At 46.0% G+C, this 288358-nt stretch overlaps 1 protein-coding gene across 1 annotated transcript; it reads left to right on the plus strand.

The window, feature by feature from the left end:
- Positions 1 to 5282: 5282 nt before the first annotated feature.
- On the plus strand, positions 5283 to 230972 carry LOC147706703 (solute carrier family 22 member 7-like). The gene is made up of 9 exons (XM_086925332.1): positions 5283 to 5768; positions 135069 to 135172; positions 164090 to 164244; positions 169670 to 169838; positions 169972 to 170095; positions 203042 to 203151; positions 203656 to 203870; positions 209965 to 210073; positions 230762 to 230972. Exons 1-9 carry the CDS (start codon positions 5295 to 5297, stop codon positions 230970 to 230972), a joined length of 1671 nt encoding a protein of 556 aa, XP_086781458.1. The 5' UTR covers positions 5283 to 5294.
- The last annotated feature ends 57386 nt before the right edge of the window (positions 230973 to 288358 follow it).

The following is a 288358-nucleotide window of genomic DNA, read 5'->3' on the forward strand; positions in this document are numbered from 1 at the left end:
AGGTACCGGGTTTTTATGGACCCGGTGGTGCCAGGGGAACACCCACAGACCTCTTGAGTTCTTCCTGTTTCGGACCACAGAAACACAGAGTCTTCTAGGTGATGTCAAGGATTGAGTTTATTGGCTGCAACCAGTAACAGGTGTCCTAGAAGTACAACAGCATGAAGCGCATGTAGGTTCTCAGGAGACTGCTCGTTTTTACAGAACCAGCCTTCTCTTTTTATACACAAATATAAGCTTCAGGCAAGAATTCTTTCTTTTACAGTCCGACCATACACATATTTTCACAACAAAGGAAAAAGCAGAGTCATGACTGCTAGCCCATATTTTAGTTTGTCCAGTTCGTGATAGATTACCCAGCAAGGCCCAGAACTTCCATCAGATATCGATGAACCCCCAATAAAATCGGGCACCTCCTCCTTGTAAAACTAGTCATAAAGAAGAAACAGGGACAGGTGTGTGTGAGATTAGCGTAGCTTGTATGCGATGAACGGTTTATGACATGTTGTGCCTTGATGCTAATCTCGCTCGGCCATTGGGATGAGAACTGCCCGAACAGGTTTGGCTTGAGGCAGTGGAGTCAGCTCGCCCAGGTCACAGAGGAGTCAGCAAAGGTGTACGTGTCCTTTCAGATCGGATTCGGCCTTGGTCATTTTGACTATGTAAGGGCAACCACAAGATGGATGCCGCTCACAAAATGGAACCCGAGGGTCCAAGACGAAAACTACGATTTAAGGGTGATTTCGTCACTCAATCATGACGCAAATGCACAAGTATAATGTCTCAATCATTACCGGTCTGCCGACACCAAATGCGTCATGGTACAATGATATTTTCTGACAACAGTGTAGAGCTTCGGTACCATACAACAGCAGGGTCCAGAATTTTCAGTACCACAAGCCAGGGGTGGCAAAAGATATGCTGCAGCCCCTGGTAGGCCTTGGATGCACCTATGCCCTGGGTACCTATAGTACATTGTACAGGGGCTGATAAGGTGACCCAATATCCAATTGGAAATGTACCTAGGGTACATGGAGTCCATTTTACAGAGAGAGCAGATAGCCTGGGACCCTGATTAGCAGGATCCCAGGCCAACTAAGTCAAAAACCAGCTAAACACTAGGCAAAAAATCTGGGGTAACCATAGTCAGGTATCCACCTTCCTACACACGGACACACTCAGATAGTTTGTGGAACTGGATACGGGCACATGCGCCCGGCACCTTTATTGCCGGGGTCACATTTACAGTGATGCCTGTGCTGGATGTGTGTGAAAGTAAGCCATCCCTCATGGAGTGGTTGATGCTGGCAACAACTTGAACAGTGATCATTATTAAAGCGGAAACAGAAAACACCAGCATAACAGAAACAACTGTGAAGCATCATGGTGGTAGACGGAGCAAGTACAGAGGTCACCCAATATGCAATCAGAAGTGTCCGTGAGTTGCAGTGCACTGAGGTTGGGGCACTAGAGCTGAGCACGCTCATGTGAATAAATTGTCTAGGATTGTGTCCCTTCGGGATATTCCTGCTGCAGCTGCAGTGGGTTGTGTTACACCTGCATCATCTTCCTCATCATCGTCCCAGAATTTCCACACTACCTGAGGTGACATTGCTGCTTGAGCTGTCCACAGCACAAAACTCAATCAGAAATGGTCCATGAGTTGTGGTGCACTGAGTTAGTGGCACCTGAAGAGCTGAGCAGGGTATCAAGCAGAGGATGGCATCCACAACAGGTGTGAGCAACACTGATAGTCTGGCAGTAAGACTCTTTTGATTCTTGTTGGTTGGCGGTGGTCCTGGCAGTGGTGGCGTTTGCAACCTGCGGTGATGCGACGTCCGGGCAGGTCAGGACTCGATTTGATGTCTGAGCTCTGGTAGACCGCAGTTGAGACTGGAGGCACATGGTGTTGTTGACCCCCAGGCCATCGACACAGAGGCCATCCAATATTCAATCAGACAGGGTGCCGGGACACTCGTATGAGTAGCCGCGCGCTATAGAAGAGTTGTATAACATAACATAACAGGGTCCATTACTTGAGCTGCACAGAGTTAGTGTCCCTGGATGCACTGTGGCCGACACAGGCCCACCGCCACGGGATGGTGACTTGCGGTGCACTGCGGTAGGGCTAAGTGAGCTGAGCGGGTCCTCGTTGATGTCAAAGGTGAATGTCTCGGAGTGTTTCGGGGGACAGTGGACGATGTCCTTCCAGGGCATGATGCAGAAGCAAGCCAAAACAGGCAAATGGAGGAGTAGAATGCTACAGACTCATTTTTACTACCAAGTCAATATCACCTAAGACAACCCCCAGGCCATAGACTCAGATGCCACCAAAGTTCAACCAGAGAGTGTCCATGAATTTCGGGGTGCAGTCAGTGGCAGTAGGGCTGAAAGGGGATGCAGTCTGCGATGAGGCCTGTACAATGATATAAACTGGGCCATAACTAAATCAAGACTCAGTTCCAAATGTGTGACCTACTTGGCCGCAGTGTAGGCCGGAGGCAGCGCTCAGCAGGGGCACGCAGCCATGTGTCATGGGTGAGAAACACAGAGTTAGTGGCACCAGAGCAGTAGTTGGTAGTGTTCGATCACCTCCATAATGATGATCCTTTCTCCCTCCGGACTGAACCGCGTCTTCCTCTTACTCCTCTCCTTGCGTACAATGAAATGTACTCTGCCATTGAGAAATCAAGACTCAGTTCCAAATGTGTGACCTACTAGACCGCAGTGTAGGCCGGAGGCAGTGGTTGAGTACATAAACGAGAAAGGAGTACTGCGGGCCTGTGTCACGGAGGCCGTGAGGGTCGTAGGAGGCTGCCAAGGTCGCGGGCCTCGGGCTTGTAGCTTGCACCAGCATGTGGTGGGCCCTCATTGACACACGCCAGTGTCTGCAGATGAGCAGTGAGGCATGGGTGCACAGGGGCGGCCAAGACGGGTATGGGGACCAGCGGCCCAGGGTGCAGCAGGCACACAGGAGTGCAGGCAACAATGCTCACGGTGTCGGGCTTGTGGCGGGGTGAGAGGCGCCGCCCTGGCAGACATGTTGGCCATTCCAGAAGAGAACCACGCCTGAGCTACGTGCTTTATATTCACACCCATACGCTTGCCTGGCATATGCCGGGGCTAGCCCACTCCGCTCACGCTTCCAGAGGGGACGTAACAATCTACTTTTCTGCGATCTTCCCCACTGGCTGAAGTAACATGGTTACACCAACTGTCCACTGCACTCCAAACACCAGCAGTATATGTCGACATGGACATGTCTGTGGTCTGCATACTGCAGTCTGTCCAGCACATCCACGCCACACTTGGCATTGTGTACATTCTCATTCATGGGTTACTAGCCTCCTTTGCACATGCCTGGTTCCCACCTCTCCCCACAATCTGGCTCTTGTACATGGCTAGCCCAGGCTCCCACAGTAAGTTTTACTGTTGTGTCTGGTGGGTGGGCATGTTGAATGTGAGTTTGTAACGTGTTCAAGAGTTGTGAGTTGCATGATTGTGGAGTTGGGGTGTGTGGTGTGTTCATTTGGTGCTTATCAACGAGCAGTGCATATCCTTAGGTGCCATCCTGGAAACTCTGGTTTATGATGGACTGTCGGAATATGTAGGAATCATGCACACTGCCTGGGTAGTTGGTGGCGACATTGGTGAAGAATCCCCGGTGGGCCACTATTGCCTGCATTGATGGAATGCGTGTACTCTCTGTTGCAGTAACTGTGAGCAGTGTCGGCACGGGGCACAAGTAGGACATGTGTGCTGTCAATTGCCTCTAACACGTGTGGGAAGCCTTGCTTGGTCTCCAGCTGTTCCTGCACAGTGTGGGGGAAGTGAAGGTGTTGTTCTACCAAGCTGATGATGGCATCCAGGACAGGTTTGTAGAACCTTGATAGGGCTGGCTGTGAGACTCCTCCGAGTCTGGCTGTTGTTAGTTGGAAGATACCAGAGGCCAACCGATGCAGCACAGCCAGCAGCTTTGTCTCCGGAGGGATGTTGGTTGTCCGCTGTGTTGGTACTGTCAGCCTGTAGGCTATGATGTTCAGAATGCGCAAGATGGTTGTCCTTTGAGCCTGTAGTGTGCAATGACATCCTCTGGTGTTAGGTCTGTGAGGCTGGTGCGTTTTTCGAAGGTCCGCTGTCTTTGTCTGTGCTGCCTCTGTGGTAATCCGGGGGAGGCAGAGGCGGTCTGGGGGTGGTGGACCTGGATGTGGTGGCGGTGAGTGTTGTGGCCCTCTTGGTGCTCCGAGCTGCATGATCATTAGCTCCATGGCATCTGTTGTTCTTCTGGTGGGGCTCTTGGCTGGGCTCTCTTTTCTGGTGCAGGTTGTCATCCGACTTTACACCAGGTCAGAGCACGTGTTAAATTCCGGCTGCTAACATGCCTTATCACCTGTTTTGGGATCTTATCGCAGATCTGGCTGGCCGTTGAGAATGTTGCGGAGTGGTGTTTTTACAGCTTTTTTGCCGGGGTCATCGGTGGCGATGTTTTTTGCAGCTGCTATCGCAAGGAAACTGATGATATCAGCTGTTAGCACCTGCTTGTGAATAGGGCGATGACTTTATCGCCACTTTGGCTGCGATAAAGTGCTGATAACTCAGTGATAAGTCCTTGAAAATATGCCCCTATCACTTTTAATAAATACCTTTTGATACCAGTGATATAATCAGGTGTACTAAACTGAAACGCTTCTGCATGTTAAAGAAATACACTTTTTTGAATTTTGAGGGTATGGTACTGCATTTTTGCAAGGTGTTGTATAATTACATGCTAAATAGATTGAGAGCTCGGCTCACGCAGAGGGTCGTAGAGCTTGAGAAGACCCTAGCATGGCTCTGTCGCGGCTCTCCCTATTAATCCGCTATCTCGCCCACCTCTAGGGCCTTTTTATCTTACATTGCTACGAGGAGGAACTGGACTAGAGTAGACAACATAGTCCAGGCTATCTCACTGAGGCCCTACGCTGGCTTGCCTTACTTTTTCAAATGCTGAAGACGTATACCACTAACTGTGTTTATTATCACCGCTATTGGCCCCAGCCCACCCCATTATTTTTAGTTGGGTACACTTTGTTGCTTGTTGGGAAATCTTGACACCACATCCTCCCACATTATTGATTGATCTACACCCAGGATCATCAACCTCTGTTCTCTGTCTGTGACCTTTCACCTTTTGCTCCCATAGACACATTTCTTCCTTCTACCTTCTTTTTAACAATGGAAGTGCTGTTTGGGATGACGTTCTCCCACTTTCACCTTTTCCCTTCCTCTTCCTTGCAGTGAATGCACTCCTTGGGATGAAGTTTGAAGACCTGCTCCTAGAAGCTGGGGGCTTTGGAAGGTTCCAGGTCCTCATTTTGCTCCTCATATCCATTCCCCGGATCACCCTCCCCCTACACTTCTTTCTGGACAACTTCCTTACTGCTGTTCCTCCTCACCGCTGTGCCCTCCAGGGACAGGATGGATTTGGGAACCTCACGGAGGAGGAGCTGCTCCTCATCAGCATCCCCAGGGGGCCTGATGGGACCCACAGCTCCTGCAAGATGTACAGAGAGCCCCAGTGGCACCTACTGGAGAACTCCACCTGGAGAAGACTCAAGGACTACACAGGGGGACCACCCAACACCTCGACATGGGGAACAGCCAACCACTCCACCTGGGGACCACCCAACAACTCCACATGGGGACCACCCAACTCCTCCTCCCTGCAGGGCTGCCAGCATGGTTGGACCTACGACCACTCCCAGTTCAAATCTACGATAGTCACCCAGGTAAGAGCTGACTGCATTCCAACTGTTGTGATATAACCAGGTTGGGAGGTGGGAACATAGTAAAAAAGCCACTGATTACAAACTGTGATCAATCAATTAATTGTAATATACAAATGAAAGTACAGCAACAACCTAAGGATGAATACAGAGGCACCAGGACCTCAGAGTGCAGAGAGATGATTGTGGGTTTCAGACCAGAAGCTGGTGCTTTAATAAACTAATAACAAATCCCAAGTGTGACAGGCATGATAGCCCGTCAAACGATGAATTCAGGCAAAGATTGAGACTGTGCCCCAAAGAGGTGTACTCATGCCCAAAGAGTGACACTGCCACAAGGAATGAAACTTACACCCAATGGGTGAGACTGTAAACCAAGGAGTATATCCCAAACCTGTGAGGAGTGATACTGAGTCCGAGCAGTGAAAGTCGTACTGGTTGAGGTGCAGGGAGTGAACAAACTCACACTTAAGAGTGAGACAGTGGTCCAATAGGTAAAATACACACCCAATGATTGAGACACACACAGACTGTACTTCATGGAGTAAAACGCACACCAATGGAATGCAAGTAGCACCAACACAGTAAGCAAGACTGTGTACCAAGGAGTTAGACTCACATTTTGTAAGCAAGACTATAATTCAAAGTACTCACACCTGTAGAGCTAGGCTGCTCCAAAGCGTGAGTAGCATGTCAAAGGAGTGAGGACTCACACCAAGGAGATAAATTCAATCCATTGAGTGTAGACCTTTACAAGGACGGCTCAGTGGACAAGATTGTGCTCTATGGAGTGAGAGTATGTACAGGGATTGAGAAACCACTATACTTGTGGTGACTGAGTCTGTGCTGCTCGCAGCTGTTGCTGCAGAGTGAGAAATGTGTGGTTTCTAATCAATGTGCTATTCACAAAGTTGAAAGAGAAGGATTATTGCAAGAAGTTATGTTGATCGGATATGAGTTTACCTTAAATAAATGAAAAGACAAAAGGCGTTTGGAAAACAGGAACAAGTTGGTTTAATCAAATGTTGAGGCCAGGAAAGCCTAGACAGAAAGCGTCTGCTCAGAGTCTCTTGTGTACAAAGTTTTGGCTGCTTTTATATACAGGTCATGAGGTACAAAAAAGCAATTTTCTACATTCCAAAAAAGCATCTCAGTCATAAATCAACAAATGCAGGTATCTGATAAGGACAAAAATGGCACTCGACCTCGGGAAGAGCTAGTGTCAACAATTGTGTATGTGTCTGGATGTCTGGAATGAAGAGTGTGTAATCGCTACATGTGATGCGCATCTGGTGTCTTGATTGGTTGAGTGTTTCTATCTACATGTGGTATCTAGCTTTGTGGTATTTTGGGGAACGCAAGCCCTTGGCCTAACGGGTTTTATTGGGGCCAATTTCCTCAGACCTATTTGTGGTGTAATTATCTATCTGTGGGATTGATTAGGGTTTCCCCAAGGGTGCCCATTTGTCTTTAGGTTGAGATTGAACCTACCTGTGTCCTGGCGTTCGATAGGCGTGGGTCGTAGACCTTGCCTAACCCATATCTCTTACTTGGGGTTGGTGGGGAGGTAACCTTTGGTGAATCCAACAGCGATGATGCAAGTTCATTAGAACTTTTAAAAATACTATTTCAGTCACTGTTACCATTTTAATCAACTTCCTTAACATTGTGCACGATGTTGTCATAGCGTACAATTCAATTGTTCTTACTGGTATTGACACAGTTGAGTTTGCTTAGGCCATAACGTACGCCAATATTGTTATTACTAGTAACAGTATCGTCATTTGAGCATGGATTATGACATACATTGATCTCGCCTGAGCTACTGTGTGGGTACAGGTACTGACATACATTAACATTGTATTGACGGGTACTGGCATAGTTGTTGGAAAGTGTGTGTATGTGTGTGTGATGTCTGTTACTTTTTCCTTAGCTATGTGCATACTACCTAATTTGAGGATGGCTTTTTTACAGCAGGAAACCCCTGCTTGTAGGAAACCACATTACAGAAGTACAGCAAGGGAGCTGGCATCAATGACATGAATAGTTTGGACACCCATAGGCGGATCCACAAAAAGATACTGTGCAACCAGTCCTGCTCCGGGGCACAACGCTCGTAATTCATGTCAGCTTGCAGACAGTGCAGTTCTTATAAAGCATGGGCTAATGTGCCATTGTCCAGGTCATTTCCAGAAATAAAAGTACAACAAGAAGCACCAACATTGGCACACACCCCACCCTCCATAGCCCTCATTAAGTCCAATAAGTACTGCTGTTGCATCACCGTGAGGCAATTGGCTCTCAATTTCTCCTTGTAAGAGTTTAGGCCAAGCTCAGTAATGTTGATCATCTTCTTTATCTCCCATATGGTTATTTGTAACCAATGAGGCGTTCCGTTTGGGTGCATGGTGTAAGAGGACATGGACCCTCTGGCGTGTACTTACGCCTCCGTTAGCAGTCTACATTCTTCTGGAATGTCTATGTGCTGAGCCCAGACAAAATACTCAGCAGTTCTTCTCCTTTGAGCCTGATGCAAATTTGTTTTTTTTCTTCTGAAACGGATGCTGAGACCACTCAGACAGATCTTCCACAGGGATAACAGGGGTGGGGGGAGTGTATAGTCACAAGGGGAAGAGGCCACGCCATCCGGGTACTAGGTGTGTGTAGGCAAGATCCCCACATTGCCAGTAGTAATCCATCAATGTGGAGGTGCCCCGTTGCAGGGCTAGTATGTGCATTAACATGCTGCAATTCTCTTTGCTGCCTAACGGTACGTTTCCTTTGCCTTTGAAACATAAAAAGTACAACATACGTTTCTGTAAGATTAGGAGTTGTCACTTCCCCGCCAACCATTTGTACCTATTGATCTCGCTATTCAAGATTTCCTGGCAAGGGGTGTCTATGCTGGCCTTAGACCCCCTCCCATGGGACTCTCCCCTCCTCTGCAAAATCATTGAATCTGCCTGCTTTAATGCAGCTGTTGTCGCAGCAATATTCTGAGGCAGTTCGGCAGGCCTCTTGCTACCGGATCCAATGTTGAGAAACAATAGGCACATGGTTTATTCTTCTCTCCTAGTTTTTGTGTTAGTACAGCTAAAGCACAGCCATCTTTTTCATGCAAAAATAAAGCAAAGCATTTAGTATAATCAGGGGTACCTAAAGCAGGTGCTTATACAAAGAGCTTCTTTCAGGGTGATAAAGCTATGTTGATGTTTAGCATTCCATGGAACTGGGTCAGATATGTCATTCTGTGTCAAAGACAGTAAAGGCTTCGCTATCAAGGAAACATTTTGTATCCATTGTCAACAGAATTAGACCATGGGTAAAAAGGCACAAATATTGTTTTTGTGTGGTTGTTGAGGTATGTTTTCAATGACCTTAATGCGATCCAGTGACAGTGTTCTCCCCCCTTTCGACAGGAGGTGACCTCCGGTTGACAATATAGCAATTTTGATAGAGAAACCTTATGTGTGTGTGAAGCCGAAAAAGACAGTACTTGCAATCCTCTTCACGATCCTAAGTAGGTGACCTCCAGTTGACAATATAGCAATTTTGATAGAGAAACCTTGTGTGTGTGTGAAGCCAAAAAAGACAGTACTAGCAATCCTCTTTACATTCCTCTGTTATTAATAGATTGTCTGCATGCTGTAATAATGTTGTTCCTGATGGCAGTATACAATTATCAAGCTGTTTCTTAGGGGCTTGGCTATAAAGTCTTTGGCTTTTTGTGTATACACTTGTGGTGCATGAAAAAAAACAAGATTTTTCTTGAAAACTGAATCCAAACAAATATTGGTTATCTTTCTGAATGGGATTGATGAAAATCGCGTTTTTGAGATCTATTATTGTAAACCATTTTGCATAAGCTGGGATAGAAGAAAACATTGCAGTATTATCTTGGACCACTGGATACTGAGGCTGAGCTATTTTGTTAATTGCCTGTAAATCAACTATGATACAATATTTTTTTTTCTGTACCATCATCTCGTTTCACCACAGGTAAAATAGGACTGTTACATACATTTCCAGATACACCTCATGTTGTTCCCTTACCCAATAATGCAGTATAACCTCTTTTAGTCCTTGCCCACCTATCTTTGATAACTTGTATTGAGGTATGCAAGGCATTACTGTTCACTGGTATATGGACTGGGTCTATTTGCATATAATCAGTGTAATTTGGTCACGAGCTTATAAAGGCCAACATAGTCATGCACTTCCCTCCCAGTTAACCAACCGTCTAGTGTTTTCACTGAGTAGTCTATGAAGTCAACCCACGACTATATTCCTCAGTGGTAAGTCCAAAGCCCTCAATCAGGATACCCTTCATGAGGTCTTAGGACTCAGCACATGCCCCAGTAAGGGTCAGGAGTCTGTCTCTGTAATTACCAGTGAACACTTCCCAAAGCAATGCTCCCCAGTGTGACTTCTTCCCTTTTCTCATTTCACAGGCCCTCTCAAAGGCTGTGAACCATTTGGTAATACCATCACCATCCTCATATTTGGGGACAATCTCATTGGGGATTTTAGGGTCATAATACTTCTCACTCTCCATAGGTATCAAATTGCCGCCACCATGGATAGATGCTAGACCCAATTCTGTTCTTTCTTTATCCAGAACCTGAAGTCTATCCTCCAAGGCTAGTCTATTAGTCCCTCGAATATGAATACATTTGTATACTATGATCATGCGTAGACTATGTTTTTTTTTGCGAACTTCCACAGCTAAAAACATAACGTAAGAAGGTTCTTTTCTTAATACGAGACAGTGACTATCCAAAACGAGGCATGTATAATGAATACTGACTATTTAACATCATGTAGTGGGCGCACTGAAACCGAACATGCATTCGACCTTGAACAGCCTATAACCCTGTTCTATTAATTTACCTACCCAATGTACATACCTCGTCGAATAGCCAACTCGACATCAACGGGCCTTTTAATACTCTTCCACTCTGCCATGAGAGTTTTTTACAGCTATACCCCAATACTCTCTCTTTCTCTCCACCCTTGCAGCATAATAGCATGTAAATATGCACCATGTTCGCAGAATGAACTATGTGATATTGAAGCCAGTACAAATGAAACTGCAACAGCCATACTGACATATGTTGATATTACTGCATGTTGACATTACTGTATATTTGTCTTGTCTTTTCCTTTTAGGTACAGATATAATTTATCTCCATAAAACCTATAAAAGTGGTGAGTAGCCCACTTTTACATGACTAGAAGCCACAATTGGCTCTTACAATATTGATCCTGACGAAAGCCTCTAGAGTTACCAGAAGGCTGAAACATGTTGATCATACTCACCAGTGCGTAAGGCTAGTAATTAGGCCTACAGCCACACGTCTCTGTTTTTAACTTTCTACACCTGTGATTCGTAGAATAAAATACAAGAGTCATGGTATAAGGAATTTTAATAATTTCTTTTTACCCACCCGAGCACAAACACACCCTCCTTTTAATCTTATTTCTGGCCACTACTGTTACACCAGTTGTTCTTCCTCCATGTGGAGGTCAGGATAACAAACTAAGGAAAAGACCCAATGATAATGCTGGTGCGACACTGAATGGCGGAGAACCAAGATATACCACCGGACGCCTGTTTTTCTCATATGAGGGTTTTTTACAAAGATGGCCTGTTCCACGTTATCATAGACCCTGGAAACACAGGACAAGTGGTTCATTCTCCCCATTGATTTTTAGTCTATTAGTCAACATTACAACAAGGATGACTTCCTCATTGAAGCTGTCCTCAATGTCCCTCCCTTCGAGTGCCTGTCCCGCCTCTGTAAGATTTAGGTACTTTAAAAACTACTTTTGGGAAGACGGGAACAGGGGCCACATCTTCTCTATGTAGGTGAGGTGGATTGGAATTGTCCTCCGCATCACTACTCTCTCCTTCTTCAGGGTGGTCATCCTCTTCAAAAGGGTGGTCCTTAGCATAAACTTTCAGGTGCTCCTGGAGCTTAACCTTAGTAGGATTGGAACCAGTTTCTATTGTTTTAAGTTTGGAAGGCGCTTAGGAACCTCTCCAAACACACATCTTGCACTTCTAAAGCAGATATTGATGAGAACACCCAACCCCTCTCCACACCCCTTGTTTCCAAAGCAGATATTGATGAGAACACCCAACCCGTCTCCGCACCCCTTGCACTTCCAAATCAAAGATTGATTAGAACACCTAACCCCTCTCCACACCCCTTGCACTTCCAAAGCCGAATTTGATGAGAACACCCCAACCCCTCTCCACACCTATTGCACTTCCAAAGCAGAAAATGATGAGAACACTTAAACCCTCTGCATACCCCTTGCACTTCAAAAGCAGATATTGATGTGAACACCCTACCCTTCTCCACACCCCTTGCTTCCAAAGCAGATATTATGCAAACACCAAACCCATCACCATACCCCTTGCACCCCCAAAGCCGATATTGATGAGAACACCAAACCCCTCTCCACACCCCTTGCACTTCCAAAGCCGAATTTGATGAGAACACCCAACCCCTCTCAACGTCCCTTGCATTTCCAAAGCAGATATTGATGAGAACACCCAACCGCTCTCCACACCTATTGAACTTCCAAATCAGATATTGATGAGAACACCCAACCCCTCTCCACACCCCTTGCAATTCCAAAGCAAGTATTGATGAGAACACACAACCCCTCTCCACACCCCTTGCTTCTAAAGCAGATACACTTCCAAAGAGTATATTGATGCGAACACCCAACCCCTCTAGACACCCCTTACACTTCTAAAGTAGATATTGATGTGAACACCCAACCCCTCTCCACACCCCTTGCTTCCGAAGCAGATATTGATGAGAACACCCAACCCCTCTTAATACTACTTGCACTTCCACAGCAGATATTGATGAGAACACCAACCACTCTCCACACCTCTTGCGCTTCCTAAGCAGATATTGATGAGAACACCCAACCCCTCTCCACACCTCTTGTACTTCCAAAACAGATTTTGATGTAAACACCCAACCATTCTCCACACCCCTTACACTTCCAAAGCAGATATTGATGCGAACACACAACTCCCTCTCTACACCCCTTGCTTCCAAAAGAGATATTGATGGGAACACCCAACTCCTCTCCACGCCCCTTGCATTTCCAAAGCAGATATTGACACGAACACCCAACCCCTCTCCACGCCCCTTGCACTTTCAAAGCAGATACTGATGATGACACCCAACCCCTCTCCACATCCCTTACACTTCCAAAGCAGATATTCATGCCAACACCCAGCCCCTCACCACACCTCTTGCACTTCCAAAGCAGATATTGATGAGAACATACAACCACTCTCCACACCCCTTTCTTCCAAAGTAGATATTGATGAGAACACCCAACCCCTCTCCACACCCCTTGCACTTCCGAAGCAGATATTGATGCGAACACCCAACCCCTCTCCACACACCTTGCACTTCCAAAGCAGATATTGATGACAACACCCATTTCCTCTCCACGCCCCTTGAACTTCCAAAGCAGATATTGATGCGAACATCCAACCCCTCTCCATACCCCTTGCTTCCAAAGCAGATATCGATGAGAACACCCAACCCTACTCCACACCCCTTATACTTCCAAAGCAGATATTGATGAGAACGCCCAACCCCTCTCCACACTCCTTGCACTTCCATAGCAGATATTGATGAGAACACCCAACCCTTCTTCATACCCCTTGCTTCCAAAGCAGATATTGATGTGACCCGCCAACCCCTCTGCTCACCCGTTAAACTTCAAAGCCGATATTGATGAGAACATCCAACCCTTCTACACACCCCTTACACTTCCAAAGCAGATACTGATCTGATGAGAACGCCCAAACCCTCTCCACACCCCATAGACTTTCAAAGCAGATATTGATGTGAACACTGAACCCCTCTCCCCACCTCTTGCACTTCCAAAGCAGATATTGATGAGAACTTCCAACCCCTCGCCACACCCCTCACACTTCCAAAAGCCGATATTGATGAGAACACCCAACCCTTCTCCACACCCCTTACACTTCCAAAGCAGATATTGATGAGAACACCCAACTCCTCTACACACCCTTTACACTTCCAAAGCGGATAGTGATGTGAAAACCACACCCCTCTCCACACCCCTTGCTTTCAAAGCAGATATTGATGGGAACACCAAACCCCTCTCCACACCCATTGCTTCCAAAGCAGATATTGATGAGAACACCCAACCCCTCTCCACACCCCTTACACTTCCAAAGCAAATATTCATGCCAGCACCAAACCCCTTGCCACAACCCTTGCACTTCGAAAGCAGATATTGATGAGAACACCCAACCCTTCTCCACACCTCTTGCATTTCCGAAGCAGTTATTGATGAGAACACCCAACCCCTCTCCACACCCCTAGCACTTCCAAAGCAGATACTGATGATAACACCAACCCCTCGCCACAACCCTTGCACTTCCAAAGCAGATATAATGAGAACATACAACCACTCTCCAAACCCCTACCTTCCAAAGCAGATATTGATGAGAACACCTAACCCCTCTAGACACGCCTTGCACTTCTAAAGCCGACATTGATGAGAACACCCAGCCCTTCTCCACACTTCTTGCACTTCCAAAGCAGATATTGATGAGAACACCCAACTCCTCTCCACACACCTTGCACTTCCAAAGCAGATATTGATGACAACACCCATCTCCTATCCACGCAACAAGCTCTACCAAAGCAGATATTGATGCGAACATCCAACACCTCCCCATACCCCTTGCTTCCAAAGTAGATATCGATGAGAACACCCAACACTTCTCCACACCCCTGACATTTTCAAAGCAGATATTGATGAGAACACCCATCCCCTCTCCACACCCCTTGCACTTTAAATGCAGATATTGATGAGAACACCCAAAAACTCTCCACGCCCCCTGCACTTTCAAAGCAGATATTGATGAAAACACCCAACCTCTCTCCACACCTCTTGCACTTCCAAAGCAGATATTGATGAGAACACCCAGTCACTTTCTACATCTCTAGTACTTCCAAAGCAGATATTGGTAAGAACACCCAACCCTTCTCCACACCTCTTGCACTTCCAATGCAGATATTGATGAGAACACCCAACCCTTCTTCACACCCCTTGGTCCAAAGCAGATATTGATGCGACCACCCAACCCCTCTGCTCACCCCTTACACTTTCAAAGCAGATACTGATGAGAACATACAAACCCTCTCCACACGCCTTACACTTCCAAAGCAGATATTGATGAGAACATCCAACCCCTTTCCACACTTCTTGCACTTCCAAAGCAGATATTGATGAGAACACCCAACACCTCTCCACACCCCTTGCTTCCAAAGCGGATATTGATGTAAACACCGACCCCTCTCCACACCCCTTACACTTCCAAAGCAGATATTGATGAGAACACCCAACTCCTCTACACACCCTTTACACTTCCAAGCAGATAGTGATGCGAACACCACACCCCTCTCCACACCCCTTGCTTCCAAAGCAGATATTGATGAGAACACCCAACCCCTCTCCACACCCGTTGCTTCCAAAGCAGGTATTGATGAGAACACGCAATCCCTCTCCACACCCCTTGCACTTCCAAAGCAGATACTGATGAGTATAACCAACACCTCTCCACACCCCTTTCTTCCAAAGCAGATATTGATGAGAACACCCAACCCCTCTCCACACCTCTTGCACTTCCAAAGCAGATATTGATGAGAACACCCAACCCTTCTCCACACCTCTTGCACTTGCAAAGCAGATATTGTTGAGAACAGCCAACCCCTCACAATACCCCTTGCTTCCAAAGCGGATATTGGTGCGAACACTCAACCCCTCTGCACAACCCTTGTACTTCTAAAGGAGATATTGATGAGAACACCCAACCCTTCTCCACACCCCTTGCACTTCCAAAGCAGAGATTGATGAGAACATCCAACCTCTCTCCACACCCCTTGCACTTCCAAAGCAGATATTGACGAGAACACCCAACCCCTCTGCATACCCCTTGCACTTCCAAAGCCTATATTGATGAGAACGCCCAACCCCTCTCCATACCCCTTGTTTCCAAAGCAGATATTTATGAGAACACCGAACCCCTCTCTCTTCCTCTTCCATTGAGAATATTGATGCGAACACCGCAACCCCTCTTCACACCTATTACACTTCCAAAGCAGATATTGATGAGAACACAGAACCCCTCTCCAAATCTCTTGCACTTCCAAAGCAGATATTGATGAGAACACCCAATACCTTTCCACACCCGTACACTTCCAAAGCAGATATTTACACAAACACCCAACCTCTCGCCACACCCCTTGAACTTCCAATGCAGATATTGATGAGAACACCCAACCCCTCTGCTCACCCCTTACACTTCAAAGCCGATATTGATGAGAACATCCAACCCTTCTACACACCCCTTACACTTCCAAAGCAGATATTGATGCGAACACCCAACCCCTCTCCATACCCCTTGCACTTATCAAAGCCGATATTGATGAGAACAACCAGCCCCTCTCCACACCTCTTGCACTTCCAAAGCAGATGTTGATGAGAACACCCAACCCTTCTCTACACCTCTTGCACTTGCAAAGCAGATATTGATGAGAACACCCAACCCCTCTCCACACCCCTTGCTTCCAAAGGGGATATTGGTGCGAACACCCAACCCCTCTGCACAACCCTTACACTTCCAAAGCAGATATTGATGAGAACACCCAATACCTCTGCACAACCGTACACTTCCAAAGCAGATATTTACACAAACACCCAGTCTCTCTCCACACCCCTTGCACTTCGTATGCAGATATTGATGAGAACACCCAACCCCTCTCCACACACCTTGCACTTCCAAAGAAGATATTGATGAGAACACCCAACCCCTCTCCACACACCTTGCACTTCCAAAGAAGATATTGATGAGAACACCCAATCCCTCTCCACACCCCATGTTTCCAAAGCAGATTTTGTTTCTTCTTTTTTTTCTTCTTTTTTATTGGCTTTTTAACATGTTACACACAATACTTGTCATTTAGGTTTCAAGTGTTGGATACATACAATTATTTCGTTGTGATATACAGTCTCTCAAATCACACATCAAGCAATGCTCGCCATATCTTTTGCAAATCAGGTTGTTTCCTTAGTAGTGAGCCGTGGGTGTTCATAAAGTTCTATCCCTCTGAGTATGTTTTCAGTATCTTACAGTTCAGTATTCGGTCCCCCCCATAGTCTTGATGTCAAGAGTAAGAAAGAATCTTCTTCCCCCCTCCAACCAACAAGTCATATAATCATAGTAGCAGCACTATTCCATGTTCCTCCCTTCATGGACTATTTTCAAGGTCAGATAGTTCTTGAGGAGGATCGCACAAGTGTCCTCGGTATTCGTTCCATGTCCCCCATATCCTGGTCCATTTTTTAGGGCAGCCCCTATGTACATACACCGCCTTTTCTGCCATCATAGCTGTGTCCATGTCTTTCCCCCATTGCGTGTATGAGGGCACCAGTCGGGAACCCCATTTCCTGGCAATGTTCCGTTTTGCAAGTGCCAGACCCAGCGTTGTCCATGTCTGCAGCCCTCGATTCATATCAGTAGGCAACCAAATATTTAACAAACAACATCTAGGTTCTCTTTGCAGTTCAACCCCACTTGCCTCTGAGATTTCGGACAGAACTTGGTCCCAGTATGATTGTATCCTGGGACATTCCCATATCGTGTGAAAGAATGAACCCGGGAATCCACACCCTCGCAGGCAGGTAGGCTCTGGGATGCCTCCCAGCCTGTTTAGGAGCGTGCGGGAATAGTATAATCTGTGCAATATTTTTAATTGTACTAGCTTAAGTCGTGATGGGTATACAGGTCTCTCTAGCCGATGCTAGTGCATATAACCAATCTTCATCCTCTATGTCTCCTAGCTCTACTTCCCACTTGCTTCGGAGAACTACCGCGGGGTCTGGAAGATTGTTGATAAGTTTACGGTATGTGAGTGAGATCGCTTTTTTATCTAGGCATTCAGTGAGGAGGCTATCCTCCAAGGGGGAGGATTCTGCTAACGCCGTACATGTTGGAATGGCCCCCTGCAAAGCATGTTTGATTTGCGCATAGCGATACTGCTCAGTGTCTGCCATACCGTATTTTTCTTGCAGGGCTGGGAATGTGATGACTTCACCCCTTATCCATAGGTCACCTATTTTGGAAATACCACTAAGGTCCCTTTGCCTGAAACCATTCGTATTCGCCAGGGTAGCCAGACGCCGTGTGTCCCAGAGTGGTGTGGCTAGTTTGAGCACTCCCTCCCATCCCAGGGCTCTCTGTGCCGCGTGCCAAATCTTAATCGTGTGGGCTGTTGGGCATGTGAAGGTGTGGCGTCGTTTGTTTGTGTATAGTGCCCTCATAAGCTGGTCTGGGGGTAGGACAGTCCTGTCAAGGCGGAAGGCTTGGTCTAGTTGTGGAGCGTGTAACCATTGATTGACTACCATTAGTTGTGCTGCCCAGTAATACAGTTTAACACTGGGAAGGGCGATTCCTCCATCATACCAGGAGCGGATTAATTTGGAGTGCGCTATGCGGGCCGGTTTTCCGTCCCATAAGAGTGCGGAGATTTCTGCGTCTATTGACTTAAAGTATGTGAGACGGACCGGAAAGGGTGTGTTTTGCAATGCATAGAGGAATCTTGAAAGTGACAGCATCTTAAATAGTGCGGCCCTTCCCAGCAGTGTAAGCGGTAGAGAGCGCCAATGTGTTACATCTGATTTTTGCCTCTGTAGAGGTTTCATCAAGTTTTCTTCCACAAATATCGATTCCTGTGGTGTGACGTATATTCCCAGGCATTTGAAACCCCTGGTGACCGTTTGTAGGGTGCAGTCCGGGGGTAGCGTGGGCGTTTGACCTCGCAGGATATAGAGAAGCGATTTAGTCCAGTTAATGGTATATCCCGACACCTCTCTGTAGGTCTTAAGCACGTCCATTAAAGCTGTCAGGGACGAGGTAGGGGACATTAGATAGACCAATACGTCATCTGCGTAGAGAGAGATGCGATCCTCCCATCCCATCCCCCACGTGATCCCCCGGATTATAGGGTCCACGCGTATTTGCACCGCTAGGGGTTCCAGTATGAGTGCAAACAGAAGCGGGTATAAGGGGCATCCCTGCCTCGTTCCGCGCCCCAGTGTGGATGTACGGGATGTATGGCCATTGGCAACCACTTGTGCCATTGGTGCAGTGTAGAGGAGCTTAATCCAACTACAAAATTTAGGGCCGAAACCATCTTTCTGAGTACTGAGAACAGGAATGATCACTCTACAAGGTCAAAGGCCATTGTTGCGTCAAGGGAAAGGATGGCTGCGTCTTCCTGTAGCATGGGAATGCGGTGTAGGACTCCATTAATGCGCCATGGGTTAAGTGATGTGTTTCTACCTGGCATAAAGCCCGATTGGTCCGGGTGTATTAAGGCTGTGAGGTGGGGCTGTAGTCCTAGTGCCAGGAGTTTCGCTAGGACTTTTGCATCTACGTTCATTAGGGAAATTGGCCTATATGAGGACGTTTGGTCAGGTGGTTTGCCAGGTTTGTGAACTGTGACAATGGTGGCTAGTCTTTGATCAGCCGTGAGCGCGCCTCTTGCCAAGCAGTCGTTATACATTGGAGGCATGTATGGGATGATCTGTCGCGCCATCGTTTTATAAAGTTCCACGGGCAGGCCATTTGGTCCCATTGCTTTTCCAGTATGTAATGCTGCTAGCGCCTTCCCCAATTCCTCTTCTGTTAAGTCGCCCTCAAGCGCCGGTGCGTCCTCTTGGAACAGTGTGGGCGGGGGTATGTCTTGAAGGAACTGCATGCTGTCGTCCTCCGTCATCCCCCCTGTGCGGTGTATACAGTTTCATAGTAGGTGGCCAATTCTTCTACTATCCGTGGGGGAGAAGTCGTGCGTATGCCATCGGGGAGCGCTAATGTGGCAATCCATCTATTTGCCCTGTCCTTCCGTTCAAGCCACGCAAGCATTCTCCCAGTCTTGTCACCCAATTCGTAGACCCTATGCAATGTGTCAGTCAGTCTTGTTTTGGTCATATCCTCTGCATATGCCCTGTATTCTTGTGATGCCATTGTTAGTGTGTGGGCCGTGTCCTCCATGTGGTCTGAGGCGTGGGCTGATTCCTCAGTCTGGACCGCTGTTTCTAGTGACTCAACAGTTGCCCTTTGCTCTTTTTTGTCTCTATTGATATTGGAGATAGCTTGTCCTCTAATCACTGCCTTGTATGCCTCCCATAGGACCGAGGGCGAATCTACAGAGTCTGGATTTTCGTCAAAGTAGTGTGTGGTGGACGCTGTCAATGCTTTCATAATCGCTCTATTTTTAAGATATCACAGGTAAATCGGAAATAGCCTTTGCCGTCTGGTGGGTTGAGCTGTGTAGGTGAGGTGGATTGGGGAATGATCTGATATCCCCCTTGGGAGGTGCTCCAGGACCGTGATCTTTTCCGGGGGGATCGCCAGTGTCAGCATGTAATCTATTCTGAAGAGGCTATTGTGAGCTCCCGAGTGAAATGTGTACTGGCGGTCATGGAGATGTTTAAGTCTCCAAATATCCACCAGTCCCAATGCTTCCAGGAAGTCTGTAAACATTCGGTTAGACCTGGCAGCCTCACGAGGAGGCTGCCGATCCACCGCTGAGTTCAGTACTGTGTTGAAGTCGCCTCCAATGATTAGTTCTCCCTCTGGGAGTTCAAGCAGCAGTTTACCAAGGTCCTGGAAAGCCCTTTGATGTAGCGCTGGGGGGATGTATATAGATAGTATATTGTATGGCCGGCCCTCCCATTGACAATGGACCTCAGCAAAGCGCCCTTGGTCATCACTCCAAGTGTGTTTGATCAGCAGTGGAGCGTTTTTTTTGGGCGAGGATCCCCACCCCACGGGAGCCAGCGGTGATCTCTGCATGCGTGATTATCTGCTCTGTACTCGAGTCCCCGGCTCCTGGCGCCAAAACAGGCCGCAGCTTTCAAAACGACGTAGCGTCTCCGGGGAACCTTGGACAGAGACGCGGGTGGAAGCAAAGTGCACCGGACAGTGAGAGGCTTCTGATCATGCAGTTTAGCAACTGCTAGAAGGGCGGAATAATGATCGGATTTTGAGAGGAGGGCTCGTCAGTCACAGAGCTCTCTCAGATTGCGTCCATCTTGGCTGTTGGCTAGCCATGCCACCCCAAAGCAGATATTGATGAGAAAACCGAGCCACTATCCACACCTCTTGCACTTCCAAAGCAGATATTGATGAGAACACCCAACCCCTCTTCACACCCTTGCTTCCAAAGCAGATATTGATGCGACCACCCAACCCCTCTGTACACCCCTTACACTTCCAAAGCCGATATTGTTGAGAACACTCAACCCTTCTCCACACCCCTTACACTTCCAAAGCAGATATTGATGAGAACACCCAACCCCTCTCCACGCCCCTTGCACTTCCAAAGCAGAAATTTATGCGAACACCCAACCACTCTCTACACCTCTTGCACTTCCAAAGCAGATATTGATGAGAACACCTAACCCCTCTCCACACCTCTTACACTTCCAAAACGGATAATGATGCAAACACCAAACCCCTCTCCGCACCCCTTGCACTTCCAAAGCATATATTGACACCAACACCCAACTCCTTTCGACGCCCCTTGCACTTCCAAAACAGATATTGATGCGAACACCCAACCCCTCTTCACACCCCTTGCACTTCCAATGCAGATATTGACCAGAACACCCAACCCCTCTCCACACCTATTGCACTTTCAAAGCAGATATTGATGCGAACACCCAACCCCTCTCCACACCGCTTGTTTCCAAAGCAGATATTGATGAGAACACCAAACCCCTCTCCACACCTCTTGCACTTCCAAAGCAGATATTGATGAGAACACCCAACCCTTCTCCACACCCTTTGCTTCCAAGGACGATATTCATGAGAACACCAAACCCCTCTCCACAGCCCTTACACTTCCAAAGCAGATATTGATACAAACACTCAACCCCTCTCCACACCCGTTGCACTTCCAAAGCCGATATTGATGAGAACACCCAGACCTTCTCCACACCTCTTGCTTCCAAAGCAGATATCATGCGAACACAAAACCCCTCTCAACACCCCTTGCTTCTATAGCAGATATTAATGAGAACACCCAACCCCTCGCCACACCTCTTGCACTTCTGATGCAAATATTGATGAGAACAGCCAACCACTCTCCACACCCCTTTCACTTTCAAAGGTTATATCGATAAGAACACCCAACGCATCTTCACACCCCTTGCCCTTCCAAAGTTGATATTGATGAGAACACCCAAGCCCTCTCCAAACATCTTGCGCTTCCAAAGCTGATATTTATGAGAACACACAACCCTTCTTCAAACCCCTTGCACTTCCAAAGCAGTTATTGATGAGAACAACCAACCCCTCTCCACACCTCTTGCACTTCCAAAGCAGACATTGTTGAGAACACCCAACCCCTCTGCACACCTCTTGTACTTCCAAAGCCGATATTAATGAGAACACCAGACCCCTCTCCACACCCCTTGCTTACAAAGCAGATATTTAGAAGAACACCCAACTCCTCTCAACACCTCTTGCACTTGCAAAGCAGATATTGATCAGAACACCCAACCCCTCTCCACACCTCTTGCACTTCTAAAGCTGATATTGATGCAAACACCCAACCCTTCTCAACACCCCTTACACTTTCAAAGCAGATATTGATGCAAACACCCAACTCCTCTCCACACACCTTGCACTCCCAAAGCAGATATTGATGACAACACCCAACCCCTCTCCATACCCCTTGCTTCCAAAGGAGATATTGATGAGAACACCCAACTCCTCTCCACGCCCCATGCACTTCCAAAGCAGATATTGATGGGAATAGCCAACTCCTCTCCACGCCCCTTGCACTTCCAAAGCAGATATTGACACGAACACCCAAACCCTCTCCATGCCCCTTGCACTTCCAAAGCAGATATTGATGAGAACACCCAGTCCCTTTCCACACGTCTAGTACTTCCGAAGCAGATATTGCTGATAACACCAACCCTTCTCCACACCTCTTGCACTTCCGAAGCAGATATTGATGAGAACACCCACCCCCTCTTTACAGCCCTTACATTTCAAAGACGATATTGAAGAGAACATCCAACCCTTCTCCACACCCCTTACACTTCCAAAGCCGATATGGATGAGAACACCCAACCCCTCTCCACACCCCTTTCTTCGAAAGCAGATATTGATGAGAACACCCAACCCCTCTCCACATCCCTTACACTTCCAAAGCGGATATTGATGCGAACACCCAATCCCTCTCCACACCTCTTTCACTTCCAAAGCAGATATTGATGAGAACACCCAACCCTTCTCCACACCACTTGCACTTCCATAGCGGATATTGATGAGAACACCCAATCCCTCTCCACATCCCTTACCCTTCCAAAGCAGATATTGATGTGAACACCAAACCCCTCTCCCCACCTCTTGCACTTCCAAAGCAGAAATTGATGAGAACACCCAACCCCTCTCCACACCCCTTACACTTCCAAAGCCGATATTGATGAGAACACCCAACCCTTCCCCACACCCCTTACACTTCCAAAGCAGATATTGATGAGAACACCCAACCCCTCTACACACCCCTTACACTTCCAAAGCGGATAGTGATGTGAACACCCAACCCCTCTCCACACCCCTTGCTTCCAAAGCAGATATTGACGAGAACACCCAACCCCTCTGCATACCTCTTGCACTTCCAAAGCCTATATTGATGAGAACGCCCAACCCCTCTCCACACCCCTTACTCTTCCATAGCGGATATTGATGCGAACACCCCAACCCCTCTCCACACCTATTGCACTTCCAAAGCAGATATTGATGAGAACACAAAACCCCTCTCCACATCTCTTGCACTTCCAAAGCAGATATTTACACAAACACCCAACCTCTCTCCACACCCCTTGCACTTCAGAAGCAGTTATTGACGAGAACACATTCCCCTCTCCACACCCCTTACAGTTCCAAAACAGGTGCTGATGAGAACACCCAAATCCTCTCCACACCCCTTACACTTCCAAAGCAGATATTGATGAGAACACCCAACCCCTCTCCACACTCCTTGCACTTCCAAAGCAGATACTGATGAGAACACCCAACCCCTCTCCACACCCCTTGCACTTCCAAAGCAGATATTGACGAGAACACCCAACCCCTCTGCATACCCCTTGCACTTCCAAAGCCTATATTGATGAGAACGCCCAACCCCTCTCCACACCCCTTGCACTTCCAAAGCTGATATTGATGAGAACACCCAGCCCCTCTCAACACACCTTGCACTTGCAAAGCAGATATTGATGACAACACCCATCTCCTTTCCTCGCCCCTTGCACTTCCAAAGCAGTTATTGATGAGAACACCCAACCTCTCTCCACACCTCTTGCACTTCCAAAGCACATATTGATGCGTACACCCAACCCCTCTCCAGACACCTTGCACATCCAAAGCAGATATTGATGACAACACCCATCTCCTTTCCACGCCCCATGCACTTCCAAAGCAGATATTGATGAGAACACCCAATCTCTCTCCATACCTCTTGCACTTCCAAAGCAGATATTGATGAGAACACCCAATCCCTATCCACACCCCATGCTTCCAAAGCAGATATTGATGAGAACACCCAGTCCCTTTCCACATCTCTAGTACTTCTAAAGCAGATATTGATGAGAACACCCAACCCTTCTCCACACCTGTTGCACTTCCAAAGCAGATATTGATGAGAACACCCAACCCCTCTTCACACCCCTTGCTTCCAAAGCAGATACTGATGTGAACACCACACCCCTCTCCACACCCCTTGCTTCCAAAGCAGATATTGATGAGAATACCCATCCCCTCTCCACACCCCTTGCACTTCCAAAGCCGATATTGATGAGAACACCCAGCCCCTCTCCACACACCTTGCACTTCCAAAGCAGATATTGATGACAACACCCATCTCCTTTCTACGCCCCTTGCACTACCAACGCGGATATTGATGAGAACACCCAACCCTTCTCCACACCCCTTATACTTCCAAAGCAGATATTGATGAGAACATCCCACTCCCCTACACACCCCTTACACTTCCAAAGCAGATAGTGATGTGAACACCACACCCCTCTCCACACCCGTTGCTTCCAAAGCAGATATTGATGAGAACACCCAACCCCTCTCCACACCCGTCACTTCCAAAGCAGATATTGATGAGAACAACCAATCCCTCTCCACACCCTTTGCACTTTCAAAGCAGATACTGATGAGAACACCCAACCCCTCTTCACACCCCTTACACTTCCAAAGCAGATATTCATGCCAACACCAAGCCCTTCGCCACAACCCTTTCACCTCCAAAGCAGATATTGATGAGAATATAAAAACCCTCTCCACACCCCTTTCTTCCAAAGCAGATATTGATGAGAAGACCCAACCCCTCTCCACACCCCTTGCACTTCCAAATCCGATATTGATGAGAACACCCAGCCCCTCTCCACATCTCTTGCACTTCCAAAGCAGATATTGATGAGAACACCCAACCCCTCTCCACACCTCTTGCACTTCCAAAGCAGATATTGATCGAACAGACAACCCTTCTCCACACCCCTTTACACTTCCAAAGCACATATTGATGAGAACACCCAGTCCCTTTCCACATCTCTAGTACTTCCAAAGCAGATATTGATGAGAACACCCAACCCTTCTCCACACCTCTTGCACTTCCAAAGCAGATATTGATGAGAACACCCAACCCCTCTTCGCACCCCTTGCTTACAAAGCAGATATTGATGTGAACACCACACCCCTCGCCACACCCCTTTCTTCCAAAGCAGATATTGATGAGAATGCCCAACCCCTCTTCACACCCCTTGCACTTCCTAAGCTGATATTCATGAGAACACCCAGCCCCTCTCCACACACCTTGCACTTCCAAAGCAGATATTGATGACAACACCCATCTCCTTTCTACTCCCCTTGCACTACCAAAGCGGATATTGATGAGAACACCCAACCCTTCACCACACCCCTTACACTTGCAAAGAAGATAGTGATGTGAACACCACACCCCTCTCCACACCCGTTGCTTCCAAAGCAGATATTGATGAGAACACCCAACCCCTCTCCACACCCGTCACTTCCAAAGCAGATATTGATGAGAACAACCAATCCCTCTCCACACCCTTTGCACTTTCAAAGCAGATACTGATGAGATCACCCAACCCCTCTTCACACCCCTTACACTTCCAAAGCAGATATTCATGCCAACACCAAGCCCTTCGCCACAACCCTTTCACCTCCAAAGCAGATATTGATGAGAACCCTCTCCACACCCCTTTCTTCCAAAGCAGATATTGATGAGAACACCCAACCCCTCTCCACACCCCTTGCACTTCCAAAGCCGATATTGATGAGAACACCCAGCCCCTCTCCACACCTCTTGCACTTCCAAAGCAGATATTGATGAGAACACCTAACCCCTCTCCACACCTTTTGCACTTCCAAAGCAGATATTGATCGAACAGCCAACCCTTCTCCACACACCTTGCACTTACAAAGCAGATATTGATGACAACACCCATCTCCTTTCCACGCCACTTGCACTTCCAAAGCAGATATTGATGAGAACACCCAATCTCTCTTCACACCTCTTGCACTTCCAAAACAGATGTTGATGAGAACACCCAATCCCTATCCACACCCCATGCTTCCAAAGCAGATATTGATGAGAACACCCAGTCCTTTTCCACATCTCTAGTACTTCTAAAGCAGATATTGATGAGAACACCCAACCCTTCTCCACACCTGTTGCACTTGCAAAGCAGATATTGATGAAAACACCCAACCCCTCTTCACACCCCTTGCTTCCAAAGCAGATACTGATGTGAACACCACACCCATTGCTACCAAAGCAGATATTGATGAGAACACCCAACCCCTCTCCACACCACTTGCACTTCCAAAGCTGATATTGATGAGAACACCCAGCCCCTCTCAACACACCTTGCACTTCATAAGCACATATTGATGCCAACACCCAACCCCTCTCCAGACACCTTGCACATCCAAAGCAGATATTGATGACAACACCCATCTCCTTTCCTCACCCCTTGCACTTCCAAAGCAGTTATTGATGAGAACACCCAACCTCTCTCCACACCTCTTGCACTTCCAAAGCACATATTGATGCGTACACCCAACCCCTCTCCAGACACCTTGCACATCCAAAGCAGATATTGATAACAACACCCATCTCCTTTCCACGCCCCTTGCACTTCCAAAGCAGATATTGATGAGAACACCCAATCTCTCTCCACACCTCTTGCACTTCCAAAGCAGATATTGATGAGAACACCCAATCCCTATCCACACCCCATGCTTCCAAAGCAGATATTTATGAGAACACCCAGTCCCTTTCCACATCTCTAGTACTTCTAAAGCAGATATTGATGAGAACACCCAACCCTTCTACACACCTGTTGCACTTCCAAAGCAGATATTGATGAGAACACCCAACCCCTCTTCACACCCCTTGCTTCCAAAGCAGATACTGATGTGAACACCACACCCCTGTCCACACCCCTTGCTTCCAAAGCAGATATTTATTGAGAATACCCAACCCCTCTCCACACCCCTTGCACTTCCAAAGCCGATATTGATGAGAACACCCAACCTCTCTCCACACACCTTGCACTTCCAAAGCAGCTATTGATGACAACACCCATCTCCTTTCTACGCCCCTTGCACTACCAACGCAGATATTGATGACAACACCCAACCCTTCTCCACACCCCTTACACTTCCAAAGCAGATATTGATGAGAACATCCAACTCCCCTACACACCCCTTACACTTCCAAAGCAGATAGTGATGTGAACACCACACCCCTCTCCACACCCGTTGCTTCCAAAGCAGATATTGGTGAGAACACCCAACCCCTCTTCACACCCCATGCTTCCAAAGCAGATACTGATGTGAACACCACACCCCTCTCCACACCCCTTGCTTCCAAAGCAGATATTGATGAGAATACCCAACCCCTCTCCACACCCCTTGCACTTCCAAAGCTGATATTGATGAGTACATCCTATGCCTCTCCACACACCTTGCACTTCCAAAGCAGATATTGATGAAAACACCCATCTCCTTTCCATGCCCCTTGCACTTCCAAAGCAGATATTGATGAGAACACCCAACCTCTCTCCACACCTCTTGCACTTCCAAAGCAGATATTGATGAGAACACCCATTCCCTATCCACACGCCATGCTTTCAAAGCAGATATTGATGAGAACACCCAGTCCCTTTCCACATATCTAGTACTTCCATAGCAGATATTTATGAGAACACCCAACCCTTCTCCACACCTCTTGCACTTCCAAAGCAGATATTGATGAAAACACCCAACCCCTCTTCACACCACTTGCTTTCAAAGCAGATATTGATGTGAACACCACACCCCTCTCCACACCCCTTGATTCCAAAGCAGATATTGATGGGAAAACTAAACACCTCTCCACACACGTTGCTTCCAAAACAGATATTGATGAGAACACCCAACACCTCTCCACACCCGTTGCTTCCAAAGCAGGTATTGATGAGAACACCAAACCCCTCTCCACACCCCTTGCACTTTCAAAGCCGGTATTGATGAGAACACCCAACCCCTCTCCATACCTTTTGCACTTCCAAACCAGATATTGATGAGAACACCCAACCCCTCTCCACACCCCTTGCTTCCAAAGCGGATATTGAGTCGAACAACTAACCCCTCTCCACACCCCTTGCACTTTCAAAGACGATATTGATGAGAACACCCAACCCCTATCTATACCTTTTGCACTTCCAAACCAGATATTGATGAGAACACCCAACCCTTCTCCACACCCCTTGCACTTTCAAAGCAGATATTGACTGGAACACCAATCCCGTCTCCACACCCCTTACACTTCCAAAACAAATATTGATGAGAACACCCAACTCCTCTCCACATCCCTTGCACTTCCAAAGCAGAGATTGATAAGAACACCCAACCCCTTTCCACACCCCTTGGACTTCCATAGCAGATATTGATGAGAACACCCAACCCCTCTGCATAACTCTTGCACTTCCAAAGCCAATATTGATGAGAACACCCAACCCCTCTCCACACCCCTTGCTTCCAAAGAAGAGATTGATGAGAACACCCAACCCTTCTCCACACCTCTTGCACTTCCAAAGCAGATATTGATGAAAACACCCAACCCCTCTTCACACCACTTGCTTTCAAAGCAGATATTGATGTGAACACCACACCCCTCTCCACACCTCTTGCTTCCAAAGCAGATATTGATGGGAAAACTCAACACCTCTCCACACCCGTTGCTTCCAAAACAGATATTGATGAGAACACCCAACACCTCTCCACACCCCTTGCACTTTCAAAGCCGGTATTGATGAGAACACCCAACCCCTCTCCATACCTTTTGCACTTCCAAACCAGATATTGATGAGAACACCCAACCCCTCTCCACACCCCTTGCTTCCAAAGCGGATATTGATTCGAACAACTAACCCCTCTCCACACCCCTTGCACTTTCAAAGACGATATTGATGAGAACACCCAACCCCTATCTATACCTTTTGCACTTCCAAACCACATATTGCCGAGAACACCCAACCCTTCTCCACACCCCTTGCACTTTCAAAGCAGATATTGACTGGAACACCAATCCCGTCTCCACACCCCTTACACTTCCAAAACAAATATTGATGAGAACACCCAACTCCTCTCCACATCCCTTGCACTTCCAAAGCAGAGATTGATAAGAACACCCAACCCCTCTCCACACCCCTTGGACTTCCATAGCAGATATTGATGAGAACACCCAACCCCTCTGCATAACTCTTGCACTTCTAAAGCCAATATTGATGAGAACACCCAACCCCTCTCCACACCCCTTGCTTCCAAAGAAGAGATTGATGAGAACACCCAACCCCTCTCCACACCCCTTGCACTTCCAAAGCAGATATTAATTAGAACAGCCAACCCCTCTGCATACCCCTTGCACTTCCAAAGCCGATATTGACGAAAACACCCAACCCCTCTCTACACCCCTTGCTTCCAAAGCAGATATTGATGAGAACACCCAACACCTCTCCACACCTCTTGCACTACCCAAGCAGATATTGATGAGATCACCCAATACCTCTCCACACCCCTTACACTTCCAAAGCAGAAATTGATGAGAACACGGAACCCCTCTCCCCACCTCTTGCAATTCCAAAGCAGATATTGATGAGAACATCCAACCCCTCTCCAAACCTCTTGCACTTCCAAAGCAGATATTGATGAGAACACCTAAAACCTCTCCACATCTCTTGCACTTCCAAAGCATAAATTGATGAGAACACCCAACCCCTCTCCACACCCCTTGCTTCCAAAGAGGATATTGATGCGAACACCCAACCCCTCTCCACACCCCTTGCTTCCAAAGCAGATATTGATGAGAACACCCAATCCCTCTCCACACCCGTTGCTTCAAAAGCAGATATTGATGAGAACACCCAACCCCTCACCACACCCCTTTCTTCCAAAGCAGATATTGATGAGAACACCTAACCCCTCTCCACACCCCTTTCACTTCCAAAGCCGATATTGATGAGAACACCCTGCTCCTCTCCAATCTCATGCACTTCCAAAGCAGATATTGATGAGAACACCCAACCCCTCTCCACACCTCTTGCACTTCCAAAGCAGATATTGATGAGAACACCCAACCCCTCTCCCCACCCCTTGCTTCCAAAGCAGATATTGATGCGAACACCCAACCCCTCTCCACCCCCCTTGCACTTCCAAAGCAGATATTGACAGGAACCCCAATCCATTCTCCACACCCCTTACACTTCCAAAACAGATATTGATGAGAACACCCAACTCCTCTCCACCCCCCTTGCACTTCCAAAGCAGATATTGACGAGTACACCAATCCACTCTCCACATCCCCTATACTTCCAAAACAGATACTGACGAGAACACCCAACTCCTCTCTGCACCCCTTACACTTCCAAAGCAGATATTGATGAGAACACATAACCCCTCTGCATACCCCTTGCACTTCCAAAGCCAATATTGATGAGAACAACCAATCCCTCTCCACACCCCTCACTCTTCCAAAGTAAATATTGATGAGAACACACAACCCCTCTCCCCACCTCTTGCAATTCCAAAGCAGATATTGACGAGAACATCCAACCCCTCTCCAAACCTCTTGCACTTCCAAAGCAGATATTGATGAGAACACCTAAAACCTCTCCACATCTCTTGCACTTCCAAAGCATAAATTGATGAGAACACCCAACCCCTCTCCACACCCCTTGCTTCCAAAGAGGATATTGATGCGAACACCCAACCCCTCTCCACACCCCTTGCTTCCAAAGCAGATATTGATGAGAACACCCAATCCCTCTCCACACCCGTTGCTTCAAAAGCAGATATTGATGAGAACACCCAACCCCTCACCACACCCCTTTCTTCTAAAGCAGATATTGATGAGAACACCTAACCCCTCTCCACACCCATTTCACTTCCAAAGCCGATATTGATGAGAACACCCAGCTCCTCTCCAATCTCATGCACTTCCAAAGCAGATATTGATGAGAACACCCAACCCCTCTCCACACCTCTTGCACTTCCAAAGCAGATATTGATGAGAACACCCAACCCCTCTCCCCACCCCTTGCTTCCAAAGCAGATATTGATGCAAACACCCAACCCCTCTCCACCCCCCTTGCACTTCCAAAGCAGATATTGACAGGAACCCCAATCCATTCTCCACACCCCTTGCACTCCCAAAGCAGATATTGACGAGTACACCAATCCACTCTCCACATCCCCTACACTTCCAAAACAGATACTGACGAGAACACCCAACTCCTCTCCGCACCCCTTGCACTTCCAAAGCAGATATTGATGAGAACACATAACCCCTCTGAATACCCCTTGCACTTCCAAAGCCAATATTGATGAGAACAACCAATCCCTCTCCACACCCCTCACTCTTCCAAAGCAAATATTGATGAGAACACACAACCCCTCTCCACACCTCTTGCACTTCCAAAGCAGATATTTATGAGAACACCCAACCCGTCTCCACACCTCTTGCACTTCCAAAGCAGATATTGACGAGAACACCGAATACCTCTCCACACCCCTTACACTTCCAAAGCAGATATTGATGTGAACACCAAACCCCTCTCCCCACCTCTTGCACTTCCAAAGCAGATATTGATGAGAACATCCAACCCCTCTCCACACCTCTTGAACTTCCAAAGCAGATATTGATGAGAACACCCAACCCCTCTACACACCCCTTTCACTTCCAAAGCCTATATTGATGAGAACACCCAGCTCCTCTCCAATCTCATGCACTTCCAAAGCAGATATTGATGAGAACACCCAACCCCTCTCCACACCTCTTGCACTTCCAAAGCAGATATTGATGAGAACACCCAACCCCTCTCCCCACCCCTTGCTTCCAAAGCAGATATTGATGCGAACACCCAACCCCTCTCCACAACCCTTACACTTCCAAAGCAGATATTGACGAGAACATCAATCCAGTCTCCACACCCCTTACACTTCCAAAACAGATATTGATGAGAACGCCCAACTCCTCTCCACCTCCCTTGCACTTAAAAGCAGATATTGATGAGAACACCCAATCCCTCTCCACACCCGTTGCTTCAAAAGCAGATATTGATGAGAACACCCAACCCCTCACCACACCCCTTTCTTCCAAAGCAGATATTGATGCGAACACCCAACCCCTCTCCACACGCCTTGCTTCCAAAGCAGATATTGATGAGAACACCAAACCCATCTCCACACCTCTTGCACTTTCAAAGCAGATATTGATGCGAACACCCAACCCCTCTCCACACACCTTACTTCCAAAGCAGATATTGATGAGAACACCAAACCCCTCTCCACACCCCTTACGCTTCCGAAGCAGATGTTGCTGTGAACACCCAACCCCTCTCCACACCCCTTGCAGTTCCAAAGCCGATATTGATCAGAACACTGAGACCTTCTCCACACCCCTTTCTTCCAGAGCAGATATTATGCGAACACCAAACCCCTCTCTACACCCCTTGCTTCCATAGCAGATATTAATCAGAACACCCAAAGCCTTTCCACACCTCTTGCACTTCCAATGCAAATATTGATGAGAACAGCCAACCCCTCTCAACACCCCTTGCACTTCCAAAGGTCATAGCGATGAGAACAACCAACCCATCTCCACACCACTTGCACTTCCAAAGCCGAAATTGATGAGTACACCCAACCCCTCTCCACACATCTTGCACTTCCAAAGCCGATATTAATGAGCACACCCAACCCCTCTCCACACCCCTTGCACTTCCAAAGCCGATATTGATGAGAAAAACAGACCCCTCTCCACACCCTTGCTTCCAAAGCAGATATTGATGAGAATACCCAACCCCTCCCCACACCTCTTCCACTTCCAAGGTATATATTGATGAGAACACCCAACCCCTCTCCACACCTCTTGCACTTCCAAAGAAGATATTGATGCGAACACCCAACCCTTCTCCACACCCCTTAAACTTCCAAAGCAGATATTGATGCGAACACCTAACCCCTCTCCACACCTCTTGCACTTCCAAAGCAGATATTGATGAGAACACCCATCTCCTCTCCACGCCCCTTGCACTTCCCAAGCAGATATCGATGCGTACACCCAACCCCTTTCCACACCCCTTGCTTCCAAAGCAGATATTGATGAGAACACCCAACTCCTCTCCACACCCCAGGCACTTTCAAAGCATGTATTGATGCGACCACCCAACCCCTCTCCACGCCCCTTGCACTTCCAAAGCAGATATTGATGAGAACATCCAACCCCTCTCCACACCCCTTACACTTCCAAAGCAGATATTGATAAGAACACCCAACCTCTCTCCACACCACTTGCACTTCCAAAGCAGATATTGATGAGAACACCCGATCCCTCTCCACCACCCATTCTTCCTAAGCAGATGTTGATGAGAACATCCAGCCCCTTTCCACACCTCTAGTATTTCCAAAGCAGATATTGATGAAAACACCCAACCCTTCTCCACACCCCTTGCACTTCTAAAGCAGATATTGACGCAAACACCCAACCTCTCTCCACTCCCTTTGCACTTCCAAAGCAGATATTCATACAAACACCCAACCCCTCTCCACACCTCTTGCCCTTCCAAAGCAGATATTGATGAAAACACCCAACCCCTCTCCACACCCATTGCACCTCAAAAGCAGATATTGATGTGAACACCTAACCCCTCTCCACACCCCTTGCTTCCAAATCAGATATTTATGAGAACACCAACCCCCTCCCCACACCTCTTGCCCTTCCAAATCAGATACTGATGAGAACACCCAACTCCTCTCCACACCTTATGCACTTCCAAAGCAGATATTGATGAGAACATACAATCCCTCTCCATACCCCTTTCTTCCAAAGCAGATATTGATGAGAACACCCAACCCCTCTCCACACCCCTTACACTTCCAAAGCCGATATTGACAAACAACACCCAGCCCCTCTCCACACCTCTTGCACTTCCAAAACAGATATTAATGAGAACACCCAACCCCTCTCCACACCTCTTGCACTTTCAAAGCAGATATTGATGCCAACACTCAACCCCCCGCCACAACCCTTGCACTTCCAAAGCAGATATTGATGAGAACATACAACCCCCCTCCACATCCTTTCTTCCAAAGCAGATATTGATGAGAACACCCAAACCCTCTCCTCGGTAAACAGACATAATATCGATTCCAAAATATCGATTGGACAAAATATCGAGTAAAAAATATAGACTGGACAAAATATAGACTAGACAAAATATAGACAACAAAAATATCGAGTAATATCGACTAGAATAGCCAAAATATCGAATCAAAAATATAGACTAGACTTAAGATAGACTAGATAAAATATAGACAACAAAAATATCAAAAATAAGGTAAGTTATTAATATTTAATAATATTTGTGTAATATAAATCTGTAGCGGGTTGTGGGTTTATAGGGGAATAGGGTGGGAAGTAATTTAATTATAAATAATTAATTATGTAAATTTAATCAAATTGTTAATCAAATAATAATTGGTAATTAAATGAAATATAATTGTTAGTTAATTAAAAATGAATAATTGATGAATAATTAATTTTTAGTAATTTATATTCTTTAGCGGGTTGTGTGTTTACAGGGGAATAGGGTGGGAAGTAATTTAAATATAATTAATTAATTATGTACATTTAATCTAATTGTTAATTAAATAATAATTGGTAATTAATTAAAATATAATTGGTAATTAATTAAAAATAAATAATTGATAAATAATTAATTTTTAGTAATTTATTTTCTGTAGCGGGTTGTGTGTTTATAGGGGAATAGGGTGGGAAGTAATTTATTTTTAATTAAATAATTATGTAAATTAATTATATTTTTAAATTAATTATTAATTGGTAAATAATTAAAATATAATTGGTAATTAATTTAAAATAATTAATTGGTAATAGTAATTTTCACCCCTACGCTATCCAACGCTTTCCCTACTGTTGCACCCACTGGAGTTGGAATAGTAATTTTTACCCCTACGCTATCCAACGCTTTCCCTACTGTTGCACCCACTGGAGTGGGAATAGTAATTTTTACCCCTACGCTATCCAACGCTTTCCCTACTGTAGCACCCACTGGAGTGGGAATAGTAATTTTTACCCCTACGCTATCCAACGCTTTCCCTACTGTAGCACCCACTGGGGTGGGAATAGTAATTTTTACCCCTACGCTATCCAACGCTTTCCCTACTGTTGCACCCACTGGAGTGGGAATAGTAATTTTTACCTCTATGCTATCCAACACTTTCCCTACTGTAGCACCCACTGGAGTAAGAATAGTAATTTTTACCCCTACGCTATCCAACGCTTTCCCTACTGTTGCACCCACTGGAGTGGGAATAGTAATTTTTACCCCTACGCTATCCAAAACTTTCCATACTGTAGCACCCACTGGAGTGGAAATAGTAATTTTTACCCCTACGCTATCCAACGCTTTCCCTACTGTAGCACCCACTGGAGTGGGAATAGTAATTTTTACCCCTACGCTCTCCAGCACTTTCCCTACTGTTGCACTCTTTGGAGTGGGAATAGTAATTTTTACCCCTACGCTATCCAACGCTTTCCCTACTGTTGCACCCACTGGAGTGGGAATAGTAAATTTTACCCCTACGCTATCCAACGCTTTCCCTACTCTTGTACCCACTGAAGTGGGAATAGTAATTTTTACCCCTACGCTATCCAACGATCTCTTTAATGTAGCACCCACTGAAGTGGTTACATTAAATTTAAACCTTTTGCTATGCTACAGTATATATATTCTATATGTTTTATTAATAACATGTATATATATATTTATATGTATTATTATTATAAATTTTTTAAGTTACATTAATTATGTAATAATGTTACATTTATTTAATAATTTTAACAATGTTTATATTAAATATATTTAATATTATAATAGTTTTAACTTATTTTAAAGACAAAAAAAAATGATATTTTGACAGTCTATATTTTAAACACTCGATATTTTAAACTCAATATTTTTGTACTTACCTTAGTGAAGATAGAAAGTCGATATTATGTCCCTCGATATTTTTTCATCGATGTTATGGGAACTCGATATTTTGGTAGTAGATTTTATTTCAGTGATCCCCTCTCCTCACCCCTTGCACTTCCAAAGCCGACATTGATGAGAACACCCAGTCCCTCTCCAAACCCCTTGCACTTCCAAAGCAGATATTGATGAGAACACCCAACAATTGATTGTTGTAGATGATTCTAGGACTCTAGTAAATATTCCCGATTTCATGCCCTTATGTGGTTATATCAAATCATATCCTTACATAGGCATAAGATTCATACCCATATTAAGACATAGCCAATGCCATCCAAACACGGCAAGGCTACTCCCATAGATTCCTAGAAAGCACAATGTGTTCTTAAACAAACCAAGCCTCCAGCAGCCCGGTAATTCCCCCTGCTTCTGTATTGATTTGTCCTAGAACTCCTGGAGTCCTGAAAGAACTGCGAGTTCTTAGGGAGGTCTTATGTCCAACCTTACGTCAAGCCCGGCACCTTCCAGGCCAAAATATACCAGCATCTGCCTTAAGCAACACACAGTGGTTTGGAGCAGATCGGCTATCTACTTGCCCGACGCCCTGCTGATGGGAGTGCCAAAGGAAGCCGACGCTCCCACTGACGCACTGGAAGAGACGCTGTCTTTTCTCCTGGCGAGAAATCCAGCTCCAGTGTTTCCCTGTCACTCTTGCGGGTTGCTTGGAGATCGAGTCCTGAGAAAGAGATACAAGACCTCCTTCATTCTATAAACAAGGTACGGAGCTGATTAGACCCTTAGAGAATTCTTGATTCAGATTCTTGGCAAAAACTACAACTCATCTACTCCTTCCCTGTACTAGGCTTAGGTTAGGTACACCGGGGTAGGCGTATCTTAGAAACACCAATTGAGTATGTTTAGTCATTATTTTATCATTGCATGTATACTATTTTATCCATTTTAAGTATCATATGGCTCAGTTCTGGTTAGCTCAAACAAATTACTCAAATAGAGGCAGTATTTCCTGATACTACCCCTCACGAAAAACACAGAATTCTGACAATCTGCCTACCAATGGGGATTGCACCACATGTGGAAGACTGTGACACTTGGGGAACAGTCTTTGCTTCAATATACACAAAAACACATGGTGTTCCGTCTATAGCGGTTATACCAGATGTACTAAAACAGATTCAAAATGAATACGGTCCAGAGCCTGCTTTAAATCTAGGTATGAAATTACTAAAATACTTTAAGCAAGTCTCTGCTATACTACTAGCGAACATAAAAGGAGAAGCAGCATCTGTGGCGATCCGCCAAAAATTAAAAGAAACAGATATAGCAGAACAACCTTTTGAATTTGCCAGAATAATTGAAAAATCCTATGAAGAATTAGGTAGAGACAGTTTGGGTGGGAAACCACTAAAACCACAACTAACTGAAAATCCTGAAAAAACATTTATTAAGAATGATCTCATTTCTCAAAAGAAGAAGTGGGAGGGTAATAAGCAAACCACTCCCAGAGAAAAACAGTTTCAGACCAGAGGAAGGTCTCCCCAACGGAGAGATAGATCTCCAGAACGGGGGGCAAGTCTCCAGAACGGGAGCCCTCTGAAAAAAGATATAACCTTAGAAATAGGGAAAATTTGAGAAAACCTGACAGATATCTAGATATTGATACATGGTCCTCTCAGTCTTTTCAGACTTCCTCACAGAAGTTGGAAAGAAGAGGACGGTCATAACATAAAGAAGAGCGTGTCAAGTACAAAGACGAAGAACCTGCTCATCAAAGTAAAAAATTACAGTTTCCCAAAAAAGAAGGTAGCCCGTATTAAAGTAAAACATGCAGAGGATTCTGAGGACACAACTAAAGAACGGAGAATGGGCCCAGACAATGCTAAACAGCGCAGCGGAAGTGACCATAGCTCGCAAGATCCTGATGAATCTTCTGGAGACAGTGGACACGAATGAATACATTCAAGTGGAAACTGCAGACACCAGAGTTAACGTGCCCCATAAATCATATGAAATAACATTACGTATAGAGGGGGACAAAACTAGGAAAATAGGAGGTCTCTTATGGGAGAACCTATCTAACGGTTATGATATCCTTCTAGCAGAAAAGGACTGGCCATCAGAGTTTGTCAGGGAGTGCCCACATGGCAAAGAAATGATTATGCCTGCCTTCTCAAATCACATTCCAATTCATAAACAATACACATATGCTAGAAAATGGGCAGTGGCCCAAGCCCCTGCATTATATCAAAATCATGTAGGATGGGATGAGGATTCTCCTCACCATAAAATCCAGATAAAAAATCAACCTACTGCACAGAGGCAGTATCCTGTTAAGCAAGAAGCTAAAAAAGAAAGTCAGGGAGATCTTAGATCAACTTGAGTACCAGGGGGTGATTGAAACATACACCTCACAAATGAATAATCCTTTGTTTCCTGTCTCCAAACCAGACAATTCATATCGTCTAGTATTGGACTACAGACACCTAAACTCTTGTTGCAAAACATTTGCAGTACAAAACTCACATAGTGCAGCACTAATGAATAATATCATGCGCAAAAAATATAAGATGACATTAGATATTTCAAATGGTTTCTTCTGTCAAAACATTGCACCAGAAAGCAGATATTTAACTGCTTTCTCCAGTATGGGGGCCCAAAAGCAATGTTGTCATCTCCCACAGGGATTCAAGAATAGCCCAGGATTATTTTCAGCCAGGGTAAAAGAATTACTACAAATGTATGATGATGAGGCATTATCCTATGTCGACGATATCTATCTAACAGACAATGACCTGGAGACACACTTGAAAAGAGTGAACACCATCAACTTGGATTCGCATCTGAAGGGTACAAATTTAACTTTAAAAAGTCACGAATTGCCCATCTCACTGTCCTATTTTTAGGATATGAGTTATCAAGTGAAGGCAAAATCCTAGCAGACAATTTCTTAGAGAAGTGTGCAGTACCCCAAGCTCCAAAAACGCTGAAAAACTTACAATCAATTCTAGGTTTCCTGAATTTTGGAAGAACTTACATTCTAAATTATGCAGAGAGGGTTAAAGCTCTCTACGAACTAATAAAACCTGATTTCAAATCAAATAATTGGACTTTGAAACACACAGAAATTCTGCGATCATTACAAACAGACATGTGTAGTAAGTTGGTCCAGGCAAGTAGGTATATTTTAAGATGTATTTATTAAGATGTTAAGTTAGTCAAGATATAGTCAAAGTCTAGCCCCACCAGGAGCAGCCAGCAGGTAGCTCAGCCCCATCTTAACTGTCAAAAGTCCCCCAGCATCACTCAACATTCTGTGTTACATCACAGCACTGAACATTCTACTGGGTGTTATTAAAATGGTAGAAACATACATTAGGAGACACTACTTACAGATTATAACATATCTCCTTTCCTTTGAAGGCAAACAGAAAATTTCAGAACTAAGAGACTAGAAGAGAAAAGTATACATACCCATCAATACCCATTGACACATCTACTGGCCAGGCAAATGTGTCAGAAAGCACAATAAAGCATGTGGAGTTGAAATTGAAATAAGAAGAATAGAAAATATCATTCTCATAGATTTCCTAAGCAAATCAAAACTATAGAAAACGTCATACAATTCCTAAGCAAATCAAAACTCAAGAAAACGTTAGATTGATATACTATATTCTCTTCTTCTCTTCTTCATAAAAGAGTAAAAAGGAAAAAACAGCTCAACAACCACCCCACACATAACTAACTCCAAAAAAAAAAACAAGTAAGGAGAAGGACGTCGAGAGGAAAATAGACAAGCTGAATGGAAGCATAAGAAAGAACTGATAGTGACTTTTCATACTATTCAATAAACGGTAACAATATAAGGATTAAATAAACATTGAGTAAATAGAAGTTGAAACTCATATAGATAAACTGGATAAATAAAGATAGAAAAAGGGATAGAGAACCCAAACCGCTAATAAAACATTGAAATGTTGACAGGAATATATCTATATCAACAACAAATAGAATATAGAAAATAGTAGATACATCTCTACAACCTAAAGGCTGAAAATTGAAAACCAGTGAGTAAATACCAAGAAAATAACCTCACCAAAATCACAATTGAATATACATTGAAACTGGAAAAACTCGAGATACTCTGTGCGTCGAGTTACACGCATGCATGTAACTTGACAATTGAGAAAATAGATATACAGCACACATGCATATATTTTGAAAAGTTAAAAATTTAGAACACATGCACATAACTTGAAAATCGAATTGAAATGTACATTCCTAATTAAGAAACATTGTACATATGCACATGCATAGATAATTGAAAAAAATAGAACACCTGCAGGTAAGTTGAATAATAAATTTAAAGCATTCCAAATGAATGCATGTACAACTATTACACGCCTTCATTTGAAAATCGAATTGAAATGTACCTTCCCAACTAGGAAACATTGTAAAAATGCACATACATAGATAATTGAAAATTTGAACACATGCACGTAAATTGAATAATAAATTGAAAGCATTTCAAATGAATGCATGTACAACTATTACACGCTTTCATTTGAAAATAAGACTACTCTAAGTATCTCACAGCAATACATGCAACTTGAAAATATACTGAGAAATAAATTGAAACGTGTATTCCCTAAAGGAATTTTAGAATACATGCACGTAACTTGAAAATCGAATTGAAATGTACCTTCCCAACTAGGAAACATTGTAAAAATGCACATACATAGATAATTGAAAATTTGAACACATGCACGTAAGTTGAATAATAAATTGAAGTGTGCATCCTCTACAATAAATAAACTGCACGCATAACTGTATTACCGTACTTATATAGACTGTACTGTGCATGAAATAAGATTACAGTCCAAAATAAGTCATAGCGAAAATGAAATCGCTATATACACTTGAAAATTTTGACTAAAGCACTGAAAACTGAAAAGCTATTAAAACACCTTCAGCAAAAATGTGAATAATTGTCACTAGATGGCAGCCTTGCACTGTAATCAATGAGGAGAAATACGAAGAACAACATTCCTGAATTATGAACAAAACCATGCTGGAGGACTGCTCGAGTTTAGAAGTATTCCGATGAGACTTACAAAGATTTTTGTCATTGATACAAAAATGTGTTGTTATTAGGGTTTTCCTCCACAATGAAGATAAACTTGTTACCTGCGAAAGTCCTCAAAAGAATGATCAGACTGGTGCCAGTTCCGCTGTCACTAAACCCTATTGCTCATCTCACCAAAAAGGAAAGTTTGTCACCTCAAAGTGCGTCATATCGGCTTGTCTCCTCAACCAACCGGTGTATTAACAACCAGCTCGACAGACTGTTCAAACTTTTTCCTTCATGGCAGCACGCACAGATGACGGCCGCCGAGTGGCTCACGGCACGCTCCTGTTGAAAAGCGTGCAGCAACAGCATCAGGAACACCTCAGCTTGTCAACGTCACAAGAGGAGCTGGAGATTCCTCGAGACACTGTGCGAAAGGTAGGCCCCCTCGAGCCGATTGAAATTTAAAAGCAAAGCTTAACTGCCATAGTTGTTTAACATGTCCTTCAAATGAAATGTTCCGAAATAAATTGAGCAAGCCTTTGTTACTAGGACCGTTCTTGCCACAACCTCGAAATATCCTTTGCCAGTTAACAAATACATTTCCCTTCGCAAGTAGGACATTTACCAGTGAAACGCTGGTACAAAAATGCCAAAAATGTGTCCCCATCAGCTCGAAATAGAAAGCCAAAAGCACGTCATCCAAGAGAAGTAAAGCAGCCAAATATTTTCTTCCTTTATATTGGCATAAAGACAGACAAGTGTCATACTGTGCAGGTTCATCAATGACCAGAAAGCAGTTTAAAACGAGCTGCACAGCTTTCTTATATAAACAGTCTCACACTCTGCGCAGAAAACGTGCACTCCACAAGATCCCGGTTTTAAAAGTCTTTTTTAAATTTACAGTCACTAATTGAATACAGGAATACTACAGATGCAAAATGCTTTAACCCTCAACAGGTGGAGTTTGAACACATTTCCTCTTGTGCCGTCTAAAATTGAGATTTGAAAACAGTCTTGAACAGCAGCTTGATAGAAACTTTGAAAGGTGATTAAATGTCTAAAATTGAAATTGGAAAGAGAAGTCTGGCATAGAGACGTTGGGGGCGACCGGTGAAATGGTCACTGGTGGGGCTAGGTGCCAGAGCCTTCTTTGAATAAGGTAGAAAATTGAATTAAACCACTTGCCTTTTTGTCGCTTGAATCTTGTTTGAAGTATTGAGTTGAAATCCTAGAGAGGTAGCTGTGACGCTGAAAATCTAGTTGAGCACGTAGAGGGTAAGTTCAAATCGTCACCATCAAAATGTAGTAAGTTGGTCCAGGCAAGTAGGTATATTTTAAGATGTATTTATTAAGATGTTAAGTTAGTCAAGATATAGTCAAAGTCTAGCCCCACCAGGAGCAGCCAGCAGGTAGCTCAGCCCCATCTTAACTGTCAAAAGTCTCCCAGCATCACTCAACATTCTGTTTTACATCACAGCACTGAACATTCTACTGGGTGTTATTAAAATGGTAGAAACATACATTAGGAGACACTACTTACAGATTATAACAACATGTTAACTAAAACAAAACTGCAAACACGCGCGAACGAACGCAACCTTGTAATCCGAGTCATCCCAGGAAGATGCAGACTTACATTCCTAACCTCTAATGAGGGAGAAACGGTACCAATAGCTTACAAATCACACTTGTACACACAAGCTGAAATGAAATTCAGTTCCACTGAAAAGATTCTAACTGCGGTACAAACTGCTGTAGCAAAAGAAAGAGCCCTGGCACAAGGTAAACGCATAATAATCGTTACACCGGTACCTGCCCTAGGTGCAGTAACAAGAGCAAGCATTCTGAATGCTAAAGCCTTACATCCTAGATGGATACAATGGGTTAATTCTCTTGCTGCATCAGACTTGGTGTATAAATTTGATCCAAACTTAAAAACGCAAGAATTTCTCCAATACGAATATGAATGTCCTCTGCCAACTGAAATTCTGCCTCTGGAACAGTACACCTGTGTAATCTACACAGACAGATTTGCACAACACTACGTTGTGGATAAAAAAGTTTACAATGCTGCGTACGCGATTGTTAAGGGTCGCTGGCATGTAGGAAAATTTAGACCGCTAATCACTAAAACTGAATCGCTCAGAAATTGTACAGCTCAGCGAGCTGAACTACAGGCTTTTAAGATGGCGCTTGAAAATGCAGATTGCGAATTCCCCACACTAATAGTGTGCGATTCGCATAACTGCGTTGAATCTTACAATAATTCCATGCAGACCTGGATTGAAAACGGTTACAAAGATGAGAAAGGTGGCACAATAAAACATAAAAACTGTGGGAACCGGTAGTTCTTTTACAGAAAGAACTACGAAAGACTCACGAGATACATATGCAGAGTCTTCAACGTGATGGCGTTCACGTTGCAGGGAATTCATTGGCTAATAAAGCCACAGCGGCAGCTGGTCAACCGGCTTCCGTAGCTACAAAAAAGCGTTCTAAAAAACAAATAGATGGAGAAACGCTACTAGCAGTACAAGCCTCAATGGAAGGCAATTATGCGGTGTTACCTCTAAATTATCCACTCGCAAATTCATACATAATTGATGCGACTCCGTTCCTTTTGCTCAAATCCCTGGAGTGGGTGATAGAGTAATTCCAAACACGAACCGGAGGGCTTACTTGATTCAAGAAGCACACATGGGAATGGGTCTGAGGCACCAAGAGATCCTGAAATCTCTCATAGAATTGCAATCAAGATACTGGTGGCCGGGACTGAGCGTGCAAGTTTATAACTTTTCAATGGATTGTCAGGACTGCAATAGAGATCGCAGTTATGAACCGGACCAGATATCTGACTCTAGCACAGTAAGACCAGCCCAGACTCCTCTATTAGACAGCATTAGACTATCTACACGCAGGCGTCCGACCAGACAAATGCGATCCCATAAATATTAACACGAGATTCATTTGGATGTGGCCCTAGCGCTCGGCTGACGCCAGAACTGTTATAAAAGATTTGCGATTCTTTATCGGCACATATGCAATTGGCATGCTACATTCTGACCAGGGTCCTGCATTTAGCTCTCGAGCTTACAAGGAGGCCTTGACCAGCTCGGACATTGCATTGCAGTACTCTAGTCCATTCCATCCTGAGGGAAATGCGGTAGTGGAGAGAAAAAACTGTGACATAAAGCAATCTATAACAGCGAGGGTATTAGGTTCGGGTGATGGGTGGGTCAAACATCTAATAAGTGTCCAACGTAGTCTTAATAATCTGCCAAGAAATTCTCTGGGTGGAATCAATCCGTATGAACTTTTGTTTGGTACAAGAATGATAATTGAAGATCTGGATTGTCAGACTTCAGTGGTAGAACAAAAAGCTTTTGATATCAAAGATCGTTTGGCTGTTTTACAGGACTTGAATGAAACAAGAAGAAGTCTAAGTAACACAAAGCTAAAGCCAAACCACCTGTCCCAGCAAGACCTGTCTGGATTCCAAAGATTGGGGATCTGGTCAGAGAAAAAATCGCAGTGAAGAAGAAATTTGGGCCTTCTTACAGAAAAGCAGTACCTGTCTTAGCTATCAGCGGAACAAGATCAGTAGTAGAACAGTAGTACTACCGGCCCTTGCTGGAAAAAAGGAAAACATAGTTGTACCAATAGACCTGGTAAAATCACAACCATGTGGCCAATAATACGTAGTAGGCCCAGTGGACTCCCAAGAAGTAGTAGAAGACCAAACCTTGCTACAATCCAAGAGGTTCAAACTGAGAGACTAATCACATTTGATAAACCTGCAGTGAATAAAAAAAGGGCTATGCAACAATGCCGTGGAAGTTGTGCCTCTTGAAACTCAAATTGCAACAGTTTGTCAAGAAACACCTGTCTACAATGATGTAGCCTCTGGCTATACTAACATGACAAAGGAAGAAGCAACTACAAAGATTAATAACACTCCTGATGCCATTCAAACAATTGACAGAACTGCATCTGGCTACTTCATCAATTTCGATGACTTTTCTGATGATCCAAGTGAACATGAAGACAAGCCAGCAAACAAAACTTTCAAAGTCAAAATTACAGAACTCTTTCATCAACTTGGGGAAACATATCTGATTTCACCGTGGATTGAATTGTGGATTGTGTTAGGTGTACTTTTCCTCCTGCTCTGGCTCGTTTTGGTTCTAAGCTTGGGAAGAATGATTGATGGAAATTACAGTACAAAGACACAGCAAGTCAGAACATCAACTTGGTTCTAAAACCTCACAGATCCTCTCACATTGAAAAAGAGAATTATCATCAGTGAAAATCACAGCCATTCCTATACCTGGTGGTGTAGCATGGGACACTACTGATTACAAAATCTATGGCCCGGTTGAACTCTTGAAATATCCACATCAGTTCAAGATTTCTTTAAGTGACTTTGTATCACGTAGTACTTTCTCTGATGATTGGGACTTTGAAAATATTAACAATATGATGTCAGATTTAGAAATGTCAGCTAAATATACAGAACATGATTATTTACAAGGTTCATCAAATTAGGAAGAAATGTATTGCTTTAATCATTATGGGCATCACTATTTGCATAAATCAGCTAATCCTAGAAATGTTTTTATTTATAATCATTGGGAACATTGTCCAACTCCGCCAAAAGGCAGCTCAAAAACATTTTATGAGAAATTCCCATACTTCTCAGGGTTTAATATCACTGATCCAGAAACGTTTTATTTTAAAATTATAAATAAGACAGGAATGAAAAACATGTTGACAAATACTAAACTGATTTATTCTGAAAAAGTTTATGAAAAAATGTCAACATTTGGTTTTGAATTTTGAAAAAACAACATTGAGACAAAAACTGTCTGGGGTACAAAAGACTGGCAGGTACAAGGTTTAGAATCATTATTCAGAGCCTGCATGATTCCAGAACAAATAATGTTCCTGAATGACACCATTCAACAAACAACCTGTCTTGGCCTAGCCAGGATAAAGGACTTAAACAAACCGTCTATACCAAAACCCATACCTGATAGTAATAGCACTACAGAAGTGGAGATAGACATATCCCATATTTTAAAACATAACAGAACACTTCCTAATTGGAACAAATGGTTGATCTGGCCCACAGACACTAATAACTGTCAAGATAGATTCCTGAACAAAACAGAGGGGTTCAAACAAAACAGGCCAGACCCAAGATATTCCCAGAGACAACATCCAGGGATAATAACAACCTATAGTGTAGGAAAACTATGCCTCGAATGGCTACAGAAATCCACACTACCTGAAATTAAGCAACACTTGACTTTACTTAAAGAAGGTGCTGACTTGCGAGATTTCTTACTGGGACCTCACAAACAGCGCCAAAAACGTTTCATATACGCCGGTATATATGCAGCTTACAATGAAGCTTGGAAAGTAAGGCAACTTGAAACTTCAGAAAAAATACGAGAAATTGATCGTCTTATTAATTTGGAAAAATCACTGTCTGTAATGGACAATGGGTTAACGACTCTGTCCTCCTGAATTTATTCACTGGACAGCATTGTATCATCTGATATTTGATATGATAGAACAGGATATGCTAATGTTACAACATGGGCAGTCGCAATTACATTCTATTGTACAGTTAGGCTGGAAGTTACAAAATCTGCATTCAGGCTACGTGCCATGGCGTCTGATAAATACAACGTCATTATTTTCTATCTTTAACCTTACTGATAAACAAATCTCTTTGGCACAAAGAGCGGCAGACTATACGGTGCTGAGCATTGAAAAACTAGAAAGATTACCATTGACAGTCTCTGAAAAACCTGTCACTGAATGGATAATACATGGCACCATTACAATTCTGATAACAACTTTTGAGTTTCAACATTGCCAAAAGTATATACCAGCAGGCCTGTATGAAAGGTTGGGTAAAGGGTACATCAAGTCAACCTGGAATTTACCTTCCACACATAGATGTTGGAGTGGGGGCAAAATAGAGGTATTTCTTAGTGATAACGACTGTAAAAATTCACTAAGCGGTACACTTCTGTGTCAAGGAGCTAACTTACACGGAGCCTGCGAAGGTTCATCAAATAACCTTTCATGCCACCTGCACGGCACCCCTGCTACACAGATAGAGCCTTTTTTCAGACAGCTTTCCAACGGCAGCTACGTTATAATTAGTGACCACAGCTGTTGTGGCATGGTGCCTATCTCGTGAGCGTTACTTCCAGGGTCACATGTTGTATGCAAGTATTGTATCCAAACAACAAGCCAGACATGGAGGCAGCAATATGGCCTTCTTTGAATCTCTCTTTTATTCGATTTGATACTTTAAGCAGAATGAAGTCTATTATTTTACAAACAACTGTGCCTTCAACCTCATCTAGAGAAACGTATGATGTGCAAGTTGCAAGGACAGCAGCAGAGATACATACATTATTATCGACAAATTGCCCCATACATTTGGTAGAAATGTGAAGCCAAATATTAAACATGTCTGATACCAGTGGCATCGCACATGTATTTAAGACAATTTTTTCGGTACTGTTAGCACCCTTTGAAGCAGTCCTGAGCATCTTCCCGAATTTCGTGCACTCTGTGTTCGGCGGCCTGCCTCTCATCTTGGGACTCGTAGCAGGAATCTTATTTTTGTTCCTTTTGCTCCGATATGGCAAGTCAAGTCACAGACAAAACTCAGGCTACAATGGAAGACACGATCCTAGCAATGCAATACCGAGAGCGGATTACTAAAGTCCTCGGCTTGGCTCGGCTAAGACATCTGAATACTACCTGGTTTCTTTCATTCAGACCAATCTGGCAAGATTGCATCTTACCTGTTCTACGATGCCTGCTCTGCGGAGAAGGATGCGTGTTAGACATCTGTCTCACACTTCCATCAGTAGTACCTATGGATATTGATACTTTGCTTGGTTCGGTAACGGCTCATGCAACTTGTTGTCCCCAGCGGCTACCCATTCTGATGACGGCATTCGTTGAGACCTCACCATTACGATTAGGTGGCGGTGAGGTACGAGATGAAAGCGGCACACAGGTACAACCTTCTGTTTCCATTGCTGATCTAGACACCGAGGATGGCAATGCTTCGCATATATGCACTATTTCTACTTTTTCGGACTTGGTCCAACTTTCACCTACTGTTGTAGATGTATTTTTTGCCAGCCTATCTGAGTTAATGTTCTCTCCTAACAATGAGATTAACTGTTGAAAAAGCAAGCACACGGCGTTCCCTGAAATCTGAATTCGGCCTTCAGTTTTGGTAAACAGAACCTAAAAAGCTTTGGAACTATTTTTTTTTCCCCTGAGAGTGAAATTGATTTTTTTCCAGTTTCCAAAATATTTACCTTTTTGGCACATGATACTCTGCTTAAAGTAGAACTACTCTTAGAGGACAAGATTTCTATTTTTAGAAACTCTAGAGACAATAAGTCAAGTCAAAACCACTTTATTCGATTAATTAAAATCATAAAAGTATGCTAGACATTTATAAAATGATTTAAAACATGTTTAAAATTCAATTAATACAATTTCAGTCATAATGACAATTAAAAACCGTTATAAAAAAATAATTACACAAATTAATTTCCATTTGAGCCCAACAATTCATTATTTAAATACATGATACAAAAATCGTTAGCTTCCAGCGTTTAAAAGTCCAATCTTGATCTCCTAATTCTTAAAGATGCGGCCAAAAAACTGGCGATACAGTACATGATTACAGGGGCTTCAATCATTTGCAAAAATAGCAATGCGGGCTTATACTGTTTAAATCTCATCTCTTTCAGTATTGGTTTTACAAATCGGTTCCGGGGTTCAGAATACAAAGGGCAGAAAAACAGAAAGTGCGCAGTGTCCTGAGCGGAGTGGTCATCACATTTACATGGAGTCAAATCCTCAGACCTGCACCAACCTTTCTCATCCCAGAGAACCAATATTTTTAATAAGTCTCTAGCACATGTACAGTCTTGTATAACTATGTGATGAAATGGTCTAGACCTTCTTTACTGTTTTAAGAGGCATTTCATAAATGTAAATTTCGTGATTCATTCAGTCAACATTCTAAATGTACTATATATGCATTCTCTGAATGACTCCACTGCTTAAAAAAACGTACAGTATAATACTCATTTTTCGTGTATATACCATTTCAAATGCATTTGATGTATTTTGGGGTGGGATGGAAAACACATGCATAGATATGCTTAAACATTGCTTAGTATTTAGTAATGATGGACATTATACGTGGAGTGGGTGTTGTAGATGATTCTAGGACTCTAGTAAATATTCCCGATTTCATGCCCTTACGTGGTTATATCAAATCATATCCTTATATAGACATATGAATCATACCCATATTAAGACATAGCCAATGCAGTCCAAATACGGCAAGGCTACTCCCTTAGACTCCTAGAAAGTACAACGCGTTCTTAAACAAACCAAGCCTCCAGCAGCCCGGGAATTCCCCCTGCTTCTGTATTGATTTGTCCTATAACTCCTTGAGTCCTGAAAGAACTGCGAGTCTTATGTCCAACCTTACGTCAAGCCCGGCACCGTCCAGGTATAAATATACCAGCATCTGCCGTAAGCAACACACAGTGGTTTGGAGCAGATTGGCTATCTACTTGCCGGGGGCCTGCTGATGCGAGTGCCGAAGGAAGCCGACCCTCCCACTGACGCACTGAGAGAGACGCTGTCTTTTCTCCTGATGAGAAATCCAGCTCCGGTGTTTCCCTGTCACCCATGCGGGTTGGTGGGAGATCGAGTCCTGAGAAAGAGATACAAGACTAAGCATGGGTGAATTTTGCGAATTCGCGATCCGCAAATTTGCGGATTTGCGAATTTGCGATCCGCAAAATTTGCGAATTTGTGCGAATTTGCGGATTTTTGTTTTTTGCGTGTTCGTGGGGTTTTTTGCGTGTTCGCGGGGTTTTTTGCGTGTTCTCGGGGCTTTTTGCGTCTTCGCGAGCCGCTTGCATAGCGAAGTTACCCATGCAGTCGTTTATGGGAGAGGGAGAGAGAGATAGATAGATAGATAGATAGATAGATAGATAGATGGATAGATAGATAGATAGATAGATAGATAGATAGATAGATAGAAAGAGAGAAAAAGAGAGGGAAAGAGAGAGGGAGAGACAGAACGAGAGAAAGAAAGAGAGGCCGGATCTCTGAAGGGCCAGATTCCTGAGTTGCCCCTACAGAACATACAGCTTTTTATTTTTAGCAAACTGCATATGAAAATTGTGCTGTAAAGGTCTCTTTTAGTTTAACCCCTCCTGACAACTCAAAATGGGTGTATTTGCCATCCTCTCCCTTCTTCCTGTTTTTTATATCTGTAAGTGCTTCCTGATGAGGTTTAATTCCTTGGACAGGTGCCTCGTTGCCTACTTGTAACTATTCTCTGACCCTGCTTCAAGGGTCAGAGCAGGGTCAGAGAATAGTGGCAAGTAGGCAACGAGGCGCCAGGAAGCAATTAGAAGCAGGTGTCCAAGTTGAAGTTAATTTGTTTGTAACCCTTTTGTAAAAGGTTACAAAGAAATTAAGTTCAACTTTTGCACCTGCTGCTGTAACCCTTCCTTGGCTGAAAATTCGTCCCCGCTGATTTGCGGATTTTACCGCGATTTCACGAGATTCGCGGATCGCGAAATTGTGGAAAATCCGCAAATTCGCCCACGAAACGGATTTTACGCCCACCCTTATACAAGACCTCCTTCATTCTATAACCAAGGTATGGAGCTGATTAGACCCTTAGAGAATTCTTGATTCAGATTCTTGGCAAAAACTATAACTCATCTACTCCTTCCCTGTACTTGGCTTAGGTTAGGTACACTGGGGTAGGCGTATCTTAGAAACACCAGTTGAGTATGTTTTGTCATTATTTTATCATTGTATGTATTTTATCCATTTTAAGTATCTTATGGCTTAGAAACCATATAAATGCTTTTACAGTATTATTTAATAACACTCATTTTACTGTACGCACTTGACTTTATGACAAGTATTGCAATTGTGGCAATTCACTTCTCTTGCATGAGAAAGAAGATTGCTCAATAAATAACCACTTTTAAAACGCCCGTATCTCTATTTCTCTGCACTCCTGGTGAAACTAAGCATGCATGATTAAATGAGTGAAATAGCTATCTATTGTTTCCATGACTCTGAAGATATACTCCTTATTCTGGGGGAGCAAAGTTGTCATGTTTATGCGGTTGCCAGAAACTAATCCCTTCTTGTCTATTCAAGAAAGTTAGCACCTTCTTGTTTACTCGAGAAAGCTTCTAGAGACCTATGAGCTAGCTGGCATTTAATAATTAAGTCTAACATATTCAATAGAGACTTAGTCGACCTCAGTCCTACGTCTACACTGTCGTTTATGTTATTCCAATGCGCAGAGCCTATTGGGAATATAGGAACTACACTACATGATGAGAACAGCCAGCCCCTCTCCACACCTCTTGTACTTCCATAGCAGATATTGATGAGAACACCTAACCCCTCTCTATACTCCTTGCTTCCAAAGCAGATATTGATGAGAACACCCAACCCCTCTGCACACCCCTTGCACTTCCAAAGCGAATATTTATGAGAACACCCAACCCCTCTCCACACCCCTTGCTTCCAAAGCAGACATTGAAGTGAACACCCAACCCCTCTCCACACCCCTTACACTTCCAAAGAGTATATTGATGCAAACACCCAACCCCTCTACACACCCCTTACACTTCCAAAGTGGATATTGATGTGAACACCCAACCCCTCTCCACACCCCTTGCTTCCAAAGCAGATATTGATGAGAACACCAAACCCCTCCCCAACCCCCTTGCTTCCAGAACAGATATTGCTGAGAACACCCAACCCCTCTTAATACTCCTTGCAATTCCACAGCAGATATTTATGAGAACACCCAACCCCTCTCCACACCCCTTAAACTTCCAAAGCAGATATTGATGAAAACACCAAACCCATCTCCACACCCCTTGTTCCAAAGCAGATATTGATGAGAACACCCAACCCCTCTCCACACCCCTTGCACTTCTAAAGCATATATTGACACCAACACCAAACTCCTCTCCACGCCCCTTAAACTTCCAAAGCAGATATTGATGAGAACACACAACCCCTCTTCACACCTCTTGCACTTCCGTAGAAGATGTTGACGTGAACTCCCAAACCCTCTCCACACCCCTTAAACTTTCAAAGCAGATATTGATGAGAACACGCAAACCCTATCCACACCACCTGCTTCCAAAGCAGATAATGATAAGAACACCCAACCCCTCTCCACATCCCTTGCACTTGCTAAGCAGATATTGACGAAAACACCCAACCCCTCTCCACACCCATTGCACTTCCAAATCAGATATTGATGCGAACACCCAACCCCTCTCCACACGCCTTGCTTCCAAAGCAGATATTGATGAGAACACGAAACCCATCTCCACACCTCTTGCACTTCCAAAGCAGTTATTGATGAGAACACCCAACCCCTCTCCACACCCCTTACTTCCAAAGCAGATATTGATGAGAACACCCAACCCCTCTCCACACCTCTTGCACTTCCAAAGCAGATATTGATGTGAACTTCCAACTCCTCTCCACACACCTTGCACATCCAAAGCAGATACTGATGAGAACAACCAACCCCTCTCCACACCCCTTAAACTTCCAAAGCAGATATTGATGAGAACACCCAACCCATCTCCACACCCCTTGTTCCAAAGGAAATATTGATGAGAACACCCAACCCCTCTCCACACCCCTTGCACTTCCAAAGCATACATTGACACCAACACCAAACTCCTCTCCACGCCCCTTACACTTCCAAAGCAGATATTGATGAGAACACACAACCCCTCTTCACACCTCTTGCACTTCCAAAGCAGATGTTGACGTGAACTCCCAACCCCTCTCCACACCCCTTAAACTTCCAAAGCAGATATTGATGAGAACACCCAAACCCTATCCACACCACTTGCTGCCATAGCAGATATTGATGAGAACACCCAACCCGTCTCCACACCCCTTGCACTTCCTAAGCAGATATTGATGAGAACACCCAACCCCTCTCCACACCCCTTACTTTTAAAGCAGATATTGATGAGAACACCCAACCCCTCTGCACACCCCTTCCAATTCCAAAGCAGATATTGATGAGAACATACAACCCCTCTCCATCCCCCTTTCTTCCAAAGCCGATATTGATAAGAACACCCAGCCCCTCTCCACACCTCCTGCACTTCCAAAGCAGATATTAATGAGAACACCCAACCCCTCTCCATACCTCTTGCACTTCCAAAGCAGATATTGATGCCAACCCCCAACCCCCGCCACAACCCTTGCATTTCCAAAGCAGATAGTGATGAGAACATACAACCCCTCTCCGCAACCCTTTCTTCCAAAGCAGATATTGGTGAGAACACCCAACCCCTCTCCTTAACCCTTGCACTTCTAAAGCCGATACTGATGAGAAAACCCAGCCCCTCTCGACACCTCTTGCACTTCCATAGCAGATATTGATGTGAACACCCAACATCCTCTCCACACCCCTTACACTTCCAAAGCCGATATTGATGAGAACACCCAACCCTTCTCCCCACCCCTTGCACTTCCAAAGCAGATATTGACGAGAACACCCATCCCCACTCCACAACCCTTACACTTCCAAAACAGATATTGATGAGAACACCCAACCCATCTCCACACCCCTTGCACTTCCAATGCAGAGATAGATGAGAACACCCAACACCTCTCCACACCCCTTGCACTTCCAAAGCAGATATTGATGAGAACACCCAACCCCTCTCTACACCCATTGCTTCCAAAGCAGATATTGATGCGAACACCAAACCACTCTCCACACCCCTTACACTTCCAAAGAGTATATTGATGCGAACACCCAACCCCTCTACACACCCCTTACACTTCCAAAGTGGATATTGATGTGAACACCCAACCCCTCTCCACACCCCTTGCTTCCGAAGCAGATATTGATGAGAACACCCAACCCCTCTTAATACTACTTGCACTTCCATAGCAGATATTGATGAGAACACCAACCCCTCTCCACACCTCCTGCACTTCCAAAGCAGATATTGACGTGAACTCCTAACTACTCTGCACACCCCTTGCACTTCCAAAGCAGATACTGATGAGAACAAGCAACCCCTCTCCACACCCCTTAAACATCCAAAGCAGATATTGATGAGAACACCCAACCCCTCTCCACACCTCTTATTCCAAAGCAGATATTGATGAGAACACCCAACCCCTCTCCACACCCCTTGCACTTCCAAAGCAGATATTGACAAAAACACCAAACCCCTTTCCACACCCATTGCACTTCCAAAGTAGATATTGATGCAAACACCCAACCCCTCTGCACACGCCTTGCTTCCAAAGCAGATTTTGATGAGAACACCAAACCCATCTCCACACCTCTTGCACTTCCAAAGAAGATAGTGATGCAAACACCCAACCCCTCTCCACATCCCTTGCACTTCCAAAGCCGATATTGATCAGAACACCCAACCCCTCTCCACACCCCTTGCATTCCAAAGCCGATATTGATAAGAACACCCAGCCCCTCTCCACACCTCCTGCACTTCCAAAGCAGATATTAATGAGAACACCCAACCCCTCTCCATACCTCTTGCACTTCCAAAGCAGATATTGACGCCAACACCCAACCCCCGCCATTACCCTTGCACTTCCAAAGCAGATATTGATGAGAACATACAACCCCTCTCCACAACCCTTTCTTCCAAAGCAGATATTGATGAGAACACCCAACCCCTCTCCTCAACCCTTGCACTTCCAAGGCCGATTCTGATGAGAACACCCAGCCCCTCTCGAAACCTCTTGCACTTCCATAGCAGATATTGATGTGAACACCCAACATCCTCTCCACACCCCTTACACTTCCAAAGCCGATATTGATGAGAACACTCAACCCTTCTCCCCACCCCTTGCACTTCCAAAGCAGATATTGACGAGAACACCCATCCCCTCTCCACAATCCTTACACTTGAAAAAACAGATATTGATGAGAACACCCAACCCATCTCCACACCCCTTGTGTCACGGTCCTACGGCTCCTCGGGATCAGGATGATGCTAAATGGGGTCCACCTCCAGCTTTCTCCGTGCTCTAGGAATTAATACTACCAAGCACGATAGTAAGCAGGCAAAGGAAAAAAAGGTCCGGGACGGGAGCTGCTGTCGAAGGGATATCTGAAATGACACAAAGCAGGCTGTAAGTGGAGAGACCTACTCTTCATACACTGAACCTGATTCCCCTATGGTCTCCCTTCATACCTGATTCGTCTCAGACACCTCTCCCTTCTAAATTGTAACTCTGAATGAGATAACTTCTCTCACCACCTGAGAGTGTTCCCTGAAAGACAAGAAACGGGTATGTGGTTACTATGAAGTCCCTCCCTTGAATATGACTACTGTCCCCTGTGTCTAGTACCATACATACCATGCACTCTCCGTCCCTTATTTATGAATAAGTACTACCCAGATATCTCTTCCGAGTTCAATGTCACTGTGTATTCATAGAATAACCAAAAAGTTAAAAGGCAATAATAGCAATAGTTTGTTCTAATGTTCCTTCTTTTCAGAACTGAGTTTCAATCAAAAAGCAAGATATAAGATACGACTGTCCTTACCCTGCGTTATTTCGAGTGTATGGATTTATTGGCATACCAGGATTACCTCTTCACCCTGTCCTGGCTGTTGAGGGTGCCACCCGGAGTCTCTCCGAGCTGGAAATAATACTCTAAATGTTACCGAACACGAGAGGGGGCAAATCCAGCGTCTCTCGCGTCGGAAAAACAACAAACAAACCAACCAGGTGCCGCACTCGAAAGGGTGAAATCCGGCGTCTCTCCGAGCAAAGCAAACAATACAAATCCAGACTCACCGGCGTAATCACCCAATCATGGAGCTCTTCTCCACTAACTCAATCGGATTGCCGAATCCCTTGAAGGTAACCCCGCAGCCGCGGGTTACGGAAATCGTAAACAATTTTTCTGGAACGCATTCACAGGAAAGGATTCCCTCTCCAAACCTCCAACAGTCCACATCAAGGACAAAATCACGTGCATCGCACTCAAGGCCTCACGGGATTAACTGTCCTCTTCCCGGGCCTTAGCATTCCAGGATTTCTGGGACATGTAGTTTTTAGTTCATTACTGGGTAGGCACAGGTCGGATCCTGACACCTTGCACTTCCAAAGCAGAGATTGATGAGAACACCCAACCACTCTCCACACCCCTTGCACTTCCAAAGCAGATATTGATGAGAACACCCAACCCCTCTGCACACCCCTTGCACTACCAAAGCCAATCTTGATGAGAACACCCAACCCCTCTCCACACCCATTGCTTCCAAAGCAGATATTGATGCGAACACCAAACCACTCTCCACACCCCTTACACTTCCAAAGAGTATATTGATGCGAACACCCAACCCCTCTAGACACCCCTTACACTTCTAAAGTAGATATTGATGTGAACACCCAACCCCTCTCCACACCCCTTGCTTCCGAAGCAGATATTGATGAGAACACCCAACCCCTCTTAATACTACTTGCACTTCCACAGCAGATATTGATGAGAACACCAACCCCTCTCCACACCTCCTGCACTTCCAAAGCAGATATTGACGTGAACTCCCAACTCCTCTGCACACCCCTTGCACTTCCAAAGCAGATACTGATGAGAACAACCAACCCCTCTCCACACCCCTTAAACTTCCAAAGCAGATATTGATGAGAACACCCAACCCCTCTCCACACCTCTTATTCCAAAGCAGATATTGATGAGAACACCCAACCCCTCTCCAAACCCCTTGCACTTCCAAAGCAGATATTGACGAAAACACCAAACCCCTTTCCACACCCATTGCACTTCCAAAGCAGATATTGATGCGAACACCCAACCCCTCTGCACACGCCTTGCTTCCAAAGCAGATTTTGATGAGAACACCAAACCCATCTCCACACCTCTTGCACTTCCAAAGCAGATATTAATGCGAACACACAACCCCTCTCCACACCCCTTGCACTTCCAAAGCCGATAGTGATCAGAACACCCATCCCCTCTTCACACCCCTTGCATTCCAAAGCCGATATTGATAAGAACACCCAGCCCCTCTCCACACCTCCTGCACTTCCAAATCAGATATTAATGAGAACACCCAACGCCTCTCCATAACTCTTGCACTTCCAAAGCAGATATTGATGCCAACACCCAACCCCTTTCCACACCCATTGCACTTCCAAAGCAGATATTGATGCGAACACCCAACCCCTCTGCACACGCCTTGCTTCCAAAGCAGATTTTGATGAGAACACCAAACCCATCTCCACACCTCTTGCACTTCCAAAGCAGATATTAATGCGAACACCCAACCCCTCTCCACACCCCTTGCACTTCCAAAGCCGATATTGATCAGAACACCCATCCCCTCTCCACACCCCTTGCACTTCCAAAGCCGATATTGATCAGAACACCCATCCCCTCTTCACACCCCTTGCATTCCAAAGCCGATATTGATAAGAACACCCAGCCCCTCTCCACACCTCCTGCACTTCCAAATCAGATATTAATGAGAACACCCAACCCCTCCCCATAACTCTTGCACTTTCAAAGCAGATATTGATGCCAACACCCAACCCCCCGCCACAACCCTTGCACTTCCAAAGCAGATATTGATGAGAACATACAACCCCTCTCCACAACTCTTTCTTCCAAAGCAGATATTGATGAGAACACCCAACCCCTCTCCTCAACCCTTGCACTTCCAAAGCTGATACTGATGAGAACACCCAGCCCCTCTCGAAACCTCTTGTACTTCCATAGCAGATATTGATGTGAACACCCAACATCCTCTCCACACCCCTTGCACTTCCAAAGCAGATATTGATGCGAACACCCAACCCCTCTCCACACCCCTTGCACTTCCAAAGTCGATATTGATCAGAACACCCAAACCATCTCCATACCCCTTGCTTCCAAAGCAGATATTATGCGAACACCAAACCCCTCCCCACACCCCTTGCTTCCATAGCAGATATTAATGAGAACACCCAACCCCACTCCACACCTCTTGCACTTCCAATGCAAATATTGATGAGAACAGCCAACCCCTTTCCACACCCCTTGCACTTCCAAAGGTTATATCGATGAGAACAACCAACCCATCTCCACACCACTTGTACTTCCAAAGCCGACATTGATGGGAACACCCAACCCCTCTCCACACATCTTGCACTTCCAAAGCAGATCTTGATGAGAACACCCAACCCCTCTCCATACCCCTTACACCTCCAAAGCAGATATTGATGCGAACACCCAGCCCCTCACCACACCTCTTGCACTTCCAAAGCAGATGTTGATGAGAACACCCATCTCCTCTCCACGTCCCTTGCACTTCCAAAGCCGATATTGATGAGAACACCCAAACCCTCTCCACACCCCTTGCACTTCCAAAGCCGATATTGATGAGAACACCAGAACCCTCTCCACACCCCTTGCTTCCTGTTAGACGGGGACCAGGAGGGTCGGCCGAGTACATGGGGAGAGGCCTCCGGTGAGGGCCGTCTCCGGCGATCGTACAGACAAGTCACTTCCCCCCCACAGATGGACACCACACAAGGATGAGGTCTACACACTGTATATAAGGTTCTTGAGGCAAGGTTATCAACGATACAGTGGGGTCAGGATACGAGGATCCTCCCAATTCTAGTCTCTGTAGGCAAAGGGGTAGCGGGACAGTCTTGGTACCGGTCTGGTACAGGTGCGGCAAGAAGGAGCTCACAATCCTCGAGCTTAGGGGTCTGCAAGGTCGGGCTGCGGCAGCGCCAGCAGTCTAGGATGATAGTTCTTGGCAAGGAGGGCCGCGGCAGCGCCAGCAGGCCAGGACGAATGCTTACAACGAGGAGGGCCGCGGCAGCGCCAGCAGGCTAGGATGATGGTTCACAGCAAGGAGGGCCGCGGCAGCGCCAGCAGGCCAAGACGATGGTTCACGTTGCACAGGGGCCGCGGCAGCGCCAGCAGGCCAAGGCGATGGTTCACAAGGATGGGCCGCGGCAGCGCCAGCAGGCCAAGACGAAGGTGTACGTGGCAGAGGGCCGCGGCAGCGCCAGCAGGCTTCAGAGATGGGTTCACAAGGCAGGGCTGCGGCAGCGCCAGCAGTCCGTCAAGGATGAGTTCTTCTCGGTGTCTCTCGACTCCAGGATACAACTGCCTTCCTGCTCTGGAGCTGCCCCAGTTATAGGTCTGGTCTCCTTTGATGTCCGGACCTCGCGCTTGGAGGTCGGGAGGTCCGGGATGAGGGAGTCCAGACACCCAGCAGGGAGGTGGAGCCAGCGCCCGGGGAGGCCGGGGGCGATTGACACCTGGCGGAGGAGAGCCATTGACACTCCTTCTCCCATTGACCTGCCGAGTGGTCTCTTCACCTCCTGGGTGGATGGTGGTGCCTCGATGTCGGGGCCTGGCCAGGCCCAGGGTTGGGGTCGAGCCGAGGCCACGCGGCCTCGTGATGCAGTGTCCAAGGATGGCGGCTGGGCCGGGGCAATGTTGCTGACGGGGGCCCGGGCCAGCCGATACTGGGGTGTTCAGGTGGGGACGGGTTGCAGGTTGCCTCGGTGGGTTGCCGGGATGGTTCATTCTGGGGATACAGGGAGAGCCGGTGTCCGGGCCCTGTCTTGCGGGGAGGGAGCGGGCCTTCCACGAGGCCTGTCCAACACTTCCAAAGCAGATATTGATGAGAACACCCAACCCCTCCCCACACCTTCTGCACTTCCAAAGCAGATATTGATGAGAACACCCAACCCCTCTCCACACTTCTTGCACTTCCAAAGCAGATATTTATGCGAACAACCAACTTCTCTCCACACCCCTTGCTTACAAAGCAGATATTGATGAGAACACCAATCTCCTCTCCACACCCCAGGCACTTTCAAAGCAGATATTGATGCGACCACCCAACCCCTCTCTACACCTCTTGCTTTCAAAGCAGATATTGATGGGAATACCCAACTCCTCTCCATGCCCCTTGCACTTCCAAAGCAGATATTGAGACAAACACGCAACCTCTCTCCACACCCCTTGCACTTCCAAAGCAGATATTGATGAAAACACCCAACCCCTCTCCAAGCCCCTTGCTTCCAAATCAGATATTGCTGAGAACACCCAACCCCTTTTAATACTCCTTGCGTTTCCACAGCAGATATTGATGAGAACACCCAACCCCTCTCCACACCTCTTGCACTTCCAAAGCAGATATTGACGTGAACTCCCAGCTCCTCTCCACACCCCTTGCACTTCCAAAGATGCTACTGATGAGAAACAACCAACCCCTCTCCACACCCCCTAACCTTCCAAAGCAGATATTGATGAGAACACCCAACCCCTCTCCACACCTCTTGTTCCAAAGCAGGTATTGATGGGAACACCCAACCCCTCTCCACACCCCTTGCACTTCCAAAGCAGATAAACTTCCAAAGCAAATATTGATGAGAACACCAAACCCTCTCCACACCACTTGCTTCCAAAGCAGATATTGAGGAGAACACCCAGCCCCTCTCCACACCCCTTGCTTCCAAAGCAGATATTGATGAGAACACCCAACCCCTCTCCAAGCCCCTTGCTTCCAAATCAGATATTGCTGAGAACACCCAACCCCTCTTAATACTCCTTGCACTTCCACAGCAGATAGTTATGGGAACACCCAACCCCTCTCCACACCTTTTGCACTTCCAAAGCAGATATTGACGTGAACTCCCAACTCCTCTCCACACCCCTTGCACTTCCAAAGCAGATACTGATGAGAACAACCAACCCCTCTCCACACCCCTTAATCTTCTAAAGCAGATATTGATGAGAACACCCAACCCCTCTCCACACCCCTTGTTCCAAAGCAGATATTGATGAGAACACCCAACCCCTCTCCACACCCCTTGCACTTCCAAAGCACATATTGACAACAACACCATACTCCTCTCCACGCCCCTTGCACTTCCAAAGCCGATATTGATGAGAACACCCAAACCCTCTCCACACCCCTTGCACTTCCAAAGCCGATATTGATGAGAACACCAGAACCCTCTCCACACCCCTTGCTTCCTGTTAGACGGGGACCAGGAGGGTCGGCCGAGTACATGGGGAGAAGCCTCCGGTGAGGGCCGTCTCCGGCGATCGTACAGACAAGTCACTTCCCCCCCACAGATGGACACCACACAAGGATGAGGTCTACACACTGTATATAAGGTTCTTGAGGCAAGGTTATCAACGATACAGTGGGGTCAGGATACGAGGATCCTCCCAATTCTAGTCTCTGTAGGCAAAGGGGTAGCGGGACAGTCTTGGTACCGGTCTGGTACAGGTGCGGCAAGAAGGAGCTCACAATCCTCGAGCTTAGGGGTCTGCAAGGTCGGGCTGCGGCAGCGCCAGCAGTCTAGGATGATAGTTCTTGGCAAGGAGGGCCGCGGCAGCGCCAGCAGGCCAGGACGAATGCTTACAACGAGGAGGGCCGCGGCAGCGCCAGCAGGCTAGGATGATGGTTCACAGCAAGGAGGGCCGCGGCAGCGCCAGCAGGCCAAGACGATGGTTCACGTTGCAGAGGGGCCGCGGCAGCGCCAGCAGGCCAAGGCGATGGTTCACAAGGATGGGCCGCGGCAGCGCCAGCAGGCCAAGACGAAGGTGTACGTGGCAGAGGGCCGCGGCAGCGCCAGCAGGCTTCAGAGATGGGTTCACAAGGCAGGGCTGCGGCAGCGCCAGCAGTCCGTCAAGGATGAGTTCTTCTCGGTGTCTCTCGACTCCAGGATACAACTGCCTTCCTGCTCTGGAGCTGCCCCAGTTATAGGTCTGGTCTCCTTTGATGTCCGGACCTCGCGCTTGGAGGTCGGGAGGTCCGGGATGAGGGAGTCCAGACACCCAGCAGGGAGGTGGAGCCAGCGCCCGGGGAGGCCGGGGGCGATTGACACCTGGCGGAGGAGAGCCATTGACACTCCTTCTCCCATTGACCTGCCAAGTGGTCTCTTCACCTCCTGGGTGGATGGTGGTGCCTCGATGTCGGGGCCTGGCCAGGCCCAGGGTTGGGGTCGAGCCGAGGCCACGCGGCCTCGTGATGCAGTGTCCAAGGATGGCGGCTGGGCCGGGGCAATGTTGCTGACGGGGGCCCGGGCCAGCCGATACTGGGGTGTTCAGGTGGGGACGGGTTGCAGGTTGCCTCGGTGGGTTGCCGGGATGGTTCATTCTGGGGATACAGGGAGAGCCGGTGTCCGGGCCCTGTCTTGCGGGGAGGGAGCGGGCCTTCCACGAGGCCTGTCCAACACTTCCAAAGCAGATATTGATGAGAACACCCAACCCCTCCCCACACCTTCTGCACTTCCAAAGCAGATATTGATGAGAACACCCAACCCCTCTCCACACTTCTTGCACTTCCAAAGCAGATATTTATGCGAACAACCAACTTCTCTCCACACCCCTTGCTTACAAAGCAGATATTGATGAGAACACCAATCTCCTCTCCACACCCCAGGCACTTTCAAAGCAGATATTGATGCGACCACCCAACCCCTCTCTACACCTCTTGCTTTCAAAGCAGATATTGATGGGAATACCCAACTCCTCTCCATGCCCCTTGCACTTCCAAAGCAGATATTGAGACAAACACGCAACCTCTCTCCACACCCCTTGCACTTCCAAAGCAGATATTGATGAAAACACCCAACCCCTCTCCAAGCCCCTTGCTTCCAAATCAGATATTGCTGAGAACACCCAACCCCTTTTAATACTCCTTGCGTTTCCACAGCAGATATTGATGAGAACACCCAACCCCTCTCCACACCTCTTGCACTTCCAAAGCAGATATTGACGTGAACTCCCAGCTCCTCTCCACACCCCTTGCACTTCCAAAGATGCTACTGATGAGAAACAACCAACCCCTCTCCACACCCCCTAACCTTCCAAAGCAGATATTGATGAGAACACCCAACCCCTCTCCACACCTCTTGTTCCAAAGCAGGTATTGATGGGAACACCCAACCCCTCTCCACACCCCTTGCACTTCCAAAGCAGATAAACTTCCAAAGCAAATATTGATGAGAACACCAAACCCTCTCCACACCACTTGCTTCCAAAGCAGATATTGAGGAGAACACCCAGCCCCTCTCCACACCCCTTGCTTCCAAAGCAGATATTGATGAGAACACCCAACCCCTCTCCAAGCCCCTTGCTTCCAAATCAGATATTGCTGAGAACACCCAACCCCTCTTAATACTCCTTGCACTTCCACAGCAGATAGTTATGGGAACACCCAACCCCTCTCCACACCTTTTGCACTTCCAAAGCAGATATTGACGTGAACTCCCAACTCCTCTCCACACCCCTTGCACTTCCAAAGCAGATACTGATGAGAACAACCAACCCCTCTCCACACCCCTTAATCTTCTAAAGCAGATATTGATGAGAACACCCAACCCCTCTCCACACCCCTTGTTCCAAAGCAGATATTGATGAGAACACCCAACCCCTCTCCACACCCCTTGCACTTCCAAAGCACATATTGACAACAACACCAAACTCCTCTCCACGCCCCTTGCACTTCCAAAGCAGATATTGATGAGAACACCCAACCCCTCTCCACACCTCTTGCACTTCCAAAGCAGATATTGACGTGAACTCCCAACCCCTCTACACACCCCTTAAACTTCCAAATGAGGTTATTGATGAGAACACCCAACCTCTCTCCACACCCCTTGCACTTCCAAAGCCGATATTGATGCGAACACCCAACCCCTCTCCACACGCCTTGCTCCCAAGGCAGATATTGATGAGAACACCAAACCCATCTCCACACCTCTTGTACTTCCAAGGCAGATATTGATGAGAACACCCAACCCCTCTCCACACCCCTTAAACGTCCAAAGCAGATATTGATGAGAGCACCCGATCCCTCTCCACACCACTTGCTTCCAAAGCAGATATTGATGAGAACACCTAACCCCTCTCCACACCCATTGCACTTCCAAAGCATATATTGATGCGAACACCCAACCTCTCTGAACACGACTTGCTTCCAAGGCAGATATTGATGAGAACACCAAACCCATCTCCACACCTCTTATACTTCCAAGGCAGATATTGATGAGAACACCTAACCCCTCTCCACAGCCCTAACTTCCAAAGCAGATAGTGATGAGAACACCAAACCCCTCTCCACACCCCTTACGCTTCCAAAGCAGATGTTGATGCGAACACCCAACCCCTCTCCACACCCCTTGCACTTCCAAAGCCGATATTGATCAGAACACCCAGACCTTCTCTATACCCCTTGCTTCCAAAGCAGATATTATGCGAGCACAAAACCCCTCTCCACACCCCTTGCTTCCATAGCAGATATTAATGAGTACACCCAACCCCTCTCCACACCTCTTGCACTTCCAATGCAAATATTGATGAGCACAGCCAACCCCTCTCCACAACGCTTGCACTTCCAAAGGTTATATCGATGAGAACACCAAACCCCTCTCCACACATCTTGAACTTCCAAAGTCGATATTGACGAGAACACCAGACCCCTCTCTACACCCCTTGCTTCCAAAGCAGATATTGATGAGAAAACCCAACCCCTCCCCCCACCTCTTACACTTCCAAAGCAGATATTGATGAGAACACCCAATCCTTCTCCACTCCCCTTGCACTTTCAAAGCAGATATTGATGCGAACACCCAACCCCTCTTCACACCCCTTGCTTCCAAAGCAGATATTGATGGGAACACCCACCTCCTCTCAATGCCCCTTGCACTTCCAAAGCAGATATTGACACGAACATGCAACCCCTCTCTATGCCCCTTGCACTTCCAAAGCAGATATTGAGGAGAACATCCACCCCCTCCCCACACCCCTTGCACTCCAAAAGTAGATATTGATGAGAACACCCAACCCTTCTCCACACCTCTTGCACTTCCAAAGCAGATATTGATGAGAACACCCAACCCCTCTTTACAACCCTTGCTTCCAAAGCAGATATTGAAGGGAACACCCACCTCCTCTCCATGCCCCTTGCACTTCCAAAGCAGATATTGATGAGAACATCCAACCAATCTCCACACCCCTTGGACTTCAAAAACAGATATTGATGAGACACCCAACCCCTCTCCACACCCCTTGCACTTCAAAAGCAGATATTGATGGGAACACCCAACCCCTCTCCACACCCCTTACCCTTCCAAAGCAGAATTTGATAAGAACACCCAACCTCAATCCACACCTACTGTACTTCCAAAGCAGATATTGATGAGAACATCCAATCCCTCTCCATTCCCCTTGCTTCCAAATTAGATGTAGATGAGAACACTCAGCTCCTTTCCACACCTCTTGTACTTCCAAAGCAGATATTGATGCGACCAACCAACCCCTCTGCACACCCCTTACACTTCCATTGCCGATATTATTCAGAACACCCAGACCTTCTCCACACCCCTTGCTTCCAAAGCAGATATATTATGCGAACACCAAACCCCTCTCCACACCCCTTGCTTCCGTATAAGATATTAATGAGAAGACCCAACCCCTCTCCACACCTCTTGCATTTGCAATGCAAATGTTGATGAGAACAGCCAACCCCTCCCCACACCCCTTGCACTTCCAAAGGTGATATTGATGAGAAGACCCAAACCCTCTCCATACCACTTGCACTACCAAAGCCGATATTGATGAGAACACCCAACCCCTCTCCACACCCCTTGCACTTCCAAAGCCGATATTGCTGAGAACACCAGACCCCTCTCCACACCCCTTGCTTACAAAGCAGATATTGATGAGAACACCCAACCCCTCCCCACACCTCCTGCACTTCCAAAGCAGATATTGATGAGAACACCCAACCTCTCTCCACACCTCTTGCACTTAAAAAGCAGATATTGATGTGAACACCCAACCCTTCTCCATACCCCTTACACTTTCAAAGCAGATATTGATGCGACCACCCAACCCCTCTCTACACTCCTTGCTTCCAAAGCAGATATTGATGGGAACACCCACCTCCTCTCAATCCCCCTTGCACTTCCAAAGCAGATATTGATGAGAACATCCAACCCCTCTCCACACCCCTTGCACTTCAAAAGCAGATATTAATGGGAACACCCAACCCCTCTTCACACCCCTTACACTTCCAAAGCAGATATTTATAAGAACACCCAACCTTTCTCCACACCTCTTGCACTTCCAAAGCAGATATTGATGAGAACACCCAACCTCTCTTCACACCCCTAGCTTCCAAAGCAGATATTGATGCGACCACCCAACCCCTCGGCACACCCCTTACACTTCAAAGCTGATATTGATGAGAACACCAAACTCTTCTCCACACCCCTTGCTTACAAAGCAGATATTGATGAGAACACCCAACCCCTCTCCACACCCCTTGCACTTCCAAAGCCGATATTGCTGAGAACACCAGACCCCTCTCCACACCCCTTGCTTACAAAGCAGATATTGATGAGAACACCCAACCCCTCCCCACACCTCCTGCACTTCCAAAGCAGATATTGATGAGAACACCCAACCTCTCTCCACACCTCTTGCACTTAAAAAGCAGATATTGATGTGAACACCCAACCCTTCTCCATACCCCTTACACTTTCAAAGCAGATATTGATGCGACCACCCAACCCCTCTCTACACTCCTTGCTTCCAAAGCAGATATTGATGGGAACACCCACCTCCTCTCAATCCCCCTTGCACTTCCAAAGCAGATATTGATGAGAACATCCAACCCCTCTCCACACCCCTTGCACTTCAAAAGCAGATATTAATGGGAACACCCAACCCCTCTTCACACCCCTTACACTTCCAAAGCAGATATTTATAAGAACACCCAACCTTTCTCCACACCTCTTACACTTCCAAATCAGATTTTGATGAGTACACCCAACCTCTCTCCACTCCCTTTGCACTTCCAAAGCAGATATTGATGAGAACACCCAACTCCTCTCGACACCCAATACACTTTCAAATCAGATATTGTTGCAACCACCCTACCCCTCTCTATACCCCTTGCTTCCAAAGCAGATATTGATGGGAACACCCACCTCCTCTCCATGCCCCATGCACTTCCAAAGCAGATATTGACTCGAACACGCAACCCCTCTCCACACCCCTTACACTCCCAAAGCAGATATTGATTAGAACACCCAACCTCAATCCACACCTCTTGCACTTCCAAAGCAGATATCGATGAGAACACCCAATCCCTCTCCACTCCCCATACTTCCAAAGCAGATGTTGATGAGAACACCCAGCTCCTTCACCACACCTCTTGTACTTCCAAAGCAGATATTGATGAGAACACCCAAACCCTCTCCTTACCTCTTGCACTTCCAAAGCAGATATTAATGAGAACACCCAACCCCTCTTCACACCCCTTGCTTCCAAAGTAGATATTGATGTGACCACCCAACCCCTCTGCACTCCCCTTACACTTCAAAGCCGATATTGATGAAAACACCCAACACCTCTCCACACCCCTTATACTTCCAAAGCAAATATTGATGCGAACACCAAACCCCTCTCCACACGTCTTGCACTTCAAAAGCAGATACTGATGAGAACACCCAACCCCTCTCCACACCTCTTGCATTTCCAAAGCAGATATTGATGAGAACACCCAACCCCTCTCCACACCTCTTGCATTTCCAAAGCAGATATTGATGAGAACACCCAATCCCTCTCCACACCCCATGCTTCCAAAGCGGATGTTGATGCGATCACCCAACCCCTCTCAATAACCCTTACACTTCAAAGCTGATATTGATGAGAACACCCAACCCATCTCCACCCCATACACTTCCAAAGCAGATATTGATGAGAACACCCAGCCCCTCTACACACCTCTTATACTTCCAAAGTGGATAGTTATGTGAACACCCTACCCCTCTCCACACCCCTTGCTTCCAAAGCAGATATTGATGAGAACACCCAACTCCTCTCCACACCCGTTGCTTCCGAAGCAGATATTGATGAGAACACCCAACCCCTCTCCACACCCCTTGCACTTCCAATGCAGATACTGATGAGAACACCTAACCCCTCTCCAGAACCCCTGCACTTCCAAAGCAGATACTGATGAGAACATACAACCCCTCTCCACAACCCATTCTTCCCAAGCAGATATTGATGAGAACACCCAACAACTCTCCACAACCCTTGCACTTCCAAAGCATATATTGATGAGAACACCCAGCCCCTCTCCATGCCTCTTGCACTTCCATAGCAGATATTGATGAGAACACCCAACCCCTCTCCACACCTGTTGCACTTCCAAAGCAAATATTGATGAGAAGATCCAACCCCTATCTACACCCCTTGCTTCCAAAGCGGATATTGATGTGAACATACAACCCCTCTCCACAACCCTTCCTTCCAAAGCAGATATTGATGAGAACACCCAACCCCTCTCCTCACCCGTTGCACTTCCAAAGTAGATATTGATGCGACCACCCAACCCCTCTGCACTCCCCTTACACTACAAAGCCGATATTGATGAGAACACCCAACACCTCTCCACACCCCTTATACTTCAAAAGCGAATATTGATGCGAACACCAAACCCCTCTACACAACCCTTACACTTCCAATGCCGATATTAATAAGAACACCCAGACCTTCTACACACCCCTTGCTTCCAAAGCAGATATTATGCGAACACCAAACCCCTCTTCACAACCCTTACACTTCCAATGCCGAAAAATAATAAGAAACACCCAGACCTTCTACACACCCCTTGCTTCCAAAGCAGATATTATGCGAACACCAAACCCCTCTCCACAACCCTTGCTTCCATACCAGACATTAATGAGAACACCCAACCCCTCTCCACACCTCTTGCACTTGCAATGCAAATATTAATGAGAAAAGCCAACCCCTCTCTGCACACCCCTTGCATTTCCAATGGTTATATCGATGAGAAGACCCATCCCCTCTCCACACCACTTGCACTACGAAAGCCGATATTGATGAGAACACCCAACCCCTCTTCTCACCCGTTGCACTTCCAAAGCAGATATTGATGAGAACACCAGACCTCTCTCCACACCCCTTGCTTCCAAAGCAGATATTGATGAGAACACCCAACCCTTCTCCACACCCCTTACACTTCCAAAGCAGATACTGTTGCGAACCCCCAACCCCTCTCCACACCCCGTGCTTCCAAAGTAGATATTGATGAGAACACCCTACTCCTCTCCACACCCCATGCACTTTCAAAGCAGATATTGATGCGACCACCCAACCCCTCTCTACACCCCTTGCTTCCAAAGCAGATATTGATGGGAACACCCACCTCCTCTCCACACCCCTTGCACTTCCAAACCAGATATTTACTCGAACATCCAACCCCTCTCCACACCCCTTGCACTTCAAAAGCAGATATTGATGGGAACACCCAACCCCTCTCCACACCCTTACACTTCCAAAGCAGACATTGATAAGAACACCCAACCGCTCTCCACACCTCTTGCTTCCAAAGCAGATATTGATCAGAACACCCAACTCCTCTCCACACACCATGCACTTTCAAAGCACATATTGATGCGACCCCCCTACGTCTCTCTACACCTCTTGCTTTCAAAGCAGATAATGATGGGAACACCCACCTCCTCTTCATGCCCCTTGCACTTCCAAACCAGATATTTACTCGAACATGCAACCCCTCTCTACGCCCCTTGCACTTCCCAAGCAGATATTGATGAGAATATCCAACCCCTCCCCACACCCCTTGCACTTCAAAAGCAGATATTGATGAGAACACCCAACCCATCTCCACACTCCTTACACTTCCAAAGCAGATATTGATAAGAACACCCAACCTCAATCCACACCTCTTGCACTTCCAAAGCAGATATTGATGAGAACACCCATTCCCTCTCCACTCCCCATGCTTCCAAAGCAGATGTTGATGAGAACACCCAGCTCCTTTCCACACCTCTTGTACTTCCAAAGCAGATATTGATGAGAACACCCAAACCTTCTCCATACCTCTTGAACTTCCAAAGTAGATATTGATGAGAACACCCCACCCCTATTTAAACCCCTTGCTTCCAAAGTAGATATTTATGTGACCAACCAACCCCTCTGCACTCCCCTTGTACTTCAAAGCCGATATTGATGAGAACACCCAACACCTCTCCACACCCCTTATCCTTCCAAAGCGAATATTGACTCGAACACCAAACCTCTCCCCACACTTCTTGCACTTCAAAAGCAGATACTGATGAGAACACCCAACCCCTCTCCAACACCTCTTGCATTTCCAAAGCAGATATTGATGAGAACACCCAATCCCTCTCCACACCCCATGCTTCCAAAGCGAATATTGATACGAACACCCAACCCCTCTCAATAACTCTTACACTTCAAAGCTGATATTGATGAGAACACCCAACCCTTTTCCACCCCCTTACACTTCCAAAGCAGATATTGATGATGACACCCAACCCCTCTACACAACCCTTATACTTCCAAAGCGGATAGTTATGTGAACACCCTACCCCTCTCCACACCCTTTCCTTCCAAACCAGATATTGATGAGAACACCCAACCCCTCTCCACACCTGTTGCATCTAAACCAGATATTGATGAGAACACCCAACCCCTCCCAACACCCCTTGCACTTCCAAAGCAGATACCGATGAGAACACCTAACCCCTCTCCACAACCCTTGCACTTCCAAAGCAGATATTGATGAGAACATACAACCCCTCTCCACAACCCATTCTTCCAAAGCAGATATTGAGGAGAACAACCAACCCCTCTTCACACCTCTTGCACTTCCAAAGCTGATATTGATGAGAACACCCAGACCCTCTCCATGCCTCTTGCACTTCCATAGCATATATTGATGAGAACACCCAACCCCTCTCCATACCTCTTGCACTTCCAAAGCAAATATTGATGAGAACACCCAACCCCTCTCCGCACCCCTTGCTTCCAATGCGGATATTGATGTGAACACCAAACACCCTCTCCACACCCCTTACACTTCCAAAGCAGATATTGATGAGAACACCCAACCCTTCTCCACAACCCTTGCACTTCAAAAGCAGATATTGATGAGAACATACAACCCTTCTCCACAACCCTTTCTTCCAAAGCAGATATTGATGAGAACACCCAACCCCTCTCCTCACCTGTTGCACTTCCAAAGCCGATATTGATGACAAACACCCAGCCCCTTTCCACACCTCTTGCACTTCCATAGCAGATGTTGATGAGAACACCCAACCCCTCTCCACACCCATTGCTTCCAAAGCAGATATTGATGAGAACACCCAATCCCTTTCCACTCCCCATGCTTCCAAAGCAGATGTTGATGAGAACACCCAGCTCCTTTCCACACTTCTTGTACTTCCAAAGCAGATATTGATGAGAACACCCAAACCTTCGCCATGCCTCTTGCACTTCCAAAGCATATATTGATGAGAACACCCAACCCCTCTCTACACCACTTGCTTCCAAAGCAGATATTGATGTGACCACCCAACAACTCTGCACTTCCCTTACACTTCAAAGCCGATATTGATGAGAACATCCAACACCTCTCCACACCCTTTATACTTCCAATGCGAATATTGATGCGAACACCAAACCCCTCTCCACACATCTTGCACTTCAAAAGCAGATACTGATGAGAACACCCAACCCCTCTCCACACCTGTTGCATCCAAACCAGATATTGATGAGAACACCCAACACCCCTTGCACTTCCAAAGCAGATACCGATGAGAACACCTAACCCCTCTCCACAACCCTTGCACTTCCAAAGCAGATATTGATGAGAACATACAACCCCTCTCCACAACCCATTCTTCCAAAGCAGATATTGAGGAGAACAACCAACCCCTCTTCACACCTCTTGCACTTCCAAAGCTGATATTGATGAGAACACCCAGACCCTCTCCATGCCTCTTGCACTTCCATAGCATATATTGATGAGAACACCCAACCCCTCTCCATACCTCTTGCACTTCCAAAGCAAATATTGATGAGAACACCCAACCCCTCTCCGCACCCCTTGCTTCCAATGCGGATATTGATGTGAACACCAAACACCCTCTCCACACCCCTTACACTTCCAAAGCAGATATTGATGAGAACACCCAACCCTTCTCCACAACCCTTGCACTTCAAAAGCAGATATTGATGAGAACATACAACCCTTCTCCACAACCCTTTCTTCCAAAGCAGATATTGATGAGAACACCCAACCCCTCTCCTCACCTGTTGCACTTCCAAAGCCGATATTGATGACAAACACCCAGCCCCTTTCCACACCTCTTGCACTTCCATAGCAGATGTTGATGAGAACACCCAACCCCTCTCCACACCCATTGCTTCCAAAGCAGATATTGATGAGAACACCCAATCCCTTTCCACTCCCCATGCTTCCAAAGCAGATGTTGATGAGAACACCCAGCTCCTTTCCACACTTCTTGTACTTCCAAAGCAGATATTGATGAGAACACCCAAACCTTCGCCATGCCTCTTGCACTTCCAAAGCATATATTGATGAGAACACCCAACCCCTCTCTACACCACTTGCTTCCAAAGCAGATATTGATGTGACCACCCAACAACTCTGCACTTCCCTTACACTTCAAAGCCGATATTGATGAGAACATCCAACACCTCTCCACACCTGTTGCATCCAAACCAGATATTGATGAGAACACCCAACCCCTCCCAACACCCCTTGCACTTCCAAAGCAGATACCGATGAGAACACCTAACCCCTCTCCACAACCCTTGCACTTCCAAAGCAGATATTGATGAGAACATACAACCCCTCTCCACAACCCATTCTTCCAAAGCAGATATTGAGGAGAACAACCAACCCCTCTTCACACCTCTTGCACTTCCAAAGCTGATATTGATGAGAACACCCAGACCCTCTCCATGCCTCTTGCACTTCCATAGCATATATTGATGAGAACACCCAACCCCTCTCCATACCTCTTGCACTTCCAAAGCAAATATTGATGAGAACACCCAACCCCTCTCCGCACCCCTTGCTTCCAATGCGGATATTGATGTGAACACCAAACACCCTCTCCACACCCCTTACACTTCCAAAGCAGATATTGATGAGAACACCCAACCCTTCTCCACAACCCTTGCACTTCAAAAGCAGATATTGATGAGAACATACAACCCTTCTCCACAACCCTTTCTTCCAAAGCAGATATTGATGAGAACACCCAACCCCTCTCCTCACCTGTTGCACTTCCAAAGCCGATATTGATGACAAACACCCAGCCCCTTTCCACACCTCTTGCACTTCCATAGCAGATGTTGATGAGAACACCCAACCCCTCTCCACACCCATTGCTTCCAAAGCAGATATTGATGAGAACACCCAATCCCTTTCCACTCCCCATGCTTCCAAAGCAGATGTTGATGAGAACACCCAGCTCCTTTCCACACTTCTTGTACTTCCAAAGCAGATATTGATGAGAACACCCAAACCTTCGCCATGCCTCTTGCACTTCCAAAGCATATATTGATGAGAACACCCAACCCCTCTCTACACCACTTGCTTCCAAAGCAGATATTGATGTGACCACCCAACAACTCTGCACTTCCCTTACACTTCAAAGCCGATATTGATGAGAACATCCAACACCTCTCCACACCCTTTATACTTCCAATGCGAATATTGATGCGAACACCAAACCCCTCTCCACACATCTTGCACTTCAAAAGCAGATACTGATGAGAACACCCAACCCCTCTCCACACCTGTTGCATCCAAACCAGATATTGATGAGAACACCCAACACCCCTTGCACTTCCAAAGCAGATACCGATGAGAACACCTAACCCCTCTCCACAACCCTTGCACTTCCAAAGCAGATATTGATGAGAACATACAACCCCTCTCCACAACCCATTCTTCCAAAGCAGATATTGAGGAGAACAACCAACCCCTCTTCACACCTCTTGCACTTCCAAAGCTGATATTGATGAGAACACCCAGACCCTCTCCATGCCTCTTGCACTTCCAAAGCAAATATTGATGAGAACACCCAACCCCTCTCCGCACCCCTTGCTTCCAATGCGGATATTGATGTGAACACCAAACACCCTCTCCACACCCCTTACACTTCCAAAGCAGATATTGATGAGAACACCCAACCCTTCTCCACAACCCTTGCACTTCAAAAGCAGATATTGATGAGAACATACAACCCTTCTCCACAACCCTTTCTTCCAAAGCAGATATTGATGAGAACACCCAACCCCTCTCCTCACCTGTTGCACTTCCAAAGCCGATATTGATGACAAACACCCAGCCCCTTTCCACACCTCTTGCACTTCCATAGCAGATGTTGATGAGAACACCCAACCCCTCTCCACACCCATTGCTTCCAAAGCAGATATTGATGAGAACACCCAATCCCTTTCCACTCCCCATGCTTCCAAAGCAGATGTTGATGAGAACACCCAGCTCCTTTCCACACTTCTTGTACTTCCAAAGCAGATATTGATGAGAACACCCAAACCTTCGCCATGCCTCTTGCACTTCCAAAGCATATATTGATGAGAACACCCAACCCCTCTCTACACCACTTGCTTCCAAAGCAGATATTGATGTGACCACCCAACAACTCTGCACTTCCCTTACACTTCAAAGCCGATATTGATGAGAACATCCAACACCTCTCCACACCCTTTATACTTCCAATGCGAATATTGATGCGAACACCAAACCCCTCTCCACACATCTTGCACTTCAAAAGCAGATACTGATGAGAACACCCAACCCCTCTCCACACTTCTTGCATTTCCAAAGCAGATATTGATGAGAACACCCAATCCCTCTCCACACCCCATGCTTCCAGAGCGGATATTGATGCGAACACCCAACCCCTCTCAATAATCCTTACATTTCCAAAGCCGATATTGATGAGAACACCCAACCCTTCTCCACACACCTTACACTTTCAAAGCAGATATTGATGAGAACACCCAACCCCTCTCCACACCCCTTACATTTCCAAAGCGGATAGTGATGTGAACACCCAACCCCTCTCCGTCCACACCCCTTGCTTCCAAAGCAGATATTGATCAGAACACCCAACTCTCTCCACACCGGTTGCTTCCAAAGCAGATATTGATGAGAACACCCAACCCGTCTCTACACCCCTTCCACTTCCAAAGCAGACACTGATGAGAACACCTAGCCCCTCTCCACAACCCTTGCACTTCCAAAGCAGGTATTGATGAGAACATACAACCCCTCTCCACAACCCTTTCTTCCAAAGCAGATGCTGATGAGAACACCCAACCCATCTCCACACCACTTGCACTTCCAAAGCCGATATTGATGAGAACACCCAGCCCCTCTCCACACCTCTTGCACTTCCATAGCAGATATTGATGAGAACACCCAACCCCTCTCCACACCTCTTGCACTTCCAAAGCAAATATTGATGAGAACACCCAACCCCCCCCACACCCCTTGCTTCCAAAGCGGATATTGATGTGAACACCCAACATCCTCGCCACACCCCATACGCTTCCAGAGCCGATATTGATGAGAACACCCAACCCTTCTGCACAACCCTTGCACTTCCAAAGCAGATATTGATGAGAACATACAACCCCTCTCCACAACCCTTTCTCCCAAAGCAGATATTGATGAGAACACCCAACCCCTCTCCTCACCCCTTGCACTTCCAAAGCGGATAATGATGAGAACACCCAGCCCCTCTCCACACCTCCTGCACTTCCATAGCAGATATTGATGAGAACACCCAACCCCTCTCCACACCCCTTGCTTCCAAAGCGGATATTGATGTGAACACCCAACACCCTCTCCACACCCCTTACACTTCCAAAGCCGATATTGATGTGAACACCCAACCCTTCTCCACACCCCTTGCACTTCCAAAGCAGATATTGACGAGAACACCCATCCCCTCTCCACAACCCTTACACTTCCAAAACAGATATTGATGAGAACACCCAACCCCTCTCCACATCTCTTGCACTTCCAAAGCAGAGATTGATGAGAACACCCAACCACTCTCCACACCCCTTGCACTTCCAAAGCAGATATTTATGAGACACCCAACCCCTCTGCACACCCCTTGCACTTCTAAAGCCAATATTAATGAGAACACCTAACCCCTCTCCACACCCCTTGCTTCCAAAGCAGATATTGATGAGAACACCCAACCCCTCTCCACACCCCTTAAACTTCCAAAGAGTATATTGATGCGAACGCCCAACCCCTCTACACACCCCTTATACTTCCAAAGTGGATATTGATGTGAACACCCAACCCCTCTCCACACCCCTTGCTTCCAAAGCAGATATTGATGAGAACACCCAATCCCTCTCCACTCCCCATGCTTCCAAAGCAGATGTTGATGAGAACACCCAGCTCCTTTCCACACTTCTTGTACTTCCAAAGCAGATATTGATGAGAACACCCAACCCCTCTCCACACCTCTTGCATTTCCAAAGCAGATATTGATGAGAACACCCAATCCCTCTCCACACCCCATGCTTCCAAAGCGGATGTTGATGCGATCACCCAACCCCTCTCAATAACCCTTACACTTCAAAGCTGATATTGATGAGAACACCCAACCCATCTCCACCCCATACACTTCCAAAGCAGATATTGATGAGAACACCCAACCCCTCTACACACCTCTTATACTTCCAAAGTGGATAGTTATGTGAACACCCTATCCCTCTCCACACCGCTTGCTTTCAAAGCAGATATTGATGAGAACACCCAACCCCTCTCCACACCCGTTGCTTCCAATGCAGATACCGATGAGAACACCTAACCCCTCTCCAGAACCCCTGCACTTCCAAAGCAGATACTGATGAGAACATACAACCCCTCTCCACAACCCATTCTTCCCAAGCAGATATTGATGAGAACACCCAACACCTCTCCACAACCCTTGCACTTCCAAAGCATATATTGATGAGAACACCCAGCCCCTCTCCACGCCTCTTGCACTTCCATAGCAGATATTGATGAGAACACCCAACCCCTCTCCACACCTGTTGCACTTCCAAAGCAAATATTGATGAGAAGATCCAACCCCTATCTACACCCCTTGCTTCCAAAGCGGATATTGATGTGAACATACAACCCCTCTCCACAACCCTTCCTTCCAAAGCAGATATTGATGAGAACACCCAACCCCTCTCCTCACCCGTTGCACTTCCAAAGTAGATATTGATGCGACCACCCAACCCCTCTGCACTCCCCTTACACTACAAAGCCGATATTGATGAGAACACCCAACACCTCTCCACACCCCCTATACTTCCAAAGCGAATATTGATGCGAACACCAAACCCCTCTACACAACCCTTACACTTCCAATGCCGATATTAATAAGAACACCCAGACCTTCTACACACCCCTTGCTTCTAAAGCAGATATTATGCGAACACCAAACCCCTCTCCACAACCCTTACACTTCCAATGCCGAAAAATTATAAGAAACACCCAGACCTTCTACACACCCCTTGCTTCCAAAGCAGATATTATGCGAACACCAAACCCCTCTCCACACCCCTTGCTTCCATACCAGACATTAATGAGAACACCCAACCCCTCTCCACACCTCTTGCACTTGCAATGCAAATATTAATGAGAAAAGCCAACCCCTCTCTGCACACCCCTTGCATTTCCAAAGGTTATATCGATGAGAAGACCCAACCCCTCTCCACACCACTTGCACTACCAAAGCCGATATTGATGAGAACACCCAACCCCTCTTCTCACCCATTGCACTTCCAAAGCAGATATTGATGAGAACACCAGACCTCTCTCCACACCCCTTGCTTCCAAAGCAGATATTGATGAGAACACCCAACCCTTCTCCACACCCCTTACATTCCAAAGCAGATACTGTTGCGAACCCCCAACCCCTCTCCACACCCCGTGCTTCCAAAGCAGATATTGATGAGAACACCCTACTCCTCTCCACACCCCATGCACTTTCAAAGCAGATATTGATGCGACCACCCAACCCCTCTCTACACCCCTTGCTTCCAAAGCAGATATTGATGGGAACACCCACCTCCTCTCCACACCCCTTGCACTTCAAAAGCAGATATTGATGGGAACACCCAACCCCTCTCCACACCCTTACACTTCCAAAGCAGACATTGATAAGAACACTCAACCTCAATCCACACCTCTTGCACTTCCAAAGCAGATATTGATGTGAACACCCAACCGCTCTCCACACCTCTTGCTTCCAAAGCAGATATTGATCAGAACACCCAACTCCTCTCCACACACCATGCACTTTCAAAGCACATATTGATGCGACCCCCCTACGTCTCTCTACACCTCTTGCTTTCAAAGCAGATAATGATGGGAACACCCACCTCCTCTTCATGCCCCTTGCACTTCCAAACCAGATATTTACTCGAACATGCAACCCCTCTCTACGCCCCTTGCACTTCCCAAGCAGATATTGATGAGAATATCCAACCCCTCCCCACACCCCTTGCACTTCAAAAGCAGATATTGATGAGAACACCCAACCCATCTCCACACTCCTTACACTTCCAAAGCAGATATTGATAAGAACACCCAACCTCAATCCACACCTCTTGCACTTCCAAAGCAGATATTGATGAGAACACCCATTCCCTCTCCACTCCCCATGCTTCCAAAGCAGATGTTGATGAGAACACCCAGCTCCTTTCCACACCTCTTGTACTTCCAAAGCAGATATTGATGAGAACACCCAAACGTTCTCCATACCTCTTGAACTTCCAAAGTAGATATTGATGAGAACACCCCACCCCTATTTAAACCCCTTGCTTCCAAAGTAGATATTTATGTGACCAACCAACCCCTCTGCACTCCCCTTGTACTTCAAAGCCGATATTGATGAGAACACCCAACACCTCTCCACACCCCTTATCCTTCCAAAGCGAATATTGACTCGAACACCAAACCTCTCCCCACACTTCTTGCACTTCAAAAGCAGATACTGATGAGAACACCCAACCCCTCTCCAACACCTCTTGCATTTCCAAAGCAGATATTGATGAGAACACCCAATCCCTCTCCACACCCCATGCTTCCAAAGCGAATATTGATACGAACACCCAACCCCTCTCAATAACTCTTACACTTCAAAGCTGATATTGATGAGAACACCCAACCCTTTTCCACCCCCTTACACTTCCAAAGCAGATATTGATGATGACACCCAACCCCTCTACACAACCCTTATACTTCCAAAGCGGATAGTTATGTGAACACCCTACCCCTCTCCACACCCTTTCCTTCCAAACCAGATATTGATGAGAACACCCAACCCCTCTCCACACCTGTTGCATCCAAACCAGATATTGATGAGAACACCCAACCCCTCCCAACACCCCTTGCACTTCCAAAGCAGATACCGATGAGAACACCTAACCCCTCTCCACAACCCTTGCACTTCCAAAGCAGATATTGATGAGAACATACAACCCCTCTCCACAACCCATTCTTCCAAAGCAGATATTGAGGAGAACAACCAACCCCTCTTCACACCTCTTGCACTTCCAAAGCTGATATTGATGAGAACACCCAGACCCTCTCCATGCCTCTTGCACTTCCATAGCATATATTGATGAGAACACCCAACCCCTCTCCATACCTCTTGCACTTCCAAAGCAAATATTGATGAGAACACCCAACCCCTCTCCGCACCCCTTGCTTCCAATGCGGATATTGATGTGAACACCAAACACCCTCTCCACACCCCTTACACTTCCAAAGCAGATATTGATGAGAACACTCAACCCTTCTCCACAACCCTTGCACTTCAAAAGCAGATATTGATGAGAACATACAACCCTTCTCCACAACCCTTTCTTCCAAAGCAGATATTGATGAGAACACCCAACCCCTCTCCTCACCTGTTGCACTTCCAAAGCCGATATTGATGACAAACACCCAGCCCCTTTCCACACCTCTTGCACTTCCATAGCAGATGTTGATGAGAACACCCAACCCCTCTCCACACCCATTGCTTCCAAAGCAGATATTGATGAGAACACCCAATCCCTCTCCACTCCCCATGCTTCCAAAGCAGATGTTGATGAGAACACCCAGCTCCTTTCCACACTTCTTGTACTTCCAAAGCAGATATTGATGAGAACACCCAAACCTTCGCCATGCCTCTTGCACTTCCAAAGCATATATTGATGAGAACACCCAACCCCTCTCTACACCACTTGCTTCCAAAGCAGATATTAATTTGACCACCCAACAACTCTGCACTTCCCTTACACTTCAAAGCCGATATTGATGAGAACATCCAACACCTCTCCACACCCTTTATACTTCCAATGCGAATATTGATGCGAACACCAAACCCCTCTCCACACATCTTGCACTTCAAAAGCAGATACTGATGAGAACACCCAACCCCTCTCCACACTTCTTGCATTTCCAAAGCAGATATTGATGAGAACACCCAATCCCTCTCCACACCCCATGCTTCCAGAGCGGATATTGATGCGAACACCCAACCCCTCTCAATAATCCTTACATTTCCAAAGCCGATATTGATGAGAACACCCAACCCTTCTCCACACACCTTACACTTTCAAAGCAGATATTGATGAGAACACCCAACCCCTCTCCACACCCCTTACATTTCCAAAGCGGATAGTGATGTGAACACCCAACCCCTCTCCACACCCCTTGCTTCCAAAGCAGATATTGATCAGAACACCCAACTCTCTCCACACCGGTTGCTTCCAAAGCAGATATTGATGAGAACACCCAACCCGTCTCTACACCCCTTCCACTTCCAAAGCAGACACTGATGAGAACACCTAGCCCCTCTCCACAACCCTTGCGCTTCCAAAGCAGGTATTGATGAGAACATACAACCCCTCTCCACAACCCTTTCTTCCAAAGCCGATATTGATGAGAACACCCAGCCCCTCTCCACACCTCTTGCACTTCCATAGCAGATATTGATGAGAACACCCAACCCCTCTCCACACCTCTTGCACTTCCAAAGCAAATATTGATGAGAACACCCAACCCCCCCCCACACCCCTTGCTTCCAAAGCGGATATTGATGTGAACACCCAACATCCTCGCCACACCCCATACGCTTCCAGAGCCGATATTGATGAGAACACCCAACCCTTCTGCACAACCCTTGCACTTCCAAAGCAGATATTGATGAGAACATACAACCCCTCTCCACAACCCTTTCTCCCAAAGCAGATATTGATGAGAACACCCAACCCCTCTCCTCACCCCTTGCACTTCCAAAGCGGATAATGATGAGAACACCCAGCCCCTCTCCACACCTCCTGCACTTCCATAGCAGATATTGATGAGAACACCCAACCCCTCTCCACACCTCTTGCACTTCCAAAGCAAATATTGATGAGAACACCCAACCCCTCTCCACACCCCTTGCTTCCAAAGCGGATATTGATGTGAACACCCAACACCCTCTCCACACCCCTTACACTTCCAAAGCCGATATTGATGTGAACACCCAACCCTTCTCCACACCCCTTGCACTTCCAAAGCAGATATTGACGAGAACACCCATCCCCTCTCCACAACCCTTACACTTCCAAAACAGATATTGATGAGAACACCCAACCCCTCTCCACATCTCTTGCACTTCCAAAGCAGAGATTGATGAGAACACCCAACCACTCTCCACACCCCTTGCACTTCCAAAGCAAATATTTATGAGACACCCAACCCCTCTGCACACCCCTTGCACTTCTAAAGCCAATATTAATGAGAACACCTAACCCCTCTCCACACCCCTTGCTTCCAAAGCAGATATTGATGAGAACACCCAACCCCTCTCCACACCCCTTAAACTTCCAAAGAGTATATTGATGCGAACGCCCAACCCCTCTACACACCCCTTATACTTCCAAAGTGGATATTGATGTGAACACCCAACCCCTCTCCACACCCCTGGCTTCCAAAGCAGATATTGATGAGAACACCCAACTCCTCTCCACACCCCTTGCTTCCAAAGCAGATATTGATGAGAACAACCAACCCCTCTCCACATCCGTTGCTTCCAAAGCAGATATTGATGAGAACATACAACCCCTCTCCACGACCCTTTCTTCCAAAGCAGATACTGATGAGAACACCCAACCAATCTCCACACCACTTGCACTTCCAAAGCCGATATTGATGAGAACACCCAGCCCCTCTCCACACCTCTTGCACTTCCATAGCAGATATCGATGAGAACACCCAACCCCTCTCCACACCTCTTGCACTTCCAAAGCAAATATTGATGAGAACACCCAACCCCTCTCCACACCCCTTGCTTCCAAAGCGGATATTGATGTGAACACCCAACACCCTCGCCACACCCCATACACTTCCAGAGCCGATATTGATGAGAACACTCAACCCTTCTCCACAACCCTTGCTTTTCCAAAGCAGATATTGATGAGAACATACAACCCCTCTCCACAACCCTTTCTTCCAAAGCAGATATTGATGAGAACACCCAACCCCTCTCCTCACCCCTTGCACTTTGAAAGCCGATATTGATGAGAACACCCAGCCCCTCTCCACGCCTCCTGCACTTCCAAAGCAGATATTGACGAGAACACCCATCCCTTCTCCATAACACTTACACTTCCAAAACAGATATTGATGAGAACACCCAACTCTTCTCCACACCTCTTGCACTTCCAAAGCAGAGATTGATGAGAACACCCAACCACTCTCCACACCCCTTGCACTTCCAAAGCAGATATTTATGAGAAGACCCAACCCCTCTGCACACCCCTTGCACGTCTAAAGCCAATATTGATGAGAACACCTAACCCCTCTCCACACCCCTTGCTTCCAAAACAGATATTGATGAGAACACCCAACCCCTCTCCACACCCCTTAAACTTCCAAAGAGTATATTGATGCAAACAGCCAACCCCTCTACACACCCCTTACACTTACAAAGTGGATATTGATATGAACACCCAACCCCTCTCCACACCCCCGGCTTCCAAAGCAGAAATTGATGAGAGCATCCAACCCCTCTCCAAGCCCCTTGCTTCCAAATCATATATTTCCGAGAACACCCAACCCCTCCTAATACTCCTTGCACTTCACAGCAGATATTGATGAGAACACCCAACCCCTCTCCACACCTCTTGCACTTCCAAAGCAGATATTGACGTGAACTCCCAACTCCCCTCCACACCCCTTGCACTTCCAAAGCAGATACTGATGAGAACAACCAACCCCTCTACACTCCCCTTAAATTTCCAAAGCAGATATCGATGAGAACACCCAACCCTTCTCCACACCCCTTGTTCCTAAGCAGACATTGATGAGAACACCAAACCCCTCTCCACACCCCTTGCACTTCCAAAGCATATATTGACACGACACCAAACTCCTCTCCACGCCCCTTTGCACTTCCAAAGCAGATATTGATGAGAACACCCAACCCCTCTCCATACCTCTAGCACTTCCAAAGCAGATATTGACGTGAACTCCCAACCCCTCTCCACACCCCTTAAACTTCCAAAGCAGATATTGATGAGAACACCCAAACCCTCTCCGCACCCCTTGCTTCCAAAGCGGATATTGATGTGAACACCCAACACCCTCGCCACACCCCATACACTTCCAGAGCCGATATTGATGAGAACACTCAACCCTTCTCCACAACCCTTGCTTTTCCAAAGCAGATATTGATGAGAACATACAACCCCTCTCCACAACCCTTTCTTCCAAAGCAGATATTGATGAGAACACCCAACCCCTCTCCTCACCCCTTGCACTTTGAAAGCCGATATTGATGAGAACACCCAGCCCCTCTCCACGCCTCCTGCACTTCCAAAGCAGATATTGACGAGAACACCCATCCCTTCTCCATAACACTTACACTTCCAAAACAGATATTGATGAGAACACCCAACTCTTCTCCACACCTCTTGCACTTCCAAAGCAGAGATTGATGAGAACACCCAACCACTCTCCACACCCCTTGCACTTCCAAAGCAGATATTTATGAGAAGACCCAACCCCTCTGCACACCCCTTGCACGTCTAAAGCCAATATTGATGAGAACACCTAACCCCTCTCCACACCCCTTGCTTCCAAAACAGATATTGATGAGAACACCCAACCCCTCTCCACACCCCTTAAACTTCCAAAGAGTATATTGATGCAAACAGCCAACCCCTCTACACACCCCTTACACTTACAAAGTGGATATTGATATGAACACCCAACCCCTCTCCACACCCCCGGCTTCCAAAGCAGAAATTGATGAGAGCATCCAACCCCTCTCCAAGCCCCTTGCTTCCAAATCATATATTTCTGAGAACACCCAACCCCTCCTAATACTCCTTGCACTTCACAGCAGATATTGATGAGAACACCCAACCCCTCTCCACACCTCTTGCACTTCCAAAGCAGATATTGACGTGAACTCCCAACTCCCCTCCACACCCCTTGCACTTCCAAAGCAGATACTGATGAGAACAACCAACCCCTCTACACTCCCCTTAAATTTCCAAAGCAGATATCGATGAGAACACCCAACCCTTCTCCACACCCCTTGTTCCTAAGCAGACATTGATGAGAACACCAAACCCCTCTCCACACCCCTTGCACTTCCAAAGCATATATTGACACGACACCAAACTCCTCTCCACGCCCCTTTGCACTTCCAAAGCAGATATTGATGAGAACACCCAACCCCTCTCCATACCTCTAGCACTTCCAAAGCAGATATTGACGTGAACTCCCAACCCCTCTCCACACCCCTTAAACTTCCAAAGCAGATATTGATGAGAACACCCAAACCCTCTCCGCACCCCTTGCTTCCAAAGCGGATATTGATGTGAACACCCAACACCCTCTCCACACCCCATACACTTCCAGAGCCGATATTGATGAGAACACCCAATCCTTCTCAACAACCCTTGCACTTCCAAAACAGATATTGATGAGAACATACAACCCCCCCACAACCCTTTCTTCCAAAGCAGATATTGAAGAGAACACCCAACTCCTCTCCTCACCCCTTGCACTTCCAAAGCCGATATTGATGAGAACACCCAGGCTCTCTCCACACCTCCTGCACTTCCATAGCAGATATTGATGAGAACACCCACCCCCTCTCCACACCTCTTGAACTTCCAAAACAGATATTGATGGGAACACCCAACCCCTATCCACACCTCTTGCACTTCCAAAGCAGAGATTGATGAGAACACCCAACCCAACTGCACACCCCTTGCACTTCTAAAGCCAATATTGATGAGAACACCCAACCCCTCTCCACACCCCTTGCTTCCAAAGCAGATATTTATGAGAACACCCAACCCCTCTCCACACCCCTTAAACTTCCAAAGAGTATATTCATGCGAACACCTAACCCCTCTACACACCCCTTACACTTCCAAAGTGGATATTGATGTGAACACCCAACCCCTCTCCACACCCCTGGCTTCCAAAGCAGATATTGATGAGAACACCCAACCCCTCTCCAAGCCCCTTGCTTCCAAATCAGATATTGCTGAGAACACCCAACCCCTCTTATACTCCTTGCACTTCCACAGCAGATATTGATGAGAACACCCAACCCCTCTCCACACCTCTTGCACTTCCAAAGCAGATATTGACGTGAACTCCCAACTCCCCTCCACACCCCTTGCACTTTCAAAGCGGAAACTGATGAGAACAACCAACCCCTCTCCACTCCCCTTAAACTTCCAAAGCAGATATCGATGAGAACACCCAACCCCTCTCCACACCCCTTGTTCCTAAGCAGACATTGATGAGAACACCAAACCCCTCTCCACACCCCTTGCACTTCCAAAGCATATATTGACACTGACACCAAACTCCTCTCCACGCCCCTTGCACTTCCAAAGCAGATATTGATGAGAACACCCAACCCCTCTCCCTACCTCTTGCACTTCCAAAGCAGATATTAACGTGAACTCCCAACCCCTCTCCACACCCCTTAAACTTCCAAAGCAGATATTGATGAGAACACCAAAACCTCTCGGCACCCCTTGCTTCCAAATCGGATATTGATGTGAACACCCAACACCCTCTCCACACCCCATACACTTCCAGAGCCGATATTGATGAGAACACCCAATCCTTCTCCACAACCCTTGCACTTCCAAAACAGATATTGATGAGAACATACAACCCCCCCACAACCCTTTCTTCCAAAGCAGATATTGATGAGAACACCCAACCCCTCTCCTCACCCCTTGCACTTCCAAAGCCGATATTGATGAGAACACCCAGCCTCTCTCCACACCTCCTGCACTTCCATAGCAGATATTGATGAGAACACCCACCCCCTCTCCACACCTCCTGCACTTCCAAAGCAAATATTGATGAGAACACCCAACCCCTCTCCACACCCCTTGCTTCCAAAGCGGATATTGATGTGAACACCCAACACCCTCTCCACACCCCTTACACTTCCAAAGCCGATATTGATGAGAACACCCAACCCTTTTCCACACCCCTTGCACTTCCAAAGCAGATATTGACGAGAACACCCATCCCCTCTCCACAACCCTTACACTTTCAAAACAGATATTGATAGGAACACCCAACCCCTCTCCACACCTCTTGCACTTCCAAAGCAGAGATTGATGAGAACACCCAACCCCTCTGCACACCCCTTGCACTTCTAAAGCCAATATTGATGAGAACACCCAACCCCTCTCCACACCCCTTGCTTCCAAAGCAGATATTGATGAGAACACCCAACCCCTCTCCACACCCCTTAAACTTCCAAAGAGTATATTGATCCGAACACCTAACCCCTCTACACACCCCTTACACTTCCAAAGTGGATATTGATGTGAACACCCAACCCCTATCCACACCCTCGGCTTCCAAAGCAGATATTGATGAAAACACCCAACCACTCTCCAAGCCCCTTGCTTCCAAATCAGATATTGCTGAGAACACCCAACCCCTCTTATACTCCTTGCACTTCCACAGCAGATATTGATGAGAACACCCAACCCCTCTCTACACCTCTTGCACTTCCAAAGCAGATATTGATGTGAACTCCCAACATCCCCTCCACACCCCTTGCACTTTCAAAGCGGATACTGATGAGAACAACCAACCCCTCTCCACTCCCCTTAAACTTCCAAAGCAGATATTGATGAGAACACCCAACCCCTCTCCACACCCCTTGTTCCAAAGCAGATATTGATGAGAACACCAAACCCCTCTCCACACCCCTTGCACTTCGAAAGCATATATTGATGAGAACACCCAACCCCTCTCCATACCTCTTGCACTTCCAAAGCAGATATTGATGTAAACTCCCAACCCCTCTCCACACCCCTTAAACTTCTAAAGCAGATATTGATGAGAACACCCAAACCCTCTCCGCACCACTTGCTTCCAATGCAAATATTGATGAGAACAGCCAACCCCTCTCCACAACCCTTGCACATCTAAAGCCGATATTGATGAGAACACCCAACCCCTCTTCACACCCCTTGCACTTCCAAAGCCGGTATTGATGAGAACACCAGAGCCCTCTACACACCCCTTGCTTCCAAAGCAGATTTTGATGAGAACACGCAACCCCTCCCCACACCTCTTGCCCTTCCAAAGCAGATATTGATGAGAACACTTAACCCCTCTCCACACCTCTTGCACTTCCAAAGCAGATATTGATGAGAACACCCATCTCCTCTCTACATCCCTTGCACTTCCAAAGCAGATATTGATGCAAACACCCAACCCCTTTCCACACCCCTTGCTTCCAAAGCAGATATTGATGAGAACACCCATCTCCTCTCCACACCCCAGGCACTTTCAAAGCAGATATTGATGGGAATAGCCAACTCCTCTCCATACCCCTTGCACTTCCAAAGCAGATATTGACAAGAACACGCAACCCATCTCCACGCCCCTTGCACTTCCAAAGCAGATATTGATGAGAACATCCAACCCCTCTCCACACCCCTTACACTTCCAAAGCAGATATTGATAAGAACATCCAACCTCTCGCCACACCCCTTACACTTCCGAAGCAGATATTGATGAGAACATCCAACCTCTCTCCCCTCCCTTTGCACTTCCAAAGCAGATATTGATGTGAACACCCAACCCCTCTCCACACCTCTTGCACTTCCAAAGCAGATATTGATGAAAACACCTAACCCCTCTCCACACCCCTTACACTTCCAAAGCAGATATTGATGAGAACACCCAACCCCTCTCCTCACCCCTTACACTTCCAAAGCAGATATTGATGCGAACACCCAACCCCTCTCCACACCTCTTGCACTTCCAAAGCAGATATTGATGCGAACACCCAACCCCTCTCCACACCTCTTGCACTTCCAAAGCAGATATTGATGAAAACACCCAACCCCTCTCCACACCCCTTACACTTCCAAAGCAGATATTGATGAGAACACCCAACCCCTCTCTACACCCCTTGCACTTCCAAAGCAGATATTGATGCAAACACCCAACCCCTCTCCACACACCTTGCACTTCTAAAGCAGATATTGATGAGAACACCCAACCCCTCTCCACACCCCTTGCACTTCCATACAAATGCTGTGACAAGTCACGAAACACAAATAGACACAGTTCTCCATGCTACATTCACCAAACTCCAGACGACCAGTCTGGAATGAATTGTATTGTGCGAAGTCAGATCCGTCAACTTTTCAAAATTCTTAGGCGTAAGAACCAATTAGTCTATTTTATGACATTGATAGAGCGCCCGGGACCACTAACTCAATTTTACCATACTCACCTGGGGCCATAAAACATTCACACCTTGAACTAGCAGTCCTATAGTGGATTAATAACTAATCACCTATCAGTACTTTGGGTACTTTAAGGAGTTATACCTATAAACCATGATTTACCAATCCTTGTCACCTTTGCAATAAGTCCTAGGGATCGAAAAGGAGTTAGAATAAACATGCAGTATTTAAACACATTTACCTTTCCTGCAATAATCACAGACTCTGGGAAAGTTTCAAAAGTTTTATCTATGCAAGATTTTCTGAGTCAAAGAGAAAGACCACAATACCGTGACCATGAATTTTACAAGCAAGAACAATTAATAGGACATAAAGTTTGTAAGAAATCAGAGTAACACCTTAAAGATCGGTACCAGGGATGGGTGAGATAGAGAAGTAGCACAAGGACATACCACATGGATTATATTTTCCTAGAATGGTGCAATGACCAATCCTGGTCACGGGCTGGGTTAATCAGGTGCCCACGGGACAAGACAGGTGTAGATCAGGACAGGTGACCTTCTCTAGGTGCAACGCCAGTGTCACACCCCTCTCTCTCTCTCTCTCTCAGCAAGCCAATTAGTACACCAACTGGGTAATCAAAAATCTTCCACAACACCTTGATTCTTCTGACAGAGTGCTCCACCAGCACCCCTGCTCTCGATTTCCTATAGCCTCAACCTCGACAGGTGTAATGGCTGGATTTTCTGTTTAGATGGGATCAGCCCCCAGGGGCCCCTGTGACCCAGCCAAAACGTACTCACCTTCCGTCCTCAGGACTCCTCTATATCCAGGCACCTGGTACCTACCTGAGGATAGGGAACTCGCAATATACAAGCTCATATTATTAAGAACACCACTAAATCTATAGGGATACTAAGAATACTCACTGATTACTAGGGATATCCATACCCTACACCACACTTATTCACATCAGTTGGTCTCGCGGCCACCCTGACCCAGACCGTTCTACCCTAGGGCAGATCTGACACACAATCTGGTGCGTCTACACACGGGCCTGCAGAACCCAATGCTCCCTTTTCCAAACCGTTCGCGATCCTGCGAAACTTACACACTAGTTCCACTACCTAGTGCTCTCATTTACTCAAGCCACAATCTTGTGGGTATCCACACTGGTTCGACCCCCCAGTGCTCTCATTAACGCCGCATATCAACGACGACCACATTCCTATGAACACCTATACATATATATATATATATATATATTGGGATATTATCTCAGCTGTCTACTCGGGATGAAACTACAATAATGACTTTGGATATGGTTTCAGATTATTATGTATTACCTGCTCTTGGCATCAAAGGTCCACTCACTCCCTATTTATGTGATCACCACCTACCTGATTGGGATTACTCATCCATTCACGCATCTAGTGCTCACCTAGGAGCTTCATTTACCTTCAGTGAACAAGAATAGGGGCTACACACCAGTTTGTTATAAACTGGGGGTTATTTATTACAGTAATATAAACATTAATACATATCTGACAAAGGCTATAGGTAGAACACACCACTTAAAAGAGAAAGATTACACATAACAGGAACACTCCACTGAAAGGGAAAAGATTGGACATAAAGTGTAAATGTAACTAATTCAGACTACCTCACCTATTAGAAGGAAGATTTCTCTCTCTGCCTCTGGTGGGATTAGGGCTCTCTCTGTCTCTCCCTCCTTCACCACATCACCACGCCTCTGGTTCAGTTGCTCCAGCTGACAGCCTTCTTTGATGCTCTCTGCACTGCTTTCTCTCTCTCTCCTCATCTCCAGCAATCGTCTGCCTTCTTTCTCCATTCAAGAACTGCACTCTATTCTGCAGCTCCCAGCAGACATCCTCTCTCTCTCTGCAAGCTATTCGGAGCTCCAAGTTGTTCTGGGCTCCCAGCAGTCCTGTGCTCCAAGTTGTTCTGAGCACCACGCTGAACTGCACACCACGCTGCAATGACTTCCAAAACTGAACTGAACACTCCTCCTCTCCTGTAGCTCGCTATTATGGATTCCTCTCCCCTCATGGAAATTTCGACCGGAGGGCTGTCTCCTACCGAATTCCTGTGCCAGCTCCCAGGCTTCCACGCAACCGCAGTGGCCATCTGCTTGTTACGTCTGGGCCCAAGAGAAAAACACATTTCTCGGATAAGAAGCAGTCCTAACTGGATTTTCCCTCCAGCACAACAGCCTTAACTGAAAACATTGCCTTTGCCCTAAAAAGCCTCTCTGCTTCCATCAAGATGGAGTCTCTCTAGCTTTAGGCCTGAAAGGGGTGAAATGCTCCTTAGCTCTGTCAGAATACCTACATAAACCATACCAATATGTCTAATATGTCAAAGCCAATAGGCAATAGACAGGTTAAAGTCAAGAATAAAGGCATATTAAGCAGCTATCCTCTTCTAGGTCTGGAAAAAGGGCTTAAAAGGGCCAACACAGGCTAAGAATACCTATACTAGATGCGAGCAAGAATAATGATCTATATCACTGCTAAATAAAGCCAAAAACTCTGCCATAACATTGCACCCTAGATCCTTATCTTGCGAGCATCTTATAAACAACAACAACCATCTAAACAAACATCAACATAATCTATCCAACATAGGCTAAAAATACCTATCCTAGATGTGAGCAAGATTAAGATCTATATCACTGCTAAATATCTCTGCCATCCACCCTTAGATCCTTATCTTGCGAACATCTGACAAACAATAACATCTAAATAAACAAACATCAACACAATCTATCAACAAATCAAAACCTAAAAGAAACTCCCTAAAAACAATGACAACTCAAGAAAATTCCACCTGAACCTCAATTGTAGGGAATAGAAACCTAAAAACAAATCAAAGCACCCTTGACTTGAATGCTGAAACATATCTGAGATTGGATCTGATAACAAAAGAAACTAACCAAAGCATCCTCAAACTAAATGTGCCTCAACTTCTAATGATAACTGGTGAAATCTAGTGATGTAGGGGCTTATGTGTTGAATGAAAACAGCAAGGGGCCTAAATGGGCCTACTTCGGACAACTTAAGGCTAAATGAGACCTACCTACTATTGTCAACTTAAAAACTAAATGTGCTTCAACTCCTAATGAGAGAACAAGAAAGGGCCTAAATGAGCCTTACGTACTATAGGCAACTTAAGCTAATGATGACACATGAAACTATTGGTGTAGGTGCTAGTATGTGAGATGAAAATAACAATAGGCCGAAATGAGGCCTACCTGCTGACATTTGTCAATTTAAAGTGAAATCTGAGAAATACAGTTGCAAGGTCTGGGCAAACATTAATACATAATCATACTAAAAGACACTCTACCCAGAACAATCCAAATTTTAAGGTAACCACCCATTAATCAATCAAGGTGAAAATATAAGAACAGTAAAAATACCCCATGTCTATAAGATAGCTAATGTAACATCAAGCTTAAAACAACAAAAAACATTTTAAATCGCACGGTGAAACACATGTGCGCACCATCATTGAAAAAAGTCCTTCATTTGGAAAAACTATAATAGGTGACATATTTTTTTTAAAAGTGGGGCCTGCTTGTAGTGATGTCAAAATTGCAGGCCAGGGAATTAAATAACTTAGTCATAATAGGTGACAACGTTTTTTTTTGCTTTAAAAGTGGGGCCTGATTGTCCAAGGGATTATTTAATGTCCAAATTCTTCAGTGTAGGCCACCACCCTGCATCCTCGGTACTTCCTCCAATGTGGCCATCCATCACCCGGTCTGGTCTGGTCTGGTCTGGTCTGGTTCCATCATCCAAAACAATAAACTAAAATAATAACATGAAAATAAAAAGCTAAAACAAATAAAGGGAGTGGGCAGACGCACACACGCACCCCAACTGCAGCAATCCTAGAAACAAGAGAAGAAGTATCATTATTCTTGTAAAATAAAATTTTCCATTTAAAAAGCACCCCGGGTGCCTTTCATTATTGAAAAGAAAATATCCTAATTAATTAAAAACATTCAAAATTTAACTTTTAGTAACATTGAGTGGGGCCTAACATACCCTAATCCTAACTAAGCCAGTCCCACCCTTCAGGGCAAGAGCCATGCTTACAATGTGAAAAAAAAAAAATTGTACTACTGCCAAATGATGACAGCATCAGCAGGGCACTGCAAGCCTCCCATTTTCCCTGGTCAGAGTCCGCCCAGGCCCATCAAACTAACTAACTCCAAGGGAAGAGCCAGGCCACCCCGCCCTTAAATAAACAAGCCGTGCGCGGAAGAAAATTGAACTGTAGCCAATCATAAACTAACTAACTCCAAGGGAAGAGCCAGGCCACCCCGCCCTTAAATAAACAAGCCGTGCGCGGAAGAAAATTGGATTGTAGCCCATCATAACACACTGGGACGTGATCGAAACTTGCAGAATGAAAAAAAAAGCTCATCTGCGCAGACCAGCTGGTCTGCCAAGGTCAAAAAACAAATTTCACATGCCTTATTTTGTAACTAACAGAAGCTCGAGTTTAACAAAAACAATTCTGTTACAGTGCATTGCCAATTAAAAAAGCTCCAGTTTTTTTTAAAAAGACGTTAGTCCAACTAATTAAACTAAAGGCAAGACATTTAAAGGGGAAACTACCTTTGGCATACAATATTATACATGCTGCATTTGAGAAACGAATTAACATGGTCCATTTGTCAAAGAGAAATAATTCGTAAAACAACATAAAATGCAGATACATTTCAACATTGTATTTAAGTTCACATTTATAAAAACATACATTTTCATTTTAACATTTTTCATTTCAAAGGCAAATAGTTGCCTGACACTAATTAAAAGCACATGTTACCATGCACAGTCAGACAAGATTTATTATTTTTAAACCAGCACATTCCTGTCTAGATGGAAACCCCTCACAGAAATTATTAATGAAAACAGCTCGTAGCGTGCACTCTAACGGGCTATCTTTTTAACATTTCACTCATTTTAAAAGAACACAGCTTTCTCCGTAAGGTTGATTTATAACCACATCAGTTCCAAGGTGAACCCACACAAATTCGTAGACGCATTTCAAAAGGAATGTGAAATGAACAGAACCCTTCTCAAAACACAAGATGTTACCTTTCCGTCAAGAAACTGACAAAGCACGTAGGCTGACCAAGGAACCAAAAAAAAAAAGTCAAAATCAAACCATCAAAAAATCCACTGACTTTTATAGTCAGGTCAGATAACCATGCATGTTGACAGCATGTAAAAAATAAAGGCTGCCATCTGAACTCAAGATATTAACCCTTTGGCAGCTCAAGCAGAATCATTTCCCAACGTCCATTTTTACATGGGAAAATCATTAGCACATTTCTTCACGTTTACAAATGACACGTACATATTTTCAAAAACGTTATCCCCAAGCACCCGAGAAAGATCCAGCTCTCTCCTGCCAAACGTAATGAGAACATGCCCTGTCCAAGCCATGACCACATGGCGCTATTCACAAGCCATATTTACAAGACAAGCCTTTCACAAACAACATTTCCAAGGCGCAATGCACAAGGAACACAGCAGATCAACATGAGAACATGCACCTCACAAATCACAATAATATGGCGCTATTCACAAGTCATATTTACAAGGAGCTATATTCACAGAACTCCACAGATCATAAAACAATGAACACATTTCACATTGCACAGCATAAGCAGATGCAGCAAGCAATTGAATGGGCAATTTAAAAGCATTTTTACACACATTTATACAATTAGACCATCACATAGATGTAACTGGCTTCCTCATGTAATGTCATCCTTCAACTCTGACAGTTTAAACACCAAGATGAAAACCATTCCTTCCACCCTGAATAAACCAAATGCCATGATGCAATGCAATCTCCTCACGCTGCAACTGTTCAAGCCAATAGGTCTAACAGGCTACATAAACTGCAACATTACGCCAGATGGAACTAGCGTTCAGGGCACTCCCTCAGAACACATGGGCAACTCTCTAAACACATGGCCAGGCACACAGGCTTCGTAAACTGTCCGACTACGCCAAAATGTAATGGCTGGATTTTCTGTTTAGATGGGATCAGCCCCCAGGGGCCCCTGTGACCCAGCCAAAACGTACTCACCTTCCGTCCTTAGGACTCCTCTATATCCAGGCACCTGGTACCTACCTGAGGATAGGGAACTCGCAATATACAAGCTCATATTATTAAGAACACCACTAAATCTATAGGGATACTAAGAATACTCACTGATTACTAGGGATATCCATACCCTACACCACACTTATTCACATCAGTTGGTCTCGCGGCCACCCTGACCCAGACCGTTCTACCCTAGGGCAGATCTGACACACAATCTGGTGCGTCTACACACGGGCCTGCAGAACCCAATGCTCCCTTTTCCAAACCGTTCGCGATCCTGCGAAACTTACACACTAGTTCCACTACCTAGTGCTCTCATTTACTCAAGCCACAATCTTGTGGGTATCCACACTGGTTCGACCCCCCAGTGCTCTCATTAACGCCGCATATCAACGACGACCACATTCCTATGAACACCTATACATATATATATATATATATATTGGGATATTATCTCAGCTGTCTACTCGGGATGAAACTACAATAATGACTTTGGATATGGTTTCAGATTATTATGTATTACCTGCTCTTGGCATCAAAGGTCCACTCACTCCCTATTTATGTGATCACCACCTACCTGATTGGGATTACTCATCCATTCACGCATCTAGTGCTCACCTAGGAGCTTCATTTACCTTCAGTGAACAAGAATAGGGGCTACACACCAGTTTGTTATAAACTGGGGGTTATTTATTACAGTAATATAAACATTAATACATATCTGACAAAGGCTATAGGTAGAACACACCACTTAAAAGAGAAAGATTACACATAACAGGAACACTCCACTGAAAGGGAAAAGATTGGACATAAAGTGTAAATGTAACTAATTCAGACTACCTCACCTATTAGAAGGAAGATTTCTCTCTCTGCCTCTGGTGGGATTAGGGCTCTCTCTGTCTCTCCCTCCTTCACCACATCACCACGCCTCTGGTTCAGTTGCTCCAGCTGACAGCCTTCTTTGATGCTCTCTGCACTGCTTTCTCTCTCTCTCCTCATCTCCAGCAATCGTCTGCCTTCTTTCTCCATTCAAGAACTGCACTCTATTCTGCAGCTCCCAGCAGACATCCTCTCTCTCTCTGCAAGCTATTCGGAGCTCCAAGTTGTTCTGGGCTCCCAGCAGTCCTGTGCTCCAAGTTGTTCTGAGCACCACGCTGAACTGCACACCACGCTGCAATGACTTCCAAAACTGAACTGAACACTCCTCCTCTCCTGTAGCTCGCTATTATGGATTCCTCTCCCCTCATGGAAATTTCCACCGGAGGGCTGTCTCCTACCGAATTCCTGTGCCAGCTCCCAGGCTTCCACGCAACCGCAGTGGCCATCTGCTTGTTACGTCTGGGCCCAAGAGAAAAACACATTTCTCGGATAAGAAGCAGTCCTAACTGGATTTTCCCTCCAGCACAACAGCCTTAACTGAAAACATTGCCTTTGCCCTAAAAAGCCTCTCTGCTTCCATCAAGATGGAGTCTCTCTAGCTTTAGGCCTGAAAGGGGTGAAATGCTCCTTAGCTCTGTCAGAATACCTACATAAACCATACCAATATGTCTAATATGTCAAAGCCAATAGGCAATAGACAGGTTAAAGTCAAGAATAAAGGCATATTAAGCAGCTATCCTCTTCTAGGTCTGGAAAAAGGGCTTAAAAGGGCCAACACAGGCTAAGAATACCTATACTAGATGCGAGCAAGAATAATGATCTATATCACTGCTAAATAAAGCCAAAAACTCTGCCATAACAACAGGTTAAATATTCGGACAAGTTGGACAATTTCTCTATCTAAACCTACCTTAGTTATACCATTTTGAGGGCAATGTACCACCCCTGAATGTTGCAAATCTATGTGTTCTCCTTCAGTGATTGGTCAGAAAGACAAGGAGAGGTCAAAACACCATACTAAGATGATGTAATTTCATTATTGGTTTCAGTTGATTCCGGTTACTGCCCATAATTTATTTTCCCATGCACTTTTATTCCTTTTGATACATTTTATACAGCTTCAGTTCCTCCTGAGGTCAGAATGGCATTTCTCATAGACATCGGGGGTAAGATAATTCTTGGCTGTGGTTCAATGCCAATGCTTCAGCAACTTCGGAGCAAGAGTGCGCAGGCGCAGCTTTTCCAAGATGGAGTTTGTATCAGTATTCAGGCCCAAGTACGAGCTATCAGCAAAGTCAAAGAGAAACATGTTAGAATACAAAATAAATGAATGCACTGTATACCATTTATCTCTACCCCATTACTTTATTTTAACTTTTGCATTAATAGTTGAGCAGAACGAATAAGCTTAGTACAAGCAACAACATAAGTATTAGCATAAGAGGTTTGAAGCGGACATTTCTGGCACTAGTGCGCAGAAGCAAAAAGTTCCCTTCAAAAGCAGAAGTACATCACATCATGTAGATGTGGCAGACGCATGCGTAGTACAGTTCCTGCGTTTTCGGCAGCCATTTGAAGACACTCGGGTTAATGTTAGTAAAAGCACATATGCAAGCTTCCCCAGCTTACTAAAAATGTTGTGTAATGCAAATATTTGTAAACAAAACATGTTGAGTAATATATTATACGTTATTTCGAGAGGGTTGAATACAAGCATGTTTCTGTACATGTGAAACCTTGCTCCATCAACATCACAGGATGTTACATATTTTTTTACATCAATGACAGCAGAAATGGTATCGGTCAAACTCAAAAACCCAGCTCCAACGACAGCCCTCAGACACCACATGCAGCATGAACCTTTACTGAACAAATTACAAACATGTGAACTTGAATTTGTTGCAAAGTTCCCCCAAACCTGGCCCTACTACTAGTGAGTGATGAGCGCCCGTGCTCTCAGTTTTGTTATACACTGTAGTATGGGCACCGTGTGAAACAGGCTTTCCCAGTGCCGGCATGAACTCCTGAGCGCCTCGCACTGCTGGTCAGGAGCTGACCCTGGAAGGGTTAACGCTGCGCAATGCCACGCTCTCCCGCTGCAGAGTCGTGTGCGCCGGGGTAACCCATGAAAACCAGGATGTAAATCACTTTCCAGTCCTATTATTCGTAAAATCCTGCAGGCTTGCAGCGGCACAAAAGAAGACCTTGTCCCGCATTAATTTAATTCATAGTTTAGAGTTTCAAAATAGTAGCAAAGAAAAGATTCTCTGGCGGAGACTCGGCTCGGAAACTGACAGTGCGAGAGCGTGCCGCGGGATCCTGTGGCTGCCGTGCGCAGGTCCAAGGTGTAATTCGGATGAAATAAGCATACGGTAAAAAAAAAGTGTATTAGGATGAAATAAGCAAGAGGGAAAAGAAGTGTATTTGGTTGAAATAAGCATGATGTAAAAAAACAACAAGTGTATTTGGATGAAATAAGCAAGAGAAGAAAAAACAAGCACGCGTGAAAAGCATTGGCCGCACGGGGGCTGAAAGTGAAAGTGCATCGCGATCGCGATCGTGATGCACTTAATTACCAGTGACAGAGAAAAGACAGATGGCGGCTGCGCGCGTGCACGTGCGCGCTACCGCCAACTTGAGGCCAGCAAAAGCCTCTAGTAGCACTTTGAAAACCCCCTTACTAAAAGTCAAGCAAGCAGCGCTTGCGCTGCTCTAGGCTCGACCTAAAAAAGAAGCAAACATTGTAAAATGTTTCTATTAAAATATTGGCAGTAGAAATTGTTCTCCAGTACAAAAGGTTAAAGTTCACATGCAGCACGCAATTTTAGAAAACAGTGCCGGCATGTCCCCAACCGTTTCTCCTTTGATGTTGAGGGCATTTCTAGAAAACTTTCTCTTTGTGACTTTTCTCTCTGCTGCAGGTCCTGTAGTTAACAACAGTTTATCTTCCACCCTGGAAGTTAATATACTTTACTTTTATTTCTTTTCGGAGTTGTTGGCACTGGAATAGAACACAGAAGTAGGGACAATTCTGTTTAATGCAAGGAAAAGGAACACTACATTTACAGCAGATTTGTGTCAGCGAATGCTTAACTTTACTTTTTGTGTGACTGTCAGAAATCCTGTAGAGCTGCGCCCCCTGCTGCCTTCCAGGTAGAAAGACACTTGTTCTGATGAAAGATCAAAACATAAACAGCTGCTGGGTGCACCAGTAGAAAATAGTTCGAAATGGAATCAAAATAAACTTTTTCGAGAAAAAAAACCACATTCCTCCAAAGGCATTATATTAAAAAAACAAAAAACTTCTGTTAAAATGTAACAATGATAATGTAATTCGAGGAAAACGTTTTCCATGAAGTCACATACAACCATTGCCCACAGGTAAATCCGTATTTGTAAAGAGAAAACTACTCACCCTTACAGGTCTCAAGGCGCTGGGGGCCGTTGTGGAAATTAAGTGAGCTATTGCGGAGAGTCACATGGTGCTGAGCTGAGCTGAGCTGAGCTGCCGCTGGAGCCGGGTGAGCCCTGTGCTCCGAAGTCAGCTGCCCTGGCCGCTGCACCACATCTCTCCGCAGGGTCCAAGCTTTGCCCACCCATCATGGCTGGCCAACCCCTGCTGCACATGGACATTGAAATGCCCAATGAACAGACCACTTTTATTTCCAATTTGTGTTCATCTTATTCTATTTATTCTATAATGGTTGGTGAAACTCAAGCTGGGTTTTGGAGACCCTCACACACCCGTGGGCCAATGTCGGGCCTCTGTGGTGCCGGCAGCATCAAAATGCCAAGGTCCAACAACGGTCCAAGTTTGCTTGCGTAGGGTTTGTAGACCCCAGGGCCTGCTTGAGGGTTGGCGAACCCTCCAATTGGATCCACAAATCCCACATAAAAGTCATTTTTTGCATGTTTGATGTTGGAGGGAGGGTGGAGGGTGGGGAGGGTAGTTTCAACTCCATAGTTTCCTCCTGCTTCCACACCCTCCGCCTTCTATGTAAGACCTTCAAATTTATCCCCCTCGAGTACAGAAAGACCATCAAGCATTTCTCACGAGAAAATGCGCATGCGCGGCCGCCCACGCATGCGCATTAGTAAAGAAGACGGAAGACGGAAGATAGCGAGCACCGGGGACGCGGCGGGCAGCGGCGGGCAAGGTAAGTGCGTTTTAAATTATTTGATTCCTTTAATTGAAAGTATTTAGGGAGGGCGGGAGGGAGGCGGGTGGCGGCCAGCTACGCTCCGTCTGCGGACCATGCGTAGTGCCGCCTGGCTACGCCCGCTCCGCAAAATGCGGAGTAGGCGGCACTACGCACACTCCGTGCACGGAGCGTAGCTGGCCGCCCACCCCTAATTTACAGGCAACCTGATCATGTCAGGGACTTTATCAGGACTGAAGTCCAGAAGATTTTGGATTTGGGAGTTATTGAACCCTCAGAGAGCCCTTGGGCCAGTCCAGTAGTCCTGGTGTCTTAGCCTCACACCCAAGATGGTGAGAGAGATGAGGTTTTGTGTAGACTACAGGGGTCTCAATGCTGTCACTAGGACAGATGCCCATCCAATACCAAGGGCAGATGAACTCATTGACAGATTGGCATCTGCCAAGTTTTTGAGTACATTTGACTTGACAGCTGGCTACTGGCAGATCAGACTAGCTGATGATGCAAAAGCCAAAACAGCATTTTCAACCCCAGGAGGACATTATCAGTTTGTGGTAATGCCCTTTGGTCTGAGAAATGCACCTGCCACGTTCCAAAGGTTGGTGAACCAAATCCTCTCAGGTATGGATGACTACTGTGCAGCGTATCTAGATGATATTGCTGTCTTTAGCTCCACCTGGGAGGATCACCTGGTCCACCTGAAGAATGTTTTGGAGGCCCTGCAGAAGGCTGGCCTAACTATCATCGCCACCAAGTGCCAGATAGGGCAAAGTCAGGTTGTGTACCTGGGCCACCTTGTAGGTGGAGGCCAGATTCAACCATTGCATAGAGAAATCCAGACCATCATGGACAGGGTTGGTCCAACTACCCAGACTCAGGTCAAAGCTTTCTTGGGCCTGACTGGGTATTACAGAATATTTGTCAAGGGGTATGGATCTATTGTGACCCCCTGAATGACTTTACATCCAAGAGAATGCCTACAAAAGTTCAGTAGACAGTTAGCTGTCAAAAGGCATTTGATGACCTGAAGCAGGCCATATGCACTGCTCCCAATCTGCAAAGTCCTAACTACTCCAAATAATTCATTGTCCAAACAGAGTTGGGGGTAGGGGCTGTATTATCACAAATGAATGATGAAGGTCAGGACCAGCCAGAAGCTTTTATTAGCAAAAGGCTGACCCCTAGAGAGAAATATTGTCAGGCTATTGAGAGGGAGGCCTTTGCCGAGGTTCTGGGATCTGAAGAAGCTGAGGCCATACTTGTTTAGCACTCAATTTACTGTTCAGACAGACCAAAAGCCCCTCTTCTGGCTAAAACAGATGAAGTGTGAAACCCCCAAATTTTTGAGGTGGTCCATTTCCCTACAGGGGATGGACTATACAGTGGAACATAGACCTGGGAGTAACCAGGCCGATGCAGATGGACTCTCCATATATTTCCACTTAGAACATGAAGACTCAACTGGTCAAGGTTAGTTTAATGTCCCTGCGATTGGGGTGGGGGGGGGGGTTGTGAAGGAGAGTAGATCTGCTTCCTATGGTTACCCCCACTTTCTGCTGGTGTTTCACTGTTTTTAGATTTTAGTCTAGCTGGGGCCATGCTATCCAGGACCCAGCCTAGCTGCTTCCTCTCTTCTTTAGGTACACTCCAGTTTGGTTACTAGGGTACCCTTATAAGTCCCAAGTATATGGTACACCATGTACCCAGGGCATAGGTACCCCAGAGGCCTACTAGGGGCTGCAGCATGTATTATGCCACCCCAGGAAGCCTTCTAAAATAACACCACAGGACTGCTACTGCAGCCAGTGTAAGGTGCTGCTGTATGCACCCCTTACTTAGATATAGGTTTCCTATATCTACCTTATATCATTAGACATATAAACCTATCAGTCACCCCTATGGCAGGCCTTATCAATCCTGAAGGCAGGGTGCAGGGTTTTGTGTGAGAGGGTACCCATGCATGAGCATGGCCCCTCTGCAACCTTCGGAATCTATTCTCTGGGGTTGTTCTGTGATGCAGCCAGACCATAAACTCTTAAGTGCATTATAACCTTGCGGTGAATGCTAACTTTGGAATGGCTGCAAAAAAACATGTCGTATTTGGTGTCAAGCAATTTGGAATCATAACCTCCCCCCCCCCCCCCCCCACCGCCAGTCCTGGCAGCTGGGTTATGATTCCACCCTTCTAGAGGGAGAGACATGTACACACCGGTACTCCCGGTACCAGTTTAAAAGAACCCTGGCATCACAAAATGGATGCCACAGACACAAGTCTGGCCTCCTGCTGCTAGATGAAACTGTGGCAGGTGAGGTCTGGACACCTCCCAGACAGTCTTTAGTGTATTGGGGTTGGGTGGGTGCACTCTTAGAGTGCTTTGAAGTCAGCACTGTGGGCACATTTTGTGCCCCTGTGCATAGCCCAGTTCAAACCGGTTGCAGGGGCTACCAGCCCCTGCTCTGGGGCGAAAGTGGACAAAGAAAATGGGTGTAACCACCCCTCTTTCCAGACCCTCCCATAGATGGGTTCCCAGAGTTTGTCCAACCGCTTTTTTGGATATAAGATTGGAGCCCCTGGCAACAGGATTACACCTGGATGAAACTCTGATACTGAATCCTGGAACTTCGATGATTTGCACGATGCTGGATGACTGAAGAATCTCCCTTGGAGTAAAGGAGTTACTCCCCTGCTTGGCAGGCACCAAAGACGCACCTGACAAGTCTGCATCTCCGAAGCTCTTGCTGGACTCCAAAGTATTTGCAACACAGGAGGTAGATTTCCAGACTTCGCTGAGGCCGACATGAGTCCCCAGCAAAGCTGAGACCTGCAGCTCTCGTGGGTACAGTGGAACCGGAACCCCTGGACACCGTGCACTTTTGCAAGTGCATCAGCTTCTCAACGTTCCTTGAGGCTCTGCATTGGGTTACTTGTAGGCCAGACCCCAAGCACCTTTTCCACTGAAGATTGCTGGCCTACACTCCACGAGTATTTCGTGAGCCGGTCCTTTGTGTTTTCCCTTGAGGTACCTTCGCAATCCCTGGTCTGTCAACTGGTGGGTCTCCGAGAAGGCAACTTTGACTTTCCTTGGGCTTTCCTGGTTTCTCCAGACGTGCCCTTACTCTCCACCACTTGGTGAGTCCCCCTGACCTTGCTGGTCCATCCCGAAGCATCTATTCTTTTTCTGCGTGGGTTGCTGTTGCCAAGGCTTGTTGGATCCAATCCAGGCACCGACATCGCAGCACTCGACATCCTTTGTGGGACAGTTTGAATCCAGCTCCTGGTTGCCATTGACGCCTCCTGGTCCTCGTGGCTGCAGAGTCAAGCTTCACCTCTGCGCACCTGACTCACCCGTCATGGATGGGCATTAGTCTATCGTGCCCCTGGTCACTGGCAAGTTACCCAGACTCTGTCCCCTCTGCTTTCAGGTTCCTCACATCTTTGATCCAGGCTTGGATCATATGACCACTTTTCTTCTCCACGGCAGCAGCAGATGCCATTGAAATCAACAACGATTCCCGACACCAAAAGACACCTATGCACCCGGCTTCCCTGGGTGAGGTAACTCAAGTACTCCGGGGCTCCCGTGGGTGTTGGCCCTAGAACCCCTTAAGTCTAAAGGGATTTGCTCAAAGTCCTCTCCTAAGTGTGCTTAATCTTTAAGTTTCCAACTGTGACTTTCCCCATAGGAGATAACGGGCGATTCGTGGCTGTGTTCTCACACTGCACGCATCGCCCCGTGCGTAACTGTGTCACTACCTTGGGTGGTTCCTTGTGGTCCCAGGGATTCTACAGGCTCCCGCCCTTATGTCTAGTCAAGTTGTGATTCTTATACCACTTTCTTAATATATGGTTTGGTACCCCCCTGTGGCCCAGTGTATATTATGCTATTTACTGAAGTTCTGTTGCATTGAAATTGTGTATTTTGCTCTGTAATCTGATAGAGAGATTCCTATAGAGTGTTTAGAAATAAATACATATATTTTATATATATACCTTGTCTGGCTCTCCTTTTATTTTATCATTCAGGAGGTTCTGATCTGGTAAAAATAGCTGCTTTACATTCCTTCAAGACTTAGCCTGAAGGCTGCTCTCCATAGCTACCACTAGGATAGCTTTCAATAAAGGTTGTCTTAAACCTATCATCAATAAGGGTTGTTTGGACTGGTGTGAGGTGCCCACTAGAACAGTGTACACCTTATGCCAGCCCAACTTCTCACACCCTGGTCATCTTTTCCTGCCGCCGCTAACGAGGGCAAGGAACCAGCATCGCGCTTAAAGCGCTGCCTCACCCCCCCCCCCCCCCCGCCCCACGGGACTCGGGAAGCTGCTGCAGAGCCTTCTGTGAGGGGGTTGTCACTGGGGGCACCTGAGTCTTCAACAGAGGGACCGTATTCCCTGGGAGAACTGTTTTCCAAGCCCCGCAAGCCCGCACTCACCCTGGTGGGACTGCAAGTCCCAGGGTGCACTGGTCATCTTTTAGCGCCGCCGCTAATGAGGGGGAGGCGCCAGCATCGCGCTTAAAGTGCTGCCTCACCCCCCACGGTGCGGGACACGAGCGGGCGGTACCCGGGCAAAGCTCGGGCCAAGGGTGAACCCGTCCTAGCCCGTAAATGTAAATGTATTTGAGCTTATATAGCGCACAGCTACCCGCAGTGGGTGTCCCGGCGCTTGCTTAGGGATCCCGTCCTGGTATTCCCCTGTGAGATAACCCCGGCAGGGTATCCACAAGGTGAAAGCCAGGCATCCCGCCGCGAGGGGCCGTTGTGGAGATTAAGCAAGCTATTGCCCAGAGTCGCAGAGTGTGAACCCATGAGTTGAGAAGGCACCAGAGTGAGAATTATCAAGTCCGTGGAATTTTTAGCCCAAGACCCGCCGAGGCGGGGAATTGAACCCTGGTCCAGGGCCGATCTCAGCTTCCGGGTCTGCCGCCTCTAACCCCTGAGCCACACTTCTCCACAGGCAGGAAGAGACAGGGCAGGGCCACCCCTCTATCGTTTGTGGCCCGGCTGTGGAGTTGTGGATGAGACCTCCCTGAGTCTACAAAAATCCCCAAGGTACTGTTTGCACCCTCTTGACCTTGACTGAATGACCAAATCATTGATAACACTGCCTGATTGAAATATTCGGACTTAGTGATTATCATATATTACTCCTTCACTTTAGTTGTTGCATTCTAGATAGTGCCCGCAAGACAAAGTCAAATTTAGGCTAAGTCGGTCCTAATACACGCGTTGGGAGAATTATTTTGTAGTGTAGTTCCTATATTCCCAATAGGCTCTGCGCATTGGAATAGTATATCCTATAGATTAGACATAGGACTGAGGTCGACTAGGTCTCTATCAAATATACTAGACTTAAATGTGTGTGCCAGTTAGCTCCGAGGTCACTAGAAACTTTCTCGAATTCACAAGAAGGGATTAGTCTCTGACAACCGCATAAACATGACAACTTTGTTTCCCCAAGATAAAACGTATCTTCAGAGTTGTGGAAACAATAGATAGATATTTCACTCAGTCAATCGTGCATGCTTCGTTTCACTAGAGGTGCAGAGAAAGTAGAAAGACGGGCGTTTTCAATAAAAGGTTTTATTCAACATTCTTCTTTCTCAAGCATAAGAAATGAACTGCTACAATCGTAACACTGGTTGTAAGATATAATGCGTACAGTATAAATAGTAGAATAAAATAATACTGTAAGCGCATTGTATGGTTCCTAAACCACATATAAATACATCCATAAATAACAGAGGCTAAAAGTACTCAACTGGTGCTTCTAAAATACGCCTGTACCTAACCTAAGCTTAGTACGAGGGAGGAAGTAAGTGAGGTGTAGCATAAATGTAGTATTCTTTTGCCAAGAATCTGCACAAGATTTCTCTAAGGGTCTAATCAGCTCCGTACCTTAGTTCAGAATGGAGAAGGTCAGTCTCTGGATTCGATTTCCCAACAACCCGCAAGGATAGCTTGGAAACACTGGAGCTGGATTTCTCGGCAGGAGAAAAGACAGCGTCTCTCTCAGTGCGTCTGCTGGAGGGTCGGCTTCCTTCGGCACTTGCTGTAGCAGGGCGCGTCGGGCAAGTAGATAGTCGAACTGCTCCGAACCACTGTGTGTTTGCTTGGGCAAGTGTGGGCATATTTATACCTTGAAGGTGCTGACTTTGACGTACAGTTGGACATAATAACGTCCTCAAAGAGTCTCAGTTCTTTGAAAACTCCATGAGTTCTTGGACAAATCCATATTCAAGCAAGGGGAAGTCCCTGACTGCTGAAGGCGGGTTTTTCCAAGAAATTGTTGTAGATTTTTTGAACTAGTAGAAGTAGCCCTGCCGTGTTTGGACTGCATGAGCTATGCCTAAATATGGTTATGATTTCTTATGCCTATATAAGTATATGGTGATTTATATCTATACAAGGGCATGAATCGTGAAACTTACAATAGGGTCATAAAATAATACATAACATCCACTCCACGCTATCATGTTCATCTAAGTTCAAGCACTAAAACATATAATCTAGAACATGTGTTCACAACCCCCCAAAAATCATATAAAATGCATTTGAAATGGTTGTACACGAACAATTGACCATTTTGTATAGTACACATTTAAGGGAAATGACCTCATTGTAAGCATATGATATGATATTTAGCAATGCTAATTAAATGAATCACGAAAATTACATTTACGAAATGGCTCTTAGTTACAGAAGAAAAAGGTCGAGAACATCCCATAGCAGAATATACAAACTGGTTTTGTTTGCTGATTAGGCTAATATTGTTTCTAGGAAGTGTTTAAAGAATTTCTTGTTCTCTAAAAATAGTTCTACTTTAAGCAGATTACTTTTTGTGCCAAAGTTCGGGTTGTTTTTCTGGAAAAAGTTAAAACTAAACTTGGTAGCTTTCGTTCTGAAAACAGTGAAAGTCGAATTTCAGAGTTCGAAAAATTGCTGTGTGCTAATTTCAAAAGTTATTCTTGGTGTCAAGAGAAAACATTAAGTGATCAAGGCTGGCAAAGAAATTGTCTACCACAGTAGATGAAAGTTCAACAACTTCATAAAGAAGGTCAATTGTACACAGATGCGAAGCATCGGCGTCAGCGTCAGCCGCGTTAGCAATGTTCATAGCAGATGATACCTGTGTGCCTGTTGGTCCGCATATCTCACCTCCAGTTGGATTTGCCGGTGAAATCTCAATGAATGCCGTCATCAGGATTGGTAGCCGCTGGGGGCAACACAACACATGAGCCGTTACCAGACTCAGTAATGCGTCAGCATCCGTTGGCATAACCGATGGTTGTGTTAGACAGACACATTCCTCTCCACTAGGCAGGCATCGTAGAACAGGTAAGATGCAATCTTGCCAGATTGGTCTGAATGACAGGAACCATGTGGTATTCAGATCTCTCAAACGAGTCAAGCCAAGGATTTGTGTTATTCTCTCACAATACCTCATAGCCTAGAGCGCATTTTCCATGCTGGCTCGGGTATTGCTGGTGGCCGGATTTGCCATAACAGAGCAGGAGGAATAAAAATAAGATCCCTGCTACGAGTCCCAAAATGAGAGGCAGGCCGCCGAACACAGAGTGGAAAAAGTTAGGAAAAATGCCCAGGACTGCTTCAAAGGGTGCTGACAGTCCCGAAAAACTCGTCTTAAATACATGTGCAATACCGCTGGTATCAGACATGTTAAAGATATGACCTAACATTTCTACGAAATGTATTGGTCAGTTTGTTGATAATAATGCATGTATCTCTGCAGAGGACCTTGCTACTTGCAGATCATACGTCTCTTTGGACGAGGTCAGTGGCACAGTTTTTTGCAAAAGAATGGCTTTCATTCTGCTTAAAGTATCAATTCGTATAGAATAAATGTTCAGTGAAGGCCGTAGTGGCGACTCACCGTCTGTCTTGGTTTTAGGAAACAATACTTGCATACAGCAAGTGACCCTGGCTGACACAGTAACGAGATAGCTTATTCCTGCCATCATTCCACAACAGCTGTGATCATTAACCATAACGTAGCTACCATTGGAAAGCTGCCTGAAAATTGGATCTATCACCGCTGTGGGCAAACCCTGCAGGTGGCAAGAAAGGTTATTGGAAGAACCTTTGCAGGCTCCGTGTAAATTAATACCTTGACACAATAGTGTACCGCTTAGTGAGTTTTCACAATTTTTACCACTAAGAAATACTTCCTTTCCCGCACTCCAACATTTGTGTGTATATGGTAAATCCCAGGTCGACTTAATGTATTCTTCACCCAACCTTTTATACAGGCCTGCTGGTATATGCTTTAAGAAATACTAAAACTGGAAAGTCGTCACTGGTATCGTGATGGCGCCATGTATTATCCATTCAATTGATGGTTTCTCAGAAATGGTCAATGGTAATCTCTCCAGCCTTTCGATGCTCAGCACCGTATAGTCTTCTCCCCTCTGTGCCAATGAGATTTGTTGATCTGTAAGGTTAAATACAGTAAACAATGACGTAGTGTTGATTAGACGCCAAGGCACATAGCCAGAACAAAGATTTTGCAACGTCCAGCCTAATAGCATTATAGAACGTAATTGAGACTGGCCATCTTGTAGCATTAGCAAGTCTTGTTGCATTTTGTCTATGGCAGATGATATGATGCTGTCCAAAGAATAAATTCTGGACGACAGAGTTGTTAACCCATTGTCAACTACAGAGAGTGATTTCTCTAAATGAATACGATCAATTTCTTGTATTCTTTCAGCTGTTTCCATTTGCGTGACTTTCCAAGCTTCATTGTAAGCAGCGTATATACCGGCGTATATGAAACGTTATGACGTTGATTACGAGGTCCAAGTAAGAATTCTCGTAAATCAACGCCATCTTTAAGCAAAGATAAGTGTTGTTTGATTTCTGGGAGTGTGCATTCTTGTAGCCATTCAAGGCACAGTTTTCCTACACTATGAGTTGGAATTATCCCTGGATGTTGTATTTGGATATATCTTGGATCTGGCCGAGTTATTGTGAACCCTTGTGTCTTGTTCAGGAATCTATCTTAACAGTTACTCGTGTCTGTGGGCCAAATTAACCATTTTTTCCATTCAGCATGTGTTCTGTTCTGTTGTAAAATATAATTTACGTCTACCTCCTCATCTGAAGTTAAATTTCTATCAGGTGTGGGCTTAGGTATGGACAGTTTGTTTAAATCTTTTATCTTAGCAATGCCAAGATAAGACGTCTATTGAACAGTGTCATTTAGGAACATCATTTGTTCTGGGATGATACAGGCTCTGAACACTGCTTCTAATCCCTGCACCTGCCAGTCTTTTGTGCCCCAAACAGATTTTGTCTCAATATTGTCTTTCCAAAAGTCAAAGCCTAAGGTGGACAATTGAGCATAAAAGGCAGCAGAATAAATTTGTTTAGTATTTGTCAACATACTTTTCATGCCTGTCTTATTCACATTTTAAAGTAAAAACTTTCTGGGTTTGTAACATTAAAACCTTTGAAGTATGGAAATTTTCCAAGAAACGTTTTAGAACTACCTTTTGGAGGTGTTTGACAATGTTCCCATTGATTATAAGTTAAAACATTTCTAGGGTTTGCAGATTTATGCAAGTAAGGATGGCCAAAATAATTAAAACAACACATTTCTTCATATTTGATGAACCTTCTAAGTATTCATGTTTTGTAAATTTTGCTGACATTTCCAAGTCTGCCATCATGTTATTAACAGTCTCAAAGTCCGAATCATCAGAAAATGTGCTTGGTGAGACGAAATCACTCAAGGAAACCTTAAATTGATGAGGAATCTTTAGCAGCTCGACAGGGCCATAAATGTCATAATCAGTTGTATCCCATGCTATTCCACCAGGTAGTGGGATTGCTGTGATGTTCACTGATGACAGGTCTCGTTGTTTACAATGAGATCATTTGTGTGGCTTCAGGAGCAAGTTGATGTTCTTACTTGCTGTGTCCATTTTAATGTGTTTTCCATCTATCAGCTTTCCCAAACTTAACACAAGAATGAGCCATAGCAGGAGATAAAGTTCACCTAGCACAATCCAAAGTTCAACCCAAGGTGAAACCAGATATGTATGTGTAAGCTCTTGACCAATTTCCTTTACTTTTTTCTTGAAATATGTGTTTGCTGGTGTAGTTTTAGGTTCACTGGGATCCTTAGAAAAGTTATCGAAGTTGATAAAATAGCCAGAGGCAGTTCTGTCAATTGTTGGTATCGCATCCGGATTCTTTGAAATCGTTGGAGCTTTTTTTTTTCCCTTGACATGTTTGTATAGTCAGATGCTACTTCGTTGTAGACGGGAGTTTCTTGACGAACTGTTATTTGGGTTTCAAGTGGCAGAAGCTCCATGGCTTTATTGCATAGTTCTTCTTTTCTCACTTTAGAATCTTCAAAGGTGATGAGTCTTTCAGTTTCAACCTCTTGGATAGTAGCAAGATTTGGTTGTCTGCTACATCTTGGGAGTCCACTGGGCCTACTACTTATTATTGGCCACATGATGTGGTTTTACCAGGTCAATTGACACAGACCGGTTCCCCTTTTTTCCAGCAAGGGGCGGCAACAGCACTGTTCTTGATCCGTAGATTGCTAGTACAGGTACTGATTTTCTGTAAGAAGGCCCAAATTCCTTCTTATCCGCTATTTTCTCCCTGACCAGATCCCCAATCTTTGGAATCCAGACAGGTCTTGCTGGGAAAGGTGGTTTTTCTTCAGTGGTTGTTGGCTTTTCGCTGGTATTGCTTAGACTTCTTCTTGTTTCATTTAAGTCCTGTAAAACAACCAAACGATCTTTGATATCAAAGGGTTTTTGTTCCACCACTGAAGTGTGACGATCGAGGTCTTCAACCAACATTCTAGTACCAAGAGAATTTCTTGGCAGGTTAATAAGACTACGTTGGACATTTATTAGATGTTTGACCCACCCATCACCTGAACCTAATACCCTAGCTGTTATAGATTGCTTTATGTCACGTTTTTTTTTTCTCTCCATAACTGAATTTCCCTCAGGATGGAATGGACTTGAAAATCGCAATGCAACGTCCAAGCTGGCCATGGCCTCCTTGTAAGCCCTAGAGCTAAACGCAGGACCCTGGTCAGAATGTAGCATGCCGATTGCGTATGTCCCGATAAAGACTTGCAAATCTTTTATAACAGTTCGGGCGTCAGCCGAGCGCTGAGGCCACATCTAAATGAATCTGGTGCATGAATCCACTGCGACCACAATGTATTTATAGTTGCCATCCCTTTGTAAAGGACCACAGTGGTCCAAGTAAACACATGCTAATGGTTTATCTGAAATTAGAAGGGGCGTCTGTGCCGGGCGTTTTACAGTTGAAACTTTCATTTTCTTGCAGATTTCACATTCCAAAACATAGTTTCTGGTTTGTTTCTTCATGTGCGGCCACCAGTATCATTGTTTTAATAATGAGACTGTGGCGGAAACACCTGCATGTGCAGAGGCAAGCCCTTCATGTGCTGCTAAGATTAGTCCTAACCTTTGTTCCATGTTTGGGATTACCCTATCCCCCACTCCAGGGATGTGAGCAAAAGGAACATTATTTCATTTGCATCAGTTATATATGAGTACTTGAGTGGAAAGCCCTTCGGTAGTATTTTACCGCTGTCTTTTATTGAAGTAGTGATTGCTTGCATTATTTCGCTGTCTATTTTAGTTTTTGAACGAGTAATAGCAGCTACGGAAGCCGTTTGCACAGCTGCCTTTGCGGCTTCATCAGCCAATGAATTCCCTTCAACGTGAACTCCATCACGCTGATGACTCAGTGTATGGATCACGTGAGTCTTTTGTAGTTCTTTCTGCAAAAGAACTACTTGTTCCCAAAGCATTTTATGCTTGATTGTGCCACCTTTTGCATCTTTAAAACCATTTTGAAACCAGTTCTGCAGATATTCATTGTAAGACTGGACGCAGTAATAAGAATCGCATACTATGAGTGTGGGGAATTCACGATCGGTATTTTCAAGCGCCATCTTGAATGCTTATAGTTCAGCTCGCTGAGCTGTACAGTCTCCGAGAGATTAGGTTTTTGTGACCATAGGTCTGAATTTACCATTGTGCCAGCGCCCTTTAAAAATCGCGCATGCAGCACTATAGGCATGTTTACCCCCAATTGCGGGCTGTGCTGACCCGACTGTATATATTATACAGCCGTAATGTTCTAGAGGTAAAATTTCAGTAGGCAGAGGACATTCTTGTTCGTATTGGAGAACTTCTTGTGTCTTCAAGTAACGGTCAAACACGGATTCAACGTCTGTTGCAGCAAGAGAATTAACCCATTGTATCCATCTTGGATGTAGTGCTTTTGCATTTGGAATGCTTGCCTTTGTCACTGCCTCTAAGGCAGGTACAGGTGTAATGTTTTCAATGTGTTTACCCTGTGCGAGGGCTCCTCTCCTTTGCTCTGAACTGCTGTCAGAATTTTTTCTTTTGAAGTGAATTTCATTTCAGCTTGTGTGTACAAGTGTGATTTTGTTTGTGTTCCCCTGATGAGGGGTGTGCTGTGGAATTCTTATAGCAGGTTGGACTGTTAAGGTCCGCATGACATATTGTACCAATTGTCTATGTATTTTAATTAATTATTTTAGCTGAGCTAACATTTCTACATCTGACATTCTTTCAATGTTAGGATGTGGTGTATAGCTGGCTAATACCGGCCATGTAGCTCCTGGTCTACCTAGTGGACCGAGCCTGGTAATGTGATTTTGATGTTGTAGGGTGCCATTAAACCAGAGCTGATGCTCTTGGTAAGTTAGTGGAATTTCAATGTCCTCGAAAGGAACGTATTCCGCTGGATGTTCCTCCATTTTATAGTAGTGGAACTCATGTGTTACTGGATTTGCTTATGGAAAGACAATCCATGAATAGAATACCTCTATCTGCCCATATTCATGTGCCTCTATTACAAAAATTACGTTTCCACCTCACGATGATGCTCCATTATTTATGAGTTTGTAAGTTATAATTTTTCTTACATTTGCCGGGATGTGTATAACATCCGGGCCATTTTCATTAAACCTCTAGTATCTAGGTTTTGTGCAAGTGCTGCTTCTGCAGCTCTAGCCAACTCTTCGTCACTCTCCGTCGATTTTTATGAAGGTTTGCAGAGCAAGTTTCAAGGAAATAAAGATAAGGTGCACAATATTTTGGAACACTGTATCCTTCAAAGTTGAACAAAACCAAAAACTAATACATAGGATTTTTCGTCCTACTCAGTTTAAGGCAGATATTTTATCCTTTAACCCACTATTCTATTGGAGTTTGTACGGGATAAAGGGGTCTCTGTGAAAAGCATGACTGAGTTACTCTAGTATCTAGAGTTAAATTAGTGCCTTTGGGCGCCATGTAGTGTAGTTCCTATATTCCCAATAGGCTCTGCGCATTGGAATAGTATAACCTATAGATTAGACGTAGGACTGAGGTCGACTAGGTCTCTATCGAATAAACTAGACTTAATTGTGTGTGCCAGCTAGCTCAGAGGTCATTAGAAAGTTTCTCGAATTCACAAGAAGGGATTAGTCTCTGACAACCGCATAAACATGACAACTTTGTTTCCCCAAGATAAAATGTATCTTCAGAGTCGTTGAAACAATAGATAGATATTTCACTCAGTCAATCGTGCATGCTTCGTTTCACTAGACGTGCAGAGAAAGTAGAAAGACAGGCGTTTTCAATAAAAAGTTTTATTGAGCAGTCTTCTTTCTCAAGCATAAGAAATTAACTGCTACAATCGTAACACTGGTTGTAAAATATAATGCGTACTGTATAAATAGTAGAATAAAATAATACTGTAAGAGCATTGTATGGTTCCTAAACCATATATAAATACATACATAAATAACAGAGGCTAAAAGTACTCAACTGGTGCTTCTAAAATACGCCTACCCCGGTGTACCTAACCTAAGCTTAGTACGAGGGAGGAAGTAATGCCTTCCTGCTGAACCGAGTATCGAAACTGGGAATAACGGGGCAAGCATTTAAATGGCTTAAATCCTTCTTAACTGGCCGGATTCAGAGAGTGCAAAGGGGAGATAAACTATCCGCTGCTAGTTCCGTGACCTGTGGCGTACCCCAGGGATCTGCACTGTCTCCTCTTCTATTTAATATTTATCTACAACCTCTAGTGGAGGAACTCACGCATAGAAACTGTCAAGTTTTTAACTATGCAGATGATACTCAATTGTTAGTCCAACTTGATAACACCAGCCAGGCGCAGGACTCAGTTAAGAATCTTCTTAGATTTATGGTTAACTGGATGGCAAACAACCATCTGAAGGTTAACCCAGATAAAACTGAGGTGCTCATCATCACTACGCAAGATAGCCCCTGGTGTGAGCTTTACTGGCCCCCCGAATTAGGGGAGGTGCCAACTCCGGGAAGAGTAGTAAAAAGTTTAGGACTAAAAATTGATGCAGATCTGTCCATGGCCCCTCAAGTTTCCGCGGTGGTGGCTCTTGTATAGGCCTACTTAGGCAACTCCGGAAACTTGTACCCATTCTTTCTGTTTCGACACTGCAATCCATTGTGTCGGCCACAGTCATCTCGCGGCTGGACTATGGTAATGCTCTTTATTTGGGTCTTCCGCTGTAGCTCCTTAGGAAACTGCAGGTGGTTCAGAATGATGTGGCCAGGCTGATCTTCTCCCCACCGAGGAGAACACGAGCGACGCCCCTTCTACAGAAGCTGCACTGGCTGCCCATCAAACATCGAGTGCAGTTCAAGTGTCTCTGTAGCCCATAAAGACATTTATGGAGAAGCCCCTAAATATATTAAAGAACGTTTGAGAAAGTACATCCCGGGCAGAGCCGTGCGCTCCTCAAAAGCTTGTAAACTAACTTCACTGAGATATAACCTCCAATCAAAGGGTGGTAGAGCTCTGTCGGTCCTCCTTCAGCTTGACAGGCTCTAGCACTACCGCGCACGCGCTGCTGCTGGCGCTTTCGTTTTTAACAACTCCCTGATTTTGTATCTGATTTTCAATTTTATTTGCTGCACTTTTCCCCTGCTTTTAGCTGGGTTTCGCCCCCTCCCTCATTCCGCATTTAAATTGGCTCCTTCACCGCCGCTTGGCGGGCCTGGGTCCCGGGGGTGGTACACTGTGGGCGCCATTTTGCTTTGGGCTAAGGGTAGAGATTCGGGAGCCATCTTGGAGCCTCCTCACGCTCGCGCTGAGATTGGTGGCCCTATTTAAGGCGGATCTTTGCATTTAGGCTGCCATGACAGGCTCTAGCACTACCGCGCACGCGCTGCTGCTGGCGCTTTCGTTTTTAACAACTCCCTGATTTTGTATCTGATTTTCAATTTTATTTGCAGCACTTTTCCCCTGCTTTTAGCTGGGTTTCGCCCCCTCCCTCATTCCGCATTTAAATTGGCTCCTTCACCGCCGCTTGGCGGGCCTGGGTCCCGGGGGTGGTACACTGTGGGCGCCATTTTGCTTTGGGCTAAGGGTAGAGATTCGGGCGCCATCTTGGAGCGTCCTCACGCTCGCGCTGAGATTGGTGGCCCTATTTAATGCGGATCTTTGCATTTAGGCTGCCTTGACAGGCTCTAGCACTACAGCGCACGCGCTGCTGCTGGCGCTTTTCGTTTTTAACAACTCCCTGATTTTGTATCTGATTTTCAATTTTATTTGCTGCACTTTTCCCCTGCTTTTAGCTGGGTTTCGCCCCCTCCCTCATTCCGCATTTAAATTGGCTCCTTCACCGCCGCTTGGCGGGCCTGGGTCCCGGGGGTGGTACACTGTGGGCGCCATTTTGCTTTGGGCTAAGGGAAGAGATTCGGGCGCCATCTTGGAGCGTCCTCACGCTCGCGCTGAGATTGGTGGCCCTATTTAATGCGGATCTTTGCATTTAGGCTGCCTTGACAGGCTCTAGCACTACCGCGCATGCGCTGCTGTTGGCGCTTTCGTTTTTAACAACTCCCTGATTTTGTATCTGATTTTCAATTTTATTTGCTGCACTTTTCCCCTGCTTTTAGCTGGGTTTCGCCCCCTCCCTCATTCCGCATTTAAATTGGCTCCTTCAACGCCGCTTGGCGGGCCTGGGTCCCGGGGGTGGTACACTGTGGGCGCCATTTTGCTTTCGGCTAAGGGTAGAGATTCGGGCGCCATCTTGGAGCGTCCTCACGCTCGCGCTGAGATTGGTGGCCCTATTTAAGGCGGATCTTTGCATTTAGGCTGCCTTGACAGGCTCTAGCACTACCGTGCATGCGCTGCTGCTGGCGCTTTCGTTTTTAACAACTCCCTGATTTTGTATCTGATTTTCAATTTTATTTGCTGCACTTTTCCCCTGCTTTTAGCTGGGTTTCGCCCCCTCCCTCATTCCGCATTTAAATTGGCTCCTTCAACGCCGCTTGGCGGGCCTGGGTCCCGGGGGTGGTACACTGTGGCGCCATTTTGCTTTCGGCTAAGGGTAGAGATTCGGGCGCCATCTTGGAGCGTCCTCACGCTCGCGCTGAGATTGGTGGCCCTATTTAAGGCGGATCTTTGCATTTAGGCTGCCTTGACAGGCTCTAGCACTACCGCGCATGCGCTGCTGCTGGCGCTTTCGTTTTTAACAACTCCCTGATTTTGTATCTGATTTTCAATTTTATTTGCTGCACTTTTCCCCTGCTTTTAGCTGGGTTTCGCCCCCTCCCTCATTCCGCATTTAAATTGGCTCCTTCAACGCCGCTTGGCGGGCCTGGGTCCCGGGGGTGGTACACTGTGGGCGCCATTTTGCTTTCGGCTAAGGGTCGAGATTCGGGCGCCATCTTGGAGCGTCCTCACGCTCGCGCTGAGATTGGTGGCCCTATTTAAGGCGGATCTTTGCATTTAGGCTGCCTTGACAGGCTCTAGCACTACCGCGCACGCGCTGCTGCTGGCGCTTTCGTTTTTAACAACTCCCTGATTTTGTATCTGATTTTCAATTTTATTTGCTGCACTTTTCCCCTGCTTTTAGCTGGGTTTCGCCCCCTCCCTCATTCCGCATTTAAATTGGCTCCTTCACCGCCGCTTGGCGGGCCTGGGTCCCGGGGGTGGTACACTGTGGGCGCCATTTTGCTTTGGGCTAAGGGTAGAGATTCGGGCGCCATCTTGGAGCGTCCTCACGCTCGCGCTGAGATTGGTGGCCCTATTTAAAGCTTTTCTCTCCCGCGCAGCGCGACAAGCAGGTTGGGACGCCGTCGCTTAGCTGGAGTCGTGCCAGAGTCCTGCCCGTCTGTGCTCGTCCGCGCCGAGGAAGCGCGAGGCGGGGCAGGTCCTGGTCCCCTCCGTCGTGGCTCTCTCTAGTCCTTCTGCGGTATGTTGTCGTATACACGGTCAGAGCTGCTGGCTATAGGGCACAGGAACAGGGTATGTTTATGTATGCCTGTTGACCCATTAGCAGGCCCATATAGCTGTGCCTATAAGGGTTGGTCACTCGCGTGCCCTACTAAGATCCGCTCCCTGGAAGACGCTACCCCTATCATACGCAAGTTCATTGCGTCTCGGGATCTCCGGATCTGGTGTTTAAATGTGAGATATCTGGTTAAACACCACCAGTCCATACATGATCTGATCGAAAAAGAAGATCCTGATCTTTTCTTACTGACCAAAACTTGGCTTCAGGATTCAGATTCTGCTATCTTGAATCTTGCCTTTCCTCAGAATTATACGGTCTTTACGTCCAACAGGGCCACAAAAGGAGGTGGTATCGCCATGGCAGTTAAATCCTGCTTTCCTGCTGAATGGAAACTTTCGGGGTTGCCTGCATGTGAAAGTGCTATCTTCAAAGTTGCTTTTAGCCATCACTTTACGTTCAGCGGTTTGCTCATCTACCGCCCTCCTGGCAATGACTCTGTCTTCAGGTCCGCGCTGGCCGATATGGTTAGCCCTATAGCGCTCTGCTGTGCGAACTTTAACATCATGGGGGACCTTAATATCCATTTTGATAATGGGTCATCCACAACCGTGAACACTCTGCTGGCGGATCTTGAAGCTTTTCAACTCATCCAGTTTGTTACTCTTCCTACCCACTCAGGGGGCCATATTCTGGACCCCTTTTTTCCACGCTTGAGGGGGTGAAGATGTCAGACCCGATGCAGATGGGATGGACGGATCATTTGCTAGTGGAAGCCTTTTGGCCTGTCCACTATAAACCTTTTAAATCGGTGGACAGGCCTATTCTAAAAAGGCTTTGGCATAAGCTCAAACTTGAAGAATTTTACAGTTTACTGGAACAGAAACCTTTGAGCGCCTTTGCTAACGTGGACCAAGGCTACCAACAGTTCTGCACTTGGATCTCTGATGCTCTTGATTCCCTTATACCTTTTCGGTGGTCGAAAGGCCGGGCAAAAACATCTAGCCCATGGTATAATGAGTCCCTTGCTGAGCTGAAAAAATCTTTCCGGAAAACAGAGAGGGAATGGAGAAGATCTTATGATCCTGCTCTGAAAATCCGGTATTTTGCCGATCTGAAGCTCTATCACAGGGCCATCTGCAGAACACGGGCCGCATTTTATGCTCAGGAATTTGCAGCCAGTACCAATCCATCAAAACTGATCTTTAAGGTCCTGAAGGACCTTATGAAAAAAAGAGCTACCTCGGAGGTGATCTGCACAGACTCCCATTGTGAGAATCTGGCCACCTTTTTCCTGGAGAAAGTGCAAAAAATCTACCGAGGATTTGATCCATGCCGGCCGAATCCAGAGGTAATTGACCCAAACTCTTTGGGGTATGAGACCCTGGCTATTCTACCAGGCTTGTCCACTGAGACCTTTGACAAACTTAGCCTTAGGGTTAAATCAGGTTCCCCTCTGGACCCGCTGAAGCCAGCTTTTATCAGCACACTCTCCCCGTTGTGCCGAGCTCCCATATTGAATCTCATCAATATGTCACTGTCCAATGGAACGGTACCCACCGCCTGGAAACAGGCAGTAGTCACTCCTATCTTAAAAAAGGCCAACTCTGACCCTCGGCTGCCAGAAAATTACCGACCTATATCCCTTTTGCCTTGGATAGTTAAAGTAACGGAAGCCCACGTCAACTCAGTTCTGTCTGAGCATCTGGCTCGCAATCAGATACTGGATCCCAGTCAGAATGGCTTCCGGCCAGGACACAGTACCGAGACGGCATTACTTTACATCATTGAACATCTTCGCCAGGTACTTGACTCTGGACGTACAGCAGCGCGTCTGCTATTAGATCTAAGCGCAGCTTTCGATACTGTGTCCCATCATATATTGATCCAACGCTTAGAGGAAGCTGGAGTCACTGACATCGCTCTCCAGTGGTTTCGATCATTTTTGTCTGATCGAACCTTTAAAGTGGCAATACCACCTGGCCAATCCATCATCCATCCCTTGGAGCTGGGAGTCCCACAAGGCTCCTCGTTGAGCCCCACAATGTTCAACCTCTATGTGAAACCGTTAGCTGCAGTCGTCAAACAGTGGGGTTTGACGATGACCTCATATGCTGACGACACACAGCTGGCGGTGACACTTAGTGGAGACCCTGAGGTGGAGGCCCCCAGATTCCGTGCGGGTCTGGTGGCAGTAGCAAGCTGGCTTCGCACCAACTGCCTACAGTTGAATGCCACCAAGACTGAGGTGTTGGTATTGGGGAAGCACGCTGAGCTATGGGGAAACCAGTGGTGGCCACCAGAGCTGGGCGTTACTCCGATTCCAGCCTCTGGAGTGAAAAATCTAGGTATTTGGCTGGACCACGCTCTCACTTTTACGGACCACACTTAGAAGGTGGCTGCCACGTGTTATGGCATCCTGCGGGGCATAAGGCCGGTCTTAAAGTACTTTGATCCCCCCACCAGACAGCTCGTGGTCCAGGCATCGATTCTGTCTCGGCTGGACTACGGAAGTTCGCTGATGTTGGGGATGAATCAGGCGGAGGCTTCCAGGCTCCAAAGGGTGCAAAATGCTGCGGCGCGGGCCATTGTAGGCCTCCCCAGACACTGCTCTGTGTCTGGTACCATCTCGGCCCTACACTGGCTTCCGGTCAGACAGCGGATCAAGTTTAAAGCGCTGTGCCTGGCCTTTAAAATTCTGAAATTTTCCTCGCCGTCGGCACTTGCCAATTTACTTACTTCTTACATCCCTCTGAGATCAGATGCTCTCCATTTGGCAGTTTGCCCTCGTTTTAAATTGAGCAGAATGGGTGGCCGTTCTTTCCGGGTGCTCGCAGCAGGGCTATGGAACTCGCTCCCGGTGCGCATCCGAGCTCTTGATGATCTGCTCGCCTTTAGGCAGGCGATTAAAACCTTCCTGTTTCCCGCCTCCGAATAGTCGCCCCTTCTTTTATTGTGTGTTATGTTATAGTGCCTGTCAAAGCGCCAGGACGCCCCTTTGCTGGGGCAGCTGCGCGCTATAAAAATATAAATAACATAACATAACATAACATAACAAATCTGGAACGAGTTACCTGCAAACTTGCAAGGGGAGCCAGTGCTATTGTCCTTCAGAAAGGTGTTAAAGACCCACCTGTTTAAAAAAGATAACATATATACTTTAAATCGTCTGTGTGGTCGCGGGCGGTCTACCAGTGGCTATTTGTTGTGTTCCTTTTTCTTTAAAAGCGCTTAGAGACCAGTGGTGATTTGCGCTATATAAAACTATAGTAACATAACATAACATAACATAACATAAGTGAGGTGTAGAATAAATGTAGTATTCTTTTGCCAAGAATCTGCACAAGATTTCTCTATGGGTCTAATCAGTTCAGTACCTTAGTTTAGACTGAGAAGGTCAGTCTCGGGACTCGATTTCCCAACAACTCTCAAGGGTAGCTTGGAAACACTGGAGCTGGATTTCTTGGCAGGAGAAAAGACAGCGTCTCTCTCAGTGCGTCTGCTTGAGGGTCGGCTTCCTTCGGCACTTGCTGTAGCAGGGCGCGTCGGGCTAGTAGATAGTTAAACTGCTCCAAACCACCGTGTGTTTGCTTGGGCGAGTGTAGGCATATTTATACCTTTGACGCACAGCGGGACATAATAACGTCCTCAAAGAGTCTCAGTTCTTTGAAAACTCCATGAGTTCTTGGACAAATCCATATTCAAGCAAGGGGAAGTCCCTGACTGCTGAAGGCAGGTTTTTCCAAGAAATCGTTGTGGATTTTCTGAACTAGTGGAAGTAGCCAAGCCGTATTTGGACTGCATGAGCTATGCCTAAATATGGTTACGATTTCTTATGCCTATATAAGGATATGGTGATTTATATCTAAATAAGGGCATGAATCGGGAAACTTACAATAGGGTCCTAAAATGATACATAACAATTTGATAGAAGGGGGTAGGTCGCAAAATCTGTAATTTCTAGTTATGGGAAAAAGAAAGCTACCAGGAGGAAGCGGGGATAGGGGTGAGGCTGGAGGCAAAAAGGCTAGGAAACTCCAATTGCATGCAGGTAGTAATTACGTACTACATTGCATTGATACATTAATTAGCGAATGCGAAAACATCTTAGAGTCCTCTCCCACTACACAATCCACCTGCACTATAACTCCCCCCCAGTTTGACCCAATATTCTAATTCTACCACCCCTACCATCCCTGCAATGTTTCATAAAACATACAACAAAAAATTGTCAATAACAACGATGATGGGGAATGGGAAAATATGGGAGCATCCCAAATAACTATACTATGCCTAAGCCATTGTCCAACACAGAGCATATTGTTCCTTCGGTAATTTGTACTAATACATTTCTGCCATTGTTAGACAGACCTGTTAATGAAACAAGTGGAGAAAAGAGATTACAGGTAGCACAGATGACACAGACTTCACTCAAGCCTAGAAAGAATGTAGGGTTAGGTACCAATATAGAGTACCAGGACATGATACAACAGGTTATCTTATTAAGACAGGAAGTAGAGTCGATGAGAAGTCAGATAGAGGATTTAACGTCAAGGATTAAGCTACTAACATCCGTCCCATTGCACAGTGGGGGTGAAAGGGAGAGTAGTCGCCCTGTATGCTTACAGGGTGCTACTTCTGCCATTCAGGTTACATCTAGGGTCACACCGGTCACTGCCCCTCTAGTTATAACAAGCATTGGCAAAGCCAATAGGTCTCGCCTTTGGGACCTTATAAGTGTTTGGCCAGAGACATTGACTTTGCCCGCGTCTTTAAGCTGTGCTGTACAGACGTCTGCAGCCTGCTGAAAATTCATAATAAAGAAGGGTCAGAAGCATTTTTGTTACCTTATATATGACCAAGAAAGCATTATATCGACTGGACGACCATATTAAAAAAGTAGCTATTGATGTCCTGACATGTAGTGTATGTCAGGAACGCCCACTTTACATCTCATTAGAGATGCAAAGGTAGGCGTAGTGCAAAAGGGTGCTAACATGCGATTATGCATGTTAACACTCTCTTGTAAATAGGGCGATATTTTTATCTCCGCTTTTTAAGCCAAAAAAGCGGAGATAAAGCCCTTGTAAATATGCCCCCAAAATAATAATTCATGGTGCAAACTCGGGCACTTGACGCAGAGTCTGCGATCCTAGCTTAAACCACTGAGCTGTCTCCACAGCAGACCATTTTCCTTTCCAAGAATTTTAGGAATACCGAGTAAAATATTCCTCCTACGGGTATCCGTAAGTTTGGCAAGCGTTTATATCATTATTTTTTTGCAGTTAATTTAGCCGAGGGTATCAGAACGCTTTACATGAGCACCACTTGCATTACAGATGGACATATTCATTTTCGGCACAGGGAGATTAAGTGATTAGCCCCGAATCGAAACTGGTTACCCACCTTCAAAGTGGACCGCTCTATCCATTAAGCCATATCCTCTTCCGACTTTGAGTGTGTCCTTTGAAATAGAAACTACAGTGGAAATCGCACATTACCGCACCTTCCCCCAGATGCATCAACAACCCATTTTGCGATTCCTTAATAGCGAAAAATACCGATTCGCTATTAAGGAATAGCAAAATGGAATGCATCAACAAACCACTTAAAATATAGTGATTTCTTAGAATTCCTTAATTGAGACTCGCAAATTGCGAGTCGCAATTAAGGAATACCTCCCCATTCATTCCTATGTGCCTAGAGGCCCATAGGAATGAATGGGAAGACAATCTCAATTTGCGAATCGCAATTAGCGATTTGCACATTGAGATTGCGATTTCAAGGGTGCAGGGGTGTCCAATGGACACCCTGTTGCACCCCTGAAATTGATCTGTGCACATATGTTGCGCACACACATGCCCTTCGGGCATGTGTGTGCGTAACATGAAACTTTGAAAAATGCACTTTAGTGCATTTTTCAAAGTTTTTGCAAATTACCATGAAGTTGTACTTCATGGTAATTTGCGTGCCCTATTAGCAAATTCTCTATTTTTAAAACCTTCATGCATTGCATTTAAGGAATCTCAATTTGAGATTCCTTAAATGCAAATAATCGCAATTTACAGATTTCGCAATTTGCGATTTTTGCATTTGGGATGATGCATCCCAAATGCAAAAATACTGGTCGCAAAGGGGCTGATTCTGAGAATTTGCCCCTTTGGAAGCGAATTTTTGTTTGATGCATCTAGATTTATATCTCCACTTTAACTCCCTGCTTTTTATTGCTGTTCTAACTCAGAAGTACCACCAGATTTCAGCTGGTAAAATGTCTCTGAATGAAGCACTGGGAAGGCAGTAGTTACCTTAGCTTGTAATTTTTGGTCAGGGGGCTGCCCAGCCCCACCAACACCCGAAAAAGGAACGAGGAGTGTAAAACATGAGCCTGCATTGCTATCGATGCCCAGGCTGCTGGCGCAAGTCGCCTCTTAGTTCCCATTCTGAATAGTTACCAAATAAAGAGACGGGCGCTGGGAGCAGGAATCACAAGAACAGAGTTTATTACTCATGAGGATAGCCTGTCATTTCAGACACGAAACAAGATGTCATCGGGAGGTGCTCTAACAAGTGAGCTGAAAGATCGTCTTTTATACTTTACAGAACACTTAGCATTACAATCACAACATTGTGAAACACGGAAAAGACATCCCCATGATCCTCGTGTCAATCCTACCCCACATATGTTCACAATAGGGACCCTTGACCTGCTGATAAGAGGGGGGGGGGCAATCACGCAGCTGAATGTTCCGTCAACTGTTTAGGATGCGTGCGCCTGATCATAGCCCAGGGGGTGGGGTGGCCAGGATCAATAGTGGGTCCTTTGAAGAGGAGTGACTCCATACAATAAGCAGTAAACAGTATCTCCTGGCTTAGGCGATGACCTCAGACACGTGTGGACAGTCAATCGTGGAGGGAGGGTTCAGATACGCGCAGAAGGGAAGCCTGTGATTCTAATGAGCGGGCAAAAAAAAGGGCCAGGGTGCCTAGAATGGCTGTCATGTACATATGGGTACGGGCTCTTACTGGCAGAGTGATGCGGTCAATAATTTACGGTATTCATGGTGCTCACAGGGAGAGGAGTGGGAAAAAGGGAAATGAACGCTGTTTATGTACATCAATTTCTTCAATTTCCACAGTCGCCCCTTTTTACATTACAGAGTTCATTTTTGTAATTGATGGGGTTACAAATAAACAGTCGTCGTTGAAGAATTAGCATTTGTCAATACTAACATTTGGCATATAATCATGGACAGTTGATGTGATGGGCAGAACGCAGCACATAGGAAATTGCATTTCGTTGAGTTCCTAACATTTAAACGCACTACATAGCATAAATACCTCTGACTTTCTCAAAAATGTGACCAATGAATATTTTGACCAAGTAGTTGAGGGCGGAATTCAGTTCAATACACAAGGTCTCTTCATCACAGTGTCTTTTTAGCAGTGAGCCATCACTGGTAGGCTCTAGTCCGTGTTCTTTCGTTGGCGCTGTTTAGCACCGGCGGTGGAGCTATAGGTGCAGCTCGGATTTATCCTTACGCGTTGCAGGGTGCGGTCAGTCCTCTGCTGTTAGACCACAGTCCTGTTCCCTAAACAATCCGTTTAGTGGCGCCTTATGCTCGGCACCTATTTTTCCGTGGCAACACCCTATTCCCACTTGAATGCAGTTCTTCACTTTGGCAATAAGTCACGTGGAAAAGAGGGTGTGTATTGTTCAAATAGTCGATAGGAGAGAGGGCGGAGTTGGGTCAGAGTTCCTGGGACACACAAAAGGGACCAAGGGAGCAAAGGATAACAAGCAGGCAGGCCCATCAATCGGGCCCAAAGAAGGGGGACGGAGACTCCAGGCACACGTGGGTTAGCAGACGGAGGGCTTCAGGGTGGCCCGTCATTTCTCATTTTCCACGTTGAAATTGCTGTCTCGTCCCGTATCTTGTTGCTCTGCAGCTCCACCTTTGGTCGAGGTCACATGTGTCTCAAGATCTGCAGCCAGGCTGTACGTCACGTCCGACCCTTCTCCTCCGGTGATCGTGAATCTTTGAATAGGTACAAAACAAGCTTTTAGAGAACTGGCAGAAGAAGACATCTATGCATGTGAATTCCTCCCTCAATCCTACGCACTTGGGAGATACGCTCATCGGTCACAGTCAGAGGTCTATTACCAAGCAGTGCATATGTCGGCATTCCTACTGAGTTCATGCCAAGTTTATTCATCGTCCCATTTATAACTCAAATGGGGATAAATAAGATTCCCATCAACTGTGCATTTAATCAAATTCAACATTTCGGAACATTTCCCTTCAAGGCTGGCTAACCTTTTCAAACAGGGCAGGGGCGCTATCATCAAGAGTCAGGTAAAACAGGTTTTTCTCGAGGGACGACAGTTACTCATGGTCATCATGTTTATATCCGGGACAGCAGCTGGGGTCTATCAAATGGGGCAGGGATGCTTCGGGCGCTCGCGCTTGGGTAAAAAAAGGGGGTGGGGCAATCTGGGCATTGGGGGTCAATCTAGACGTTGGCGTTCGTCTCTGATGAACAGAAAAATAAGGTGCCATTGACATACAGTTCCCCTATAAAAGGCCAAATTGGGGGACCTTAGTCGTCTTACCTGTCCTTTCCTTCTCAGCCAATTCGAGTTCATTCATTTTGCAGAAAGGAGAGGTAGTAATATGGCGAGATACAATCATTTTAGTTTCGGTCAATTTCACTGAACACCTTCGCGTTCAATAAGTATCCAATCAGACTGGTGCCAGCGAGGCACGATTTTACCATAAAAAGGAAGAGGAAATAGGGAGACTCTCGTAGAGAGTGAGAGTCGTCCGTAATCTAAACGAGCCATTTGGTACACGTATGACATGTAGAGAGAGAGATAGAGACAGACAGACAGAGACAGAGACAGAGAGATATAGGAAAAAGGGAGAAAGATAGAGAAAGAGAGAGACGTGTACAAAAATAGGTCATTCAGTGCGTTCACAACACAGAACAACAGGGGGTCAGGTAACGGAGAGACGCAACAAAGGGAGAACATAAACCCCTACAGTACACACACACACACTCAGACGAAGGAAGACAGCACATGTATTACATATATATAAGACATTCACGACAAAACAGAAAACAATTGTTGGCCAACAAGATCTATTTTTATATCCTACGTATCTTTACTATCCTATTTATCTACGTGCTTAGCTCTTTTTACCCTTCCCTCCTTTTCCTTCTCGCTTGTTATCTCTGCGAGTGTTCTCAATTGCCAATACTTACACCTCCGTTAGTCGATCAGAAATTAACCTGGTCGCGCTATTTACCCATGGTTGGATCTTAAACCATATTTCAGTTTCTTCCTTTGGTGGGAAGTTCTCCAGGCTGAGACAACGGCAAGTATTGATCGGGAGAACAGTCGGACAGCTTGGCTATATTTATAAGAGTGTGAGAAAGGGGGCAGTGCATTTTGAACATCAGCAACATTTCTAACTTCCCAGACGGGTGGTGCCGTGGTAACCCTTACCCACACACTTTTCTTTGTCCTTTCCCTACCTAGTCAAACGTCTAGTTACATTATCTAACGTGTTATTTCTAGTCAATTTTCGTCATACAGTACCCGTCAAGTTCCTATGTCAGTCCATCCTCCCAGTCGCTATGTTCTAAGGAGGAACAGTCATGTTTAAGTCTACGTCTTTTAAAAACTTATCGTCATAAGGACTATGCACATATTCCCTCCTTCCCTTTTCGTCGGTGGTTCGACCATCGCTCTCCCACACTTCAGCCGACGTTCTGACGTGACCTGCAGAAGGGAGGAGAAAGAAGGGGTGGGGGGGCAGCATTCAAAGCACATCAGCATGTAGTAGTCCGAAAATGTTTTTACCTACCACATACTCGACCTATCTCCACGTACTGCATTTCTTTACCATCTCGGCGTTTAAGCCCAGAGGGACCAGTAATGTCAGATAGATAATCATTGACAATCTGCGTATCTACATGAGTTACTTGGTCGCAACCCCTTTTGTTGGGTGCAAGGGTGGCGGTCAGGTGGCATTTCTGTGGTGTCGTTTTAAGGGCGTCTAAAACACTTTTCCGGCTGCCTGTGACACATAATGTAGCTGCTAAATATCTGGTCCTTTTTAACCTTCAGCTTTCATCATACTTATTCTTCGCTCACAGTAGCAAAACATCCAAAACTCATTAATGCAACCGCTACAACTATGCTTTCTTTTTCAAAATACTTTTAATAAAAAGTGTTGGTGTATAAATACAGGCCTACAACCCAGTGGACCGGCCACGGAGCAGATTGAAACTGTACATAAGAAGAACGAAGTTGGTGGCAGTTCATTGCATAAAGTGCAGCAGTGCAATAAAATCGTATTAAACTTCCCTACAGAGCAAGCATGATGCATGTCAAGAATTCAGTTTTTCAATTAATTCATTAATTCATTATCCAAATGCTCATTCACTGTCTAAATTACACCAATTCATTTTCCAAATCATAATTAGTACCCACCCTAAGTCAGTTCATTGTCCAAACATATGATCAATATCTGTATTGCTTTCTTCTCTAAGCACATAATCACTAACAATCTTATCGACTTTCATTGTCCAAAAATGCACACGTATCTCAGAGCATCAAGATTCGAGCAATCCGGGTGAACAGGGAGTTTGAAAGTTTTGTTTCGTGTATCGGCGCCATTTTGGGCGAGGTCAGGCAGGTTCCAGCATAGTCAGAATGTCTCCAATGACTCGTGGTTGGACCAGAACCTTCCGTTGGTAGTTCAAAAAGTTTTGCGCAATGTGGTAACAGTCTAACAATATGGACCATCAGTCAAAGAGTGGGTAGGGCGGCAACAATTTTCCTACCGGGTCACTCTGGTGTTCCACCGGAACTGAACAAGTCTGTACCTTGGCTGTGTTTTAGCCATTTCCAAACTGAGGCTGGCGCCGGCAGGAGTGCGTCGATGTCGCAGGTCCCAGTGAGGGGGACGGGGGCGCCCATGCAGAGGGGTCGGGGGGCCCCCCCGGCTCTCATAGAATCTTCAAAGTTGAGGAGAGAAGGCATGGGGCGTGCGCTCGTCCCGGGCAAAAGACCGCTTTTCGATGTGGACCCTCTTTTTAAGCAAAGAGCGTTGGGGTGCCGCTGGAAGCCTCCACCTGGAAGGAGGTGGGGGAGGCTCGTTCGCGCCGCCTCCCCCTTCCAGCGTCCATGCGCCGTTCCTCGGCTCCACCGCTTCGGTATTGGCCGTGCCAGCTATTGAAGATGGGGGGGGGGGTCGGTGGCTGAGGCAAGACATCCCCCCCTTGACATGTGGCGGAACTACCTGCAACTGTCCAGGCGTTGCCGTGTCGCTGGACTACCTGTCACTCTCAGGCGTTGACATGTGGCGGGACTACCTGTAATTTTCAGGCGTGGTCATGTGGCGGGACCACCTGCAACTCTCAGGGTTGTCCGACCTCGTCTTGGCTCCGGTCCTCGTCGATGGCCAGATCAGGCAAGAGAGGGGGTGGGGGGTGGTCGGTGGCTGAGGCAAGGCAGCTCCCCCCCCCCCTGTAGCCTGCAGGGCAGCAGAAGAGGGGAAAGGGAGAAACCTCCACGATTCCTCGGGCCGTCCACCCTACAGCCTCCCCTTCCGACTGCGGCCAGCCGAGCCCTGTACGCATCGAGGCCTCGCCTTCCGGATGGGCGTAACCGCGGACCTGTTGCACTTCGGGAGCTTCCGGAATGGGGGTAGGTACCTATTGGTTTGTTCCTATTTCATGTAACCGTTATTTGGGCGTGGTGGGCAATGAGGCAGACATGTTTTGGGGCAGGAATAGGCAACGGAACCTAGCTACCTCGTGGCTGCCTTGGTGTCAAGCTTGTCTTCCCTCGCCATTTTTATGTTTCTTATTGCGGGTTATTTCTAACGTTTCTTATTTTATTTTTAGCGAAGTTGATAACTCATCAGTGGCCTACTGATTTCGCTCAACTCTTTTTCTTGTATTTTGATGCCATAACCTATTATAAGCTATAGCGACTAGTCCACACTTAATGAACATGTCCTTATTAGGTGTGCCCTCCAGTGGAGCTGGATGGTTCATCTCTAATAAGCGGTCCGGGCTAAACAGGCTACCAATCAGTGGGGAGAAAATAGGCATGACGGATTACAACGGGGACAAAAGTCTGCACTACCTATCTTATCACGGCGGGCAAAGACTAGACATAATATTTCTATTCTCCGTTGTTTGCAGGCGGTGAATACCTCAAAAGAACCAATACCGAACAATCAATGTTCGGTCAATCAAACAATCAGTGGGGAGAATAAGTGGGTGCGAAAAGGTTTGCGTTACCCACTCTTTCTCTACCTGCAAAGAGAGACCTTGTTCTTCCCTGTTTGCAGACAAAGAATCTCCAGACAATAATCCACGAACGACAGTTCGGGAAACAGTGGGGGAGGAAGATAGACACGACGGATTACAATGGGGACAAAAGTCTGCATTACCTATCCTTCACTGTTTGCAAAGAGAGAGCCTGTTGTTTCTCCGTTTGCAGACGGCGAATCTCCAGAGGGTTCAACAAAGCGTAATACTAGTATTATCCAAATCAAACAATCATTTCACAATTTGTCGCATTTACGCGACCTTACCCGGACCGGACCGTGTGGGCAGTTCTTCGCCTTCCTCCTTCCAGCGCCCGATCGTTCTCTTACTCCATGATTTTACCGCAGCAGTCCTGTGGGATTCCAGTCAGGACAGTGGGTCACTCGAGAGAGGTCCGTTCAGAATCGGTGAAGTTCATTCAATCGGCAGCCGGACGAGGGCCCTCTCAAGGCAGGTATACTCCGATCATTTAGATGTTCACCTCATCGTCTGGATCTCTCTTACTGGACCTTATGTCACTGATGGACCCCGCGTTGGGACGCCAATTGTAAAACACGAGCCTGCATTGCTATCGATGCCCAGGCTGCTGGCGCAAGTCGCCTCTTAGTTCCCATTCTGAATAGTTACCAAATAAAGAGACGGGCGCTGGGAGCAGGAATCACAAGAACAGAGTTTATTACTCATGAGGAGAGCCTGTCATTTCAGACACGAAACAAGATGTCATCGGGAGGTGCTCTAACAAGTGAGCTGAAAGATCGTCTTTTATACTTTACAGAACACTTAGCATTACAATCACAACATTGTGAAACACGGAAAAGACATCCTCATGATCCTCGTGTCAATCCTACCCCACATATGTTCACAATAGGGACCCTTGACCCGCTGATAAGAGGGGAGGGCAATCACGCAGCTGAATGTTCTGTCAACTGTTTAGGATGTGTGCGCCTGATCATAGCCCAGGGGGTGGGGTGGCCAGGATCAATAGTGGGTCCTTTGAAGAGGAGTGATTCCATACAATAAGCAGTAAACAGTATCTCCTGGCTTAGGCGATGACCTCAGACACGTGTGGACAGTCAATCGTGGAGGGAGGGTTTACTAACAGAGGGGTTATTCATGCAAGGAAAGGAGGTGCTGGTCAGGCGCGGCCGTGACTCCCAAGGACAGGGTCTTGCAGAAGAAGAAGGTTTATGACTTGCCCGTGTGAGGGAGAAGGGAGGGGGAGCCAGGGTGTGCACAGGGACAGAGTCGCACAGAGAGAGAGGTCTTATGACTCATGCGTGAGGGAGCGGGGGCTATCAGGTGCAGCTGGGGAGGGCTATGTCAGCTAAGGCGAAGGATGCCTCTTCAAGAGGGAATGGGGGGTTTTGCGTGGGTCAAGCAGGAGGGTTGCCTTTCAGGGCAGGGTCGCGCAGAGGGAGAGGGTTTCATAGTCTATGCATGTGAGAGGGGGGGGGGGGTTCAGATACGCGCAGAAGGGAAGCCGGTGATTCTAATGAGCGGGCAAAAAAAAGGGCCAGGGTGCCTAGAATGGCTGTCATGTACATATGGGTACGGGCTCTTACTGGCAGAGTGATGCGGTCAATAATTTACGGTATTCATGGTGCTCACAGGGAGAGGAGTGGGAAAAAGGGAAATGAACGCTGTTTATGTACATCAATTTCTTCAATTTCCACAGGAGAGGGTTTATTCCTTCTATATGTCACAACCAATATTCCTCGCACCCTATAGATTGTTGAATTTCAGGCCCCAACTAAATGTCACACAGGGTGAATAATAAATGTTATGTAGAATGTGCCAAGTCGAATGTATAACAAAGGAGGGAGGGAGAGGGAAAGTGGATTCGATCTCCCCTGACAGATTATGTAAACAAAATGGAATCCACTCTGGCAGTGGTAGTGGTCCCTGCAATGGTGGGGAGCACACAGTGTTGTTTTGAATACCCCTCACACACCAACAGGCCCCTTGGTGTCATGCTTCATCATTGGGGTCTTCGCACCCCTCTATGGGATGCGGCGTGCTGCGACTCACGACTACGTAGGAGCACTTGAAGTGTACTATGTGTTGGTGTGTGGAGGGTGATTGAATGTGAGTGGTGAGGTTGTGAAATGTGATAGTTAAAAGATACCTGGCTCATAGGATGAAAAATAAAATGTATTAAGCCCTCGGCTGGTATCGGTAAAAGGGGTGCAGAGTGAGGTTGCTACTGTGTATTAAGGTACATCAACCTCAGAAAGTGCATCAACATGTTTTGGAGTGTAAAAACTCCTTCTTCAGGACGAGGATATGCACAACTATCCTCACCTTACTCACATGTGGTGTAGGTGTAAAAGTGAACTCTACAAAAAAATATTTAAAATTAACTATAGGTGTAATGTTCCTAATAGTGTTTCAGTATAGTAGTCTGTTGCGCCCAATTGGCGTTAAAAGAACAAGACTTATAAGCTAAGGCTAGATGTTATAACGTCGGAGCAGCATTGAGGGGAAGGCAGCCTACAGGGTCTTGCAGAAACCGTTGCCGCATTGAGCTGGAAGACAACCCCCAATACCACGCAAAGGCTCATGAGGCCATCTAGGATGTGTGATGGCCCGACACTTATTTCTTCATACATCAATGGAATGGTTAACTGTATGAGATCTATCCCCACGGATGCCCCGACACTAGCATGCGAAAAAGTGCCCATACTAATGTTTGCAGATGACACATTGATCATTTGAAGATGCCGAGTGGCCTCCAGAGAGCCTTAACAATTTTTGAGCAGTTCTGCTCGAGGCGTGGCTTGGAGGTTAATGTGTCAAAAACGAAATAGATGGCCTTTATCCTGTATAGGGCCTTCAAGGGGGATATTAAAATGAACAATATCCTGCTAAAGCAAGTGAAGGAGTTTACATACCCAGTGGTAAACATCCAGGAGGGATTAAATTGGGCCCGCCAGGTTGACATAGCATCCCTTAAACACGGCAACTGGCGGGGGTGTTGCACTAGGAATACAATACCTCATTTTCTAAGACAATCAGCCCTGCAATCGAGATCTACAACATGAAAGTAATTAGCTCAACCCTATACAGGGCAGAGCTTTGGGGGCACGAGAACTTATCTAAGCTCACACTTTCCAAAAATAGGTTCTTTAGGAAAATTACCAATTTACTACAGAGCAGACACAGCTAAGCTACGTCCCCTTTTGTACCGGCATAGACTCTGGACTACTCCAGAGCTTTCAGTATATGCGACTGATTTCCTAGACATAATAAGGGCAGACACATCACATCATATAAAATGTCTGAGGGAGCTTAGAGCTATTCTATCAGGTATCGGCATGATTATGTTGTGGGTGGACACAACAAATTCTACTTTTCCCCCAAGAAAGATTTTGAAAGCTAACTATTGGGATATGGTACAGAACAATACACTGAGAATGTATGAGTCTTCCTCTCTAACAGAGTTATTCTGAATTGTAAACCTACCCCAGGCTGGAACAATACTTGGATTTTATTACAAAGCCCCGTGAGTGAAAACTATATTTCCAGTTTAGGGTGGGTACATTGCCACTAAACGTTTTTACCATTAGATGGGGTAAACTTAGTGTTGATTTGTGTCCTGTATGCCAGATTAGTAAAGAAACAGTGGTCCATTTACTGTTTGTCTGTACTGGATACAATGCCCCACGCCTTGTCTGGCTGACACCAATTTGTAAACTCCTAGGAACAAGAAGGTCAAGCGAAGCTGAGAGAGTCCTAAGAATTGATACAACAGTGGTGATTGTCATAGCAATGGCAAAATACTTGGGGTGGGCTTGGGCAATAAGATCACGCTTCCTTGATTAAGCATCAGACCAAAAAGGATAGGGGCATATATATTATCAAGAACAGGCGATAAAATTATCACCGCTTTATCGGCAGGAAACTGCCCCTAAAGCGGCGATAATAGGCTTGATAATATGCCCTTGTGAATTCCCATAGCAGCCCAGGTTCTGGTGTTAACCTGGGCTTCTATGGTAATTCACAAGGGCATATTATCAAGCCCATTATCGCCGCTTTAGCTGAAGTTTCCTGCCGATAAAGCGGCAATAATTTTGCCGCCTGTTCTTGATAATATGCCCCATAGTGTTTTGCTGTAGTGGATAATATGGGGAATCAACTGCCTTTTCTATATCAACTATCCCTTGTAATTTGCAACTCACAATATTTTGCAATAACAAAGTATTTTATTATAATCATTTTAGTGTATTTCTACAATGTATACAGTGTTTTTATGGTGATCCTATTTACCTACCTATTCGGCGTGTATCATATTTTATCTGATGTTTTATGTAATTGTTTTAGATGTATTTTGCATGTGCTTTTATGACTTTATACGTTGACTAAAGCTTTTTGGAACTGGAACTAGATAATTATTCCATTTGGAGTTGGTCTGATAACCATGCATTATTTTATGGGACTAGGAAAGTCACAGTGTCCTCTTGGGCCCAGTTGAAACCCAGAAGAGCACCGCAGGAAGGTAGTGGGCAGATTCATGGCTAACACCAGTCGTATTTGAGTATAAATCCTACAGAGCTCTTTGTAAAAGTATTAACATGCGGCATGTGGACTAGGTCTGTTCTTCACTGTGTGTTAATGTGTGGGACATGTACCGGTCTCTTTAGAGATAACCGATCCTAGCGAACGAGTATAGGTAGGTGAACGTGCCTGTTTTAACGCATGAATGCTTGTTGGGAAGGGGCTCTACCAATGCAGAGGCTTTAAAGGGCATGTGGAACTAACCAGCACAGCATGAACAATCCCTGACTGATATCAGCAAATAACTGGTCCCACCTCTCTCTTTCAGTGGGACCTTGTATGCAAGCAGAAAAGCCTCAAACAAGCCTCATCCACCTTCTTCTTCATCGGGGTCACAGTGGGAGCCATTTTGTTTGGTTATTTGTCAGACAGGTACAGTGTGCATTTGTTGTTTCATCATTTGTTTATGTTCCTTCCCATGCTGAGGGTAGGTGTTGTACATGGATGAGTCCAATCGTGAAGGCTCTCTGGTCTCCTTCTTCTGCCATGTCTCAGAAGATCTAAGGATGGAAGCTGAGTCAACAAAAGTTCAGGAGATGGTGGTGTGGTGGCTTGTGTCAGTGTAAGCCCTGATAATTCAATCAGGGGGCAGTTATTAAATGCAGCCTACTCACACATTACTATCTGACCATGAGTGAGTGGGTGATGTCCCAGCACGCGAGCTAACTTGATCGATCAACTGAATTGATAAGTCTGGATGAACCTCATTCTCTTTCATCTAAGGCCCACACACAGGCACATTCTTTAGCAGTTCGCAATTTGAGGTCAGGTTTGAGTAAGTTATGAAATGGCCAAGTAATATAGACTAATTATTGCAATCACATAGAATGAAGAGTCACTTAGGTTTCAGAATAGATCACACCACATCACAAGATACATTCATACAAACTACACAGTTCTAATTCTTTATGTGCCTTTATTTTAAACATACTTTTGTCTGTTACAATAGCAATGTTTTAAGCTGGAATTATATGCAAGTAGTAGTATAGATGGGACTCCGGACAGACAGCACCACCTCTTGAAAATGGCACACAATAAAAACCATGAGGGTACAGACACATTTCATGCGTTGACTGCATCCACTTAACATGTGATTTATTTCTTTATTAGAGGTAAAATGTGGCACTTTTATAATATTTAATATCCACTTTTATTAGAATGTTTCATGTTAGTAGATAAACAGAGAAAAAGGGGGCGTACAGTGCCCACTTTAAGGTACCTTCCAACACATATTTCTTTTATATCTTCTAAACTCCTAGAAAAAGTTACTTGTTTCTAGCCAGACCCACAACACAATACAAAACAATGCTAGTTCAGCACATTGGCAACTAGGGAGTAGCTACCATTAGAGCAGCAAGTGCAGCGGCACTGGCCCCAAAGGTGTGATTGGACCATTGCAGCCAGTTGATTGCATTTTTATTACCCATTTGGGATCAGGGCCACCATTTCCTTGCTCCATTTGGGCCAGTGGCACCCTTGCTACTTCACTGTGTGGTAAACCAGGCACACATGGTTGATTTGTGATATTTGCAGTACCTGGTACAAGTCGATGCTCATAGAAAGAGGGTTCAATTTTCCAATTTTGAAAATATGTTTACCCCTGAATGTCTCCTGCATTAGATGCATGCATGGCTCATTGGACTGCCAGTCTTCAAGGACAGATCGGGTACTGTGAATGGGTGATAAATGTCCTAACTATCCAGACATAGAAGGACTGAGGTAGGCATATTTTAAATCAGCAGAAACTATACGATAGCAGTGTGGGTCATTCGATGTCGCACTAGTGTATTGTATTATTATTGTATGTCCTGCCTCTGCTCAACCTTTCGTGACCCCACTGCTTAGAAGACACAGACAATGCAACACCAAACAAGACAAATGAGAATGAGCGTACAGAGTTTCATAAATATCAGTCAATTTAGAGCATTAGAAAAAGTTCCATAAGAAAAAGAAAAATGCTGTATCAAAATGTGTTCATAAAAAAAGTTCAAATAAATTCCTCTGAAGTCTTGAACGTATGTTCAGACCCACCTTTATTGAAGATTTTTGATCAAAGATAATTGTACATTGGCCCAGCCAACGTGTTTCGGCCCTTAGGACTTCATCAGGGCTGTGAGATTAAAAACATACATAAAATAATATGTTCCATATCAAACAATCATTCATTTACAATTTATCTAGATACGCAATACTTTTACATATTACATCAACCTTCAAGCGTTAGAAAACAAACTACACACGACTCCCTACCTATATAAATTTTTCTTAAAACAATAGTTTTTCTATACACTCATGCTATGATTACACGTTTCTAGAGATTTAATGTCTATCATGACACGTTCATTATCTGTACACCGACCTTGTAGTTACCCAGTGCTGTTCACAGTACTTTTTACTTAGCATGGGATGTTATAAAATGGGCTCTCACTTGGATGAATCATTAATCCTGTATCGCTCATAGTGTATGATGTCATCAAAGATCCAGCATCCAGAAAAGTTCAGAAATGGGTGTTGGGTGGTTTAGTACCCCCTATTTCATCTACAATTACATAATGCAGGGGTTTCGATCAGGACCAATAGGTTTTCTAAAGACAGGGCCCAATTTCCATTTCCCAAATAAATTCGCTTCACGCTGGGTTAGTGTATTTCCAAAAACTAAACCAAACTAACCAAACTTCAAATTTGCTCTTTCATTTCTAATTATACTAAATTGGTGATGCAATCTTTATATAGTTGATTTGGCAAATTATTACACTGGAATGATTCACCCCTAATAAGGACAGACTCATTTGTATATTTGTCATGTTTATCTAAATAATGTGAAATAATGCTCTTGGCAAAAACATACAGAATGTATCATAGATCATCACAAGGCAAACAACGTCGGAAGAGAAAATGACAAATTCATATTAATGACAATGCACAGAGGAGTGGATAGGCGAGAGACAAAAGGCAAAATATATTTGCAAATTTTTATGCAAATTCAGGTTTCAGCCTATACTAACCCAAATGGGAACAAGAAATCTACTCTCTGGCCCTGAGAGCAGAAGGACCCCTCAAGGAGACTTGAAGAGGCAAAGACTAGGGACCATATGTATCAACATGCTGATTTGCGATTCTCAAATTGTGATGTTTTTAAAATCGCTATTTGAGAATTGCAAATTGGGATGTATATAAAAAAATCGCAATTTTTTAGAGATGTCTTAATATTTCTTGATTGCGATTAGCAAATTGCGCATCACAATTAAGGAATCCTTTCCCATTGATTTCTATGGGCCAGGAGGCCCCTAGGAATGAATGGGAAGTTATTCTCAATTTGCGATTCGCAATTTGAGAATCGCAAATTGAGAATAATTCCAAGGGTGCAAGGGTGTCACAAGGACACCCTGATGCACCCCTGAAATTTACATGTGTGCGCATATGGCGCACATACGTGCCCTATGGCATACAAATGCCAAAAAGTGCATATGTGTAAGAAATCGCAAATCGCAAACTACCACCAACTTCAAGCACAACTTGGGTGCTTCATACATAGCATTTTAGGAATCGCAATTTGCGATTCCTTAAATGCTGACGCAAAATTAAGGAATTTTGCAATTCGATTTTAATCATACATTGCATTTTCCGATTCTTTAGTCTCAAACGCTGCTTTTTTGCAATTCGCAACGTTTGCGACTCAAAAAACAGATGATACATATGCCCCTAGGTCAGGAATCAGTACACAGAACAGCAAAAACTACAACAGTGACAATCTACCAACAATCTCCAGACAGACTCCTAAGTCCCTCACACTAGGCACAAACATTATACCCCAAAATCCAAAATGTCCAACCCAGACGTTACAAACTAAATGTTTTCTCAACATTTGATTGGTTAAGGAAGGGGGTGTATAGTCACACCATCCTTGGCATATCCATCTTACTAAATAGTTTATTGTTTATGTGGTCAAACGATATAAACTTCCACTCAAGAATTACAATTTTCCAGCTTTCGTCATTCTTCTCTTCCTCTTTTCCGGCAAAAGTTGCTACTTCTAATATCTTTCTCGCTGAGCGCCTCTTTGCAGAGGAAGCTTCCTTTATCTGCCGCATTATTCTTTCATACTGGTTTTGGTCGGCACTTAGGACTTGAAGGACAGAACAATATTCGATCACCTTTTTCATGATCGGTATTCATCATTTAACACTATTACATGTCAGTGGCTCCATAACCCCATATTTACAATGCAGAATTTGCGAACCATGCCTCTAAACAGAACAAAACACAGGGGCCGATTCACAGGACTAACTTAAGACAAAATCCTAAACTTACTACTTTTGGTATTCACAAAAGTTAGGATTTTGTCTTAAGTTTGTCTTAAGACAAACTTAAGACAGACTTAAGAGAGATTTAAGACAAGATACTAACTTAAGTCTGTCTTAAGACAAACTAAGGACAAAATCCTAACTTCTGTGAATACCAAAAGTAGTAAGTTTAGGATTTTGTCTTAAGTTAGTTCTGTGAATCTGGCCCACAGACATTAATATTCACTTATAATATTTTTCTTTACGCACCATCCCAGTGCTGCATGAATCCCTACGCAACCCATGTTAGTTATTACCCTTTCCTAGCAGATGTTAATAAAGTGCACACAAGCAGCATTAGTCCTTTTTATTTCCATTAGTTAAAAAGCATTTTGCAGCCTACTATCATTAGTTTAGTATGTGCTTGCGCAGTTGCATTTTCCCTTGTGTTAGGCCTTTCCCACATCCTTTTCACTGCACACGGTTAGTAGATGTTACTGAGGGTTCAATCCGAGCAGGTTTTATTTTCACGAAAACCCTGCTCCATCACAGCAATCGGTCTTAAGCTGAGTGACCACAGCAAGAACAAGGTGGTGAAAGGAGTGCCTGAATCAATCTCACCCACAAACAATCGCTCAGGCGGTATTCCAGGCCATTATTTTTTGCTCATAGTGCCCTCTAGACAGAGACCCACCTTATACAAATCAGTCTTGGTCTGGCTCCAATAGGAAGAGTCCAGTCAGAGCTGCCAGGCCAGGTACCACCCAGATGGAAACACAAGCAACTCCAGACGTTGAGTCCTTCGGCACAGTGACACACACACACACACAAATGCCCACTCTTGCTCTCAGAAATCATTGACCTCTCCAATCACATGGTGACTGTGGGCCCGATTCACAGAACTAACTTAAGACAAAATCCTAAACTTACTACTTTTGGTATTCACAGAAGTTAGGATTTTGTCTTAAGTTTGTCTTAAGACAGACTTAAGACAGACTTAAGTTAGGATTTTGTCTTAACACGGTCTTAAGTCTGTCTTAAGACAAACTTAAGACAAAATCCTAACTTCTGTGAATACCAAAAGTAGTAAGTTTAGGATTTTCTCTTAAGTTAGTTCTGTGAATCGGGCCTGTATCTTTGCCTTTGACCCTGTACAGAACTCTGCTGCTTGACTAGCTTTGCACTAGACAAAACTCTGCGCACATACATGCATAGCTCCACATGCACACTCACCCGTGTCTGCTCCCGGCCACCCCTACAGATCAACACTCTCCTTCCCCTCCACCGGCTCCGGTTACAATATAGTGGCTCGCAGTTGCAGACACTCACCCTCTGATCCAGGACTCTACCCTCATCTGCACATGAACAGCTGTGCAGGACTTTCTAGCAGCTGCTATTTCTGCCTGATGCCCGTCCCAGTGCTCCGATCCCAAAGCCAACACGGCTCTCCTGTGTACATGTACCAATAACATACATGTGCAACAAACTGCCCTTCACAGGAGGGGCTCGTGTGCAGTACAGTGAGCCTGATGGCAGCCAGCGGGCTGAAAAATTAACTGTGCCTGAGTTGAACATCATGTACTCATGCACGCCCAGAAGAGTGCCATACCTGGATATGATGTAAACCATCATAGTGTACCTCAGACCCTACAAATCGAATGGAAACAGCGCTGAACGAAGCCCAGCAGAAATCAAACAGGCTGCTGAAGGAAAGTCTTTGTTTGTATACTGGAACACGCACCACCCACCAGCAGTAGAGAATCCACAGTACATCATGCTGTGTTGTACTAGCTCTACTGTTGCCGGTGTTGTGTGTTTCCTGCATGGCCCATTGTCATTTTTCCTATGTTAGACTAACTATGCACATTGTAGGCTGCTTTTATTTTGCACATGTTACTGCCTAGAAAGCTTGTCTTTGTGCCACATTGTATATTCACACAGAACCTGCACATGTTTTCGTATTTTGTTCCTTTCCTGGGATTTGGTCTGAACACACTAGACAAGGTCAAAAAACGAAACCCTTTGTTATTCGCTTTGGTCAGACACTAGCACTTATACATTGCAAGAACATGCAGCTGCTGTTTGTGATCACACATGTCTGGTCATATAACTGAGGACAGGAGTCCTGAAAATCACACTGAGCGAAGGTCCTAAAGCAAGAGTGCTGCATCAGTTGAGATGTAGAACCTCAACGTATATGTGCTATGGTGCGTGGTCCACCATTAATCCCAGAGAACTATGATATATAATCACTTAGCTTCAGTAGAAGAGGGGGTTTAGGCTAATCTGTTTTATAACAAGACAGGGCTTTTTATGGTATGTGGTTTGTTGACCATGCTAATGATGTTTTTGCTATCCATTTTTAATCTAATTATGGCACTTATATTGCATCTTAGAGCACAATATTTCAAATAAATATGCTCTCGTCTCTTGTTTATCTTATTGTGGACAAATACAAGAGAGGGAGCTAAAGGGTATGTCCTGTTACCATGATCCTTCAGAGGGTCGAGTGTGTTGTGTTCTGGGGTGCCAATTCACGTGTGTCTCTAAAAAGGTTAGGGTGGCAAGTGAGCCATTATAGCTAGTTGGACTCAGGCTCATAGATACTGAGGTAGTCTAGCGACACAGTCCCTAAATGCCAATGTTCTATGATCCCAGGCATAGTTCTGTTCCTGAGCAGAATCCCTGCAACATGGCACCACCAACATTTGGTCAGGTACTTATTTACGTGAACCCAGAGTAGTGCTTGTGCTCGTCTTCTTTACCTTCGCTCCTTTTATTCGAGACGTCTGTGGTGTTAGGGGTTAATCCTCCTCAGTTTTAAGGGATCACCTTGTTCTGTTGGTTTTTTAAGCTTGAATATTAAAAGGTTACAACCCTGTTTGTGTTCAACTTTGATTCCATTTTTAATTACTTATGGCACATCCTAGTGCTATTGCGGCCAAGTGCCGACCGGCGCTCTATGCACTTAAAACACAACCGTGAGCCCCTAAAGCAGGAGCTTGTGTAATCTTTATAATAGAGGCAGACGCTGCCTTCTGATTTGTTTTTTTTATTCATGGGTCACATTTCCAGCTGTGGACACTAACACTAACACTTTTCATGAATACACTGTTCCACAGGCACCTGCTGCATACAGAATTTGTGCACTTGCTGAAATTCCTGTTCCAGTCTGGGAACCACAGACTTGGTTTAACAGCACCCTTCCCCATGAGCCTGGGTCAGTTCAAATGGGTCCTCTCAGTAATGAGGGGGCTACTTGGCGGAAATTAGCTGGATATATGCCATATCCAGATTTAGGCAATTTAAATCTCATGCAAACCCGCGGTTTGTACAATGTTCTTGTCGTCTTATACCGACGTCTGATACACTTTATTATTGTGTACATTATTAGCTGGTCCAGCTAGACTTGCCCTGCAAGCACAAGCCCAGTAGCCTGTAACACCTGTTATTAGTCCTGTAATTGTTCACTCAGTTATAGGCAAACGTCCTACTAATTGTAAGGAAATTCCATTTTAGATTCCCTAAAAAATAGATCAACTTGAAGCTGTGTTTCCCCTTATGGGACCACAAGACTAGCACAGAATTGTAAGTATGTGCTTACCCACTTGGGATGATTCCCACTCTTGAAGACTGTAACACCTGGGGGACTATTTTTGCCACAGTCCATACTCTCTGTCGTTTCACTCCCTCGATGGCCGTTCTATCAAACGTCCTCAAACAGATACAGAATGAACATGGCGCAAGTCCTGCCTTAGGTTTGGGGATGAAATTAATGGGTAATTTTCTCATAGTCTCTGAAATAATTCTTTCTAATGTTAAAGATGAGGCAGCATCTCTGACTATATGCCAGTGACTTACATTGGTGGTGGTTGCCGACCGTGAGTTGCCTATAATTATTGCTAATGTGTATACTTCGCCAGGGAGCAACATTTTGGGAGCCAGACCTTCAGTACCACCACTTGGCAAGCCTAGCACTGACAAGCATGTCAGACCAGCCCTTGAGTGCTAAAAAACCTGGGGATAAATATAAGTAACAACAATAAGGTAAACTTTGTGGAGGATCTCGATTCCCGGAGTCCTCTGAGAGATGATACAACTTTCGTGATCACACTAAAATCAAGACTCCAGAGAGGTATCAGGTTCTTGATACATGCTCTCATTGTTCCTTTCGGGAATCGTCTAACCAGCAGTACAAAGAGGAGGGTGATCTGAATGCAGACAAGAAGAGTACATGAAACCAAAGAGTGGGACACTGCACTCGTCTGAAGTGAAGATAAAAGAGGAGGACAAGACTACTACATTTAAACCTCCATTTCAGAAAAAGAAAGTAGCAGCTTTGACTGCTAAATATGCCACAGAAGGTGAGAACCCTTCTCCTGAAAAGCAGTTGGGCGGTGACTCTCCTCAACAGCGCAGCAGAAGTCATCATATTGTGCCGGAATTTCCAGGAGTTTCTGACAAAAAAACAACTGATACCTTTGTTACAGTTGAAATCAGGGATATATGCTTAGCCCCTCCAGACAGATTATGTCACTTGAATATTCAAATTGAAGGTGACTTTTAAAGTCTCCTCACCTTGCCCCTGACAAAGTCAAACAAGCGTATCTGTCGGAATGGGCTATAAGAACAGCCCGGGAGTTTTTGTGGCACGAATTGTGTCAATTCTTCATGACATTGACCCTGACCCTCTGTCCTATGTAGATAATATCTACTTGACACACAATGAATTAAATTCCCACTTGGCTTAAGTAGATTGTGTAATATTGGGATTTGTTGTACTTGGATTCAAGTTCAACTTTATAAAAATCCAATATAGCTTTTTTAAGTGTCCTTTTCCTAGGATAAGAACTTACACGCGAGGGAACAAGTGTTGCCCTGCACTATTTGGAAAAATAGACTCAATTGCAACCGCTAAACACATTAAAAAGATTGCACACCCTGCTAGGAATTTTTAATTTTGGCTGGACATACATACCGGAATATGCATCAAACCTTTTTATGCATTAATAAGCCATGATTTTTCCACTTTATGTTAGGCATCAGATCACACAGATACACTCAGATCTTTACAATCGGATTTGCTTGAAACATTCCACTTAAAGACTTGTGGCAATACCACAAACCTGGTCAACCTGAATGTAACTGGTTGCAATTGGATTTACATACATCACTTTTAATGAAGGTGAAACAGTGGCTCTTGCAAATCAATGTTATTTATATTCCGGAGCAGAAATGTGTTTTGGTTCCACTGAGAATATTGCAGATGGCCATCCTTGAAGAACTGCAGCTTGCTCAAGGGAAACACATCATTGTTGTTACTCCCATGCTCCAAACACTAAGACCCTACATCCCAGATGGATACAATGGGCTACATCCTTGACAGCTGCTGTTGTGGGCTTTGTCTTTGACCCTTCCTTGCAAACACAAGAACTTCTTCAGTATTAACATGTTTATCCTTTGCCATCCACTGTTCTGCCTCTTGATCAGTATAAATATATTGTTTACACCAACGGTTCAGTTCAACATGCCATACGTTCTAAGCAGCAATATTCAGCCGCATGCGCAATCGTTAATGGTATTATGTTACATGACGTTTTCTACCCTCAAACAACTCTCACACAGTCTCTATGCTTCTTGCGCTTGAACATACAGATCCTGAATTTCCCATGCTCATTACATGTGATTCGGATTACTGTGTAAGTCCTTTAATGACAATTTACATTATGGGCAACACAATGGATTCAAGGATTCAAAGGATAGCACAATCAATCATAAACTGCTTTGGGTTAAAGTGCCACAAACTCATACATTGAGTCATCATCCTGTGGGAGGAAACGTTGTAGGGAATTCTCTGGCTGATGAAGCAGCCAAATCTGATGTGGCCACAGTTATAGCAGTAGCAGTTACACACTCTAAACATGTATCATTAACTATATCTTGGCTGCCGTGAATGCACTTAAAAATGGCACCCCTTTACCAAAGGGTTTTCCTTATAAATACTCTTATCATTTAAAAAAACAGAATGTTCCTTTTCTAACGTTTCCAGCGGTTGGCAATTGCTTGATTTCCAACTGAGACCACAGACACGCTTTAGTTGTAGCTGCACATGAAGGTGTTGTTTCCGCACATTCAGGTGTGACAGCCACTATTTCACTGCTATAGAAATATTATTGGTGGCAAGGCTTATACTAGCATGCTGGAAATTATGTCCTATGTTCTGATATCTGTTGACAGATTAAAAGCTCCACCATAGCTCTTCAACTCCAAACACACGTCTTAATTTCTGATAAGCCCTTTGGCTGTACTTACCTGGATCATTGTGGTCCACTGATTTCAGATACTTCATTCAAATGTATTTTTGTTGCTGTTGATTCTTGCTCTCGATTCCTTTGGGTTTGGCCTCAGCGCTTGGCTGATGCTGAAACTGTTATTTTAGACTTGCAAGTTTTTGTTGGTACTTATGCGTGCTGTGAATTCCATTCAGACCAGGGTCCTGCTTCACTTCCAATGCTTACCTTGATTTGATGACATCCCTGGGGTTATAGATGCATTATTCTTCTCCATATATGCCAGAGGGCAATACTGTCTTGGAAAGAATGAACTGTGACTCAAAGTAGTCGTTAATGGGTAGAGTATTAGGTACTCAGCGTAGTTTTTTTTAACCATCTCTATGGTGTTCAACGAGCTCTTAACCTTGCTAAAAGATCCCTGAGTGCACAGACCCTGTATAGAGTACTTTTTGTCATCAAGATTATGTTCCAGACCTTCATGGTCCAGACATTCGGGTGGCTGCCACAACCTTTGATGTAGATAACCATTGTGCTGTCTTACAGGACCTACAAATGTTCAGTGATGTACAATCAAGCAAGTACTTACCTGCGTCTCTCTCTCCAAGTGCAGAGGTGCAAACTTAAGTATCCGGTTTGCTTCCAAAAATTGGAAATCTGGTTCAAGAGAAGATGGTGATTATAAAAAGAGTTTGGTACATTGTACCATGCTGCGGTCACAGTCCTTGGCATTCAAGATACAAGAACTGCGATTTTGCCGCCTGTTAGACCTGGTACCATTGGCGTGAGTCTCCTTTCCATTTTTTTACTGATTGCCTTCTCAGTTTTTTATCTGGTTTCTGGTGTTAGATGCTTTGGGCACTGTGGGCTCGATTCACAGAAATAACTTAAGACAGACTTAAGACAGTCTTAAGACAAACTTAAGACAAACGTAAGACAAACTTAGGACAGACTTAAGGCAAAATCCTAACTTTACTACTACTAAATGCCTTTTGTGAGTACCAAAAGTAGTAAATTAGGATATTGTCTTTAGTTAGTTCTGTGAATCGGGCTCGGTGCCACTGCTATTCAGTGCCACAGTGCAAGTGCTCCCTATGTTAAATTGATGTATTGATTAGTGACTCCATGATTGGCTTATTTGATTTACTTGCCAGACTTTAGTATAGTGCACCAAGGGTGCCCAGGGCCTGTAAATCAAATGCTGCTGGTGGGCCTGCACCACTGATTATGCCACCCACAGAAACTGCATGTAAAGTGTAACTCAGACCTGCCATTGCAGAGCCTGTGTGCAGTTTGGGACTGCCATGTCGACTTGGCAAGCGCACACACTTGCCAGTCCCTAGGCCTTAACTTTTCTACATATCAGACACCCCTAAGGTAGGACCTAGGGCAGGGTGCATTGCATGTGAAAGGTAGGTCATACCCTGATGTGTGTGGCATGACCTGATAGTGAATTACAGCCTATATCGTTCTTCACTATTGCAAGGCTACCTGTCCCCATAGGCCAGAATGGGCAGAATGATTATAACAGCTTATAATCCTAACTGACCCGGGGAACGTGGTAGAAATGAGTTTAGTATGCCTGAACTCAGAATGAGAAAATACATCTTTTAATGAAGTTGGTTTTAACATTCGGTGTTTGAAAATAAATACCCCTTTTAGGAAGTAGGTATTTTCTTGCCTAACCATCCAGCCTGCCTCTGCAGGGTTGTGTATTGCATGTCTGGTTTGTAAATGACAGGGGCTGGGGAGGCTCCAGGAGACAGGGTGAGTCAGCACAGGGGTGAAAAGACCTAGCTGCATGTAGAGTGGTGGGAGGAGTAGCACCTGGGCCTGAATAGGGCTGTGCCTGCCTTCCACAATGCTGGTTCCACCTCCTGTGGTGTGTCTGCCCACACTGACAAAGGATGAAGTTGTACACTGGCAAAATGCACCCAGAACTGGTTTATACTAGGTACAGGACCCTCTGCCTTCAGAGAACAAAGGATGTACTGGTATAAATAGTGGGGCCCAGACCCCAGAACTTTACATCACTTCTGGAAAAACAAGACAAACCTTTGCCAAGCAGAAGAACCAAGGAAGCTGCAGGAGTTTGGGCTGCCCCTCTGCCTGTGTGCTGTTTCACCGGGTTGGCCTGCAGCGGTTTCTTTATTGCCAAGGAAAAGAGAAGGAACTTTGAAGGGACTTCCATCATCTTGCAGACTATCTCTCCAAGGACTTGAATTTGAGCTTGCCTCCTTCCTGAAGTCTCAGGGGTACAAGACTTCACCCCTTCTGCTTACCTGCTTCTGGAACTTGCTGTTCTAGTTGCTACAGAAGGAAATTGTATCACCAATGTTGGCGAGCGACGCCATGCTCTGCAACAAAGCTGTGAGCGCTGCTCCGATTTACAATGTAGACCTGACGCCGGCTGCAGCGCCGCATCAACTCCAAAGCCGACATCATCGTGGAGCCGATCCTCGACATGGGAGGTCAAGAATCCTCAACATTGTGACATCGTACAGAACAGTGGTTTCGCCACTATCGTGACGTCACCTCCTCTCCGGTAAGGAACAGACGCCTCACCTGCTTTGTGCAAGCATCGAGGACCAGACTCCTCGACTCCCCCGGAGCAAGGAACAGACGCCGCACAGCGCCAAAGACACCGCATCTCCCCGACACCATGAGTTGTCTTTGTTTTCCATTCCATTTCAACAAACTTTATTTTGGTCATAAAAGGCCATAAAAAGTAGAAGTTCATATACAATATAACACTGACACACAGAATTTGACAGTTCATGATTTAGATATTGCAATGCATCTCAGAAAAACATTTTGCTAAGTCCAAGGTCGGCTAATTTATGTTCCTTATAGGCTCTGACAAGTTGTAGTCGTGAAGCTGTTAGGGTCACTACCTCTGGGTTGGTCCGCAGGTTGGGCATCCTTATTCTGGCACGGGTTTCTTTGATGTGCTTGAATCAGGACAGTTTTCCAACTCCCGGTAAACACAAGACCCCCTTAAGTTCATTTCGGAAAAAAGCTCGTTCGGGAGTTGCCCACAGTATGCGCCAGAAAGTCAGTGGTCTGAGACCGAATTCTTCTGCAATTGGTTTGACTCCTAAATCCAGCTGCTAAGGAATAAGGGGAGTGCTAGGCGGTAAGCCTAGGAGCTTTTTCATAAATTGGTTTTCTGTCTTTGGCCAATCCGATAGAAGGGCGGTGGCCCCATAATTCAGCCCCATACATTGCAGCACTTCTCACTTGCACTTTATATATTTCAACTGCAGGACCTGGCGATTTGTATGACGAGTTCCTACAGGATTTGGTAATTCCCCCCTCCAGCTGCGCTAGCCTCAAACCTGCCTTGGCTAGTTGTGGGCCCCAATCCAATGTTTTGGACAATGTGATGCCAAGGTAATCAAAGACAGTCACCCACTCTAAGGAAATACCATTTAGGGACGGATTTGGGCCAGATGTTTTGGCTGGATTAAAAACCATAAATTTGGTCTTCGTGGTAATGATCGCTAGCCCTCGATTTTTATAGAATAGAGAAAAACTGTCTAGGATCATTTGGATGCCCATGGGAGATTTGGACAAGAACAGGGTGTCATCCGCAAACATCATTGCTGGCACCCTGCCTTGCTCCAACTTCGGGGCATCGTTGTCCGGCACCTTGTTTAATTGAGCCACCAAGGCATTGATGAAAAGACAAAACAAGGTGGGAGCCAGCAAACACCCCTATCTCACTCCTCTGTTCATTGGGAAGCGGGGGTCAGTTCTCAAGATTTCCCATGCCTGACTGGGGCAAAATTTCCTGAGTGTAAGCGCATGAACAGTGACAGCACTAGGGCGTGATACCCAGCTCCTCCAAAACCTCACACAATTTGGCTCGAGGGACCAGATTGAAAGACGATTTGAGGTCGACGAATATCAAATAGAGACATTCACCCTATATTGACACCATCTTCCAAAATAAAAGTTGGAGCCTGAAGAGTTCATCAATGGTGGAGGTATTCTTCCTAAAGCCAGCCTAATACGGGCTCAAGACTTCATGATTTTCCATCCAAGAATGTAGTCGTTCAAGGAGAATCCTAGTGAACAGTTTCTGAGTGACATCTATGAGGCTTATTGGCCTGTAGTTGGAGGGCAAGAGTGGTGAACCTTTCTTGAACACTGGGAAGATTTCGGCCCCTAGCCACGTGTCCGGAATCTTCATGCATAGCATTATGGCGTTAAATATTGTCCAGAGATAGGGTCCCCAGATGTTAGGTTCCTCCCTGAATAAGTCCCAGGGGATCTTATCTAGACCAGGGGCCTTACCTAAAGGGAGCTTCCTAATTGTGTTTCTGACTTCTATTAAGGTGATCCACAGAGGTTCTTCACTAAGGTTCCCTGGGATTGCCAAGACCGTTACACATTTGGGCTCTTTTCCAAGGTACTGTTCTTTGTGGATCTGTCTTGACTCCGGGCCCAACGCCGCGCACTTTGCGGTCGGCACCGCACTTTGGGATTTCTTTGACCTCGCTGTCGTGATAACTCCGGTTGTGGTTATCTGTTGCTAAAGACTGCGTTTAAGTGAATAACCTATTTTTAAGCTACTTCTACCATCTTGAAGTACTATTTCTGATTACAGTTTTGTGGATTTTTGTCGTTTGGGTCTTGTGTTAAGTCTATATAAAGAATGCTTATTTTATAAAACCTGTGTGGTGTCCATCTGTAGTGTTTTCACTGTTTTACTGTATGTGTTCATAAATGCTTTACCCACTGCTTCTGAGATAAGTCTGCCTGCTAGAGCCAAGCTACCAAGCGGTTGAGCCGGGGTTATCCAGGAGTGTTGATCGCATTCCCTGACTAGAAGCAAGGGTCCCTATTTGCTCAAAGGTACCTACCTCTGCCAACTAAAGACCCCCAGTTCTAACACCGCCCCTTCCTGGTTCTAAGAACAAACGCTTTGTCTCCATTGAGCATGCCAAACTGCACTATGTAGCCAATTCTACATAGTATGCCCTGATGTGTTTGTGCTTCTTTACCAGACTTTACTTTGCAGCTCGTGAGCACCACCCATGCTGATCCACCTTGGGGTGGGGGGGGCAGAGTACTCTGCCAACAACATGACTGAAAGGATAACTATTTCTACTATTGCATCTTCTACAGCGGATGTTATTTATACTGATTCACCATTGGTAAATCTCTCTGTGTTGGATTTTCCGAGTTCTACTACTGAATTACAGCCTCCAGTACTACATGGATCAAGATGATTTTTCTTCAGACAATTCTTATGTTTTGCATCCCCCTCCAACATGGATCTGTGTTTTTATTTCATGGTTAAAATGCACATATCTAGTCCCTCCTTCGATATATGTCTGGATGACACACTCCTTGGTATTTTTGTTCATGTGGATTTGATGTGTGACTGTTTTTTTCCAATTGATCAATTGCCTTACTACCTCCCGGATTTTTCTGCTATTGAACTGGTTGACAGGGTGCTGGCCTCTCATTCTTCTTCGCATAAACTGAAAAGAGACTTGTCCCTTGTCAACAATTCAGCTGTTCCAGTGACTGATGACATTGTTTGGTATAAAGTTCCTTTCGATATATTCGGTCCAATGGAAATCCTGCAGATACCATAGGTATTCAAGGTTTTAGTGGGTGATGTAATAGTACCTGGGTTACATTCAGATGGTTGGGATGTCGGGACTGTAAGGTCTATGCTTTCAGAATTTGAGTATTAAACTGTTTTTGAATCAGAAGACCTACATCTTCATTCTTCTAACTATGGTAATATGTTCTGTTATCCTCATTATGGATATCACTTCCTACACAGAGCTAGTATTCAACGTTCATATTTGAATTATATACAATGAGAACATTGTCCAACTCCTCCACAAGGGAGACCAAAAACACATAGAGACAGGTTAAATTATTTTGTAAGATATGACACATCAGACCCCATTATATTATTTAAAATTAGTACCTACCCAACCCAAAAAATTATATGTTTAAAAAGACCAGGCTAATATATACAGCTTTATTTGTTAACCAGTTAGCCCTTAAAGGCTATGGAAGTGGAAAAATGCAATTGCTTTGAAATGTATTTGGGGAACACAATCTTGGAAGGTTCAGGGAATGGAAACCTTATTTAGAGCCTGCTTAATTCCCATACAAATGATCTTCTGGAATGACAGTATCCAGCCGACTACATGTCTGGACTTGGCAAAAGTGAAAGAAATGGATGCCCCAGCAATTCCCTCTATTACCCGCTATGATAATTTGCATAGCTTGACAAATTACACTGAAGAACAGCTGAATAGTGTGGTGCAGAATGGTACATTTAATTCCATTTGTGGCCAGTAGACACTAATGGTTGCCATGCTCATTTTCTTAATTCCACACCTGGGTTCAGATCAAAAAGACTTGACCCCCGACACTGTCAATCAGCACATTCTGGTATTAATACCACCTATTCGGTGGGAAAGTTGTGTCAACAACGGTTGGAACATTCCAAACTGTCTGCAGTGAAACAACATCTTTATCTCCTGTCCGAAGACATGAATTTATCCGATTTTCTATTGGGTCCCCAATCTCCATATTAAAGATTTATCTAGGCTTCCTATACTGAAATTTGGAAATCATCCAGGATGGAAGCGGCTGCATGTTTAAGACAAAGTGACCGGGATAATTTGGATAAAGTGCTTGCTGTTGTTAATAATAGTATTAATAAGTTGTATTCTCATATTTACAATTCAATTAACATTGTATTGTCTGCTATTGATATTATGCAAAATGACGTGTCAACATTGTATCATGGGCAAAGTAAGCTTAGATCTATTATGCAGTTTAGCTGGACACTTCAAACTCTAAAAATGGGCGCGTACCATGGCGCTATTTGGATTGCAGTAACTTAATCATGCCCTTTAATTTAACACGCAAACAACTATTGATGGTGATGAAAGACGCAACTTACACAATGCTGCATTTAGAGAAATTGGAACAACTTCCATCCACTCTAGCAGAAACACCTTTAGCTGTGTGGTTGATACACAGTGTTATGTCTTTACCTTTTTAAACATTTCAGTTCACAGCTTGCATTAAACATTTTCCTATTGAAGGGGCAGCTTAAGTCATGAACTATGGTCACTTCCCTTTACATATTGTTGTAAAGGGGCCAGTATGGAGTTTTCCTTACTGGAGTAGAATGCAACTCTTCTGTCAGACATTCACTCATTTGTAAATACATTAAAACCCATGCCGCATTTAATACTTCAGCGCTGAATTTATCCTGTTATTTAACAGGAATTCCATTCCAAACAAATATTCCCCCTATTACGGTCCTTTCAAATAGGAGTTACTTAATGCTTAGCAATCAAGATTTCTGTGGAATGTGAGCTGGAGTACCCTATATTTTATCTGTTTCCCAGCTCATCACTTATTCAGCCATGTCTTTTTTCCCCCTACTCATGGGATCGTAGCTAGCTCTATACGATGCAACGATTTGGTGGTGATGCATGAACTCGTGCAGCCGTACAGCAGGCTTGCATCGGGATCGGTGCGGTGACCTCGGACTTCTGAGATCGTTGTACCCGATGCGTCGATTTCTCTAGCCATGGCAGGCGCTGCAACGGTGTCTTCAGCGATGCGTCGGAAAACAGGTGCAGATAAGACATGCTTTTTCGAGGTTGCGTCGATTTTCCAGCTACCAGCGACAAACAGTCTATAGAGGTCCTTAACAGCAGTAGGCACCTCTTTGCAGGTTAGAAGTCCCAGCAAGGGAATTCAGGGGAGCTGGTGGTGAAGTCTTTGCGTCCCTATGACTTTAGGTAGGAGGCAAGCTCAGTTTCAAGCCTTTGGAGATCTTTTCCTCAAGATGATGACAAAGCAAACAGCAACGTCTTTTTCTCCTCTCCTTGGCAGCAAGTAGCCACTGCAGGCAAACCCAAGACAGCAAACAGCACAGGGACAGTATTCCTCCTCATTTTCTCCAGCTCTTCTCCTTGGCAGAGGTTTTGTCTTGATTCCCAGAAGTGATCTAAAAGTCTGGGTTCTAGGCCCCTCTTTTTATTCACAAACATCCTTTGTTTTCTGAAGGCAGAGAGTATCTGTACCCAAACAAAACCAGTTCTGTCCTCACTGGTGCAGCTTTCGGCAGGAGGTGGAGACAGCCTTGTTGGAGGCAGACCAGGCCCATTCAGGTGAAAGGAAATCTCCCCCCCTACTGTAAATGCAGCCCAGGCTATTCAGCCCCGCCCTGACTCATCAGACTTCTGGAGCCACTGCCCCTCTCCAGCCCCTGTCATCCAAAAGCCAGGCATGCAATACACAAACCTAGCAGAGGTAAGCTGGTTGGCTAGGCAAGAAAATACCTACTTTCTAAAAGTGGTATTTTCAAAAACAAAATGTAAAAATCACCCTCACTAAAAGATGCATTTTAACATTCTGAGATCAGGCCTACACAACTTTATTTTTCTACATTGTTCCCGAGGACAGTTATGTTTATAAGATGTTATAAACAAACTCCCCATTCTGTCCTATGGGAAGAGGTAGCCTTGCAATAGTGAGAAACGAAATTGGCAGTAATTCACTATCAGGACATGCCACATACATCAGGGCATGTCCTACCTTTCACATACACTGCACCCTTCCCACAGGTGTAGCTTGGACCTACCTTAGGGTTGTCTGACATGTAAGGAAAGAAATGGGTAGGCCCTGGCAAGTGGGTACACTTGCTAAGTCGACATGGCAGTCCCAGACTGCGCACAGGCTCTGCTAGATTTTGCTTCAGTGGGTGGAAGAATCAGTGCTGCAGCACACTAGCAGCATTTGATTTAAAGGCCCTGGGCAGACACAGTGCACTATTCTAGGCTCTGACAAGTAAATCAAATATGCCAATCATGGAATCACTAATCCATAACAACAATGTACAAAGGGAGCACTTGCAATTTGGCACTGAACAGCAGTGGCAAAGTGCCCAAAGCATCTAGACCAGCAAAACGGAGTCCAACACACAGAAAAACCACAGAAGTCAAAGGCAAAAATACAGGGGAGACCCACGCCAGTGGTGCCAGGTCTAACACGCACTCTATTGTGTTTGGTGTCAAACATGTTGGAATCATAGCCAGGTATGATTCCACCCTTCAGAAGCAACCTTCGTGGGGCCCCTGGTAATACCCGGTACCAGGCTTCTAGCACCAGACAGCACAAAATGGTCACTGCTGAACAGAGACACATTTCTGCCCTCCTGCTGCTGAGCCAAACTCAAGCAGGGAAGGCAGAACAATAGGCATCCTTTCACGCGGAGGTGTGACGACCTCCCAGACAGGATTTCATGTAGTCTGCATAAGGGGCACATTTCGTGTCCTTGCGCATAGTCCAGTTTCAAATCAGTTCTGGGAGCCATTGGCTCCCGCTCTGGCGCAAAACTGGACAGAGGACATGGGAGTAACCTCCCCCCTGTCCAGACCCTCCCCTGGGAGGGTACCCTGAATTTTTCCAACCCTTTCCTGTGGGTACTTAAGGGCCTACCTGGCTGTAGGACCGTAGATACATCATGGACAAGATTCAGAACAGAAACCACTGCACTTCGACCGTCTGGGCACTCTGGACTTTGCTGGATTTCGTTTGGGCCTGAATTCATCTCCCTCTCAGCCTGCTGCATCGTCTGTGCCTGTGCATGGTACAGGATCCATGTAGGACCTGTGGAGGATAAAAGACACCTGAAGATATTATCCCTTGGAGTGAAGGAGTCACTCCCCTGCATTCACAGGCACGGCAAAACTGCTGATCAGTCTGCTGATCCTGAGCTCCTACAAACTACGAAGGGTTCAGCAACACAGGAGGTAGGTTCCTATATCCCTCGAGGCATGAGCTGTCCTCTCACCAAGTTTGAGGTCAGAATCCCTCGTGGGGGCTGCAGTACCTGAACCCCTGTGCACCGCATACTTTTTGCAAGTGCAAGGGCTTGTTGGCAATTCTGCAACAAGTGCATTGGGCTCCAAGTAGCCCTAATGTCTGGCAATTTGTCCTGCAAAGATATTCAACCACCTCACATCGAGTGCTCCGTGGCCTGTTGTTCTGTGAAGCTGCTTGAGGTCCTCTTGGGATTCCTGTGCCTCCTGCCTGTGGGTCCAATTTTGCCTGCCAAGGGTCAACTTTGCTTTTCTTGGGATCCCCTGATTGCTCTGGGACTGCCCAGACTCCCCTGTGTGTGGTGAGTCTCTAGGACCTTGCTGGTCCGAACCGTACACTTCCTTGACCTTCTGCGTGGGTTGCAGTTGCCAAGGCTTCTTGGTGCTCCCACCAGACACCAACCCCTCCGCACTTGACTTCCTTCATGGGACAGCTCGTGCAAAGCTCCTGGACATCCTCAGCATTGCCTGGTCTCCGAGGAGTCAAGGACCTCATCCAGTGGCGTAATGAAAGTTGAGGGGGCCCCCCTGCAAAGTACATGAGTAGCTCCGGATTTAATCCAGAGGTCTCAGGCCTGAGTACTGTGCTGAGGGGGTGCCCTGCAGCTCAGTAGACCCCGCACCGTGGGGGCCTGTGTTACGCATCTAGCCCCATCACCTCTCCATTCCTGCCCCGTCACAGCTCCTGCCCCGTCACTGCACCTGCCCCTTCACTCTCAGTGAACAAAATTGGCAAATTAACAAGGCCGCAAGTTCCCCACAGTAATCTATTTAGGGAAAGTTCCTCTGTAATCACCAACTACGACCTACTGGCTCCAAGTGAGTCACTCGCCTCCAAGGCACTCACTCATACGATATGCTAAAGGCAGACAGCGCATTGTCATTCGAAAGGGGATAATCAGCCTCAGTCAGAATGACAGTGGACCTGTCTACAGTCTGTGCGAGCTCAGTGAGGGGCTGCTGCAACCTCTGGAGGTCAGCAGAGAAGTGCGACCTGGAGAACTTTTAATCTCCGGGCACTTCTCAGGGGAATTGCACAGCTCGCTGTAATTGATTTCCAAAATTACAGACAAAAAGCGTCCCTAAAAGGAATGATTACAGACAATGGACATGACACCAAAATGACGGACGGTCCGTGAAATTTACGGAGGGTTGGTCACTCTAACTGACAGTTAACAAACTTTTCAAATAGCTCACTTTGGAATGTTAATAAAGAAATAGATCTCAAAGTAGAGAGGATAGTCCTATCCACAGATTTTTTTTAATAAAAGCATGTTTCCATCTTGGCAGAAGTTCAGCAGAGGCCAGAGACTTATTACAAATTTCCGAGAGTTTCGGGATCACAAGACCTATAGCAAAATGTAAAAACCAGGGGGGATATTCACAAGGAAGTGGCGGAGAGAGGCATTAGCCTTCTTGGCTTAACGTCTCTCTCCGCCACTTCGGAAACACAATGCTGCACCATATTCACAAGGATATGGTGCAGCGTTGCATTTCCCCCTGTGATGGCGCTAAGTTTCACAACAGGGAGGTTTGTTAATGTGCAGGAAGGTGTCCCTTCCTGCACATAAACAAACCTAAAATGCCAGTGTGTAACTTACCTGTGTGCTGCTTCATGCAGCACACACTTAAGTTACAAAACGGCTTGTTTAAAAAAGGTTTGTTTATGTACAGGAAGGGACACCTTCCTGTACATAAACAAACCATGACATTTTGCTTTTTCCATGTGTGCTGCACAAGGCAGCACTCATGGAATAAGCAAAAACGAGGAGAAATAAAGCATTTCTCCTCGTTTCGCCAACTTAAGACCAGGGTTTTCCTGGTCTTAATTTTGGTGCTACCTCCTATTTACGCTGCCCTTGTGAATAGGGGGCAGCGTCAAAATCAATGGGTGTTGCGGTGGGACACCCACAACACCCACTGCCCACCCCTTTCACGCTAAGCACAGCGTGAAAGGACGGCCTTATTTACAAGACAGCTGTATTGTGAATAAGGCGAGGCCCCTATCGCCACCACCTCACTGAAAGTGACGTTGTGGTGGTGATAGGGGCTTGTGAATATGCCCCCAGGGGTGTAAGGGTAGGAAGGCGAGCCTGATTTAACAGTATTCATTGGGGATCTCAATGTGTCTATTTATAGGAGGATATTCCTCAAATATAATCTAGGCATATATGAAGCAACTTGACCCCTTGAGCTTCCACAAACCGTTGCAGTCGAATCGAAACTAGACCACATTTTTAGGATTTTATCCTTAAAAATATTGTCAAATCATTACATAAGTCCTGAGAATGATTGACTGTGTTGGAGCTTCACTAATATGCATATTGGAGAGTGTGTTTCTGTATTTGTGTAGCACCGTCATTTAAGAGTACATTTGGATGGATGAAAACAGAGTAAGAGATCAAGGAAAGAATTGGTAAACTAGACCCAAAAAATACATATATTACAAAAGGGCCTTCAGCAATAAGTGTCCATATTATCTTGAGTTTTCATTATCTTTTTAAGCCTTTCCCTCCCCCAGCTCTTTAGAAACGGATGGCTCAGCTAACTTACACTGGAAGCAACCCACGGATATGTATCATGTATCCACGACCCATAATACCACACTTTTCTTTCCCTCTGCAAATCGACATGGTGGATTAACTTTCATTTAGTTACAGTGCAGTGTGTGCATAAAAAAGAGGCAAGACTGAACAACCAGCACTTTGAAAGACACGTGTGCAGACGCACCACAAACTTAGCTGCCAAGGTTTCAGACTGCTTATGTGTGACATTTTCATAATTCCAGTGTAATTATGAGTGACATTCAGTGAATATGAGTGAGACTTTCTCGCGAGGATAATTAAGGAATGAAGACAAGGGAAACATTTAAATAACAGAAACTCCAAGATCCTAAAAAGGCTTGCAAAGCACCTAATCGTACCGCAGACAGCGACTCACTGCAATGCAGAGCTCTCAGGTGTACTAACTTTACTTATGAAGCTGAACACAATTGTGTGCAGATTGAAGACAGTGCAATTGCTGCAAAGTAGAGCCCTCAGCCATAGCTGCCAAGCTTTCTGCTGCCTCATAAGCGACATTTAAATGTTTTCAGTGTCCTCATGAGTAACATTCCAATGCCATAAGACACACTATGAGCGAGACTTCATTGCAAGAACAAATGCATTTTTCACCCGCATTGAGATACATTATAGAAATTACTCTTTTTTGTGCAATATAATGGTCTAGAAACGCCTATAACAGAGATCAACATCTTTCATTTGCTCATTTAAGGGCAATACCTTAAATCCTTCTTCCAATAAGATAAGCCTGTATTTTTGATAGAGTTTGTTCTGAAGCAAAAACAGAATGGTGCTGTTTAGAGACCGCCTGAGTGTGTGTCCCCTGCCCTTTGAAAATGTTGAAATAATGTATGCAGTATGGTGACAAAACGAGATGGGTGCAATGTACAGCAGGCAAGAGAAAAACAGTGCTGTTCTATTACAGGCCAGCACAATCACTAAATATGTGCTAATCTGCCCATTAGTTCTGTCCTAGCATCGCACGTTAATGGTTAAAATTTAGGTAACAGGGTAAAGGAGCAGTGCTTTACAGAGTGGAACTTCAGTTAATTAAAATAAATGCCATCTTGAAAGATCCCCTTTTGTACTGCTCACTTTGCCACTGGATTCAAGCAAGCCGGGCTGAAGACGGCTGGAATGCCAGAAACCGGTCCTCGAAAGCTTGTTTCCGGTCCAGGGAAGGCATGGCTTGGCAGTTCGTGCTGCACTGTTCCCATGAGGCACATGGTCAGACTGATTTGCATATGGCTATGTCTGAACTGGGGTGGCAGAGTGGGCTAAAGAACGGTGATGGATTAAACCCAGATCTTTTGACTGGGTGTGAGTGTTTGATTGGTTCAGATGCTCCGTCCATTACCACCCCCCTTTTGTACCGCTTTGGCCACCATAAGTGTGGCAGGGTATGCTCAGACGTGAGTCCCTTGCTCACTTTGCCACTGAATTCAAGCAAGCCGGGTTGAAGACGGCTGTAATGCCAGAAACCGGTCCTCTGAAGCTTGTTTCCGGTCCAGGGAAGGCATGGCTTGGCAGTTCGGGCTGGACTGTTCCCATGAGGCACATGGTCAGACTGATTTGCATATGGCTATGTCTGAACTGGGGTGGCAGAGTGGGCTAAAGAACGGTGATGGATTCAACCCAGATCTTTTGACTGGGTGTGAGTGTTTGATTGGTTCAGATGCTCCGTCCATTACCACCCCCCTTTTGTACCGCTTTTGGCCGCCATAAGTGTGGCAGGGTATGCTCAGACGTGAGTCCCTTGCTTACTTTGCCACTGGATTCAAGCAAGCTGGGCTGAAGACGGCTGTAATGCCAGAAACCGGTCCTCGGAAGCTTGTTTCCGGTCCAGGGAAGGCATGGCTTGGCAGTTCCGGCTGGACTGTTCCCATGAGGCACAGGGTCAGACTGATTTGCATATGGCAATGTCTGAACTGGGGTGGCAGAGTGGGCTAAAGAACTGTGATGGATTCAACCCAGATCTTTTGACTGGGTCTGAGTGTTTGATTGGTTCAGATGCTCCGTCTTTTACCACCCCCCTTTTGTACCGCTTTTGGCCGCCATAAGTGTGGCAGGGTATGCTCAGCCGTGAGTCCCTTGCTCACTTTGCCACTGGATTCAAGCAAGCTGGGCTGAGGACGGCTGGAATGCCAGAAACCGGTCCTCGGAAGCTTGTTTCCGGTCCAGGGAAGGCATGGCTTGGCAGTTCGGGCTGGACTGTTCCCATGAGGCACAGGGTCAGACTGATTTGCATATGGCCATGTCTGAACTGGGGTGGCAGAGTGGGCTAAAGAACGGTGATGGATTCAACCCAGATCTTTTGACTGGGTGTGAGTGTTTGATTGGTTCAGATGCTCCGTCTTTTACCACCCCCCTTTTGTACCGCTTTTGGCCGCAATAAGTGTGGCAGGGTATCCTCAGCCGTGAGTCCCTTGCTCACTTTGCCACTGGATTCAAGCAAGCTGGGCTGAAGACGGCTGGATTGCCAGAAACCGGTCCTCGGAAGCTTGTTTCCGGTCCAGGGAAGGCATAGCTTGGCAGTACGGGCTGGACTGTTCCCATGAGGCACAGGGTCAGACTGATTTGCATATAGCCATGTCTGAACTGGGGTGGCAGAGTGGGCTAAAGAACGGTGATGGATTCAACCCAGATATTTTGACTGGGTGTGAGTGTTTGATTGGTTCAGATGCTCCGTCCATTACCACCCCCCTTTTGTACCGCTTTTGGCCGCCATAAGTGTGGCAGGGTATGCTCAGACGTGAGTCCCTTGCTCACTTTGCCACTGGATTCAAGCAAGTTGGGCTGAAGACGGCTGTAATGCCAGAAACCGGTCCTCGGAAGCTTGTTTCCGGTCCAGGGAAGGCATGGCTTGGCAGTTCGGGCTGGACTGTTCCCATGAGGCACAGGGTCAGACTGATTTGCATATAGCCATGTCTGAACTGGGGTGGCAGAGTGGGCTAAAGAACGGTGGTGGATTCAACCCACATCTTTTAACTGGGTGTGAGTGTTTGATTGGTTCAGATGCTCCGTCTTTTACCACCCCCCTTTTGTACCGCTTTTCGCCGCCATAAGTGTGGCAGGGTATGCTCAGCCATGAGTCCCTTGCTCACTTTGCCACTGGATTCAAGCAAGCTGGGCTGAAGACGGCTGGAATGCCAGAAACCGGTCCTCGGAAGCTTGTTTCCGGTCCAGGGAAGGCATGGCTTGGCAGTTCGGGCTGGACTGTTCCCATGAGGCACAGGGTCAGACTGATTTGCATATGGCCATGTCTGAACTGGGGTGGTAGAGTGGGCTAAAGAACGGTGATGGATTCAACCCAGATCTTTTGACTGGGTGTGAGTGTTTGATTGGTTCAGATGCTCCGTCTATTACCACCCCCCTTTTGTACCGCTTTTGGCCGCCATAAGTGTGGCAGGGTATGCTCAGCCGTGAGTCCCTTGCTCACTTTGCCACTGGATTCAAGGCAAGCTGGGCTGAAGACGGCTGGATTGCCAGAAACCGGTCCTTGGAAGCTTGTTTCCGGTCCAGGGAAGGCATGGCTTGGCAGTTCGGGCTGGACTGTTCCCATGAGGCACAGGGTCAGACTGATTTGCATATAGCCATGTCTGAACTGGGGTGGCAGAGTGGGCTAAAGAACGGTGATGGATTCAACCCAGATCTTTTGACTGGGTGTGAGTGTTTCATTGGTTCAGATGCTCCGTCCATTACCACCCCCCTTTTGTACCGCTTTTGGCCGCCATAAGTGTGGCAGGGTATGCTCAGACGTGAGTCCCTTGCTCACTTTGCCACTGGATTCAAGCAAGCCGGGCTGAAGACGGCTGTAATGCCAGAAACCGGTCCTCGGAAGCTTGTTTCCGGTCCAGGGAAGGCATGGCTTGGCAGTTCGGGCTTGACTGTTCCCATGAGGCACAGGGTCAGACTGATTTGCATATAGCCATGTCTGAACTGGGGTTGCAGAGTGGGCTAAAGAACGGTGGTGGATTCAACCCAGATCTTTTAACTGGGTGTGAGTGTTTGATTGGTTCAGATGCTCCGTCCATTACCACCCCCCTTTTGCACCGCTTTTGGCCGCCATAAGTGTGGCAGGGTTTGCTCAGACGTGAGTCCCTTGCTCACTTTGCCACTGGATTCAAGCAAGCCGGGCTGAAGACGGCTGTAATGCCAGAAACCGGTCCTCGGAAGCTTGTTTCCAGTCCAGGGAAGGCATGGCTTGGCAGTTCGGGCTGGACTGTTCCCATGAGGCACAGGGTCAGACTGATTTGCATATAGCAATGTCTGAACTGGGGTGGCAGAGTGGGCTAAAGAACGGTGATGGATTCAACCCAGATCTTTTGACTGGATGTGAGTGTTTGATTGGTTCAGATGCTCCATCCATTACCAACCCCCTTTTGTACCGATTTTGCCCTAGTTATGGGACATGGATCAGAGGATGCAACAGAGGGAGGTGGGAGGAGGGAGAGATAGCTGGCTTGGTTTTCAAGAGTTTTGATGGTAACCCCTCAAGCTATGTTTATTATCAGAGTTTATTCCTCCTGTGTTGCATGTTGGATGCTTCATCATGGTCACCCTAATGTATTACACATTGCATATCTTTTACTATGTTCTTCGATCACACTACATTACTATATGTATCAATTTATTCTTTAAAAGTTCTGATAATTGTATGCAGCCAGCAGGGGTGTAACAAAGAACCCCGAGGTGCGGGCCCCTATACCGTTCACTTCAAAGGGGGACCCCTGAGGGTTTGTTACATCACTGGTACCTGGTAGTGGTCTTAAAGCAGCAATGTCATCAATAGACTCTCAGGAAACTCTGGGCACCTTGTGAAAAATTATGACCCACCAAAAAAGTATTCTTGTTAGGATGAAATCTACTCTATACACAGCATCACCGTCCTCACCCACGAATAGGTCTCTTTACAATGCATGCGAATACATCGCATGACATTACAACAAGGTCGTTACAATGACCGCGTTGTTACCACGCGATCCAGTGCACCACAAGTCGTTATAACAACTTGCTGTAGGGGGCGCGGTGGACTAAGGAGTAGTATTATTTACTATTCCTACTCTAGTTTGCACAACAGCAGGGAAGGTGTTGGATTGTAAATCCAACACCAGCACGTCCCCTACAGAAAGTCCTTGTAACGACCGTGTTGTAAAGGTACCGCATTGTAAATGCTGCTGCCCACACAAACCCTAACAGAATAATCACCACAAATTTGCGAGAAATATAGGAATAAACAGAAAGCTAGAGAAATTCTGTTAAATACAAAAGCTGCAGTAGTTCCAATAATGCAGGTGTGCCTGTCACTGCTAGCGCAGCCTGATGCACTCTATCCATAATAAACACAGGTGTGCCTGTCACCGACACTGCAGGTAAAGAGGTGACTGGAGTCTTATAACGTGTTGTCGAGTGGTGGAAATGGGAGGCTTCCCAACTCTCGGAAATGGCTGCCAATAACATCATAGGGTATGGTGTTTCTACAGGTGGTTGGGGATATCTTTCCTCCTAACCCTTAAAGACATCTGTAAAACGTTCCACACTTTGAATTAGCACAAATGTTTGACATGCCATGAACCCAAGAAAGTAAGAAGGTAAATTTGTGAGTAAGGGTGGCTGGGGCATGGTCATTGAATGCGGACCGTGGTCCATCACAGTAAACCTTCATTCTTACCCTTGTCCCGGTCCAGCATGACCAGTTGCCTGCAGTTCTAGCTAAGTCCAAACTTAAAAAAAATAAAAACTCCTGTTCTACTTATGGGATTTTTGTCGTTTTCATGTCATTTTATACATTGAAATTTACTCTATTTTTCTAAATTGGTGTGAGATTTTTCTTGTGTTGTGTTTTCACTAAATTACAGTTTTTGTACTGCATAGATACTTTACACATTGCCGCTACCTTAACCTTGACTGTTCTGTAGCTACTGGGGGATGGGGGGGTTGTGAACATGTTTCATAACTCACCCTGACAAGGTTTGTCATTATTAGTTGAGCTGTCTTCCTATCCTCTTCAACTAATTCTCCAATTTCTTATAAATAACATTGAGCTGGGTAAAAGAGAACATCTTGTGTTCAGTGCAACACATGTAAAGAAGTGTTTTAATGCTCTGAATTGTGCCATTATCCATGTCTGTAGCCAGGAAGTAAGTTGCATTCACTGTACAATATGGAGTCCTGGGCAGGGCCTTGACCCATATGCTCTGTTATGAGAAAGGCTCTGGTATGACCCCCTCAGACTGTCCTGAGTGACCATGCTTTGATGTGTTTCCCCCCCTAGGTACGGCCGCCGATCGATGCTCCTGGTCTGCTATGTGCTCACACTGGTGTTCGGGACGGCCGCCGCTGCCTCCATCAATTACCCCATGCTTGCCGTCTTCAGGTCCCTTTCAGGGGTGTCACTTTCTGGATTTTCCATCATCACTTTGGCTATGAGTAAGTGGAGGAGTGGCCGAGAGAAGGATGATGACTGTAAAAAAGGTCACTTTCAGATCCTCCAGTTTTTTTGTCATCGCTCTAAAAAAGTACAAATATTGCAAATGGTTATCACCCAGTGCCGGCGCTAGGCATGGGCAGTGTGGGCAGCTGACCAGGGCCCCGTGCTCAGCTGAAAAACATGGGGGCCACTTCCATGTGAAAGGACACATGTTGACAGTCAGCCCACCTGCTCCTCCTGGGCCCTTCCCCATCACATTAGTGATGTAGGGCCTCATATACAAAATATTGGTGTAGGGCAGCGCCGCAAGTCCTTTGCTGTGGTTCACTACACCAATTCAAAAGGGCTTTGCACCATATTTACAAGATACACTGCATTCCTGTCCTTTCAGCCGGCACACAATTTGCAGCCGTGTGCACGCCTCATGCAAATGAGAGCCGTTATTTTTAAGTGAGGTGTCTTGATCTCTTTGGTCAGGGTGTGCTGGAGTAGGGGGTGGGGTAAGCTGGGGTGGCGGACGTGACAGCAGCAAGGCCTGCAATTATGTTGGCTCACAGTGTCAGGGGCGGAGCATCGCCTCTCGTAAATACCGATTGTGAATCCTTGTCTGCCCTTTCTACAATACGTTTCCAGGCAACAGAAGACCCCTTTGTTTCCAGGACCACCCGGACACAGATAAGGGGAGGTGGATAAAGGGAGGGTGGAGGAGCCGGGTCAAACTGGCATGGTAGGGCAGTGTTTTCCAAAATGCCTCACAACTGCTACGATGCCCAAGAAAGGAGCCTACCTCTTGGCCTTGCAGCACTATACTATGGACTGGGAATCAGGGTCAAGTCCTGGCAATGCTCAACATCCTGCGATTCTTGGCAAATCACTTAAATCTCCATATCTAAAAATCATCTGACCTTTTGCGATTGTACCTGGTGCCCGTGTAAAGCGCTCTAAAGACCAGGGGCTGAGTATCTGCTATATAAAAAAGAAAACCTGCAATGCTCACACCCTGACACTGTAGCTTGCAGAGTCCATTTGGAGTGGCGGCTGGGAAACTTGTGGTGCAGGCATTGCAGAGGGGTTCCCATAGGTGCTTGAAGTAGAAATGTTGGGTTACTGCAGGACCCCCCAAACAACAGTGCTAATAACCATGCTGCAGTTCCAAAGTGAATGAGCATTAAGATACTTTTAAATGTTGCTTTTATCTTGTCACATGGTCTGTGTGTTGAAAGGCAAAGGTCAAATGTCAGTCTGTCTTCAGACAAATGGCTGCTTATTCTTTGAACACAGATTGGTGTTTACTTTTCTTTCTCTTGAGTTAAAAGTGAGAGGATTTTATCAATTGAACTATTTAGCAGTCTTGCTGGTGAGAAAGGAACGGCTAGAGGATATCTTTTTTTTATGGGAGGACACACCCAAATGTATGCAAATAAAATTGGGCACAAGGCAGTGAGACCAGGGTGGCATGGAGGTTGGTTGATGGTCACAAAGGGGCCAGCCATGCCAAGTTTCCATGGGCAATACAAGATGTCCTGCTCCAGCCCAAGTTTGTTCTTTGAATGCTGTGACTTGTAATTCTGTTAATTCCATTACAAAACAGGACTAAAAAAAAAACTGGACTGGAGTAGTACATCCCGCATGGGACTGGGAACCTTCCAGCTGTGGGTGCCTTCAAATAATTCATGGGCGTTAGTAGAAAGCTTCTTAAGAACTCTGACTGCTGTACCATTCATTAAACAGCAAGGTGTAACCAAGGCAGGGTGGGCAGTATCAACCCAAGGCTTTCAACGAGGCAGGTCCCTCTGGATTTCTGGCCAACCAGTAATTATAATCTGGCTTTGAAAGAAGTCTATTTAGTGTGCTACTAGTGGTAGAGTTAGACTTTTGGCCTAAGTTAGACTTTTGAACTAAACTGAGTCCAAAAGTCTAACCTTACTACTAGTAAAGTTAGACTTCCGGTCTAAACTTACACTTTTGGTCTAAGTTTACCTTTGTGATCAGGCCCAACCAGTTAACATGGAGTAAGAAGATTCTTCGTTGTGAGACCTGTGCTGAGCTTTTCCATCCAATGGGACTAATGTAATCCACCTAATACAGTTGTAAAACAGACAGGCGTATTTCATTGGGATATTTATCTATTTGGCCATGTTACTGATATCCACAGCAGGTCACTTCAGTGATGCCAAAGAAGATCAATAGTCCCGTGATGTCACTTTCTGAGATACCACTTCTTGTGATGTGACATGCACATCAGAGGGTCCTCACATCTTCCCTTTCGCCCAGGAACCCCCAGAAGTCCTAGGACTGGCCGTGATGCAATGCACCACATCGGCCAGCATTTTTGGAAGCTGATTTGCTGAAGAGCAATAGGGTCTTACAGCTGAACTGTCCACCATTAAAAACACCCAGTGGTCTTATGAAGCAAGTGGGCAGATGACGATTCATCCATGCCGCACTCAGGTTTTTCTCCAAGGCAACTGGACAGCGTGTCTATTCAACATGCCATCATTCAGGGACGCAAATGACAAAAAACACAACTTGGGGCCATATTATCAAGAACGGCGATAACATTATCGCCGCTTTAGCGGCAGGAAACTGCTGCAAAAGAGGCGATAAGGGGCTTGATAATATGCCCTCGTGAATTCTCATAGAAGCCCAAATTCCGGTGTGCAGGACATCAAACCTGGGCTTCTTTGGGAATTCACAAGGGCATATTATCAAGCCCCTTATTGACGCTTTTGCGGCAGATTCCTGCCGCTAAAGCGGCAATAATGTTATCGCTGTTCTTGATAATATGGCCCTTGGTTTTTTGGTCTGTGGTTTGCAAGAGCGAGTAAGGTAATAGCAGTTCAAAAGACCCTGATGCATTTTTTTACATTGATACGAAGTCATATAGGCGCACAATAAATGATTCATAAATCGCGATTGGGGCAACAAGCAAATATCACACATTATGCTACAAGCAGTAATTTGTTAGGAGACATAGCCAGACATTTGACCTCTGCATTCGAAGCGCAGCACCATTAATTGGCTCTCGACTCACCACTGAGTTGTGACCCACAGTTTGGGGAAGATCTGCGTTAGTTAATTGAAAATGAAAAAGGACAAATTTAGCTTATGTAGAACAGGAGTACAGATGTATTTGTTTGTGGTACTGTACCCCAAACTCATCCAGGCGAGCACACTTCAACCTCACCCTTATAAAATAATGATCTTTCTATGCGGTGCTTCATTGAAGAAGTATATGCAAGATATTCCACATGGGTACTTACTGGCGATATTGGACTCCTATACAGACTTTAAGGATGGGAGAAAACAGAGCAGTGGTGAATAAGTGAGTTATCAAGAGGTGTAGTATGTAACAACTGTAATATACGGCAGAATAAACTGGACCGGTGTAACATATGGAGACTGGAGTTCAAACTTTTTAGTCTACTTTTTAGAAACATATTGGAGAGACAACTATTGGTTAAAATAAAATATTTTGTATACATTGATGTGTATACATTTCTTGATTGTGGCCCTGAAGAAGCTCATGGTGAACGTAACACGTTGACTAAGAGCAATTGTATGAATGCAAATATGGAATCAATAATGGATAATATTTAGTCACAAGCTTGAACATATGTGCATTGCCTGTCACAAATTGAATTGGATTTCTAGACTAGGGCCTGATTACAATGGACTGAAGAACCTTAGGTAAAGGTGCGGTGGCAGTCCAGGACCGCAGCACCAGTGGTCCGACCGCAGTATTACAAGTACAGTGGTAAGACCGTTTAGGGTCCGCTACAACCACCAGGGAACTGTGTTGGTGCAGCAATATGCTTGGCGGTGCCACTGTGGCGCCAACCATATTCCGAGTTTCTCCACCGGCATGTTTTTCAAGGTAGTGAGCGCGCCATGAAAAGGCTGACGGAGGAGGAACAAAGGGGGTCCTTTGGAGCACCGTGTTGCCCTTGTACACCGAGATGAAGTGGTGTGCCCTCCCTGTGTGCATTCACCCCCAGTTCCTGCACAGCAAGGACTTAACAGTTCATGCTGTGCTGGAACTTGCTTTGGCATTCATATAGCGGTGCCTTTTTCAAAGGCACCACCATGGGAAAGCCAAAGGACCACCTGCCAGACCAGGAGAAACACTGGCTGGCGGCCGGTGGTTGATTTTGGTGGGGCTGGAGTGGAGAGGTGGCGTTCCACCCAGCTCTCACAAAGCCAAAGTCATAATCAGCTCCTTAGATTTGACCTCTGTGATAAGATGCCACCCCAGAAGGAACTGGATGTATCTCTTGATCCCAATAAATCCCCTCAGGTTGTGGTTAACAAAGTCACTACTAAGCATAAAGATTTGCTAAAGAAATTTGTGAAAGATCATTCAGAAGTACTTTGTCATAAGACTTGGTGCGTGCCAGGGTACATTCACCACATTCACTTAAAAAAGGGTGCACAGCCAGTTGCCGACAAAGTCATAGCTTTTATGCTCAGTATTAAAGATACTGTGAAAGATGAGTTAGATAGGCTATGCAAGGAAAAGATAAGGTCGTTAGTTGAGGCCACTAAATGTTTGGCACTGGTAGTGGCAAAAAAGAGGAACGGTGAGATCAGGTTGTGCAGTGACTTGAGAGAATTTAACAAAAAGTTATTCATAGGAGATTCCCACTGCCCAGTAGTAATGAGATGGTGAGTGTATTAGCAGGTGCAAAGTTACTTTGCTCTCTAGATCTGATGCCAGCATACCATTAATTAATACTAAAATATAACTTCATGTATTACTCCTTTTGGCGTACACCCATCCAACAGGGTGCAGATAGGCCTTTGCGCTGCAGCCACAGTATTGCTGGATCCATGCACAAAACTGAGTGTCTTTGCCCAATGCAAGAGTACTTGCACGACTGGGGCCGCCATCTTGTTTCATGGTGGCAGGCCACCAGGACTCTCTTGCTGACCTTTTTTTTGCTGCAAATAATTGTCTTCCAGTGCAATGGTACAGTTGGTCCAAAGAATCCAAGATTATAACTCCCACAACTCTCCAGATTGCCTAGTGGGAGCCCAAGACTGGGAACAGTGTCCTGCTCACAAGGATCAAGACAGCAGCCTTGTTGAGGCACATCTGCTTTTTCAGCCTGTTGCTTCATGTAACTTTGCAAGTGGGTAACAGCAGGACCAGGCGTTGGTGAAGACCAGTTTTTTCCCCAACTCCATGGCAAGGAGATGCTGCACTGGAATTGCTCTAGAACCTCAGCAGCTACTATGTGCTGCTGTAACCTCACCCTGTCAACAGATTGTGGTCTAAGAGAAGCAAATAAGAATTAATGGCCCTCAATACACCGTAATAGTCAGATGAGGGAGGTGAATTATCCCTTCGATGGAATTCAAAGATCCTATGTTAAAAGGTAATACACAACTATCAACATTTACTCATTGTAGCTTCTCTTGCAGGTGTAGAGTGGGTGGACACGAAGCACCGCGCCTTGGCAGGGCTCCTGAGCAACCTGTCCTGGAGCTTCGGGAGCATGCTTCTTTCCCTGGTGGCGTACCTAATCCGGGACTGGCGCTGGCTTCTAGTCGCAGCCACATCCCCATGTATTGTGATGATCATCAGCATACGGTGGGTGACACTGTGCCCTCTCGCTGTCTGGGTCTTTCTTCTGATGCTTTGCTCCTCTTCTGTTTCCTGAGATCTGAAATTAGAACTATGTGCACACTTGATTTAGCCTTCAGTCTGCTCTCTTCCCACACAGGTGGATTCCTGAATCTGCAAGGTGGCTGGTGGCCAAAGGCAAGGTGAAGAAAGCTCACGCCCTTTTGGTTCGATGCTCTTCAATGAATGGCCAGGGCCATTTGTCCTCTAAAATTAGCACTGAGGTGAGATGTACTACCCCATACTCGTAATGCATAAAACCGATCCTTTTACCCTCTCCTTTTCCTCCTGTCGGGTCCACTGCAATGGGAAAATGAGTTTGTAATATACCACATATCCTAGAAGTGACCTCAGGGTGCTGTAAGTAAGTTGGGTTAGAAGTGGGACTGTTTGTGGTTCAATCAGGTACCCAAAAACCTTCTAGACTGCAGATTGAGGATGTATGGATGGAGAGAACTCCATCAGGAGTAGCGATGTAGATAAAACTTGCATCAGTCTTAGTGGTGCACAGAATTGCGAGGATAAGTAGTGATGGAATTGTCCTTAACAAAAGAAACAGGTCTATGTCATGAAACACCCAGTCTACAAGGGGTAAACCACTGAAGTGAGTTTTCCCATCTGGTATCTAGTGGAGGTTATGAATGTAAAGCACAACTTGTCCTTGTTGCTAAAGCCTACAGAGCAGGTAAACTGCTTCAGTGTGACCTCCTTGCAGGCGATGGAGTAAACCCCCATGGCAGCCCATCTTTTGACTGTTCCCATAATCAAGATTATCTAAAAACTACATTCAGAATGACAAGTTTGTGCTGAATAGCCTGTTTCAGGAAGGCCCTATGGGAAATGCAGGAGCTCTGAATTCATCAATCAGAAGGATATGATTACTTATTTTGAACCAGGATGTGTTTTCTGCTTGTTGACCGAGGCCACAACAGCTTCATAGGCATCTGGTAGCTGACATCCTTGCAGAAAAATAGGTCTCTTGACTGAGTGAGTATTAGCATGAGGCAAAATCAAAGGCATAAGTGATATCACCAATGCACGTTAGGGTATATGTTTGAGGTGACCCCAAATGTACAAGATAATATCTTGTAGGTAGGAAGAACCAGTATGTCATTGAGCATTAATGTCATCATGAAGGTACAATACAATATTCTGAAGGTAAGAGGGAAGCAGAGGCAGTGGGCATTAGAATTATACCTTGCATGCCACCACTATCACTGACAACATGATCCTTTGATGAAATATTACTGTTACCAAAAGATAAAGGTAAAGATTAAAGAGGAACCGTGAAATCACCAGGCTATGAAGTATGTCACATGTAAGAGGTTTACTGAGGATAAGAAAGATGGGAAACTAATCTGTTTTGCTGGTTGGAAGAAACAGTTTTATATTAGTGTTACCCAATATATGTCAACTTCAGTCTCAAAGCTACAGCTGATAACGTTGAAAGCTTCTGAGATTCAGCAGGACCACGACTCCGGTATCAGGATAAAACTTGAATGCACTTGTGTGGGAAGGTCTATCACCCACTACAAGAATGTAACATGGAGATATCAAGATTTTTCCTTTGAATTTAAATTTTTCTGGGGATGTGTTTAGCTGGGGTATTTGGTTCCAGGGTCAAAGGGTACCAAGATATTCCTACCAACCCCACACACTTCTGAAAGTCTGTAAGAATTTACATGGATCCCTCCACGTTTTCTTACCCAGGATGCACTGCAAACATAAAAAACTGGTTAAACTCACAACCTTTCCTCACATTTCTGTGAGGAAAAAGTTTAAGAATTTGCGTTTCTACACTTCTCCCAATAAAAGCAGTACCCCACTTGTTAGGGTGGGCCTATCGTCCACAGAAGGAACTGGTCAGAACTTGGACTGTGTGAAATAAATGTAATGTCAATATGGTCTTTGCAAGGTAATAGCTTTGGCCTGTCACAAAGACTAGAACGAGAACCAGCCACATATAGGGGCAGTATTTTTTATCAGAAGTGTGGAAGGACAGCCCATCTTGAAGCTACGACAAACAAAAGAGAAGCAATTTGAGTTTCCCATCATCATAACAAAAGATGTTAAGTGCATAGTCTGGGTTGAACTCCACTCCATGATATAAGGATGAGAGATCTAGAATGCTGTAACTGCTGATACCTCCAACCATATTAAATATATCAGTAATATTTGGTAAAAGATGATGATCAACACATACTGTAGCGTTAAGATTTCTCAAGTCGATGCACATCATCAAGTCTCCACCCATTTTGATCACCAGAAGCACAGGTGCAAGCCACAAAGACAACGTAATTTCCTCTATAATGTATGTATCCAGTAGATGTTTGAGTCCCTTCTCTATGGTTCCTTCATCAGATTCAGTACTGGTCTCATTTTTGTCACAACAGGCGCTGCATCATCTTTGAGGTGAATCCTATGTTAAAAAAAAACATTCACTTCTGGGAACAATACAAATAACACTTGGTATTTAACATTTGAATCTAGCCTTATACCCAACTGTTTTTGGTTCCTCCAAACTAGCAGGTTAGGTCCTAAATCATGATGTAACCCTTACCCACAGTTACCCTGACTCTGAACAAAATACAAATTTCAACCATTCATTCAGGAGAAGTGGGTCTTTCCTATAATAGCTTACAATAGCTGTGAAGTGGAGCAGGTGATGTTCACATCCTCTCCATTATCTCTGGTCCAAAGTATGGGAATACAGGATGGTAGGCAGTTTGTTGAGCCTCATAGATTCTAGAACCTTCCCTCTCAGAAATGTTTAAAAAATGGGTGATTGGGAGGAGCCTAGCACGGGACCAAGATGGCTGCGTGGTCGTGTAGCTCCGTAAGACCTGTTCCCCCGTTTGTCTATCCTGCCAGATATCCTGTGACCTGAGGACCGCATTCGATGGGGAAATAGTATTGCTGCCCTCTGGTGAAATTGCGTCTCGAAAGGTGCAATTCTACCCTCCCGGATCGTCGTCTGAAGTTTTGGGCCTTTCCGTCGCCAGAGCCGCGGACTGTGGTGGCAGTTGTGGCCGGGCGCTAATGCGACAACAGCGGCAGTGTCGACCGGAAGTGGTGCCTCCTCTGGAAATCGCTACCAGGAATTATCCCTGACGACTGGGCGTTTTGAGGGGGCCCTCTCTGCACTAATTGACTGTTATTGGTTCGGCTCGATGAGCGCTAAGGAGGTGTGAAGTGTTCTCGGAGGTGTGAATTGGTGCTACATTGGTCGGTCAATTGAAGCCCCTCGATCACCCACCATGGCGGCTAGGCCGGAGATCGAGAAACCTCCCCCCAAAGGTGGGAGAGGACAGAGAGCGGTCAAGTCCAATAAACTGGACAGATATACGCTTCCTAAGGGATCTCCAAGCGACCAGAGGCAACATCCCGCAACCAGACCAGCCTCCCCAAGTGGCGGCTCCGAGCCTTCTTTGAAAGACATAATGGATGTCGTCACTAGGATTGAGGCGTCTATGGGGACCAGGATGGATGCGCTTGATACCAAACTGGACTCGTTTAAAATTGATGTTAACCTTCTGCGCACTGATCACGCTAAGACTAGCGAAAAAGTGAAGTCCCTGGACATCAAAATGACCAGCCTGGTAGACGACATCGCTGAAGTGCAGAGAGAGATCCGGGCATTGCAAGCGGCAAGGGAGGAGACCCGATGGCTGCTGGATGACTATGAGGGCCGTAATCGGCGCAACAATGTTCGCATCCTAGGTGTACCGGAAAAGGCAGAAGATCGTACCCCTGATCTCTTTGTGGAAGACCTGATCCTTAAACATTTGAAGCCTAAGGGACTCAGCAAGCTTTTTACAGTGGAGAGGGCACATAGAGTTCCGGGCGGGCCGCCGAAAGTAGGGGCGCCACCTAGACCCATGATCGCGAGGGTCCTGAATTTTCAGGAATGTGATGTCATACTTCAGGCCTCACGGGCGGACGGCCCGCTACGCTATGAAAATAATACTGTGTCCTTCTTTCCGGACTTTACACAAGCTGTACACAGGATGCGTCAGAGTTTCCTCCAAGTCAAGCGGAGGATGAGAGACAAAGAGATGAAATACTCGATGCTATATCCTGCCAAGCTACGAGTCGAAGCGAATGGGAAAACATGGTTTTTTGACAATGCAGAGGTGGCATAGGATTGGTTGGACACTGTGATGGCTGATGGTGCTGAAGACCGTTGACAAGAGGCTGAAGATGAGCGGCAGGGCCCGGGATTAGAGACTTCTGTATTGTACGATTCAATGGATCTTTGGACACAGGGGTAGATATAACCTTTTCTTAACATGTAACAGTAATGCTTAGGGCTAATACGTTTGTTCCTCCGGCATGATTCTTGGGGGAAAGGGTTTGGAGCTGTGCGGAAGGCGCCTCCTCTTCCTACTTTTAGTTACCATTGTTGGGAGGGGCGACAGGCACACTGCGAGTTGGGGTTGGGGCGTTGTCCTAATGCAGGGGTGCAGGGAGGGGGCTGGAGTTTTGAGGGAGGGGGGTAGTTCTTTGTTTCTTTTTGGTTTCAGTTTCGTTTTGAATTGCATTGGGTGTTGGCAGATGTGAATGTGCGCGTGTGGAGTGGCGTGAATGTCTTGCTCTAATCATGGATTGGGGATCCGGGTGTTGAGTTGGAACGTGAATGGTTTGGGTGACAAAATTAAGAGAGGTATGGTTGGCCAGCTAATCAGGCGTCATTCACCCGATGTGGTACTTTTGCAGGAGACACATCTTGTTGGTAACCGTTGTATGGCCCTTCATAGAGGGGGATATAAACTGATTGCGCATGCAGGGTTCTCGACAGGCTCCAGGGGGGTTGGAATCTTGGTGAAGAAGTCCTTTCCATTGGAAGTTCAAGCTACGTGGTCTGATCAGCAGGGCAGATATGTGGGTGTCTCTGGGAGGGTCGGGGGTAAAGTTGACACTTTTCTTTCCACCTATGTTCCCCCGGGGCTCCAATCGGAGTCTGACACCTTTAAGGATCTTGCTAAGGTTTTTCTTTCACTCCCACTTGGTCTTCTATTTCTTGGTGGCGATTTTAATACCGTCGTTGATGGTAGTTTAGACCGTACCTCGCCGAGATTGCCCCCCCCATCGCGTCAATGGCTCCCCGAATTTTTGGATTCTTTGGGTCTGATTGATGTGTGGCATCTCTTGAATCCTGCACTACGGAGCTATACACATTTCTCGGCGGCACATGGCTCTATGTCCTGACTTGACTATATCCTATTGCCGGCGGCCATGGCAGACACTATCAGGGAGGCGCGTCATTTGGGTAGGGTTGTTTCCGATCACTCCCCAGTTTGCGTTCGAGTTGAGATGGGACAGCCTACAGTGGGTAGAGTGGCGCCTATCAACGCCTGGCATCTTCGAGACCCCGTCATTAGGACAGAAATATGTAGGGCTTCGGAACAGTACTTTCAACATAATCAGGGTACGGTGGATTCTGCGTGGACGCTATGGGAAGCCTATAAAGCTGTTCTTCGCGGAGAGGCCTTGTCTCTCATCGCGTGTAAGAAAAAGAGACGCTTGGCGGAGATTAAAACTGTTGAGGCGGAGGTTGTTGATTTGGAGAAGCAAGTTGCTGGTGGTGCTTCGGTTGAGAATCAGCAGCAGCTGCACCTCAAGCAGGACGAGTACCACAGAGTGTCCAGGGAATCGGCGGTGACGCAACATAATGATGTCCAGAGTAGGATTTATGAGCACGGCGATAGAGCTGGCAAGCTTATAGCGTGGAGAACGCGCCTCTCGGTTGGTACCGGAACTTGAGAGTGACGGTCCAGAGGCTCTTACGGATCCTCAGAGGATCGCTGATTCCTTTGGCTGCTACTATCAGAGTGTTTATGCTTCCTCAGACGCATATACTGGCACTGAGCAAGCCGAGATGATTAGAGACATTATCATGCCTAGTTTGTCTGAGGAAGATCGGAAATATACGGATTCTGCGATCACGGATGACGAAATAGCGGGTGCCATCAAGAGGATTAACTCGGGGAAGGCGACAGGTCCCAATGGTATTCCGATTGAACTCTTTAAATTGAATGCTTACAAAATTGCGCTGCATATTAAAGCCATGTTTCTTGAGAGTAAAGAGTCTGGTTGCCTACCCTATGATCAGCGGATCGCGAATATTGTCGTTATCCACAAGCCAGGTAAACCCCGAACCTCCCCCTCTTCCTATAGGCCCATCTCTCTGCTTAACGCGGAACCCAAGATCTTGGCCAAAGTACTGGCGATCAGGTTGGTAAAGGTGATCTCCACCTTGGTACACCCGGACCAGTCGGGCTTTATGCCAGGCCGCAACACTGTGTTGAACCTTCGGCGTTTACACGGAGTACTGGGTAGGGCCCGAGATTTGTCGCAACCAGCCGTGTTGGTGTCCCTGGACGCCACCATGGCTTTTGACCATGTCGAATGGTCGTACCTATTTGCTGTGTTGGAGAAACTGGGTTTCGGGCCTGAGGATGGGTGCGCCTGCTATACACTGCCCCTTTGGCTCGCGTTGTTGTGAACAACTGTCAATCCAGTGATTTTGCTTTGGAGAGGGGGACACGGCAAGGATGTCCTCTATCGCCCCTTCTCTTTGCGTTGGCGCTGGAGCCATTGGCGGCTTGGGTCAAATGGGATAGGTCTGTGCGTGGGCTGCGGTGGTCCCCGGATTGGGAAGACAAGATTTCGCTTTATGCTGATGATGTGCTTCTATATCTTACTTCACCTAGATCCTCTTTGCTTGTCTTTCTCGACATTCTCAGAGTTTGGTGAGTTCTCGGGCTTTGCTATTAATTGGGCGAAGTCTGTAATGTTAGTACTGTCGGGAGACTCGCCGGTGATTCCACAGACCTGCCACCTTCAAATTACTACCACAGGCTTTGTGTATTTGGGAATTTATATTGCCTTGGATGTGGATGTGGATGTGGATATGTGGAGAACTTGTTGCCTCCGCTGGCAAGATTACGTACTGATATTCAGCGCTGGAGGGCGTTGCCTCTGTCTCTCCTGGGCAGAGCAGTATTGTTTAAAATGTTGGCGCTTCCTCGGTTCTTATATGCTCTCCAAAACGCTATGGACCCTGTTCCCGCTAACTATTTTAAGGAGACAGAGGCGCTTCAGAGACAACTTATATGGGATGGTAGACCCTGTATCGCTTATCCTAACTCACCCTGGCCTGGTATGATGGAGGTATCGGGCTTCCTGATCTGAAGAAATATTATTGGGCTTCCCAGTTGGCGGCTATTAACCATATAGTTTATGGCTTGCCTTGAGACCCTGGATATTCTATGGATCGTATTCAATCGCCCGGGGGAGATTTCCTTCGGGCTTTGTATAATCGTCCGGGACGGTTTTCGCTCGCGGGCCCCACCTCGCATGCGGTGAAGGTCTGGCATGCGGCTAACAGGAGTCTGGGATGGGAAGGGAGATTGTCTCTCGCGACCCCTCTCTTTAGCTCCGCCAAATTGGGTAATCTGTGGACCACCAAAGGATTTGACAAGTGGGAGTTGATTGGTATTGGCCAGATTAAAGTTGTCTGGGGGAAAGGGGAAATACTGTCCTTCGAAGCGCTCCAGCAGAGACATCACCTTCATAATAATGAGCGGTTTCGTTATCTGCAGGTCAGGCATGCCCTCCTCTCCCATGTGCTACCGGGAGAAACCCTCCCCGAGGCCTCCCCTCTTGAGGACCGGATATTGGATGGGCATATACCAGAGAAAACCATTTCATTGATCTATCGAAAGTTGATTAATCACATGGAAGACCCGTTGGGATCTCTCAGGGTTGCGTGGGTTGCTGATGGTTTGGAGATAGACGATGAGGATTGGGTTGAAGCTGTGTCCTCCCCTAGAGTAGTGGCGATACAGATGAGGTTGCGTCTGGTGCAATTAAAGATCTTACATAGATCGTATGTCACGGGTCCGGGTCTGGTGAGGATGGGATGGAGTACGAATGGCGAATGCAAAAGAGGCTGTGGAGAGGTTGCGACGTTTTTGCACATACTGTGGCACTGCGATAGTGTTCAGAATTATTGGCGCGCCACTCCCGACACATTGAACGAGGTCCTGGGCTTTGAGGTGCGATTGGAAGCGCGCAGATGTCTATTAAATATCTGGGAACCCACGGATCTCAATCAATACCTAAAGCAATGGGTTACACTGGCCTGCATGATTGCGAAGCGTAATATAGCACAGCTTTGGGGAGCAACTCAACCACAGCAGCACACTAAATGGGCCCAGGATCTGGACTGGTGTATGTTCCGGGAGCGTGCCGTGTATGTTCCGAGGGGCTGCCCTGAAAAGTGGATAAAGGTTTGGGGGCCGTGGAATGCTTACAGTGGCAACATTTGTGATTCGGACACTCAGGGTTCCCCTTGATTCTATGTTCTATACCATTCTGTGTATCATATTCTGTTTGCGAGACTTCCTCTGCTCCGAGCACTGCAGAAATAACGTCGATCTACCCCAATGCATTTGTTAATTTTGTTTCATTGTTTGTTGTATATTAATAAAAAGAATTTAGCAAAAAATGGGTGATTTTAGCCAGACTTGGAGGTTTGCAGGACATTCTGGGTAAGAGAATGTAGGGGGGAGGGTCCCACACAAGACACACAATCCTAGACTCCCCTGAGTCTATTTAATTGGTTTCCCTGGGGGGCAGCTGAGCCCAGGCCCAGATTCCACTGCTTCCACACATCAGCAAAATTGGCTGAATTTGGAGGCAACAATTTGATGATTCCACACTGTGTTTTAGGGCTTTTCTACTCACAGTTGCTATGCCCACCCATGCAAGTGGACTGCTCTTTCATTGAGAGAAGTGTGGGAGCACAGAATAGTTGAACATTTGTTAATATCAAATGAATTTCTCTTCATTTGTTCGTTCTAAATGCAAGCCAGTGTGCAAGAAAGAACACATTTTGAAACATACCCCCTGCATCACACAAAAGTATACGTCACTCCAAATTCCAAGTAGTACAATTCACCACTATTCCTAAACTCACTATTTGGGCACATTAAACACAAATGCATACGTTTCCTTTATATGCATTTTTCATCCACTATATTTTAGCATATGAAGCATAGGTGGTACAAGGTGAAAACTCATTCAAAGCTGCAGCTCAGTTCCTGGCTCCTGGGTATTGAACAAACACTATGTGTACCTGTAACAAGAAGGGTCTGATGGATGTAGCAGTGTGCCACTTTTGCAAATCATCCAATGAATACAAAATTACAGATGCAAACATTTCCAGCTATTTTTATTACATTATTCCTCATTTATTTTGATGAGGGTAAACCATGCACAATTTACACAAATGACCTCTTGCTGAAATCGTAATCACTGCTTTTGAGAAATATATAGATTTCTGGGTTCACTCCTGGATTTTTCACCTGTTTCTACCACAAACTCCAAGTAGGTTGAAACCACAACAATAGGAAACATTGACTACCAGTTAGAAAAATGCAAGAACTGTGGTAAAATAGTATTTTTCTTACCACTCTGGTTGTTCTGAAAGTTGGGGAAATGTGGATATCAGCAGAGAAAACCATTTGTTGCTCATGTTTAGAAAAAAAGAAATGGTTTCTTGCACAGCACCTTTTTGCATTTTTCTATAAAGAAACACACTTTTATTATATTTTGGCTATTTTCTTAGTTCCCTCCAGGGGGATCCACAAACTCCAAGTACCTTTAGAATCCCCAACTTGTGGGGAAAGATTTGAGGCAAATTAGGCCTGGATACCTTTTGTGGAAAAAAATGTTCTGAGGGATTAAGTGTGAAGTGCTCCAAACATCAATGGGTAGGAAGGGCCTCAGTGGTTAAGTTTCTAACACATCAGAGACACCATGCATAATTTCCTTGGCTATGAAGGTGTGTAAGGACACAAAATCTTCAAGCTCCTCAACCTTTGTCACATCTAGGCCTATTTACTCATTTAGGGCGATATGTATCAAGCAAAATTGCATTAACAAACGCCGAAATTCACAGAATTTCGGCGTTTGCGAATGCAATTTTGCCAAATGGTATGTATTAAGGCAAAATAAGGAATCGCTAAATTTGCGATTCCTTATTTTGCAGGAATCGCAAATTTTGCGATTCCTTAAATGCAATGTAAGAAGCACCAAAAAGTGCAATTTGGCCTTAAGGAATCGCAAATTACCACCAACTTCAAGTTGGTGGTAATTTGCGATTTCTTTGAAAAATGCACTTTTTTGCATTTTTCAAAGTGCAATGTGAAGCACATACATGCCCTTGGGGCATGTATGTGTGCCACATGTGCACCCATGCTTATTTCAGGGGTGCAACAGGGTGTCCTTTTGAAACCCCTGCACCCTTGATATTGCATTCTCAATTTGCAATTCGCTAAGTGCTAATTGCAAATTGAGAATATCTTCCCAGTAATTCCTATGGGCCTCTAGGCCCATACGAATGAATGGGGAGATATTCCTTAATTGCGAATCGCAATTTGTGATTCGCAATTAAGGAATATGTAGGATTCGCAAAATATCTTGCAAATCCTACATACATAGCATTTTGCGATTCGCAATAAAACCATATTTGAGAATCGCTAAATGGCTTTTTGATACATATGGCCCTTAGACAACACACTAGTGTCATTCTGGTCCATATTATTTACTCTAAATGTCAACTTCCCTTCAGATTGGGAGAGTGGGATAGCAATTTTTCTTGCAAGTGCAAAATATTAGGGAAATGCTCCAGGCAATCCCTAATTAATGCGTCTCAAATGAAACTGAAGTGGAGTATTCCAGATCCAGGCAAAGAAATATGAACCCACATGGAGTTTAATGTAAAGTTACAAGCATTAAGTAAAAAGCTGCAAAAGGCCCAGAAGCCCTAATTCTACTGACACACACTTTAAGTATTTACAGTGCACATTCTAACAAAGAACATCAGGTAAGCCAATGAGAAACAGACATGTACACTTACCTCATGGATGTTGTATTTATAATAAACAATGAAGATCTATCTATCTATCTATCTATATAAAATTTGTAACGCGCGCAGTTACCCAGGGGCATCCCAGCGCTTCTGAAAGATGGCTTCATAATAAAGCCAGTGCGATGTTAAAAATAGACACAAGGCGTGAAAGGATGTGTGAGGGGGCGGACATCCCTCCAGTGTGAGCAGCAGCAGGCTGCAAACTGGAGCTGGAGACACAGCTGCTGGTTGGCAGTAGAGAATTACCACCAGCGCCTGCTTTCAAGAAGTGGGGGAGATTCTCAAACATTTTGCATTGGGTTAGTGACTCAAAAGTGATGCTGACCAGCATAAAATTTATTTTTTCCGGATTTACTTTCCAGTGCAAAGCTTGTTTTGCGTCAGGGAGCACCCGAAAAGTGAAGCAGAGCAGCAGCGTTGCACTGCTTTGAGTTACTTAGCGCAAAAGGGAAGGTACATGCAGTGCTTATTTTGAGCCTGTGGTTTCCAGTTCTCAGCACCAGCACTTAATAATCAACACTGCCACTTTTTATGACCACCAGTTAAGGACAAATACATTTATGGAGCGATTAAGTGATTTGCCCAGAATCACAGGGTGTTGTGCCGGTGCCTAGACTCGAACATGGTTCCCAAGCTCCAAAGTCAGCAACTCTAGCTATTAGGTCACATCCTCTCCCCACTTTCATGGTTAGTAGTTGGTTCTGTTTCAGGTGGCACTAACAGTAGAAATGGGCTGACGCTAGCTGCTTCCCGGTTACATGGGTGGTACATGGGCGTTCCCACACCACCACCCATGCTTGGTGTTGACCGGTAGGCCCACAGCAAGTGCCTATCAGCCTCAACACAGTCTCCTCTAGACTTAAGCACCCTTTGAATACACTTCACCAACACTTTGTTAACTCTCTCCACCTTGACATTACATTGTGGATAATAGAGTGGAGTGACGCAAGTGTTTGATTCCTCATTAGTCCAGAAACTCTTTCATGATTGCAGATGTGAATTAAACTACTTTGTCAGACAACATCTCTGATGAAACTCCATCTTTTGTGAACACTTTCTTGAAAAATCCTAAAACACTGCCAGTTGTAGGTTCAGCCACAGCCTTTACCTCAACCCATCGTGAAAGGTGGTCTATCAACACAATAAGATCTCGTTTGACTGGGTAACAAATTAAATGGACTGAGAAAATCAACAACAACTTCCTGCCATACCTTTTCTGGGCAAGGTGACAACAACGGAGAGGGAACAGCTGTGATGAGATGTGAGGACTTCTTGCAATCTTCAACTTTGGCAACGATACATTCCTCAACCTCTTCTTCACCAATGTCATGTTGATCAACCAAAGGCAACCTCGATAAACAATCCACCTTAACATTCTTACCACCTACAATATGTTTCATCTTAAATTTGTCCTACAATTTGGTAGACAATCTAGCCAACTGAGCAGTGTATTTGTAATGTTTTTCTCCAGCAAAATGTCAACCAAAGGACGATGATCAGTTCTGAAACAAAATGTTTTACTCCACAAGCATGGTTTGAAATTTTCCACCCCCAAGTACGGAAAGCATCTATTTTTCAATAACGGTATACCTGGACTCCACATATTTCAACTGTCTAAGCAAATCCAACTGTAACCTCCTTAGCACCATCCCACTGGGACAATACAGTCCTCATTTCATATGCACTGTCATCAACCGTGACAAATGTTTTAAGTTTTTCTGAATAAGGATGTAAAGGAGCCGCTGAAATAATACTTTGTTTGATCAGCTCAAAATTTTCCTGACACAAAGGTGACCATACAAACTCAGTATTCTGCTTCAGTAAATTCCTGTACCATTCTGTGAGATTAGAGTAAATCTTCATACATTTAGAATATAGCTCACACATGCCTTGTTTTAATCACACAGGTGATGAAACCTTTACAATGCTGTGAACTAACCCAGGTTTTGGTCTTACTCCCTCAGCGGACAACACATGGCCCAAGTACTCTACTTCATTAACACTAAAAATGCATTCGTCTTTTCTCAAAGTGGCACCTTTTTCTAACAAGACACTTAGCACTTGCTTCAAAATAGTATCATGGATTTCCAGTGTTTCTGCAAATATCAAAATGTCATCTTGGTAAATGAATACATTGGAAATACCATTAAACATTTTAGTCATTACTTTCGAAAAACTGATGCAGCTGTGGACAATCCAAATGGCATTATGCAAAACTGAAACTTACCATCAGGTATTGTGAGAAAGTGCCATCTTCCTTGCATGGAATGCCCCCACTATTTGCTGAATTGCTGATGTGCTTTGACTGAGTGTGCCCTGGGCTCCTGCCAATCAGGTACCCAGGGCCTGTGTTCCTTCCCGAAAAACTGTGTTGAAACCTAAACCCAATTGTCATCTCTGGCCCCTGTCAGCCCCTGGTAAATGGTACCCTAGGTACCCAGGGCATGGTGACCAGAGAAGACCCCTAAGGGCTGCAGCACTTATTGTGCCACCCTCAGGGGCCCTGCACCCTGACACGCACACACTGCCTTGGCAGGCTGAGTGTCCTGGTACAGAACTAAACAAAGAGTTGACATGGCGCACATGTGTGCCATGCCCACAAACAGACTGCTCTGGCATACATCAGTCAACCCTTTAGCTAGGTGCACTATACCAGTGGTGTGGGCACAGGTGCATGAGCCCTGTGCCCCTACAGTACCCAGGGCCATTCCTCGGCACTGTAAGTGCAGTGATGCCATTAAGAGTATATGGTGCTGGAAGGTTGTCATCATGAACTCCACAGCACCATGATGGCTCCACTGAAGACTGAGAAGTTTGGTACCAAACGTCTCAGCACATTAGACCCTTACTGATGCCAGTGTGGGATTTAATGCAAATGCACTACAGAGGGCATCTTAGAGATGCCCCCTGAAACCTCACCAACTCCCAGTGTCCTGACTGCATGGCTACCGAGGCTGCCACCACCAGACATGTTGCTGGACCCCTGGGTTGAGAGCCTGCCGCTCTTGGGCCTGAAACAATGCACATCCTGGGACGAGGTGCCAAGCCTCCTCCCCTAGGATGGGCAGGGGAAGCTTCAAAGGCATGCCGCCTTTGTGAGCTTCTCCGGGCCACTTGCTGTACTCAGCAACTGGCCCCCACTGGTTCTGACCCCCTCTCTGGCGGCAAGACAGGTGGGAACTACAAAGGAAAGAAAGGGGGTGTGCCAGCCTCTGCCAACTCCACCCCTCAGGTGGAAGAGGCGAGGTGAAGCACAACTCCGGGCTACCTCCATCTTGAGGATCGGGAGCCCTGCCCAATCAGCGCTAGACTCCTGCCCCCTCCCACTGGAGAGTGGCAGGATGGGGTGTACTCACCCCAGGACAGGGACCCATTGATCCCTGCCCTTGCCCTACCTGTAACACCCCTAAATTTAGTATTTAGGGGCACCCTGAACCTTCCTTCCTCAGATCCTGATTTTGAAACAAGAAGATGAACAAGAAACAAGAAGACCTGCTGTGCAGCTGCTAACAAGAGGAAAACACCAATTGACTTGGCCCCAGCCCTACCGGTCTGTTGATCATTGAACCTGCTCCTGCTAAAACCCCAGCATCTCCTGCGGACAGCAACCTCGAAAACCCCGAAGGACCTGCCTGCCTTGCTCATCTAAAGACTGGGACTCCCATGAGCAGTGGTTCTGCTCAAACAGCAATACCCCAGGTGCCAGCCAGGAACCACGAATCCAGCACACTCTCCACCCGCAAAGCCCGGCCCGTGCCTGAGTGGACAAAGGCACTGACGACAACCCCCCGGCGTCTGTGACCCGGAATACAGTGCTTAAAGACCCTCCTCGACGATCCTGACAATGCCTGCAGCCTCACAACAAGGGACCCCTCCAACCGCAACCAGTATGATTTCCCGAAGTCCAAAGACAACCCTGCACCCGGCGCCCCACGGCCCCCTGTGCCCAACTCCTGGGTGTCTACCTATCCTCCAAGATCCCAACTTACCTCTCGAAGTGGTGGTCACATCTGAAGAATCTCCGTCCTTGAGCCTGCAGCCTTTGTTCAACTTCCAAGTCTCCTATTGAATAACATTGGGCGCCCGAAGTCCCAAAAGCATCCTGCACCCAGCCGCCAGAGTGCCGCTGGAAGCGCAGCAACTACCCTACTCTACTTCCCCACTTGCCCTGTGTAAGTGACTAGGAGCTTAGCTCCCACAGCCACGTGGTCTGCCTGCTAGCAGCCACCAACCGAAGGCCCCCTAACCTCCATAGGAAAACATTGGGCCTACCCACTCTGCACGCGGCTGCCCCTGTGCCGCTGAGGGTGTAACAATTGTACTTACCTGACCCTGGGAGACCCCTGAGTCTACCCCAGAACCTTAACTCTGCCAGCCGAGTACTTACCCAAAGACCGATAACTTCATTTTCTCCATAGGGTAACATTGACTGGGTTTCACTCAGAATTTCTACTAAGTGTGGAGCTTTGCAACTTAAAAATATTCCCTTAAAATCATCCGATCAACGAATTCCAAATTACTCACCTGTTATCAGGAGAGTGAACAGTGCTGTACCTTTCAGCCCAGCATTGAACCTGAAAAGTAATTATAACCGTGATTTACTGTTAACTCAATTTTCCTCTATGGGAATCCATTGTCTGGTTTTCACCAGCAAATCTTCTAAGTCTCCAATTTCTAAACTTACAAATATTCCTTAAAAATCGCCTGTATAACAAAAACAATTTCTTTCAACTGTTTACAGGAAATGCACCAGGGCTGATTCCAGGATCCAGCCCTGAGTAAGAAAAACGATTGTAAAGTAATTTAATTGCATTTACTTAAAAATGTCCATTGAGCTCAATGATAAATTGTGTTTAAACTTGTGTTGCATATCGCAACAACTGTAACCCTTGCATTTACAAGTCTACTGCTATTTGAAAGTATTAAATTGCAGCATCTCATTCTGAGAAAGTATTTATGATACCTACTGTGGTCCTAAAATAAAGTAACTATATAATTTTATATACAAAACAATTGGCCTAGAGTTCAGTTCTTGACTGTGTGAGACCATTTGCTGACTGAGTGTGGACAGCAAGTGCTTTACACTGTCCTCTGATACTGCCTTACTGCTCGACCAAGCTACCACTTTAGAGAGTAAGGTTATATCGAACTTTCGCCTCTGCCACACCTCTGGGGACTTGGGACTCTGTGCATACTGTACCTTACTTTGGTCCAGTATATAGAGAGACACTTTCTTACAGGTATTACAAATACAGTTAGGTGATGCACATGCTTATCCAAAACCACCTGATGGTAAGCAGCTCTGAGATTTAACTTTGTAAAACATCTGGACCGACCAACAGATGTAATTGAGACCTGGATGCGGGGTAGAGGAAAATTCTCCACACAGATAGCATTACTGAGGCACCTAAGGTCAATAAATAGATGCAATTCTCCACATTACTTTTTTGCTAAAACCACAGGTGACAACCATTATGTAGCATCCACATCTTTAACCCCTTCGCTGCGGCGGCTATTCCGCCGCAGCGCTAAAGGGGCGGGGCGGCCGCGCGGCGGCCGCATGCTGGTGACGGAGCCGCTCCGTCACCAGCCGCGGTTGAGCTATGCTGGTGACGGAGTTGTTCCGTCATGACCCGCCCCGCTCATTAGAACGCCCGCGCAGGCGCGAAATCAGCGTCGCGCAGGCGCGGCGGCTGGGCCATGACGGAACCGCTCCATCATCAGCACAGCGCACCAGCAGCTGATGACGGAGCGGTTCCGTCATCAGCATGCAAAGGGTTAATGATACCATCCTCCTGCATTTTCTTCAAAATTTGACTAAGTTCACCTCTTACCCTAAGAGTAACATTGAATAGTTTGTTTGATTGGTACACATACCTCTTTTACTCTAATATTCTAAGTGAATTCTTTGATGTTCACAACTTCTTCTTTGAACACATTTTCAAAACTTAAAACCACTGATGAGTTACATAGATATAAGCCTCCTATGGGCTGTAGAGATACATGGCATGCCCTACCAGGTTTGATTTACATACCAGAATCTGCCTGGTGCCATCAGCCCAAGACATTAATCCCCTTTTTAGCTACACACACTTTGCCTTTACTCTTTTTGTCCTGGAAACCAGAAATCGCCTATAAGTTCAATTCTACTGTCTCCAAATGCTGTGAAAATAACACCAGAAGGTAGAATGGTTTTGCAAGCCCATTTTTCTTTGATATTCTCAATGGCAATAATGGTAATCATAGTGCCCGAATCAATTAGAATATCCATAGAAATGCAAACACAGTTCACTATAACTCTTGTTGTGCCAACACTCCTTATCTCTAGTACCTCTATTGAAAAGAGTGACCCATTGACCTATGTCTCAACTACCTCAACTTCATCAGTGAAAATTTGGTCCTGTACACTCCTGTATCCAGTATCTAATGGTGTCCGTGTGACAGACCTTTATGCATGAGGGCCTAGGGCCCTGCACCATTACAGGTTGGACAGTGTTCCATTCATTTAGTAAGCGTGCCCATCACTGTGATAATACAATATTAGTATTATTGCAAATAGTTGTAAAAATGTTGCAAGATTACCCAATCGCCGTAGAAATTCAATAAACTTGTAAACAGGTGAGTAAATACGTTTTGGTTATTTGTGCGATTTGTAAAGAATATTTTCAGATTTCAAAACTCCACACTTGGAAACTTTTTGGAAATAAATTGTCAATGTTATCCCATAGAGGAAAAACAGGTTATCTGTTCACAGGTAAGTAATCGACTGTGGGAGTTAAGGTTCTGGGGTTAGACTCAGGGGTCCCCCAGGGTCAGTGATGCTCTGTTATTGCACCCTCAGCAGCACTGGGTGGCCGGGTGCAGAGTGTTGAGGCCCAATGTTATCCAATGGGGGATAGGGGGCCTCCGGTTGGTGGCTGCTGGCAAGCAGGCCACTGGGTTGTGGGAGCAAAGCTCCTAGGGTTTAGGTCAGGGCAAATGGGGAAACAAATTAGCACAAAAGATGCACCTTCATGCAGCACTGGGGCGGCCGGGTGCAGAGTGCTGTTTCGACATCGAGCGCCTTGTTGTTTTCTACGGAGAAACTCTGGTTTGCAAAAGCACTGCAGGCAGGGAGACAAAGGATTTCTGGGTGCGACCACCACTTGGAGAGGGAAGTTGGGAAGTGAAGGGTTGGTTAGGCACCATCTGTTTGGGCACACAAGGCCGTGGGGCGTCAGGTGCAGGGGTGCTCCTGGTCGCTGTTAGAGGGGCCTTCTGGAATTAGACTGCAGGCATCAGCTGGAGGCTTGAGGCAGGTCAGGGGTCGCCGGATCTTGGATCAGGATCACCGGGGGGACTTCATTGTGGTGTTTTTCCTCTCAAGCTCAGGCCGGGTTCAGCGGGTGCAGAGTGGGCTGGATTCGAGCTCTCTGGCTGCTGCCAGAGGATGCAGTTGAACAAATCGGGTGTTCACAGGAGAAGCAGTATTTGAAGGTGAAGGTAGACAGGTCCACGGGTTTCTGAAGTTAATGGCTGCAGGACACACCGAGATTTCGCAGGAGCAGGTTCGAGGGGAGACAGGACGGTAGGGCTGGGGCTAAGTCAGTGGGCGTCTTCCTCTTGTTAGCTAGCTGCACGGGTGTTTTGACCTTCTTCTTCTTGTTTTCTTCTTGTTGTCAGACTGGATCTGCAGAAGCAAGGTTCAGGGTGCCCTCTAAATATTAGATTTACAGGTGTTACAGTTAGGTAAAGGGCAGGTACACCCCATATCGTGCCACCCTCCAGTGGGAGGGGGGCAGGAGCCTGTTCCTGGTTGGTTGGGTCTAAGCATGGGCGAATTTTGCGAATTCGCGATCCGCGAATTTGCGGATTTGAGAATTCGCGATCCGCAAAATTCACGAATTTGTGCGAATTTGCGGATTTTTGTTTTTTTGCGTGTTCGCGGGGTTTTTTGCGTGTTCGCAGGGTTTTTTGCGTGTTCGCGGGGATTTTTGCATCTTCGCGAGCCGCTTGCATAGCGAAGTTACCCATTCAGTCGTTTATGGGAGAGGGAGAGAGAGATAGATAGATAGATATTTTTTATATCTGTAAGTGCTTCCTGATGAGGTTTAATTCCTTGGACAGGTGCCTCGTTGCCTACTTGTAACTATTCTCTGACCCTGCTTCAAGGGTCAGAGCAGGGTCAGAGAATAGTTGCTAGTAGGCAACGAGGCGCCAGGAAGCAATTAGCAGCAGGTGTCCAAGTTGAAGTTAATTTGTTTGTGACCCTTTTGTAAAAGGTTACAAAGAAATTAGGTTCAACTTCTGCATCTGCTGCTGTAACCCTTGCTTAGCTGAAAATTCGTCCCCGCTGATTTGCGGATTTTACCGCGATTTCGCGAGATTCGCGGATCGCGAAATCGCGGAAAATCCGCAAATTCGCCCGCGAAACGGATTTTACGCCTACCCCCTCATCCTCAAGATGGCGGGGACTCGGAGTTGTGCTTCACCTCACCTCCCCAACCTGAGGGGTGGAGTTGGTAGAGTTGGGAACACCTCTTTCCCTCACTTTTTTTCCCACCAGCTCACCCGCCAAAAGTGGGGAGTAGAACCAGTGGGGACCAGTGGCAGAAAGCAGAAAATGGTCTGGGGAGGCACGCAAAGTCGGCATGCCTTTGAAGCTTTCCCTTCGTGAACCCTGCCCATCCAGGGGGAGGAAACTTGGCACCTCGCCCAAGGATGGCATTGTTTCAGGCCTCAAAGAGCAGCAGGCTGTCAACCCAGGGGTCCAGAAACATGTCTGGTGGTAGCAGCTGAAAGCAACCACTCAGCCTTGACACTAGTGGTGGGTTCATTTTCAGGGGGCATCTCTGAGATGCCCTCTGGGTACATTTTTCATTAAATCCCACACTGGCATCAGTGTGGGTTTACTGTGATGAGAAGTTTGATACCAAACTTCTCAGTTTTCAGTGTAGTCATTATGGTGCTGTGGAGTTCGTAATGACAAGCTCCCAGCACCATATACTCTTAATGGCAGCACTGCAATTACAGTGCCCAGGAATGGCCCCGGGTACTGTAGGGGTACAGGGCTCATGCACCTGTACCCTCACCACTGGTACTGGGTACCCAGCTAGAGGGGTGTCTGATCTATGCCAGAGCAGTGGGTTGTAGGCATGGCACCAAGGGATGTGTGCCATGTCAACTCTTTACTTTGATCTGCACTAAAAAACCCGCAGCCTGCAAAGGCAGTGTGTGTGTGTGTAAAGGTACAGGATCTCTAAGTGTGGCACAATAAGTGCTGCACCCCTTAGAGGTCTTCCCTGGTCACAGTGCCCTGGTTACCTGTGGTACCATTTACCAGGGGCTGACCTGTGGCTAGAGATGCCAATTGGGTTACTTTTGGGGAAAGAACATAGGCCCTGGGAACCTGATTGGCAAGGACCCAGTGCACACCAAGAAAAAAGTGCATCAGTAGTCTGGCAAAAAGTGGGGGGTTACTCCAACAGAAACCCACTTTCCTACAATGCCTGCCTGGGTCTGAACAGCAAAGCTTCGGTGACTTCTGCGAAGCTGTTAGACCTGGCACCCTTGGCGTGGGTCTCCCTTCCATTTTTGCTGTTGCCTCATGTGTTTTTGCTGGTGTTAGATGCTTTGGGCACTGTGCCACTGTTGCACAGTGCCACAGTGCAAGTGTTCCCTACTGTAAATTAATGTATTGATCAGTGATTCTGTTGTAAACCGTTTTAGGACACTTGTAAATTTCCTGAATCATGCCCTTATATAGGTATAAATCACAATGTCCTTATATAGGCATAAGAATCATAACCATATTTAGACATAGCTAATGCAGTCTAAATACGGCAGGGCTACTTCCACTAGTTCTGAAAATCTACAATGATTTCTTGGAAAACTCAGCTTCAGCAGCTAGGGACTTTCCCTTGCTCGAGAACTGATTTGTCCAAGAACTCATGGAGTTTTCAAAGAACAGAGAGCCTTTAATGATGTTATTATGTCTACATTTTTACGTCAAACTCGGCAACTTCAAGTTATAAATATGCCCACACTTGGCTTAGCAAACACACGTTGGTTTGGAGGAGTTCGACTATCTACTTGCCCGACGCGCCCTGCTAATGCAAGTGCCGAAGGAAGCCGACCCTCCAGCAGACGCACTGAGGAAGACGCTATCTTTTCTCCTGCAGAGAAATCCAGCTCCAGTGTTTCCAAGCTACTCTTGCGGGTTGCTGGGAAATCGATTCCTGAGCCTGACCTTCTTCATTCCAAACTAAGGAACGGAGTTGATTACACCCTCAGAGAAATCTTGGACAGATTCTTGGCAAAAGAATACTATATTTATGCTACACCTCACTTACTTCTTCTGAGGTACTGGGTTTTTCAGAACCGGTACTGATACGGTAACCCAGCGGTGTCAGGGATAACACCCAAATACCTCGAGTACTTTCCTGATTTAGACCACAGAAACACGAGTCTTCTAGGTGAAGTCAAGGATCAGATTTATTGGCTGCAACCAAGAAACAAGCGTCCTAGAAGTACAACAGCATGTAGGTTCTCAGGAGACTGCTCCAATGTACAAAGCCTGGCTTCTTCTTTTATACAGTTTTTTAGGCTTCAGGCAAGCATTCTTAGATTTACAGTGCAAACATTCTTGGATTTACAGAAGGATTCTTACATATTTTCATTACAAAAGAAAAAGGCAGAGTCATGGTGACACGTATAAATTTAGTGTGTCCAGTTCGTGATCAATTACCCGGCAAGGCCCAACATTTCCATCAGATATCGGTGTACCCTCAATAAAACCGGGCTCCTCCTCATCATAAAGGAAAGGAAGAATAAAGAGCAGGGCCAGGTGTGACCAAGATTTGGGCAGGGTGTGTGTGCGATGTAAACGATTTATGGCCTGTTGTGCTTTGATGCTATCTCGTTCGGCCACTGGGAGAGGAACTGACCAAACAGGTTTGGCTTGGGGCGATGGCTCCAACTTGCCCAGGTCACAGGGAAGTCAATTAAGGTGTATGTGTCCTTGATATCGAATTCAGCTGCAGTACAAGCCTATGTGAAGGGCAACAAACAAGATGGATGCCAAATGCAAAATGGCAGTCAAGGGTTCAGAAACGAAAATGGCGATTTCGTGGTGAAATCGTTACCTGATTGTGACGCAAATGCTTGTGCACAATGTACTAGTCATCATCGGTATTTTGGCATAATAATCGTCAAAATACGACGAAGATTATTTCACGGGTTCCAGAAATTTTCAGGAACTACACTTCCCTCGTACTAAGCTTAGGTTAGGTACATCGGGGAAGGCGTATTTTAGAAGCAACAGTTGAGTACTTTTAGCCTCTGTTATTTATGTATGTATTTATCTAAGGTTTAGGAACCATACAATGCTCTTACAGTATTATTTTATTCTACTCTTTATACTGTATGTATTATATTTTACAACCAGTTTTACGATTGTAGCAGTAAATTTCTTATGCTTAAGAAAGAAGACTGTTCAATAAAATCTTTTTATTGAAAACGCCCGTCTATCTATTTCTCTGCACCTCTAGTGAAACGAAGCATGCACGATTGACTGAATTAAATATCTATCTGTTGTTTCCACGACTCTGAAGATCAGTTGTATCTTGTGGAACCAAAGTTGTCATGTTTATGCGGTTCTCATAAACTAATCCCTTCTTGTGAATTCGAGAAAGTTTCTAGTGACCTCTGAGCTAGGTGGCACTCACAATTAAGACTAATATATTCAATAGAGACCTAGTTGACCTCAGTCCTACGTCTGAACTATAGGATATATTATTCCAATGCGCAAAGCCTATTGGGAAGATAGGAACTATACTACATGGCGCCCAACGTTTGGTAAGGCACTAATTTAACGCTAGATACTAGAATAACTCAGTTGTGCTTTTCACAGAGACCCCTTTTTCCCTTAAAATACTCTAATAGACGCCTGGAGTGGGTCAAAGGATCAAATATCCGCCATAACTGAGTAGGACGAAAATCCTATGTATTAGTTTTTGGACTCATCAAAGCTGTGTGGAAAACATCAAAGCTGCGGTTCCGGGGGCCCGTTTGTTTGCTGACCTCTGCAACTTGAAGGGGCTCATGCCCCAGCGTGAAGCATCTGCCATCCCTGCTCTCCTGTGGGTAAATCGCCGTGATTGACTCGTGCAGACCCTGGTGGGACTACATGTCCCAGGGTGCCCTGTGCTATTCTCAAGTGGCCACAGCTGCAGGCGGAGGAGCCACCACATGCTAAAAAGTGATGCAGCCTTGCAGCGGCGCGGGACGCGCGCGGTCGAAGCCTGGGCCAAGGGCGGGCCTGTCTGAGCCCGTCAGAGGCGGTAGGTGGCCGGGCTGGACCCACTCTCTTGGCGGCAACTTGAGAGAAGGTACTGTTAATGTCACAAAACTTATTGGAGAAAATACCTTGTGCCCCCTGTATTCTTGGACAATATTGACCTTGTGTTTATTTCCCTATTTGTATTGTTCATCTTCCTTAGTGTTTGGGCTGGTGTTACATTTGATTCATGTATAATTTGACTATGAGCAAAAGGAAGGGAACAGCCGGGACTTTAGGTGATTTCATCACAAGAGCTGAACATGTTTTTTTTGTCACGTGAAATTGTAATAGCTCAGAGAAGATTATCGCTAGACCCCTCCAAACTTCCCACGTATACGGCAATTAGGGAACAGCTCCCACTGATAACCATGAGCCCGACAATTAGTTTAGTTGATCGGCAAGAGAATGAGAGCATTCGATTGGCTCATTCTAGCTCTTTAACTGGACTAGTCGATGATAACCCAAGGGCAAGCCCTGGAATCTCGAGTCGACTACGAGGACAAAAAGTAATGGGATTAATGGTACCGAATAATGAGGATAAAACGAAAAATCAGTGAGGGGGAAGAAATCTTGCCAAAAAAAAGGGAAAACAGGAGGGAAAGGGGGGGGTTGTCATTCTCAGGTGAAGGAAATTGAAGTCACAAGTCACAGATCCAGAACAATAGGAATACAAACAGATGACATTGAACAAAATGGTTTAGGACGGGACAAAGAGATAATAGAAGGACTTGAACAAGATGTGGCAGATATTATTAAAACAACCCTAACTTCTGTTCACAACCAAATAAGTAGTACAATGGATGCAACATTAAGGGACTTGAATACTGAAATTGCCCAATTAAATGCAGCAGTACTTCACCTAGTAAAAAGTGTAGGTGATGGGAGAGGCATAATTACAGAAGGGGAAAATTTAATAACCAACTTGAAAATATCATTAAAAAAGTGTAGAGACCCCACTGAAATTGAAGGAATATCGGAACACTCTCTGAAAGTGGGCGGAAGCAGTCCAGATAGAGTTTGCATAAGAAATAATAAAGAATCTAATGGTGTACCCCTGCAAGGCAAGAGGGCTTCCTCTGCTCCCGATCATGTAACAACAGGACCAGGGCACAATCACTGCAGGGAATTACAATATAGCCCAAAAGGGACAGATCTGATTCCTAATACAGATAATTTGGATCTCCCGCCTGCTGCATGTCCATATGTTTTAGTACTAGAAGGTGTTCCTGTTTAAAACGGGACCAGAAAGAATCCTGGAACGACTTAAAGAACAAGGTTACGGATTGGTTATCCGAACACAAAAAATTCAATATGTATAAGGTAAATGAGATTTTAATGGTGCGTAGGGTAGGTTGGGTGGGGAACTCCCCGAAAGATATACAGGGAGACTGCATAGTTGTAAATTTTAGACATCCCCACGTAGTACGTTCTTTATTGAGAGCTCACGAAGAAACACCCATAAGCAATACTAATATTTACGCACTTCCATTGGGGTATTTTCATAAAATCCACCACAATGGAGCAGCAAAAACACCCAATATCTTGAATGCCGTTGTAACTCCCGATAGATTCCAAGAGCTATCTCCGCTGGAAGCAGTGGATTGACTACATCAATTTACTGTACCGAATAGCCCAACTAAGGAAGAAGAAAGGTTAGATGCAGGGCTTATTGTAACTTTAGGCAATTTAGGAAGGGGAAACGAAAGTGGGGATAATAATCGTGATGCGGCATTCTCTTCAAGTATTATGGTTCTAAATTCTGGTGAAGAATCCCTAATATGTCACAACCAAAACGCTAGCCCTGGTCTAAAAATAATTTCCTGGAATATTGCGGGATTGAGGAAGAATACCAGGGATCCGGGGTGGAACTAATTCATTGAAAATGGCGATATTTGCCTATTACAGGAAACTTGGGCTACTGAGATTGTGCATAGAGTAGATTATAAGAGTTTCTTTTTAGCTTCAGTCCCGTCAAAGGGAGGAAGGCCGTCTGGTGGCTTAGCCATTCGGACAAAAGTTACCCTCAAGGGAAGTATTAAACAAATAGAGACGGACTCCCCAGATATACTAGGTATAAAAATAGTGACTAACGATAATAGGGTACTCCATATATATAACATTTATAACCGGCCAGGATTCGTCTCAAAAGAGTCAGTTACATTCAATCAATTGGATTCCATTTTAAGTAGAGTGGAATTGGGTATAGGTTTAATTATAGGAGGAGATTTTAATTGTAACTACGAGCCTATAAAGGGGCTATAGGCTATTTACGAAGATGAAGATTTGGCAAATGAGATCCCTGCACTATCTAGTTTAAAACAGGTCCCATGTACAACATTAGCATTACAAATAATGAGTTTAATGATGACCCATGGCTTAAGATCATGCAATGGTGGTCTCCCATCGGACATACCGATGGTCCCCACATTTTGTAGAAATAGCTCACAAAGTAAAATAGATGATCTACTATTATCTTTTGATTTATGGCAATATGCGATTGACCTTAGGGTCAAGTTTAGAGTAGAGAGTGGCCATCGGCCACTTGAATTAACCCTAAAGGGTGAATTATTACCTAGTCTATTGGATTGTGATATTGTCCATTAGCGTGCACTGACAATGTAATAATGAGTAATAATCGTCGTGCAGTCAAATGGGCATATACATTGGATAATGACGTAAAATTGGCAAATATTTATGCCATTTTTGCAAGGACCTTTGGTATTTACACAACCCCTGAAATGGTAATTGAAGAGATACATTTTTAGATTCACACAAGGGTTTTTTTTTAGGAAATTGTTCCCCTGCTACCTAAGAAAATTAAAGTAAATATAGAGAAAGGAAATCAAAAGCAGATGGGGAAACCATGGTATGATAAAGCATGTTGCAATGCTAAAACAGAATGAATTAATGTCATCAAAAACAAGAACAACAGTTCTAAGGTTAAGGAAGCACGACATAGCTATAAGAAGGCATTAGACAATGCTAAAACAGTCTGGGACGAAGCAATCTGGTCAGGCATGCTGGATGCAGCAAAAAGTAGGGATTCCATGGCATTTTGGAAAATAGTTGCTAATGGGAATAGGAAAGAAATGGGTTCCAAAGAAGTCTATTTGGATGAAATGACATGGATAGACCACTTCACAAAGTTATATGCAGCCCCAGAGATTGGCATCAGGGGAGATGATCTGATATTAACTAACTCGTGCAAATGGATTTTAGAATTTAGCCTCCAGGAAACTATTACGGCTATCAACTCTGTTAAAATTGGTAAAGCTCCAGGCTTAGACACGATTCCCGGCGACTTATATAAGCATGATATGGGTGTCTGGGGGCCGTATCTTAATTATTTGTGTCATTTTATAGCTGCAGGAGCCGATATACCAGACACGTGGAGGGGGGGCAGAAATCATTTGTATTGTTAAAAAGGGCGGTAGGAGCGATCTGGCGAACTATCGCCCAATCAGTTTAATAGATGTTTTACAAAAAATGTATGCCAGGCACATTTTAAATCGAATTAATGTTTGGATTGAAGAAAGAGAGGTTCTTACTAAATTCCAGGCGGGTTTTAGATCTAAAATTAGTACCTTAGACCAAGTATTCAGATTTTGCTGTATCTGTTGGAAATATGTTAATTTAAAAAAGGGCCATCTGTATGTTGCATTTGTCGATCTAAGAGCCGCATTTGATCTCATCCCCAGGCATTTGTTGTGTAAAGCACTTGTCTGCCAGGGACTACCGGCCCACCTCTTAGTTCAACTAATAAGATTACATCACAATAACTTCGCAAAGGTAAGGTGGGGCCCAGGTGGCGAACTCACTAGATCAATCCCAATAGAAAGGGGAGTTCGCCAATGTGGCGTTCTGGCACCAACTTTGTTTTCCTTATCTGTTAACAATATTCCTTCCTTTTTAAGTAATTGTAGTAACGATGCGCCGAAATTGGGGGGTGAGAAAATTCCGGCCCTACTTTTCGCGGATGACACCATCCTAATATCGCAAACTTCTAAGGGCCTACAATCCTTGCTTAACACTTTCCAATCTTATTGTAGCAAAAAAGGATTAGAGATAAACACTGGCAAGACAAAATACATGGCAATAAATCCTCATAGTTCAATTAGGGAAAACTTGGTCTTGAATAATCAAAAGCTGGAATATCTTCAAAACTTAAGATACCTGGGTGTTTTACTTGACTCAAAAATGCTGTGGAAATCACAACTTGAATAGAGTAAGATGCTACTAATACAGAACACTCGTCCAATATTAAAAAGACATGGTAACAGCCTTAATAAAGCTGTGCTTCCTGCACTTGAGGTGTTTTGGGTCAAAGCGCAATCGGCAGCCCTATATGGGGCAGAATTGTGGGGCCCGTCCTGTAAAAAGGCGTTTGAGGTGAAAGAGAATATATTTTATAGAGCCCTTCTAAAGGTACCAGTACGCACTCCCACAATTTCACTGATATTTGATCTTAACATGAAGCGTACAGATCATCATGCTATACTTAGACCCTTAATGTTTTGGGTTAGAATTTGGACAACACCAGAGCTCCTACATTATCGAGAGGCTCTGGTGGAGATAAAAGATCTAGATACCTCTAACTGCATCACATGGTTTAAACATACTAAAACATGGTTAGAGAGGGTTGGACTATCACATTTCTGAAGTACTCCATCTGCATTAATGCCGGGGTCAAGGAAGATTTTAAAAGCAATTTGTTGGGTTTACATGAACGATCATAGAACCAATGATATAACAAATGGTTCCTTGACTAGAGAATTTTTTTCGTTCAAGGCGGGCCCAAATTTTGAAACTTTTTTGAATTAAGTAAATCCTCCTTTGGCTAAAACATTATATCTAAAATTTAGATATGGAGTATTGATGCTAAAAAGCTGTTTAGTAAAGTGGAACAAAGATAGTAATCATAAATGTACCATGTGCAGTGAGGAAGTTAGGGAGGATATTGTGCATGTTTTGTTCATTTGACACGCGCCAGGTCTTTGTTTTTGGCATCAGTAGGTTTCTGCTAGCAGTGTATTTCCGCAGGAAAAAAGCTGGTGGAAAACTTTGAAATTCATTTGAGTCCCAACATACTAAAGAATTGATGATTTTTAAAACAATGGTTTTATTGTGCCTTTTAAATTATTTAAACTATTTAAATTATTTTATCAACCTATGATTGCGTAATGATGTTAAGCCTCTTTGTAAAAGCTGTGATTTTTTCTTTTTGTAACTTTTATGATACAGCGTATCGAAATAAAGACTACATGAATGAATATAGGAACTATACTACAATTCCATGATTGGCTTTTTGGTTTACTTGTCAGACCCTAGTATAGTGCAATGAGTGTGCCAGCCTTGTAAAATGTGTCTAAGGTCTGCCATTGCAGAGCCTGTGTGCAGTCTGGTACTGTCATGCTGACTGGGCAAGTGCACCCACTTGCCAGTCCTTAAACCTTCCCTTTTCTTCATACCAGACACCCCTTTGGTAGGCCCAAGGGCCGGGTGCATTATAAGTATAAGGTAGGGCAAGCCCTGGTGTGTGTGTGGCATGTCCAAATAGTGAATTACAGGCATTTTTGTTGTTCACTATTGCAAGGCTACCTGTTCTCCAAAGGCCTGAATGGGCGGTTAGATTATTACATTTTATAATCCTAACTGACTCAGAGAACATGGTGGAAATTCGAGTTTAGTATGCCTGAACTCAGAATGATAAAATACATCTTTTAGTGAAGTTGATTTTAACATTCTGTGTTTGAAAATACCACTTTTAGAAAGTATGTTTTTTCTTGTCTAACTATCCAGCCTGCCTCTGCTAAGTTGTGTATTACTTGTCTGGAGTTTGAGTGACAGGGCTGGGTGATTCCAGGAGACAGAATGAGTCAGCCACGTGGTGAATAGAGAGATCTGCATCTAGATGGGAGGGAGGAGTTGCACCTGGGACCTGAATAGGACTGTGCCTGCCCCCCACAGTGCCGGCTTCACCCCCTGTGGTGCATTTGATGTCTCTGCCCTGCACTGCGAAAGAAGAGAAGGAATCATGTCAAGAAAGTGCTCCAGGGCTGTGCTTTCCCTCCACAAGGCTGGCTCCACCTCCTGTGGGGCATCTGTTGTTTCTGCCCTGCACTGTGAAAGGAAAGAAGGGGTCATGTCAACAGAGTGCTCCAGAACTGGTTTGGACTGGGCAAGGGCCCCTCTGCCCTCAGAGGACAAAGGATTTTGGGGTGTAAATATTGGGACCCTGATCCCAAGAAATTAGATAACTTTTGAACTACAAGAAGAAACCTCTGCTGAGGAGAGGAACCTGAAGAAACTGAGGAGAGACTATTTCTAAGCTGAAGTGCTGCTTAGGAGATTGATGTGCAGTGGTTGCCTGACTGCCAAAGAGAGGAGAAAGGACTTTGTGTGCTTTACTTTCAACTTGTGAAGGATCTCCAAGGGCTTGGAAAAGAGCTTGCCTCCTGCTGAAGTCTCAGGGACAACAGACTTCAACCCCCAGCTCCCCAGAGTTGTTTGGAAGTGCCTGCTGCTGTTTTGGACCTTCTGAGGGACTGTGTTTCGCAAGGAGCTGGAAGCGCGACTCAACGAGGAAGAAGTGTGTCGCCGTCGCTGCTGCTGCCGTTGCAACTCCAAGGGAGGGTGTCGCCGCTGTAGCTGTCGTATTGCACCGCATTGAGAGAAGCGTCTCGCAATGAAGAGGAAGCGTGTCGCCGGCGCTGCTGCCAATGCAACTCCAAGGGAGGGTGTCGCCACTGTAGCTGTCGTATTGCACCGCATCGAGAGAAGTGTCTCGCAACGAGGAAGAAGCGTGTCGCAGTCGCTGCTGCTGCCGTCGCATCGTGAATATCGGCGTTGTAGCTGTCATATTGCATCGTATCGAGGTAAGCGCTTAGCATCCCAGGAGAAGTGCACCGCCGTTGGAGCTGCTGCTGTCGCATCTTGTATGTCGTCGTTGTAGTTGTCGCATTGTGCGGAAGCTTCTCGCAAACATCGGAGAAGAGTGTCGCAGCCAAGGCTGTTGCCGTCACATCGATGAACAAGGGTGTCGCCGCTGCAGTTGACGCATTGAACCGAGACTTCTCGCATCATCGGAGAAGCGTGCCACATCTGGAAGATCTGTAGAACAACAAAGGCTGTGGATCCTACGTCTACCCAGCCCGGATCTCAACAATGTAATCAACAGAACAAAAATGGCTGGATAGGAAAAGTCATTATCGTTAGTGACAGTGACGTAGTCGAAATGTACTACGTTACAAAGGCCTTCTGTACCAAAAAACAAATTTATTTAATTTTTCTGGTTTTTAGATTCATCAAAACATATGGGCAAACCAAAGACTTGTCACGACAGTGAGTACATGAATACAGTATTTACATTTATACACAACTACCGATGTACATTATTTACAAAGTGAGAAACACACAATTCGAATGAACACAGTTGTAAAAGACACACCAAAAAAGCAATAACATTAATCAATATCCAAACATAAATGGTATTTATGTACAGTGAAAAGGTTCCTACAAACAAAAATACAACCAGTCCATGGGGGTGTGAAACTGGGAACAATACTTCAGAACTGATAGAAAATAAGCCGGGACTTTGTTAGGAGGATTCAATCACTCGAGTGATTGAATCCTCCTAACAAAGTACCGGCTTATTTTCTATCAGTTCTGAAGTGATCCTTGATATCTATAGCCACACGCTACACAAGCTACTTGCCCAGCCTGTGAATTGAAACACTGTCATTATGTGAACAGTCCCCCCGTGTGTGTACCGCGTGGCGGTCAACTACACTTGAAAGAACCCTAATCGGCAAACTACAGAATCTATTCCTACACCGGCGAATTACCGACACCAAGGCACATTCGTTGCCACGTGCAGATGTATTGTTCCCAGTCCCCGTCCTGAAGAGAACCGACAACCATCCGGTTCGAAACGCGTCGACATACCTACCCTGTGGTCATTCAAAAAGGGTGCACCTAGGAAGTGAAAGTAAAATACCACTTGGAACCCTAGTGGTGTAACCCAATATAAATCGCAACCACAGTGTTGTCAGGCAGGCAGGCGTACTACTCCATCTGTCCCCGCCTGTCCCTTGGTTTCACACCCCCATGGACTGGTTGTATTTTTGTTTGTAGGAACCTTTTCACTGTACATAAATACCATTTATGTTTGGATATTGATTAATGTTATTGCTTTTTTGGTGTGTCTTTTACAACTGTGTTCATTCGAATTGTGTGTTTCTCACTTTGTAAATAATGTACATCGGTAGTTGTGTATAAATGTAAATACTGTATTCATGTACTCACTGTCGTGACAAGTCTTTGGTTTGCCCATATGTTTTGATGAATCTAAAAACCAGAAAAATTAAATAAATTTGTTTTTTGGTACAGAAGGCCTTGGTAACGTAGTACATTTCGACTACGTCACTGTCACTAACGATAATGACTTTTCCTATCCAGCCATTTTTGTTCTGTTGATTACATCTGGAAGATCTTCACGTCTTTATTTCTTTGCACCGGAACTTTGCCGCATTTCCATCGCTCAACATTGCTTGTTGCGGAAGCGCAACACATCGTAAGGTACATTGACGCAGTGGGCCCGATTCACAGAACTACCTTAAGACAAAATACTAAACTTAGTACCATTTTGGTATTCACAGAAAGCACTTACTTATTTTGGTATTCACAGAAAGCACTTACTCATTTCGGTATTCACAGAAGTTAGGAGTCCTAACTTTAGGACTCCTAAATGTCTTCTGTGAATCCCAAAAGTCTCAAAGTTAGGATTTTTCTCAGTTTAGGAGTCCTAAAGTTAGGAGTCCTAACTTTACTACTCCTAAACTGAGAAAAATCCTAACTTTAAGACTTTCGATATTCACAGAAGGCATTTAGGAGTCTTAAAGTTAGGAGTCCTAACTTTACTACTCCTAAAATGAGAAAAATCCTAACTTTAAGACTTTTGGTATTCACAGTAGGCATTTAGGAGTCTTAAAGTTAGGACTCCTAACTTCTGTGAATACCGACATGAGTAAGTGCCTTCTGTGAATACCAAAATGAGTAAGTGCCTTCTGTGAATACCAAAATGGTAGTAAGTTTAGGATTTTGTCTTAAGTTAGTTCTGTGAATCAGGCCCAAAGTGTTGCATCTTAAGAACTGAACTGAACTAAGCTAAAAATACCATCTTAAGTATAGTATTGTGGATTTTTGTTGTTTGTGGTCTTGTGTTAAGTCTATATAAAGAATACTTTTTTTTACATAATCCTTGTGTGGTGTCCATTTGTAGTGTTGTCACTGGGTTACTGTATGTGGTCACAAATGCTTTACACACTGCCTCTGAGATAAGCCTGTCTGCTCGTGCCAAGCTACCAAGAGGGTTATCACAGGTTATTTGTAGGAGTGTACCCCCTTACCATGACTAGAGGCAAGGGTCCCCATTTGTCACAAGTACCTACCTGTGCCAACTAGAGACCCCCAAATCTAACAGAAGCCATCATAGTAATGGCTCTGTTGATGGCACAACGATCTCCACCAGGGTGTATTCTGCCAGGGTAGCAGGGCAACTCACTCAACTGACCTGGTGGACAGAACACAGCCCACCAAAGCTTTAGTAAGCCCATGAGTTAAACCACAAGAACGATTGAAGCAGTCAATGCAATGGGCATAACAGATTATCCCCTAAATAAAGGCTGAACACTGACAATTGCCTACAGTAGAGAGGTCTGAAAGACTTTACTAACGTAATGCCTTTTAACTGATGTCAAGGTTCTAATCATGATGAGATAAGCTCAGCAAAATCAGAGGTTTGCCAAGTAAATCTTGGGTATATAACCAGTGAAGAGAAAGTCACTGATGCATATTGCACGAAAATAACTGATGCAAAAGCTACAACTTCTTCTTGTACTACTTCATTCTCAGACACTCAGTAAAATCGCAGAAGAGGAGAACACCGGCGCGAATTACTCGTACATCCACCTGTTCAGAACCCCCGTGCTGAGAAAGATCTCTCTCTGTGCAGCAGTGGTATGGTGAGGGATGCTTTTTAAAGGGTAACCTTCCTTTGTTTATTGACTCAGTTGAGTGCTGCCAGCAGAGACATTGTATGGCATGGGCAAAGTGGGCTCTGGCCCCTGGGCCCCACCTTTCTTTGGGCACCATCATTAAGCTTTCAGGACAGTCACAGTCAGTGGCATAACACAAAAATAATGCCCCCCTGCACAATATGAAAAAGGGCTCACATGTCTCCAATAATTAATAAATATTCAAAGGCTTTGCATTGCATTGGAGCCCCAAAACCTTTTAAGGGGGCCCCAGTCCTGGGGCCCCCTTAAAAGGTTTGAGGGGCAACAAAGAGGGTTGTCTATGATAAAACCCTAGTTGCTGAGGGTGGGAATGAGCTTAAAATAAGTAATACGTTCTGAGTTGTTCTGAGCAATGGGCCCCAAATTATGTTTGCCCCAGTCCCCAAAAATCTAGAAATTGTTCCTGGCTGCCAGCTTACTCCATGTGACTGCTTGTCTCCTCTCTTGTAGGTTTGGCGTGGCATTCTGTTACTATGGGATCAACCTTAATATCACAGGATTTGGGCTGGACATGTACATGACCCAGTTCATCTACGGAGCCATTGAGATACCAGCGAAGCTCTGCATATTCGTCTTCATGGACAAGGGCGGCCGACGTCCCGCACAGGCCTGGACCCTGCTGATCACTGGCTTCTGTTTTGGCATAAACACTCTCATCCCAGTCTGTGAGTTTCTTCTGAGAACAAACATTTGTTTCAGCATCTTATGCTTAGTGACATGTACCTTTGAACTCCAGAGACCTACACTCCATAAAATCAGAGCTTTAATCTAAAGGTAGGACAAGGTAGAAGAATGAGTTATAGATGCATCATCATCACATTTACAGTAAGTCACGAGTAAAGGTAAGACACAAGCACAGAAGAATGAGGAATAGATGCATCATCATCAGAAGTATAGTAACTCATGAATAAAGGTAAAACAAGTACAGAAACAAGAGTTCTAGATGCATAATCATCAGAAGTACAGTAACTCATGAGTAAAGGTAAGACACAAGTGCAGAAGAATAAGTTCTAGATGCACCATTATCAGAAGTACAGTAACTCATGAGTAAAGGTAAGCAACAAGTACAGAAGAATGAGTTATCGATGCATCATCATCAGAAGTACAGTAACTCATGAGTAAAGGTAAGATACAAGTACAGAAGAATGAGTTATAGATGCATCATCATCAGAAGTACAGTAACTCATGAGTAAAGGTAAGACAAGCCACAGAAGAATGAGCTATAGATGCATCATCATCAGCAGAACAGTAACTCATGAGAAAAGGTAAGTCACAAGTACAGAATAATAAGTTACAGATGCAGCATCAGATGTATAGCAACTCAGGAGTAAATCTACTCAAGGTATCCTGCTCTGAAGAAACTTTGTCCTGAAATTGGTCACCTCACATTTTTGAAATAAATGGAACCCTAAGGATGTTCAATGCATCCTGCTGAATGCGTTCTTGTTGAAGGCATTCTACAGCCTTTTCCTTCAGGACCACGCCGATCATTTGCAACCTTTACATATCCCCTTTTTACCTTCTACCTATATATGCTTCAGTTTCTCTTGAAAGTGTAAGATGGTAATTCCTTTTTTCTCTCCTGTCCCCTACACTTCCCTGAATACCCAAGTTAGTTCACCCCTCGCTCTTGCTCAGGAAGATTTTCTTGATGTGTTTCTGTGTTGCTTTATATATAACAGATCTGGCCGGAGGTGCAACCGATCACTTCACATATAACAAGTACAGCCTGGAAAAGGGAAAACATTTTTAACAAATTAATGAATATCAAACCTAAATTAATTCACAAAATTAACACTTTAAAATAACTTTTAATAAATATAATATAAAAAATAATAAAAATTACATTAAAACTAAAGTACTTCCTACCCTACTACCCAATCAACCCCCACCCCACTCCTAAAAAAGGTACACAATTAACATATGAATATCGAATTATTAAAAAATAACACAATTAACATAATTACCAATTAATTAATAATTGTTATTAATCAATATATAATTAATTAATAATACAGTTACTAACTTAATTAACAATATAAATGATTAAATACTAAATTATTAATTAATAAAATAATTCATTAATTTCAATTAAATTACTTCGCACCCTATTCCCCTATAAACCCACAACCCGCTACAAAATTAAATTGCGCAAAAGATAATGAACATATAATTAATTATTTCTAAATATTTCTAGAAAATATATTATAATTAAATTACTTCCCACCCTATTCTCCTATAAACCCACAACCCGCTATGGATTTAAATTACACATAAAATGTAATTAATTAAAATGTATTATTTAAAAAAAATCAAATATACAATACAAAAATAATACATACTTTTAACACATATACTAACACTTAAAGCACTAAAAATAAATTCGATATTTTTAACGACTACATCATGACTGTCGATATTACTAACTTTGATATTATGAAAAACGATATTTCTTACCTGCATTTCGATATTCTGCACCACTATATTCTTGTAAGTCGAGATTATGTCCATTCTATATTTTAGACTCGATATTTTGCCATGTCGATATTAAAAATTCCATATTCTGATTGAGTACCGATTCAACTATGTGAATCTATTTAAGATCCGTTAGCAGAGAACAAAAAGCAAAGCATCCACTAAAACAATCTGTTAAATAATGGTAAGGAAAGGAGCCAAGTACTTTCCAAATATTAAAATAACTGGGAAATATATCCCTAAAAAATATAATTTTGGATAATTGTGGTTAGGACCCAAATCTTCAAAGCTCTTGACATGTACAAGTTATGATGCAATGCGCAACAATATCTCCCCTCATGCCATGCTCCTGCTCTCACACACATCATAGCACACATGGCATGTAGACTGTGACATGTATTAAAGATCACAAGAAGGTGAGAGAGGCCCACATGTTTGTTATAACAACTGCTGTGATGATGCCTAGTCCAGATCAGTGATGCTGCACCCATTCATGTCTACAATCGGTGGTACTGCAGCTTTGATCTCCAGATCACGTCACATATCATTTGACTTCAGGGAAGTTAAGCATGATGTTATCGGTCACGACATATGTAAAATATCCAGTGAAGTTGTATGTAGACATGAGCAGTACACAAGGGATTGGTATAGTTCCATTGCTCTGTTTTTATATTAATGTTGAAAAATGACTGACACTACTAAACAATTATAATATACTAGCAGCCCGCCCCAGCGTTGCCCGGGGCAGAAGAGGGCTGGGGGCTGCATCACGGCTTAACTTTTGTTAATGCGCACGAGACTTGAATCGTCATGCACATTGTGACTCAGTAGCTTGTATATATATTTACAGATTCCACAGTCGATTAGTCACCCAAATTATTCCTCGGTAAGGCGTTTATCTTCGTGCCTTCTGTGCACTCCCGCCCGGGCCCCCGACATTGCCTAGACCGCCTCCCGCCCGCCCGCCTCCCGCATCTTCGTGGCTTCTGTGCACTCCCGCCCGGGCCCCTGACATTGCCCAGACCGCCTCCCGCCCGCCTCCCGCCTCGCCTTTGCCTTACCTGAGCCGCCGCTCCTCCCCGCACTCCGGACTTCACCGCCACTCCTCACCGCTCATCACCGCTCCTCCCCGCCTGTCGTCATCACACATGTGTAGGTCGCGGTCGCCGCTACGTCCCGGCCGGCGCTACTTTCAGGGGACTACTTTGTTTTTAAACTTAATTTTTTAAATGTACGTATTTTTCTATTTATATCGCCTATGTTCATCTACACACCCTGACATTTTCAAAAATGTATCGGGTGTGTAGATTGGCGCTGTCGTTCCCGAGTTTACCTGGTTCAAAGGTGCAAGTTGTCTCTTTATAATAGTACTAGCAGCCCGCCCCAGCGTTGCCCGGGGCAGAAGGGGGCTGGGGGCTGCATCACGGCTTAACTTTTGTTAATGCGCACGAGACTTGAATCGTCATGCACATTGTGACTCAGTAGCTTGTATATATATTTACAGATTCCACAGTCGATTAGTCACCCAAATTATTCCTCGGTAAGGCGTTTATCTTCGTGCCTTCTGTGCACTCCCGCCCGGGCCCCCGACATTGCCTAGACCGCCTCCCGCCCGCCCGCCTCCCGCATCTTCGTGGCTTCTGTGCACTCCCGCCCGGGCCCCTGACATTGCCCAGACCGCCTCCCGCCCGCCTCCCGCCTCGCCTTTGCCTTACCTGAGCCGCCGCTCCTCCCCGCGCTCCGGACTTCACCGCCACTCCTCACCGCTCGTCACCGCTCCTCCCCGCCTGTCGTCATCACACATGTGTAGGTCGCGGTTGCCGCTACGTCCCGGCCGGCACTACTTTCAGGGGACTACTTTGTTTTTAAACTTAATTTTTTAAATGTACATATTTTTCTATTTATATCGCCTATGTTCATCTACACACCCTGACATTTTCAAAAATGTATCGGGTGTGTAGATTGGCGCTGTCGTTCCCGAGTTTACCTGGTTCAAAGGTGCAAGTTGTCTCTTTATAATAGTATAATATAGATACACCAGTGGGGAAATGCCAAGAATCCTAGAATATCTTCATCCACTTTGTCCTCATTACTTTATTACCCTTCAGAGATGCTTCCCAGGCTTAATTTCTTAATCGAAAAGTATTACTATCCCTATCACCCCTATTTAATCACTTTATTCATAATCCTTTGTGACTGAATTACCAAAACTAAGAATAATTGCTGCACACTTGCCTTTTTATATATCTGCTCCTCACAATGTAAATAAAGTATTTGGATTCCTGCTCCTCTTTTTATGGTGACAAGTATTATAAGCACTGTGCCATGTCATTTTGTTTTCAAAGGAATCCGTTTTTATGTCTGATGCTTCAAAGGCCTGTCCCTTTCATGAAATCGTGACTGTGGTTTCATCTGATGATTATGAGATAATATGCTGGAATGGCCATCTGTCGTTTCCATTCATCGGAAGGTGGTACTTTGACCAGCATTAAATTGGGTAACAGAACCTGTTACATATAGCGCTTAGATGTTCGGCGCTATATAAAACACATTAATATGACGTGTGTGAATACGAGTTGGCTTCTTTTTTACTGAATTTACCCGCCCCCATCAATTCACCGCAAACATTGAAAGAAATCAGTGGCAGAGACAGGTTCATTAACAAATTAAGAGAGCAATCAGCGAGGCTTTGTGTGCATCCCCGAGATAAAAAAAGAGGCAACACCAGTCTTTGACTCCTTAATGGGGTTATAGGGTTCTTATCTGCCCTGTGCCTCTGCTAATCAGACAGATAAGGGAGGTGGGATCGATTGGCTGGGCTCCAGGATGCGGGAGGGTGGGGGTGGCGGTGTCTTGGAAGGGAGCGCTGCGGCTTTGGGGTTTTCTTTGTCGATATTTGGGCGCGCAGTGTACACAGCCATCAATTAATGGCATTTAGATTCGGAACAGCTTAATATCTTCTGATGGGGCGATTGTACGAGGCCGCCAGCACTCTGCTGTGGACTCTTTCCACCTCTCCGTGTATGGGGGAAATCAGACGGGGCAAGAAGAGGGTTTTTCTGTTTTAATAAAGACATAATGTGATAATTTCTCGTTGCCGCTTGCATTCTGACCATTCTTCTGTGTGTGGGTCATTTCTCTGTGTTATGAACATTGTCGTTTACCTGTTTCTGCAGTTTGTGAGGGAGAAGGTTATTTGGTATGACAAGGTTTTCTCTTTCAATCCACCATTGGAAATGTTGTCCATAGTTCTGTCATTGCACTTAGTCAAACGTAATGGTGTTCGAGTGAGGCAGTCTACCGCTCGTCACCGCTCCTCCCCGCCTGTCGTGTCGTCATCACGCACGTCTAGGTCTCGTCAGCGCTACGTCCCAGCCGGCGCTACGTTCAGGGAACTACTTTGTTTTTAAACTTAATTTTTTAAATGTACGTTTTTTTAAAAATTTATATCTCCTATGTCCTTCTACACACCCTGACATTTTCAAAAATGTATCGGGTGTGTAGATTGGCGCTGTGGTTCCCGAGTTTACCTGGCTCAAAGGTGCAAGTTCTCTCTTTATAATAGTAGTATAGATGACAATTCTGTGGGTTGACCCTTGAATTGATGGTTTACAACTTCCCTTCCAATACTGCCAAACTGTAAGTGGACCGCACGCAATTCAAAAATGCATATGTGACCTAGGCTAATGTTAAATGTAATCATTCTTCAGTTTCTTCACTCCAACACATTTATTGAGAGTTTCGGCCAAGAATTGGGACTTCTTCAGGACTTTAGAGTTAATTTAAAAAGGAACCCTGAAGATCAGGTTATCCAATCTGTCTGTGGAGCCCAGAACCACAGGATCAATCGCATAGGCCAGCCTGAAAAGACATTCTTTAAATGTGAACTAGGATAAGAAAAGTATGCGTAGTATTCCACCATCATGTGCTGAGAATAAGTTTGAATATTTGGATGGCGTGTAGTAACTGCTTTTCTTTTCAATTTTGTTAGACTGGCCCTTTCTCAGTATATGATAACATTATGAGCATGAGTTTGATGGACAGGTTACTCCATCACAAACCTGGAAGGTATCCCGTCCACCTTATTACAAGCATATTATATCCTATAACATTTGCAATAAGGTACAGCCATCTCGTTTGTATTGTCATAACCCGTTCACCAAACTCTACATCAGACCCCAAGCTCCGCTTAATAGTTAGCTTTGTAACTATAATTCAACCCATGTTTGTAACCAACATCTTCATAATTCTTGTGGTCTTTGTCTTTGTTTTCACTAACTCCAGCTCTTGGCCCGTTGCGAACAACCATCGCCATTATAGGAAAAGGTTTCTCTGAAGCCGCCTTCACTAATGCAATGCTGTACACCGCCGAGCTCTACCCCACCGTCCTCAGGTAAGCATGGGCCAAGCTTCTGACATTTATGATGGATAAAATAGGCGACCACAACCCCTAAAGTGGCTTTCACAGGAAACAAGGAGATAACATTTAGATTGGGAAATTCCAAATCCTCAATCTTGTTGAATTGGCATGATGTATTCGAGAAATCAGGCCAGCTTCAATTACCTAAAAGCAATGTATCTCAGCAGACTGGACTCTTAAAGTTAACTGTAGAAAATGTATGTTTGTATGTCAAGAATACTGGGGTGCCTGTAACATACATTACTTCAAGCCAGCCAAAGTTAAAAAACAGAAACATCTACTCCTATTTTCCGGACTGATATGCCACCTTTGAAAAACAATATACATTTTTGAGATCCAACATCCTTTAATGCAGCCTCACTAAATGGAATTATTGGGTAATTAGATCCACATTCAAATAAAAGAATGAAAGAGGTGAACTGTCAACCATATCCAGTCTAAATCCAATAGATGAGGAAAAGGTCAGTTTGGTGGCTTTTTTTAATGGGTTTTATAGGACAAATTGATCATCAATCAGTTGTCGAATGCACCGTCTCTCGAGAATCAGGTGACAATTCCAATGAAAGCTACAAAACATTTGTTCTTCTCATTCCCCTAGCCAGAAAACAAGTCTTCTTCTCACTCCTCAGGGTCTGATCACAAGCCTTCTTCTCACTCCTCAGAGCCTGAAAATAAGACTTGTTCACAGTCCTCAGAGACAGATAACAAGCCTTCTTCTCACTCCTCAGGGCCTGATCACAGGTTTTCTTCTCACTCTTCTGAGACTGATAAGAAGCCTCCTTCTTACTCCTCAGGGCCTGATCACAGGTTTTCTTCTCACTCTTTTGAGACCGATTACAAGCCTCCTTCTTACTCCTCAGAGCCTAATAACAAAGGCTTCTTCTCACTCCTCAGAGCCCGCTAACAAGCCTTCTTCTCACTTCTTAGAGCCTGATAACAAGTCTTGTTCCAAATTTCTAAATCCAGTTTCATGACAGGGTGAGTGCAACTCCCACAATAAAAGATTGAATTAGTTTTGGTGGATTGGAAGGATCTGCTCCTGTGCTGTTTAGTAACCATTTACTGCTAATCAGGAAGTGTACAATGCAACGTTGGCCCAACCCATGCAGTCTCTCTATCGTCCTCTATAAAGGATTGTTTCGTACTGAGGAGCCCGTCCTTAGGGAATCTCAAATGCCTCTCTTGAAATAAACATTCTCATTTTGGATTTCAGATTTTTTAAACTGACACCACAACATTAATGGCTGTGGCTTCCTGGCAATAGACCCAGTTTCTCGAGGTCCCTTTGGCAGGGCGCGGTTGAGCACAGCAGTAACAGGAGATACACCTCATTTGGGGTACGAACACCTGCCCTGGAATTGGTGTGGGTGATTTTTTCTCAGCCTGACATTATTGCTGAACCAAAACATTAAACCCTTTTGTCAGAGGTGTAAACAACAATTTCCCCCGCCCAGTGGTACACTTCTATCACTCCAGAAGTATACTTTGACATCGTTTTAAGGCGGCATTGCAAAGACTCCACAGTGCTGCAGCGCTTCCATTTCCATAGAGTGCGCAGGACGCTGAATCAACAATTGGGGGACGACATAAACGAACCCCCAGAGGAACAAGAGCTGAAATATCTCATATAAACTGAGTCACCCCGGAAAATTGCTTCCAACATATATAAGTTGGCAATGTCCCACTGAGCGAACCAGTATACGAGGGCCAGACTAGTCTGGCAACGCGATCTGGACATGACAATAGACGATGCCATGTGGTCTTATTGCTGCAGCAACAAGGAAGGAATATCATTGCATGGCAAACACAGACTCATACATTTTAAATACATCAATAGAGTGTATTATACACCGGAGAGACTGCAAAGATACGGGCTGAGAGGAGGCGACCTGTGATCGATGTCACTCCCAGTCAGCAGATTTCATGCACTTGGCGTGGAGCTGCCTGGGTGTTTATCAGTATTGGGAAAAGGTATTTCGAGAGCTGAGCATCATGGTGGGCTTGGAGGTTGCTCCTGACGTGGCCCTGGCACTGATGGGATATTCCAAAACATTGCCAAAGGCAATCCGCAGATTGGTGGACATGGGCTTGGTGATGGTCAAATGTAGAGTAGCGATGTGCTGGATGAGGGGTCCCCTGCCCACGGTGACAAAGTGGTCACGAGATGTCCTTTATTGCTGTACGCAATCAGAAAACTTCAGCGAGCTGCTCCCCCCCCGCCCCCGGAATAGACCAAAGAAATTCTGGGGGCTATACACTACATACTTGAATAATAAAGGGGGAGGCCCTACCGAAGAGACAATCACAGAGCCAGAAGTGGGTGCCAATACCCCTGCCTCATTGACAATAGCAATTTATGGCGACAGTGAGCATACACAACCTGCAGGGCAAGGGGCTGCGCTTAGACTGTTAGGTAGCAGAGGGGACTTGGGTGGGTAATCAGACGGCATAGGGGTAGTTCAGCAGGAGGGATCTGGCTCAGTAGGGCAACAACATATAGGCTCCTTGGTTATAACCTGATTTAAGAAGTTTGAGTCCTGATAGCGGTGGGTAGGGTTGACATCTCTCTGTTTTTTATAAATGTTGTGCATTGTTTGAGATTGCTGATTCACAGCGTACGTGGACGACACGTTGACGAGAGCTCCTATCCTTAATGGTGACGGTGCCCTGCCACCGGGATGTGGGCTAAGAAGCTGTGTAGAGTGCTTTATATTGACAAGCGGCTGGCCACAGGGTTGTAGGCGTACAGCTGTGTAATTCAGTGACGACTTTTTCAATAAAAAAAAGTATACTTTGACATTACATTCCTCCCCAAACACAACAATCGAAACAACACAGAAACACTATTTAGTCAACAATAATCGCTCTTTCTCCAAATCACACAATAGTTTGCATGAAGGCACACTTTTCCTTGTACAACATTATACCTCTCTTATGCAGCCTTTGCAACACTCTCTTCAGGTAGGCATAGTGTTCTTCTATAATTGCTGATACATACACCAAAATGTCATCACTCAAGTTAAAGAACACCCCCAGGCACAACAGTACTTCCTGGGTCACACTTGTGAATACTTCAGCAGTTCTGAAGATGCTGAAATGTAGCCGTTTGTAGCAGTGGAGGCCCACGTGCATAGAGAACATAGTAATGTAGCATAAGTTGGGGTATAGCAGGTTGTTGTGGTAGTCAATGGGGAAGTCCACCCTGGAGAACCATTGTTCAAATCAACAACTAGGTTGTCTACTGTGGTGCCTCCCTCTCGTAATGGCAACATTTGGTACCCACGTGTCCACACACAGCCTCACCACACCTGGCTGCTTAGGCTTGCTGGTGACAACAATGGGTAACACCCATGGAGTGGTGCCCTCTACCTTCTCAATGATGTCTACTTTCTCCAACTTCTGTAACTCAGCCTCTACCTTTGGTCTCAAGTGAAATGCTATGTGTCTGTGCTGCAGGGCAAGAGAATTTCTGTATATTAACTAAACTATACCATACTCCAAGGCCTGAAGAAGTCTCAGTTATGGGATGAAACACGTTGGCTACAGAGAATTTTTCAAAAAAAGACAAGAAGACATATATGAAGGATATCCTGATGAACATTTTTAAAGGATTCTGCGCCATATATAAGAATTGTGTTTGGCTGTGCAGCTTAGACACTGAATCAGGTATATGGTGGGTGCTGATCACCTTTTCTTATTGTTTCTGTGGAACTCTGTGCCGTATGGGAAGTTAGGTGGCTGATTTCCCAGATGTTGCACCACCAAAGTGTAAATACGTTATTACTAGTGATAGGTGCAATTTAGCTGTCTCAGCCTCATTTTTGTAAATCACTAATCACTGGATCTGACTGCAACTGTCCAAGAGAAGGTCTCCTTCAACTTGTTTTGCTGTTGGCAGCATGAGCAGAGCAAGCTTTGCTTTGCTTGGCAGGGTCGGAATTAAGGATTGATTGGCGGGGTGCGAGTTAAGGATAGCATGGCAAGGGTGCGAGTTAAGGATTGCATGCGGGGTGCGAGTTATGATTTACTTGGCGGGGTGCAAGTTATGGTTTGCATGGCAGGGGTGTGAGTTATGGACTACGTGGCGGGAGTGCAACTTATGGTTTGCATGGCAGGGGTGCGAGTTATGGACTGCATTACGGAAGTGCAAGATATCGTTTGCATGGGGGTGGGAGTTATGTGTGGCATGGCGGGAGTGCAAGATATCATTTGCATGATGGGGGTGCAAGTTATGGTTTGAATGGCCGGGTGCGAGTTATGGACTGCATGGCAGGAGTGAAAGTTATGGTTTGCATGGTAGGGTTGTGAGTCATGGACTGTAGGGCAGGAGTGCAAGTTATGGTTTACATGGCGGGGTGCAAGTTATGGTTTCCGTGGCGGGGGTGCAAGTTATGGACTGCATTGCGAGAGTGCAACTAATGGTTTGCATGGTGGGGGTGCGAGTTATGGTTTGCATGGCAGGGGTGCGAATTATGGACTGCATGGTGGGGGTGCGAGTTATGTACTGATTGGCAGGAGTGTAAGTTAGGGTTTGCCTGGTGGGAGTGCGAGTTATAGACTGCATAGCGGGAGTGCAAGTTATGGTTGGCATGGCAGGGGTGTAAGTTATGGACTGCACAGTGGGGGTGTGAGTTATGGACTGCATGGCTGGGGTGCGAATTATGGACTGCTAGACAGGAGTGAAAGTTATGGTTTGCATGGAGGTGGTGCAAGCTATGCACTGCATGGCGGGAGTGCAAGTTATAGTTTGCATGGCAGGGGTACGAGGTATTGACTGCATAGTGGGAGTGTCAGTTATGGTTTGCATGGAATGGGTATGAGTTATGGACTGCATGGCAGGTGCAAGTTATGGACTACATGACACGAGTGAAAGTTATGGTTTGCATGCCGGGGTGAGAGTTATGGATGTGGTTTGCATGACGGGATTCCAAGTTATGGTTTGCATTGTGGGAGTGCATGTGATGGTTTGCATGGTGAAAGTGAGAGTTACAAACTGCATAGCAGTAGTGCAAGTTATGGGTTACATGGCGGCGGAGCAAGGTATGGTTGCATATCGGGGTGTGAGTTACGGATTGCATGGTGGGGATGCGAGTTATGGACTCCATGGCGGGGATGCAAGTTATGGGCGTCATGACAGGGGTGAAAGTTATGGTTTGCATGGCGGGTGTGAAAGTTATGGACTGCATGGCTGGTGTACAAGTTATGGTTTGCATAGCTGGGGTGCCAGTTATGTTCTGCATAGTAGGAGTGCAAGTTATGGACTGCATGGTGGGGGTGCAAGTTATGGTTTGCATGGCCGGGGTGTGAGTTATGGTTTGCATGGCAGTTTGCGAGTTATAGTTTGCATGGCAAGGGTGCAAGTTATTGACTGCATGCAGTGGTGCGAGTTATGGACTGCCTGACAGGAGTGAAAGTTATGGTTTGATTGGCAGGGGTGCAAGTTATGGTTTACATGGTGGGGTGCGAGTTATGGTTTGCATGGTGGGGTGCGGTTATGGTTTGCATGGTGGAGGTGCGAGTTATGGTTTGCATGGCGGTGCAAGTTATCAATCAATCAATCAATGACACTTATAAAGCGCGCTACATACCCGTAGGGTCTCAAGGCGCTGGGGGGGGGGGGGCGCTACTGCTCGAACAGCCAGGTCTTCAGCTTCTTCCTGAAGGAGAGGTGGTCTTGGGTCAGGCGCAGGTTGGTCGGGAGGGAGTTCCAGGTCTTGGCGGCCAGGTAGGAGAAGGACCTTCCTCCTGTAGTCGCTCTTCGGATGCGGGGGACGGCGGCGAGGGCGTGGTTGGCTGATCGGAGGTGGCGTTTGGGAGCGTAGAAGTTGACTCGGCTGTTGAGGTAGCTCGGGCCTTGGTCGTGTAGGGCTTTGTGTGCGTGGGTGAGGAGGCGGAAGGTGATTCTTTTGTTGACGGGGAGCCAGTGAAGGTCTCTCAGATGTCCGGAGATGTGGCTGGTTCGTGGGATGTCGAGGATGAGTCTGGCTGAGGCGTTCTGGATCCGCTGGAGTCTCTTCTGGAGCTTGGCGGTGGTACCGGCGTAGAGGGCGTTGCCGTAGTCCAGTCGGCTGGTGACGAGGGCCTGGGTGACGGTCTTCCTGGTCTCGGTGGGGATCCACCAGAAGATCTTCCGTAGCATGCGTAGGATGTTGAAGCACGCCGAGGAGACGTTGTTGACTTGCCTGGTCATGGAGAGGGAGGAGTCCAGGATGAAGCCCAGGTTGCGTGCATGGTCTGTCGGTTTGGGTGCGGTGCCCAGGGCGGGAGGCCACCAGGAGTCATCCCAGGCGGAGGGTGAGGGGCCCAGGATGAGGACCTCCGTCTTGTCCGAGTTCAGTTTCAGGCGGCTGGTCGTCATCCACTCGGCTACCTCTTTCATCCCTTCGTGCAGGTTGGCTCTGGCGGCGGTGGGGTCGTTGGTCAGGGAGAGGATCAGCTGGGTGTCGTCGGCGTAGGAGATTATGCTGAGGTTGTGTTTGCGTACGATGGCCGCGAGGGGGCTCATGTAGACGTTGAAGAGGGTGGGGCTCAGAGATGATCCTTGAGGGACGCCGCAGATGACTTCGGAGGCCTCTGACTTGTACGGTGGTAGGCGGACTCTCTGTGTTCTTCCGTCGAGGAAGGAGATGATCCATTCCAGCGCCTTGTCCTGGATTCCGATGTTGCTGAGGCGCCGTACTAGGGTGCGGTGGCAGACCGTGTCGAATGCCGCGGAGAGGTCTAGGAGGATGAGGGCCGCTGTTTCTCCATTGTCCATCAGGGCTCGGATGTCATCGGTGGCGGCGATGAGGGCGGTCTCGGTGCTGTGATTGGCTCGGAAGCCGGACTGTGAGGGGTCGAGGGATCCGTTCGTCTCGAGGAAGGCGGCCATCTGCTTGTTGACGGTCTTCTCGATGACTTTGGCTGGAAACGGGTGGAGCGAGATGGGGCGGTAGTTCTTGAGGTCGGTGGGGTCCGCAGTTGGTTTCTTGAGTAGAGCGCTGAGTTCGGCGTGTTTCCAGCTCTCAGGGAAGATGGTGGTGTCGAAGGATGTGTTGATGATGTCTCGCAGGTGGGGTGCGATGACAGCGTCGGCCTTGTTGAAGACGTGGTGAGGGCAGGGGTCGGTCGGTGATCCGGAGTGGATGGAGTTCATCGTGCGGATGGTGTCTTCGGTGCTGATCGGGGTCCAGGCGTGTAGGGTGGTGGTGGGGGGTGGTTGTTCGGTCATGGTGTGCGTTGGTTGGTTGTAGAAGCTGTTGTGTATGTCCGCGATCTTGTTGTGGAAGTATGAAGCGAGGGAGTTGCAGAGGTCTTGCGATGGGGTGATGTCGTTGTTTCCTGCGCTGGGGTTGGAAAGCTCTTTCACGATGTTGAAGAGTTCCTTGCAGTTGTGTGCGTTGTTGTCCAACCGGTCCTTGAATGCTGTTTTCTTGGTGGCGCGGATCAGCTGGTGGTGTTTCCGGGTGGCAAGTTTGAAGGAGGTCCTGTTGTCCGGTGTCGGTTCCTTTCTCCAGGCTTTCTCGAGGGCTCGGCAGTTCTTCTTGGAGCTCTTGAGTTCGTCGGTGAACCATGGAGCCTTCTTGCTGCCGGGTCTGCTAGGCGGGGTCCTCAGTGGGGCGAGTTCGTCCGCGCAGTTGCTGATCCACTTCGTGAGGTTGTCGGCGACCTGGCTGGGGTTCGCTGAGCTGGCAGGAGGGTGCTGGCTCAGGGAGGTGGCGAGCTGGTCTGCTGTGATCTTGTTCCAGCTTCTGTGGGCGGCCTGTTGCTGGTGTTGGTGGGTCGTCGTTCTCTTGAAGGTGAAGTGGACGCAGCTGTGGTCCGTCCATTGAAGCTCTGTGGCGTGGCTGAAGTCGATGTCTGTGCTGGAAGAGAAGACTGCGTCGAGTGTGTGTCCGGCGAGGTGGGTGGGGGTGGACACCAGTTGCTTGAGCCCCAGGTTGGCGAGGTTGTCGAGCAGGGTGCTGGTGTTGCGGTCGTTGTTGTTCTCTAGATGGAAGTTGAGGTCTCCCAGGAGGATGTAGTCAGCGGAGGGGAGGGCATGCGGGCTGACGAAGTCCGCGATGTCCTCGCTGAATTGTGTGCGTGGTCCAGGGGGTCGGTAGATCAGGGTGCCTCTGAGGGTGGTGTTCGGGTTGGTGTGGATCTGGAAATGCAGGTGTTCGGCGCTGGTCAGGGTGTTGTCGGTGCTGGTCGTGAGACGGATGGTGTTCCTGTGGATGATGGCGATGCCTCCTCCCATCTGGTTGGCGTTTCGGTCCCTCCGGACGATCTTGTAGCCCTCTGGGATAGCGATGGCGATGTCGGGAGCTGAAGAGGCGTTCATCCAGGTCTCCGTGAGGAAGGCAACGTCAGGGGCTGTGGTGTCTAGGAGGTTCCAGAGTTCGATGGCGTGTCTGTGGACGGAGCGGGTGTTGAGCAGGATGCACTTGAGGTGGGTGCTGCTGGTGTTTGACTTGGCGGGTGCTGGTGCGAGGCTGGTCCGGATGCAGGAGAACTTGCAGGCGTGGCAGCTGAAAGGTCCGAGTTATGGTTTGCATTGCAGGGGTGCGAGTTATTGACTGCATGCAGGGGTGCAAGTTATGGACTGCATGCTCGGGGTGCAAGTTATGGTTTGCATGGCAGGAGTGCTCAACTAATAGTAACTGGCCAATATCATGATTTTTCAGTTTGTTCAGTAACTATAACTTCAGTTTCTGGTTCAGGGAAGACCTGGCTTGGCAGTTCGAGCTGGACTGTTCACATGAGGCACAGGTTCAGCACTTATTTCCATATAGCTGGGTCTGAACTGAGGTGGCGAAGTGAGCTAAAGAATGATTATGTATTCAACCCAAATCTGTGACTGGGGGGTGAATGTCTGAAAAGTTTCAGCGCTCCATCCATCATCTACTTTTATTTGCTTTATTCGCCCTACGTGGGATAGGTATGCCCAGACGTGGGCCCCTTGCTCACTTTACCACTGGATTCAAGCTAGCCTGGCTGATAAAGGGTGTTACCCAGAAACTGGTCCCAGGATGCTTGTTTCTGGTCCAGGGAGGACCTGGCCTGGCAGTTCGGTCTGGACTGTTCCCATTAGGCACAGGGTCAAGACTGATTTGCATATGGCTGGGTCCAAACTGGGGTGGTGTAGTGAGCTAAAGAACGATGATGCATTCAACCCAGATATGTGACTGGGGGTGAGTGTCTGAAAAGTTTCAACGCTCCGTCCATCATCTCCTTTTGTTCGCCAAACAGCAAATAGTTCACAGTAAAGAATCAAAAGCCCAATACAGGCCAAATACCCTGAGGAGAACTGATAGGAAACAAAGCAGAGTTGTAGAGACAAAAAATGGAGGCTGAGCATAAATTATAAATGTAGCATAGAACATATCTGGAATATGGTCAGGCTGATAGGGGGAAACTAAGACATCACTGCTGACTCAATTTGCGCCACACGACCGCCATCTTGCAATGGGATTTGATGAAACTGAAGATGTTGACACTGTGCGTGTACACACTGAATGCAGACACACACAGGAGGCCATCACCAAATGGCTTGTGCCACACTCCAAACCTGAAACATCCATGGTAAGTATTTCTGAGCAAATAAACAATAAACTGTGTGGTGTAGTCCATAATATTTCTTTTTCACAGGGGAGGTATCCACCTGCCAATAAGACTTGCTCGGTGGTGTCAGAAAAACACACAGGAATTCCCAGTGAAATATCCGGTATTTATTTACTGGGGCAAAATACAGGATACAATGTTTTGTTACATTAAAAGAGCAGTGTTGTAGCTTATAGAACATATCAGGAGTGTAGCGAAGAGGAAAATGTGCCAGTGACACAAAATAAACAAGTACTGAGGACATGTATGCGAAAATATGTGTAGTGACACATTCTTAGCACAAGAAATAATATATATGGATGCTTTCCAGCTGTTGTTCATCCTAGTTCTCCCCTTGTCAGGCACATACACACACACAGGTGTACTCAGAGTGTGAGGGTTTCCTAAATTAATCAGATGAGACTAGTCATACATCTTCACTTCAAGATATATGTCCATCATTAAATTTTCTCTTCCTAGAACTGTGCTGCGACATGGTGTAGTGTTTTTCTCTCAAGGTGCTAAGACATACCACCTGGCGTACAAATCTTGACCTGGCTCTAGGGTATGGTCTATATCGTGGAGACATGGACGAGGTATAAAAAATGTCAGACTTCATACCAAAAAGCATCTCCATGATGACACTTTCTAGACCCTAGGTTCTCCTATGCTCCCTGCACTGGGTGACACACATCTGGAGATTCAGAGGAGGTATTCATCCCAAGAATATCTCTCTGACGGGAGATGTTGATTCAGGTAGGGCTGAACTGAGGTTTGGACCCTTTCCTCCACCTCACTTCCGGTGATTGGCTGGTTATTCTGACCCCACCCCTTTCCCTAGACATGCATACTATCAGAGTAGAAGACAAATTAACAAACAGTTGTATTTTTAAGAAAAACAATCCTGACACGGATAGGGAGAGTGCAGCAAAATGTGCAGGTGAACATGCAGACAAAGAGAAATGTGGCAGGATTCAGAAAAGTGTGAGAGAGAGTGAGTGAATGTGTGTGAGAGAGTGAGTGTGTGTGAGTGGGTGAGTGGGTGTGTGTGTGAGAGTGAGTGTGTGAGAGAGTGAGGGAGTGTGTGTGTGAGAGAGAGAGTGGGTGGGTGTGTGAGAGATAGAGTGAGAGGGTGTCTGTGTGAGAGAGTGAGTGTGTATGTGAGAAAGAGAGTGAGGGTGTGTGTGTGTGGGAGAGAGTGAGAGTGTGTGTGTCGGTGTGAGAGTGTGTGACTGAGTGTGTGTGTGGTGTTTTTTTTTTGAGATACTGCTCTATTTTATTAATACAAATCCAATTAATGACATCTGAACCCAGACAGATATTTAAGTTTTTAAAAAGTAAATACCTGGGGCTGTGGCTTAGCGAGCCATCATGGTGGACATCTGCTAAGCGAGCTCCGTCCAGCCCGCCAATTATCCTGCAATTATCCTTGCTCTCCTGACCCATTAGCGATTCCAGCAACGCTCCAGCAGCTCTGTGAATCCCGGAGGGCATTTGGTGCGATTTCCAGGCATCTGGGACAATTGTTGGCTGGGTGTGCGGGGAACGTATGGACTGCGGCATAGCCTAGGGTGGTGATCCTGTTTGGCTGGTGGCGGTGGTGGGCTGCGGGGGGTGCCCCGGCGGCGCTGAGAGGCAGAGGCGGCTTGGTGACCCTGCGGAGCGGCCCCTGCTCGGATCGGAGGTGGAGATGCAGCTGCGGTCATAAGATCGCGCAGGTGGTGAGCGGCTTGGAGAGGGACCTGCGCCCGAACATCCTTGGCTGCGGGGGGGGGGGGGTTCCCTGGAGACTGGAGCCTTGGTGGAGGCAGTGGCTATGTTGTAAATTAGCAGCGATTAAATTAAGCATTAGCAGAAGACATCCTGGATTTAAAGATTATCTTGTCCGTTTATGGAATCCATTTTTAATTTCTGTCGGCCATTTTGTTTGCCATGTGCTCACCATGCGCTCTGTCCTACCTTCCTGGTAACTGCTCTTAAAATCTACCTAGAAACTAGATATATTTATCCTCCTTTGCTTTGCACATGTCCAGTAAAGCTAACAGCTGTTCCTAACTTGTAACTGTCAAGATGTGTCCACCAGAATTAGCTTACTGTCCGCCCTTCCCACGTGTTTCTAGCACACTCTCTGTATGACCTACTCGTATTTGAAACCAACACTCTGTGCCTTGTACCGCCTTCATTTCAGCCCCTGTGTGGGTATAAAAGGACTAAGCTCCTTCTAGTCGGTGTGCTACTTCATACACTACCGAAGGGTGTTGTATGGTTGTGGTTCCACCTCATGAGATTTAATAAATACTTTGTTTTCTATTCCAGCTTCTGTGCCAACTTCTTACCATTGGTCTGAGGACTCTGAGCAAAGAAGGGCGAATCCCTTGCACTGGCAGGCCTTGCTGAGGCTTGCTACGACAGCTAGTGGTGAGGCAAGGTGGGGCTTCTCCCCACACCGGGAGTGACCTGGCTGGTCGGCGGCGGAATCGAGTCGTGGAGTGAGGAGCATTGGGGCCTACCGCTGGCCCGGTACCCGTCCCCACTTGACTCTCCCCCTTCCCTAGCCAGCGGTCTGCAGCATCAGCGGTGAGGCAGACCGCAAGGCCCCCCGGGGCTGGGGATATCAATGGCCGATAGTCGGGCGAGGTCGCCTGGGGCGTGAGAGAGACCCCCCTCCACCGTTCATATGTGCCACCACTTTGGAGGTCAGTCGGACCAGGCGCACACCGTTGGAAGACCCTGCAAGTGGGGGAATTGGTTGTTGCTCTGAGGACGCTATTAGGGATATCTGCGGAGGGCCCCAGCTAGATTACAGGGGCTGGCACGGCGAGGATCTCCACATCTGCCGCTTGATGACCCGGCGGTGTGGCTGGGGAGGGTGGTGCTGTGCCACCTGACTGGTGAGATATCTCCTCAGAGACTGGAGCCTCGACAAAGGATGGATGAATCCTGTAGTCTCTGAGTGTGCAGGGCCTGAGGTTACAAGCAAGGAACTTAAATCTATAAATTGCAAAAACAAGCTTAATGCCCAGTGGTATACTCAAGCCCTCACTGAAGCCCACTTGCTCTGTAAAAAGAGTGAGCGCAAGTGGAGGAAGGCATATGACCCTAGGGCCAAAATGATCTTCATTGTACTTAGGTAATCTTATCATTCACTCATAAAAAACACCAAGAGGGAATATTTAATAATAAAATTTTGGACAAAAAACTATCTTTTCTATAGTGAAATCTTGTACTCACCCAAAAATTCTTCAGCCGGTAATACCCTCTTCTCATTCCCTCTGTGATCAAATCGCGTACTACTTCGACGATAAAATAAAAAACATTCAGAAGGCTTTTCTGCCTAATTACCCTACAGCTGTGATGGACTCCGGTATACGGGCCGTGGCTCGGCCGGATACGTTAAGGTGCTTCCAACTGGCCTCTTTGCTTCAGACACGGGAAGCTATCCTGGCAAGTAAACCAGGATCCCCCGACAACGCCTGCCCCCCACTTATTCTGCATCAAATTGTGGACATTGTCAATCCGATTATAAATGATTTAGTCAATCTTTCCATCCCGTCCGGTATTGTGCCCTCTGATTGGAAAAAGGCGTCTGTCATACCTCTTATGAAAAACCTCAAAGTTGAGCCCACTTTGCTCTCTAATCTTCGTCCCATTTTACTCTTATCGGTTCTTGGTAAAATAACGGAAAGTAAGGTCCATCAGGAATTGCCTAACTACGTCGAAACGCATAATATCCTTCACCCCAACAATCTGGGTTTCGCGCGGGGCTCTCCACTGAGACTGCCCTGATCGAACTGACTGATACCATTTGATGCATCCAAGATGAAGGCAAAAATGCTGTTTTGATTCTTTTAGACCTCTCGGCAGCGTTCAATACTATCTCTTACCCTATTCTCCTTGAAGGACTAAAAGCGTGTGGGATAGGGGTACTGCCCTCAACTGGATTAAGTCATTTCTTTCTGACCAGAAGCAAACAATCTCACTTGGTCCGTTCACCTCCCCTGAAAAGATATTACGGTGGGCGTTCCTTAAGGCGCTTCTTTAAGTCCTCTTTTGTTCAATATATACATGGCCTCTTTGATAACATTGATTTTCTTCTATGGCATAAAAGTAACTTCCTATGCCGATGACACTCAATTGGTCGTGGCACTGGATAAACACTCATCATTGGCTAAACAAAACTTTCGTAACTGCCTAACCAATGTTTTCATCTGGATGAATGAGAATCATTTAAAGTGTAACCCAACCAAAACTGAAATCCTCCCTATGGGTAAAAACACCAAATTCCTACCACAGGATTGGTGGCCGACGGGCTCATCACCCCCCCCCCCCCCGGAAACTGTAGAAACAGCGAAAAATCAAATTTGACTCGGCTTTGGCCTTTGATTCGCACGCACAAGCCACTGCTGGGACATGCTTTGGTATTATTAAATCCCTAAAAAAGTTTTTTGATTTCCTCCCAGTAGAATCCAGAAAGTCAGTGGTGGTGGCTCTGATTCTGTTTCGCCTAGACTACTGTAATGGCCTATTGGCGGGTGCTAAGAAAACCACCCTGAAGAAACTTCAGAGTGTCCAACATGCAGCAGCCTGCCTAGTTTTGAGATTACCGCTCAGATCCTCAGCATCCGCTGCTCTCAGGAGCCTGCATTGGCTTCCTCTCAACAAGAGGATTCTTTTTAAAATCCTTCTTACCGCCTTTAGAGCCCTTAATAAGGAGAAACCTAGGTACCTCTCGTATAGGCTCTCTACCTATTCCCCTAAAAGAGCGCTATGATCTGCAGGCACTAATTTAGCTAACATTCCAAAATTCAAATATCAAACCAAGGGAGGGAAATCTCTCATGGTCCTGGCCTCTAAGGCCTGGAATACCCTCCCGGTAGATATCAGACTCCATACCATGGAAAGTAACTTCCTCACGGCACTGAAAACATGGATTTTTAAAGCAACGGACTCAGTGGTCTGAGCTGCAATCTATCTCTACCTTAGTTTCTTGTTGCACATCAGCGCCAGGATGCTCCTTTCGGAGCGACAGTACGCGCTTTATAAATACCACATTACATTACATTACAGGATGGCGACGGGAGTGGGTTGCGCCCATTCCTACATTGTTAGCTACTGCAGGGGATCGGCGGCATAATCGGGCCGTGTGGGGAGGAGATCAGGCCGGCTGCCGGACCATCCTTGGACGCTCTTCCGTTCTTCTCTTCTCTTCTCTTCCCCCCTGATATCTTCCCGCCCCCGGGGGTCTCATGCACCGGCGGCCAGTCGGGCCGTGCAGCCCCCAGGGTGTGCCACCAGAAGTGCGGGCCACACGAGTTCTCCCCCTGGGGAGCATTCTTATCAACGGTTGGTTGGGCCGGGGGGCCCCAGGGGTGCTGCCGGCGGCAGGACTGCACAGCCCCAGACATGGGCCCTTGAGGAGGTTTGCTGGCCCTGGGTTCGGGGGGCCTCCCCTCCAAAGTCAGCTTGGGTCCTGGACTAATTGGATCATACCTGCATTGTCACCTGGCCAGGCTTCGCTTGTACCTAGGGCGACCACTAAGGGCAGTCATGATGAGGGACAAGGGCGGTGGGGGCTTGACCAAACACGGGCCCATAGATAAATTCACTGGCCCAGGGTGGCAGCTGGTGCTGCTGGGGGCCATCAGGAGGCCATGCCGGACAATGCGGCCCTGATGGCGGCAATCACCCAATCCAGGGACATGCTGGATGCCAAAATCGGGGCGGTGGGCTCGAACGTTATGCTGCTGTGCCAGGACCTCCGGAACGCAGTATCCCACATTACGGAGGCGGAGACCCGCATCTCAGTAGTAGAGGACGATGTGGTGACTCTGAAGCAAAAGGTGGAGAATATGGAGAACATTCAGAAAGATCTGGCGCTCCGGGTCGAAGATGCAGAAGGACGGGCCCAGTGGAACAATTTGAGATTCGTTGGATTTCCAGAGGGTTGCGAAAATGGTAACATGGAACGCTTCCTTACACAATGGCTTGAGAGCTGGCTCCCTCCGGAGGCCTTATCCCTGTGCTTTGTTGTAGAGCGGGCCCATAGAGCGCTGATCCAGAAGCCCCCGGTGGGGGCCTGCCCGCCGATAATAGCAAAACTTTAAAATTATCTTGACAGAGACACCATTTTGAAACAAGCCCGGGCCAAAGAACCCCTGCTCTATGAGAATGCCAGAATACTCATGTTTCCGGACTACACACGGTTGGTCCAGCAACAAAGTCAATCATTCATGGCTGCGAAAGCCCGACTACAAGAACTCATGCTCCCACATGCCCTCTTGTTTCCGGTTCGCCTACGAGTGGTGTATCGCTCCGCACCCACTTCTTTGATACTCCGGAGGAAGTCTTTAATTGGACAGAGAAAATGGTTTGGGTGCGGGTGCACACTCTGCCTGGGTAGGAATCAGACTACTCCTCGAGTGATGTCGCGCCGAGGGGACCCCGGGGTTAGCAGCAAAGGGGCGATATATGATCCAGATCCCGGCGATGTTCCAAGTCTGACGAGGCCTCCTCCCGAGGGGGCTCTGCTCCAGGCCAACAGACATTGGAACCTTGACCTATGTTATCCAGGTGGTGCCGGTTTGCTCTTCTAACTGCTTAGGTGATTGCTCTGTATTAAATTTGTCAGGGGAGCCTTAACGTGGGCTGAACCCCTGCCTACTGGACGCTGGTTGGGGTTATGCCCGGAGGCTATGGGCTGTAAGTTGGGGATCGATTGGCCCTTGTGTCCCCATTGTAGACTGGTAGTCCACCCCACTGCGAGAGATACTTCAGCGTTTTTGAGGTATGGGGTGGGGGTTTGTTGGGGGGTTGTTTCAGAGTATGAGTTGCAATTCCACAGTGGGTCCACTACACTACACGCATGCGCTCCCGTTGCCCTACGTCCATGCCATGGCAATGCCCGTTCCCTAATGGCTGATCGCTCTGCAGGTGGGTGGGTGTCCCTGGGTACCTTCCGTATTGTCAGTTGAAATGTGCGCAGGGCCCTAAATAAAATTAAACGCGGAGCTGTTCTTTGCCAGGCCAAGAGGGCCAGAGCTGACATCCTCTTGCTGCAAGAAACCCACCTAATGGGTACAAAGGCCCTTTGCCTGCAGTGATATGGGTACCAGCAGGTTTTCCATGCCGGCTTTACGAGGGGCTCGAGGGGGGTAGCAATACTAGTGCACCGTAGAATCCCATACGTTCACTCCAAACAGTGGGCTGACACACAGGGGTGCTACTTATTCATCCAAGGCATGATTGGGGAGGATCCCTTGATACTGGGCTGCGTCTATGCTCCCCCCTTACAGTGTTCACTGGTTGAGAAGCTGTTCACCCTATGGGCGGATATGCCCGATGCAATATTGGGGGTGGGCGGGGACTGGAACGATGTCATGGATGTGGTCAAGGACAGGAACAGGGCTGGGGCAGCTCAGGCGGTGGCAACCCCACGAAATTACATGATATGGCGGTGGGCCTAGATTGGGTGGACACATGGCGGCATGTACATGGCGATAGGTGGGAATACACCTATCTTTCAGCAGTTCATAAGTCCTTCGCCAGACTCGACTATATCTTGGTTCCCCTAGTGATGGCTGGCAGGGTGGTGACGGTCGAGATTCTCCCAATTCTGGCAACGCGTAGCAGGAAATGTCAGTGGGGGGACAAGTCCGGCAAGATGCTACATCCGCTCTGTCAGGGCATCTTTCACGCTCAGACCTTCCCAGGTTTTTTGGATGAGGCGGGAGTTCCGATTACGGATCCGGTTGCCATAGCAAAAAGTTTCGCTACATACTATGCGGAGCTCTATGCTCCTCTGGAGTGCCTACCGGAGTATATGGTGGACAAGTTCATAGCAGACTTGCCTCCCAAAGCGGTGTTGGATGAAGTGCGTGACCAGTTGGAGCTCTCTTTGACCAATGAGGAACTCGGCACCGCACTGTGTCAGCTTAACACCGGGAACGCTCCTGGACCCAATGGGTTTCCAAGCAAATTCTTTTAACGATATAATCTGCAGTTGGCCCCTCACTATGAGGCAGCTTTGGAAGAGGCCAGGGAGCAGGGCAGACTTCCCCCGGATTGGAGGCACCCGGAAGTGGTGGTGTTCCATAAGCTGGGTCGGCCCCCAGAGCAGCATGCCTCCTACCGCCCCATTTACCTCCTGAACGTGGAGGCCAAGGTCCTGGCCAAAGCAATGGCCAACCTTCTCCTGCCCCACATCTCAGCACTTGTGCACCCGGCCCAGGCCGGATTTATGCCCCAGAGGGCAACTAGACACAACATACGGCGGGCGCACATGGCAATGGCGGCAGTTCAACAGACCGGAGAGCAGGCGGCGCTCCTCTTAGCGGACATGGACAGGGCATTTGACTCTCTGAGCTGGGTCTACCTGTTCGCGCTGCTGCACCAACTTAATCTTGGCCCCCATTTCATGTCATACTTGACTCTACTATATACGGATCTGACAGCATCTGTTCGGGTGGTAAGAGCGGTCTCTTCCAGTTTCTCTATCAGATGTGGCACCAGACAAGGGTGCCCCCTCTCACGGTATTTATTCACCCTGGCTATGGAGCCATTGGCGGGCTGGGTGCGCATAGACGCACAGCTTAGAAGCTTTGAGTGTGCGCGGGACTGTCCGACAGGATCGGTTTATATGCAGATGATGTCCTCTCTTTCCTCACAGCCAGAGACAGAACGGGGCCTCGTCTCCTACGGATCATGCAGATCTTTGGGGAATCATTGGGGTTGTACATGAACCACAGCAAATCCACACTGTGGGTCCTGGGGGATCAGACGAGCGTAGGCAATTGGGCGTCCACACTTCAGGTGGTAGTGGGGGGCCTCAAATATCTGGGTGTGTTCATCTCGGAGGTGCCAGCCATCTCATGGGAACGTAATCTGTTGCCGGTATGGGAGCAAGTCTGAGTGGATATTAGGACCTGGTCGCGCATGCCTCTGACACTCTATGGCAGATCAGCCAACTTTAAGATGGTAGCGCTTCCTCGATTGCTTTACTAGCTACAGAATTACCTGTACCCGATCCCATCCAAATGGTTCTGGCTGGTGAATTCTGTGCTTGGGCAGTTTCTGTGGGAGGGGGAAGCAGTGCGTGTAGCACTGCACACCTGCTTTTTTTTCCACCTACTGCGGAGGACTCGCAACGTCGGATATCCTCTCCTACCACCAGGCCTCACACCTTTTGGTCCTGAATGAGTAGTGGTATGGCGACAGGGAGGACCTGGCGTATGCACTAGTGCGTAGTCTTATGGGGTCCCACACACTACACACCATTCTTTACTCTGCATTGTTGCGGGGCGTGCTGCCATCAGCCACACCGTGTTTCAAATTTGGAGACAAGCACTACAGTGCAAGGGGTGGTGGAATACCTTGACCCGAGAAACCCTCCTGTGGCAAAATGGGCGTTATGAGGGAAACGACACTCAAGTCCCAATTTTAGAGCTACCTCCAATTCCGCCATTCATGTCCCCTAGCCTAGCGGGTCTAGAGTCTCTCCCTGAATTTAGCCCCTTGAAGGCAAAAGTGTTTATGGGAGATCTAGCAACGAAGAAGATATCCCGGATTTATCAGTCCCTGGTTACTCATTGCCCCCCTATGCTAGAGAGGCTCCGGGGGGTATGGGAAGAAGATGTGGGCACACTGGAGGAGGAGCATTGGAGGGAGGCGCAGGCCGCCCTCCGGGAGACCGCCATAGCGAAGTGTCCACCTCATTCAATTTAAAAATTCTTGCACAGGGCCTACTACACCCGGGTTCGACTGTGGCGGGCGGGTCTCATTGACTCCCCGGAGTGTCTCCGGTGTGGCCGGGAAGAGGGCACATTTCTCCACATTGTTTGGAGCTGCATGTCCCTGGACCGATTCTGGAGAGGGGTCTTTGCTTGTTTGTCGGAGGTGTTGGGGTGGGGGTCCCACGTATGCCACAGTTCGCCCTGCTACACGTCTTGGAGGGAATAGGGGGCAATGTCTATAAAAAGCGCCTTATGCAACTTGGCCTCACACTGGGATAACAGGATATAGCTAAGGCTTGGAAGGCTCCAAGGGCCCCGTCAGTAGCAGCATGGAAAAATGGCCTGAACTTCTGCATGGGGTTAGAACAGCCAATTTTTGTTGCTAGTGGTTGCCCAGGTACATTATAAAATATGGAAACGTTGGACGGAGTACTGTGGCTGGAGCCTCCTGATGTGGCAGAAGACCTTCCAGGGATATAAATGTGGGGATGTATGGGTATGTTTTGATGCGGGGTGGTTCGGGGGGGCATGTGTATATATGCTAAAAAAAATCATTCTATATAGGGTGATCGTGGACTGGACTCTGTGGACATTGTGCGACTCTGGGGGAGGGTAGGGGAGGTTTATTTTAAAATGCTTGCTTGCTACACACATTCATGTATCTTACTTGTTCATCTAAAACGTTGATTGCTTCCATGCTGGTGCAATGTTTGATACTGCAGTGGTCTCTGGAGTGCAGAGCCCTGCATCATATGTGCAATTTGACAATAAAATACGTTTAAAAAAAAAGAGTAAATACCTGGGAGTGATGGGTGATGTCTTTGTGATCCCAACCACTTTCTTCTTTGCAGTTTCAGTGCAACGTGGGCACAATGACTCCCAAGCAGGAACCACAAAACAAAGAGGGATGATTATGTGGGAGATGCATTCATGTGATAATGCTATTCCACCCTTGTGTGATGTCAACTGTCCCGGGGAGGACATCAGCCATGCCAGTGCTTAATTTGTAAAAGCTTAAGTGCCAGGGTCCTTATCGGGAGGCCACTTCAGCTCACATGAGCCATTGCCCCTGCCAGTCTGCAAATGACAGAACCAACCCAACTCCTAAACATCACAACCTGCGAGTGTAACAATTCAGACTATTCGAGGCCCCTAAAGCGGAAAAGCTTGGGCTGCAAATATTAGTATATTTTAATGTACACTGAATTTGTAAACACGGTTGTTGTGTTCATTTCTAATTTATAGAAACAGCGCCACCATGTGGCAGACGGTAATAAGTGCTGGTGCCGGGAACCGGAAACCACTGGCTCAAATTAAGCTCTGGGCCATGCTCTGCTTCAGTTCTTTCTTTCTTTTTGTGTTCTTCCAGGCAGAACGGCATCGGTTACACCGCCTTCATCGCACGCATCGGCGCCTCCATGGCTCCTCTGGCGATGCTGCTTGGTGACATATGGAAGCACCTGCCACAAATTGTCTACTGCTCAGTGGCCATTGTGTCCGGCTTGGTGGCCTTTTGCCTCCCTGAGACTCTCAACGTGCGGCTGCCTGAGACAGTGAAGGATGTCGAAGTGACGCGGTAAGGCTTGCCCTAATTATCTTTATGAATGAAGGCCCACCTCTGGGGTGAGCATCGATAGGATGAGCATTTGTAGGCATGTATCTAATGCACGGTTCTATTACAGACCAGGTTTTCCAATCCCCTGTTGGCCTTGGCCCTCTTGGCAGGGTCATCCATGAACATTTTGCCTTCCTCCAATATTCTCTCTGACCTGTTTTTGTTGGTTTAATGACTCTGGGCACTTTACCACTGCTGACCAGTGCTAAAGTGCATATGCTCTCCCAATGTAAAGTGTATATGTGATTGATTTCCATGATTGGCTCATTGTATTTAATGTCAGTCCCCAGTAAAGTGCACCAGGAGTGTCAGTGCTTGTAAATGCCAATACTGCTAGTGGGCCTGCAGCGCTGGTTGCGCCACCCACAGAAGCAGCCTTAAAATGTGTCTAGGGTCTGCCATTGCAGAACCTGCGTGCAGTCTGGTACCGTCATGCTGGCTGGGCAAGGGCACACACTTGCCAGCCTCACAACCTTCCCTTTGCTTCATATTAGACACCGCTATGGTAGGCCCTAGGGCAGGGTGCATTGTAAGTGTAAGGTAGGGCAAGCCCTGATGTGTGTGGCATGTCCTAATAGTGAATTACAGCGAAATTCGTTTTTCACTATTGTAAGGCTACCTGTTCTCTTAGTCCAAGATGGGCTGCTGGAATTATTACACCCTATAATCCCAGCAGGCTCAGGGAACATGGTAGAAAGTCAAGTTTAGTATGCCTGGACTCAGAATAATAAAATACTTCTTTTAGTAAAGTTTATTTTAATATTCTGGGTTTGCAAATGCTACTTTTAGAAAGTTAGCATTTGCTTGCCTAACCATTTCAGCCCGCCTCTGCTAGGATGTGTATCTGCTGTCTGGGTTGTGTGAGTGACAGGGCTGGGGGATGACAGGTGGTGAATGCAAGGATTACACCTTAGTGGGAGTTGGGAGTGCCCCTGGACTCTGAATAGGGCAGTGCTCTGCCACCACAATGCTGGCTCCACCCCCTGGGGAGCGACTGATGACTCTGCCCGACACCTGGCCCAGGAGAGGGAAGACTGTCAACAAGGTACTCCTGGCTGTACTTGTCATCTGAATGCTGGCTCCACCTCCTGCAGAGCGTCTGATGTGCCTGCCCCTCCCACTGAAAGGAAAAGCCAGGAACAGCACAGCAGAGTGCTTCAAAACTGAAATAGGCTATGCAAAGGCTCCCCTGGCCTGAAAGAACAAAAGAATTGCTGTATAAAAGAAGGAGCCCTGCTGCTAGCAAATCAGAATCCTGTTTCCCACAACAAACCTCTGCCCAACTAGAAGGAGAAGAAGAAGCTGGAAGGACTGGCCTGCTGTCTGCCTTGCTGAGGAAGGAGAGGAGAAGACTTTCTGAAAAGACTTGTGCTAGAAACTTTCTCCAAGGGCTTGACTGAGCTTGCCCCCTGAACTGAACCCCAGGACCAGTGGGTTCATTGTGTCTTCGCTCGTTTTGAACTTCAAGCCGTGTGTGCCTCCCGCCGGAGTTGAGTCTGCGCCCCCATCGCCCCTCCTAGGGCTGTGGCACTCGGAAGCTCGCCTGCCCTTTACCCGTGAGAGCCTCGCTCCTTGGAGTCGCTCTCTGCCCCCGGGTCAGGCTGCCTGCTCCTCTGCCCCTGCCTGCCACTGGAGCACGCTGAAGCGCTCACTCGCCCCCTCCCTCCGGAATTCCTCCAAGGCCCGTGACCCTGCTGAGACAGCCGCCCGCACGTGGTTACGTGTCCTGCTGTCCTGCTCGCTGACCCTGAGACCTTGTAGGCCATGCCGCCCCCTCTCAGGAGACCCCAGTACAGTCCGTGCTGAGGTCGTGGGCCGCGCCTGCCTGTGTGCACGCACCTGCTGAAAAGTAAAGATCCGAGGACACCCGCCTAAAGGAACGAGTCGCACTGCCCGTGCACGGCTCGTCCACCCAAGAAGGAATCCAAGCTTCTCGCAAGGATCCTGCATCAGGCTCGGGTCCCGCAACGTTTTATTTCCCCGTGCACCTCTCACCACCTGGTACGTGCCTACCTCTGCGGAAGTCGTACGTGAGGCGCGTCCTACCGAGAAAGGCCTCTGTTAATTTCAGAGTACGGAGCTCACAGAAGAGGTGTGACTCGTACCCGGAGCCCCACTAGACGCGTACAAGTTAGACGGACTGCCCCGTACACCTCGCAGCTTGGAGCAGTACGCGACGTACACTTGCTCACGCTAGATGCGTGAGCCGCGGTAGGGTCTCGCACATTTTCCCCCGGGAAAGCGCGCCGGAGCGCTACGAAGCCTTCCGTGAGTCCCAGAGAGGCCTCAAGGAACTAGTATCCAAGAATAAGCCTTCTATAGACCGTAAAGACAACCAAGGGTCCAAAAGAACTATTTTTGAAGGGAAAAGAGACTAAAAGGAAGCAGCTAATAATTCAGAAGAACACTTGCCATTTTTCTATGATCTTGTGGCCTAACTAAAATCGTTATATTTGTCTTGTGATAAGTCTTACCTGAACAGATATATTTTTATATAAAGGAACCGTATTTTTACATATCTACAGCCTGGTGTCCATTTGTGGGGGGATTCGTACATTTACTGTGTGTGTGATTACAAATGCTTACCCAGAAACGCCTGAAGAATAGCCTTGGCTGCTCACGCTTTTGCACCTAGAGGGTGGGCAAGGGTAATTTCTAAGGGGTCATCCTTCGCCCTGACTTTGAGGAGAGGGTCCCTGCTTGTCACAAGTGAATACTTGCGCAAATCAGAGACCCACAATTCTAACATCCCCCATTAAAATGTCTCCTGTTTTACAAAAGCCCTGACTTCTCCACTTAGCTATAATCACTGGATCTAGCAATGGGTCTTGACCGATTTGTACGTCAGAGGGGAGAGTTTTTCCATTTATATTGGGGATTAATAGGCTGATATGTCTATAAGAATTTATATCCTCCTTATCTTTATTCATTTTTTTTTAAAATGACTACCACAGCAGTTCGAAAGGAGGATGGTATTTCTCAACCCTGCAAAATATGATTAGCTAGCAGGACAAGTGTTTTAAGCTTGCACAAAATCTTTTTAAAAATTCTATCAGAATGCCGTCTTCCCCACATGCTTTACTGTTGGCCATAAATTAAACGGCTGTAATTTTGGAATTTGCAATCTATTAAAAAAAATTATTGAATAATTTGAATAATTTATTGAATAATTTATTGAATAGATTCATTAGTGTTTTTTATAAACGCATTTTGAAATGGCTCTTAGTTTGTGATGCAGGTTTTAGTAATATTATTGGTCAACACGTGGACTCTGTTCTGGGCCCTTTTTGTCTTTCATTTGCCAATCTAAGAATTTACTGGTAAACTCACTCTACTCGTAAACTCTCTGAAGATAGGCGGAGTTGGCAGTATATACTTTAGTATAATAGTAATCTTGCATGTCCTGACGAGCTGACTCCAAAGCAGATTTATTCTTACTGTTTTTATCTCTTAAATATTGCTCATTAGTATGCTTAACGTTGAGTTCAAGGTGTTTATTCGCTGTATTTTGAGCGTGTCGAATTTCAATATGTTTAGATGATATAACACCATGAATTGTGGCTTTAAAAGCCTCCCAGATATTCTCTACCGAGGCCGTATCTCTATTTATCTGAAAAAAACTTTCAATCTCCCTCCGGATTTCCTTACACCAATCTTCATCTTCTAGATGTATTCTATTAAATGTCCATTTAGGGGTATTTTTGTCGCACCTGATTCCAGAGAATTCAAATTTTACTAAAGCATGGTCTGAGAAACTGTTTTGTATGTAGGTACAATTAACCAGATTTAACCCCCTAGAGATTAAAAAATAGTCAAGTCTGGCGGGCGAGTTATATTTCGCTAAAAAGCACAAATACTTTTTTTGGGAGGAAAATCTTGTCTATTACGTTTAGATTTTCCATGCATTCACTTAATACTGCACCTGTATGTGGTTTATTTTGTTTTCAAACCCAGATGAATCCAGAGCGGAATTCTGCAGATGATTGAAACCCCCACCTAAAATGACCACTTCGGGAAGTGGGAGCAGTGTGTGATGCAAATACAAAAGAGATGCAGGATTATTCTCTATTGGGGTGTAGATCATGGCTATAGCCAACCTGGTATTATTAATTGAACCAGTCCCCATCTGCCCTCTTTATCTATCTGAGAATATATAGGGGCCTATTACGATTGCGGATTTCCCCATCCTCCGGGCCAGCGGAAGCCACCGCCGGCCCGGAGGATGCGGGAAAACCGCCGCGGATGCTTGAAAGACCCACCGCCAAATAAGGATGTCTGGTGGGTCTTGGAATCTGTCCGCCGCTTTTCCGCCGCGGTCGCCTTACGACCGTGGCGGAAAAGCATTAATATGGCTGGTGGTGTCTATCAGACACCGCCAGCCATATTATGATGGAGTAGAAAGTATGCTTTCCCACGGCGGCTTTTCCGCCGTGGAAATGCATACGGACCTTCACTTCGGGGGCCTGTTGCAGGCCCCCTGGGTGAAGGGGGTTGGGGGGTGCACATGGAGGGTACCTATGGTACTCCCCTGCATTTGCGTGAACAAAGCGGCAAGCACCGTGCGGTGCCTGCCGCTTTGTGCACGCAAATGCCGTGCATGCATTTTTAACATTGCGGCGGGTGCAGCTTGAACTGCACCCTCCGCAATGTTGAGAATAGAGGATGTGACCGCCACCCTGGCGGTCACATCCTAATTTGCACGGAGGGACCGCCGCTGCCCCTGCGGACGGTCCCTCCTACTCTATGGTGGCGGACGGACTCAGGTCCATCCGCCATCATAATCGGCCCCTAAGTCTGGAAAGGAAGACATTTGTTAAAAAAGATTGCTACCCCTCTTTGAGCCGTACATGCTGATGAAAGATGCCTGTCCACTTCTGAAACATGTTGAATGAGAGTTTCCTCTTAGCAACATAGTGGGTTTCCTGTATCAATATAATATCTGGGGAGTTGCCATTCATCCATTCTTCAATAGCTCAAGCTTTACTTTTGTTATTCAAACCCTTGGCATTAAAAGAAAAAATTCCTAAGCTGCCTGTTAGTAAGACATCATCTGTGGCAACAAAAAGTGTCCAATCTAACTTGTATCTTCATATTTATCTACGATTTAAAAAAAATAAATTTTTAAAACCCTTCTAAAGCATGCTAAAACGGTGATTAACACGATAGAGAGAAAATGGGAAACACATACAAAACTATAATAACAGTTGCTAGAGATAACTTAAGAAATAAAATATTCTTGCCGCTTACTCTCCTTAGACAACTTTCGCCTGACACTACAAAGTTTACCTAAAAACATTGGGCCCAATTCACAGAACTAACTTACGACAAAATCCTAAACTTACTACTTTTGGTATTCACAGAAGGCAATTTGTAGTCTTCAGTTAGGATTTTGTCTTAAATTAAGATTTTGTCTTAAAGTAAGATTTTATCCTAAATTAGGATTGTGTTTTAAGTTAGGATTTTGTCCGAAATAAGGATTTTGTCCTAAATTAGGATTTTGTCTTAAATTAGGATTTTGTCCTAAATTAGGATTTTGTCTTAGATCAGGATTTTGTCCTAAATTAGGATTTTGTCCTAAATTAGGATAGTGTCTTAAATTAGGATTCTGTCCTAAATTAGGATTTTGTCTTAAAATAGGATTTTGTCTTAAATTAGGATTTTGTCTTAAATTACACTTAAGTTTAATTTAAGTTTGTCTTAAGTTTAATTTAAGACAAAATCCTAATTTAGGACAAAATCCTAATTTAGGGCAAACTCCTAATTTAAGACTACTAAATGCCTTCTGTGAATCCCAAAAGTAGTAAGTTTAGGATTTTGCCGTAAGTTAGTTCTGTGAATCGCCCCAGAGTCTGTGGGTAAGAGATATATAAAGTGACAGTGGAAATAAAGTGCTTAGCTGAATTGAACATTAATATAAACCCCTGAAGAGTTAAAGTCTGTTTTGTCCTATAAAACTTAATCGGGAACACAGCAGCCCTTGGAGAAAGTGTGGATCTAAGGCAACTAAGAGGCAACTAAGAGACAATACAGTACAATTAGGCTTAACTTGTTGAAGGCGTCTGTGCATATAGACCAAATAAAGGGACAGTGCATTGCAATTAGCGTATAAAGTGCATAATGATGTTCCAATAATGCCTGAAACCCTAATCTGCTCTTTACATTCATAGAACTTATTTGCATTGTGTTGTTTTTTGCAGTATCATGTGGACACATTGAAATTTAGAAGAACTATCCCCTATTTCCCTCATGCTCCCCCTACTCGACCTGTGAACCTCCCTCCCCCTTGGATACCTCAGCCCCATCCCCCTCCGGATCACTTAAGGGCTCTTATGTGGAATCATTGATATCATGTCCACATCAGTGGGCAGAAGAAAAATGCCTTATACTTCTTTATACTCCAAGCCTAACATTGGTTGAATAAAATACATTCTTATAACACTAGGCTAGACTTGAAATCTGCTGTAGTAGTTCTTGCACTTTAACCACATTGGCCAGCAAATAAAATTTGCCATTTGCTGAGACCTTTAGTTTTAAATTCTGGACAATGGTTGTCTGTGCTCCCTCTGATTAAAAAGAGTCAATTATTCTCACAAATTCTCTGCGCCACTTTGCTGCCACAGCGGACATGTCTGAAAAGATTTTAAAATGTGGCACTTCTTGTGTTGACAATGTTCTGTTCTCAATGGCCTTAGAAGGAAACTTCTCCTTTACTCAAAAATCGGCAAAGTTCATTAAGATGCTGCAAGGGTATTTTGCATTCCTTGGGTGATGGCACGACACACTATGGGCCCTAGTGATGGTTAATTCTCCTAATTCAGGGATTGCTTTCTTCAATAATGACGCGATCCATTCTCGCACCTGAGTTCCTTCGATTGCCTCTGGAACGCCTACTAACCATAGATTAGAGCTTCTGTTGTAGTTTTCCATGTCTTGCAATTTAGACTCATGAACCTCTGTATTTTGTTTAATTTGAGCTATTTCATGTTCAAATGTTAGCGCTTGTCTTTTAAACTAGATACGCGTTCTTCTGCTTCAATTAGGCGTTCCAGAATTTTACGCAGGGTCCTCAATTTGTGATAACCTAGCATGCAGTAAAGCAATTACCTGTGCTTGTGATGCTCGGAGCTATTTCTGAAAGAATTATTCAAACATACTTTGCACTGTTAGATAGGATTCTTTCCCGTTCTCCGAACCCTGAAAGACTGCCCTATTACTATTCGTGGCTGCGCCTAACGATGGAGTATGAGCTACTAGCTCTTTCGTCTCGTCTAGCTGCAGCCCAGGAGGAGGTGGAGGTGCAGGAGGGCTGAGTAGCGGTGGCTGTGGCGGTCATTGTAAAATGAGACTTGGAGAACAGAGGGTACTGCTTGCAACAAGTAGGAGTAGAGAAGGATTCCACCATAGGCAATTTCTGGGGGATATTACTTCCATATTGATGTTTGCATCTTCAGCTCTTGTCCGAAAGAGACCCCCCCATGTTTGAGTATGTTCTGGCATTGTCTGTTGATTACCGCTGACCCTATTCTTGGGCAGCGCCTTCAAGGTCTGTGCTCTTTCTACAGCTAACAAATACTGCACTTTCAGATCCATTCTTTGTTGCGTGTTCCGTAAAACACTTGAATTACCCATTGTTTTCTCCACAGCTGGCTTATTGCGATGCCTTTGAGTGGAAATCGGCTGGTTGCCAGGCTGATTACCGGACAAAGGGCCTATATTCAGATTCTTGCGGTTAATCGTGTGCATACTGCTAGGATCCTCCTTATTGTCCACTTCTCATTATTCTCTTTTTTCTAGTTTTTTATCCGTCTTCTCCCTCCTCCTCCCAAAAACACAGCAGAGTCAGTGTCACCCTATATTAATTTCTGCTTCAAAAGCGGCTTCACACCTTTTTACCCCCCGTTTTCCTTTACCTCCTCCTCTCCTCGGCACCTCCCATTCTTAATTTGCGTTCAGTTGTTTGTACATTTTTCATGGTACATTAATCAAGCATTCTTGCATGCCGCTGTGTCGTGTGAGCAGAAAATTGACTCCGCGCGGGAACAAGCGGTTGACCGAGCTCTCTAAGTGAAATGGATAAGGAGTTCGCACACCACAGCTCCCTGTGGTTGTATGCCCTTACCTTCACCTGGCATGTCAATGTTGGTCCACTCCCACTTCTGCCCCGTCCTTTGCGTTTGTGGTACCGGGATGACTGTTCCTTCGTAGCGGACGCCTCACCCTCATATGCAGCATCAGGGCTTCCCGTTCTCGGCTCCAAACACAGTGGGCCCATCACACCTCAGATTCCGCAGCTCCGAAGCTCAGGACTATCCCCCGTCTGCCGTCTTCGCTTCCACCTTCATCTCAAGGGGCAGGGCATAGCCAGGAGAGAGGCAGTAGCCGAGACGCGTGTGGGAAGCGTCCCCAATACTACATGTTGACTCATGTAAAGTGTTCATTGATGTTATAAATATATTAATGGAACAAGTTTTCTAGTTATGTAGGCTAGGTTTATAAAATTGCTAGCGCGCTAAGGTAAAATTTTAATTTTGCATAGAAGTCAAAGATGAACACTGGCCTTGTAATAATTTCCAGGTAAACAGGGTTGAATTCTAACACCCTTCCTGACTGTATGCACCATGAACCACTGCACCACCCTGTCCTTGGTGGAAGTTACATCAACATCTTTTCCAAATGGTTTTGGTCCATGAATTTACCCTCTTCCAATTTACTGCCCCACTCCTCCCATCCAATTGACTGAAAATACAAACCGCTGGATGTGCTGCACCAAGTCTAATCAATGGATTCATTCTCCGTGAACTAACAGTGGGTGATGAACCATAAAGTTTGAGCATATGTTCTTTGAGGATATCCAGCAATCTCAGGTCACGAAAAATGCAGACTTCACGTCAAGCTGTATGAGAATAGGAAGATCATGGTCCAATTTTGGATGTCCACCATCATATCTTCATCACATGTCTGGTACCCTGATGGCCCATGTTACCATGCCAGCCACCTCTTCTGCCTATGACACCACGGCCTCCACTCGCCTTAGCTCTTCAGTATCACTTGCGCTTAGGACTGCTGGCATGAATCCTGGTAGTCCTGGCCATAACCGGTCACAAGTCCGGTCAAACTCTAGGTAGCCATAAGAAAAACTGCAGGGGTGCAGGCTCCTTCCTCCACATGCCATCAGCCAATGGGCATTTAGTAAAATCACTTTATCAAGGCTTAATACCATTTTCTCAGTTATTTCACCTTTCCTCATGACATCAGGGTACAAGTGGAGGCTGTCTCATAGAGTTAAATAGATCTATCGGGAGAAATGTCATCTTCCCATTATTGCTCAAGGTTGCGACCTTTAGCAAAAAAGGGAAGATGGTAATTGTGAGAAGTTGGCCTGGTATATAATGCTCACTAATTCTAGTGATCACTTTGTACCATGCCAAGCAACCCTTATGATGATGGTTGTAATTCAACCTTGTAGACCAGTTATCCTAGTGGTAACGTGGACAAAGCAGTCTTAGGCTAAACTCTGAAAGGCATGTGAAGCCAGCTGTTATACCATACACAACCCCCTTGAATACCAAATGAAAGGGACACCACACAGATATATATTGAAAATATATATTGATTTATTAACTATAAAATCCCCTGGACTCTTTATGAGCACAGAAGCACAAGCGTAAAATCACAAGACAGTTTAAAATACACAAAAGTTGCACAATATGGATGAGCCCTAGGGGCCACCTAAACCATATACTAAATAAGTGGTATAAGGGATACCAGGAGGAAAGTGAAGAGGCCTAGGGCCTTGGGAATCGCTGGAGCTATTCGAGACTGGAGTTAGCTAAGTCGGGAAAGGCCCACGGGACTCGGGTGCAGTGTCCAAAGTGCACGCACTTCTCAATACAAAGTCTATGGTGCGTAAAAAGCACAAAGTTAGAAAGTTAGGAACCTTCCGAGTGACCTACGGAGCTGAAACTTAAAACACAGGCCCTTGGGATGTGTACCAGTGCAGGAGCACCGGCGGAGCTGAGTTACCTCACCCACAGGAAGCGGGTGCACAGGGTCGAAGATGTGTCGGGTTTCGTCACGCTGGTCGATGGTGCTTGGAGCTGGAGATGCTGCAGGCGGCTCGATGAGAAGAGTTCCGGTGGATCCAAGGGTGGATCTGAAGAGTTGAAGACCTGAAAGCAGAGGGGACAGTGTTCAAAGTCACTAGCCAGTGACTGCCCTGGAACCAGAGTGGAACCAGGCGATGTCGGGTGCAAACAGGCGTTGTCGGGTAGCTTCCTTCTGCAGCCACGTGGATACCCGGGGTCGAGGACGTCCAGGAGTCGGTCACGAGCTGTCCCACGTAGACTTCTCGCTGTTGGCGGTGTCGGCGACCTGATCGGAGCAAACAGGCCTTGGCAAATGCAAGCCACGCAGAAGTTGAAAGATGCTGTTCACTCGGACCAGCAAGGTCAGAGCGGGTGCTCCTTTTCACAGGAGCTTGGGTAGGTCTGGAGCAACCAGACCTGCTGTTTAAATCTTCGGGTTCGTCGCCAAGATGGCCGCTGGCCGCGTGGCTAGTGGCCGGGATGGCGCGTCGAGTGGCACAATGCAAAAGGGCCCCACGCAGATCGTGGAGATGCTGGAGGGCTGATCTTCGGTGCAAGGGCTGCTCGGTGGTGGGGGTTCTCAATCCCCAAAGCACAACGTCGAGGATGCCTCAGAAGCTGCGCAGTCAGCTTTTCGGGTGTCTTTCAAGAGGTCCGGTCCCACGTCACTCGGTGCCTCCACGGGTCCCTTCTTTGCAGGGACTGTGGATCGGGCTCTGAGAGGTCTGGGAGTCTGGTTCTTGTCGGGCTCTGGGCTCGGTCTCCGGCGGGAGGCGGCGGCAAAGCAGACGTCGAGTCGCTGGTTGGTACCTGTGTTCACAGGGTGGTCACTCCTTGGCCACAAGGGAGATTCTTCTTCAGTCTTCTGTGCAGCAGAATGTCGAAGTCCAGTCTTCTTCTTAGTTTTAAGTTGATTTCGGGATGATCTGCTGTGCAATGGCACTGCTCCCCCTCTTATTCCAATCTAGGGGGTGGATCACCTACTAGGTCCCTCCTCTGGGAGGAACCAGGAAGGGGGGTGGTTACACCCCCTTTCCTTTGTCCAGCTCCGCGCCAGGACTGGGGCTGGAAGGCCCCAGAACCGGTTTGGACTGGCCTATGCACGGGGACACCTTGTGTGCCCCGGGCATGTCTGATTCTTTTCAGCCCTGTCCTACCTAATACACAAAATCCTGTCTGGGGTGGTGCTCGCACCTCCCAAGGCAGGAAACCCTTTGTCCAGGCCACCATCTGCCGAGTTTCGGTCAGCAGCAGGAGGCCAGACTTGTGTCTGTGGTGGCAGCGTCCATTTTGTGAAGCTGAGGCTCTGTTTAACTTTAACCGGGGTTAAGGCTACACACATGTCGTGTCCCTCTAGAAGGGTGGAATGCTATCCCCGTCGCCAGAATTGGCGAGGGGATAGTATTCCAATTCGTATGACACCTTACTCGACATGTTTTGATAAAGCCAAACCAAAGTTAGCATTTAACCGCGAGGATTATAATGCACTTAAGAGTATATGGTATGGCAATATCCCGGAACAGCTTAGGGAGTTGTTCCCGACAGCTGCAGACAGGCTCAGCTCATGCCAGAGCACCATCTCACATATTTCCAAGCACTCTGCCTCCAGGATTGATGAGGCCTTCCATAGGAGTGGCTGATAGGAACATATGTGTCCAGTTTAGGGTTAGGCACAGACATACTGTACCTAAGTAAGAGGTGGTTACACCGACTTACCCCAGCTGAGTGATCAGCCAGTTGTGTCAAGGATGGAGGCCAGGCCAGGGGTGGCACAATACATGCTGCAGCCCCTGGCAGGCCTTGGCTACACCTATGCCCTGGGTACCTATGGTACACTGTTACAGGGGCCTATAAGGTGAACCAATTCCAATTGTGTTATGCACCTAAGGTACATGGAGTCCATTTTAAGGAGAGAGCAATCAGCCTGGGGCCCTGAATAGCAGGATCCCAGGCCAACTAAGTCAAAAACCAGCTAAACACCAGGCAAAAAGTTTGGGGGTAACCATAGTCAGATATCCACCTTCCTACATAACCCCCCCCCAAACGAAAGGAGATAAGGCTATCCTTGACCAGGTAAGCCTATATTGCCTAAGTGGCCATATAAGGAAGTACCAGCTCTGGCTTGGTAACCCCCTGTCTCATGGTCCACTAAGCAATCCCTCACCCTAAGGGTATCTGAGGGTCTCCACCATAGGGAATCTCTACCTGTGGTGTGTCTTTGCAAAGTCAAAGGCTGGTGTTGGGATGGAGTACTGAAGTGAGTTTCCTCTGTAGGGCTCAGCTTCCTCCAATCACTCTCCACCATGTGTGCCTTTCTTTCTCTGACTGAGTTGCACTGTGCTCTCAGGGTCAACCTCTGGCTACCTAAAGCTGGAGGCTGGGTCCCTCTGTTTGGCTTACTGGAGGGACAGTTCAGGTTTGGGCCCTTAGGGTCCCAGGTTTGGCTGTGCCCAACAATATCCATCTGGGGGAGGTCCCTAACTACTTTTAAGGGGGATCCCTCAGGAGTTTTTAAAGTTTTCACCTCACTAGGGCTACTAGTTTCGGTGCCCCTAATCTGTTGATGGGGGTGCTTTATTTGACAGGGGGCCCTTTGGGTCTCACTGTCCTTCTTGTCCTCTGCAGCCCTGGGCTGAGTAAGGCAAGGTAGAGAGGGGCAGGTTACCTGCTCCAGACTGGGTCCCTCCTGAGAAGGGTCCACTGCCATCAGAGGCTCTGTCAGGCCAGGCCTAACAACCTCTGGGACAGTTCCTTCATCAGGGGTAAGATCAGTTCCCTGAGGAGGCTGATCCTTTCCTAAAGTCTGGTGGGAGGGAGATTTCTCTTCCTCCTCAATGCTCTCTGTTTGGGTGGAGTGATCCATCATTTCAGGCTTCACTACCCATGTATCAGTTTGAGTTTGGGCTGTGGCCATCACAGCCCCACCAACCTTTTCAGGAGGAGACTCAGTTTGGGTATGGGCTGTTACTAGTACAGCCCTGCTACTCTTTTCAGGAGGGAAGTTATCTAAAGATGGGGCTGAGGTTTGCTCAGCCCTCCCAACCTTTTCAGGAAGGACATCTTGAATTGGGGCTGTAGCCATTACAGCCCCACTAACCTTTCCATGGAGATTTACCATTCTAGAATGGGTTTGCTGTTCAACCTCAGCCCAGGCTGAGATTTCCAAATCATTACCCAGTAGGCAATCTACAGGCAAGTTTGCTGACACTGCCACTCTCTTTGGGCCAGTGACACCTCCCCAGCTAAGATTGACTACTGCCATGGGATGATTGGATTCTATGCCATCAATGTTTGTCACCTGATATTTGGCATCAGGTAAAAGTTGCCTTGAGGGGACTAGACATTCAGCCACCATGGTGATGCTAGCCCCTGTGTCTCTGAAGGCCTCAACTTTCAAGCCATTGATGAGGGGCTCCTGTCTATACTTGCTCAAAGTGTTTGGGCAAGCAGTGAAATTGGCAAACCCCATGCCAGTCTCATAGACAAGAGTATCTGAGTTAGGGGACCTGGATAGGCCAGAGTCCACCTGTCCTCCAAAAGTAAACCCACCCAAATTCTTGGGGGTGCTCCCACCACCTGGGGGACCACTGCTAACAGTGACAGGAGGTGTTGGAGCCTTACCTGGAGGTATATTCTCCTTATTGCCATTCTTGGGACAACAGCTATCTGTTTTGTAATGCCCCACCTGTTTACAGGTATGACAATAAGGCTTTTTCTGGGATGTAGAAGTGTCTTGGGACCCACCCCCATTCTTGGAGTTTTGGGGCCCTGGGGAAGTCTTTTCCTTACTTTTATCCCCACCCTTCTCTTGAGGCTTGGTAGTCTCTTTCTTTTGGTCACCACCCTGGTTCTTAGGCCTGATCCTGGTTCTGACCCATTTGTCTGCCCTCCTACCCAATTCTTGTGGGGAGGTCAGATCAGAGTCAACCAGGTGCTGATGTAGAAGCTGATTTTGACAATTACTTAAGATTTGCTCTCTCATAATTAAATTATACAATCCTGTATAGTCAGTAACCTTACTTCCGAGCAACCAGCCCTCCAGAGCCTTAGTGGCACATTCAACAAATTCAGACCAGTCCTGAGTCTGTGTCTTCTGGGTATCTCTGAACATTAACCTGTACTGTTCAGTGGTTAAGCCTAACCCATCAATCAGAGCACTCTTCAGGACCAGGTAGTTTCTAGAATCCCCATCACTAACTGTGAGGAGTCTGTCTCGGCCTCTACCTTCAAAGGAGAGCCACAAGATTGCTGCCCACTGCTCCTGAGGGATCTGCTGTACTCTGCAGGCTCTCTCCATTGCAGTAATCCATTTATGGATGTCATCCCCAGCTTTGTAGGGGGGCACAATCTTACTCAGGTTTCTATTATCAAAAGACCTGTCTTTATCCTTGTGGATATTGCTGCCACCAGTGGGTTCTATTACCCCACTCTCTCTAGGCTGTCTTGCTCTAGCAAGTTTCTCCTTAGCCAGGGCAACCTCTAACTCTTGCCTCTGGATCCTAAGCTCAGCCTCTCTCATCTTGGCCTCATGTTCCCTTCTCTGAGGGCTAGTCATCTCCTTTCTGGAGTGACCATGAGAGCCTCTAGAGACATGGGAGGTATTGGATTCACCTGAGTGATGCCTCCTCCTCCTATGGCCCTGGTTAAGTCCACCTGGGGGTCTGAATGGGTTGTTACCTGATTCATTCCCAAGTTGACTTAAGTTAGCCTGGTTCAGTCTACTGACCAGCACCTGACTATCTCTGTCATCATCTGACTCACTGCTTTCCACCTCCTCCTCCTCTTCTTCTTCCTCTTCCTCTACATCTACTTGAGGAGCTCCAGTGGTGGAGGCTTCCTCATCTACTAGGATGATAGGGGTAGGGGTGTCTACAGTGTCATCCTCTGAAGGATGGCCTCCTTCAGCATTCCCTGTGGGGTTTGCTTTAGAGGTCTTTAGAGCTTCAGACTGATCCAAGAGCTCTCTTAGGTGGTCTGTAGTAGGGGTAGGCCCTGTCTTCAGACCCCTTAAGACACAAAGCTGTCTTAATTCCTTAAAGGGAAAAATAGCAAACTGGGATGGTGCCCTTGGAGGGTCACTCTCAACAGGAGTAAGTCCACTGGACCCCTCTGTTCCAGACATTGCTCTAGTGTGGGTGGATGTGTTGCAATCTACCTACACTGGTGTTTACCTACTAAACCTATCTAGTAGTTGTAGCTAGGGTGTGCTACTCCCTTTGCTCTACAACAACTAAGTTCAGTAGAACTTAAGTATACTAGTCTTGTTTTATATGTACCTAGCAGGTACCTGTATGATCTTTCAAATGATAATCTCAAAGATTGTAATGGTAAAACAACAGCAAGCTCAGATCCCAATCCGCTGCTCACCAATGTGAGAAGTTGGCCTGGTATATAATGCTCACTAATTCTAGTGATCACTTTGTACCATGCCAAGCAACCCTTATGATGATGGTTGTAATTCAACCTTGTAGACCAGTTATCCTAGTGGTAACGTGGACAAAGCAGTCTTAGGCTAAACTCTGAAAGGCATGTGAAGCCAGCTGTTATACCATACACAACCCCCTTGAATACCAAATGAAAGGGACACCACACAGATATATATTGAAAATATATATTGATTTATTAACTATAAAATCCCCTGGACTCTTTATGAGCACAGAAGCACAAGCGTAAAATCACAAGACAGTTTAAAATACACAAAAGTTGCACAATATGGATGAGCCCTAGGGGCCACCTAAACCATATACTAAATAAGTGGTATAAGGGATACCAGGAGGAAAGTGAAGAGGCCTAGGGCCTTGGGAATCGCTGGAGCTATTCGAGACTGGAGTTAGCTAAGTCGGGAAAGGCCCACGGGACTCGGGTGCAGTGTCCAAAGTGCACGCACTTCTCAATACAAAGTCTATGGTGCGTAAAAAGCACAAAGTTAGAAAGTTAGGAACCTTCCGAGTGACCTACGGAGCTGAAACTTAAAACACAGGCCCTTGGGATGTGTACCAGTGCAGGAGCACCGGCGGAGCTGAGTTACCTCACCCACAGGAAGCGGGTGCACAGGGTCGAAGATGTGTCGGGTTTCGTCACGCTGGTCGATGGTGCTTGGAGCTGGAGATGCTGCAGGCGGCTCGATGAGAAGAGTTCCGGTGGATCCAAGGGTGGATCTGAAGAGTTGAAGACCTGAAAGCAGAGGGGACAGTGTTCAAAGTCACTAGCCAGTGACTGCCCTGGAACCAGAGTGGAACCAGGCGATGTCGGGTGCAAACAGGCGTTGTCGGGTAGCTTCCTTCTGCAGCCACGTGGATACCCGGGGTCGAGGACGTCCAGGAGTCGGTCACGAGCTGTCCCACGTAGACTTCTCGCTGTTGGCGGTGTCGGCGACCTGATCGGAGCAAACAGGCCTTGGCAAATGCAAGCCACGCAGAAGTTGAAAGATGCTGTTCACTCGGACCAGCAAGGTCAGAGCGGGTGCTCCTTTTCACAGGAGCTTGGGTAGGTCTGGAGCAACCAGACCTGCTGTTTAAATCTTCGGGTTCGTCGCCAAGATGGCCGCTGGCCGCGTGGCTAGTGGCCGGGATGGCGCGTCGAGTGGCACAATGCAAAAGGGCCCCACGCAGATCGTGGAGATGCTGGAGGGCTGATCTTCGGTGCAAGGGCTGCTCGGTGGTGGGGGTTCTCAATCCCCAAAGCACAACGTCGAGGATGCCTCAGAAGCTGCGCAGTCAGCTTTTCGGGTGTCTTTCAAGAGGTCCGGTCCCACGTCACTCGGTGCCTCCACGGGTCCCTTCTTTGCAGGGACTGTGGATCGGGCTCTGAGAGGTCTGGGAGTCTGGTTCTTGTCGGGCTCTGGGCTCGGTCTCCGGCGGGAGGCGGCGGCAAAGCAGACGTCGAGTCGCTGGTTGGTACCTGTGTTCACAGGGTGGTCACTCCTTGGCCACAAGGGAGATTCTTCTTCAGTCTTCTGTGCAGCAGAATGTCGAAGTCCAGTCTTCTTCTTAGTTTTAAGTTGATTTCGGGATGATCTGCTGTGCAATGGCACTGCTCCCCCTCTTATTCCAATCTAGGGGGTGGATCACCTACTAGGTCCCTCCTCTGGGAGGAACCAGGAAGGGGGGTGGTTACACCCCCTTTCCTTTGTCCAGCTCCGCGCCAGGACTGGGGCTGGAAGGCCCCAGAACCGGTTTGGACTGGCCTATGCACGGGGACACCTTGTGTGCCCCGGGCATGTCTGATTCTTTTCAGCCCTGTCCTACCTAATACACAAAATCCTGTCTGGGGTGGTGCTCGCACCTCCCAAGGCAGGAAACCCTTTGTCCAGGCCACCATCTGCCGAGTTTCGGTCAGCAGCAGGAGGCCAGACTTGTGTCTGTGGTGGCAGCGTCCATTTTGTGAAGCTGAGGCTCTGTTTAACTTTAACCGGGGTTAAGGCTACACACATGTCGTGTCCCTCTAGAAGGGTGGAATGCTATCCCCGTCGCCAGAATTGGCGAGGGGATAGTATTCCAATTCGTATGACACCTTACTCGACATGTTTTGATAAAGCCAAACCAAAGTTAGCATTTAACCGCGAGGATTATAATGCACTTAAGAGTATATGGTATGGCAATATCCCGGAACAGCTTAGGGAGTTGTTCCCGACAGCTGCAGACAGGCTCAGCTCATGCCAGAGCACCATCTCACATATTTCCAAGCACTCTGCCTCCAGGATTGATGAGGCCTTCCATAGGAGTGGCTGATAGGAACATATGTGTCCAGTTTAGGGTTAGGCACAGACATACTGTACCTAAGTAAGAGGTGGTTACACCGACTTACCCCAGCTGAGTGATCAGCCAGTTGTGTCAAGGATGGAGGCCAGGCCAGGGGTGGCACAATACATGCTGCAGCCCCTGGCAGGCCTTGGCTACACCTATGCCCTGGGTACCTATGGTACACTGTTACAGGGGCCTATAAGGTGAACCAATTCCAATTGTGTTATGCACCTAAGGTACATGGAGTCCATTTTAAGGAGAGAGCAATCAGCCTGGGGCCCTGAATAGCAGGATCCCAGGCCAACTAAGTCAAAAACCAGCTAAACACCAGGCAAAAAGTTTGGGGGTAACCATAGTCAGATATCCACCTTCCTACAGTAATTCTCCTGATAGAGTTTCCAGTGGGGTCATGACTGGCCAGCAGGTCAGGTGAGTTTCCAGGGGTCTGTTTGGAGGGCACAGTTGATGTAGATGATGTTGATTTTGTTGAAGTAGTTGAGGGAGAGGTGGGTGCAACCATCTTCCATGTGAAGATGTTTTTTAATGGGCCTTTTTCTATAAATATGTCACTTTTTATGGCGTGCCCATCCAGTGGAAGAAAAATGCTGCCTCCACCCCATACCAGTGTGTGTGGTTTGTTTACCATCCCCTTCTTCCAAAAAGGGTCCTGGGGATAAGGAAGGCGTCAGACTTTGGGGAACACTGGAAGACTTGAAGGTAAAAGAAAAAAAGGGTCAACCAATCTTTGTGCAGAAGTGGCTTTTACACCTAAAAAGACATTAGGGATTAAAGTCATCAGCTTCTGACTGATCTCCACAGCCTCTAGGACCTCCTCAATTTGTCATCTCAGCAGAAGATCCTTTCTAAACACCAGAACAAGCTCTTTACTTGTATTGTTCTCTTAAAATAGTTTCTAAGCAAGCTTTACTGTCTTTCATAAGATAATCATCATCGACTCTTAGTGTGTCTTCTGGTGTTGATGTCAAGTGACTCGTACTCCTTTGAGGGACCTGGATCCACCTTCTCGTTCAGATGATCGTTACACCGTATTCTCCTATTCACCTATAGCACTTATGGGCTCACCCGCGAGTTTCTAAGCCATATGATATTACCAACTTTCATGATGTTTTGGGGCAAAACTTAAACCTGACCCTTAGAGTCATTGCAAACATCAGTGTCAGAAACAATGGGAACTCTTCAACCAAGAGCTTCCCTCATCCTCTTTTACCTCAGCTGCCAGGCTTTCTTGAAACAGTAGAGTAAAGATTTCTCATTCCGGCTACGTTCAAAGTATTAGTGATGGTTAAATCTCCTAATTCAGGGATTGCTTTCTTCAATAATGACGCGACCCATTCTCGCACCTGAGTTCCTTCGATTGCCTCTGGAACGCCTACTAACCATAGATTAGAGCTTCTGTTGTAGTTTTCCATGTCTTGCAATTTAGACTCATGAACCTCTGTATTTTGTTTAATTTGAGCTATTTCATGTTCAAATGTTAGCGCTTGTCTTTTAAACTAGATACGCGTTCTTCTGCTTCAATTAGGCGTTCCAGAATTTTACGCAGGGTCCTCAATTTGTGATAACCTAGCATGCAGTAGCGCAATTACCTGTGCTTGTGATGCTCGGAGCTATTTCTGAAAGAATTATTCAAACATACTTTGCACTGTTAGATAGGATTCTTTCCCGTTCTCCGAACCCTGAAAGACTGCCCCATTACTATTCGTGGCTGCGCCTAACGATGGAGTATGAGCTACTAGCTCTTTCGTCTCGTCTAGCTGCAGCCCAGGAGGAGGTGGAGGTGCAGGAGGGCTGAGTAGCGGTGGCTGTGGCGGTCATTGTAAAATGAGACTTGGAGAACAGAGGGTACTGCTTGCAACAAGTAGGAGTAGAGAAGGATTCCACCATAGGCAATTTCTGGGGGATACTACTTCCATATTGATGTTTGCATCTTCAGCTCTTGTCCGAAAGAGACCCCCCCATGTTCGAGTATGTTCTGGCATTGTCTGTTGATTACCGCTGACCCTATTCTTGGGCAGCGCCTTCAAGGTCTGTGCTCTTTCTACAGCTAACAAATACTGCACTTTCAGATCCATTCTTTGTTGCGTGTTCCGTAAAACACTTGAATTACCCATTGTTTTCTCCACAGCTGGCTTATTGCGATGCCTTTGAGTGGAAATCGGCTGGTTGCCAGGCTGATTACCGGACAAAGGGCCTATATTCAGATTCTTGCGGTTAATCGTGTGCATACTGCTAGGATCCTCCTTATTGTCCACTTCTCATTATTCTCTTTTTTCTAGTTTTTTATCCGTCTTCTCCCTCCTCCTCCCAAAAACACAGCAGAGTCAGTGTCACCCTATATTAATTTCTGCTTCAAAAGCGGCTTCACACCTTTTTACCCCCCGTTTTCCTTTACCTCCTCCTCTCCTCGGCACCTCCCATTCTTAATTTGCGTTCAGTTGTTTGTACATTTTTCATGGTACATTAATCAAGCATTCTTGCATGCCGTTGTGTCGTGTGAGCAGAAAATTGACTCCGCGCGGGAACAAGCGGTTGACCGAGCTCTCTAAGTGAAATGGATAAGGAGTTCGCACACCACAGCTCCCTGTGGTTGTATGCCCTTACCTTCACCTGGCATGTCAATGTTGGTCCACTCCCACTTCTGCCCCGTCCTTTGCGTTTGTGGTACCGGGATGACTGTTCCTTCGTAGCGGACGCCTCACCCTCATATGCAGCATCAGGGCTTCCCGTTCTCGGCTCCAAACACAGTGGGCCCATCACACCTCAGATTCCGCAGCTCCGAAGCTCAGGACTATCCCCCATCTGCCGTCTTCGCTTCCACCTTCATCTCAAGGGGCAGGGCATAGCCAGGAGAGAGGCAGTAGCCGAGACGCGTGTGGGAAGCGTCCCCAATACTACATGTTGACTCATGTAAAGTGTTCATTGATGTTATAAATATATTAATGGAACAAGTTTTCAAGTTATGTAGGCTAGGTTTATAAAATTGCTAGCGCGCTAAGGTAAAATTTTAATTTTGCATAGAAGTCAAAGATGAACACTGGCCTTGTAATAATTTCCAGGTAAACAGGGTTGAATTCTAACACCCTTCCTGACTGTATGCACCATGAACCACTGCACCACCCTGTCCTTGGTGGAAGTTACATCAACATCTTTTCCAAATGGTTTTGGTCCATGAATTCACCCTCTTCCAATTTACTGCCCCACTCATCCCGTCCAATTGACTGAAAATACAAACCGCTGGATGTGCTGCACCAAGTCTAATCAATGGATTTATTCTCCGTGAACTAACAGTGGGTGATGAACCATAAAGTTTGAGCATATGTTCTTTGAGGATATCCAGCAATCTCAGGTCACGAAAAATGCAGACTTCACGTCAAGCTGTATGAGAATAGGAAGATCATGGTCCAATTTTGGAAGTCCACCATCATATCTTCATCACATGTCTGGTACCCTGATGGCCCATGTTACCATGCCAGCCACCTCTTCTGCCTATGACACCACGGCCTCCACTCGCCTTAGCTCTTCAGTATCACTTGCGCTTAGGACTGCTGGCATGAATCCTGGTAGTCCTGGCCATAACCGGTCACAAGTCCGGTCAAACTCTAGGTAGCCATAAGAAAAACTGCAGGGGTGCAGGCTCCTTCCTCCACATGCCATCAGCCAATGGGCTTTTAGTAAAATCACTTTATCAAGGCTTAATACCATTTTCTCAGTTATTTCACCTTTCCTCATGACATCAGGGTACAAGTGGAGGCTGTCTCAAAGAATTAAATAGATCTATCGGGAGAAATGTCATCTTCCCATTATTGCTCAAGGTTGCGACCTTTAGCAAAAAAGGGAAGATGGCAATTCTCCTGATAGAGTTTCCAGTGGGGTCATGACTGGCCAGCAGGTCAGGTGAGTTTCCAGGGGTCTGTTTGGAGGGCACAGTTGATGTAGATGATGTTGATTTTGTTGAAGTAGTTGAGGGAGAGGTGGGTGCAACCATCTTCCATGTGAAGATTTTTTTTAATGGGCCTTTTTCTATAAATATGTCACTTTTTATGGCGTGCCCATCCAGTGGAAGAAAAATGCTGCCTCCACCCCATACCAGTGTGTGTGGTTTGTTTACCATCCCCTTCTTCCAAAAAGGGTCCTGGGGATAAGGAAGGCGTCAGACTTTGGGGAACACTGGAAGACTTGAAGGTAAAAGAAAAAAAACAGGTCAACCAATCTTTGTGCAGAAGTGGCTTTTACACCTAAAAAGACATTAGGGATTAGAGTCATCAGCTTCTGACTGATCTCCACAGCCTCTAGGACCTTCTCAATTTGTCATCTCAGCAGAAGATCCTTTCTAAACACCAGAACAAGCTCTTTACTTGTATTGTTCTCTTAAAATAGTTTCTAAGCAAGCTTTACTGTCTTTCATAAGATAATCATCATCGACTCTTAGTGTGTCTTCTGGTGTTGATGTCAAGTGACTCGTACTCCTTTGAGGAACCTGGATCCACCTTCTCGTTCAGATGATCGTTACACCGTATTCTCCTATTCACCTATAGCACTTATGGGCTCACCCGCGAGTTTCTAAGCCATATGATATTACCAACTTTCATGATGTTTTGGGGCAAAACTTAAACCTCTCCCTTAGAGTCATTGCAAACATCAGTGTCAGAAACAATGGGAACTCTTCAACCAAGAGCTTCCCTCATCCTCTTTTACCTCAGCTGCCAGGCTTTCTTGAAACAGTAGAGTAAAGATTTCTCATTCCGGCTACGTTCAAAGTATTACCCTTTCATGTTAAAGTATAAGCCTCCTCATTCAGGACTGCATTTGTTGCTGGCAAGCGTGAGGATCTGGGATTTTTTCACCCAGTTGGGCCCATAGAATGGTTCTGTAAATTGAAGGTTGTCATTTGTAGGAAAAAGATGTATTTCACCCTATAGCCCTTCGATTTTGTGATGCTTCTTACCACAAAGCTGGAAAGTGCATTCTTATTTCTTTTCCTGATGAAGAGCCTCTCAAACATATTACGCTTGTGTCGAAACGTCATCTGTCTAATGCTGTTGGATGGCTTTGTACTCATTATGCATCTCAAGGATGTATAATGAGCAACCCAATCATCCTTCATTATGATTAGTGCAGGGCTGATAATCTGGTCATCAGTCTGGAAACAGAGGCTGGCGCCCTTACACTCATACTCTTATACCGGCCCCCTCACTCCATGCCCTCATTCCCTACCACCATGAGTGAACAGTTGTCTAACCTGCTGACACATCACGCCAGAATTGCTCTTTTTGGCGATTTCAATTATTGGTTTAATGACGACAAAGCCGCCCCCCATGCCACGGAACTGTTTGAATCTTTTACTAGCCCCAACCTGACTCAACTAATCTCCGCGCCCACCCATATCAAGGGTCATATCCTTGATCACATTTGGACTCATGACTTAGTTTTATCTCCGCCACTTATCTCTCCATGTGTCTGGTCGGATCACTATTTAATCAACACCACCATCACCGTCAGTGGCAGGGTCACGGCCCCTATGATGGCAGGCGGATTATCGGAAATGGAGCTCCTATGACTCCCAAAGCTTCCTCGCGGCCCTGGCCAATACTCGATCTGCCACTAACACCCATGCCAATATTGATGCAATGGAAGGCGATATTTGTAACTGGCTAAAGACAGCTAGTGACCAATTCGCCCCCTTAACTAAATTCCCACGTACCAGACACAGTAACTCCCACAGATGGTTCTCCAGCGACCTTAAAGAACATAAACTGAAGGTGCGTCAGCTGGAACGGATATCGAGACGCAACTATGCCGACTCAGATAGACTGCTTTTCGTGGCAGCTCGCAAAGAATATAAAAGTGCTATTCTTTCGGCTAAATCTGCACATGTCTGCAAAAGAATTTTGTCCACTCATAATAAATCGAAGGAAGTCTTCAAGATTATGAATGAACTTACCACTGATGACAGAACTCTACCTGCTCAGACCCCAACTCAAGAGACTTGCGACGCCCTCAATTCCTTAATTTATCGGGAAAATCGTCAAAATTAAGGACTCCATTCCCTCCCTCACTTATATGCTGCCCTCTGACACCTCTCTCAATAATCCATTATCTCTTACCCAGCTCCCTGCCCTCGACCCCAACACCTTAGCTGAGCTTGTGGCCCGGGTCAAATCAGGATCTCCCAACGACTGCTGCCCACCCTCGGTCCTTCGGGATGTCTGCCTCAAACTACCGGACCATATACTACCCTTGCTGAACGCTTCTCTTAATACTGGCACAGTCCCCAGTTCCTTCAAGGAGGCCATTTTAGTGCCTCTCTTGAAGAAACCTGGTGCAGACCTTGCAGACCTCACCAACTATTGTCCTATATCCCTTCTGCCCTATTTTCTAAACTCCTTGAGGCCCACGTCACCCGGTGCCTCTCAAACTTTGTTGAGAGCTCCTGTTATCTTGAGCCTAATCAGGGCGGCTTCAGGCCGGCCCACTCCAATAAGGCCGTCATCTTGGCAGTATTGGATGCCCTGAGAGGGAACGCTGATGCAGGGACTCCTCAGGCCCTTGTGCTCCTGGATCTCTCGGCTGCGTTCGACACGGTGGACCACGACATTCTTCTCCACCGTGTCGGACAGGCCGGCATCCAGGGCCCTGCCCACAAGTGGATCGAGTCTTTCCTCGTTAGCAGAACACAAGCCATGCGCCTGGGACCCTATATGGCTGCCAAGACTCCCACGACTTGTGGAGTCCCTCAGGGCTCATCCCTCTCGCCCCTCTTGTTCAACCTATACCTTCGACCACTGATCTATTTGCTCAAGAGGTGGGACATCACAGTGTTTAATTACGCTGACGATTTGCAGATCATCTTCCCTCTTGACTCTCCTGATGCTGCCAACAATTTCCATTCAGTCATGATCCACATTCAGCAGTGGATGAACCACAATCAACTGAAATTAAATCCCGGAAAAACTGAGCTTCTCCTCCCGGGGAACAGTTCAGCACATTGGGGTCCTCAGTTTTGGCCTAATGAGTTGGGCCCCCCTCCCGCTCCTGTTAGTTTGGTGAAAAGTCTAGAGGTGATCATCGATACGGCGCTCTCTCTCAAGGCTCAAGTAGGGGCAGTGATTTCCGCATGCATGTTCCAGCTTCGTAAAATTCGAAAAATAGTCCATCTACTGCCACATGCGGCACTGGTCTAGGTTGTCATCTCCCTGGTACCATACCGCCTCGACTTCTCGAACTCCTTATATCATGGACTCCCACAATCACAGCTCCGCCGTCTTCAAACCGTGCAGAACCAGGAGGCCAGACTTATCCACAAAACGCCAAAGTGGCAGTCTGTGAAACCCCTGCTGCGCAAGTTGCTTTGGCTGCCAGTTGAACGAAGGGCAGTCTTCAAGATTGGCTGCCTGATTTTCAAATCTCTTCACTGCACCAGCCCTGCTTTTCTCTAAACACTGATCACGCAGCACCAACCAGCGCGAAACCTTCGGTCGGTTCACCTCCTCCTGCTGCCCGTCCCCAAAATTAAAACAAACAAGTTTGGTGGCCGCAGATTCGTCCATTTGGTCCCCAAACTATGGAACCCTCTTCCCCTGTCTATAAAGACTAGCTGTTCTCTACTTAATTTCAGGAAGCTTCTTAAAACCCATCTTTTCACCCAATCCGGTTAGCCCTGCCTCTTTACAATCCATGCACTCTGTTCTCTAGTGCCAGGAAAATTATGGTGTCAGTGCGCTTTATAAATGTCACTTAAGATAAGATAAGATAAGTCTGTATGTAGGGGCCCCGGCCTACCTGATTAAACGGCTGCAGATTGTACAGAATGCCGCGGCCAGGCTGATCTCTAACATCCCTTATCGCCATTCCATCACACCGTATCTGGCTAAACTGCACTGGCTACCGGTGCCCTATCGCATACAATTCAAAGCTCTGGTCATTGCGTTTAGGGCCCTTAACGGCCTCGGCCCTGCCTACCTGAGACACAGGCTGAAACCTGTCCAGTTGGTTCGTGTCCTCAGATCAAATCATCTCTGCCTCCTACACTCCCCCCGTTTCCGTTGTTCTAGAACAGGAGTCGTGCTTTTGATGTGGTCACTGCAAAACTCTGGAATCATCTTCCTCTGGACCTTAGGTTCATTACATCAGAATCACTATTCCGGAGCAGACTTAAAACCTGGTTGTTCTCCAATATTTACACCCCGCTGTACCCCCTTTGGTTGATTGTTGTCCGCAGCGCCGGGACACCCCCGTCGGGGGTAGCCGTGCCCTTTATAAACTCCAAGTCGCCAGTAGGTAGTTATAGTTAGGATTTTTTTCAATGTTAAATCTCAAAATTCTATTTGGAATAACTTTGGCTTCGGTTGACAAATCTGCCTGAAAATTTCCTCAAAATGGCCTCGCGGCGCCCCGGTCCTTCTCTGAAAGTTTGGGGGGGATTCGTCAAGCAGGGTCCGAGATAAAAGGGGGGTCCCAAAACGCGTTTTCCCCATGTTAATTTCCATAGGGCGGTCGATTTCACTTTTAGCTCGAACGGCTGAATGGATTTACAACAAACTTAACAAAATTGTAGGGACTAGTAGCCCGATGTGCCTTTGCTATGTCTCAAGATATGTGCTCCAGTGGATTTTGAGTAATTTAGGTTAAAAAAAAAATATATATCTATAGGCGCGCCCCGGTACGCGCACCGGGGAGTGCACCGGGCGCGCCACGTGACTTGCGCGCAGAAAGCTGATTGGCTCTTGGGTGTCTGTAAACATTCTAAACAGTCTGGAGCGGCCGCCATCTTGTGTCTCGGTAAAATCGAGACACAAGAGGTGGCAAAAACAAAGGGGGGAATTGACCATAAGGGGGCAGGGTAGACCCCCTCCTGACCCCCTAGGTTTAATGTGGGGGCTAAAATAGGGTCCCGCGGGGCATTTTAAAAACATTTTTTTTTTCGATTTGGGTGGGGGGAGCGCCCGGTACGCGCACCGGGAAGCGCACCAGGGAGCGAAGTAAGGAGAAAATCCAGGACCATATTTATGAAGGCCTTGCGACGCCAGTTTTGCGCCGCCTGTGCGTCACTTTTTGTGACGCACCAGCGGTGTAAAAAAATGCGCATCGTTACGCTATATTTAAAAAGTGACGCATCTAGGTAGATGGGTCACTTTTTTAAACCCTGCGCCACATTATACTTGCGTCAGGTATAATGTATGCAGAGGGGGCGCTCTCCCGCAAAAAGCTTGGTAATAGCGACGCAGTGAAATCTATGAGATTTCACTGCGTCACTTTTAGGATGCTGTTGCGTCAAAATCTTGCGCCTGCCTCACAGCAGGTGTAAGACTGACGCAAGCCCATTCACAAGGTGCTTTTCCCATGTGAAAGGACGCATTACTGGAGTTGCGTCACTTTTGTGACGCACTCCAGCAATGCGTTACTTTTGTGTTTACAGATACGTCATAAATACTGACGTATCTGTAACTCCTTGCGACATTTTTCGTCATACATTAAATATGACACATCTGGAATGTTGTAAGGAGTGCGCACAGATAAGTGACGCTTCGCACCAGCGGTGTAAAAAAATGCGCCTCGTTGTGCTATATTTAAAAAGTGACGCATCTAGGTAGATGGGTCACTTTTTAAAACCCTGCACCACATTATACCTGCGTCAGGTATAATGTATGCAGAGGGGGCGTTCCCCCGCAAAAAGCTTGGTAATAGCGACGCAGTGAAATCTATGAGATTTCACTGCGTCACTTTTAGGATGCTGTTGCGTCAAAATCTTGCGCCTGCCTCACAGCAGGTGTAAGACTGATGCAAGACCTTTCACATGGTGCTTTCCCCAGGTGAAAGGATGCATTACTGGAGTTGCGTCACTTTTGTGACGCACTCCAGTAATGCGTCACTTTTGTGTTTACAGATAAGTCAGAAATACTGACGTATCTGTAACTCCTTGCGACATGATTCGTCATACATTAAATATGACACATCTGGAATGTCGTAAGGAGTGCGCACAGAAAAGTGACGCATCGCACCAGCGGTGTAAAAAAATTCGCCTTGTTTCCCTATATTTAAAAAGTGACGCATCTAGGTAGATGGGTCACTTTTTAAAAACCTGCGCCACATTATACCTGCGTCAGGTATAATGTATGCAGAGGGGGCGTTCCCCCGCAAAAAGCTTGGTAATAGCGACGCAGTGAAATCTATGAGATTTCACTGCGTCACTTTTAGGATGCTGTTGCGTCAAAATCTTGCGCATGTCTCACAGCAGGTGTAAGACTGACGCAAGACCTTTCACATGGGGCTTTCCCCAGGTGAAAGGATGCATTACTGGAGTTGCGTCACTTTTGTGACGCACTCCAGCAATGCGTCACTTTTGTGTTTACAGATACGTCAGAAATACTGACGTATCTGTAACTCCTTGTGACATGATTCGTCATACATTAAATATGACACATCTGGAATGTCGTAAGGAGTGCGCACAGAAAAGTGACGCATCGCACCAGCGGTGTAAAAAAATGTGCCTCGTTGCGCTATATTTAAAAAGTGACGCATCTAGGTAGATGGGTCACTTTTTAAAACCATGCGCCACATTATACCTGCGTCAGGTATAATGTATGCAGAGGGGGCGTTCCCCTGCAAAAAGCTTCGTAATAGCGACACAGTGAAATCTATGAGATTTCACTGCGTCACTTTTAGGATGCTGTTGCGTCAAAATCTTGCGCCTGCCTCACAGCAGGTGTAAGACTGACGCAAGACCTTTCACATGGTGCTTTCCCCATGTGAAAGGACGCATTACTGGAGTTGCGTCACTTTTGTGACGCACTCCAGCAATGCGTCAATTTTGTGTTTACAGATACGTCAGAAATACTGACGTATCTGTAACTCCTTGCAACATGATTCGTCACACATTAAAAATAACACATCTGGAATGTCGTAAGGAGTGCGCACAGAAAAGTGATGCATCGCACCAGCGGTGTAAAAAATGCGCCTCGTTGCGCTATATTTAAAAAGTGACGCATCTAGGTAGATGGGTCACTTTTTAAAACCGTGCGCCACATTATACCTGCGTCAGGTATAATGTATGCAGAGGGGGCGTTCCCCCGCAAAAAGCTTGGTAATAGCGGCGCAGTAAAATCTATGAGATTTCACTGCGTCACTTTTAGGATGCTGTTGTGTCAAAATCTTGCGCCTGCCTCACAGCAGGTGTAAGACTGACGCAAGACCTTTCACATGGTGCTTTCCCCATGTGAAAGGACGCATTACTGGAGTTGTGTCACTTTTGTGATGCACTCCAGGTAAGCGTCACTTTTGTGTTTACAGATACGTCAGAAATACTGACGTATCTGTAACTCCTTGTGACATGATTCGTCATACATTAAATATAACACATCTGGAATGTCGTAAGGAGTGCGCACAGAAAAGTGACGCATCGCACCAGCGGTGTAAAAAAATGCGCCTCGTTGCCCTATATTTAAAAAGTAACGCATCTAGGTAGATGGGTCACTTTTTAAAACCCTGCGCCACATTATACCTGCGTCAGGTATAATGTATGCAGAGGGGGCGTTCCCCCGCCAAAAGCTTGGTAATAGCGACGCAGTGAAATCTATGAGATTTCACTGCGTCACTTTTAGGATGCTGTTGCGTCAAAATCTTGCGCCTGCCTCACAGCAGGTGTAAGACTGACGCAAGACCTTTCACATGGTGCTTTCCCCATGTGAAAGGACGCATTACTGGAGTTGCGTCACTTTTGTGACGCACTCCAGCAATGCGTCACTTTTGTGTTTACAGATACGTCAGAAATACTGACGTATCTGTAACTCCTTGCAACATGATTCGTCATACATTAAATATAACACATCTGGAATGTCGTAAGGAGTGCGCACAGAAAAGTGACGCATCGCACCAGCGGTGTAAAAAAATGCGCCTCGTTGCGCTATGTTTAAAAAGTGACGCATCTAGGTAGATGGGTCACTTTTTAAAACCCTGCGCCACATTATACCTGCGTCAGGTATAATGTATGCAGAGGGGGCGTTCCCCCGCAAAAAGCTTTGTAATAGTGACGCAGTGAAATCTATGAGATTTCACTGCGTCACTTTTAGAATGCTGTTGCGTCAAAATCTTGCCCCTGCCTCACAGCAGGTGTAAGACTGACGCAAGACCTTTCACATGGTGCTTTCCCCATGTGAAAGGACGCATTACTGGAGTTGCGTCACTTTTGTGACGCACTCCAGTAATGCGTCAATTTTGTGTTTACAGATACGTCAGAAATACTGACGTATCTGTAACTCCTTGCGAATTGATTAGTCATAAATTAAATAAGACACATCTGGAATGTCATAAGGAGTGCGCCCAGAAAAGTGACGCATGGCTGTTTTCACGTAGCGATGCGTCACTTTCAGAAATGAGGCCTCCAGTTTATTCACTGTGTCACCTCTACGACCCTTTCTTGCGTCAATACGTCCCTTTTGCATACATTACACCTGACGTAGGAATAATGTGGCACAGGGGTTTACAAAGTGACGTATTTACCAAGAAACGCCACTTTGTAAATATGAATAAATAAGGTGCATTTTTTATTGGACTGTTGTGTCACAAAAAGTGATGCTTTGGTGGCATTAAAGTGACGCATGGCTTCATAAATTAGGTCTTCTACCTTCAACTCCACCAATGCATCTTTTCTTATCCTTCAACACTCCTGTTCCTTTTCAACATTTTCATTGAATATCAACATTCCCAATATTCACTCTTCTTCTCATAACTTCCTTTCCTAACACTCACCTTCTTTCATTCCTTCTACTTCACTTCCTTTTTCCTCTCATACCTTTCTGTTCTTTCTTACTCATTCTCCTTTCCATTATCAATGCACTCTATTTCACTTACTCTTTTTCATTTTTTTAAGAATATAGCTCTTTGATGAGAATTGGAGGTAGTTCTGAAAAGAACTTTTGGTTTTCTTCTTTTTTCTAAACAGGAACAAAAACAGGGAATGGAAACTGCTCAACAGGAGCAAAAAAATCAAAAAAAATTAGGGGTGGGAAGGGCAGCGATGGTTTTCTAATGCTCGAACCATGAGCTGTACACTTTGTTCTCCAAAGGTAAGCAGTTGATTGCAGTATCTGCATCTGAGGGCACCATGGTTAAAAGCAGGTTGAATGTTCGGAACCAGCTCTTGTGATCTCCCCCTCCCAGAAGAAGTTGCTCCTCCGGTTGATGTAGAGGCCCCATCACTGGGAACCTCTTGTGCCAGAGCCCTGACACTTTCCCGGGCAAAATTTTGGGGGTGCTTCCTCTCCACATGCCGGATCATTGTGAAGTTCCCAAAAGAGTACTTTTTTAAAGGGTTTCCTCGTGACAGCTCTAATTTTCAGATCCTGCACTCCACTTTTGGAGCATTCACCTTTTTTTAGCCAGGTGGGATTTAAAAAAAATTCCAAATGAAATTTCCTTAACTTTTCGTTGAGGAGGCTCTTCATTGATGAATTCTGGGTCATCCTCACTGCTGGATTGTCTGGTAGCCATTGTAAAACCAAGAAATATCCAGGAGCAAAAAGGCAGGTCTTGCAGTCACAAAAGTGAAAGAAGAAGTGAAGGAAATGGGTGGGGATTTCATTCTTTGTAAAAAAAAAACGTTAGCAACCAATGAAAAGTGTTATTTTAAGGTCACATGACCCGACGCGCTTACGCTACGCGCTCCGGAGCGCTTCCGGGTGCACACACGCGGCGCGAACGTAGGCGCTTCCGGGGCGCATACGTGGCGCGAACGTAGGCGCTTCCGGGGGCGTATACGCGGCGCGAACGTAGGCACTTCCGAGGGCGCTTACGTTGCGCGCCGAAGTGACGTCATCATACTTTTACGGAAATGCATAATCATTTTCCTTATAAAAAAAAAACTGATTTTATTTGTATGGTACGAAATGTTTTGCATTATTATTAACTTTTCATTCATATTTTTTTTCACGAACGAAAGTAGCGCTCTGGGTGCTCTTTCCGGTGAGCTTACCGGTGAGCTTACCGGAAAGCTTACCGGAGAGCTTACCGGAGAGCTTACCGGAGCGCGCACCCAGAGCGCAAAAGAAAAAAATGATATAAAAAAAAACTCAAAAATGAATACTTACACAAAACAGCAAATTGTAAAAAAAAAAAAAGGTTAGAAACTCGATATAGAAAGGAATTAGCATTTAAAAAACCTATTAAATTCACTGAAAAAACCATAGGTTTCACACCAGTTATAGTTACCTGGAAATTTTACTGACATAAAACCATTGAAATTCCCACGTTATAGTTAGTTGGACTCACTATAACTTGCGCGCCTGCAATGCACTGCTGATGACGTCACATATTACATCACTCATGACATGGTCAGTGACATCACTCATGACATCACTGATGACACCATCCTTGTGACAGAGTGACAGACCTCCTTTCAGTGTAATGTAAGCCTTGAAACACATATTCAAAAATAGTATTTAACATTTTCAAAAAAGTGGAGATACCCATACCAGTTACAACAAACAATTCAGTAATTCCACCATCTATATACACATCCACTCATTCACAAACAGTTCTATATAGTCATTCATACATATACTCACTCATTATATGTAGTGATACACCTATACATCCTGTTACACACGGACAGTCATCCAAAAGTTACTCACACACATATTCACACATGCAAAAAAACTAATGAACATTCATTTATTTGCATATACAGCTATACACACACTACCACTTTACTTCTAAGACTACTTACACATACTTACTCTCTTAAACAATCACTTATATAAACACATACTAATTTAAACAGGAACTCTTATAATCTCTCACTCTCACATATACTCAGTTTTATAAATCAATACTCACATATACTAGATTAAAACATATGTTGTTACTGAAAAAGACAATAGTGAGACAGTCGTTTACTCACTAACATACACATATACACACTCATACATCTATACAGTCCTGTACATATGCTGTCTTCAAAACACATACAAACAGTGAGTCAGTCACCAACCCATACAGCCACTTATACACAAAGTGAAACACTGATACATGCATTTCAATATATAAAAGTTACTTGCTAATATATGTATTCACTAAGATACACTTAATAAGGCAGTTAACCAATCAATTATTTTAAAAACAAACATCCATTTACACACTTATTTAACCATTTATTCTTGCATCGTACTTTACAAATACATATAAAAAAAACATAATAATTTTAAGAAAGACAAACATTCACTGGATGGTGTCATCAGTGATGTCATGAGTGATGTCACTGACCATGTCATGAGTGATGTAATATGTGACGTCATCAGCAGTGCATTGCAGGTGCGCAAGTTATAGTGAGTCCAACTAACTATAACGTGGGAGTTTCAATGGTTTTATGTCAGTAAAATTTCCAGGTAACTATAACTGGTGTGAAACCTATGGTTTTTTCAGTGAATATATATATATATATATAATATATTGACCTTGGGGGAAATGGGGCGCCCTTGATGTATATGGGGGTCAGAGGATTGCCCCATCTCCTCCACAAGGGCTTGCATTATGACCCTGCATTCACAACTTCCCTTTTTATGTGGGACTTTCATGCGAAGACCAATTTTATCTTACTTGAGTGGGAATTCTTTTCAAATGATTAGTTGAGCTCTTTTATCCATGGCTGAGGCAATGACAGGGTGGAAGTGATCAGACATTTTTTGGCAGGTTGCTGGGATATACAGAGGGGACTATTACATTTTAAATTCTGTGATAAAAGATGTCCTGCGACCGGGTTTTTAATAGAGATTGAATCGTATGGTGTTGAATTTCAATTATTTCATTTATTGCATTTTGTGTTTTATTGGTAAATGTAATTGGGATTTCCCCCCCAAAATGCTGAATACATCCTTATGCTTGACATCTGTGAACATAGGGAGACAGGATGTATCATCAGTTGCTTCCAGTTATCAGACGGTGATGCCTACTGACACAATGACAGATGCTGTGCAAGAAGGTGGATTGCTGTCTCTGATTTGCTTCTAAATAATTTATTTCTACAGCAGACCAGGATCCAGTATGCCCGAAGATGATCCGAAGGAGCTGGTACCACTATAGGTTCTGGACAAGATCTAACAACGCTGATGGTCCTGGGCTGAGAGGGACTCCACGGACACATGGACAATCATGGGGACAGGGTATTCCAAGGCTCACAGTACTTCACGAACTGTATCAACGCATACCAATTGGCATCCAACTATGTAACTAACACAATGCAAGCTTTTTAGTTCAACTCTACCCTGTAGGCCACACTACACACTACACAGTGCTCTATGTTTCTTGTATATTTATCCATAGCACAGCACTAAGGCCAAGGAGGGCTCCTTCTTGTACCGGGTCAGACAGCCTCTTATTGAACCACCAGTGAGGAAGTCTCCATCTGTACACAGTGTTTATCTAAAAGGTTCTAGTATCAAAGAGGGTTGTAATTCTTTCCAGGTGCTAAAGTGTGAAGCAACTACCAAAGCATAGACATAAAGCTACCTTTGTTAATGATATTTCTACTGGAGACATAACCTTCCCACATTTTTCACCTTAAGAATTAACCTTACAGGCTTCAGAGTGGTCCAAAAGAAGATTTTCCCCAGCAGTAGCTCCTCAGAACTGCTGGGTAGCACCATATGTCTCTATCCATGACAAAACAGGTGCCAAATCTTCAGGGGAGGAGGGCGAGTGGTGAGGAACTGCAGGAAGATTACGTACCCACCAGAAACATTGTCATGCAAGGCATTTTTTTCTGATTATGGCTACATCTTCCTGCAGGTTTCTCACCCAAAGGAATTCCTCCCTGGAGGTGAGACTGAGTAGTGCCAGCTAAACAAGGAATGCAAAAAGAACAATTGATGGACAGAATGCAGAACAATGTCTTACATTCACCCCAGTACAGGGATCTGGGTCTAAATCCATAATTTTCTGTGCTCACTAAGCCTTTCCAGTTTGTTCCCAGCCATATGCAAATCAGCCTTGACCTTGCTCCCTATGGGAACAGCCCAGCCCGAACTGCCAGGCCAGGTCCCCCTGGACCGGAGACTTGCAACCTGGGACCTGTTTCAGAAAATCACCTCTCATCAGCCAGGGGAGCTTGAAACCATTGGCATGGAAAGAACGCGACCCACATCTGGGCATAGCCATCCCACTTGGGGTGACAAATGCAATAGGAACAAATGAGGAATGCTGAACAAAGTCAAACATTCACCCCAGTACAGAGATGTGGGACCAAATTCATAGTTTTTTCGCTCATCATGTGTGATCTCGGCCTGTTTTTTTTTCCCTGAGTCCAACTAGCTGATGACGAAGGTGTGAGTGACAGTTTTCCTCGTCATATTGAGGGTCAAAGCAAGATGCCGTGACAGTGTTGACTTGTTTGGCCATGTCCAGCATATTGTTGATGACTGTGCTCACCATTGTGTGGGGAGGCTCCTTGTTGAACTCCCCACATCTGGTTCTGTAAAGTTCTTCCACTTTCCCTGTCAAGCCTCCAAACTTTTTGGTAGTGACAAAAGGCAGGGAGGCCTGGTGTCAGGTTCCTTTGTGTGTGGGAGGCAATGACATTTGATGCGTAGGTGGGACTGGGTACAGCTCCACCTCAGTCATCCTGCCGGGATGGCCCATTTGGTCCATACCTAAGCCCCTTTGTGTTACTGTCTGAAAGTAATGCACAAACCCCAATGGCAGAGCTATTAACAGTCATGTGATCCACAACACTGACAGAAGGCCCAGATGGTTGAGATAAGAAATCGCTAACTTTCTAAAAGCGCCATTTCAGAATTATGACCAGGAATCTGACTTTACCATTAAAGAGGATTTAAAATTACAGCTAATTTGAGGGTAAACCGCATATCTCTATCTGATCCCAATCCAAAGTTAGCTCGTATTAAATGTAATAAGGTAACCCAGTGTCAGTCAAAGGGAGAGACCTTACAACAGTAAAAACTGAGTTTTTCACTGCCATGACATGTACAAATTAAGTACACGTCCTACTTTTTAAATAAAGTACCCCTTTCCTTATGAGCCCTAATGGCCTACCTTAGGTGTGACTTATAAGTAATAAAAAAAGAGGGCCCATCCCTGGTAAAAAGCTTACTTTGCCAGGTTTAAATGGCAGTTTAAAATTGAACTTCAGGCCGCAGGGCAGGGCTGACATGTTTTAAAAGGCTACTTCGTGGGTGTCAGTAGGAGTGCATTTTCACTCGTAGTATTTAATTTACAGGCCCTGGATACACTTAGTATCATTTACTATGGACTTTCAAATAAATTAAAAGTGCAAATTAGGAGTAGTCCAATTTTACCATGTTTGAAATAGAGAGAGCGCCCACACACCTTAACAGTGGTAAAGTGGGGGGGGCGTGACTACCAGCCGACAAGAATGGCCGCTAGTTAAGAAGGCTCCTGCATCCCCCGTCTATCCTGCATAATCCTATGCCATCGAGAGCTGCAAACTTGCTCCGCGAGTGACTCACTGGTTGGGCGACTCGTTGCAGTCGAAACGGGGGTGAGGAGAGCCCTCTACGGCAAGAAAAAAGAGAAAACAACGCAGCCTCGCCTGGTCAGAGATCCCTAAGAAGGCGAGGCAATAAGAGCCCAGTTTACAGAGCCCCAATTGACGAGGGGTGCCCAGACATATTGAGTGCCCTTGGACAGAGAGGTAACTTGAACGTTGGGGGCCGGAGAGAAGAGACCCATGGAACAATCCGACAGGCCAAAGGCGAGATTGCCTAACTCGCTGAGTAGGCGGCGGGAATTTCCAGGGCTATCCCTGATTTCAGCGCCCTCTCACAAGTACCCAAGGCGCACACATGGCAACAGGCAGAGGCCCGAAGGCTAACGCGCCAAACAAATTTGCCAAATTCGCCTGGAACAAATCTGTATGTATTGGCATTTATTTATATAGCGCACTACTTACCCGTAGGGTCCCAAGGCGCTTCGACCACTGCGAAACCCTTCCTGGCTTCCCTGAGAGATGGTCCCTTAATGGGTATCTCCAGGGTGAGACCAGGCCTCCCCGGCGGTCTGGTGGGGCCGTTAGTGAAGATGAGGCAAGCTAATGCCCAGAGTTGCCGAGTGTGATCGCTGATCAGAGTGGGCACCGAGGCGAGAGAATTATCGAGTCCGCTGACCCTGGTCCAGAAACCTGCCGCGCCGGGAATCGAACCCTGGTCCCGGGCCGTCCTCTGCTCTCGGGTCTGCCGCCTCTAACCAGTGAGCCACACTACTTCACTGGGGGGAAGACCGGGAAGACCGGGAAGAGCACCACATGGAGACAACAGAGATGCAGGGTGCCCCCAAACCGGGGTTGGATCTTACGCTTCATGATGTCATGGCGGCCATAAGCGGAGTGTGCACCTCCCTTGATTTAGTTAACATAGAAGTGTCTCTTATCAGGGCAGATTTTCGCAAAATGGATGAAAGAGTGAAGGAACTTAAAATTGTCACAACAGCGCTGTAGACTGATACTTCCCAGCTTCAGACCTAGGTGGTTGAGCTACAGAATAGACAGAAGCGGATGGCGCAACAACTTGACGAATATGAAGGACGGGCCGGTCGTAATAACATGCGCATATAGGATGTTCCGGAGCGGGCCGAAGGGCCAGCAGCCGACCTATATGTGGAGGACTTAATAACCACCCACTTAAAACCCAGGAGTCTGTCACAGTATTTCTCAATAGAAAGAGCGCATTGGGTGCCGGGCGGCAGGCCAAAACACGGGGCCCCCCGAGACCCCTCATCGCCTGTGTCTTTAACTATAGAGACAGGAACATCATACTGCCGACAGCAAGGTCCAGCCCTCCACTTAAGATTGATAACAACAAAGTCACGTTCTTTCTGGACTTCACGGCCAAAGTTCAAGACCAAAGACGTAGCTTTCAGGCGGTGAAAAAAGAGCTTCGGACCGAGAAGTAAAATATGCCATGCTCTTTCCAGAAAAGCTCAGAGTGGAGTCTGACAGCAAGACATGGTTCTTCACTTCACCAGAAGAAGCGTGGGATTGGCTGGAGGGGTGGCGCAGGGTAGGGGGCCAGCGACGAGACCATAATGGAGGACCCAGGCCGTACAAAGAGAACACTGAGACTCCGTCTGCAGATGATTCCGCTGCCATGAAAGGGAAGGATATGTCGCACAAATAGAACTCATATCTAAGGAATGGAACGCATGCAGATCTACAAAAGTGCATGTACCGCAGCGGGGGTGAGAATGTTCTCAAGACTTAAATAGAAATGTGGGTTGCCTGGGGATTTGCTTGTCGTATAACTAGTCATAACCAAACCTAACTGAGGGAGGTACTCCCAGGTCATCTTACTGGTAAAGACAACGTATAGACTGCAACAGGCAAGAAGGAATGTGCACCTAGTGGGGAGGGGAGCTTACTAAGCCCGCCCCTTTCAGTATTTTTGGGAGGGAGAGAGGCACTCTTCCTAGTTGGGGAGTGGGTAGTTTCAAGTCCATGGGCAGGGGGGCAGGGAGGGGGGTGGGTGAGGGGAGGAGGGATGAGTGTTCACCTTTTCAATGTTTGGTTGATTTGCAGCACAACAATTGCATATTGTTATATACCGGTTTAATGGCTGGCTTTAGTCAAAGGGGAAACAAGCAGGGTCAAGTTACACTAGTTCAGCTAGTTTCGAAGGCAAATTACTCACTATTATTGATCTACTGTATTGCGATTCTCATCACGCTCGATGATGGGGGATGAAAGAGATTTGTCACTCTCTGTCCTTACCTAAAATGTGAACGGGATGGGGGATAAAATCAAAAGAGGAATTGTCCAGCAGTATTTGAAAAGGCAGCCTCCAGACGTGATACTACAGCAAGAGACGCACTTGGAATAAAAGCAAAGCCCTAACAAGGTGGGGGTACAAACTCCTAGTACATACTGATTACACCACAGGCTCTAGGGGGACAGGTATTCTGGATAAAAAGAACCTGCCTCTTATTGTACACCATACATGGGCAGACCCTGGGGGAAGATTCGCCATTTTAGAGGCCCAATGGGAGGGGAGAGCGCTTAACGTGATCTCACTGTACCTGCTGCCAGCATTAGGTAAGGAAGCTCTGGCAGACCTTGGCAACATATTGACCGACCTTCCTGTGGGCACCCTAATCCTGGGAGGAGATTATAATATGACTATGGTTGACACAATTGATACTCACAACACAATGAGGGAGGTACCCGAAAGACCAGTAAGGGACCGGGTAAACAAATATGCAAAAAAAATACAAGATGTCCCTAGGTGGTGGGGGTATATACCCTACAGTGTAGACCGGCCCCACCCAGAGGTTCAAGGGGTATCTACACTGTCAAGGACAAGGTGGTATATTACTTAACAAACAATTAGTTTTCAAATATAAGCTAAACGTCAGTCTAGGAACCCTGTCTATCAATCATCACATTAGTCAAAAGACTATCAACTTTATCAGTGTAAAAAAACTATTTATTAAAAACAATGCAGTTACAGTTTTACAGTCATACAAACAATTTTTATACATTCAAAATAGACAACATTTATTAAAAAAAACCAAAAGGTCGACGCGGCGTTTCGGTGTCTTGTGTTGATTGTAACACCTTCTTCAGGACGGGTTTGTTAGTTTAAAAAATTCTCTCAGAAATTTTGAGGGAATTATAGCATATGCAGTCTCATGAGGATACAGTTTTTTTCATTCATTAGTCTGATTCTCATGGGCTTGTCTTCATTAAAAGTTGTTTAGCTAGAATTGTTCCACCTGGTTATGGATATTCATTTATATTGTCTGTGCTGTATCAGGGGTGACCACCGTATATCATTGCGGCTATTCAACATGTAACTTAGGTTATACTTTGTTGTGGAGGATCCCACTTATCTTGTGGGGGTAGAGTTCTTCAAGGTTACTTCAATCCCTTCTATCCGTTCGCTTCCTATTCTTTCCTGATTGTCAGAATAGTGCTCTTTCCATGGGGAAGCTGTATGAGGACCAGGTGACAGGGAGGCCGATACTCAAGAAAGAGCACTATTCTGACAATCAGGAAAGAATAGGAAGCGAACGGATAGAAGGGATTGAAGTAACCTTGAAGAACTCTACCCCCACAAGATAAGTGGGATCCTCCACAACAAAGTATAACCTAAGTTACATGTTGTATAGCCGCAATGATATACGGTGGTCACCCCTGATACAGCACAGACAATATAAATGAATATCCATAACCAGGTGGAACAATTCTAGCTAAACAACGTTTAATGAAGACAAGCCCATGAGAATCAGACTAATGAATGAAAAAAACTGTATCCTCATGAGACTGCATATGCTATAATTCCCTCAAAATTTCTGAGAGAATTTTTTAAACTAACAAACCCGTCCTGAAGAAGGTGTTACAATCAACACAAGACACCGAAACGCCGCGTCGACCTTTTGTTTTTTTTTAATAAATGTTGTCTATTTTGAATGTATAAAAATGTTTTGTATGACTGTAAAACTGTAACTGCATTGTTTTTAATAAATTGTTTTTTTACACTGATAAAGTTGATAGTCTTTTGACTAATGTGATGATTGATAGACAGGGTTCCTAGACTGACGTTTAGCTTACATTTGAAAACTAATTGTTTGTTAAGTAATATACCACCTTGTCCTTGACAGTGTAGATACCCCTTGAACCTCTGGGTGGGGCCGGTCTACACTGTAGGGTATATACCCCCACCACCTAGGGACATCTTGTATTTTTTTTGACACAATTGATAGACATCCACAACGGTCGGGAGCTAGACTGAATGTGCTTATGGCAGAATTCACCATAGCTATGGGTCTAACAGATGTAGGGCGCAAAGTACAATTGACAGACACGCAATATACCTACTTCTCCAACACACACAAGAGCCTAACTCGTATCGATCATTTTCTAACACATACAATCAATCAATCAATCAATCAGAACACTTGTAAAGCGTGCTACTTACCTGTGAGGGTCTCAAGGCGCTGAGGGGAGGGGGTGCCGCTACTGCTCGAAGAGCCAGGTCTTGAGGAGTCTTCTAAGGCGAGTAGGTCTTGGGTCAGAGGTAGGTGGGTAGGGAGGGTGTTCCAGGTCTTGGCGGTGACGTTTGAGAAAGATCTGCCACCGGAAGGTGTTCCTTGGATGGGGGGGACATTGGCGAGGGCGAGGCTGGCGGAGCGGAGCTGGCGAGTCGGGGTGTAGAAGTTGAGTCTGTTGTTGAGGTAGGCTGGTCCGGCTTTATGGAGTGCTTTGTGTGCGTGGGTGAGGAGCTTGAAGGTGTTCCTCTTGTCGACGGGAAGCCAGTGTAGGTCTTTAGGTGGGGGGTTATATGGCTGTGGCGGGGGACGTTGACGATCAGTCGGGCAGAGGCGTTTTGGATGCGTTGTAGTCGTTGTAGGTGTTTGGCTGGGATTCCAACCTCAATAGGTAACTTTAGACATCCCCAAGCCTTGCCGAGAGGTATTTTGGATCATTCCCCGGTCAGGATCGAATTCACACACTGGAAACAACAGCCGCGTACCACTGTTGTCCTCAACCCGTGGTTGCTGAAAATTCCAGACATAAAGGAGGAACTATGCACGCAAACCGGAAACTACTTTAAATAAAATCTGGGCTCGGTTGATTCGGCACAAACCATATGGGAGGCATATAAAGTGGTTTTGAAGGGACAAGCCCAGTCGTTAGAAACTGGGTATATCCAAAATAAACGCAGATTACTAGTTCAGGTGGAAGAAGAGCTCCAACAACTGGAATTAGACCATGCAAATAGTCCATCGGAAGACACACAACATTGCCGGGCACTCAAGCAAGAAGAATACAAAGTCAAACCTAGAGAACACATGATGGCCAGACACCTCAATACCCAACACAGACTGTATGAATTGGGTGACCGGGCCGGAAAAACTTTGGCATGGTTAGAGAGGCAAGAACAAGGAGATAGATGGGGGCCCAGGCTAACACTGCCAAGTGGTGAGACACTTACCCATCCCAGGGACATAACGGAGGCATTCGCAGACCACTCAGAGAAGATATACTCCCCCTCTACCACATACACAGCGGACGACTCTCGTCAACTCCTCTCAAATAGTGCTTTGACAACACTCTCGGAATCAGATAGGGACACCCTTGATGATGACCTAACAGATGAAAAGATTCAGAGGGCTATTAGTCAAATCCACTCTGGGAAAGCGATGGGGCCAAATGTTACTCCCATCGAGTTTCTAAAAGCAACGGCCTCCCAAGTAGCCCCACACCTGTGAGCTATGTGCAATGAAAGTTACGAGATGGGAAAGCTGCCCAAAGACCAGCGTCTGACCACCATAGTAGTTATCCGTACGCCAGGGAAGCCTGGGAACAACTGTGGCTCGTACAGGCCTATCTCGCTGATTAATGTAGAGGTTAGAATCCTAGCCAAAGTCCTGGCAATAAGACTTGTTGCTGTTGTTTCCTTCCTAGTCAACCCTGAACAATCTGGTTTTATGCCAGGGAGAAACACAGCACTCAATATCCGTCGTCTCCATAACGTGCTCACATGCAGAGAATTCCTCGAAGAAGATGTAGTGGTTCTGTAGTTAGATGCCTCTATGGCATTCGACTCTATAAAATGGCCATACCAATTTGAAGTTCTGAACAGGGTGGGCTTTGGCCCGAAGTTCCTGGGCTGGGTGAAATTGCTGTATACAGATATACAGGGGCAAGTAAGAGTCAATAACTACACATCCCGCGCATTCACATTACAGAGAGGTACCCGACTGGGCTGTCCTTTATCTCCACTGATATTTTCTCTCATGTTAGAACCACTTGTGGCATGGATACGTCGAGGCGTAATGGTAAGGGGGCTGAAATGGGCGGTAGATCAGGAAGACCAAATGTCCTTGTATGCTGATGATATACTGTTATACCTTGCCTCCCCCTATAAATCCATTCACACTGCTTTGAACATTTTCACGAATTTCAGAAAGTATTGCAATCAATTGGAGTAAGTCGGTATTGTTTATTCTCAGGGGACAGGTTCCTCGTCTCCCAGTAAATTGTACGATAGAAGTTGCTAGATTGCTCACCTCTTCTTGCTACTTGCTAAGGTCAGAGACTGCGAGCACCTTTACTGCGGATTGCTCTTCTCTTTGCTTCAACTCCTCGCGGTACCCGGTACGCGGGTCCCGCTTCGCCAGCAGCATTTCTGGCCCGTGCTGTTTGTTTGTCTGGGTCATTGAGACTATGCGAGCCAAACCTCTGAACAGGCAGAATTCCTTCTTGGGGCGGCGGTAGGTGCAGGGCTGCGAGCGAGGGCAGGCGCAGGACTCCAAGTCCCAGGAGCGCCTGACCCTCTGCATTACCATCAGCTGCGACGCTCTCCCTGCTGGCTCCTCCCCCGCCTCAGCGCTGCTAAAACCATCTGTGCCTGCGGATTACATCGGATTGCTCACCTCTTCTTGCTACTTGCTAAGGTCAGAGACTGCGAGCACCTTTACTGCGGATTGCTCTTCTCTTTGCTTCATCTCCTCGCGGTACCCGCTACGCGGGTCCCGCTTCGCCAGCAGCATTTCTGGCCCGTGCTGTTTGTTTGTTTGGGACATTGAGACTCTGCGAGCCAAACCTCTGAACAGGCAGAATTCCTTCTTGGGGCGGCGGTAGGTGCAGGGCTGCGAGCGAGGGCAGGCGCAGGACTCCAAGTCCCAGGAGCGCCTGACCCTCTGCATTACCATCAGCTGCGATGCTCTCCCTGCTGGCTCCTCCCCCGACTCAGCGCTGCTAAAACCATCTGTGCCTGCGGATTACATCGGATTGCTCACCTCTTCTTGCTACTTGCTAAGGTCAGAGACTGCGAGCACCTTTACTGCGGATTGCTCTTCTCTTTGCTTCAACTCCTCGCGGTACCCGCTTCGCGGGTCCCGCTTCGCCAGCAGCATTTCTGGCCCGTGCTGTTTGTTTGTTTGGGACATTGAGAGTCTGCGAGCCAAACCTCTGAACAGGCAGAATTCCTTCTTGGGGCGGCGGTAGGTGCAGGGCTGCGAGCGAGGGCAGGCGCAGGACTCCAAGTCCCAGGAGCGCCTGACCCTCTGCATTACCATCAGCTGCGACGCTCTCCCTGCTGGCTCCTGTCGTGTCCCATGCTAATTACACACGGACACTGACTTATATGTCTTGAGCTCTTTATTCATACATCTGTACCGGTCCCCGTCCCTACTCTAACTGTCCCCGTGGTTCCTCTTCCCCCGGCTCCTCCCGTTCCTGCTCCTCCCTCTGTCTCCACCCCTCAACTACTAGACTGCGTCTCACCATACTACATCTCCCCCTTTCTTAACAAAATGAGCTTAATGTCCTTAGTGTTCGCAGTTCTTCAATCCACCACACAGGTTGGCGAACAGCCTGCTCTTCGAACCTCAGTAATGTCGAATCTGAGGTGGGCTTGACTGTGGTCAACTTTTCGGTTGTCTTAATCAGGGCATTCTTGATCACGTTGCGTGTGAACTGTCTGCTCTCACATTCCGCAGTCGTCATGTCTCTTTCCCGTGGTGTAACTACTGGTGGTGTGGTTGCTCGATCTCTTTCCTGGGTGGATAGTGTTCTGGTCCTCTTCCGAGCGCCCGTATCCACTTCTGCTTCCGTTTGTCTTGTCCGGTTGAAGGCAACACTGTCCTCCAGTTCAGGATCATGTATGCCAGACAGTATGGTGCTATCTGATGAGACTGTCTTGGCTTGGTTCAGTAATTCATTCACCGCCTTTATCTTTACTGCCTTTTGCTTCGTCAGGTCAAAAATAATACTGTCTTCCTGTTTTGAGTCTGGGATGCCGGCCGGTGAGGTATGAACGGTGGAGGTCAGTTTATGACTTGGAGATTGATTTGCTGTCTCGGGTTGTTTCTCCCACGCCGGCACACGCCTGGAACAGGCAGACCCTGGGGTCGGCTGAATGTTGGTGTGTCTTGTTCTCCTCCGATGATGACTTAGTTCTCCCGCCGTGTCTGGCTTCTTTTGCGGATTGACTGGTTGGTCCATTTTTATTTGGGTGCTATTGGCCACGTTGCTGACCTCCGCTTTATAGGACCAGGACCAGGGCCTTCGAGTCAACCTTGCTGCCCCTACCCGGGGTGACGGTGTGGTATTGGTGTCACGGTGCACCTGTGCTCGATGCGACAGGTTGTCTGGTGGAGTGATCGAGTGTGCATTGGCATTGGTGTGGGACACGTTGCTCTCGACGTGAGGAGTGTCTCTTGGTTTGCTGATGTGTTCAGGTGCTTGGCGCCATGGCCAGTGTCGGGACCACGACTCTGTCGACTCAAAGGATCGGACCGAAATGCTGTCCGAATCAGAGGAGTTCTCCCTCACTTCCCTCTGAGAATGTTTCTTTAAGAATGTTGTACGTGGTCGTTGTTGGGACCATGACTCTGCCGACTCAAAAGATCGGACCGACATGTTGTCTGAATCAGAGGAATTCTCCCTCACTTCCCTCTGAGAATGTTTCTTTAAGAATGTTGCACGTGGTCGTTGTCGGGACCATGACTCTGCCGACTCAAAAGATCGGACCGACGTGCTTTCTGAATCAGAGGGGTGTTCCGTCAGTTCCTTCTGTGAGTGTTCATTTGGGACTGTCCTACTAGGTGGTCTTCGGAACCGGGTAGTCCGTGACGAGCTGCTCTCCCCTTCGGAATTGTGTTGGAAAAACTTCTCCATGTGTCTTTGTTGGAATATCTTCAACGCTGCCTCATTTGGGAGATTGTTTTTCGTCTCTTCGTCCTTCTCGTCTGATGTTATCCATCTGCGCTCTGTTTCGTCGTTTTCGCAGGGCCCATGGATGCTTTGGGGCCCATGCAGGCATGGATCTTTTCTTGCTGGTTGTTGTTGTTGTGAGGGACCAGTCCGTCTCGTGTCATCTGGTTCTCCTTCCCAATTGCTTGATGTTCCAACACCTCTGACTTGGGTTTTATGTGTTCTCCGGCCAGATGTTTCCTTGGACTCGTCTTCACTGCTTGTCGACTGATGTCCCTGCGCCGACTTTCGGTGTTGACCAGTGCGACCCTTTCTTTCAGTGCGACCCTTTCTTTTGTGGTTAGTCTTTCTCTCCCACTTGCTGTGTGGGATGCCTTCTTGTCCAGGAGTGCGATCCGTCCCACTTGATGCTCTTTCTTCCTCCTTTGAATGACTCTTTGAGGAACTCCTGGGGGGTGAATAACTTCTTGGAATTGTCTTTTGGATGGTTGACTCTGGGTCATCTGACTCCGAGGAGTCCTTGGTTGACCTTGAGTAGTTGGATGCTGAGTAATCCGACCCTGAGTGATCCGTGTTATTTTCTTTGTCACTGTGTCTTTCCCGGCGTCTTTTTGCTGGTCTGTCTTCCCTCTCTCTCCTTCCAGTTCCGTTTGTTTTCTGAGGGTTGTCTGTCCGGGCGTCTCGATAATTTGCTTTCAGATTCGGGGCTTTTGACTTGTCTCTTACATTGACGTGCAGTCCAATTTCAGCCTTCCTGATGATTTCTTCCAGTGACCACTTTCCTCGCAAGATCTTGAGTTTCGTGTCGGGGTTTGCGCAGCCTTCTATTATCCGGAGTCGGACTGCGTCCTCATTCGTAAAGGTGTTGAAGTGGCAGCCTTGTACCAGGTTTTTTAACCGAGTGATGAAGGTTGGCAGTGGTTCACCGGGTTCCTGCCGAGCTGAGTTGAAAGCGATGCGCTCTCGATCCACTTCCGTTTGTGCAGAGAGACGGGCACATAGCTTCTCTTGGAGTCTTTTATAGATGTCGGTGTCTTCGTCGGAGAATGTTTCGATTGGGCATCGGCCCTCTGGACCCACCAAGTGGAGGAGCAGCATTAGGCATTTCCTCTCTCTTTGTTCTCCATTGGCATCTAGGAAATCACTCAATGTGGCCAGCCATTGGTTCCGTTTGAGACACAAACTCCAGGTATCCGTCTGCATCCCTGGGGGTGGTGCGTCAAAGCAGGGATTGAACTGTTGTGAGATTTCTTCTCCCGCCATAAGAGGAGGATTTTGATGGATCATGTTCACAGAGCACGGGCTGTTCATTTGTCTTCTCGTCTTCGTAGTTGATCTGTGTTTAGTCGAAACCTGCGGTCTGGTCATGTGCTGGGACGTTAGCAATGCTCGTTTGGCCTTCGCCAATGCTCGCTTGGTCTTTGCTAATGCTTGATTCTGTTATGTTCGCCAGTGCTTGTTTGGTTTTCAGCAACACTTGCTTTCTTTCTTTGCTGCGATTTGTCCAATGCTTGTTGATCTGCGTGTCTCAATGCTTGTGTCTCTTTGTGTGGATCAGTGCTTGTTGACTTGCACGTATCAGCGTTTGTCCAGTTGCATGCGTCACTGCTCACTTATTTACTTATTTGCATGTATCAATGTTTGTTTATTTGCATGTACCAATGCTTGTTGCTTCACTTGTCTTTGCATGCACCAATGCTCGTTGATTTGCATGTATCAATGTTTGTTTACTTGCGTGTACCAATGCTCGTTGATTCACTTGTCTTTGCATGTACCAATGCTTGTTTATTTGCATGTACCACTGCTTGTACTGGTCTTCGCATGTACCAATGCTCGTTGATTTGCATGTATCAATGTTTGTTCACTTGCATGTACCAATGCTTGTTGATTCACTTGTCCTTGCATGTGCCAATGCTTGTTGATTTGCATGTACCAATGCTTGTTTGGATGTCTGTTACCTTTGCCAATGATTGTTTGGTCTTTGCCAATGTTCGTCCTTTACCAATGCTTATTCCCACTGTTCGCCTGACTTAAAGATGGCCGCCGCTAAATTTCACAGGGATGTCCTTCCAGCTGCCTGACTCTAAGATGGCCGCCCAAATCACGCGAGATGTGCTTGCATTCAGCCTGACACTCACAGGACTCACCGGCAGCCGATTTCCTTCTGGGCAGCAATTCCTTCTGAGCCTTTACACACTCCTGGGCTTCCAGCACACTCAGGTAGGGTCGGGGCAAGCTCCCGATTGGTCTTCATCATTTGCATATCACTTTTCACGCCTCGGGGTGGGGTTCTCCATCGAGGCAGCACACTTTCCTTTGGTGGGGCAGCGCTTCCTCGCACAGTGCCCTCACGGTCTCTGCTCTATATCTTCACGTTCAGTCAGCACGGCAGGGTCGGGGTTGGGCTCCTGATCCCTCGCCCAGTCCACGCTGACCCTCACCTCACTCGGGTGCTCTCTGCTTCTTTTGGCGCGAAACGCGCTCTCGCTCCAGGGCACGTTCACGGGGCCTCCGTGGTGTCTCAGACGTCTTCTGGTCACCGGAGCATCCGGCAGAATCGGGGTGAGCTCCCGATCTCCGCTTCTTCTTTGTTTTCGATTCCCGTTTTTCTTGCACCGACAGCGTGCTAACGCTCACGCATCGCGCGTGAGGTTTCCCGACTTCTGGTCTCCGGCGGGCACCAGTCTCAGCGCGCTCAGCCGCGCTTGGTAACCGACCTTCGTGGGGCGATGTCCACCACGCCAGGGTATCTCTGCTTTGCTCTAGGGCGCTGGGCAGGGTCGGAGTGGGCTCCCGACTCCTGCTTCTTCACGGATGCCGATCCTCACGCATCCGGCGGGACTCGCGCTTTCGGCGCGAACAGCTTTCCTTTCTTGGGCGTTTCAACGCTCGATCTGGCGGCTCCCTCTGGGCTCCCACGGTCGCTGGGGGGGGGAGCAGGGTCATCGGCTGCCGACCTCTTTCTTCTGGCGGCAGTACTTCCAGGCAACAAGTTCTTTACTTGATGCTGCAGGGACAGGGCACTCCGGTCGGGTTCTGAAGGCTATGATCATGCCTATCCCACCCTCGTCGCCAGCTGTCGTGTCCCATGCTAATTACACACGGACACTGACTTATATGTCTTGAGCTCTTTATTCATACATCTGTACCGGTCCCCGTCCCTACTCTAACTGTCCCCGTGGTTCCTCTTCCCCCGGCTCCTCCCGTTCCTGCTCCTCCCTCTGTCTCCACCCCTCAACTACTAGACTGCGTCTCACCATACTACAGCTCCTCCCCTCTTACCCCTACTATAAACCTTCCTCTAGGCCCCGCGGCGCGGGAGCGCGCGGGAGTGCGCCGGGAGAAGCCCGGGACAAGGGCGGGCCCTCTGAGGCCCTCAGAGGCACGAGAAGGCCAGGCTAGGCCAGTCCTCTAACACTTAGTAACATAAATATTGTTATGCCCTCTATGTCTTACTTGTGAAATGTTATTGAATGAATGTACTGTTCCCACTGAATCTGTAGATATAGTCTATTTGATATAGGCTCAGTTCTCGTTTCCTTGATCTTAGTAATTCCACCAAACAGTTCAGTTTAGGTGCACTAATAATCAATTTGTTTTACACTGTTTAACTGCTCTCATTTTCTGCTTGTGATGATGACAAGGAAACTAAGGTCTGGGAAAATACTGTTAGGAAGATCAGGCACAAAAACCAGATCGAATCCTCTCCGCAATAAACTTAGTCAGGCTTCTAATTTGAAAAGTACCTGTCAGCTTTTCAACCTGTGGGAAAGGGGTAAGAATAAAGTTTCAGGCACGGACAATAAGCCAGAGGACATTAAGGACTCTGAAGCTATTCATTTAGACACTGTCCCCAATAACCCGCAGGAGTTGCCTGAAATTAATAAGGTATTTGTGGAAAAGAGTTCAGGGGCAACAAGTGCAGCACCATTATCCCCCAAGTGCGGTTTTTCTCCTCCCTTATTTTCCACAATGAAAAACAACACTGTCCTTGTACCTGAGGTAGTCATAAAAACAAAAAATGATATAGAACAAGAGGATTCACATATTGGGATAATTCCACTTGATGAAGACCCCCAGACAATAAACATATCACCAACAAAAGGGTCTTTTAACAATGGGTTGTCTCCAATGATCTTAGACAAAGACTTATGTCAACGGTATTTGGAGACTGTTCCGACAAAAGCCGAGATACACCAGAGTACCCCGGTAATGTCGAACCATGCTGGTTTACATTTATACAGCAGCACCCCCTCTAAGTCCTCACACTCAAATTTTTCCACGAGTCCCAATTTAAACCTGACCGGGATAAATACATTTCAATGTAAGGGAACTGATAAACCTTTCTCTGATTCCCTTCACATATTAGAACATTTATTGTCATCCATTTTGCAATTACTGGAAAAATTCGTGGGGGGATCTGACTGCGTACTTGACACAGTGACCCAAATCTTGTCTTGTTGGGGACCCAAAAAGAGAAGGATGTGGACCTGAAGGTGCCCTCTTTTCTATCTTTAGCTCCTGATAAGGCAGGAATAAAAGACCAATCATTAGCAGTTAACATTACTACAAAAAAAGCACATGAGGATGAAAAAAATAAGTGTCATCCTACCCTCACCCCCCCTAAATGGCTCTCTAGTTAATGATTCTGAAATTAAAACCCATGGGGAACTCCCGCTAAAAACTGGGAATGACCTTTTCCCTATCTTTAAGAAGCAACAGGGAGATAGGGATATAGAGGCAGAAGCTATCCTGGAAGAGAACTGTAATAAAGGGAAAACTGAGATAATAAAAAAGAACGGAAAGAATAAGAGGAAATTATTGAGACGAATAGAAAAAAATAGGCGGAGGAAAGTTCTCTTTAGAAAACACCTGAATTTCCCTTTACAGAACGAGATATATCAAGTTCAGGTGGCAGCTGAAAACGATAAAAAACTCGAAAATAAGACTACTAACGAAAATATCGCTCCTCCGCCTCTGGTTACACCAGCATTATTACCTATCTCCACATCTCGTCCATTACTAACAACCGATATAAATACCCTTGGTCAGCAAGTTTTTAACAACAGGGATATAATTGTGGCACATAATTTAACATCCTTAGGACATGAGCAAAATCCCCCTGCCCAAGTAGCTCTATCACTTAACCCCTTTGCAACGCTTCGTTGGGAGCAGCTGCAGGAGGTGCCTCTTCAAAAGAATCCACGGAGGCACATAAATCCACTTCCTTAAGACATGAGCAAAACCCCCTTGCCCAAGTAGCTTCATCACTTAATCCCTTTGCAACTGCCTTTCTGGGAGCACCCGCAAGAGGTGTCTCTCCAAAAGATTCTAAGGAGAAAAATATAGACACTGTATGGGTAGAATTTTCTCCCCTTTTCGATGCTGAATGCATCTTGAATAGATCCCTCTTGCTTAAATACTTTCAAGAATCTGCCAACCTGAAGCTCATACAATCAGCCGATCTAGAGAGAGTCCAATTATTAAAATCAGAAGTGGGGATGATAACTAGGGTGAAGTTTCATTCCAAACTAGTATCTAATCTTATTCTGCAACGCGCAGAAGATCTGCAGAGCAGAGGAATAGATGTAATCCCAGTGTTAACGCAAACTAGACAAATCAATGCTCCCAAAGTTCAAAATCAACAGAAACCCCCTTTCTCTTTGCTGCAAGCTGCTACAGGTAATATAAATAAGGTGGGTGAAATCACAGAATTAAAAATTAGGAAGTCTAAGGATTCTCTGGTAGTATCCTACGTTAATCCTACCCTGTTTTCTTATCAAATTACTACCGGAGAAGAAAATGACCAATGGAACTGGCTCCCTAGGGTACTCACCGAAAAATCCTCAAGCAAACAACTATCTAACCCGTATCTTTAGCAAAGAACTATCCATAATATCTTGGAATGCGGCGGGTTTAAAAAATAATTCGGAGAAAACAGCATTCCTTTTGTCCCTAGAGGCAAATATAATATGCCTCCAGGAGACTTGGTGCAGTGATAATATCCAAATAGGGAAGGATTATTATGTACTGGAAGGTAGCAAATAAAAAAGGACACGCCAGTGGGGGTATAGCTTGCTTTTTATCAAACCGTATAAATTGGGAATACGAGCACCTTATGGACCCAAGCAACCTTTTTCAGGTAGTAACTTTATTTGGGTCAGGTAATCCTTTAGCTGGTAACCGTCTGGCTTTGATAAATGCCTACATACCTCCAGAAGCTGGTTTTAATGTAATTTTAAAAAAGATCTTCCTCCTTATCCAGAGTATAAAGGAGAAAGATCCAAGAACGGTTATCATTCTAGTCGGGGACTTGAATTGTAAGATCTCCAACTTTAGCTTAAACTTATTCTGCGACAAAATGAGAGAAGAGACCTTCCATATTCCTCGAGCAACGTTCCCAGAAAATATAAAAACAAATAAACGGGGCAAACTATTATTAAATGAGTTGGCAGAAACGGATGGGATTATTGCAAACGGGAGACTCCCTTCGGATTCCCCAGCTAATTTCACACACAAATCCTATCAAGGGGGATCAATTCTTGATTATGTAATATTAGGGACCCAATCATTCGAGTTGTTAAAAGATATCGTTGTGATCGACACACCATTAAGTGATCACAGAATCCTCTCCATCTCGATGAATGTAAATCCTCCCAAATGTGATCAATGGACTTTGAATAGCGATCAAACAAATTTTGGTACCAAGTCAGGAAGGTGCTACTGGAACGCAAGGGCACATCGAAATCTGGAAGCTATGCTCGATGTAGCAATATCGGAGCTTCCCTCCTGGCATGGTTGTGAAATTGAAAATTTCTCCCTGTTTTTGAAGTCAGTGATAACAGGGGCAAAAAAGCTGAATAAGAAAAAGTCCATTTGCACACTCCCCTGCCCTCTGAGACTGCTCAACATAGAACTTAACAAATTAATAAGGGCCCAATATTTAAATAGAACAAGTGCCATAACACGGCAAATAACAACGCTAAAAAGGAAAAGGAGAAGGCTCTTAGTCTCACTACGCAAGGAAAAAGAGGATGCCATCTGGGTAAAAATAAGAGAAGCTGCTTCTAACGGGGAATTGAGGCAATTTTGGTCCCTTATAGGTGAGGGGTGTGGACTGAGAATTAGCCCGCTACCCATCCCTATAGAGGAACAAATATGGAGGGACTTTGTCTCTAACCTTTATACTAGCAATAATACTGTGACTCCCCAAGTATGGCACATGGACATGAGTTTGACTATAGAGCCTTTCTCAGAAAAGGATATAGATTTAGCTATCGGGTAAATGAGACGTTCAGGGGCTATGGGTCCAGATGAATTGCCCATTAATGTATTAAAACAGAACAAGACCAAATGGAGCATGCTCCTCTGTCCAATTTTTAACATTTGTCTGTTAAGAGGTAAGGTCTTACCCTCCTGGAAGGGAAGTATCCTGGTTCCATTGTTCAAAAAGGGGGACCGTCTATCCCCTCAGAACTTCCGCCAGATTGCATTGCTGGATGCAATCGGCAAAGTTTTCACAAGATGTCTGCTCAAACGAATAAATGCATGTGTGGAGTCCTCAAATACTCTTCCACTCGAGCAGACAGGCTTCAGGAAAAACCATGGGACCTTGGACAATTTAACCGCCCTCCAGGTAATAATCGACAAATACATAGGAGCTAGAAAGGGGAGAGTCTATGCGGCATTCATAGATTTCTCCACGGCCTTTGATAAGGTCGACCGACAGGTATTGTGGAGAAAACTACATGCCTTGGGAATGCCTCATAGACTCTTATGTTTGGTACAGGATCTGCACGATAATACGTGGTGCAAAGTGCTGTTGGGGGGAGAAAGGGGCCTATACCAGCTGATTCCTTCAGCGAACGGCCTTAAACAGGGCTGTCTTTTAGCTCCCCTTTTATTCTCCCTTTATGTTAGCGACCTTCCCCTTATTATATCTGCATGCGAAGGAATAGCGCCACGTCTGGGAGATAGATGTATCTCTTGTCTAATGTATGCGGACGATATTTTAATCCTAGACCTTACTCCAAAAGGTCTCAATAACCGCCTGCATTCATTACACAATTTTTCCGAAGAGCACTTCCTGAAAATAAACATCTCCAAAAGCAAGATAATATGTATGGAGGGACGAAATAAATTGAAGTTGGAACATATTAGCTGGGAACTGGGAGGCCAAAAATTAGAAAGAGTAAAAACATATGTTTTCCTGGGTAAGGTTGTCAATAGCAACTTGAGCAACAAATCCCACATAGAAAACAGTTCCCGTAAGGCAAAGTCTCAGGGCAACGGCCTAAGAGCATTGTATAAATCTACAGGCAAGAGACATTTTGTTCACCTGCTTGAGGCTTTTCGGGCAAAAGTCCCCCGACTCTGCTTTACGGTGTAGAACTAATCGACATTGTCGAATGGGGTTTCTTGGATACTATCGAGGGTACCCTCCTGAGAAACTTAACCTCGGTTAATAACAGTTGTAGTGCAGCAGCCCTGCGTTTAGAACTCGGTTTAAGAAGCAGCTGGGCACAGGGCCTAGCAGGAGTTATTCGCTGGGTTATTTGTTTGATCAAAGGAAAGCCAGCCACTCTAAGATCCCTTATTACAAAAGAGTTGATGGGCCCCTTAAAAGAATATTCGATTCTTATAAAGAATTATAGGAAGGCCATTACTCTCTTGGACTTGGAGGAAGCCTCTCTTTTAGACCTTTCCATGTACCAATTAAAATTAACACTAAAACAAGCCACATGGAAGCTAAGTTACGAAAGGGACCGCAACTTGATCATACAAAAGAAAGGGGCTACACAGGCTGTTATTTCTTGTTTACCCAGACAAGTACAACCTTACGTGACCTGGAACATACCTCACGGTTTACGCCGCTTTTGGCTGCTTCTTAGGCAGGATCTTCTTCCCCTGAATAAGTTGTTGGCAAAATGGCACGGTATATCCAATGTATGTAATTTTTGCAATCTCTCAGTTCAAGACTCTATACACGTCTTGCTGGTCTGTCCAGCATTAATGGCTTACCGTCGCCTCTGGGTAAAACCAGTATGCGCTCAGTTTAGTATTTTTTCTGCAAAATCTCTGATAGATGCCATCTTTAGTCCTCCAAATGGAATCTTTTGTAACAGAATCTTCAACTTTTTTAAATGCTTTTTAGATTTGTATTAGACGAATGGTATGTAATCTTTATCTATTTGTACTGTGTATTTTTTTGTATATATATGGTTTCATTTTATTATATTTGCTTGTTATTGTATAATATGTGGATCTCTACGGAGTTCCAAAATCATATTTAAATAAAAAAAATATAACTCTGGAAAAAAAAAAAAAAATAGAAGTGGCTAGAGAGGGATTCCGGTATTTGGGAATATTTGTAACATCAGACCCGGCCCTCTTTCATAACTGCAACTTAGCACCTCCTTAAGCCAGGCTACGAGTAGATGTAAAGCACTGGCGGTCCCTGCCCTTGTCCCTAGTAGGCCGCGCCCGCTCTTCATGATGCTGGCTCTCCCACGCTTTTTATATATTATTTAGAACTGCCCAAACCATGTCCCAGATGCATATTTCAAAAAAGTGGAAAATGAAGTCCGTACGCTGCTGTGGGATGGCAAGCCCCCCCATGTGGCAATGAAAAAGCGAACAAAAAGTTGGTACGACTGAAGCATAGCTTTGCCCGACCTTAAACTCTACTATTGGGCCTCACAATTGGTAGTGGTAAACTACTGGATGTACTACCTCCCTAACGATCCGACATATGTTCTGGACAGATACCAAACAGACCGCTCGGGTTATCTTGGAGCCCTGTATTCAAAACCCAGAAAATGTAGATATTGTGGGCCCCCCTCTCACACAATATGGATCTGGTACCAGGTGAATTCTTTCTTGGGCTGGGCAACACCCTCACAAAAGCGACGCCATTGTGGCATGCCCCGAAACTGGGCACACTATGTCGTCAACAAGGGTTCGACAGGTGGGACATGATTGGAATTTCAGTGGTAGGAGATGTGATTAAAAAGGGACCTATCCTTAGTTTCGAGGAACTCCAGGGACACTACCAAATGGCTCAGGGGGAATTGTTCAGCTACCTACAAATACGTCACGCCCCACAAACAGCTTTTCCAAATCCCAAAGACATACCAGAATCATCGCCATTGGAAGATCCATTGCTAGATTGGGCACTACACTCTAATGCTATATCTTTAACTTATAAAAAATTGTGCAATAACCTGCCCAATACTTTTAGTAAACTTAGAGAGAAGTGGCAGTGGGACTTGGGGCCTGCTGATGATGAAGACGGGCAAGCAGCCTTAATGTCCCCTAGAGAAGCAGCCATTACACTTTGCTTCCAACTGATACAGCTTAAGATTTTACACCGGTCCTATATGACAGGGATTACCTTGGCCAAAATAGGTGCAAGAATGGATGACCTCTGTCTTAGGGAATGCAAACAAACAGCCACTTTCTATCACACTATCTGGGAATGCCCTGCTATACAGCATATATAAGAGGGAGCCACAACTTACATTCATATCGCACTGGGGAAGGAGGTAGTTTTTATACGACGGATGGGTTTAGTAAACATCTGGACAGCGACAGACCTTACAAAAATTGAGCAACAGCTGTCAACACTTGAATATACACTAGTTAAGCGAGAACTGGCGAGAGGGTGGGGGTGGCAACCGCACCATCCACTCATGTATGTGGGAAAGAATTCACCAAGTGCATGATAGCGGAGAAGGAAGCATTTATAACTCGGGATGCCCTAGAAAATGGGACAGGAAATGCAACAAAAGGAATGCCTATCGTGGACACATATGTGTATCCCCAACGGAGGAATTAGAAATGAACAGAAGTGGGAACAGAGATGTAACCAATTAATGTCTATGACTTGATAGCCCCTGATTACTGTACAAAGTATTGGATAAATGTAATGTACACTGAACAGTACTGTATGTATGATTACTATTAAAAAGAAAAAAAACAGTGGTAAAATGCAGAGTCCTAAAGCCAAGAGCAACAAATTCAGCAAAACAGGAGGGGCGAAAGCAAATCATTTGGGGGAAGTACCACGCCAAGGATGTCAGGTCTAACACAGCTCAACAACAAAGGGCATGTCCAGTGGAATACATTCATGCATGTCGCGGCTTTGGGACAACTGTACCCATTGATCAAGCAATAGCGTCCGCAGAGTCGAGACCGCATTTCAAGATCTGTTTGTATGCATTCAGTCGTCACTGAAAGCCTGCAAATGACTTTCTCATGTAGTCTGGCAAGCTGATCACAGTACATGTCACCAATTCCCACAAGGCATGAACATATCAACCCATGAAGACGGTGGGATTAGGTAGGCTGTGGGCACTGCAGCCAGAAGCAAATAGGTTTTGTCCCACAATCAAGTTTCTTCAACTCTCAATCAAGAGGTGCAGTAGAGAAGGAACAGACCTTCCAGTGATGAATAAAAGGTAAAAACGTGGGGATCACCTGTAGCAGGTCGATGTGTAACATTCTGTGGACTGCTGGGCCCAAAAAGGGTTTCTTCCAACCAGCTGTGACAGAATCCAATGGGGCTTGGGAGCTGATGATGAGGATGAGGGTTGCAGTATTTCAGTCAACATGTTAGGTTTCACCTCCCCAGAGGGTCATGTCATTTCCAAGGCTTCATCTGCTTTACCTTCTGCAATCATGGCAGGACCAGAGAGGTCAGGGGTCTCTCCTTCTGAGAGGTAAGTAGGCTTTGGTAAGCTGTAAGCACAGGTATAAACCAGCATCAGTATTGCAACCGGGAAGACAATTATCAACTTCCGGATTATTCTCTACTGTATAATTA

Source organism: Lissotriton vulgaris, chromosome 6 (genome assembly GCF_964263255.1).
Source record: "Lissotriton vulgaris chromosome 6, aLisVul1.2, whole genome shotgun sequence".
Classification (NCBI taxonomy): Eukaryota; Metazoa; Chordata; class Amphibia; order Caudata; family Salamandridae; genus Lissotriton; species Lissotriton vulgaris.

Bases quoted from the DNA above. Each gene is read 5' to 3' on its own strand.
- LOC147706703 (XM_086925332.1), top strand. From the start codon at position 5,295: ATGAAGTTTGAAGACCTGCTCCTAGAAGCTGGGGGCTTTGGAAGGTTC. The intron at 135,173-164,089 runs GTACAGTGTGCA...TTCCCCCCCTAG, and splicing joins TTTGGTTATTTGTCAGACAG to GTACGGCCGCCGATCGATGC. The intron at 203,871-209,964 runs GTGAGTTTCTTC...CACTAACTCCAG, and splicing joins AAACACTCTCATCCCAGTCT to CTCTTGGCCCGTTGCGAACA.